The sequence below is a fragment of the Cyanistes caeruleus genome, chromosome 6 (genome assembly GCF_971803275.1).
Source record: "Cyanistes caeruleus chromosome 6, bCyaCae1.hap1.1, whole genome shotgun sequence".
NCBI classification, from domain to species: Eukaryota; Metazoa; Chordata; class Aves; order Passeriformes; family Paridae; genus Cyanistes; species Cyanistes caeruleus.
In genome coordinates this window covers 462,248-750,605 of record NC_141706.1, presented here as the reverse complement: position 1 = coordinate 750,605, position 288,358 = coordinate 462,248, and the positions used below count along the sequence as shown (strand labels likewise).

The 288,358-nt window shown below is 43.1% G+C and overlaps 1 protein-coding gene and 6 long non-coding RNA genes across 15 annotated transcripts; 4 read left to right on the top strand and 3 right to left on the bottom strand.

Annotated features, from left to right (window-relative positions):
- The first annotated feature begins 729 nt into the window (after positions 1-729).
- LOC147652357 (uncharacterized) lies at positions 730-12,469 on the top strand. Its single transcript, XR_015288485.1, has 3 exons — positions 730-4,734; positions 5,540-7,911; positions 7,952-12,469. It is a non-coding gene; the product is annotated as an uncharacterized LOC147652357 (long non-coding RNA).
- Positions 12,470-45,707: 33,238 nt separating this feature from the next.
- Positions 45,708-240,915, top strand: GALNT18 (polypeptide N-acetylgalactosaminyltransferase 18). Of its 7 annotated transcripts, none has more exons than XM_086894579.1 (13): positions 45,708-45,863; positions 47,107-47,372; positions 129,999-130,191; positions 141,565-141,731; positions 171,744-171,927; positions 172,846-173,043; positions 175,902-176,016; positions 189,346-189,531; positions 193,081-193,218; positions 197,264-197,359; positions 216,217-216,282; positions 224,386-224,550; positions 240,441-240,915. In XM_086894579.1, exons 2-13 carry the CDS (start codon positions 47,138-47,140, stop codon positions 240,585-240,587), a joined length of 1,890 nt encoding a protein of 629 aa, XP_086750705.1. In that variant the 5' UTR covers positions 45,708-45,863; positions 47,107-47,137; the 3' UTR covers positions 240,588-240,915. The 7 variants fall into 7 exon arrangements, 6 of the variants coding, with proteins under 6 accessions (XP_086750705.1, XP_086750709.1, XP_086750708.1 ...); XR_015288470.1 differs by lacking the exon at positions 45,708-45,863 and adding an exon at positions 217,876-217,955 and having other exon boundaries at positions 46,899-47,372; XM_086894583.1 differs by lacking the exons at positions 45,708-45,863; positions 216,217-216,282 and adding an exon at positions 46,725-46,804 and having other exon boundaries at positions 46,906-47,372.
- On the top strand, positions 53,694-58,047 carry LOC111930846 (uncharacterized). 2 transcript variants are annotated; one of them, XR_015288481.1, is made up of 4 exons: positions 53,694-54,473; positions 56,007-56,126; positions 57,016-57,096; positions 57,645-58,047. It is a non-coding gene; the product is annotated as an uncharacterized LOC111930846 (long non-coding RNA). The 2 variants fall into 2 exon arrangements; XR_015288480.1 differs by having other exon boundaries at positions 57,016-58,047.
- On the bottom strand, positions 125,201-131,058 carry LOC147652356 (uncharacterized). The gene is made up of 2 exons (XR_015288482.1): positions 130,483-131,058; positions 125,201-130,448 (listed from the first exon to the last, which is right to left on the bottom strand). It is a non-coding gene; the product is annotated as an uncharacterized LOC147652356 (long non-coding RNA).
- LOC147652355 (uncharacterized) lies at positions 203,777-205,662 on the bottom strand. The gene is made up of 2 exons (XR_015288484.1): positions 205,529-205,662; positions 203,777-205,348 (listed from the first exon to the last, which is right to left on the bottom strand). It is a non-coding gene; the product is annotated as an uncharacterized LOC147652355 (long non-coding RNA).
- On the bottom strand, positions 230,084-279,914 carry LOC147652354 (uncharacterized). Of its 2 annotated transcripts, none has more exons than XR_015288477.1 (4): positions 279,826-279,914; positions 233,460-233,600; positions 232,528-232,700; positions 230,084-230,943 (listed from the first exon to the last, which is right to left on the bottom strand). It is a non-coding gene; the product is annotated as an uncharacterized LOC147652354 (long non-coding RNA). The 2 variants fall into 2 exon arrangements; XR_015288476.1 differs by having other exon boundaries at positions 233,460-233,678; positions 279,826-279,911.
- A 209-nt stretch (positions 279,915-280,123) lies between these two features.
- On the top strand, positions 280,124-282,795 carry LOC111930837 (uncharacterized). Its single transcript, XR_015288478.1, has 3 exons — positions 280,124-280,996; positions 282,354-282,437; positions 282,527-282,795. It is a non-coding gene; the product is annotated as an uncharacterized LOC111930837 (long non-coding RNA).
- The last annotated feature ends 5,563 nt before the right edge of the window (positions 282,796-288,358 follow it).

The following is a 288,358-nucleotide window of genomic DNA, read 5'->3' as shown; positions in this document are numbered from 1 at the left end:
GGACCGTGCTCATTAAATATTTTGCTGACCCAAAGCCAGTGTATGTTATTGTTACATGCATATTTCCTCAGTATTCAAATAAATTGGATTTAAAAAAAACCATACAAATTATCTTTTAAAGGCCGTAATATATGAAAAGATTTATCCCTTATGAATGTGAAAATTAAATTGTGGGGGTTTTTTTGTTAGTTTAATAGAGCTTTGGTTCTAGAGGCCTATGGGCCACTCTGTGACAAATGAAGTTATTTACCAACACAGGTTCTTCCAGGATCTGATGCAAAAGGAATTAAAGGCAGTGGGAGGCCTCTGGCCCTGGGAGTTCAGAGGCTGCATCTGCTCTGCACCTCTTTCAGGTTTCAGTGTGACAGTGAATTTACTTAACTGGAAGAAAAGAGAAGCCTGGGAGTAACAGGAGGCAAATTCAGACAAAAACAGAAATATGTAGTGCTCTGTTTTCAGTGTAAGAGAATGCAAGCTGGACTTCTTAAGGTTTCTGGACTTTTCAAGTTATGACAGTGCAGTTGAGTTACTTTTCAATTAAAAATTTAATGTACTTAACATCTTAAAACTTATTGGATAAGATCTGAAAATTTATGACCTTAGCCTACAGCATGTATTAGTCACCAGTCTCTGGAACAAATTCTGCTGTAAATAAAACATTACAGCGATATATTATGAAGGCAGAAAAACTTTTTGCTCTGGCACTGCACTGCTGAAACTTAAATAATCTTTCTTTTTTTTTTTTTTTAACTGAAATGGGTTTTCTCTCTGCTCAGGAAAGGTGTGAAGAACTTCCCATTGGATCACAGAGCACAGGCAGTGAAGGATTCTCTGGGGTATCAAGTGCTGGGAAAAACATTCTGTGTACAGGCAAGCAAGGGAGGCTTCTCAGTGAGCCTGTGTGGGTGCCAGGAGCCAGTGCCCAGGATTTACTGCATCAAATCCATGGAAAACAGAGGAACAGCAGCACAAGTGCAATTGTCCAACTGCTTTGTGTTTGGGAACCAGACAGGGGATTTGAGGGCAGGCAGTAGGGGGACATCTCTCTTCTCTAATCTATCTTCTTTCCATCATGTCCACATGTGTTGAGGAAAACACAGTATTTTGTGGGATGACAAAAAAAATCCCAGAAACTGAAGCATGTCTCCATCTCCAGGTCCCAGGAAGGCCAGAGATGAAGCTGGGAGAGCTAGAACAACAGCTTTTAAAATGAAATGGGGACAGATACAGTTCTCAAACTGACTCAGAGAAGTCTGGTTCAATGTGCTGCATTGCTTCTCCAGCTCACACCTAATTTATTGTTCATACTGACTGCAGAAGTCAATCAGCATCCTGCATGTCTGTGTGCAGGTAATGACTAATTCCTGAATGCTTTTCTGTGTACACCTGCAGCTACACAAATGTGCTTTAGGTGTATGGTGAAAGCTCAATTCACAAATAGGATGCATCCAGGATTTATTTTTCACTTTTAAGAGGAAAGGAGAATTACAAGAGATGTGGACACGTTAGTTAAGCAAACACCCTCAAAAGGAAAGCAGCAAAAAATCAAGTTCTTCCGTTAGTGCTTAAATTAATGTTGCTTTCCAGAAGTCTGTAATTGCCCTGGACTTTAGTCAGGTGGTCCACTTCTTCCTCATGTTCACATTTCTTCTGTGTTTGTGTGCAAGGAAAAAGCCTTAGCATTAGATTTGCAATGTGGAATGCTAATGAGTCCCACGAGGGAAAATATCACAAGTTTGCATCATATTGGTTAACATGGGATGGGAATGACTGGTAAAAACTGCAGGCTGGGACATTTGTTAGTGAAAGTCCCCTTCCTGTGGGTGCTGGAATATGGGTGGATGGGCTCCAGTAAACCTCAGTGAGCCTGGAAATCAGCAGCTCAGCGTGGTGTGATGCCCTGCAATGAATATCACCTCTCCTAAAGGTCACAGCTGCCAGGAATCACTGGAGCACCCGGTATTCAGTTTCATTATTTCCATTGCCATTGAAAGGGGATACAAACCATGACGAGTTTCCAAAATTAGACAGAGCATTGCAGCCCCTCCCAGGTGCTGGAGTCTCTCCTGTGAGTGTTTCCTCAGTGTGTTCAGTTTGGTTAGCACACACACAGCCAGGGCCTGTGTCCCCTCCCTGAGGAGGTGTAGAAATGGAATTGGGCACAAAGGGTGCATTTCCAGCCTGGGCACCCCCTGCCCTGGGCCCTGGGGGAGCAGGGCTCTGCACAGCTCTGCCAGACCATCAGCACAGGCTGAGCTGCCCTGGCTGAGCTCTGACTCCATCCCAGGCCTTAGAATCCCCTCACTCAGCAGAAAAAGCCTCAGCCACCAGAAAATTCCACTCACAAATGAATCTGGGTTGCCACTGAAAATCCTCACTTCCTACTTCAGCAGCCTTCAGCTTTTAACATCACTTCTGTAACTCCTGAAGGCCTACAAAGTTGTGTTCCTGGAGTAAACCCTGAGCTGGTGCCTGCTGTGGCACAGAGCACCTGGGGGAGCATCGCTGCTGTCACCCCTGTGTGACAGCAAACAGCAAATGCATTGTTTTACTTGGTGTGTTCATTTCAATAATTACTGACTCAAGGCTCGGTGATCACGTAAAAAGCAAAATGAGCATCACCAGTGCTGTTTTGCAGGTTAATATAACATGCTTCTACGGAAAGTTTCTAAAGAGTTTTTCTCCTTTTCACACCACCCATGGGATTTTGTGGTATATTCTGGTTTGATTGTGGGATTTTTGGAGTGTACTGGGCAAAAGAAGATGTACACAAGGGTCTCCATAATCTTGCTGATCTGGGGAGGCATAAACACCCTGTCACTGGTGCATGGAAACATATTGCTGTTGGGTACCTTTAGTTAACACTTGAATGATCACAGAATTGTTTCATAGAAAGGCTTGGGTTGGAAGGGACTTTAGAGGGCTCCAGTTCCAGCACACTGCCACCTTTCCAACCTGGGCACTGCCAGGGCTGGGGCATGCACAGCTCCTCTGGACAGCCTGTGCCAGGGCCTCCCCACCCTCACAGGGACGAGTTTCCTCCTAATATCCAGTGATTCCTGCTGTTCCCTAGGCATTATTTGGCTTTTATGAGCCAAATAATTGAACATAAAACAGAGCTCAAGCTGCTGAACTTTGCTTGCCCTGGACCTGATTTCACTGATTATCTTTAGGCTGAATGTTTTCTGCTTCTGAGAAAGTTCAGTAGTTCTGAGCTTGCCCAAGTGGCGCTCACTGGGACGACGCCGAGACTGTGTTGGATGAAATGAACACACCAAACAGCTTTAGCTGGTTCTTTTCCAGCTCTTGTGGACCCCAGACTTTCAACAGTGCCGAGGTGCATGGGTGGAGCACACTGTTACACATGCCCCAGTCTGAAATAATTAATAAATGAGTACATTAATCACCTTACATCCTTTTGTATGGTCTGAGGTGCACCCTAAGACACAGCCTTTTCAAGAAGGTGTTCCAGCACATTACCCTAAAAATCTAAAACCCTGACCATGTAAATCCTCACAGCTCCAGCGTTTTTGGGGTGTTTGTTTGCTGATGGCTTTGTGGTGTTTTTTTCTAAATCTGGGTTACCTTTCCCTACCCTCCAGTTTAGAGCACAAATCAACCCCCAGTGCTGGTGATAATCCTACAGTGAAAGGGGAGCTTTTGGGGGCAGCTCTAATCTTAAAATCTAAACAAAGTAGGAAAAAGTTGTAATGAAAAGAATTGCCCTTTAGCTGAGACCTTTTTACACTGAGCTTTAGCCTGGAGCACATTTTTATAGGCAAGTTATAAACCTGTAAAACAATGTTTCTTGTAAAGCAGAGCCAATGATCTATGATAGTTGGAAGCAGACTTTATGGCCTAAAACATCCTAGAAATTGTTTGAAATACTTAATGCAGCCTTCAAACACATAAATTCTAGAGCTGTGTGAAGTTCTGCTGGCTGTTTGATTCTCTGGGGGACATGTTTTGGGTGACTGATGGCTACTTGTTAAGGTCAGCACAAATTAATTCAGCTCATAAGAAACACATTTCTGGTGGAATCACCTTTAAAGAAGCATTGTTCTTTAAAACAAAAGGGTACTTTTAGTTAAAATACAAGCTAGTCACAAACCACTCTCTTACTATCACATGACAGAAATTTTTGACTTGGAGAGGTCCATGTCTGCCATGCAGCTCATATTCTTCCTTGTTCATCTGTCAGCTACATTTATTAGTGCTAATATAATCATATTTATTAATGCTAATATAATCGTGTTTATTAATGCTAATATAATCATATTTTTTATTTAAAAGCTTATGATATTTCAATCACGGTTAATTTTTAATCACTGTTAATTAAAAAGTAGCTTCAAATAAGTTGAATGTGTAAACCAAGGATTCATTCTACTTGAGATAAACAGCTTCTTCCCCGGGGCAGATCTCCCACCAAAATCAGCTGAGCTGTGCCGTGCTCAGCTCAAATCAGACTGAGCAGAGAGGGCAAAGCCATGTCCTGCCTGAGGAGCTGCTCTCCTGCTCCAAAATGACCTTCACTGCCAAAGACTGTGCAACCAAAATCCTGTTTGGTTTTAGCTGGGAGCAAAGAAGGGCCAGGGAACCTTTCCTCCTGCTTCCCTCCCCAAGACAGGAACATCCAGGACATTTTCCTGCTCTGAATTCCTTGGGGCTGTGACCGATGGGGACAGGAGGAGATAGGTCAGGCACACAGGGATGGGGCTCAGGGGGTGTCAGTGTGTGTGTGACACACACAGATTGGGGCTCAGGGGGTGTCAGTGTGTGTGACACACACAGATTGGGGCTCAGGGGGTGTCAGTGTGTGTGTGACACACAGGGATGGGGCTCAGGGGGTGTCAGTGTGTGTGTGACACACAGATTGGGGCTCAGGGGGTGTCAGTGTGTGTGACACACAGGGATGGGGCTCAGGGGGTGTCAGTGTGTGTGACACACACAGATTGGGGCTCAGGGGGTGTCAGTGTGTGTGTGACACACACAGATTGGGGCTCAGGGGGTGTCAGTGTGTGTGTGACACACACAGATTGGGGCTCAGGGGGTGTCAGTGTGTGTGTGACACACAGATTGGGGCTCAGGGGGTGTCAGTGTGTGTGACACACAGATTGGGGCTCAGGGGGTGTCAGTGTGTGTGTGACACACACAGACTGGGGCTCAGGGGGTGTCAGTGTGTGTGACACACAGGGATGGGGCTCAGGGGGTGTCAGTGTGTGTGACACACACAGATTGGGGCTCAGGGGGTGTCAGTGTGTGTGTGACACACAGACTGGGGCTCAGGGGGTGTCAGTGTGTGTGTGACACACACAGATTGGGGCTCAGGGGGTGTCAGTGTGTGTGACACACACAGATTGGGGCTCAGGGGGTGTCAGTGTGTGTGTGACACACAGGGATGGGGCTCAGGGGGTGTCAGTGTGTGTGTGACACACAGATTGGGGCTCAGGGGGTGTCAGTGTGTGTGACACACACAGATTGGGGCTCAGGGGGTGTCAGTGTGTGTGACACACACAGATTGGGGCTCAGGGGGTGTCAGTGTGTGTGACACACACAGGGATGGGGCTCAGGTGTGACAGGTTAGGGAGGGATGCTGCCAGTTATTTTTAATAAAGCTTTTCTTCAGTGTTGGATTAGAGCAATGCAGCCATAAGTGAGGCTGCCACTGACAGGGCTTTGTTATTAAGGTGAGATTTCAGTGCCTTTCCCTACCCCAGGCTACTGGCAGATTAAGCAAGCCATCTCTATTGCTGTTGGCACTGATGCAGTTTTGCTTCTTCCCCATATCTTCACTGTGCCTTGTCAGTGAAAACTGTGATAATTCCCTGCACAGACACCAGAGGCGGTTCAGGAGGCATCTGAGGATGCTGAGTCCCTTTTCCTGCTCTCAGGGACCAGGCAGTCCCTCACGTGCTGCTCTGGTGCCGTGGGGGGCTCTCACAGGCTCTGCCTGGGCTCACACCACCGAAACTGCAGAGGATGGCAGGCAAAAATCCATCTTCCCATCTGTATTCTTTACACTCAACGGATCAGCCAAATGCACACAAGCCTGTGAATTTTGTTCTTAAAGTGATCTTTATTCCACTTTGTGATAAATGAAGAGAGGCCTAAGTGGGGAGGATTTTGGAGCATTTTTTAAGAAGTTTCAGTGAGCAGTAGGGGGAAAATGAGATTTTGACAGAATTCATACCAAGGAGCATTCTCTAGAAATTAAGCAGAAAGGAGTTTGATGAGAAGTCCCCATCTCTGGCAGTATGAAAGGGACCTCAGGGAGAGGAAACAGCTCAAGATCTATCCTTGCCCATGGCTGTTTTTCAGAGACTGTAGAGGATAGCTCACACAATGTCACACCAGCCCTTATTCTAGCCCTGACATGAGGAACATACAGCAGTGCAGGAAGAATAAAAGTTAGGGGTGAGATGGGGTGGTGGCTGGAACACTCTGTTCCACAGCTGTTTCCCAGGGCCTGGAAAGCAAAATATGAGCTGGGGCTAAGGAAGCCTGTGCCAGGGTCCGGGGGAAGCAGAGCCCGAGGAGCACAAAGGGAGTTCCAGCATCTCCTGTCTCCTGCTCGGCACTGGGATACAGCCGAGTTCCCACCCAGCTGTAGCTGCAAACTGAGCTGCTGTCATTGACAGCTGAGAGCTACTTTAGCACATTTCTAGAGGCACAAAGGGCTTCCAAGATGGATAGCATGGATGGATAGACATGCTGGTTTTGTGCAGGTTTTAAGGTTTCCGGTTTCCTCCGTGTCCCAGCCTGCTGCAGTCCCTGCACTCTCCAGACAGAACCTGGGAGCATGGATCTGTCATAACGTGACGTGAGAAGCCCCTGGCATCTGTGTGTGAGCATTATTCCCCAGGAAAAGGAGAGTGCCTTAAAGAAACCTCGCTCCTGGGGTGTGCCAGCCTCCCTCTTGCTTCACAGAGAGGCCATTAGGGATGGTGATGGACCATGCTCCTCCATTTACCAGCATCACAGGAATTATTAGCTCTAATAAATATGTTATTATGTGGCCATTAGGTATCAGTTGTAAAACTGCTTAATGTCTGCATGATTACTTGTAAATTGATTTGGAAAGCAGCTAAATTGGTTATTTATTGCCCATGCTGAACAGCATTATTTATTAGCTTGGCTCGGTAAGTTTGATTTTTCAAGCTGAAATGAGACTTTGTGATGAGCTAACCAGGGTGTGAGTCGATTCAGGAAAATTATATTTTTCTGAAAAAATGCTAAATTTAATGGCAAATATGATTCTGGAATTACCTGGGTTTCCCTATCCTTTCAAGTTCATTAACTAATTACTTTTAAATGTGCTCCTGAGACGAAAGTCTGAGAAACTGGGGAGTGTAACACAAGTAACACTGAGATGCTTATACCAAGTGGCCCTGTGAGTCAGCAGCTCCCTGCCTGGCAGATCATTTGCTGTACCAACACTTCAAAATTTGCTGCTACAATGCTTTAGAAGACTGAAGCAAGTAAATAAGTTTTATTTCATGGGATGTAGTCTTCTCACTGAAGTTGATCCTATTTTTCTCCCCTGTGTAAAAACTCATTTTTGGCCGATTATTTTCTGACAAAGAAAGGCTGGGGCCACAGCCTGCTGATTGAATTCTGACAAAGAAAGGAAAGGCAAGAAAAAGCTGAGGCAAAGTCAGCAAGTGCCAGGGCACGGTGTTTGCTCCTCCAGTAATGATTAATGCATGTTAAAGGCTCAATCCAACATGGATAAGTTCCTAGACCATCAGGAGAAAGAAGAAAGAAAGAAAGAAGCACTTTAGCAGTCCTGAAATACATTGGATTGCTTTGAAATCCAGAAAGCTGCTGAGTTCTGTGGGTGGAACAGGGACTTGGGAAGCTCTTGTGTTTGAACGTTCAAACAGTGGAAAGAAATTCCTGTGAAGCAGATCAGTATTATCTGACTTGTGGAAATTCCTGTGAAGCAGATCAGTATTATCTGACTTGTGGAAATTCCTGTGAAGCAGATGGGTATTATGTGCCTTGTGTTTCTGTGAGCACAGAGCTCGGACTTGTGATTAAATGTGGCCTAAAGCCAGGCTGGGGCTGCAGCGGCCACAGCCGAGCCATTGAAGGGCTCCAAGGGGCTCGGGAGATGCCGAAGCTGCGAAGGCCGAGCAGGACGAGGCACTGTGGGATTCCGAGGGGCTGCTGGATGGGCTGTGCTGGCAGGGGGAAGCCCCTTGGCCCTCAGCACAAAGGGGTGAAGGTTTTTTCCCCGGGGTTTTGTGTCCCTGCTCCTGCCCTGCAGCAGGGGACGGGGCCGAGGCCGCGCTCCACCAGGACAATGTTAGCACAGAGCAGCCAGGGCAAGGAAGGAACAAAGTCAGGAGGCCATTATTCCCATGGGATTGGTGTCTCTATTTCCCCCCGGGCTGAGGGCAAGGTCACAGATGTTCCTGACTCGTTTGCAAAGGCTCAGCTCCCTGGGAAGGCCTCGAGGCCTCCGGAGACATCACTGAGCCTCCAAGAGCGTTCGGCCTTTTGCTGGCTGCGTTTGCCAGCATTTAGTGAAAGATGGAATAGAGCTCCGCTCCTCCCGTTGTGCCAGACTTAGAACAATTAGCTTTTTACACAACAGAATTAGTTACTACCACGAAAAAAGAAATCTTTATTTTTAACAGGCTTTGTGTTGAAATCCACCCCCTACCTTCTGGAACGAAAGCCTACTGTTATTTGCAATAAAAAGCCCATATTTGTCTCAGCATTGAAGCAAAGCTGGAGGAAAAAAAATGCATCAAAACCATATTTTCAGGTAATTGGAACGGAATACTTGTCTAAGACTGAACTCTTCCCACCTCTCTTCAAAACACTTGAATTATCCAGTTTTAGCAGCCCTTCCAAGCAGAGTCTGAGATGTCAGGCCGTGGCTGAGGGCTGGGGCTGTTCCTGGGGAGGGTTTGGGGTTCAGACTGGGGTTCTGGGGAGCAGAGCCGGGGTTCTGACGGAGGCAAGAGCAAACGGCCCCCAGAGCTGCAGAGCAGGGAAGGAGGAACTGCAGGCAGAAATGGCAGAATGTGCCAGAAACGCTGCTCTGCAAAGGGGGAGAACAGCAGGGGCTGTGACACTGATGCATTCAGATGGAGTGGGAGCAGTGCTTCAGGAATCTCTGGGGAATTATTGCCAGCACTTTATGTCTTGAACAGGCAATCACAGACATTAGAAACTTTCTTGATTCTGTAAATATAGAAGCACTAAGTGATTGCAGAGAAGGTTGGTTTTGCTTTATGGCTGGAGGTTCAGTGTATTGTAGTGCTGTATTTTAGCTCCTTTGTGCTGTCTTCTTTCTGTTTTAAATTGACCAAAGTGCAATAAAGCCCACGTGGCTGCTGCCTACAGATGAAAGCAAGAACATCCAACATTAACGTTAATGGTGTAAGGCTCTGCCACCAGAATTCAAGGGCAGTCACCATTGCTGGAAATCAGTGCTCAGATTTTCCGTGGGCTCCTGACAGGAAAATGCAGCATATGCTGTATTTCACAAGTACTTACATTTTCAATTCTGCATCGCAGCTTGTTGCCTATTATTTCCTTGTGGTTCACTGTTCAGGCTTGAGGAACATTTTTCTCAATTTACAGCTCTATTAAACTGATAAATCAATCACTTGGGCGAGGGGAGGCAGTTTGCTGACATTTGCTTTGCCAACACACTGCCACCCACAACAGCATTCACAGGTCCTCAAGGATATGGTAACAGGGAGGAAGCTTTCCCTGTAACTTAATTTTTAAAGTATGAAACTTGATTCTGGTGCTCTGAGCAACTTCAATGAGAATATTTTTGAAGAGCTGTCACTCGCTAATCCAATATTTAACTTGGGTTTTTTTGGGTTTTTTTCTACATTTCTATATAACAAAATAACTGCAGTATTGTTCAAGATGTAAAAGGTTTTTTTTTAAAAAAAAAGTGACCACTTTAAAACAGCTTTTAAAATTTTAGTTACCAAAAGGAAAGAAAACAGAACACAAATATTCTGGGGAGCTACACAGAGTATTTTTACCAGTGTCTAAATTGTCTGACAGGCATACTCTGGGATTTGCTCATCTTTCCTTGAGCGCTTCTGAAACAAAAGCGTCAGGGCAATTCTTTCCAGAATTGTCTTGAGACTTCTGTGTGTGGTGCAGAAGTTCCCTGTTGTGTGACCATTGGTTTAAGCAGTGACAGACCTTTTTTTTCCTCAAGCAGACAGCAGTGAGGTTACCTGAGTGCTGGAGTAGAGTTCACTGCACCACACAGGAGTTCCAGCCTTTAGTTAGGAGCTGCAGAACAGTGCCAGGGTCTGACAAACGGGATGGGAAAGCAAAGCTCTTGTTGGAGCCTGGTTTCAAACAGGGGACAGCCCAGATACAGCAGAACAAAGACCTTTTCTTGTTGTGTTCAACTGGACAAACACAGCCAGACTCCTCCTGTTAACACAAGTGGTTCTGCACAGGCAAGCAGAAAGAATCATACACACTGTGCTGTTTGTCTGAAGACTAGGAGTCTTCTCCTTCAGCAATATAGATACATTTGGGGTTAAATTTTATTATTCTGAGCTAGTGGTTTTGTCAAAATCAGCTTATTAATACATATTGCCTCTTTGTTAGGATGATGAATTTATACAAGCTTTATTGAAGTTATTCTTCTTTTGTATGGCTGTAATTGATGGGAGAACTGGCTGAGTGTCTTGGAAAGAGGTAATGTGAAAAAAATGAAATGAAGAAGCATGTACTCTGTCAGCAGCATTCCTCATATAAATAAGTTTATGCTAATTTTATGTTTCATCATTTATCATAATGCCAGGATGAATCCTTTCGTGCCTACATAGGATTTAAATAAAATTAGTGAGAACTTTTGTGTAACTTCTGCAGTAACACTGAAGGGAACAAGTGAATAAAATGTGCATAATTATTTTCCTGGTTTTGCAGTGAGAGACTTAGTTGTTGGTCTTTCACTTGCATTTGCCATACAGTTTTCTTCCCTAATATTTTCCTGTGCCATTCCCCTGGTGCTCAGCCTTAGAGAAACCTGCATCCCCAGGGCTGTTTCCAGCAGTGCAGCTGGGATGTTGCAGAGGGCAGGCAGGAGCATCTCCTGGTGCCCAGGCAGCCCTTCAGGACACTGGGATTGTGCCTGTTTGCTCCTTGCACCGTGAAAGCAGATTCTGATAAAAATATAACTGCTTCGAGATGCATTCTGTGCATTCTGTGCATACACACTGATGAATGGGGAAGATGGAAAAGAAGAAAAGCACCTCGAGGAGGAGAAGTCAGGTCTGGGTGCAATAAAGTGATGTTTTGTACTGCTATACTTGTTAACAAGCCTTGCTTGGCTTTCAGATCCAGTTCAGCCTTGTCCTCATTTCTAGAGAAACTCTTTTGGGGATAGCAGTAAAATTCCCAGCACGTCTGAAAATCAGGAACATCAATTAAATTTTGTCTAAGTAGAGGTAGCTAGCTATGAACCACAGAGCAATGTGTGCCAGGGTGTTTGACAGCCCCACCAAGGACACAGCACTGGGCTCCAGGGCAGGACTGGAGACAGCAGCAAGCTGAGCAGGAGCTGGAGCACCCGAAGGAAGGATGCCACCCCCAGGGACCTGGAGAAGCTCCTCAGCACGGAAACACAGGCACACAGGAGGGCAACAGAAACCATCAGAGGCTGGTGCAGCTCTGCTGTGAGGAAACGCTGAGAGGGCTGGGGCTGTTCATCTGGAGGAGGAGAAGGCTCTTGGGAGACCCCACTGCAGCCTCCAGTACCTACAGGGACCTTGTAAGGATGATGGGGACAGGCTTTTACTGGGGACAGGCTTTTACTCAGGGCCTGTAGCAACAGGACACGGGAAACGCTGTACAAGGAGCATGCTGAAACCCTGCCTCGGGTGGCACAGAGAGCTGGGGGATGCCCAGCCCTGGAAACACTCCAGGCCAGCTTGGAAGGGGCTCTGAGCAGCCTGAGCTAACTCAGGATGGCCCTGCTCGTCACAGGGGTGTGGGCTAGATGAGCTGTAAAGGTCCCTTCAAAAAGTGTTCTGTGATTCAATGGTTATGAATTCTGAATGTGTCTCATTTCACTACATCAAAAATGCATCTTTAGAGGGAGTTGTTTTTAAACCCTCTTCTGTTCTGCCTCTTCACTCGGCAGCTCTGTCTGTCCTAAGCTGACTCTCTGTACACTGTGAATTATATAATTGTTCCTCTTCACTGAATATCAAGCATAAGAAGCCCTATCCTACTATACTTCAAAAACCTGCCAGGTTCTCCTGTGCCTTTGCAACCATCACCAGTGAAACTGTCAGAAGACCACGGTGTGTGAAGAGCTGTATCTTTTCCATCGATTCTACTACAAAAACAAAATATTTTACTTTCCTAGCATTACTGGAGATACCATTTCCACAGGTGAGAACATTGTCCAATCACAAGACCTCAATTTATATATTATTTGCTCTCATTAAATATTTAGGCCAAGACGTTCAACCTCTTTGTTGTGATTTCTCTGGGCTGAAAGAATTAACCTCAACTACTTCATTTCTGTTGCTTTCTTTGTGCTGGCCTCAGCTTATGTGCTATAAATGCTGTGCAGAGTAATGAAAAATTTGAAAAATCAGTTGAGATATTTGGATGTTCAATTGGCTTGTGCTCATCTCCCAGCTGTGGGAATGCTGTAGCCTACATGAAGGAGGTGATGGGACTCAGGCAAGGGGCAAGTGATGGGATCCTGCTGCTGGAAATTGTGTACTATGGATAAAAAACTATAGTGCTTGTCTGGGTGAAGAAAGATGTTGTGAAGAAACACATGAAAAAGCCCAGGGCAGTGAATATCAGTGGCTCTTCATGCCACTAGCAGTTTCAGGTCAGACAGCATGCAAACCATGCCTGGATTTAGAGGGATCTGCAAGAGCTCTAAATCTGGGCAGACAGACCTAATTTTGAGAGAGTGAGAGTTGCTTATTGAGGATAAAATAGATGTTGCAGAAGGACAGAAAACTGCACTGAAACCTTCAGCTCATTAAAGTCCAAGACATTAATTGAATTTTTTGAATCAATATGTGCACATCCAAGGAAATCCTTCCTTTCTGATGTGTGGGTGTGATGCTAAAGTCAGAGCACACCAGCTGTGTGCAGGCCGCACAGAACTGAGGAAAGACAGCCCCACCAAGCTCCTTTCTTATGAAATGTGTGGTGCTGGAAGGGAAGGGGCTGAGGCTGGGAGTGTTCCCACAGTCTGGGTCAGTGTGTGTCCCTGCTGCACAGCCAGCACAGGTTTCACACCCAGCCCTGCTCGGTGCACCCAGCACTGCTGGCAGGCACAGCCTGGAAAAGGCCATTTTCCACAGACACGGTCCCACTGCAGCTCACACACAAATCAAACACACCTGACCCCTGAAACACCTCAGGCACCTCCCTGCAAAACTTCCTGAAACTGTCCTTGGCCTGTCAATGCAAACCACAGCATTAAGACAGAGGCTTGTTTTCAAAGTTCTAAATATCTTAGTTGTTATTGTTGTCATGGAATCTGAGGCACAATCCTGTGAGGAGAAATGTGCTTGTCACACCAGGCAGAGCAGTCAATGCTTTGTTTACCCTTTCCCCATCCTGAGTCTCAGTTTACAGCAGTGCCAGCTGCAGGTGTGATGGAGGCTTTATGACATTTCTCTGACATGAAGCTGAGACCATTAACTCTGACCTCCCTTTCACAACACTTTCTGCAGCTCTGCTCTGTTTTCATTGACTGTATCTGGCTGCTATGAAAATCCTTTTCATATCTGAAACTCGATATGAACATACTCGAAACCACAAATGGTGCAGGTCTGGATCATGAATTTATTCATTGCTGGTGTTCCTCCAGCCCAGTTCAGGTGACTGAGCAGCTCTGGGAAGTGCCTGGGCATTTCAGAATGCTCTACTTTCTGTTCAATAGGTGATGTTTGCCAGATACCTTTCACATCATAAACATGCCACTCCACATGGGTTGGTGAGCAGCTCCACAAAACAAAACAAAGGGAGGCAAAATCGATGCTAGCCATAGGAGGGGCCATTCTTTCAAGAGGTACACAGATAGGATTTTTGTTTTAAAGTCAAAGTGCTGTGGACAGCATGCCATTGCTGTTTGTGGCCTGCCCTTGTATAGGTGCTATACCTTAACAGGTTAAGGTAGCAGAGGTCAACATTTGCCAGCCTTCCCTCTGCTGAGCATGCCTGTGAGCTCAGAATTTGGGCTCCAAATGAGAATGGGAATGTACAGCAGGTTAAAATGTATCTGCTCTGCTCTTAACAGATCATTTCTGGGATATGATGCTCTTCTTTTCCTTCTTTCCTCAAGTCCTGTCCCTGGTGAAGAGGTCAGGGCCTGCCCCTCCTCTTCCCCTCGTGAGGATACTGAAGAGCACCATGAGGTCTCCGCTCAGTCTTCTCTTCTCCAGGCTGAACAAACCCAGAGACCTCAGCTTTTCCTCACAGGGCTTCCCCTCCAGACCCTTCTCCACCCCCGTGGCCTCCTTTGGACATTCTCTGATAGATTAAAGCCTTTTCTACCCCGTGGCACCCAAAAGTGCCCTGGGAGTGGAGGTGAGGCCAGCCCAGTGCAGAGCAGAGCTGAGCTCCCCCTGCACATACACTCTGGGCTGTGTTTGGCACCCTGAAGTGCCAGGAAATGTGGGTTTTGCCTGGTTTTTATCTGAACTTTGCAAGCAGGCACTGGTGGTTTAACACCCTCGTATTCCCCAGCTTCTGGATGCTGCCCCATTATCCTTTTCTCCCTCTCTGAATCATTATCTGTAACAGCTTGGCATGAATGAGCCTTCATGAAACTCATTACAATCCCCTTTCCCTACTGGAATTCCTCCTGGGCTTGATGGAAATAAATAAATAGGACTGCATGAGAGAAGCTTGTGTTACAGTGATGATGCTGTTATTGTCTGGATAAATATAATACTTGAGCTGCCTGCTAATAATCTGGCAGCTGCCTGTTAATAACCTTTCATAAAATAAAAACATTTCAGAGATTCTGTGCTCTGGTAGCAGTCTAATCTGTAAATAGAAGGGGGAGTTCTTAAGAAGATGATGATCAGTTGCTGTTCATGAACAGAAATTAACATAGCATTCAGATAGAAATTATTTCGCTTAGATGCTGGCATAAGAGATACATTAAGAAATGGGGAATATTTCAGAAGAGGGGGAGCAGGAAGGAAGGGTTAAAACCTTGGCTAGAAGAGAGCAAGGCTGCTGGCCCTGGAAATATAAAAAATGCTATAAACTGTGAGGAAGCTAACAGGTGTGGAGGAGCACAGAGGATGTCAGAGGGCTGTGATCTCCAAAATGCCGGTGGATAACGTTCAGTGCATGCCCAGAAAGCTGCAGAGAAAGCACCACGAATGCAGTGAGGAGGGAAGGCAGATCAGGCTCCTTTCTGTGGCAGCTGACAGTGTCCAGTGTGGGGGAACAGCCCAGGGCAAACCTGGCCAGAGCTGGAAAATGAAACGGGAGAAGCGGGGTGCTTGGCTTCATGTGATGGGAGAGGCACCTCAGAGGCCTTGCAGGAAAGGAGTAACTGGGGATGCTCCCAGGCTATCAGCTTTGTACAGATTGACAGAGGAGGATGAGCAGTAGTTTTGGAGTCTAAAATACAGTGTAACCAAATAAAATTAGTGTTGTTGGAAAAGAGAAACCAGTCTGAAATCCCTCTGGCTGGAAGTATCCCACTGTAATAATAAAAATGTAATGACTGTACAATTACCCCCATTCTCAGTCAGGATACAGACAGAGGATAGAGTTTGGAGCACCTGCAGAGTCAGGGCAGGTATTAATAAGGGGATGTATCAGCTACCACCAGAATAAATGCCTCATCACCAATAACAGGACATAGAAATATAGTTTTTGGAGCTGCTCTCCTGAACAACTGGTCTGCAATCCCAGAAAATCTCAGCCCTGGCTTTGGTCCTGAGTGGTGCACAGGGCCAGCTGGAGCAGCGTGTGGGAGAGCTGATCTAGTAGCAATTGCAGGATGATCAGGCTTAACCCTGCAGCAGGAGAGACTAAACAAACAAATCCAGAACACAAGTGTTCAATTTAAAGCATGGGAACTGCATACTAATATGGCAAGTGGTTAAAAGGAAGGAAAACGGATTAAGGAAGGAGCAGACTAAAAAGCAAGGTAGCCAGGATCCTTTTGAGAAATCCTGTACTAGCATTCAAGACAAACTCTGTGCTGAAATTTGAAAATAAATCAGAGTGGTCCAGCAAAAGCCCTATAGGACTAAATAGAAAATGAAGGTGATTTTCACACGGGAAGTGCTGGCATTTGTAACAGGAATTTTGTCCTTCAGAATAGAGTAGGAAACTCCATATGGCAGATCAAGTGTAACCAGGACATTAGGAGGGTTAACAGAGAGTTTGAGGAGCAACTCACACAGGAAGGGGAAGAAAAATAATTTTAAAAGGTAAAAATTATTTCAGTCTGACAAAAGCAGGAATATTCCTGTCCACAGAAATGGCTGCAGAAAGGATGCTGGAAACGATGGGCCACGAGTCTGAGCGCCATCCTTCAAGAGATGACAGAGCTGGCAGTGAAGATTAAGATCACTGAACATGCAGATAAAGTGTTGGAGATGAGGATCTCCATCAGAACTGGAGAAACATGAGAAATCTGAGTTTGGCAGACACACTTTCAGTTTCCCGAGCTGGCCCAGGTGCCTGGGCTGCTGCAGCAGGGGCTCGAAGGTGGTGAGGAAGGGATGGCACACAGAGCCAGCAGAGGGTCTCAGGGACTGTCCCCACACGGATGAAGGTGGCAGCAGACAGGACAGGCAGGGAGTGTGTGCAGCACAGGAGGGGACAGTTCCTCTGTCCTTCCCACACACAGCTCCCACCCAACCTCCCTTCTCTCCACTGAACCCCAAATCTGTGTACTGCACACGTACAGGAAGCACAGAGCATGGGCAAAGGGCATGGGCAGCATGAAACTGAGACTGAAGCTGACTTCACATAAATGGACAGTAAGAGCTCTGTTCTGAGGGCTTGGGTGTTTCCTGCTTTGGACTCAGGAAGTTTCCCAAAACTGAGAGAGAAGCTCTTTAAGAGAGAACATTTTTACTTTTGCAGCTGTAGAGGCTGCAATGGTAACTAAATATACAATGAGGTCATAAGGTCTAAACAGAGCTCAGAACCTCAGTAAAGATGATAAATTTAAAGGGAGCATAATTGTGCAGTGTTTGAACAAACAAGCCAAATACTACACTGCAGTTATTAGGGAACCATCAAAGCTAGCAGCTCTGGTATTCCAAAATGTGCTCTTCCAACAGCACAGTTATTCCCCAGGGGAGGGCTGAGCACAGAATTCATTTGTGACTGTGACCACAAGCCTGCCAGGAAGCCTGGATGTTTTTCAATTGTCTGCATTATTGTTCTTATCTAAACTGATCTATTGATCATTAATGATCTCAAAATGCTTAAGGTGTGGCAGGTGACTGAGGAAAATCCAATAAGCTCTCCACCAGCTCAGAATACCAAGAAGTGAGAATATTCCTGTTGTGTCCTTCTGGCACGCTGTGAAACACTCCATGAATTAGTGAACAGGATCTCTGGATGCTCCAGGCTGACCCTCAGTTCTGAGAGTACACAGAGATCGACTGAGCACAGCCTTCTGTGCAAACAGAACCCACTTCCAAACAGCAGCTTATAAATTAAAAATAGATTTTTGAATACAGTGGAGTGTGCAACACCTACAAACATGCTGATTGTTATTTAGGGCTTACAAATATATTTAACGTGGACACAACACACCCAACACAACGTTATTGTTGTTGTTGTTATTATTATTATTATTATTATTATTATTATTATCCAACTCAAACATTTTTACCAAATGGGTATGTACACTTTTGTGAAATAAAGACATTGCCAGTGAAGACAGAGCCAAATGCCAGAGTTATTTTCCTCATCCAGGTAAAAATCCTGGGGTGTGACCCCTAGTAGGTGACAAGGATGAGAAGAACCTGATTTGATTTTTTTCACCACATGTCACCAAAGATGGCCACTTTTTATTGGCTTTCAGACATTTAAGTGTGTTTGTTTATTTAGAAGTAAGAAGTTCCTGGTTTCAGAAATCACATGAATAAAGGACCCCTTAGATTTCCCAGTGAACCAGGCTGGTATTGTACCATTGGCTGTAATATCAAGAGGAGTTGCTGTCAGGGCTATGTAGTGACTCAAGGCCTGAGTCAGACAAAGAGCCTTAGCTGCTCTCTGGTGTCTATCCCGTAATTTTTAATGTGTTTGAGACCAATGAACAGCCTGGTTCTAGAGCTCTTCTGGCAAGCAGCACCTCTGTGGCATCACTTCCACCAGAAATGTTTGTGCACTAAGCCATTTCAATTCAAGCACACTAATTTTGAAACCCTCCTTAAAGAATGCTTTTTGTTTTCCTGGAAGATTTTTCTGTGTAGCCATCAATGGTATCAACTCAGCCACAGAGTTTTAGGGATAAAGTATTCTGTAGATGCCACAGTCCTTGTAAGGAGCAGGCGTGGGGCAGAGCAGCCCAGCAGACATTGCCCAGCCTTCCTGGCACTGCAGGCAGTGCAGATGCCAGCTCTGATTGTCCCAGGAGCCAGGGGACAGAGCACAGAGCTGATCCCAGCTGCTCTCGGTGTCCCTGCAGCATCCTCTGCTGTGGCTGCATTGTCCCAGGAGCCAGGGGACAGAGCACAGAGCTGATCCCAGCTGCTCTCCCTGCAGCATCCTCTGCTGTGGCTGCAGGTCTGTGTTTGCAGGGTAACCCTGCCCCACTGCCCGGCCAGGCTGCCCTCCCTGCTGGGAAATGAGCTGCATGTGGAGGGCAGGCAGCAGGATTCACACCCACCCAGGATTCACACCCACCCGTGTCCAGCACTGCTCCTTTAGAGCAGGAAGGGAACACTGAGTGCTGAGTGCAGGGCTGGCTTCTGCCCAGTGAACGCGTAAGAACGAAATCAAATCGCGGAGAGCGGGTCAATAAGAGAGAGATCAATCTGTCTTAAACCTGAATAAAGCACAGCTCACGTGGAAGAAATAGTACCTGTGCATGCAGCAAAGCTGTAGATCATAATGAACTTGTGCAGTTTCAATCCTGGTATCTCCTAATTCATTAATTCTTGGCTGTAGCTTTCATATCCTTGTAAATTGCTCTTACAAGTAATATATAAATGTACTTAAGAAATCTTAGCTTAATGGAACTATTCTTCATAGTGTTTTAGCCTTTTAAAAATTTTAAATAGTAGTTTGCAGGTTTTTCCTTATACTCAGTTCCTTATATGTTTTTATAGTATATGAAATAACAGATCAAATAAAGCTTCCAGTGCAGTTCTTGCATACAGCTATGTTTGGCTTGGGTTACTCATTAACTTATCCAACATAAACAATGCTTTTCAGGATCATATGCCCCAAATAAACTTGCCAGATACCTTTTAGACATCAGATTAGAAAGAAGACCTCATCCTGTGACCACAAGTCAAGTGTGTTTTGTCAAGCTAACCTAATGTTAAGTATAGTATAGAATAAAGGAGTTTAAAAATCTGCCAGCAGTTTAAAAATGAAACAAACCAGAGAAAGGGAACAGGTCATATGGCACAAGAAATAAGGCTTGGTGCTAAGGGGGGTATGACAGAATTCCTGACTGGAGAGAGGAAACAGGTTGTGTGCTGTAAGGTGGGGAGTGAACAGTGATGAGAGAGTGGAGGAGGAAGTGGGGGAGGAAGATCCTGATGGAACAGCACCGGGAAGCAGCACAGATCCCAGGCTCCCTGCCAGCCCCTGTGCCTGCTCAGTGATGGTGGTGCAAGCCATGCTTTTGATAATTGTCATTCCCTGAGTGTTCTGCTGCCTTTCTCAGCTCAGAGGCTCCAGGTAAGCCAGGCCAGTGGTTCACCCTGCTGCGAGAGCTCCTTTCCATGCTGCAAGAACCAGCTGGTGACTGGACCAAAATGTTCCCTCCACTGGTTGTTCTGGCTGGTGAATACTCCTTTCTTCAGCTGGCCAAGTTGGTGGGTGCCTGTGCTAACTACTTGGCATGCCACACAGGTCTAAAGAGGCTGTTTGTTTTATTTTGGGCAATAATGAAACATTCTCTTTGATTAATGCAGATTACTAGTTAATTAATGCTCATCCATTGTTGTATTTATTGAAAGTGTGTGATACATCAAGATTTCTGCTTCTTGGGAAAAAAACAACCAAGTAACCTTTCTTTACTATTTCCTCATAAATTAATAATGAGCATTTTGCTACCTCTTTGATGTTGTTGGGATCACAGTCTATGTGTGGCTTGCACTGGGACCACTATGTTTCAGGTCAGTTCGTATTGTTTTGTCTGATTCTTATACAACACAAATGTTTTCCCTTTTAGTCCTCTAGTAAGTTGTTATTTTCCTAGGCCATCATCTTTTTCCTGCTTGCATCAGGATAGAAATTCTGCATTTTAAGAAATCTACATCTTTCTGCAAGTCTGGCTCATTATAACCTTACAATGCATTATTAATTCAGTGCTTAGCAGATTAAGATAAATCACACAGTGGATATTATGAGGAAGCTTCGGGATTCAAGGATGGGATTTGAGGCTGGCACCTCCTTAGGAGGAGTTATGAGGCTGGAGGGGGTTTGACTACCAGAGATTTTCAAGGAACCTGCCTGGGGCCAGACACGTGAGGCTTTCGTTAATGACCTCTCTGAAATAATGAAGAGTTTGCTAATGAGACCCCCGTTGGAATACAGCTGGGAAACTGTTACTGTGCAAGGGAGCTGCAGGATGATAAAGAGGAGCTGAATAACCTTGAGGACAGCAAGAGATAAAACAGAGGAAATTCAGCAGCAGAGGGAACAGCTTCATGCACTTCAAGGTTTTCAGGAGAGCTTTTCCCTGTGATGCTGCAGCTGCCACAGCCAGGACCCACTGCAGCCTCAGCCACTGGCATGTGAAAACCTGCTGGGAGCTGCAGCATCAGGGCACACTTAGCTAATCAAAGCTGATCAAAGCTTCACAAGTTACACATTCTCCTGGCTTTCCCACTGGCTTCTCCCTCCAGAAGCACAAGGGAGGTGGGCAGCACCAAACAGGCCCTGAGGAGCACAGGCTTGTTTCACTCTTAATTCACCTGTCCATCCAATTTGAAGGCAGATCCTGAGTCTCCCAGGAGAGTGTGTTAGCAAGCAGGATCAAGAATATTCCGTTTCAAGTTTTCTGCATTCTCCAGTTGAAATATTTACTATCCCAGTAATCTCCTGTAAGCTACCATTTACACTGCATTGTGGTGAAACTTGACCAGACACAAAGCTGCCAGCTCAGCTGACAGATGTTGGTATCAGAGCCAGAGCAGGAGTGGCAATGCCTTGCAGGCAGAGTGGCCCTGCCTCTTGGGTCAGCACTGGCCTCAAGGATGGGAGGGAGCTGTCCCAAAACCCCTGCTCATCATTAATGTGTTGACAGTGCTGTGCTGCTTGTGTTCCTGTTGGATTTGGACCACAGCCTTTGCACACCAACATTAATTTAGAAGGAAAGCCTGATGAAAATGCCTTTGAGGTGTCACAGCATCAGTGGTAACTCATAATCACTGCCAACAATAAATACTCTATTGAACCACAAGGATGGGACCCTGGGAACAAAATGCTTCCCAAAAGCTGAGCACTCACTCTTTGGATGCTCTCTTAAATGTCTTCCAGCAGTGGTCCTGCAGTGGCATCTCTCATTATTTGTCACAGTTGAAAGGCTGCTCCTGCTTCTCATTAAATGTTTCGCGCTGCACAACAGGTCCCAGGTTTGCTTTTGCTTGAATTTCCCTTGTGGATTGTTTTTCTTTTCAAAGACTTTCAAAGTAGTCCTTCTTTACTGATCTTTCACAATCACTAAAGCATTGGAAGAGCATACACACTGTGACAGAAAACAATAAAGTTCAGGCGATTCCCAGCTGAGGGTGATATGGCACCAGACATCCATCACATGGATTCAGGCATTGGAGAGAAAATGAAGCAGCTTGTTGAAGTTGTGGCACCGTGCCTGAGCGTTGGAAGGAAACACAACACTTTCCTTCATTAAATGAGGATTTAATGTTCAGGGTGCTCAAATGTTTCTCATTTTTTCTAAAGCAAACCCTCATTAGCATGTTTGTTTAAGCAGTACAAACTGTGCTGTCCTGGTGGCCACGAGGCTCTGGCTGCAGCTGCCAGCCCCTTCTCATGGGCACTTGGACATCATCTGCATGTGTCTACTTTGTTCTGCACTGAGAAAATATGATCATTAAAGGGTCAGATTGCTGACTGGTGAAAAGTGGAAATAGGCTCATAAAACCAGTAGTAGTAGGTGCAGAACCATGTCACTGTTCAAGTTCTTTAATTTTTTTTAGTTCTTCTAATCTTTTTATTCCACAGAGCTTTATTTCTGCTTGCAGGACATTTTTATTCAAGGGTGGTAAGATTCCAGAAATCAGTGTTTGCAATGTAAATTGTGACCTGACTTTAATGTTAGCCTTGATCACTGCCTGCTGAAACAGCTGTGCCTTAAGAAATACTGACTATGATAAATCCACCACTACAGTAAAACATAAAAAATGAAAAAATACACATACAAATAATTATTTACAGAGTCTGCTACAGGACTAGAACAGCAGGAGACTGAAAGGAAAGGCTGAAAACTGTGCTGGGCCAGCTCCATTGCTGTGTTATTGAGGCTCTGTGGTACCCCCAGTCACCTTATTAAACAATTGATATTTGCTCTGCCTTCCCCTGCAGCTGGTTTAAATGCAAGCTCAATTACAGCTAAGTGCCAACACCTGTGCCTGGGAGCGCCGGCAGCTGGGCCAGGGCTGAGCCCACCTGGGCAGAACCTTCTGGAAGGAAGCCTGGGCTCAGCTGGCCCTGGCTTCTGCTGCTGAAGGAAGGTGGCCCAGGAAGGGTGGCTGGTGGAGGTGCTGCTTGGAGGGATGCCCTGGAGTCAGGATGATGGAGGTGCTGCTTGGAGGGATGCCCTGGAGTCAGGATGATGGAGCCATGCTGGTTTCCCAGGGAGGTTGAAGGTAGGTGATGAGGATGAGCGATGTGGGCTGGGAGATCAGACCCTCCAGGGGAGAGATTTGCTTTTTAATTTTGTTCCTGTGTTTGTAGCCAGCCCTTTTCCGTGGGTGAGGGGCCAGGGGCGAGGCTCTGTGCTCCTGCCTCTCATTCCCCTGGAGCTGTAAGCAGGCTGCTTTGGGAGGCATTGGCTGTGCCAGAGCTCTGTTTGCTCAGAGCCATGGAAAGCCCTGGCTCACAGCTTCAAAGCAAGGCTTTCCTGTGTCGTTTGTCCTTCCACAAGGACACGGGAACAGCAGCGTGCCCAGGGTGGCTTCTGAGTGTCCTGGATTTGTCTGGGGAAAGCATTTATTGGAGGACAAAAGAATATCTATCCTGTTAACTTTTAATTCTTGGGTAGGCTTGGAAGAGAAGAAAGGTGTGGCAGGGGGAGGTTCTTGCCCTCACTCCCAAAACTGGCTTGTTTCTCCCAGGAAAAGCAAAGAAACTGGGGCACAGCGTGAGCCAGTGGTTCAGCAGAAGCAGGAAGCCTGCAGGGAATTTGGCTTCATTCAGTCAGCCAAGGACACTAAACCCAAGGATTTCAGTCCTTTTCATTAATGTAGCTATGACCCAAAAGTAAGAATAATGTGTCTTGGTCTCTGTGTGGGAATTTGCTCCCGGTGCAGGGCCCGCAGCAGAGCAGCAGCGAGGTTATGAGGTTACTGCATCTGGAGTATGCACAACCACCTCCAGGTGAATGCTGGGGCTGAGGAGCTCTTTCAGGAGTGACTGGTCTGAAGTGGGAATAGCTTAAAAAAAAAAATGGAAGTTCTCAGTTATGACTGCCAGAGGAACACCTAGAACAGCCCTCTGATGTGAGGAGAAGGGAGAAAACTGCAGCAGGCTAATAATGTCCAGTCAGTTTTTGAACACTATCTGAGTTCCTGTGTCTGAACCAAGTTTCCTGGATCTCTAGAGAATCTCATTTCAACTCTAAAGCCTTATTTTAAGAATTAACTTAACATTTCAAAACGAGCTGTTGGAATTTCAGTGGTGCTGCAATTTCCCATCTGCTATTTTTCTAATTCTAGCTTATGCTCAGATAAATTTGGCTCATTTTCACAAAAGTATGTTCTAGGACTTGCATGTTCTGGCACTGCATGATCCTCTTGGGTTTATTTGTGGATTGCGTGGGTACCTGGGGATGGGGTCTCACAGCTGAAAAGGTTTCTGACGCCTGTTCTTTGCCTTCCCTTTTCTCAAATTTAAGGAATGGTTCTACACTGCTCAGGTTTTATTATCCTGAAAGGGAAGGGAGAAGAGGATCAGTCATTGTAGTCTCTGCTTGATTTGATGTGGTTTTTGGTGATTTGACTTCCAGAAAGAGTGCTCTGCTGTTGCTAACACTTATTCTGCTCTAAATAAAAGATGTGCTCGGGGTTTGCTTTCCCTCTCTTTTTTCAGATGTTGTTGCTGTTGTGAAAGCTCCAGCTCCATAACTGATGGGCAGATTTCCAAACTGTGTGGGGGCTGAGCAAGGTTACCATTCCAGAGGAATAACAATATAGAGCATGTCTTGATTCTGGTTAACCTAGCAGTTGTGGAGGGCTGGGCCTTCCCTACATTCCAGGCTACTGTAATAATTTCCTGTAATAATTTCCTGTGTTTCTGGGACATTGGCACACACCATCTTTTAAGTTTGTTTTCCACTTACTGTATCCAGTTGTATATAGGCTTATGTTCTAATAGTGTCACTGCAGTTTCACACCAAGAACAGAGAGGTTTGGATCAGAATTCCCTGGTGTGTTTTGGGCACTCCTTTGGCTTCGTGTTCCAGGTGATTCCTGTCCCTGGTTTTGGGATCCCCTGCTCTCAGTGTAACTAAATTCTATCACAGTGCCACCTGCACCTTTCCAGAGACAGCTTCATGAAATTCTGCATGAAGGACAGGCTTTTTTTCTTTTATGGGCAGAACACCTAATCCTGTTTCCAGTCACACAGCTAATGTGCTTTGGGCTGCCTGGGAAGTGAATCACAGCCAGCAGAGAGCCAGGAAAGGAGCTCTAGCTCTGCTCTTGTACTGTCAAACACTAGGTGCATTATATGGGAATGCCACTGATAGTTTAAAAGCAATTGAAGAGTAAACTTTGTTGTACAACAAAGCAAAACAAACTTATTTTCTTCCTCCCCTTCACAAAACCAAAGCTGGCTATCTGGAGACTTCTGAAATGAGATGGTGTTAGCAAGTTTCTTGAAGAAAAATTAAATGTGGGGTAACTAATAGAATTTATTGAAACTTGGGAAATTATATTGCCTGTTTCCAAGCACAGTAAGCTGTAATATTCCATAAGAGAGCACTAAAATCACTTGACTGTTACAGGCTCGTGTGATAGATGAATATGATGAGTGTGTTTCTTGTCTTGCTGCAAAGCCCTCACTGACTCTGTACCTGCAAACCCAGACCTTTTTGCACCCACAGAGGTCAACATTAGCTCTACTTGTAGGGCAGCACCTGAGATCAGCTGTGATTTACAGCCAGCCACGGATGGGGTGAGCTGGTTTTGCGTGGTGCACAAGGCAGCATCCAGGTTCCAGAGCAGTCCTGTCAGCACAGCTCCACACAAGCTGAGCTTTTCACTGCTGTGCCTTTTGCTGCTGCCCAAAACAACACAGTCCCACGCTCTCCTGTGCATGGTCAGCTCAGAGCTGAGTGCCAGGAGCCCTCCTGAGCTCACTCCCCATGAGTCACACAGGTGCCAGCTCTGGAGAGAGCTGCACACACAGCCTGAAGCCAGCAGCTCCTGCACCCAGCCACACTGGCTGCCCTAGACCTTGTCCTCTCAACAAGGGATGTTCACATCATCTCAATGGAAGAGAGGTGACTGGGGTCAGTCAGAGATTCCTTCTGATTGTCCCCTAATAGAGCCAGAGGCATCAAACGGTGGGAGGCTGGGAGAAAGGAACAGAAGTAAGGAGGAAAACCACTCTGTGCATGTTCCTCAGCTCCTCTGTCAAGGTTTGGGGCACCTCTGCCTTCCAGGGTGCTTTAACAATTCCCTGTATTTCTGGAGATCCAGTCAGGGCTGTAGGACACCAGAGCACTGCCTTGGACTTGGGAACTCAGCTGACCCTAAACCTCTGTCGGCTGGGAGAGTATTTTGGGGAAAGAAAACCTTTGTGGTGTGCTCTGTACTTGTTCTCTCTGGGTTATTTGCTGCTGGCTGCTGCAGGGATGGGTACAGAGCCAAACAAGCTCAGCCCCAGCGTGTTAAACCCTCTGTGGGCTCAGGAAGGAGCCAGACCCCCAGGAGCTGCTCCCCAGCCTCCTGCAGGGGTGATGCCAGGCTCCTTTTGTACCCTGCTGCAGTTATCACCTGCTGGGCTCCAATCCTCCTCAGTGCTGGGTGTGCTTTATCCCGGGGCAGGTAACCCCAGGGCATCCCCAATAAAGCGGCTGCAGGTGCCACAGAGACAGCAAACCTCGGCTGCCAGGAGGAAATGGATTCAGCATGTACCTTTCTCACCTCCAGCACTACATCCCTCATTTTTCTGAGGTTCATATGGAACTCAGTGCCTCTGCTTTATATATGGATGCACAAACAGGCATGGATGTGACCCCTGTGGGGTCAGGGAAAACATCATTTTGAAATGTACATCTCAGTAATTCTCAGTGCCCAAATGGAAAGGAGCAAAACCTAAAAAAAATTAAGAGAAATGAGGACAGCAGCCTGCCAAATGCTGCTCAATTGTGCTCTTTGTCAGAGTGATTTCTTTAGATGTTGACCTGTCAGCAGCTATTTTGAAAGTAGCCAGGATTTTGGTTAGCAAATGCAAGGACACCTAATGCTGGCAGTCAGGAGAAGGTTTCCAGTGTCAGACTACTGAGGAGCAAAGATTTCAGTGCTATTTATATTCCTTTTCAACTATGAATATTCAAGCACTTTGCATCCTTTAACTCTCAATATTGACAGATGTTAAATATGTTCAACTAGCAGTGAGGTCAAATCCCATATAATGAGCTGAGCTCATGAGGTCAGCCCTATCCCAGTTATTTGAGGAAATTTTACTGAAACACAGTCATGTTAGTGTAGTCCTCATCTTCTCCCATATTTATTAAAGACTACTACCTAGGCAGAGAAAAATCTCTACATGTGTTAGGCAAGGGAGAATGGTTATTAAAGAGTGGTTATTGTAGTGTTGTCTTGCACACCAGCATGGTCTGGATCAGCATACTTGTGTTGTGATTAATGGCCTTATCAAAACTGAGAAAAATTACAAAACTTACACAAAGGAATGCAATATCCGTTACCAGCACAGAACTTAATAACCAGGCAAAGCATGAAACTGTTTGATGTCATTAATAAAATCTATCATGGGATGCAGGGAAGTATTTGCAATTGCATCAGTCCTTGAGAAAAAGGCAGACAAGACAGCTGTGCTGATGGAAAAGATAACACATTAAAGAAAAATTAACATATCTTTGGGGATCTTTTTAGCAGGAGGTGAAGGGAAGCTTTTCTTCATTAAAGGAAACTGCAGAAAGCAGGGAGAACATCATGGATAGAAATCTTCATTATTAGAGCAAGCATTCTTAAAGTGGAGCCCCTCATGGGTGCCTGGGTGTTTCATGCAACCAGTGCTGTCTCTTCAAGAGGAAGTTTCAGCTGTTTTACCTTTGTGCCAGCTAATGAGTCCTGGAGAATGCACCCACTGTTGCTCCCATCTATTTCAGCTAATGGCAGCAATGAGAATGCAGTGAGTGTTAAGGTTCTTAGTTTTAGCTAAGTCATACCATAAAACTTCAGAACCTGGAGTTATTGTATTCTTTGTTTGCTTTAAATTTGCCTTATCTTTGCTTGTCTGGCTCTGTCTTTCCTTGAGCACTGAGAGCTGCAAGCCTTGTGGCCTGTTTGCTCTGTGTTGGCTCCATCCCCTTGAAAGATGGGGATGTTTTATAGTTGCACCCCCCTGTGAATAGGAGGCAATAGGGATCAAGTCTCGAGGCACAAGGTGCAAATGCTGCACCTGGGAATGGCCCAGGAGCCTCTCTGGAATACTGAAACACAGCTGACTGTGTATCCTGCTCCTTTACAGCTCAGAGCAGCAGCTGGGGGAGCTGGGCTGCTTTGCTCAGGAGGAAAGGAGGCTCAGGGGAGACCTTATCTCCCTCTGCAGGAGGATGGAGCCGGCTGGGTCGGTCTCTTCTCCCGGGTAATGAGTGATGGGATGAGAGGAAATGACCTCGAGTTGTGCCAGGGAAAGTTCAGGCTGGATATCAGGGAAAATTTCTTTAACAAAAGGGTTGCCAGGCATTGCAACAGGCTGCCCAGGGAAATGGTGGAACCACCATCCCTGGAAGTTCTCAAAAACCATGGGAATGTATACCTGGTGAATGTGGTGATGCTGGATTAGCAGCTGGACCTGATCCAAGCTGAACTGTTCTGTGATGCTACACAGTCACTTGCCAAATAAACCGTGCCCAAACCTGAGGAGAAGCAATCCCATGCTGCCACTGGCATTTGGTCACTTGAAGTCGGTCCCAAAGCAGAGAGGCAGAGTTGAGAGAAGCAGGAAGATCTGCAATATGCAAGACATCTGCAGATTTTTAACCACTTAACACCAGCACAAAACACCAAGCAAGAGCAAAATTCTGTGATTCCCTGTGAGAGGTTCCTGCTCTTGCCCACGTTCTCTGTGAGCTGCTCCCCATCTGTGTTAGTTCTGCTGACAGTGATGGTCACCAGGCAGTGGAGGAAGGCTCAGTCTCAGTTCTGGGTGTTGATGAGATCTTGATTGTGCTCAGAGGAGGACCAAAGGCCAGATTCCTGCTGTTTCTTCTGTCACCAAACTGGAGATATTCTGTCCTTCCAAGCACTCTAAACTGGTGCTTAAACACCTAGATCTTATTAATGAGGAGATATTTTCATTGCTCTGGCTGAATGACTTAAAATAATTGAGAGCTCACTGGGCACGTGGCCAAAGCTCTGAGCTAGAAAAATGAAATCATTTATGGATTTTTCTCCTTTTTCAGGCTACTTGAACCACCCACTGGTGCAAGGCCTGGAGGTTACAGGTTGTCATAAAGTTGAATGTGAGATTATTTTAAACAAATCTCATTGAGTTAGCTTAGATTCACAGAAGACTGAGGTATATTCATTTACCCCAGCTAAGCTCATCTTTTTACAGCACTTTCTCAGCTCACCTTTTTTATTCTGCTTTCAAATCTTTGTCCATCTGAACCATCCTGTTGCAGAGGACTTGCAAAAGAGCCACTCAAAGAGTTGGATTTTGAACAAGAAGCCTCCAAACTTGGTAGGGGTTGAGGATGCTCTCTCAGGGTGTTGGCTACATCTGCTGCTTGCTTCCTGAAATGTTTCTTCAGCTGCAACCTGTTCTCTGGCTTCCAAGGTGCTTGCCAGAAGAAATCCTGCCAGATTGTCCTAAGATGCTGAGGAATGCCTGTGCCAGGGTTTATTTCACCGTGTGCCTGAAGGAGGAAGATGTGTCTGATGGTGACTGAACTCCTCAGGCACTGCAGCCTCGCAGCTGCCTTGCTCCAGAGCTCTCTCAGCCAGGAGCTGGTTCTGCCTGGGGTGCTGGGGGACACCCAGGTCACCCCAACCCTTACACTGCTGCCATTGGTGCAAGGAGGAGCAGAGGATGGGAGCTGTGTGCTGACCTGCAGAGGGAACTCGTGGATGTTCTCACTCCGTGCATTTGCTCTGCCATAAGTGTGGGTTCAGGGCTTTTTTTAGCACAGCACCGTTCTTGGGCATATGCCTGTCAGCAGAATCCTATTTGCTCCCTTTCAATCCTCCTGATTATTTTTCAGGAGGTTATTAAAAAAAAAATCTGAAAGGAAAACACACCTGCTAGGTGAAGACAGATTATTCAAGTGTCAGGAGAAAACCTCCTCCATATGCACTGTAATAAAAGCAAAGACTCTTAAAATAGAGTTCCGTGGCTTGCATAATAATTGGAACACAATTTTCTGTGGAGACAGCATCAGTGTAACTAAGGAAACTTTCCTGTCTGGTGGTGGAGGACGAGGAAATGGTGTATCAAAGTGCTTCAATCACTGCTTTAAAACTATAATCTGTGTCAGTCAGATTGAGAACACATTATGTGTTCCTTCGCACCATCTGCCCAACAATCAGTTGAACTTAGTCTGCAAGTGATGGAAAAGCAGCCCTCAGTAACTTGAGAATATGACATTTACCACATTTAATACCTACTGAGGAAAATGTCTGTTAATAAAAGGGTGCACAAAAATAATAATGGAGAATTTCTTTGGGTTTCTGTCTTCATTTTTGTATAAAAGTGGAGATGAAATGCTACCATCTTGCTTGTCAATGTGTAATTGTCTTTTAATGGTTGGCTGCTAAGTAGTAATTTTTTTCCATTTACTGGTTTCAAAGGCAAAATCTTTTGCTAAGACTTTGCCAGCCTGGAGGAGGTGAAACTGTTTCACTCTTTAATTGCAGCTGTATCTCAGATGCATCCTGTGCTCAGGTGAACCTCTCCAGTCCCATCACCTCTGCCCTCTCCTATCCCCAGGGGCTTTTGTTGAGGTTCCCCACGTGAAGGAATTGTGTGCTGCCCCATGATGAGTGTGCACAGACCTTGGCCATTGCCACATCCTAATGCCAAACCCCAAATAATTCAGTGTGAGGGAGCAGCCTGTGGTGGTTTTCATCTGCCAGCTGTGGCTGCCTTGCCAGGAGTTCAGCTTGCCTGGAACCTCCCTTGTGAAGCTGTAGCACAACACAGGGAAGGTTCTTGTGGCTGGAAGGCTTTGGGAAAGCAGGGACATGTCCTGGCTCGTGCCTCTCCCAAGGCTGTGTGGTGACATTGTGTGCTGACATCCTCTGTGTGACAAAAGGCAGATGTGCATTGCTCTGGACTCTGAATGCCAGTCAGGAATCAAGGGGGGCATTGACACTGGATATTTGTTGATGCCATCCTGTGCTTATCTGAGTGCTTGGTTGGTTTGGTTTTTGGGGTTTCTTTTTTCCCATTTTATTTCAGAAGATAAATTCCAAATATTTTCTGTAAGCTGGTTTTCCTTTGGCAGGCTCAGAGGGGAAACTGAGCCTTGGTGGCTGCTATCAGATCCCCTTACATGAATAAACACCAAATAACATTCTAGAGGGCAGAGAAGTTGTTCTGCTTTATCCCATTATTGTCTGCAAGGAAGGTGTCTCAAAGACTTTTTGGATTAACAATTACAGAAGAGAAATTATTTTTTTCCCCCTAAAACCTTAAACTTAAAACCCTAACCAGTCAAATCCTGAGATTACTCTAATGAGACTGTGGACAGATGTTCCATGTGGTGATCAGTGCATTTATAAATCCCCCACCAGGACCAGCAGAGTGCAAGTCCCAGGAGCCTGTCCCTGAGCACACTGATGTTACCTGGAGCCACTGAGGTGTTCCTCTGCACAATGGCATTTTGTCTTTGAGAAAAGTCTCTCTGCAATTTCTGCTTGTCTTACAGGTCATCTCCACATCACAGTGACTCCACAATACTGAAAAAAACCAGTATTTTTTTCTCTTGTCTTGTAAACCCGACATTCTTCTCTGCCTTTTTTTGCCTGTGATGCCTGTCAAAAATGAACAGTAAAGGAAGGGATGGGGGGAGTATTAAATATTGAGAGAAATCTAACTTGAGTGAAATCTAACCTGAGTGACATGTTCATCTTCCTATTTCTTTTAAATAAGGAGGCTAAAGGCTCTCTTGCAGGTGCAGAGAAGTGAGTAAAACTGTGCTGGTTTGTCAGCCAGGGTCAGTCCTTGCTGAGTGTCTGAAGCTGGTTCAGGAGAGCTGGACATTCTGGGTCCTTTGGCCCTGTTTGGCAGCGTGGCTGCTCAAAGGACAGGTATTCTCTGGGGCAGACATAAGTAAAAATGACTGAATTGTTGCCTGAATGTGTAGAATACCAAATGCAATAAGAGACAGGAGCAGCTCCTTTTCATTTTGCAACTTAAACTTCTGAAGTTCTGTAAGTTCTCATTTTTGCACTTGAGGGGGAGTAATAGCTGTGGAAGGTGAAAGCTCATGTCACAAAAGGAAGATGGAAATCGTGACTCTCTTACCTTTTTATGTACAATCTGTGACGTGAAAGGCTTGCTCTGAAACTATAATTGGTTCTTGGTGTTTCTGAGCAACAATATTTAACAATATTGCAGTCCTTGAACTAGCAGACAATCTTACTGGTCTGCAGTCAGAAAACTTTCTGGTTCCAGCTGTAGCTAGGCGAGAAAAGCAGCAGTGTTTCCATCCAGTGCTCGTGGATCTCATGTTTACACGTGGTTAGTGGAACCTGCCCTCTGGGAAAGATAAACCTTCACCTTTTTGCTCTGTTCATAACCCCTGGAGGACAAACCTGTCCTCAGCAGTGCTTCTCCAGCTCAGCAATTGCACAACTCACTTCTTCATACTTGAGTTTTTGTTTCTTTAACTGATGCAATAAAATTTACTGTCCATTAAGTTTCTCTATGAATGAGCTCTGCTTCCCTCAAAATAAAATGTGTAAATATACACCCCCTAATTTACATTTTTGCCAAATGTTTCGTGCTCCAGCCCAGCCAGCTTTGGGCAGATAATGGAATTGTTGGTCTCTGATGCAGATTCTTTCCAAGAAAGCAGTCCAGTGAAATGCAAAGGCAAAGCCCAGCAGCACTGATGCATGAATTAGTGGTGTTAGGCCTCCTTTAGCCTCCATCTGTGCTCTCTCCCAGCTCTGCTAGATATTTATTTATCAGGAAGGGGGGAAAAAAAATTAAATCAGCTTTTGGCAATGGCATCTAGCAAGGTTTCAGTCAGGGTTCTGGATTTCTGCTGCCAGTGACAGAGGACACGATGTGACATCTGTGGCAAACTCAGTGCTTCTCCCCCCTTAGGAATTAAAATAGAGAGATCATTGTAGTTTGCAGAGTTTGAGAGGTTTTCCCTGGTTTTATTATTTGTCTTCACTTGGCATAGTGTTTTATTGCAGCTAGGTTTAATCTGATTTAGCTGCCTAATGAACTCGTTAAAACTTGTGAAACATTGCAGGAATTCTTAATGGTGATGGTGGGAAAAGTGGGCAATGGGAATGGGAGAGAGGAGAACTTTAAGGGGAAATTCCCCCTTTTGAAGGACAGCTAAAAACAGAATCTCTAAGCACAATTTATTTTTTGTTTTTGGCAATTCTGAAAGTTTAGAATTTTGGTGTCAGAACTCTCTTTTCTATAAAAATTACCTAACATTTAATAACACTACTGTAGCATATATTAATCTGGGCTATCATTCCTATAACAAGTAGAATACAAAGATTTATTTCTGCAGGAAATAGTCACATTTGTGGTCTCCTATATACATGAGACTATAAAGCCTTTGATGAAAGGTAACAGAAACCTTTGTTTTTATCTTCTATTTTCGTTAGAAATGTCACAGATAGTACTTAATGTTAACATTAGAACTAAAAAAAGTAAAATCAAGAAGAAAAGGAAAATACAAGATGTGTTCAATTTGGCCATGCTCTCCAACAAGGCGAGAACTTTTTATCTGACCTGGTATGAAAGAGTCTCTCCTTCTAGTTCATGAAGATGGGTATGAATTATGTGATGTCTCATGTCTTGATTTAGGTATTTATTAAATCTGGCTTAAAGGTTGAAAGTAAATGTTTCAGTTCTTTTCTAAATGCTTTCTTTTTTTCTGAGCCACAGGAAAATGTGGGAGTTTTTCCCCTTTCTGACCATGTTGCTTAGTTTTGTTTTTGAAAGCATGACAGATTTATTACGGCTTCAAAAAGTCTCGTTAATATCCTGCAGGGTTGTGAACAGACCCTTGGATTTTCTTTTTCTAAATTAGTCCACAGATTCTTTCTTTTTACTGGAGGTTTTGTGACTTTTTATTTCACTCTAAGAATGTCAAGAATTTAGAAGTAACACAGCATTAGAATGAATTCTAAATTACAACAGTAATCAAATAATATGTTGTTTTTTTTCTTTAAATAAAAATTATTTTTTCCACAGGAAAAAAAAGCCTTTCTGTGCAACAGCTTGGAGGGGAGGGGGAACACATTTAGCTTTTAGGGAAAGACTTTAAAGTCAGATTAGAGACTGATGCTTTTCATCTTTGTTGGAAGGAAAGAAATTAATATTTCTCAACAGGTTATTAATCCTATTTGTGCTGCTGTTGCCCAAAGGTAATGGTTTTTAAGGAAATAATTACATTATTTTAGTCACATTTGCGTCTCTACATTTTTTTAAAAAACATGATTTATATAAATAGGTATCTTCTTTATGGTAGACATGAATTAGTTTGAATATTTTCTGCTCCCTATTGTACAAATATTCCCTAGGCTTTGACCAGCAATTGATGTTTTGTCTCTGTGTCAGTGCTGGAGGTGAGATGTGGATCTGTGAGCCAGTGGAAGCTGTTTCTGCACATCCCCTCAGTGCAGAAAGAAAGAATCTTTCTTGCTGCTGGATTGGTGTGTGCTGCCTCATTTAAAGAGAGGAAAATAATGAAGAGTTGTAGATTGCAGAGCTGTTCCTGGGCTCTTTTACCAGACACAGTCAAGTGGAAAACGTGCTCTAATGAAGGAAGCTTTACTTTTACTCCTCCTTTTGTGTTTGGCACAGCCATTAATTTAGTTTGCTTTAAGAAAACAAGAAAAACAACAAAGTCCCCCCCCTACCCCACCCCCCCAACCAGGGAAAGTTATTTCCTATAACTCTCAATAACAAAAAATAACAAAGAAGGAAAAAAAAATATAAAAATGAGTCCTGGAGGACTGGCTCACTTTTTTGAACAATTTTCTTAGGGGCTTGGAATTTATTTTGCCCTTGAAGGATTAAGGACATTGAACTTTTCTGTTCAGGCCTTGTAAAAAGGACCTTGCAATGGAACTTTCAAGACAGTACATGATACCAGTTTGACTTTTCTGAAAAGTAGAAGAAATCTAAGTTGCTGGGACAGTAAGAGAGTCATTGCCTGTTTCACAAGTTCTTCTGTTTGCCACAAACTGGCCACAAAATGTGTTCCCAAACAGATGTGCTATTTCAGATCACCAAACTCACCTTATTGCTGTGTGCTGAGTGCTTCCAATGCCATTTGATTATCAGGATGTGTCAGAGTGCACTCAGAAGCATGAAAGCTGCTGCTGCAAGAGCAGTAAATGATGAGCTTGTTCAGAGCTGGCAGGGCAAACAGGAGGTCCTGGCTAATGAAAATCCCAGTGGAAATAACTCCCAAATTACGCCTACCTGTTTTTCCTATAATCAAAACTTGCAGCTGGAGTTAGTATGGCTCTTACAGCAGCAGTGTGTTCTGCAGCCTGGCACCACGGAGTCCTGCAGATATTTCACAGAACTGTTATTTGACTGATGAGTCAGCCTCAGAACACAGCATTGTAATGAAATAATGCTTGGCATGGGATAGATAGATCCAAGTTAAAACTGGTGGAAATTGCTTGAGCTGGGGGAAGAATTACATTGAAACATGTTTGGGGATCTTTTCTTTCCCCAAGTCCTTTACAGCAAGAGGCAAAGTAAATGAATATTACCAGGAAATAAACATCAGGTTAGGTGTTGCTCTTTAATCCTCCCAATGGTCCTTCCTTCCCCTTAGAGCAAGAACCAAAGCATGGAGTTGTATCTTGTGCCACAGGTGAACACTTAATACTAAATGCGTATTTTTTATTGTGCCTCTCTTTTCCCTTTTGCTTACAGGCTGTTTTCCTGTCTTTTCCCAAAAACCTCCACCTGCAATCTACCTTTTGCTCTTCCAATTTCACTGCAAGAGGTTACAGTGCTGTTTTTCTGGGTTGCTTACCAAGGCAGTATGTGAATCCTGGTTCTGTGTCATTGTTTCCTGAGAGATTTCTGCTGAGAAATCCAGATGCAGGGGGAGGACCTGCTGAAAACTGACATCAATTCTCAGAGTTAAATACTTTGTTTCTGAAATATTTGCAGTAGAACCTTTCTAATGCCCTGGTGAAAGGAAAAACAGGAGCTTGTTGAGGTGGGCCCTGCAGGGGAAAGCGTGAGGTTGCTGTAAATAACACAAACAAAAATAATGAGCCTTGGGCAGAATTTCTGTTGCTAAAATAACTGTATTATTTACAATCTAGAGAGAAACAGTGCCTGCTGCGATTTCCACTCTTTACAGCCTACACTGCATGTTTTGATGAGCAGCTAGGTAGGAGCAGCCTGTGTGTGCTGGTCAGTGGAATCTGTGTTTAGCACGGCGCTGTCCGGAGGTGTCAGACTGCTGCAGGTGTTCCTCTGCTCTGCTGATGGCTGAAGATTTCAGCTCTTTAGTCCAAAAGCTTCTGGCAAGAGGCCAGTGGAATGCAATCCTATAGAGGAAATTCTCTAACAAAAGCAAGGCCATAAAACCGGGTAGGTGAACATGTGCAGCCGAGATCTTTGAGGGAGGAAGAGGTGCGGTACAATTTAAACAGGTTGTGCCTTGCCCTTAAACCCACGTGGTCCTGTGATGTTTTTGAACTGTGTAGGTTCAGAGGGGTAAATGAACCTCTGAATACCTTTTATTGATGACATTTCCATAGTAAAGCCACCCTGCAATTGACTTTATAATTTAAACATGTGGTGTTTAGTATTGCAGTAGCAGCAAGAATTCCAAAAGTTTTCTTGAGCTCACACGTTCTGTTCCAGACTCCAGGACCCAGTCATGTTTTTAAGGAGGTTTTCTGTGGGACAGAGGAGTCTGATCCAGCAATAATAAAGCTTAAAGAACAGGAAGGTAAACTGGAATACCAACATAGGGAAATTCAGCTGCTTGTTTCTTTAGATGATCTTGAAGAATTGCTGCCTGGTGCTTATTGTTCTGTGAGTGAACGTGCTGTGTGCTGAACTTGGAGAAGCAAATAGAAATTCATGCCCTTCCCCATCCTGAGCTGTATAAAAGTAGGTAACTTTATAAAAAATAAGTATTTTTCTTCTTGTGCAGACTACTTGAGACCAAAAAGGGAATAAACAGTTTGGTATTTTTCTGGCATCCGGTGTTGAAATTAGCAATGAACAAACCATTAGCAATAATGACCATGTGAGTCCTGTTTATTCCTGGACTTGACCAGAAAAGACAATACAAGGAAGGGTGAAACCACTTCAGCACATTAATAAAAAAGTTCTCCCTTGCAGTCCTCCTGTCAAAGAAAGCTTTGGCATTTCTGTAGTCCTGTCCTGTGATTGTCAGAGTGAAAGCTGTGGGTTAGTGAACTGCTGGGAGCCTGTTACAAAATGCATTTTGTAGCATTTCTTTGGCCTAGAGAAGGTGTGGATGGTGTGTGTTTGTGTGGTGCTGATAAAAATTCAGCTGTAAATTAAGCTGTAAATAATGTTACAGCTGGAGGCCTGGACCTGGCTGTACATGAAGTGGAAATCTTTCAAATTATGTAACAGCATCTACATCTTTAATGCTTGATTGGTTCTGCTGAACACCATAAAGGCAGTGCAGCCCATGTTAAAAAATGGAAGGATTATGGGAGTTTGACAGTATGTGCATGTGACTCCCAGTACACCACAGGAAATATTGTTCTTTAGCCAGGAAAGGGTTTGGTTGGAACTGCATGGGAGATTTTAAAAACTTCTAATATTTTAAATTTTTGTTTTTTGGTGATTACAATACTTTCGTTAAAAATTAACAAGTTGTTTGAAGCTTATGCTTGGGAATGTTCTCCTCAGAAATTCTAAACTCTGTAGTTCTACTGAACTCAAGGCATTCCTAGAAATTTGTGAATCCTGTATGGGGTGACCTCTACTTGCTGGTACCTTACTGGTTGTTGAAAAAACTCTTGGCTCTTGTCCAGGGTTTCCTCTGAGGGCTTCCTCTTCTATTCCTGTGATGACTTCTGCAAGCATTTCTCTTGACTTTCTGAACAAGAGGAAAGTCTTTTGGAAGCAGCAGTGATGTGTTGCTGCATGAGTGCTGGTGTGGAGCTCCACAGCCCGGCTGTCGCTGCCACACGAGCTCAGCCTGTGCTCTGGCCATGGGCTGGGGACAGTTCCAGCCACCACTCTGGCCCCAGGGGCTGTGGGGGTCACAAAATCCCCTTCCACTGGCTTGGAAGAGCCCTCTGAGCTCAGAGTCCAGCCTGGGACCCATCCCCAGCACCTGGAGCAGAGCACTGAGCGCCTCACCCAGGCTTTCCTTGAACACCTCTCCCCCTGACACAGGTAGCCTGTTCCAGAACCCCATCACCCTTTCTGGGGAAAAGAATTCCTATTGTCCAGCCAAAACCTGTCCTGGCACACCTTAAAGCCCCTTAGCTCTGCATCTGCTCTCCCTTGTCCCTGCCCAGCTGGCAGAAGTCTGGTGCTGGTGTGCTGGCAGCAGAAGAGGCTGTGACAATGAGTGCTGCTCAGCTTCCAGGACACTTGGAGGGGCTCCTCTCCTGATTCTGTCTATCTGCCCACTAAAGAAGAAAGCAGCAGCTCAGGAAAGATCTGCTGGTTCATGTCACAGCTGGCATGAGAGCAAAGGTGAAGAAATAGAGGGGAGGAAAGGCTGAGGCTGGAAAGTGGAGGATGATTTGTTCTGGAAGAGCTTTTCAGGAAGCACAGCCTGCCCTTTGGAGATGCTCTTGGAGCAGCACGTGCAAGGCACTTCTAGCATGGGGCTGCTGTGGCAGCAGGACAATCTCCAGGCCCCCTCCAAACTGAGAGCCCTCAAAGCAGAGAGAATGGAACTCCACAGTAACAGGAATTGGGTCTGAACACCACGATGTGATACGGGCATAGAGAACAATTGCAGAGAGAGAATGAGCACAGGCTGTCAGCTGAGACACTTCTGAAGAAATCTTTCAGGCAAGCAATGCACACTTGGACACAGCTCCACACTCTGTATCCCCTTGAGAGAAATCATTGCCACAGGGGTGCAAGAAGCAGAGTACAAGAGATCCCAGTGATGCTGGGATCTGGAGCTGGGATTTGCAGAGCAGTAGCTTTGGGCCAGGATCTTGGGATGGTGCTCTGTGAAGTGTGGCCCCGTTGAGGCTGCCCAGCAGCAGGGCACAGGTGTTTGGTGGAGCAGTGTGGTATAAATAAACGCTTCCCTCTCCTCTCAGACTGTGAGACCTGTTATAACACCAAGCTGGGCTGAAAGCTTTCTTGCTGTGGAGTCAGTTTTGTTTAAAAATGGCACAAGGGCTTTATTTTGTGTTTCAGGTTGTGGTCTTTATGCAGTGAACAGATCAGAGAAAAGATCATTTCTTGAGGTCACCAAATCATTTAAAAACCAAAGCAGAAGACCTTTCCATCTATCTAAGAAAGAGAATTTATTACTAATGTACTCCAGGTATTTTAAGATGAATTGTTTGTTTGCTCAAGCTGTGGCTGCAGTATCTGATGAAAGAAGGTGTCACACAGAAAATTGTTCCAGAAAACTGTAGAAACTCATGTTTCAGCTAAATTACATATTTGGATGTAAATTTGATAAAAAAGCATCAACAGAGGCATTTGTGCATTTACTCTAACCACTGGCTGAAGGACAGCTGGCCAATCTCATCTTTAAAATGATTTGGATAATGTTGATTGGGAAATGGAAGAGTTAACCCAGGTGATTTCACCAGCACTGTCCTTCAGTGGTGTCTGTCCTACCTTACATTAAACCAGTAAAGCAGAATCATACAAGTTTTCATAATTTCTGGTGGAACAAGAAATGGAACCTACAGAAGTAATGAATTCTTTCTAACCATCAATTTGAATTAAAAAGGACAATTATTTTTATGTTCTGTTTTCTTTGATCTCTGTTCTAAGTTTAGCCACTTCTGAGGTTCTACCCTTCTAATCCTCAGCAGTGCTTTCATTAACTCTCTTTACTCTGGCATAATGCTCTTGAGTGCTTCAGTGTCAATGCCAAGCCTTCAGAAAAGAAAGAATTTGGAAGAAGTAATCACCCCCTGTCCTGCAGGAATGGGAGGAAAAGGAGTAGTGCAGATTTTTAAGCTTCTTTTGAGGAATTTCTGTCTCAAAAAGTAATTCTCTAATGAGCAATTTTAGGAAGTTATTTTCCACCTATTTATGGATTTTATTTTTGTTTTTGAGACATTAGAGAATGTGGATAATGATGACAGTTGATGCTGGACTTAATTGGTACTTGGGCTGCAAAGCCTTCCTAGGAGTTTGTTCTCCATTATGCTTAAGGAGAAGCTCCATTCATGCATTAAAAACTGATTAAGACAGAAAGGACAAAGAATAGGAAGAAATCATCAGTTTCCAAAGAGGAGGCAGTCACGAGCAGGGGAGGTATTGCTGCACTGTTCAGCAGACATAGATGTGATCAGACAAGCATGTAAGCAGCGAGGGTACCACAGCCTCAGCAACTCCTAAAGCCAGCTGCAGAAGGTGGGAGAAGCCATGACCCTGAAGGACAAGCTGCTGAAACAGCAAAACTACAAACCTTAATTGCAGTGTGGAGTTCCTGTCATGTGAGAAGGGGCTGCATGTGTGACACTCACATGGGCCAGGAGCCTTCCGAGGAGGGGCTCTGGGACAGACCTGCACAATATGTTCGTGTTTCTGTGGAGGGTGAGACAGCACTGGTTCAGAACCTGGAGAGTTTGTGACTGCTTGCACAGCTACAATAAGCAGTCACTGACACAGCCTTTAAGCCATTAAATTTGTTGAAGCTTTTCCAGGCAAAGCCTGGCAAGAGGGCTATTCTTGTCCCTCAATATTCAGAGCTAGACAGTATTTGGAAATAGGATATTTGGCTGCCTCAGTTCTTGTTTGATGTAGTACAATGGTTTGTATTACTATAGTTAAAGATAGAAAAAAACAGCATTGAGGAATTGTTTGAGAAAGCCAAGATTTCTAGATGTCAGAAATGATTTTGCTTTTACTCTTTTATTTTTTTTTATTATAATTTTGCACCTGAATATAAAAAGATTCAGAGATTGAGTGGGCTGCAATCTCTGGGAATCTGTTTCAAATGTTTCCAAGGTTTAACACCCCAAAATGAAGAGACTTGAAGTTGCTTAGGGACAAGGTTGTCATTGGAGGTGCAGGGTGTAGACATATGACAGCTTTGAGGAGAACAGAACATAATGCTGCTCTGAGAAACTGTAGACATGCCACTCACAAAGGACCATATGTTGCATCTTTTTACTCCTGCTGGCGAATTGCTGGTCACACATGAGTCACTTGAGATGGATTAACTGAGAGTTTTGTGGCAAAAAAACGGTGCAGTGTAATGCTGCCAGAAAAAAAATAAATCCTGCCAGCGCAGAAAAGTACCAGAGATCAATTACAGCATGAAGTGATTTTTGATGGTTTTGATAGAAAAACATTTTGGAATGACAAATGGACAAGATAAGCCTGGCAAACACTGAGAATGGAAAATGCCATCTGGAAACAGAAGATACAGACATAAATTTTATAGCAGCTGTATCAGGGAGATGGAAAGGCCGTGAATCTGGTGATGGAGAAGACAACACGCACCCGTGTGCACCGAGCTCTTGGAGGTTGCTTTTTAACCTGTGTCCAGTAGATGTTTCCATGTTCTTTGTGGCTCTGCTCTGTCCCTTTGCACGAGGTGTTTTCTCCCTGTTTCACGTGCAGTGAGAGCTCCGTCCAGAAGTCAGGACACAGTGCAGTTTTCCCCTTGAAACGGTGTCAGCACTCTGTTGTTTCTGTATCTTCTGTTATCTTAGATTCCTTCAGTGCTCTGTGAATGGATTTGAAATGGTGGAGCCCATGGCTTGGACAGGTGTGTCTGGACAGGCAGGTGGTGCCAACCCAGCTGGGGACAGTCCCCAGTGAGGTTCCCAGGGCTCCGTGTTGGGACCGGTCCTGGTTAACATCTCCTGATGGTCTGGGGACGGGCACTGAGGGATCCCTCAGTGGGGAGGACACCGAGCTGGGTGGGAGAGTTGATCTGCTGGAGGGAGGAAGGCTCTGCTGAGGGATCTGGGCAGGCTGGAGGGAGGAAGGCTCTGCTGAGGGATCTGGGCAGGCTGGAGGGAGGAAGGCTCTGCTGAGGGATCTGGGCAGGCTGGAGGGAGGAAGGCTCTGCTGAGGGATCTGGGCAGGCTGGAGGGATGGGCTGAGGCCAGTGGTGTGAGGTTCAACAAGGCCAAGTTCTGGATGCTGTCCTTGGGCCACAACAACCCCATGGGGCACTACAGGCTGGGGGAGAGTGGCTGGACAGTGGCCAGAGAAAAGGACCCGAGGGTTGAGAGTGACTGAACATGAGCCAGCTGTGCCCAGGTGGCCAAGAAGGCCGATGGCATCAGAAATATTGTCCCCAAAGGACACTGATTGTCCCTCTGTCCTGGGCACTGCTGAGGCCGTGCCTCGAGTGTTACCAGCAGCACCCAGGCCTCGGTGCTGCATTCCAAAATAGATGTACACTGCAGACCCTTCCCAGCCTATTTCAGTCAACAATCTTCAGAAGTGCATGTTCTTTCCACCCCTGTAGTCCTCTTTTTGGTCTAGAATTGTGTTCTGTGTCTGGTTCAGGAGGGCATCGGGGGCCGGAGCGAGTCCAGGGAAGGGCAGCGGAGCTGGGAGGGTCTGGAGGGTGAAAGCCCCGTGAGGAGCAGCTGAGGGAGCTGGGGGTGTTGGGGCTGGAGAAAAGGAGGCTCAGGGGGGACCTTGTCACCGTCTAGAAGGGGCTGACAGGAGCGGGGAGCCAGCTGGGGATCGGCCTCTCCTCCCAGGCACTGGCACAGGGTGACAGGACACGATTATCACATCTTTTGTTTGGAAAGGTGATAAAAAACCGCAAAGGCATCTCTGCAGTTCCTGCATATGTCTTTTTATGGTTTAATAGAAGTTTAAGGTCAGTTTAAAATTAGCGCTAGTGATGGCTAGGGACAATGGATCCCAAAGATCACTTCCCTGGGGACTGGACACCTGAGCTTTACCTTCAAAACAGAGAAAGCTGTCTCTTTTGAGGAGCCAAAACCCCAGTTTTATATTTTGAACTGTTGGGAAGATCTCATCTGCAGAAGGGATAATCTCTGCCTGAGATGTACAGGTCTTGATTTGTGTGTGCAGGCTCAGACATCGCAGCTTCCAAAAAAATTACCTTCTCAGAGTAATTCAGGCTTTCCTAAATTTATTTAGTCGTCTCTCTCCACAATGTGAAATGCTGTGTTGCTTAGTGAGTGCCTTTGCAATTTTTTTATCACCTTTCCAAACAAAAGATGGGATAATCATGGGTGAGAGAGAAGAAATAATAGAAGAGAATCTTCTCAGACTAGATAATAATGATTATATCTCCACAAACTAATAGGATTTCAGCTAAGAATCTGAATAGAATGTGATAAAAATAAAGGTTAAAAGTTAAGCTTTTCCACTGATTTCTAACGAGGTGTAAGAAACATGTTCTTATAAAATGGGGTAAGTATTTTTGGTTTTGATGTTTCAAGCACCATCTTACACATAAAAAGGTTTTAACCTGTATCAAAATGCAGCAATAAAAATACAGTTTTAAACATCTCCCTTCCATGAACTGCAATGATAAGTAAGAAATACTAACTGAATTACTTCCAGGTCACTTTACAGCTGCCACTTACCTTGCATTATTTACTAGATTGTGAGGTTAATATTTCCCCAGCACCATTTGAAATGGTGCCCTATTACAGCTGGGGGAAATCCACATTAAAGCCTGGAATACATACATGTTTTAAGAAATGTGTCATTATTTGCATAGCATGACATAGCGCAGCAGTATCAGGACAAGGATAAAATCAAGACACATATTTTAATGACCTGCAGAGTAGATTGTACTGCCTCAAGCTTAAACACCTGAAGCAGAAAACACCACTTTGATTTAAGAGAAAATATTTCATAGACCTTGTGCTCCCCTATAATTTAAATGTTCAAAAATGAAACATTTAAGGGTTTAACCACCTAATTTTCTCCCTGACTGTAGAAATGCTGCCAGCATCACATTATTCTCCTATTGTTCCTTTTCCTGTTTTTGTTCCCATTAAATTATTAAAGTGGACTGCTTATGTATTTATGTAATCCGTTGCACTAAGGGGTCTCATCTGGATTGTAATGCTAAACAATAAATCAAAATGACAAAACCAACCAATTTCTACATGGCATACACTTGGATACCTCCAACTTTGTATAAACCCATAAAAGAAGACTTTTAAAGAGACTTGTCTAGAATATTATTACCAGAGGCATGAAAGCAAGCACTTTTTTTGTGTGTGTATCAAAGCATCTGGAGGTTTTGCTGTGAAGTCAATTTTAAGAGTAGCTTCAGTAAAATCAAGGCTCAAGTTTGGAGGCAGGAGTGCAGCTTTGGCAGAATGTGGTTATAAATGAAAATGTATTTTAAACATGATCAGAGAGCTGATGGGAACACAAGGCTAAAGAACTAATAGTTACTGTAGGTTAATTAATATTATAATTAATGTCATAAGCAACCTATTAAGGCTGTGAGACACATTATCTGTATTTTTCCAAATGCTTGTGTCACTTCTGGATGTGCTTACAGTCATTACTAACAACTACTGTTCATATTTGTTTATAAAAGCACTTAGTGCTCAGTATTTTATACATTTCTATGGAAATTATGACTGATTAATGCTTGTTATTCATCCCTTAGCTGGACTGATTTCAGATAAGTTGTGCTGTAAATTGAGAAGTCCCAGGCTAAGTCCTGGATTCTGCCTAAACTGCTGAAGAATTCGTATTTTGTGACTGCAGGCAGGGTTTAGGAAGATTAAAGGAAGTCTAGGTAACTCTATTATTAAAGGCTCCAGCCACAGCATTTCCTGCTCTCGGTTTTACCAGAAGCAAAGCTGCAACACTGAAGTGTCACACAAAGATAGGAAATAGGGAAATAGATGATGGTGTAGACAAACATTCATTGCAGACCAAGTGGATTAACTGGCTTACAGGTGGAACTGTTCTAATGTATTCTGTCACAGTTCTGTCTTTTACAAAGCTTGACCTTGTTCACTGACAGCTCCGTCCAGCAAACTTCCCTGTATCATGGAAAATATTTCGTCTTAAAATGTAAACGTTGTTTTCACATTCAAATGCCTTGTGTTACATGTTTTCATTTCCAAGGGAGTTCTCTTGGGCTCACCTCTTCTGGTGTTACCACAGGGGAAGTATTTTAAACTGGCCAACATTTCAGTTAGTTTTCAGAGGGAAGGCTGAGGGGGCAGTTTGTTTTTCCAGCTTTGCTGGCAGAGCTGACTGCAGCTTCTGGTTTGTATGTGTCTGAGTACTCGTCATTTTTACTGTTTCTATGGAGCACCAGCTGATGGAAAGGAAGAAGTCATTCTGCCTTTTGGCAGGTCAGTTCCCTGCCTTCTCTCTTGCATACTGGGTCTTGCTCACAGTTAATTTAAAAATAACAACCCCGAGACCTAGGACAAATCAGCTGCTTTGACTTCTCTACAGCTGTTGCAGTGTACCCTGGAGCTGTTGAAGGGTTTGAACACTCACATATTTATGTTTCAGAGCAGTAAGTCCCGGTACCCTGCTGGGCTTTGTGCACGCTGGCAAACCCTGGTGGCACAGTCAGCTCTGGAGCGTGACTACAGAGTGCAGTCCATCCACAACGTTTGATGTTCTTGCTTGCACTGGAAAAGTATTTAAAATAATTTTAGAATGTTAATTAACACGTGCCTCATTGTTTCTAATATTGGATATGCTGGTGACGTTTCTGTCTCGAGACTATCAAAAGAAAATGATCTCATATAGTACAAAAGTCCCTATTTAATAGGAATGGAAAAGATTCATCATGTGCCTTTCTCTCAAATCAGCGAGATTTCATATTGAGGGGAATTTGCCTTTTTAACGCGTTTTCAAAAGGAATGTAAAATGTGAGGTGAAGGGAGGAGAGCAGCACGGCTATGCCGAGCTGAATGGTGAGTTACCGAAACTAATTCGGGATGCTCCGGGATGGAGCGTGTCCCTGCGGGGTGGGGAGCGATGGACGGGGGGATCGGGGAGGGATGGACGGGGGGATCGGGGAGCGATGGACGGGGGGGATCGGGGAGCGATGGACGGGGGGATCGGGGAGGGATGGACGGGGGGATCGGGGAGCGATGGACGGGGGGATCGGGGAGCGATGAAGGGGTAGATTGGGGAGGGATGAACGGGGGGATCCGGGGCTCTCCGGGGTGGCTGCGAGCAGGCACCCGGTGCTGCCGGTCCCGGTGCTGCCGGTCCCGGTGCTGCCGGTCCCGCCCGGGGCTCAGAGCCGAGCCCAGAGCTCCGGGCACCCCTCGGGCACACGGGCAGAGCCCCGCAGGCTGGGCTGCCTGGCAGCCGGGCACGGCCACGGACACCCACCGGGACACGCACGGAGGGACGGAGGGAAGCAGAGGCAGGCAGGGAGGCAGGCAGGGAGGGAAGCAGGCAGGGAGGGAAGCAGGCAGGCAGGCAGGGAAGCAAACAGGCAGGGAGTGAAGCAGGCAGTGAAGCAGGCAGGCAGGGAGTGAAGCAGGCAGGGAGGGAAGCAGGCAGGGAGTGAAGCAGGCAGTGAAGCAGGCAGGCAGGGAGTGAAGCAGGCAGGGAGGGAAGCAGGCAGGGAGTGAAGCAGGCAGTGAAGCAGGCAGGCAGGGAGTGAAGCAGGCAGGCAGGGAGTGAAGCAGGGAGTGAAGCAGGGAGTGAAGCAGGCAGGCAGGGAGTGAAGCAGACAGGCAGGCAGGCAGGGAGGGAGGGCGGCTGGGCTCGGAGCAGGTGTGTCCCGCCATCCCCGCCCCGCCTGCGCCGCTGCCATTGGAGCCGGGGCCCGTCAGTCCGGGCTGGCTCCGCTCCCGGCGCTGCTCGGCGCGGGGCTCGGCCGCGATGGGCAGCGGCAGCGGTGGCAGCGGGGCCGGGCAGCGGGGCTGCTGATGGGGATGGGGATGGGGATGGGGATGATGATGGGGATGGGGATGGCCGGGCCGGGGGGAGGCTCCTGAGCCCCGCTGCCTGCTGGCCGCGCCGCTCCGTGCCCTCCCCGCCCCCGCCGCTCCCTCTCGGTAGGCGGCGAGTGCTTCTTATTCCCTGGACCGGAGAACTTTTTGCGTGGAAATTTCCTGACTTCGGAGCGCTCTCCGTGTCGGGGAAACGGGGGAAAGGATTTCTTTTCGTCGCGGCTTATTTTTGTGTTCTGGATCGCAGGATTTGTGGAGCTATATGGAGGGATCGCAGGATGGTGTGCACCAGGAAAACCAAAACTTTAGTGTCCACTTGCGTGATTTTGAGTGGAATGACTAACATCGTCTGCCTGCTGTACGTGGGCTGGGTCACCAACTACATTGCCAGTGTTTATGTGAAAGTGCAGGAGCCGATCTCAGAAAAAAAGTTAGAGGAAGACAAAGGGGACACTTTAAGGATTATAGAAAGGCTGGACCATTTGGAAAATGTCATCAAGCAGCACATCCAAGGTACCGCCTCGTCCCCGCTTGCTCGCCCTGCTCTCCCCTCTCCGCCCGCCGTGCTCGGCTCCATCCCCTCCGCCGAGTGTCGGCTGCGAGCGTCGCGTCTGTCGCGACCGGCGGAGCCACCGGCATCCCTCCCGGGGGAGCCGGGCATCCCTCCCGGGGCCGGGCATCCCTGCCGGGGGAGCCGGGCATCCCTCCCGGGGGAGCCGGGCATCCCTCCCGGGGCCGGGCATCCCTCCCGGGGGAGCCGGGCAGCCCTCCCGGGGCCGGGCAGCCCTGCCGGGGGAGCCGGCATCCCTGCCGGGGGAGCCGGGCATGGCAGCCCTCCCGGGGGAGCCGGGCATGGCATCCCTCCCGGGGGAGCCGGGCATGGCAGCCCTCCCGGGGGAGCCGGGCAGCCCTCCCGGATCCCTCCCGGATCCCTCCCGGATCCCTCCCCGAGCCCTCCCGGAGCTGGAAGGAGCCCCAGCTCCCGCCGGCCTGTGCCTTCCCCGGGCAGGGACCCGCTCCCCATCCTGCATCTTGCTGCTTTCGTCTTTTTTTATTGTTATTTTCTTTCCTGTTTCTGTTTGTTGCTTTTTTTCCAAGCGGTCCGCTGCTAGTGGAATTCTTGCTGTCCCCCTTTAAGCCCGGCTCCGCTAATCCGCGCTGTCCCTGCGTGCCTTGGGATGATGAAGGTTTTCCCCCGGTGCCGCTGGAGTTAGAATCCCTCTGGGATCGTAACTGGGGCACTCTCCCTTTGTGTGATGCCTTCTAATGGGTGCCCTGGGAGTGGGGAGGCACCGGGAGGCAATGCGGTCATTTCCTGTGAGTTTGAGATTTGACATGACTTTTGCTTTACTAGGGGATCTTTAGGGTATTCCTTTATATTTTCATCACCTGCGTGGTGTCACAGCGTCACCCTCTCAGCCTGCCAAGCGAGCTGGATGGTAAAGGAGGCTTGGGGTAGGTGAGAACCTGTACAAAATCTAGAGGAACCATCTTCCTCTATTTCTGCATAACCTCCTCTGAACGGCCAAACCCCAGTTCTGGTCTCTGCTAAACCTGGAAAAGGAGAATACACCATGTGGTGAAGGATTCCTGTCAAATCCCACTCACTCCAGGCAGCTTTGAGTGCTCTGGGAACACAAAGCAAATGGAGCGAGCAGGGTGGGAAATCCCTGGCCTTCCCCGCTTGTCAGAGCACAGAACTTTGAGGAGCTTTGCTTTGCCTTGTGCTAACAGCTCTCTAAACATGGCATATCACCATTCATTCTGTGGCTGCACTCGTTTCTCACACAGTCTTGTCATCTTGCTCAAAGGGGTAAAATGCTGCTGCTTTTAATTTTTTCCCACCTTTCTTCCCTGGAGAGTGGGTCATAGCAGCTTCTTCAAGTTTTAAGCTTTATCATGCAGCCCTTAAGTTTTTCTTGATTCCCGAAATGGATTTTTAAAAGGCAATGTATTCTTGTCTGTGTGCCAGTGGAGTGCACTGTGGAAGCACACATCAAGGCAGGGATTTTCACAAAGTTAATTGACTTCCCTGATGAGGCTGGAGCATAACTCCTCCAGGTTTGTTGGCATCAAACTCAAATAGCCTTGTTTATTTGCAAGGAAACAAAAATGTTTTCAAGGAAATTAACAACTGTTTTCAGGGAAACTAACAACTCTTTTCAAGGAAACAAAACTGTTTTCAAGGAAACAAAACTGTTTTCAAGGAAACTAACCATATTGGTGCCTTTGGTCACTAGTTCTTAGAGCAGCACAGAAAATGTGCACCTGAATCAGGGGACAGTGTTGCATGGGTTAGAACATAAGTTTTTGGGGTTTTTTGGTGACTATCCATAAGCCATAGGCTAGATTTTCTTTTCCTCAAATAATGCTTCTTTTAAAGTTGAAGAGGGTCTTTCAGAATTAACTAAGTGAACATTTTGGTGATAAGTACTAAAATATTAGGGGGTTTAAAAAAAGCTTTACAAGCTTCTCATGCCTTATTGAAACTACTTTGTGTTTAAGATAAATAAATGAGTAAAATAAAAATCACAGATCCTTAGCTCAAAGTGGGTTTTCCGTACTTTTATTTGCCAAATAATTATAACTGGGGTTCTCACAGGAACTCCTGTGGCAAATACTGCAGATTAGGGCGTTAATTTAATCAGATTTTGCTTGGAACTGCAAGATGCTGTGAATTCTGGCTCATGGTGCAAAACTCACTGAAGTTATTGAAGGAAACGTCCCAAGCTTGGCTGGGTTTGATTTGAAGGTTAGCTTTAAGAAATTCTGTGTTTGAGAGTTGTTGCCAGAAATTGAGTGAACCAGCTGCTGCAATGGTTCCAGACATGGTTACAAGGCTTATCTGTACTTTTCTACTAAACTTTTCCTTGGATCACTCCTTTTTTGTGTTGGAGAGAGGTCTCAGTAGCTCAGATGTTCTGCAGTGCTGAGCAGGCATGAAATTAGCACGGGTAATGGAATTACATTCCATAGGATACCCTGCAAACGCCAGAGAGCTTTAGCTGCTGCATTTCACACACAGGGTTGTGCTAATATTTCATTTTAATTTGCTTTCTGATTGAGTTGTTTGGTTAGATGCCATCTGGGAATTCCTTAAGCATATAAATTGCAATCTTGTAACATTTTATAAAGTGTCCTGGAAATGAGAAGAAATAAAATGTGCCTTCATACAGAGCCCTTTTTAAAGCATGTATTTTTAAAAATCTGTTTTCACGGCAAGAAAAGTGTCAGACTGAAAAGAGATTTCCAGGTAAGAGAGGTTCAGGGGGGATCAAGGCTGGTCCGTGTTGTGTTTGGAAGGAACTGTATGGACAGGGAAATCTGGGCCCTAAAGAGAAGAACCTTGTGGAGCTGAAGCTCGATGCTGAAACCTGAGCTGGCTGAAACCTGGCAATCCCGAGTTTTCCTGGCTTGTGGCCAGACGCCGCTCACAGGATGGCTCTGGCCGAGTGACTTTACCTTTTTGCAGGATTTTCTGTGGCAGTGTGGTGGGGTTGTGGAGTGAATGAGATCCGAAAGCTCCCCCAGCCCAAATCCCAGCAGCAGCACGAGCTGGGTGCTAGCAGGCAGCCCACTGACAGAAACCTGTGCTTCCCACCTCCGCTGGAGTTTGAGACAGGATGGTGTCTCCCTGGAGGTTAACTTGTGTCTGTGCTTATGGGGATGACAGAAACTGAGCAGAGGACCAGATGGGTAGTTTGATGCAGAATGCAGCCCTTTCCATGCCTGCAGAGGTGTGTGGCACATGGACCGTGTGGTAGCACTGAGTTTCATTCCCAGAAAGTGTGCTTTACAGGGCTGAGGTTAACAGGTGTTAAATGGGATAAAAAAGCCGTGTTCTGTTGAGTTCCCAAACACCAAACTGGCTCAAAACCCCCAAACACTCTCACATTATTAAAATCAATATGAGAGTGCTTCAGAGAGATCACAACATATCCTTCATCTTAATAATGCATCATGCATTGGCTCTGACACCAAAACCTTGCACTGAGTCGTATGTGCAGTTGGAAGATCAAGGGAATGGACAGGCTGCTCTTAGTCTGATCCTGAGTTTGTATCAGCAACAAAGTGAAAAACACCAGCCAAAAGGGAGAAATGTGTTTTCTGCAGCCTCTCTTTAGGCCTTCATAGTTCATGGTTTAATTTTCCTTGCAAAGCTAAGCTGTGATTAAAGCCACATCACTCAGAACACCGCTGCACATCATCCTGTCTTACTCCACAATGTCATTTTTCAGCCTTACTAGTTTTAACCAGATGATGTTTCTGTTGTGGAATTATCTTAAAAGATTATAGACAGTGAAGGATATGACATGAACTTGTTTCCTAGCCCCCACCCCATCCTTCCTCCCAACCCCTTGGGCCTAAACAGAATTACTGAGCACTTAAGACATGGGCTAGATCTGAATGGAAGCTGTAACACACAGTTCATTTCTGTGAATTAGCTGAATTTTTAGTTAAGGTTGATGGATGGTTACTGAGACATCTGTGTCCTGCTAGGACTTTGCTCCTCCATCCTGGCAAGCTGCTGCATCTGTTCCTGTCAGAGGAATATCAGGACTTGTGTGGACTTGGGAAGAATTGAAAGAGAAGAGTTGTTTACATTATCTTTCATTCTGCTGCTTAGAATGATTTGCTGTGTGGATTTGCTTGAGCTAATATTAGCTGTCCCAGAGCTGGAAATCTGATCACCCTGTGTGGTCAGCTGGGCGAGGGAGAGGTCCCCAGTGTGTGATTCCCTCAGTCCCTGTGTCAGGCTGAAATTATTTGCTCTCAGAAACTGTGTGTTTTGAGCTTGGGAGCACATTCTTAATTTTAGCCTGGGAAAGATTTGAGTAGGTAAATGTTGTGTTTCTTACCTACCCTTTATTTCTTGATCCCAGACACCAAGAGGACTGTTGTGTGTCTTTTGCAGCCTGGCCCACTAACCCTGGCTGGGTTCCATAAAGTCAGCTCGGCAGGACTCACACTGCTGCTCCACCACGCCTCTTACTCCTGAGTTCTTTCCTTTTGGGAGGAACTCATGGCCAAATCCCCGCAGCTTGTTTCCCTCAAGCCCAAAAGCAATTAGGCATGTTTCTTTACCGAGCAAGGCTTGAGCAGCAGGCAGCAGCCCCAGAGCACCCAGCTCTCGCTGCAGTGCAGAGGGCTCTGTGTCCCCTGTCTGTAGCAGATCTGCTGTCCCAGGGCACCCGGCTGCAGGGGAAGCGCTGCTCGCAAATGTGAGACAGGCAGCATCAATCCCATTATTTATCCTCTTCACACTGTGACTTCTCAAGTCATTCTGGATGGCTGCATGTCAGTGCAGATTAATTGGAATTTAACTTTCATGTTCTTCCATGCTTAGGGATGAGCACACTAAAGAAACCTTAATATAGTTATTTAATCTGGAGGACTTCATTTGCTGTAGATTTTCAAGCAATACTGGAGGTGTAGGTATTTCAAGGACAACCTACTGAAGATAATGTTGTTGCTTATGTTGACTACACCTTGATAGTATATTATTACTATTCTTAAAATTAACATTTTAGTGCTTTTAATATCTTTACCTCCCTTTTAATTATTTTGTTGCTGGTTCTTCCACTGAGGATTTATGGCACTGGGGTTAGGATGCAGAGGGCAAAACTGAGGAGTGGTAGCTTGGCCTTGTTAAGGTAACTGGGTTTTGTTGCTGGATATTGAATGATTCCTTTGATGATTAAAGCTGTTGTCTTCAGAATGAGATTTCTCTTTTTATTTTGTTTTCCATTCTCCTGATTTTCTCCTGATTGCCATCTAGATTTCTCTGCTTCTTCAGAGAATGGCATGGCAGATTTATTTGAGATTGTTTCTTTTGACAGAAACAAGAGAAGTTTTATTTGGCCACAGAGTGAGGGTGAATGATGGCTTTGTAGTTGGGAAGGGAATTGACCTGGATTCCTTTTCCTTCGATCATGACAATTTCTGTAGTTCACATGAAAGAAGTCTTCAACAGAAGGTTAAGAAAATTAATCAGGAGCAGAGCTGTGACTTCCATGCCCTCCACAAATCCCTCATTGCTAGGCTAGAGAAGTTTGCCTTTTTCTCTGAAAAAGTTCATTTTTGTTGACATTTGTTATCTCTGCATAATGGCAGAGCCTGAGTGGAAGGAGGGGTTTTCAGTGCAGTGTTTGAGCAGGGTGCCCGGGCTGAGCAGGCGAGGGAGGAGCTGTTCTGCGCCAGGTTCCTCACTCAGTGTGACACTGGTGTCACTGGGGTGTCACTGGTGTCACTGGTGTCACTGGGGTGTCTGTCACTGGTGTCACTGGGGTTTGTGTCACTGGGGTGTCACTGGGGTGTCACTGGGGTGTCACTGGGGTGTCACTGGGGTGACACTGGGGTGGGTGTCACTGGGGTGTCACCGGTGTCACTGGGGTGACACTGGTGTCACTGGGGTGACACTGGGGTGTCTGTCACTGGGGTGTCACTGGGGTGGGTGTCACTGGGGTGTCACTGGGGTGTCACTGGTGTCACTGGGGTGGGTGTCACTGGGGTGTCACTGGGGTGTGTGTCACTGGGGTGTCACTGGTGTCACTGGGGTGGGTGTCACTGGGGTGTCACTGGGGTGGGTGTCACTGGGGTGTCACTGGGGTTTGTGTCACTGGGGTGACACTGGGTGTCACTGATGTCACTGGGGTGTCACTGGGGTGTGTGTCACTGGGGTGTAACTGGTGTCACAGGGGTGGGTGTCACTGGGGTGTCACTGGGGTGTCACTGATGTCACTGGGGTGACACTGGGTGTCACTGGGGTGTCTGTCACTGGGGTGTCACTGGGGTGTCACTGGGATGTCTGTCACTGGGTGTCACTGATGTCACTGGGGTGTCACTGATGTCACTGGGGTGTGTGCCACTGGGGTGGGTGTCACTGGGGTGTTACTGGGGTGTCACTGGGTGTCACTGGGGTGTCACTTTGGGGCTGCAGCTGTGCAGGGCTCCCAGCCGAGGTCATTCCTGCCAGCCTTACACCACTTCAGTACTGAGAAGTGATTTTTGTCTGTGTGACCAGAAGAGTGGTAAATCCATCTGAAATGAAGCACAAAGCCAGACTCACACCCAGCTGCTGGGAATTGTGTGCAGTGTGGGAGATCAGCTTGTCCCCAACTCGCTCTCTGCTGGCATCCCCTAAGGCAGGTCCTGCCTCTGTCCACCCCAGAGCTCCCTGGGCTGTGACGAGCCACAGAAGCAGTTTACTTTAATTCTGCATTCGACAGAAAGGTCTCCAGTGTCACACTGTGAGAGTGCCCAAGCTGGGGAGTGCTGGGGTGGGTGGATAGCATCCATCTGAATGTTAGGGACTTGGTGTGTAAAGAAAATCTGTGGTGATTTAAAAAGCAGACTTTGGGCTCAGCTCACAGATGAGATGGCTTAGCTGCCTCCTGAGGGTGATGGAGGATCCTTGTTTGTCTTTGGAACAGCCCAGGAACTCGGTTATCAGCTATTAATGGATGGGATGGGGACAGGAATCCTCTGTAGCTGGTTAATGGCTGTCCTCGTTTCTTACAGCCATGGGACTGTGGTGTCAGCCACACCTGGCCTGGAGATGTCAGACTGGGCTCTGTGGTGTCTTGGGATTGTCCCTGAGGCCAGAGCAGTGAGGTGATTTACTGGTCCCAAATTAGCAAAATTAATGAAGTTTATTTTCTGTCTAATACAAAAGTGAAAGCTGCCTTCATATCGTGAAAACCAGCTTCATTCTTCTGAGGCAAAGCCCTTTTCATTCACCTGCTGTGTTATTTCCCTTGTAATTGTCTCTGGAGGTTCCTTTCCATGCTGCCCTTGGCCTCTGCCCCCCTTGAGGAACCTCTGGTCTCCTTTTATCACCCTGACCAGAGCTCAGGGGCTCTGCTGGCTCAGCGTGGGCAGACACTGCAGGGTTCAGGAGCTGAATCCTGCGTGCTGCTGTGTCCTGGATGTGTCCTGCAGCTGTGCAGTGTTCTCTGTCAGCAGCACTGTGTTCTCTGCTCTCCATGGTTTCTCTCTGCTCAGCTGCTGTTTTGTAGCTAAGGTGCTGTTTTTAACATGATGTCCCCAGTTTTCTGAGGGAAAGGCAGAGGTGTTCAGGAGCTGAAACCATGATGACATGAACTGTTCTTACAGTTCTCCAGCATCTCCTTTGCTTGGCTTTGAAAACCCACAAACAAGAATATTCTGATTTCTGGTTTAGAATATGAAGGTGGAAGGTCCAAGCTGCTACCTTGTAATGCTCTGCCTCTGAAATGCCAGCGTGTCTTCTCAAGTCTGTGAGGGATTCTTGCTGTAGTCGCTGCTTCAGTTGTGTTTTAAACACAGGAGATTTTTAAAATGCATTATTTCTATGGCAACAAGGCCTTGGCAGCTGGCAGAACCCCAGTGTGCTGTGATCAGAGCCATGGATGTGCACTGGAAGCCCTGGTCCCTGTGGGTGAGGAGTGCAGGAGCAGAGGGGAGAGAGCTGCAATGGCCCCACCTTTGGAGGCTGTGGCTGCTGGAGCTGCTCAGAGGAGGAGAATCGAGGTTCCTCTCCCCTCAGGAATAACCCAGGGACTCTGTGAGTGCTGCTGGAGCTGCTCAGGATGGGACACGAGGTTCCTCTCCCCTCAGGAATAACCCAGGGACTGTGTGAGTCCTGCAGGACCAGATGCTGAGGTGTATCCACATCTGTTGATTTGAGGCTGACATGAGCCCTGAAGTGTGAGCTTAGCTAGCTCCCCCAACACTTTTAATTAGCACAATTAAATTAATTAATTTAATCTTAAATACCACACGACTGCCTGACTCTCTGCTGGTATGATGGAAATTCAGGAGCCCCGTGACCTTGTGTTAGTAATGTCAGAAGAGGTGTGGAAATCCTGTTGTAGTTTTGGTTCTGACATTTCCTATCTCCTAAATCAAGCCCCATATTTTAAATGTGGATGTTTGAATTTTCCTTTGATTAGAGCTGTCACAGGTGATCTCTGAGAAAATAGGATTTCTATAAGCAGCTTTCCAAAGAGTGTAAGAAAAAGATAGTATTTCTGGGGTTTTTTTTCCTTCATAGATAAATGATCATTCTAGTCTTCATTTTAGGGAGATAATACAGATTTTTAGACTGTGTTACTTGCTCATATGTAATGTGAATCCAGCTAAAGATCTCTTTCATGAATCATCCAGCTAATGCAGAGAATTACCTGGCCCTGCTTTCATGGTGGATTCAAATTGCTTTGAAGCTTTTCTTTCTGCATCAAGTCATGACTTGCCAGAGGCTTTGCAAGAAGATTTGGCATGCTGGAGGTAACTTCTACCTTTGAAACTGTCAGATAAACTTTTCAAGCACTGCAGACTCGGTGAGTCTGTACTCATCCATTACAGGATTATCATTGCATTGAAATGATGGTTGGAGGAAACATCTTCTGGGATTTCTCTGTGCACAGAATAAAAAGGGCTTGCAGAACTCAGCACAGAATCATTTTTAAAATAACTTAGTTCTGTGTATTTGTTTTTCTCTGAGGTATTTATAATGTTACCAGCTGTATATGGAATGATCATATCATGCCAGCCTTTCCCTCTTCTGCTTGTGCTAACAGGAATATTTTTTTAAGTTGCTCAAGTGAAGGGTGTGGGAGTAGTATGCTGTAATTTCTGTGGAATTTCTGATTAGAAGATGTGTTCACATTTCACAGTTTGGAGGACAGGGAGGGTCAAGGAGGAGAAAAACAAAAGCCACAGGCTGCACAGGAATACCTGAACGCTTTATCCTTTTTGAGTTGTTATGAAATTGCAGCTATTGAGTGGAAACTCGGGATTCTCCACTGGTTTTATTGAAACTGGTGCAAATGAGTTTCCATGGAGTGGAAGGAAGCAGTGCACCATTTTTGATTCTCTTCTGCTTTTTGCTTTCCTGGCGCTCTCAAAACCAATTTCACATCTGGTAGACTGCTACAAATATTTGATTGTTAATTAACTCCAAATATAGCGTTCAAAAATTGGAAATTTATATCTGTTTGGTTTAATTGATATGGATTTTATAGAACATGTGTAGCACCTTTAATGAAGTAAGAAATATTTTTTTGCATGCAGCCAGGCTAGCATAAGCAAACTACTGGGCCTGGCACCAAAATTGTGATGCTGTTGTTTTCCAGTATTATAATTGTGTGTTGTTGTTTTGATCCTGTGTTTTCAGAGTTAGAACCCTGTGACTTTACAACGTGATGTCAGCCATAAAGGATTATGACATCATTAAACAGAGATGTAACAGAATGAGGTATTTCATGCTTCTGTTTAGCTGATGTTTTCATGTGGCTGTAAAGCTGTACAAGTTTAAAATGAATGTAAAACTGTGAGACATAAACCAAACAAACCAGCAATAGGCAGGCCCAAACACAAGTTCCAAAGGGATGTGTAAATCCCAATGCCAAGAAGATTGGCAAATTTAGGCACTAGAAGCAGCAAGAGCAGAAAAAGCTGTAACAAAATGATGGCAGAAGAATTATCTTTGGATAATCATTCCCACTCTTTGTAACAGGAAAGCTTTTGGTATAGAAACATTTAAATCTCATTGGTTCATTGTTATACTTCCTATAAGTGCAGTTCTATCAACACACACAGTTTTCAGCACAGCTTTGCCTTTCTTACATAAAAGGATGTGATATTTGTTAAAAGCACCTTCACTGCTGATTCTGCTTCTCTCATTTAAAACAGAATTCTGCATGCAAATGAATACAGGAACATTAAATATATCTAGAACAATTTCTGTATGATATCTCTCTAAAAACAGGGTTAAGCTAAGGATCCCTGTGTCTTGTCTGGAAGGTAGGAAGGGACCTCAGCCTTCCCTGGAAGGGTTTGGACGTGGTACCAGAGGCAGAGCACGTGGGAGCGCATCTGCATCGCATCTCAGCATCATCTCCTGCAGCCTGCCAGGGCACAGCAGGGAAACACTGCCTGGAGAGGGCTGGAATCAGCCTTGCAGCCTGCTAGGGCACAGGAGGGAAACACTGCCTGGAGAGGGCTGGAATCAGCCTTGCAGCCTGCCAGGGCTCAGCAGGGAAATGCCTGGAGAGGGCTGGAATCAGCCTTGCAGCCTGCCGGGGCACAGGAGGGAAACACTGCCTGGAGAGGGCTGGAATCAGCCTTGCAGCCTGCCAGGGCACAGGAGGGAAATGCCTGGAGAGGGCTGGAATCAGCCTTGCAGCCTGCCGGGGCACAGGAGGGAAATGCCTGGAGAGGGCTGGAATCAGCCTTGCAGCCTGCCGGGGCACAGGAGGGAAATGCCTGGAGAGGGCTGGAATCAGCCTTGCAGACAGCTGGCAGTGCTCCCTGCCCAGCTGAGTGCTGCCTGGTGGCAGGGCTCATCCCTGCCCGTTCCTGGCTCTCTTCTCCTGGCTGGCTGCAGGTGGAACAGAGCCCCAGAGTGAGTGGGGAGCCACAGCACTGATGTCCTGTTTGAAGGAGGAAGCAGAGGGAAAGCTTCTTATGTGTGTATCCAGCCCTGGGTTCTTTTCTTCTTAATTGAGCTGCTCTTGGAGAAGTTCTGAATTTATGACAGGGTAAAATTCCTTGTTATGAGGAAACCTGGAGACTTGAAAACATATAAAAGGAAATTCAGTGTTGTGATGTGGGAAACATTCCTCAGCTCCTTGCAGTAACAACATGTCAATATATTTTTGTTGGCTTGACAATATGAAGGAAATGTCTTTGATTTTCTAAAATTGCATGTAATTTCTCAACATTTCTTTTGATTCTATTGATTAAAGCTGTTCTGCCTGCCTAGAGACATTAAATAGCAAACCATCTGCTAAAAGTGGATTGGCAACATGCCTGAAAATTACCATTTAAAAAAAAAAAAAGTTTAGCCTAAATATATTTCAAAGACTGTTTCTATTTGTGTTCTGAGATGAAGGGGAAGACAAAAGCTTCTGTTATGGTCTGGCAAAAGGTTGCAATAGCTGGTGAAAGAGCAGTTTTGTGTTGCCCCTGTGGGGAGAGAGGTGTTGTCTGTGGCAGGACACTCGTGGTGTGTGTTCAGCACCTGGGTCCCTTTGGCAGGGACAGGGATGGGCAGCAGCCAGCCCAGAGCATCCCCTGGGTGTGCAGAGCTGCCCTGCCTGCAGGCACTTGTTCCAGGGGCCAAGGGTGGCTTACACAGGAATCCCTGAGCCCCAAGGGCTGCTGGAACACTGAGCTGGTAAATACTAAACTGGGGTGACTGTGGAGAGTGGGGTTTTTGGGATTTTTTTTTTGGTTATGCTTAGTTCTACTCACCAGTGACTTTCTGCTTGCTGTTTTTCACAAAGACCTTCGTGTGAGCAGCTTTTGGGCTGTCAGTGGCTGTCCTGAAGCTGGAGCAGAATGCTTCCAGGAACAAGAGCTCTCAGAATGTTGAAGTGTTGGGTCAGCCACAGGGAATGTTTCTTGGCAGGTTAAGGCAAAAACCTTGTGCATTTTTTGTGTCTGTTTTTGCCAGGTAAGAATGCCATGTACCTTCTATAAGAAATGTGTTTCTCTGTCTTAGGGGAAGAAGGAACAGAGAGAAAGAGTTATTCAGTGCTCTGTGTGATGGCACAGATTCAGTGGAAGATAGTTCTGGGTATTTGCTTCTTCAGCAACTGGATTATCATTTCTGACCATCCAGTTAAAACCAACTTCTAAGTAGTAAAGTAACCTCTGAAGGCACTCACACCCTTTCTGTTACTGAAATAAAGATAAAAGGGTTTTATTTGAAAGTGAGAGCAAGGAAGACTTGGGAGTGACTGTTCTAAGAATTTTTTCTCACCTTAAGATACTGATAGATACTAAATAAATAATGTTTTTAGGCTGCATTCTGCCCACAGAAGGAGTGGAGCAGAGAGCCCCTGGGCTGAGTTCTGGCAGTGTGGGAGGGAGCAGAGCAGGGGAAGGCAGGGACTTGCTCCCTGTCCCCTCTGCTGTTCCACAGCTCTGCCCTGGGGTCCCACCAGGGATGGGGAGGGGGCTCTTGGGCAGCTCCTGTCTGCACAGCACCTCACTGAGGTGTGAGGATGGGCAGGGGAGGCAGCAGCACCGCATTCAGCAGTGCACAAGTGACATTAGGAGTGACATGACACAGCGTGCCCGAGTGCAGGCAGTGGCACTCATCAGCCATGGGCTCCCTGTGCTGCTGGTTCAGGCTGGGGCTGGGCTGGCTCAGGTTCTGGTTCTGCCTGTTCCACACTGGGGACACGGCCTGGGGACATGGGGACACAGCCAGGGGACATGGCCTGGGGACATGGGGACACAGCCAGGGGACATGGGGACACAGCCAGGGGACACAGCCAGGGGACATGGGGACACAGCCTGGGGACACATCCTGGGGACATGGCCTGGGGACATGGGGACACAGCCTGGGGACACAGCCTGGGGACGTGGGGACACAGCCAGGGGACACAGCCTGGGGACACAGCCTGGGGACATGGGGACACAGCCAGGGGACACAGCCTGGGGACACAGCCTGGGGACACGGCCTGGGGACATGGGGACACAGCCTGGGGACACAGCCTGGGGACACAGCCTGGGGACACAGCTGGGGACAGCCTTGGGGCTCAGTCACAGCACCAGCCCCGGACAGGGACAGCCAGGAGAGCAAAGAAATGGTGCAGCAGCAATGTGGGATGGAGCAGGTTAGCTCTGCTACATTCTGCTAAGGAGAAAGCATCATTTTACTTTAAAAAAACAATTATCTCTTCTGCTCTCTGTTCAATGTTTATGCTACACATTTTTTAAGAGTGACTTTGGATTTGCCTTTGTGCTATTTGATGAGAACAGATGTTATTTTCTCCCAACTTCTTGACACCTGGAACTGTCAAAATTCCCCATGCTCATTCAATTATCATCCAACAAGAAGGATTTATTCAAGCAATTTGCCTAGAAGGGCCAATTCAAAACAAGGTACCCTTTTCACTGCTATTAAAATAAACTCAAGAAGTCCTGTTTATTTCACTGGAATGGGTAGCTCTGTCTTTTAGATAAAAAAAATAAAAATGCAGTTTTATGATGTCAGGAATAACACTGGGAGTAGAAGGCCCCCACTGCAGGAATTTTCACATTTACATTTCCCATCTTTCAGTTCCAGCATTTTAAAGGGAAGTCTTGCACCCCCCCTTAAGTGGTCAAACATTCCCCTAAGGGTAGCTGTTGTTACTGATAGCTGAGACCTGAGCACGGTGTTCTGGCCCCTTGCTTTTCCCAGCCCTGAGCAGGATGTGTTCTCAAGTCATCTCATGTCTAGCAGTGTTCTTGTTTCAGCTTGCCTTGGCAGCTCCAGAGCCAAAATGTGAACTACAATGGATTGACTAGAGATACAAAGGAGGTTACAGTCAAGCAATTAGAATTTGGTTGAAAATTTAAATGGTTTTAACCACTGCAGCCATGCCATGTGGCAGAATATACTCGAGGCCCAGTGAAGAGCATGATGACCTTTCCCCTTTTCCCCTTTACCACTTCTCCCCTTTTTATTTTTTCCCATTAGTTAACTTATTAATATCTTGTGTTTCCTAGGGATGGTTCCTCCCCCCACCATTAATCTCATTATTTAAACCTTGTGCTGCTGTGTTGTAGTAAGTCTGGAGTTTTCAGCTGGTGGACTTTGGGAACTGGCAGATAAAAGCTGTCAGGAAAAGGGAAGCTGGGCCATGGCACATCTGTTACAAACAACAAACTGCAAACAGCAGTGCCCATGCTGCCTATCTCCTTGAAAGAGATTTTTGGTAACTAAGTGGCTGCTAAAATGTCTTTGCTAAACTCTGTAAGCAGCCAGATTTCAGTGGGTACTTACAATGCAAAACAGCATAAGGGGGAATGAAAATTCATTTCTCTATAGCAACTTGATCCAGTTCACTGAAAAGCCCCAAGGGCAGGGTCAGTCTCCTTGTGTTCTTGTTGTAACTGGATTTCCAGGCAGGTGGAGCAGCCCCTTGTTCCTTCCTCAGGAATGCCATTCTCCATTCTCGGGATGCCTCAGCCCTGAGCTGAGAGCTGGGAGAAAGGCTCCAGGGGCTGAGTGCAAGCTGATTCCAGTTGTTCAGTGTGGCCACCTTCTTGAATGACTTTGTTTGTTGATTCACACATTTTAAATTGGCTCTTGATTGCCCTGACACGCTTCAGCCACTGCCTCTTACCTGGCACAAAAGTGCAGTGGAATCATTAGTGTGAGTAAAATCTTTCAGATTAGAAATGATGACAAAACACCAGCTGTCAGAGGAGCAGAATTTCAGTGAGGTGGTTTTGAAAAACTTGGAAGCCCCATTTCTACAGGTCTCTGAGATATGTTTTGATTTTTTTCCTGTAAGTTACTTTGGAGCCTTCACTGCTTTATCTCCTTTGGTGTGTGTTACCTTTCCAAGAAAAAAAAAAATTAAATTGCTTGAGGATCAGGATTTTCCCACAGGGAGCTGGGGGTAAAACACCAGCTCATAGAAATTCTGAGGCATTCACACAATACATTTTAGTTATTATGTATTTGGTTAAAATTCTTACCAGTAATGTTGGCATTAAAAGGAGGAATGAGATACCTACTGGGTTATCTCATAGGCTTTCTGTTTTTACTTCTGAATCTGAATTATTAAGAAAGCAATCTGTCTACCTTTATAGAAGCTTTGGAACCTAGCCATCAAACTGATGGAATCTGAGGATTAATATCTTGGAAATAACTATGTCCATGTATGTCTCCTCCAGCTAATGGAGGGAGACACTGCTGGTACTCTCTTGTGCCAGTGGAAAAGCTGCATTTATTAACATTCACTGTCAGACAGGGTGCCTGGGAAAGAACACTCACCTGCTCCCACTAATTCCCTGAACATTGCAAGATTCTCAAAAGTGCTTGCATTAACCCCAGAATTAAGTCCAAAGGAAAACTGGTGTTATCTGCTCGTGTGCTCAGTGACCTGATTTATTTCATCATGTCCCAGGTCCCTCCTGTGCTTTTGGGAAGGGTTTCTGAGCAGAAATGGGGCTGTTCATTGTGCTGAGCTGGTGATGCTGGTCTGTGCTGTGGTGTTTCCTTTCCATCAGCTGAACTGAGCTCTCACTGCACGTGGACCAGAAACTGGGACACAGCAAAATCATCAGCACGATCAGCAAATGAGACAAAAACTGTACTTTGATATTTCCAGACACTTGCAGGAGATCATCTGAGCTGGCTGACCTCTTGCTCAGCTTGATGGGGTGACCTGGGCTTTCAGAGTGGCTGAAATTGTGAGTAGGAAATGGAGCAGCTGGAATTCAGCATCTCTGGGAATGGGACAGTGAAACATCAGGATGGGTGTTCACCACTCCAGTCTTCATTTCAGGAGGCAGCTGTGCTGTTTGCAAGGACCAGAGGATGCAGAAGTCAGTGAAGCCTGGATGGAACATTGCACACTTGCAGAGCTTGGCAGCCTCAGTCAGTGGGAAGGGCTGAGCTTTTACACATTTAGGCTTATTTATTACAAGGCTGGGAATCTCCAACCACACCATCCCAATGGGACAGAGCAAGTGTTCAGTGTCAGAATTCCTGGGGATCGTTTCTGTCACTGGCTGAAGGCTGTTCCTGGTTGCTCAGCACGTGTGGCAATCTCCATTTAGCAATCAGCATTTCACAGCTGTGGGTGGCATTTGGCATTCCTCAGAGCATTGACTTCATCACTGCAGTTAGCCAGCTGATTTTTACATGATCATTTGCCCTTCTGCAGGAACCTGAACTTGAAAACCAATTGTCAGTAAAGTTCTTTGCCACTGAGCAGCAGGAAATAAGGATGTCAGCAAGACCTGCTGATGGCCAAGCTGTGGCTCAGAATTTTGGTGTACTATTCCCTGATATCTGTTTTCTAATCATTCTTAAATTAAAGTCAGCTTTCCAAGACATAAAATATTCTCAGTGTAGTGAGCGCTGTCTTCACCCTGTATTAAGGTGCAGACAGGCCTCTGAGCCTGTGTGTAGGGAATTACAACATCTCTCTGGATTTGCAGTTCCCAGCTGGCAGAAAGCTCTCCCAGATTTCCATCTGGGCCTCCACAGCCACTGGAGCAGGATCATTATTGCTAATGGGATGATGAGTTACAGGAAAGATGAGTGCTGGTGGAAAGCTGCCTGTTGGGATGCTGGGATCCAGAGTAATTCTTTCACTGAATGCTCCTTTGGACCATCAGTATCCTCTGGACATCACTGCTGGCTGTTCTGCCAGCAGCTGGGGGTGATTTTTCTTCCATCCTGGCACAGGTGACAGGTTGAGCTTGCTGAGCTGATTAATATCCCTAAACAAAAGCTTCAGTGTTTACTGTTCTAGAAGGAGGCTTGTCAAATTCAATCAGTCATTATATTTACATGGCAAATTGTTTTTGGGCTGTATCGTAATCAGCCTGGATAAGAATATTTTTGTGCAGCAAAGCACAGAAACTTAACACTGTTTGGGGCCTTCTGCAATAAACAGCATGGCTAAAAGAATGCTTGCAGCAGGAAGATAAATATTGTTACATTTTTAATAAGTGTGTTTTTTTTTCCTGCCATAATGGAAATTCTTTTGCTGTTTTTGTTGGGAAAATTCTTTGTCAGAGGACACACTCCTCTCCTCTTGCTGAGGCTCAGTTTGTATGCTGGCTGCTTTGGGAAGGTGCCAGCTGACCTTGTGACAGTTCTGTTCACAGTGGCACTGGGGCCCTGGTGCTGTTTGTTTCTGTCACTGGTGTGGATGCATTTCCTTTTCTTGCTCTGCACAGGGAATACTCCCCTGAACTTTTAAATTCGTAAGGAAGAAATAAAGATGTGCAAGGAAGGCGCCTGTTTCTTTCTGGGAACAGATTTTTACGGTGCAGATGTAGTTTCAAGCTCCCTTTTGCAATTGTGTGCTGTTTCAGGGTGGCAGAGCAGGCACACTTGCAGGGTTTCCATGTCCAGGAAAAAGACAGAAATGGTGAAGTTTGGCCTGGCAAGGGAAACTCTGACAGTCCTTCAGGTTTTGGTGCTGTCAGCTCTGCACTTTGTAGCACCTTGGCAAAACTTCAGCTTTTGTAGAGCTCTGGATTGTCCTGACAGTGGCTGAAACTTGTAAAAAAATCTCATTTCATTTGATGACTACAGCCTGCTTGCTGTGTAAAGCATATATTTTCTGTGGCTGTCTGTAATGTAATTTAGTGCTGTAGCAAATGTTTTATTCCTTGTTAGGGGAACTGCCCCAAATGAAGTCTGAAAATTTTCTGTGGAGGCAACAAAGCCATTAAGAAATGTAACAGTGCTGTGCATGAACGAGGATTCCTGTCCATTGTGGTGAGCTGATACTTTCACAGTAAAACACATTTCAATCCATGCTTTGTGAGAGCTGCCCAGCAGTTATTGACAGAAGGCAATTGGTTTTCTTTTAAAATTTCACTTTCATGAAATTCTTTACACACAGATTACAAAAAACCCTCAAACAACAAAAGCAAACCACAACCCTCACACCAAGGTAATCACATAAATCTTTCTGTGGAAGAACAATGAAGACAATTCTGCTAGGTAAGTGGGAGATGTGGTTACAACTCCTTTGTGAATTATTACAAGTTTTAAATACAACACTGTGAGGAGCTGCAGTTTAAAAATTCTGGAGTTTAGCACTAATTTGATAGCATAATGACAAATAAGAGGGATATAAATAGAAATTCTTATTTATTATTATTATTATTATTATGTATTATGTGAATACAAAACCTCTGAAACTCCACATCTGTCAATTTCTTAAGGAATATCTGATTTTAATGTATGCTATTGGTTGGTTTTTCAACCCAGAAGCTCTGTTCAATTATTAATACAGCTCTCTCAGGAATCTCCAGTTTCTAATGTGTGTTTAAAAGCAAAACCTCTTCCCTTCCTCCCTGAAAGCCTGGCCCTGGTGCCTTTGCCTGCTGTTTACTCAGAGCTGCAGTGCAGCCTCTGGAAGAGCTGGGTTGCCATTTACTCTGTTCATATCTTAATTTCATTAATCTTGTGCTGATGGCCTCAGTGCTGGAATGTCTGGAGCTATCGATTCCTGGGCTGCCTTTATTGCCTGCCTGAGGTACAGACAACATCAGGGGCAGCTCTGTGTCCTGCAGCTTTATTCACTCCACCAGTGCCTCTGCACAGGTCACAAAAAGCATCCCAAGGCACGTTGTGTGCCCCTGAGTTCCTCTGAGTTACAGCTCTCAGGAATTTTAATAAAGGGAGTTATAAAAGTTAGATATTTTCTCATAGAAAATAAAGTTACTGAGACAGGAGTTTAATTAGTGGAAATGCACATTCTGGACATCCATTTCCACACACAGATTTCCCCATAATGACTCTTGAGAGTAGAAGCATCCAAGATTTGCATGTTTGATTTTTCTGATTGTGAGAATATATGCTGCCTTAGATTAACCTCCCAATTGCTTTCTAAAGCTACTTAATTATTTTCCTTTCCTTGTCTTGGAGCTGGAAGTTCTCCAGACAGAACATTATCTTTTCTGAATTGCACAGTGCTTTACTCTTAATCCCAATGACTCCTGCAATCCTGCTGGCCTGCTCAGTAAAGCCACAGTCAGTGATAATCTGCTTCACCATGCATCTGATAGCAATTAATTCCACCCTGACCCTGTTGTTGTTCCAGAACAATCTCTAGCCTGTTCCTTGACCAATTTTTGATAAGTATGGCTGGAGCAATTACTGCTGAGTTTTAGAGTACAGAAAAGCCCAAGTGGTTTATTCTGTATATTCCACCAGATTGGTATGAACGTGTAGTATTCTCTTTTTACAAGGTTTTTCTTGTTTTTTGCTTGGTTTGTTTTTGGGTTTTTTTGTTGTTGTTCTTTTGCTCAGTCATATAAGAGTAAGAAAATGGGTGTGCAGAACATTAAAATTTATTATGGCAGTCAAATTGATGAGTTCAGCTCATCCCTGTGTGCCAGTTAAGCTGGAGAGGGCAAATGTTAGTTATTCACCTTGGGAAAAACACCTTTATTCCCTTGCAAAGAAAAGTCCAAGGCAAACTTGGAAAAACATTTTCACAAAATAACCATCCTGAGAGAGAATTTCAGTGCAGCTTTTCTATATCTTTATTTACTTGTGCAGCTGAAAGCAAGAAGGGGGAACAAAACCCCCTCACAAATGTATTTGTACAACAAAACAGAGAAAAACACATACCAGAGGCTTGCTTTCTTCCTAGTACATCTGCTGATTCAAGAGTTCTACTGTGATAACTTTTGGAATTTTGCCTGAGGTTTTTCAGTTGATCACAACTTGAGGGAAGAAATAAACCCACACTGATCCACAGAGCTGGCCCAGAGTGTGCTCTCACTGCCTTGACAAGGGGCAGCGTTTGTTTGATTTTTATTTGAGGTGTGCTGGGGCTGGAGCTGAGCTGTGGGTGGAATTTCTGCCTGGGGTGGGTGGCAGGGTCAGGTTTGCAGCTGTGCTCTGGGAGTGATGTGCCTGGAACATTCCCCTTCATCACTGCTGGGGCTGAGGCTCTCCAGGATCTGCTCTGGCAGGCAAGTGTGGAATTAAAATCGTCAGGAATTATTAATCTGAGCGATTCTCCCATCATACAGTTCTGTATCTTGGGCTGTTGTTCAGAAAGAGGGAGGACAAGGGAGTCCCAGTGTTGCAGAGTTCCTCCTGTGAAAAGTGTTCCTCCTGTTCCTCTGCAGCCTCTTGCATTTCTTCCTGGAAGTTTCTGTGAGACTGAAACCTGCCAGGTTAATAATAATACTGCAGTGACAGGTAAATGGGCTTGGGTCTCTGGCTAATTCCTGGTGCAGTCTGCTGAATGCTGCCTGAAATGGTTTGATTTTGCATGAAGGTGTAGAAGATGGGAAAAAATCGTTTATTGTTTTCAAATAAACACAAAAAGCAAAACCAAGAGCTTAATTTTTAAAGGAAGTGTGTTCTTAAACTAAACTGTTTCAAATTAATTCTGATATCATTTTGATTGGCGGTTTGGATGACTTTGTGCCTCACTAACATTTGAATATTTTGCTTCCCTTGCTATCTTGCATGATAATTTTAAAATTGCTCATTTTAAATTGGTGCTTTACAGGAACTCTCCTGAGGCAGCAACATTATTTCTTCTGCAGAAGGACAAAGAGCAGGAGCATGCACAACGTGGATCCTTTCAGTGAAGATGTTCTTAGGTCTGGTGTGGGCTCTGCTTCCCTTTCTCCCTGCCCAGAGATGCCCTTGTTCATAATGGAAAAGGACTCTGCACCTGATTTAATTGTTTTGCCCTAAACCTTGAGCAGCACTCTGGGTTTCTCTTCCTTTCCCTGTGCTGACCACTGCAGAGGGTGGGAAGGGATTCAGCTGATGGAAAGTTTGTGTCAGCCCAGGCTGGACCATTTCTCATTTCTCCATGGAAGCCCCTGCTGCTCTGCACAATCAGCAGAGGGATTGAGGTTTAACAACCCACATGCTGCAAAAGGAGCTTAAACTGAGCCAGCCACGTGCAGACATCACCCTGTAAGTGTTCACAGTCAGATGAGATCAACCCCACTTTAGAGGTTTGTCAGTCTGAATCTCTTGAAATCAATAGAGTTAATTGAGTGAGTGAGGTTGGACAGTTTTAAGCTGTGTCTTTGAGCCAGCAAAAAAACCTTGTTTTTTCTTCTCTGCTAATCTAATATTTTGTTGTGTGTCATGTTAGATATGAGCTCCTCTTACCAGGTGCTGTAGCCCTTTTTGGCTGCCTGTATCAGCCATACCTGAGGTTAAAATACACTGTTAAACCTCTTGGGACTGCATTTATTTTATCTCAGTGTTTTAGCACGAGTATCATTGTCTGTTGTACTGGTGAGTACATACATAAATACACTGACATGCTGGCTCTTTGTTCTGGCTGCATCTGTGATAATCCCCTGTTTCACTGGTAGGTAAATCTTCATTGTACTGAGCCTTTGCTCAGGATGCTCAGTTTAAACAAAACACACTTAGGATGTGTTGTGCACAGCTGCAGCACTGCTGCAGAATCTCAGAAACTAATGGTTAAGGCAGGAGGCCAGTGAGCAAAGCAGGTATTTCTGTGCAGACAGGAGATATTAATTTATATATACGGACTCAGGAAATTATTTCTGCTGCCGGTTGGGAATTTTGAGCGACAAGCCATTATGAGTACTAAAAACCAATTTATAGCAGTGCTTCCTTTCTAGCTTTTCCTTTAGGCTGCTGCTTCCACTGGGGACTGGGAACATGAGGCTGGGTTCTTTTGTTTTGTGCAGATTTCAGTGCAGCATCACAGAGACAGCACATCACGTGTGAGGCACCACTTGTGACCCTTCTCCTCCTCATCCTCACCAGGGTCACCTGGGCAGAGGCTGCTGCAGGCTTGCAGTTGGGTTACCCTAAAAACAATCCCAGTGTTGTGAAGCAGCAGCCATGGACAGGAAGGATTTGTTGTGTTCTGTTCTTTGCTGTGGATGTTACAGGAACAGGAAGGGTTTTGCCTGTGGTGCAGCAGGACCTGCTGCACTCTGTGGTGCTTCCCAAACCGAGGGGATAAATTCTGCTGGTGGGGAGATTCCCTTCTCTGAGAGTGTGGGAAAGGGAAAATGGAAAGCACAGGGGACTGAGGCCCTTGGCTCCAGAGGGCAGTGGATGCTGGCTGTTACTTGGGTGGCTGCAGGCTCTGTTCATGTAAGGGGAAAAGGCAGCCACACGCTCTGAAAACAATTTAATTAGCCCTGGTTCTCCTGGGCTACTGATTGTGTGGCTTTCACAAACACTAAAGGATTTCTTCATTTCATTAAAAAGCAAAAGCAGGGAAAATAACAGAAATAGGAGCAAAAAGAATACTTTCAAATGTTGCCAGTCAGAAGGAATTTGTAATGTAAAGATTATGGAATGTTTTGGTTTTTTAAAGGCTTTATCTAAAGTCCAAGGTTTGTAAAAAATATACTGAAGTATGAACTGTTTCACAGGTAACCTGAACCTCTCTTAAGGTTTTTTAATATTTTGTGTGTCATCTCTTACCCACTGGAGACCCAAGAGGGCATCTGTTCTTCAAGCCAGTGCCATATGCCAGAGTTTGAATGTGAATGTTGGTTTTTAGGGAGGATAAACCCCCAGAAAACAAAGATGAACTAGGAGCAGCTGTGCTAGTTTAAATTTTTTAAATAGTCTCCATCTCTCTTGAGCTCAAGTGAAGGGTGAGTGTGAGTCTCCACAGCTGGGCAGATGCTGTGCTCAGAGCTGTGCTGCTCTGTGCTGGACCCACAGTGCCAGCCCTGCCCTCCTGTCCAGCCTGGCCCTGTGCTGGGCCAGCCCCTCCACAGCCTCCCTGGGCTGCTCTGCTGCCTGGGAACCTGGGAAAACCTGCTGGGAACCCAGGAAAACCTGCTGGGAACCCAGGAAAATCCGCTGGGAACCCAGGAAAACCTGCTGGGAACCCAGGAAAACCTGCTGGGAACCCAGGAAAACCTGCTGGGAGCTCAGGAAAATCTGCTGGGAACCCAGGAAAACCTGCTGGGAACTTGGGAAGATATGCTGGGTACTCAGGAAAACCTGCTGGGAACTCGGGAAAACCTGCTGGGAACTCGGGAAAACCTGCTGGGAACTCGGGAAAATCTGCTGGGAACCCAGGAAAATCTGCTGGGAACCCAGGAAAACCTGCTGGGAGCTCAGGAAAACCTGCTGGGAACCCAGGAAAATCTGCTGGGAGCTGCAGTGCCAGGCTGGGCAGCCTGGGCTTGGTGCAGTTCCGTGTGTTCTCCATCTGCAGACAGAACAACCCAAAGAGCTGGCCTGGCTGATGAAGGAGAATATAAATAGCTTTAGAACAGCATCATGTTACGCTGGGTGACACAACTTGTTACCTGCCTTGGCACCTTACAGGTTTTGATGTGTTTGTGACAGCAGAGAGCCTGAAGGTCAAGCAGGTCTCACCTCAGTGCTTTTTATGAAATATTTACCTTTCATATTTTTCTTATTTCCCTGAGGATGCCTTTTAAAGGTTTTTCTGTGTCAAATTAATTTTATTCCATTTATTTATTTACTTCTAGAATGGATCAGCATAAAAAGGGAATATTCAAGGCAAACCAAAAACAAAGTGAGCAAGCAGCAGGTCCCTGCAGGTTGTGCACCTTGAAGTTAAAAGGACACCTAATTTGAGGCATCAGGCAAATTAAAACTGATGGGTTCCATCCACTTAAACGTGGTTGTGCACAAAGAGTTAAACAGTTGCTGCTCATTATATGTAAGATACTAATTAGGATGCTTAAACTGTGTGAGAAACAACATTATCTCATAAAGGAGTTTTTTCTGGTCATAGGATTTATTCATTTTTTAATAAGAAAATTTAATTCATAGACATCACAGAATGAATTAATTAAAATTAATTTTAGGGCTCTTCTTTTTGTATGTGGCCACAGAGCAGGTGATTGTCCAGTGGTTACCATCAAAAGTTCAGTCTAAGATTTTGTGAGTTTGCAGCCCTTGACATTTTTTTCCTTCAGTACAGAATTAGTTCAGTTCATGTTTTCCAAACTCTGAATACCATTGGAGCAGTTGTGGTGCTTAGGAGTGAACTATATTGTTTAATTCTACTTGTGATAAGGAGCATTTGTTGGATTTCTTGGTTTGGAGGGGCTGGAGGAGCAAAGGCTCTTTCTGAGCTCTGGGTGGAAGAAAGTGGCAGTGAAAGGTTTTTGTCCAGAAGTGTATTCTGCCCTTTGCACATGGCATTGAGGAGGAATAGCTGTTCTTCACCTGTGTGGCCATAGATGACAGAATAAAATCGTCCCAAAATGTGGCAGGGACTCCTGAGAATATTGGGATACAAGTGAACAGTTTGTGCTAAAAAGTTAACCTGCACAGTTGGGGCTTTTCTAGGAAAATCCTGTTGAATTGCCAAATTCTGGTAGGCATTTCAAGGCAACAGCTATTTCTGGTTTTTCTGAGGCTGGCAGCTGCAGTTGGCTGGGACTTCCCAAGAGCTGCTTATCACAAAGTGTTTTTTACCTTCTGCCAGCCATAGAAGTTGTTATTGAAATGAAAGATGTTCCTGAGGTTGATGAGGAGGTTTTCAGGGCTCTGGCTTTATTGAATTTCTCACCTCAGACAGGTGGGCTGACCTTGTCTCGTGGGGTTTGCTGCAGATTAATGTCTCTGCACTTTTCCTCTTTTGTTCCTCGCCCTTCGGTGAGTCCTGCTGGCTGCCAGTGCCTGGAGATATTCATGGATGACGAGCCCTTGGAATTTTATCCCAGCAACACCTGAAAAGCAGCTACAAATTCTGAGTTTGCAACTGATGTTCAAATGTAATGAATGCCCCACGGCCAAAGGAAAAGCAGAGCCAGCTCACAGCCCCTGCCCTTTCCAGACCCCTCACTTAATTAAACAAGGAACCTGCTTGTACCTGCAAGAAGCTGTGAGCTGAGAAAATCAGCTTTATTTTAATGCCACACTTTTGGCAAACTGTACAATCAAATCCTTCCCATCTGCAGAATGGGCTTGGGAAGGATGTGGCTTCTCTAAGGAAATAATTCAAAGCCTGAGAGATGTGAGTATTTTTCTGGTATTGATTATTAATGAAGCCAAGGGGAAGAAAGGTATGACTGCTTATTTTCTTTAAAGGAAATTTGATTGCAAAACATCACCACTGTTCTTACTAACTGAATTGGCACTCCTCTTCTGGCAGCTGAGACTGTCTGCACAAAAATAAAACCTGGGTCCTAATCTTGCTTGTAATAAAACAAATGTCCCCAGTTAGTGTCTGCCAATATTTGGTATTGCTGGAGTGCAAATCAGTTCAGTCTCTACGTGCTGCAATATCCAGATTATATCCCAGGCTCCAGGCTCTTACTTTAATAAACTGCAGAGGCACTTTGCTTTGAACCCTGCATTTTCCTGGCTTTGTGCATGGTCTTCTTAGAGCCTGGTCTTGCAATTAAAGTATTGCTGTCAGATCCCCAAAGACTGATCCTTTAATTTGTAGTTTTAAAGCAGGAAGTAAAAGGAAATTGCACATAAATATGAGTACCTTTCTGTATAACTGGGACACTGTACATCACTAAACCCAACAAATGCTTCCTGTCGTACAGACTACATGAATATTTTACTTATGAACATTCAAAACAGAATGGTCTTGGATTTATTAAGCAGTGACCAATTAAAAGAAATAATTGCAGATTAAATGTAGGTGAAATGCTTTGAATTGTAAAGTAGAAGAAAGAAATTGAAGGTAGTGTAATGTTTGAGTTGAGGATCCCTTCCTCTCACATGCATACATGGAATTTGAGAGCACAAGTTCATGTTAAATCAACATGTTAATTAAGGCTGACATTATACTTTCCTGTCTGGCATCTCTGAGTGATTAACAGGGGGAAAAAGAGAATTGCACAGGAGCCCTTTGGTTTGGAATTCTCTAAGTTTAAATATCTATTTCTGAATGTAGCACTGAATGTTCCTCTCAGTCTCTTTACAAATCCTCTTGCATCTGGGCACCAGCACATAAAATTGTATTTTATATAGATATATATATATAGAACCCCATTCTACAGGGAATAGAGTGAAAGTCTCTTACATTTAAATGCTCAGCAAATAGATTTGTTTCAACTGGGAGCCATGGAGTAAATTGGAGGGGGAAATTTAAAAAATAATTATTTTTAATAATTAATAAATTATTAAAAATAAATGTAATATTAAAAATAAATATTTTTATATTAGAATAATTTTATTATTGTATTGTGCAACATCAGTCCCTGGACTGGTTGTAGGTTTCACTGTGGGTGCTGAGCTGGTATTGCCCATGTGTTCAGGTGTACAGATACATTTTCCACTGTGGTGGCATCAGGGGAACCTTTCTGGAAGCAGCCCAGGCTGGTGGGGAGATGGGGCTGGGATGTGAGAGCACCAGGGATGCTCCTCCTGCTCTGGGCAGCCAGGATTGAAACCTGCAGGACAAAGCCACCCTTGGGGGAGATCTCCCAGCCCAGCTCCCAGCCCTGCTGCATCCCCAGGAAACTGCAAGGGGGGGAGCATCCTCCTGATCCCCAGGGACAGATCTGCAGTGGCACTCTGGAAAAGCTGCAGGGAACAGAAACACAGCACATGGCTCTTACTGCATCTGCTCCCCACAATTTTTATGTGAAATATTATTTAGTTCTAAAATTTCCCTTTAATTTGGCCAGAACATTGTTTTTTACAATAAGGACAGTTAAAGAATTGGGCCTAGACAAACTTTTGTGCTGCAGTGCCAGGAGCTGCTGACAGCTTAGTCAGACATTTCAGTCGTTCTTCATTCAAATTTATTAGGATTTTTTATTCACTGAAAAAGACTATTTCAGCTTTACAGTCACTCTGGGGTGAAAACAAATTATATTTGTGAGTATAAACAGTGCCTACAGAATAAACAGCTACTCCATGAACCATCTATATAGTTATTAATACCAACTTCATTATATGAAAGACAGCTTAGATGAGAAAGCTGCTCAGTATCTGAAAGAAATTTAACTTGCCAGACTCTTAGTTTTGGGATCAGGTTTCTTTTTGTCAGACACAAAAATCCTGCAGGTTTTGCTCCTGAAAGATGTGGAAAGTTTTATGACAAAAATCTTCTGTAGGAATTAGCACAGAGCCTGGAACAGAAATTGAAGGCAGAGATGATTGGGTTAAAAATGATGCTTTGGCTGCTCTTGGTTTGCTGCAAAAGAGAGAGAGTGTTTTGGAGTTTGCCAGTGCTAGGAAGATGTATTTCATTTGTTCCCACCAGCAATCAGTTTCAAGACAGGACTGGATAAGGGACATGTTAATACAGTGTTATTTGTCAAAAATGGGTGCTGTACCATATTTCTATCAGGCCTGTCTTTGATTTTACTGAGATATCAGGCACACATCTCAGGGGAAAATCATAAACTTGAGAGGACTTAGTGGTTCATTTCATCTAATTGGAATTTGTTTAAGGCTCTTCATTTTTTCAGCTAGCTCTGGTAGAGATGAAGCATTTGGAGGGCATAATGCCTGTTAAATCAGCAATCCTTAAAAATAAACACATTGGAGCTTTAAAAGGAGAACTGCTCTTTGAAACTGCTGAATAGTCTCATGCACAGATTCTTCTGCTGCATGATCACTGAACTCTGCTTAAATTACCTTCAAAAAGTTTCTAACTTACCTTGAATTTCAGTCATCAAGGATTTTTATCCAAGAATGAAAAGAATTCTTCTGTGTAGTTCAACAAGTGCTGGATCAGCCCTTAGACATGCCAGTTCTGCCACTGACTTCTGGCTTTGCTGGTTAATAGCAAGAAAAGCTTTTAAGTACCTTGTGGGAAAGTGCCAATTGGTGGGGGAAAATGGTGTGGAACAATCCTGTTTTTCTAAATCACATCTGTAACACCAATATCAATATCCTCTGCTACCTTTTCACGTGCAAATGTGAATCTTGTGCTTGTCTGCTGTAATTTGGAAAAAAAAAAGGTCAGTATTTGACTTTTCCAAAATTATCACCTCCTTCTCTTAATCTGTGTTGAAATTTGATGCAGTTGTTCTCTCAGTGCAGGCTTTGAATTTCTAATGAAAAAAGGTAGGTGGAAAAGGTGTTTAATGTAGTAGGCTTCATAGCAGCTACATCATCAGATACCTGAGTGGCTTTGGAAATGTCCCTGAGTTCCAGAAGTGTATGAATGGGGTGTTTTTCTTGGTTGTTTTTTTTTTGCTTCCCATTGAAGTCTTGGTATTTTTCCTTTTATATAATCATTCCACACCACCAGTGAGAGTAAATTTAGGCTGGGAAGGAGTCATCAAAGCAAAATACCTTTCCCTAGCGGGTAAGACAGGATCCTTGAGAAGGATTTTGACCTCGTTCCTGTTGGGTAACTCCTGGAGAGCCTCTAGCAGGTGTTAAACAAGCAGTGCCACAGGCTGGCAGGCTGGAGGGACAGCTCTGAGGGTCCCTGTCACTGCTGGGTGTCATTCTGAGCTCTCCTGGCACCTGTCAGCAGCTGGGCAGCTCTGAGGGTCCCTGTCCCTTCTGGTGAGGAGCTCTCCTGGCATCTGTCAGCAGCTGGGCAGCTCTGTCAGGCTCAGGGCAGCTGGAAGCAGCCAGGGCTGAGTTCAGCTGGAAGCAGCCAGGGCTGAGTTCAGGGGACAGATCTGGGGGCAGCAGCTGAAGCAGGAATGGTCCCTGCAGTGGCTGTGCCTTCAGCAGGGACAGGGACAGGAGATGTCCCCAGTGCTGGCTGCTGGCAGGGGAGGGTGCCAGGCTGCTGCCCCCCTCACAGTGTGAGTTTGGTTCTGTTCTGTGCACTGGAACTGCCCAGGTGAGCTCAGCTGAGTGATGCTGGGAGCCTGGACCAGGTGGAGCTGTGCCCTGATTCTGCTGGTGTTGCTCTGTGCTTGGGGGAGCAGGAAGGAAAGGAGCAGGGGGTGCCTGGGGGGAGCAGGGGGTGCCTGGGGGAGCAGGGGGTGCCTGGGGGAGCAGGGGGTGCCTGGGGGAGCAGGAGATGTCCTGGGGGAACAGGAGATGTCCTGGGGGAGCAGGAGATGTCCTGGGGGAGCAGGAGGTGTCCTGGGGGAGCAGGGGGTGCCTGGGGGAGCAGGAGATGTCCTGGGGGAACAGGAGATGTCCTGGGGGAGCAGGAGGTGTCCTGGGGGAGCAGGAGGTGTCCTGGGGGAACAGGGTGTGCCTGGGGGTGCCTGTGGAAGTGCTGGAATCTGGGGCTCTGCCCTCTGGGCTTGGAACATTTAATTTCTGCCCCCTGTGAGCCCTCCTGTGCTGTGGAACCCTGCCCAAGAGGGTTTGTTTTGCCATTGCTTTCTACATCTCCTGCATGGAGCTGAGCATTGCTGAAGCACTCTCAGTCAATGAAATGATTCATGCCAGAGTGAATTCTCTGATTTTCCACTCTTTTGTGGAGAACCTAACCTTGAAATGCACATTTTGCACTGAGCTGAGCAATTCTTTTTTGAGAACTTCACAGATTCCTACCAGACTGCAGAACTTCCCTGACTGATGAAATCTCATTTTTTCTGGGATGTAACTTACGTCCTCACCTCCTTCACTTTCCCAGTTGTCAATTTAGGCTTGTATTTGTTTACACTAACTTACAAGAGGTTTTTGGGGAGTTTTTTAAAATGAGGGGTTTAGCCTATTACCATCCTTTAAATGGAGGAAGCTTCTCAAACTAATGTCTGAGCAACCCATCTTCTGCTTGGGTGTGTGAGGCTGCTTCAATACTAAAAAAGGAAAACTATTTCCATAGCAACCTATTCGAAGCACAGAATGTTTTTGCTGTGCTGGGCTTTTGTTGCTGATGTTGTTACACCCTTACATTGGAGATTTTTGAGTGCTGTACCCGAGCCATAAAAAGTAGCCAGTAATAGCACAGCAACATTTGTTTTTCTATTTAAGACTTTGTTCTGCAGAAATACTTTTATAAATAAATGTAAGCTGTTATTAATGAAACCCCTCAGGTTTCTAAAGCAGTTCTGTGTTTTGCCCACATTATCCAGCATTTCTCCTGAGCCCTGATTCACCAGAAGCAGCAAAGCTGCAGAGCAGAAGCTGAGAAAGCAGAAGTTAACATCATGTGCCTGAGGTGTGTGTCAGCAGCTGAGGAGCTGCTCTCTGTCTCCCAGAGAAGAACCAGGCTTTGGCATTGATTTTCATGAGGAGGTGAATGTGCACCCCTGTCCCTGTGCTGGAGCTCCTCAGGATAAAGCAGTGAGCCCAAATATTCAGCTCCTGCTTTGGCTGGGTGGGGAAGCTGCACGTCCCTCCCAGGGCAGCCCTGGCTGGTTCTCCTGGGCCCTCTCCAGGTCCTGTCCAGTCACTGAGGGTGGGCAGGAACACCAAGGAATGGTCCCTGGAGTGGCTCTGCACTTTCCCAGTCCTGCTTTTTCATGTTGCCAGATCAAATAAAGTCAGCAGCAAGATTGGACTCGGCTTCATGAGCAGTGCCAAAGCACTGCTGCCCCTGAGCAGCTCCTTCTCTCCCCACTGTGCAGGTCAGGATTCCTGGTGCACCATCAGGAATTGCCTTTGCCACTGGGGGCTGAGGGAGGGAGGGCTTCAGTCCTTTTTGATTTCTGTTATTATCATTATTATCATCCATTTCTCTGTGTTTAAATGTCTGTGTCACAGGGGAACCCAAGAAAACTCTTTTGGGTTTTTCAAACATCTCTCCCAAGAAGTTCCATATCTGCCCTGCATTGTCTCTTGCTCGTTTTCACAGTAAGAAATCCTTTTTTCCTGTCTTGCAGCTCTTGACAGGGTCCAGTGTCACTGCACTGAGTGGGTTTGCATCTCTGCATCCATGGGTTACTGTGGGCTTGGCAGGGTTGGGATGGCTTTTTACAGTCTAAGTGATGTGAGGGAATAATGAAGAAACAGAGGAGGCAGTATGTAATTTAAAAGATGGACAGACAAAATGGCATTTATTTATTTGGCTTAAGGAAATGATTTCTTTGTACATTCATTTTACTTTGGTAGTAATTTCTGGAATACCTGAATTTTGCCCCAGGACCTTGCAGTTTACTTCTCTGCTGCCCTCTGACACTTTTACCACTGTAAAGCTTACAGGGTTTGAGTAAATATTTAAGTAGGTAGTGAGTGGTCTCTCAGAAAAGAGTTGATTGATGAAGTGGGGCCTCATTTTACCTGTGGTGAAGGAGCTGATTAACAAAGAGGATTAGAGTGTAGGGAGTGGTGCCCTAATCCTGTCACTTCCATGTTAGGATTGTTAGAAGACTTGCTCATTTAGTTCAAAATGATTACTTTTTTTTTAATTTGCTGTCACTGTTTATTTAATTTAAAATGCTAAGGGGAAGTTCAGAGCAGCTGGATTCACGGCATGGGAACGGGACTGGTCTGCACCAATTTACTCAGCGCTGCTGAAAGGTCATTAATTCGGGTTTTGCCCTTCTCTGTGGGTTCACAGGCTGGAATATTTTGAGATTGCCACAGGAAATCCATCCTTGTCACTGCTTAGCTCGTCTGTAGTGTCACACACGGGGATCCAGCAGTGGCAGCACCTTTGTGTCTCAGTTTGGCTTAGGAAAGCCCCCATGGTGGGGCTGCTGATGGAGCAGTCAATCGTGGGGCCTGGCTGCTCCTTGATCCTGCTACAGCTGACTGCATGCATGCATTAATCAAATTTAGGGTGTGATTTGGAGATTTTTACTCAGTTTATGGGAAAGATTACTTGCAAACTGCAAGAGTTTGGTTATATATAATTTGTTTTCCTCAGCCTTGCTGACAGTGAGCGTTCAGGCTGAGAGAGGGAACTCCTCACTTGGTCATTTGTGAATGTCCAGCCTAACTCAGCTGCTGCTGTTTGCTGTGGGATTGGTGTCCAGAGGCCTCTCTGCAGAGCTGGCAGGTGTTCATTCTGCAGTGCTGTTGCCTCTGGCACTGCTGAGCCCCATTTCAAAGCAGCTGTGACACCAGAGGAGAACATTCCTGAGAGGAAATTCCAGCAGCTGGATCCAAGGGCTGCTCTCCATCACAGGAAAGCTGACTCCATCACCCAGAGTTCAGGGATCATCTCCCACTCACTTGGAAGGCTTCTTCCACCAGAAATCCTAAAACTTCCATTAAGTCTGCGTGAGTTTAATTTCTCACCTGTTTAATCTGAAGATCTGTGGTTTTTCTTACCAGCTCTGCTCTCATGGTTACTTGCTCCTAACAGATTTCTTCTATTTTCCTTTTTCCCACTGGAGTAGTTTGCTACCAGTGAGCTTCATTCTATACCTGGACTGTGTCTGTGTGGCTGAAAAGGTCACAGAGGAATATTGAAATTAAAATGGAGTCAAAGCTTTGTTCCTCCCTGAAGATGTTTTACTCCTGTTTTGAGCACATACATTTTCCAAGGTGTTACTCTCCTTTTGTGCCACCTCTCAAGGTGGTGAAAATGTGTTAAAACTGAGTAGACAATGTGCAGACATAATGTCAAGAAATGGCATTGCTTTGTGGATGAAGCACCTGAACTCCATCCCGTGGTGAAATGCACATTTAGTGTGGTTTGGTGTGAACAAAACCAGTTTTCATGGTTTGCAGTGCAGTTGGTGTAGCATTTCATTACAGTGACAAGGAACCCCCTGCCCTCTTTCCTCTGAGTTAAATCCAGACTCTTCTAAGGCTCAGAGTAATGTGTGCTTTTGCTTGTTTTACCTTTACTCTCAGGATTTGCTCATACTCCCACAGCTGCCTCACATGTCACTCAGTTTTTCTCAGAGGGATCCAGGCATTTCCCATTTTCTTTCCTCTGCAGAATTTCAAAGGTCCAAAAACAGAAGCCCAAAGATTGGTTCAAGAGATGGAGAAAGACAATGTTCAGGTTTCTGTGTTCTGCCACGGACTCTTAAAGTCTGCCAGAGATTTTAAAGTCCTTGATCACTCTGCCTGAGAACCCTACCTGTACAATTTTGTCTCGTTTCATGAGAGAATGCCCAGTTCTTTTGTGATCTCCTGAAGGGACTCACTGGTGTGCCATTGCTCTGGTTCTCAGTCCTGTTTTCCTGCTGCCACTCACAGCCCTGGCTGTTCAATCTGCTGAAAGAGCAGGGAAGGTGCAATGACTGAACAGGAATTTGCTGTGTGCTACAGCCAAACCTCTTTGTGGTCATCAGGAGCTGTGCTATGACCAGCACTGGAGACTGAGAGAGTTTATTTATAATTACAAAGTCTACTGTGTGAATATGGATTCCCCTACAATTAAAAAAATCCACGTGTCTTTTACATGTTGAGAGAATCCTCCAGAGCCCCACGGTGAATGTTTGAATGCATTTTGTCAGGGAGTTCCTGCAGCACATCCCACCCCAAAGGAGAGGTTTCACTCCTGGGATGCAGCAGATGTGACAGCCAGGGCAAACTGCTGTGAGCAGCTCCTGTCCTGAGCTCTGTGCTGGCTCCTCAGCCCTGCCTCTGCCACAGGTGTGGGAAAACACAGCAGCAGCAGCACTTGGGAGTGTCTGGAAATGCAGGTGCTGGCTGTTTCAGATGAGCCAAGGGCTGGAGATATTTGAATGCTGATTCAGCCCCTGTTGTTGGAATTGATATAGATTGTATTTTCAGGTATAATTTTTTTACTTTTACTTTACAAAGTTGTGCTCCAGATGTCTCTTCCATCAAGCAAATCCTGTGTGAGTCAGTTGTGTGTTTCCATAAAGCAGTACAAGATCTCCTCTCCTACTCAAAACAGCTTTTGAACAAGCTGTGTGAGAGAGAGCAGAACTGGGGATTTGAATATTTATATACTGAGTATCAAAGTTATTTGGCTTGGTACTATATCTCAGCTAATTCTGAAAGGTCCACCCAAAGCTCTGGGCTGTTTTCTCGTGTGTGTGACTCGGGACAGGCAGGATCCACTTCTGGAATAAACAGCTCCTTGAACAAGTGGGAGATGGAGAACTTGGGATGTTGATTTTCGTCACACAAAGTCCAGTAGAGTTGAGATTGCTCCTTTTCCCAGTCAGTGGTGTGACAGCCTTTCCGTGGGGCAGTGGGTTTGAGGAGGGTGAGCTGCCCAGCAGGCTCAGAGCAGAGCTGTTCCTCGGATGCTGCTGGCTTAGCTGTGCAAACCAGCACAGGCTCGGGCTGTCGTGGGCTTCTCTGCTCCTCACAGGTTTTAATCAGTTGCTTGAAACGCTTCTGTGGGTTCAGGTGAATGGTCAGCTACCTTAGAATTGTTTAGCAACTTTAATTAAAATCTTCACAGAGTTATGTTTCATAAGCTCTTCAGTCAACAGAGCAATTGCTGACATCTCCTGGGGAAGCAGCAGTGGGTTTTGCTCTCCCCATGGTGAGTTTGGGTGGGTTCACTCCCTCACCCAACCCCAAACTCCTCCCTGCTGTTTGTCTCCTTTGCCTGCCCAGTGGGCATCGTTTGTCTCGTCCCAATTCTGACTGGAAACGCAGCAGGAACGTTTGCAAAGAATAAATCTTTCCAGGTATGGCCAAAGCTGCTTGTGTGATTGTGTTAGCTGAGGCAGAGGATGAGCAGAAATCCTTTCTGGACTGGGTTTATGTGCTAGATAAAGGTATTTAATAAGAGGCAAAAAGAAAAAAAAATACTTTTACAAAGACAATCCTGACAAGCTGTGCTCTTTTGCATTTTATAGACTTTGACATGTGTAATTTAAAAAAAACAAATTTAAATGATCAGGCCATTTTTTAGCTTCCAACACCTGTAAAGGAGCAGTAGTTGGGATGCTGGATTCTTCCTACTGTATTTATTTGGAAATATTACGTGATGGGCTTTGAAGTTAGTGCAGAAAAGGAACTTTGCGCAAAACAGGTGATGTTTTTCTTGCCAGACTTTACTATTTAACTTCTTCCAGTTCTGGAACATGAAAATTTCATTGACCATTCAGCTTCTGTATAAATTTTAGTGGCATTATTATTAAGTGGAATTATTTAGTGGCATAAAAATCCAGTGGCATTAGGTTTTGGACAAAATTTCTAGTAAGCAATTAGTAAGATGGAAATCAGCTCATTTTTTCTCTCAAATAATATTTGACTCTTGGTTAAAGGTTGGAGAGCTCCACAGGCTGCATTTGAAGACTCGTAGTAAACTCCCTGTTGGATCATGTCTGGTGGATTTTCAGCTTCTGAGGAAAGAGGGGATTAATGGGAAATGTCAGGTTGGGTTTGCTGGAGCTGTGAGGGGTGGTGGGAAGGGTGTCAGAGCCTTTTTTTTCCTTCCACAGTTTCAGAGATGAGAGTCTCCCCAGATACAAGTGTGAATTTGGAGCTGTATTCAAACTGCTCCTTGAGATTTCCATGCATAAAAGATTTTCCCAGCAGTAACTAAGAAGTCTTTGGAGCTGGTGGGATTCTCATGAGGATTAAACTGGCCATGCCAGGCAGCACCTCCTGTCAAGATGCTGCTCAGCATCTTGAATGGAAAACTCCACCTGGTTTAATCATGTGGTGACTGAATCTGTGCTTTGAGCTTGAGGCTGATGCTGTTTGGTGATAAATATTAGGGAAAATATTTGTAAATTCACACAGGGGCTTAAAGAAGGGATGTGAGGTTTATTTTTTTTAGTCTTTTTATTTATGAGATGTTCTGATGAATTACTCTAAGGTCCTTTTGACTTGCTGAGAAGCTGTCTCAGACCCTGAGCTGCCAAGGGAGGAGGTGTAAGGGTGTTCCCCAAAGGTTTCCAGTGGGGTTGGATGAAACACAGCCTGTCTTGGGCAGGGCTGAGGGAAACCAGTCAATCCTTGTGTGAGCAGAGTGTCTGAGCTCACACCTGCAGCTGCAGCTCTGCTCCAGAAGCCTGCCAGTCTCTGCTTATTGCTTTGACAGAGATTACCAATTTCCATATTCAACCTTTCCTCTGCAGCTTTTCACACTGCTGGCCTCATGTGAGGGCGTGAAGAAATGTACAGGTTCTTCTTTTGAGACTTCTTGGGGTTGGTACCTGTTACCTGCTGGGCTTCTGCCCAGAAAACAACTGTTTGTTGCACTACAATTTCAATTTTCATCACGTTACACACAGATTTTCTTTATGTTTAATATTTAATGTATAATACACCTATATATTGTGCATCTATAAATATTTTAGAGATGTTTTATACATATTTTTAATACATATATTGCATTATTGTTGTAATATACAGATAATAGATTATATTCATATAATTTTTTTCCAACAATATGCACATTTCTGTTATGTATTTCCTTGCATTTCTTTTCATCTGTGAAGATGTATACATAATTTCTATGAATAATGACAAATATCATGCATCTCTACTCTTGAGTTGTTCTGTAGAGTATCCAGAAAAATCATCATCTATATGGAGTATTTCCCAATAGCAATTTACTCTCTAGTGTGCAGCCTGCTGGGACTCACCATGCAAATGCTCTATTTGTTGGCTCAACCCCATCTTTTTCTGAAAGAATGGTTTTTTTCATTGCTTTGGGAAAAAAAGCAACAGATCCCCCATTTGGTCCTTGCCAAGGAACAGATCCCTGCCCCATTTGATCCTTCCCAAGGAACAGATCCCTGCCCCATTTGATCCCTGCCCCATTTGATCCCTCCCCAGGAACAGATCCCTGCCCCATTTGATCCCTGCCCCATTTGATCCCTGCCCCATTTGATCCCTCCCCAGGAACAGATCCCTGCCCCATTTGATCCCTGCCCCATTTGATCCCTGCCCCGTTTGATCCCTCCCCAGGAACAGATCCCTGCCCAGGGGTCTCTGGCTCAGTGTCAGTGGCTCCCCTGGGCTCTGCCTTTGTGAGAAGGGAAGGGTGATGGAGGGAGGATGAAAGCTTCTGCAGGGTTCATTTCTTCCTGCAGGGTTTGGTTTATTTCTTACTGCTTTTGGTCGTGGCTGGCAGTAAATGGGGTGAGATGAGCGGTTTTCTTTTGGAAATCCTGATAACCTTCAAGTGGTCAGTGTTACCTGTAATCCACTCTTTCCTGGTTTTTAGCCTCTTGTTGTCCTGCCCCTTCCCCTCAGGAATGCTGGGACTGCTTTTAAAGCTTTGTGTCTCATTTTCCTCATGTGGCTAACAAGTCTTCTCATTGTATCAGCCAGCTTTTCATACATGAATATTGCTAAGTTTCACCACGTGGGTAATTCTTGCTTTCCAGTAGAAGACAACATCCCCTCTTACTTTTAAAACACTTTTTTTTTAAAGGTTTTATAAAATGACAGTATATCAGAGGATGGACTTGAGATCTGAAGAGGAATAAGTTTTTCCTTCTGTGGTTTCTTGCACTTCAGGCAGGTGTGTGGAGGATATTCAGAACAGCCAGAGCAAGTTAAAAACTGGCAATAATGAACAGGCTGTGCAATGTTCCCCTTTCTGCTCAATTACTTAAAAGTATGCTAAAAATTCTACGTATGACAGAAGAAGATGTAGGCACTTTTATGCTGCTGGAAAGAAAAGGTTTTGTGTGGAACTGGAGTGGGAGTGAATTAAAACAAGAGCACATTGTGTTTGGGAGGCAAATCAGACCAGTTCTCTTTAGCCATGTTATTTTTCAGACCTTGTGTGCTGGAGGGTTGGAGAATGGTTTCTGAGGGGTCTGCTCCAAAGATTGCTTGTACACACATCTCAGAGTTAGACAAAGGGAATATGGAATATTTTGTTGTTGTTGCAGTGGGATTGAGAGCCTGATTCCCCTCTGCTATGCAGCTCTGGTTTGGTGTTACCTGGAGAACAGGGTCAGTAACACCAGTTCTGGGAACATTTTGTGATCTTACATTAATGTGAAGCTGTTGGAATCTAATTCTGCTTGATGATATTTAATATCCAAGTGATAGAGCACAGATGAGACGTGAGGAATAGGCCCAGAAACTGAATGAAAATTTGAAAATACTGGTAAGACAATCTCAGAAATCAGAGAGCTCAGAAATCTGAGAGCTACATGAGGGAGCAGTATTGAGTTGTCAGAGTTAGCCAGTGGGACCTGATGTAGCATTGCAAAGACAGAGGAGGTTAAAGGAGTCCTTAACTTTTGCCTAATAAGAAATTAGGCAAATTGGCAACATCTCTAACTTTCTAAGACTATGACCAAAGCAAGTACAGATGTGGCACCAACACGTGGCATTATCTTGTCAAAGTAGCCAAATTTTAACGTTGTTACTTTGGGTCTTGGGTGTGCCATGCCCAAAACCAAGACATGCAGCAAGGAGATTTCTTTTCCTCAGCCCCTGCAAACAGAGTTTTCCTGTGATGTGCTCTAGGGGAGACCACCACAGTGCTTCTACTGTAAATTGTCTTTCAACATTCTGATCAGAGACAGAACAATCTTGTTCCCTGGCTAATATTTGCACCTGTTTCTCAGGATAGAAAAATGCTAAGCCAGAGTGAGATCTGAGGGAGCACTAAACCTGGACTTTGCTGTGAGCAGTAAAGCAAACTGCAGGGTATTGAAGGTGGAAGTGCTGTGAGCACAAGGCTCCCAAAAGGAAAAGAATCCTCATCTGAAGCTGGGGCAGCCAAGCTCCCCATGTGTTACAGTGATGCCCTGTTACTGTGCCAGTCTCACTGCACATTAACAGGGATAAAATGAATTTACAGTGGCTCAGGTCTGCAGTTTCCTTTACAGACAAACAGGAGAGCCCTTTTGATGGATCTGCTGCGTTCAGCTGGGCTGAAGCCAAAGCAGATCAGCAGGAGACACGGCAGAGAGAAGCAAAGAGGAGGAAAATGGGAATGTTCCTGGAGATGAAGAGCATTCAGTTGAAAATAGGAGCTAAACTTGGACTTTATTATGCAGCTGATATTTGTTAAAATAGAATAAGGGGAGCTGCAGAGCATGAACAAACTGCCTTTAGGGGAAGGTGAATTTGAGGAGGGTCTGGAAGGTGAGTTATGTAGCCATGTGTCAGAGATAAAATGCCTCCTGCATCACTGGTCCTTCTGGCAGAGCTGCTGCTGCTCCCAGAGGACCAGCATTGCTGGCTGCCATCTCCCTCAGCTGCTCTCCTCTCTGCTCTCCTCTCTGCTCTCCTCTCTGCCCTCCCAGCTCTGTTTGGCAGAGCCAGGGGCTCACACCCAGTGCAGACCTGGGCCAGGTTTGTGCCCTGAGCCATCTGCACTGCACCCAGCAGCCACAGAATGCAGCTGGAACAGGCTGGGCTGGGCTGGAGGCCACCAAAGGTGCAGCCAGAATTAGGGGCTGCTTTATTGATGGTGTGGCTGTGTGCATGATTCCTTTCTCCCATCCCTTCAGCCCCCAGAACACCATAACCTGTCACTTCAGACAGTGACACACTGAGCAGATGAGGTTTATGTTGTGAACAAGTTCCATGAGATGTGAAAGTGAATTGGAATAAATGCTGTTTCCACCTGGGCTGCTCCTCTGGTGCTGTGGTGCTCTTGGCAGTGTCTCTCCAGCCTGCTTCCCTGTTACACCATTTTTGTTACCCAGCAGGACGGGACCAAGTGAAAGATTCCTGTCCTGAGCAGCAGCTGTAAACAGGAGCAGGGCAAGCATGTATGCTAATGTTTCCATTCCCTTCTGCAATTCAGCCATTTTCACCCTGTGGATGTACTGAGTTAGGTGTGGTGTCAGTGTTTAATGCTGCCTGTGGTTTTCCATGCCCATTCCCTCCATTTCCCCTTCCATCAGCACCATCTCCTGCTCCTTCCCGTGCTGGACAAACACTTCCAAAGCTAAAAGTTCCTTCTGCCAGGTCGGTGTTTTTGGAATTAGTGATGTTTTGTGCAAATTTGGTAGCCTGGCTAACAGACAGGAAAGGTGCACATCACTGATCCAGTTCACAATAACTGGTGACAGTAGCTCAGGTAGAAACAATTTTGTCTGGCCTTGTCTGGTCACTGTTCCATCCCTGTGTCACCTGTATCTGACCTGCACCGATCCCCATTTTGCTCAGAGACACTAATTTAAGTGAATTTCTTCACATTATGCCTTTATTTATACAGCCAATGGTAGCACTGACAGCTAAAGGTGGCATGCAAAAGAGGGTGACTCACTCCTTGGTGTGACTTTTTGACAATGCTTTATTTTACATAAAAATGATATTCTTGTTTCAGTGGCTCCTGAATGCACACCAGGAACTCTGAACTTTGTTAGCCTGAGAGGGAAGGATGGCACAGTTCCTTCATTCCATGACTGTCACCTGCTATCCCAGGTGAGGTCAGTGAGATGCTGGAAACCTTCGGGCCCAGGTTCTGAGCAGCTTCAGACAAAGCTCTCCCAGAATGGGCTGGGTCACCCCTGGGAGCAGCTCTGCAGAAAGGAACTTGTTAGAGATGACTGAAATAAAGGTGTTGGAGTAATTAGCTTTGATCTAGGCCTGCCTTGATCTTGTAAAATATCTAATGATTTTCATTTTGAGATAGAGCTGAGCACTTTTGCTGACTTTAACTGTGTGAGCAGCTTATGAAATGAGGCTGCAATTGAAGAGCTTTTTGGGCAGGCCTAGAAGACAATGAATAAATAGCATTTATTAATTTACTGTGTAACTTCTGCTCTCTGGTCTCACTAATTACCCTTGTGGTGGTGCCCATGTGTGGTTTGCTTTGTGGCTTTCTCCTCATTTTCAAGGGGTTAAGAACAGTTTTCCTGTTTGATGCTGGCTGCAGCAGCTCTCACCTGGGTCTGCAGGGAGCTGTCCCAGCTTGGCCAGGCTGTGGCTGCTGGTGCTGGGCACCAGGACAAGGGCCAGGGGCAGAAAGGGATGCCTGGAAGTGTCACCCGAGGGTGAGGAGGATCTTCCTCGCTGCAGGGATCAACACTGGACCAGGCTGTGCAGGCTCCCTCACTGAGATGCTGCAGACCCTTCTGCACACAGAGCTGTGCCCTGTGCTCCCTTCCAGCCCATCCCATTCTGTGTTCCACCTGCCACTTTAAAACTGGCTGCTTTTAATAATGCAGAGCAATTATGTGTTATTGGAGTCTTTCCTCAGTCTGGGAAGTCACAAGAAGTAAGATCTGGTGTGATTTCAACATATGCCTTGCATTTTCTCTCTCTGTTCAGTTATCCTTTTTCCTGCAAGTCCTTGTCAGTGATCTGCCAGCAGTGCTACAAGTGCAAAAATCAGCCAAGAGCCACTAAGGAAAAGCAGCTTGTAACATGAAGTGCCTGCTCAAAATACGCATTTCTGTTATTTTTTAAACACATTCCACATTTTTGTTGCTTTCCTACATCTTTCCTCCTTCCCCAAGTGTCAGTCAGTGTGAAACCAGCACATTCCATGCATGGAGTGCAAACAGGAGACTCGTGGGCAGATCCCCATCAGGTGCTGGCAGCTCCATGAGGAGACCCTGGGGACAGTGACCTCTAGGAAATGCTCAAGAGCTGCAGAAAATGAGCTACTCCAGTGTTGTTATTCACAGCACAGGCTCAGAGACCAGATTGTTTCTGCATCCTGCCCGTACCCAGGTCCTGCAAAATGTATTTAAAAGGGCTCCAGGATTTATTTATGGAGCCTCTCACAGTAAAACTTACTTTTAGCTTACAAAAGAGCAGAGTGCATTTTTCAACAATATCATGTCTCTGTTGTTAACCCTTTCTAGCCAGATCCAGATTAAAACAAGATTACACTAACCTCAAGGACCAGGAGGAATTTAGCCAAAGTGTTGTGAGGAAGAGTGAACTTTCTGGAGTTTGGGTGTGCCCTTTTTCTGCTTGTTCTGAAATCTCTACACTCCCAGCATGACCGAACAAACTGCATCCCTTGCTAAGGATGGAGCTGAGTAACCTCAGGTGGGGTAATTAACAGCTAATTAGGGGCTGGGGAGCAGATTGCAGGCAGCTGTGTGGGGCTGGCTGCAGGGAGGGGCTCCAGGAGGGGAAGGGGACAGGGCAGGAGCTCTTTCTCCCCCAGCAGCACCAGCAGCAGCAGCAGCAGAGCTCTCCAGGTGAGCCCCAAGGACCTGTCTGCTGGGACCTGTCTGCTGGGACCTGTCTGCTGGGACCTGCCTTGGGGAGCAGGGCAGGAGCTGTTCCTCCCCCAGCTCAGCTCTCCAGGTGAGCCCCAGGGAGCTGCCTTTGGGCTGCAGGGCAGGGAGGGGTGCTTTGTTTGCTGCTTTGCTGTGGATGCAGGATGCAGCCCTGCCTGCAGAGACCTTTGGTGCCAAAGCTGCCCAGACCTACAGCTCTGTAATGATATTTTGTGCTGGTCTCTGGTAAATGGTTCGAATTCACAGTCAGATGATGGTGTAGCAGCGTGGCAAGTTGGGCTACTTTTAATTTATTCTCTTTTCTAATTAATTATGAACAGTCTTGGATTTAGGTTGGGCTGAGCAGGTACAGGAGTTACTGCTGTAACAGCAGGGCTGTCAAATTTAGTGTGCAAATCTAGACTGGCTCATTTAATTTTGAATCCTCAATTGCCCTTCTGTAAATGCTCTTAAAAATAGACAGTGATCAGATCTCACAGGTCAAACTATCTGCATTTATTTCACATAGCAGGTGTGCATTTATGAGAGACTCTTTTATTTTCTGTGTATTACGGAATTAATTCATACAGGGGCTACAGTGGAAGCTTTGGATTTAAGCTATTGTCAAATGGCCTTTTTAAATTGGTAGAGATTCCTGTCACTGGTGGCTAGGCAACTCTCCTGTTTCCCTTCTCTATTTGCACTTCAATAAATCTTCCTTTCCTTCCTTTATATAATTATTATTTATTAGATATTATTAATATATATCCCTTTTATACTTTGTGGAGGGGAAAAAACAGACTTGGTGATTTTAGCATTTTGTTCTGTGCTCTCAGCAGCCTGTGGTCAGCTCAGTGCTGAGCTGTGGGGTCACAGCTGTGAAATCCCCACGGCTGTGGGACCTCTGGTGCTGCAGGGGTGGGAGGAACTTTATGGAATTTTATGGTTTAAGGTGCTGCAGCAGAAATATTTATGTCAATATATGCTGATACACACATCTAGAGGTTTCTGATGCCAGGGAGAGGTTGTTCATGTGATGAGCATTGTGTCCATGTTCTCAAGCAGCCTCCAGGAAAGATGTCTGGGAAAGCTGGAATGGGGGAAAAAACAAAAGTCTAAAATTGTAATCATTATTCCCATTAAAAGGATGCTATCAAAACAGTTCTTTACAATTGGTTTCCCTTGATGGCTCTTCACAGGAAAGAGAAAAATCTCAAGATTGCTATCCTCTGAACCAGTTCCCAGTGTGATTATTCCCATGTGGGAGCACGGGAAGGAATATGACTGCAGAGATAAAACCTGAAAGCAAAACCCGTCTCTGTGGTTCTGTTCAGGACTGAGGAGAGTGAGGGCAGTGAGCTGACCTGGAGAGGGTTTACACACAGTCCTAATCTGCTGTTTGATGTCTGCTGTAAAGCAGTGCTGAGCTGGTTCATTTACAGCCAGAGGTGATGAGCTGGAACTGCAGAGAGCTCCTGGGGCAGCCTGGGCTCCTGCCCACAGCCCACACTAAAAATCCCCTTCCACTTTCCTCTTGTTGCTTGTGTCTTGAGCAGGGGACAGAAATGCCATTTCCCAGGGCTGTGTGCCAGCTCCCCTTGGCTGCAGCTGCTGCAGGGACTCTCACTCTGGTTTAGAGGCACACATTGGCAGCAGCTCCTGGCTCTGCCCAATTTGATCTTTCCCGAGGTTCCCCAGACACTTCTGTAGAGCAGAGATGCTGCAGAGAGGGAGATGGTTATGGTGCACTTTCAGGAGGCTCATTAACTTCCCCAGCATGGCTGAACTTCAGGTAAAATAAACATTTAAAGGGCAGCCTAGCATTTTAAGGGACAGGTGGCAAGAATAATTTGTATCTGTGGTTATATTTATAAACATGGCATTTAGGAAACCTCAGATGCTGTGCAAAAGCTTGTCACTATTTGGTTGCTTATTAAACAGGAGGAAAAATTGTTAGTGATGAAACCATGTGAAAACAAGATCGAGTGTCATACCTAAGGAGCAGAAAAGGATTGTTTGTTTCCCAGGTCAGGTTAAAACCAACAGTAACAGCAAATTAATGTTTTGGTTTTTTACTCTTCTTCCTTAAGTTTAGACTTTAATTTTCTTACACTTAGAATGAGAAATGCTCCAAGCAAAATGGGATATTTTGGAATTGCTAGGAAAAGATTGTGGTGGGTTTCACTGCCAGTGCTACCTGCAGGGGGAATACCCACATTGCTGCAAACTGAAGGGCAGCCTCGTGATGCTGGGGTACTTCTGATTTCTGTTTAAGCTGGTTCTGCATCATTACATCTGCAACTTTAAAACAGGTACAGGCTCACTACCTCTGCAGGCATTGCCAGCTATTCCTTTTAGGAAGAGAAGTCAGCAGCTGTTAATGCTGATGTCCTTGATTAAAATTAACGAGTGGCTGTTGGCAGAGGCCAGCAGCCTGATTGGTTTCAGGTGGTTCTTGTTGAGGTGGTTCTGTTTCTGATTGGTTTCAGGTGGTTCTTGTTGAGATAATTCTTTTTCCTGATTTGTTTCAGGTGGTTCTGTGGTTTTTCCCTGATTTGTTTCAGGGGAGGTGGTTCTTTGTTTCTGGCTTGTGTCCCCTCCCCAGTGTAAATGCTCAGTGATCAAGATCTATTTCCAGTTTTACTGAAGGAATATTGGTGAGCAGAGAATTCAGTTTGTTTTCTCTTTCCAGCCCTGGCATTGGCTTTGGAATGCTAGCAGGGAAAAACAAATCCACGTCAGGCTTTTCATCCAATCTTGTTTTCTCCTAATCCGTGCTGTCAGGCAGTGGCACAAGAACAGCCTCGTACTTTCTACACAAGGTATTGTTTGTGAAGCTTTTTTCTCGTACTTTCTACACAAGGTATTGTTTGTGAAGCTTTTTTCTCGTACTTTCTACGCAAGGTATGGTTTGTGAAGGTTTTTTCTGCAGGGGGAACCCATGAGATCAAGGCTGATCTTTGTCAAATGTTTTTGTTTTCTGTGTTGCTGTCCCAGGTTACCAAAGGGCCTGGGCACCACGACTAGCAATGTCAGAGATGTCTAAAGGTGTAAGATGTGTGACTTTAATGTCCTAAAGCCAGACTTGAAGTCTCTGTTCTAAATTAAAAAGGCAGGCAGGTTTAAAGCTGCTCTTTCTGTCCTTTGCCTATGTTTAAATGAGTGAGAAGTAATTGGATGTTCATTAGATAGAAGGCCTAGCAAGGTGCAAAGGTTTGAACCTTAGAGTGAGTAAATCCAGGTTGAAGACTGATTTGTAAATATCAAAGGAAACGACAGAAGTGTTTTTAAATTCAAATTTAGTCCTTAATGCTTTTTGTTCTAAGGCAGAGGCTGTCATAGTTGAATCACTGAGTTTGATGCAGAAGGTGCAGAATTAACAGACCTGATCTGGGTTAAATTTTGGGAAGACCTGGCTTAGCTGTGAGCTGCTGGGGTAAAACTGGGTGAGGTTGGAGAGCTCCTGTGCAGGAGCTGCAGTGTCAGGAGCAGTGGGGCTTTCTGCCCTTTGCCTCCAAGTACAAAGAACTCCTAAAAAATTCCTTTGGGTGTGAAATTGGAGTCTGATGTATAGCACATATAGGGGATTTGGGTCAGAGGAAGGTCATCAGTTACACTGTACCAAGTAAATTAGATGTTAGAATAATACCATAAATTAAAGTTACTGCTTTGTTGTCCTTCCATGAAGAATCTGAATGAGTAAATTCACTTGTAGTGAATTTAATGTCTGGCTAGCCATTAGAATGGCTCCAGTGCAATTACTTTTGTAGATCATAACAGTCTTGAAAAGTAAATACTTTATAAAAGCAAACATCTTGAAGGAAATTACAGAAGGCATAATGGCTTTTTGAGGCATGCCTTTGCACCCATATATACTTTTTTTTAAAATCCAACAAAATTAAATTGGTCTGTTAGTTACTTCTGCAACTTTTTTTTGTCTCCTGCAATCCAGCAAACGATTAATGAGAGTTTGTCCAGTCAGAGCAGCAGGGGTCTGGATTGTTTGTTAGAGGAGAGGAGAGAGTCCTCAAAGACTTCTTTCTTCTCTTCTTTCTTTAATATGAATTTTAGAAAGAAAAGGAAAAGAAGGTTAAACCCAAGTCATTGGTTTGCAGTTGCTGTGGCTGAAGGGCCCCACTTGTGCCATTTTTGGTGTGGCTTTGTCCCCCTGTGGGCAGTGCCAGGGGGTTCAGGGGAGCTGGGAGCTGGCTGCAGGGAGCTGTGGCTGCCAAGGATGCTCCTCAGCTCAGTGCCCCAGGTCTCCACAAGCTTTCCTCCTGTGTGCCCTCACTTTTCCTTTTTGCAGTGTGATTTATGGCTCGTTCTCCTCACCACCACCCTGTGCTTTCCCTTTGTCCCTCCGTGCTGCTCCCCGTGCCCTGGGCTCTCCCTGTGCTCTCCTTGCACACTGGCTCTCCCTTGCTGAGCTGGAATCGTGTGTTCCTCTCTTTCTGGGGGCAGATTCTGCAGAGAGCTGCCATGCCTGTGCCGGGGGTGCCCAGCATTCCCCAGCTGTGGATGCTAACTCCAGGTTTAACCTGGAGTTAGCCTGGCACTGAAACCTCCTGTGGTGCTGGATCCTGATTGCTGTGAGCGTGCCAGATGTGTCTGGGTGCTGCTCCTGTCAGTCTGTCCAGAGTCAGAGCTGGACCCTTCACACAGCTGCTGTTTAACCTGAGAGGGGCAATGGGGGAAGGCAGATCCATCAGATGTGCTGAAGGGTCCCTGAGCACACGGACATGTGGCCCTCAGAGGACTTCTGGGATGTGTTTTTTGGGGTTTGATTATTCCTGACTGGAGAATGAGATGCTCCAGGGGGATTGGACGATGTAGATAGCAACATGCCATAAACTGTGCTCTGGAAAATGGCTGATGGTGGATCCTAGGACCAAAAAGAGGTTTTACATTCTGATATTTAGCTCAGTTTTAACTTTCTTGTGACCCCCTCACGACCTGCATCTTACCTTGCTCTTTGTGCCCTTAGCACATGCTTTATATTCCTTGTAACAACAAATTCAGCTTGCTGTGGGGAGCCATGGATATTGCAATAACAAACAGGAGTGGGTAATAAACTGCAGAAATTAGTGTAGAGAATTGGCCTCACTCCACAAATCGCCCACCTGGTTTTGTGCTGACTGCTGTCATATTTATGTGAAGGTGCTAGATGTGTGTATAAGCATTTTTATCTGCATGATTCTCCCTATAATCCATTCTTCCACCCACATGGGAAAGAAGTCCTCAAACTTGGAGCTGAGACCCGAGGAAAGAGTTAGTGTATTAATTAGTTTATTGGAGTGCAAGGATTGTTAGCCACCTATCTGATGATTTTAAACTCTTAATTCTGAGGCATTTCCACTGTCTGTGAAGCTGGGAAGTTAAAGGTGGGGAGATGTGTGTAAATCCACTGTTGCAGTGATGTTGGCACAGCAGCTCCCCTGGCAGGGACAGGCACAGCTGATGGTCACCAGCAGCTCAAATTTAGGATTTGTGTGCTCAAATCCCAAACAAAGCCCGTGTGTCTGGACCTGTTCTGCTTTCCAGGGTAGTAATTCAGTGGGGCTTCCTGCCTGGAAACAAAAGCAGTTTTCTTTCACACCTTGATGTAGTCCTTTTGGTTCAAGGTTGTATTTTTTAGATTACACCATGGCTCCTCTGAGCTGTGACCTCTGCCAGAGCTTTTATTTCTGGAATTTCAGCATTTCTCTTCTGTGAGGCACACTCAGGAAGAACACATGCACTGGAGTTCAGCCTGGGAGAAGGAGAGTGTTATTCTGGAGTTGAGAGGGTAGTTCATCTTCCAATGAGTAAATATATCAAGGTGAAATGTTTGGAAGCTCATGATGGATATGTTTTAGCATCCAGTATCCCCAAGGCATGCCAACAAGAATGCCTTCTTGAGATTTTGGCCGAGTAAATGTTTAAAGTTATTTTTACTTGGGTGAAATTGTATTTTTTTCCTTGCCTGTGCCAATACAAAAGATGGAACAGTTCTATTTTCTTAGTGCACAAGTTATGTAGTTCTGTGATGTTTTTCATACTGAACAAACTGACAGTATTTCCTTGAATAACTGAATTATTTCCATGTAATGAGTTGGGTGAATGAAAATATTTTAAAAAAAAACAAATCATAAAATGGGCAGTTTGTTTTCATCACTTTGATAGGTCACAATATTATACAAGGTCATTAACTATCACTGCAGCCAGTTTTCAGATGGCATTGAGTTGTGTGCAGATATCAAATTTGAAGTTCTAGTTTCTCTTACAGAGGACTTCTTTTCCATGCAAGAAATAGATTTTATGTAAACAAATAAAAATCTGTATTCATAAAGCCTGTGAAGCACTTAATGTGGTGTTTGCTGTCCTGTCCTGTCACATTTAAAACCACACTGCTAAAAACTACTAAAAACTGCACACACCTGAAAACTTAGGACAAACAAAGCAAGTGCTTATTTATTTGGTGTGCAGACAATGCAGAGACATGGTGCATGTTTTGGAAGAGAAGATGCATTTAAGTGTTTTGAACTCCAACAAAATAGTGGAATAATTGATGTGTGCTGCTGATAGGGAATTCTGTGACGTGTTTGTAAATTTGAAAGCATTTTGGGATTGAAAACCCAGAGTAAGACACGTTTAGGCAATAGAAGTAAATAGGGAGAGAGGCAGGACTGCCTCCATTGCAATATGTGGAATATTTCTGTAGCTTTTTGGCTTGTGGGGATTTTTTTATTTCTGTTTTTCAGTAGAAGGTGCAGCAAACAACCTACAGGAGGCTTTTCTGTCGTGTGCTTTGCTGGGCTGAGTTCTGGCTGGGTTAATGCAGTGTGCTGAGGCTGCATGGCTGGATGTGGGACGGGGCATGGCTGGATCCCTGCCCCAAAATCTGCCCCAAACCCTGCCCCAAACCATCTGGGGTCACTGGGAGCTGGGCACAGCTGGATCCCTGCCCCAAAATCTGCCCCAAACCATCTGGGGTCTGGGAGCTGGGCACAGCTGGCTTTGGGGTCGAGGCTGATGCCTCATCCCCGTGATCTCTCCAAGCTGATCCCAGGTGGAGATCCCCAGCCAGGAGCCCTCTCCAAGCCCCAGCAGCAGTGAGAGCAGGGCTGGAGGTGCCTGTGGGATTCCAGAAATGGCTGCAGGAGGTAGTTGTGATGAGAGATGGAGTTCTGCTCAGACTGTTCAAGGAGTGGAGATAATTAAGGTGTGGCTGTGTTTATGCACACAGGGCTGTTAGAAAGCAGTGTTTTATTGAGTCTTCAGGGGCTGCAGCCTGCACTGCTGCTGTGAGCTGTTCTTCCCTTGCCCAAAGCCTGGTGGTCTCTGAGTAGTATCAGCTAAAATAGAATTGCTGTGCTGGGTGAGTTTTAGAATAGATTTCTGTGGGAAATAGGAAGAAACAAAAATTGTGCTTTAAAAAAACCCCTAAACTTGCTTAGTTGCACAAACACAAGGGACAAAGTGTTTTTCATGCAAAAAGTACCGTGGTATGTCAGCATGTTGGCACTGATGGTGAATGAGCTGTTTGAAATGTACATCCCAGAAACACAAATATGCTGTGATATTTCAGTCTGGGAGCCTGTCTTAAATGGAGGAAAAAGGACACAAAACAAGACCATGTAGTTGGAATTTTGGACTTTATTGAGAAGTGAATAGAAAGTGATCATGAGCTCTATCTGTAGACAGCTGTTAAGCAAGTTTGTAAATATTTCCAAGGAAAACTGACTAGCAAAGCAGCCCACTGGAAATAAGAGTTGCAGTGTTAACCTTTATGCATGACTAAATGGATAGATATATTTTAATGGCATTTCTGAGGTTGGTGTTGTAATAGCTGCCTTCATTACTGATCTTTCAAAGCCGAGTGGAGGCGTTGCTGCAGAGATGAAATCATTCTCTAACAGCACAAGGGTGGCACCCTGCTGGTGGGTTTGGAGGTGGTTCTGTAGAGACAGCACCAAACAGTGCCAGCTCTGGGATGTGCTTGTCAAAGTCTTGTGGACTCAGATGATTTCCACTGAGTCTGACTGCTCTCCATAAAGGTCTTGTCAGAGCCAACCTTGCTGGAAGCTGGGGCAGGAATGAATTGTGTAATGCTTGTTCCTGAGGATGGAAATAGAAACAGAGAAAGTGGCCAGATCTCCCCTGAAAACCTTTTGTTTTCCAGGTGAAAGCTGTGAACCCTTTGAGTTTTGTTCCTGATAGCATTCTCTGATTTCCCCAGGAGGACTCAGACTGAAACACACATCCTGCTCTTTGCCCATGAGAGCTGAAGCAAGCTCTTAAACAGGGAGGGAAAGGCCTTTTCCCCTTGGATCTTGGCTCTTGTATTTAATTCTGGTTTAGAGGATAGACAGAATATGTCCAACACACTATAATTGTGTGCACATGAATTTAGGGAACAGGCTTCGTGGGAAATCAAATTAATTGCCCGCTAGGTATTAACATGTATGATTTTGCAAAGTAATTTAGCACTTCTCTGAGGTTTATCAATGGGATGGAACTCATAAACTGCACATTCTCTGGGCTGTGGTTGAGAAATATTAAAAGAAGTTAAATTTGAAAGTATGATAATGTAGGTCAATATTTAAACTATTTTTACTGTAATGACTAAAAGCAAAGTCATTGTTTTTAAAGCATATTTTGATTTTGTGAGAATAGGTACTCCATTACTTTTTGGTTTGGATGTTGTAGAAATGTATTACAGTTTAATAGAAGTGCAAAACTGTTTGAATATTTATGATAAGAATCAAATCTCCTGTGTTAGGAGGGAGTGGAACCTGAGCCAATGTCCTGAGCAGCTTCCAGGGGGACATTAAGCTTTGTTGAGAGAAATGATGTTTGTAAACATTTCAATTGTGGAATGCCCCAGGAGCAGTTGTCTGCGAGTTGTGTTGTTTTATTTCATGTGCAAACTGCCACTGAGATAGAGCAGTGGCACATTTTGGGTTCCAGAGCCTTTTCCTGTGTTTTGGCTGATCCTGAAATGCTGGTGGGTTCCAGGGCAAGGAGATGCTGCAGCAGAGTTGGATTGCCACTGCTGTTGGCAGGGGGCTTTGGATTGATTTGTTTTTCTCTTCTGAAGCAAAGTTATCCCAAGCTCTGTGATTTGTGCTGGTTCTCGTTCCTGGTGCCTCTCACCAACCCAGTCTTTGGGAAAGGATTCTGTCTGACACATTCAAGAGTAAATAAAAATAAAAATGTGTTTTACCTTTCCTCTCCCTCCACTAGCTGGTGTTTCACTGAGAGGGAAATGGATAAATTCAGGAGTAGCAGGAGTGAGAATTCTCTTGGAAGGAAAGAGAAGTTTTCACAGTAGCACATTCAGAGATGCAGTGTTTTTACAAGCTGTAAAATGAGTATGAACAAATACCTTGGTTTTTTTCCTCTGTCACAGCAATCCACATTCCCAGTGAGTACCAGGAAGGAGAGCATTACCAGACAAAACTACCATGCTGAAGTTCACTCTGGGGATTTACTTGTGCTTTAGTTATGGAGAGATTTTCAGTTTTAAAGTTGATTTTCAATTCTTACTAGATGCATTTCTATGGATGGAATAATCCTTCCTTCATGAAATAGAATTATTAGAAAATGACTGTGTTAATAATGCAAATTTAAGGATCTTGACATGCAAATGTCCCTAATAAAAAGCAAACTCTGTGTAGAGTGCTTAGTTTGCAAAGAATTCAGCATCAGGGTTTAGTATTGCTCTGGAGTGCACTTATCTGAAAGTAAAAGGTGTGAAAACAATCAAATACAAATAGGATGTTTTAGGGGTTTGGGAGGTTTCTTGTGAAGTCAGGCAACTTAAGAAAAGTGGAAATATTTTAATTAATTTTTTGCAAAACCACTCATTAAATTTGGAAGTGCTTAACTAAACAGAACTTTAATTGAAAGTGTCAGAAGTGATCCGTGGCTGCATTACAATTTCCTTCTTCATGCATCATTTCCTTTGCCATTTAGTTGAATACCAAGCACTGCTCTGACCTATCAGTTCAGACACAAAATGATCACCCTGGTCCCTCTGGGCTCTGTAACAAGAGTTAAAATAGGCTTAGATTGAAACAGATTTGAGCTCTACTTGGGTTCTTTCCTAGAGCAAGATCAGTGTTCTGAGCAGGTGGCCACAGGAGGCAAAAGGCTTTATTCCATGGGTGCTCCTTGTATCCTTGAGTCTGGTTTATTATTAAAACATGTTTTTATGAAAGGTGAAAAGCATTTTAACACCTCTGACTAAGCTTTGTTAAATCGAAATATCTGGATTTAATGTCTGTAGTAAAAAGGATGATATCAAAGTCCTTAACTGGTATAGATAAAAATGGTATTCCAATCAACTGACATTGTTTTAAATTCATTTCAACCAGTGTATCTTACTACTGTCACACAGATTTTTGTGTACAGGATAAATATTTCTCAAAAAAATACATTAATGGGGACATATTTTTAATGAATTTTTGGAGTGCACTGTTGATAATTCACTTTGTGAGTTTATGTAGCAAGAGTCAGTTACAAACTCACTTTAAGTACATTTAAAACCTTGCACCACACAGGTATTTATCTGCTGCTCACTCAGAATGGGGTCTCACCCTGCTGTGTGCAGGTTCTGCTCTGTGCCAGCCCAGGATCTGCTCTTGAGCAGGGCAGCAGCACAGAGGAACAGGGAAGGGTTTTACCCCAGGATCTGCTCTTGAGCAGGGCAGCAGACAGAGGAACAGGGAAGGGTTTTACCCCAGGATCTGCTCTTGAGCAGGGCAGCAGCACAGAGGAACAGGGAAGGGTTTTACCCCAGGATCTGCTCTTGAGCAGGGCAGCAGCACAGAGGAACAGGGAAGGGTTTTACCCCAGGATCTGCTCTTGAGCAGGGCAGCAGCACAAAGGAACAGGGAAGGGTTTTACCCCAGGATCTGCTCTCAAGCAGGGCAGCAGACAGAGGAACAGGGAAGGGTTTTACCCCAGGAATCCCTCGGGGATGGAGCCTGACCTTCTGTCCCATGTGGAGAAATGGTACCCAGGGATGTAACAGCTGCTGGGTAATCCAGTTCATTGCACACATCCTTGGGGCTTTCCAGACCTTGATGCCTTTCTCTGAATCATGGCTGTACCTCAGAACTGTCTTGCAGCCCCTGTGGCAGCACCAGGCAGATTTTAGCGGTTTGAGAAGGAATTCAATCCCTGTGTGCCTCAGCAGCACCCAGGCAAGCTTTACCCTGCATCACCTGAGCTCTGTAATGGGTGAGCTGGGTCTGAGAAGGTTCTTCCTTTGAGATATCAGCAGGCACAACAAGTCCTCCTCACCCAGGAGACGAAGTTTTCCTGTTGTGTCCTCACCCTGCTCTGCTTAGCAAAAAGCACGTTCAGATGTAAGGGTATTTTAAGGGAAATCACCTGAGTCTTGGCCTCAGTCTTTCTTGGGGCAATGCAGGATTCATCTGTCCTTTGAAGCTGACAGTTCTGTCAATTTACATCCTCTGTTTTAAAGTCCTTTTATGCTTTGGAAAGAAAAATTCATGCTCATTCACAGAAAAAAACCCCAAACCTTTCTGATTGTCTCTGCAGTGAGAGGTAAAGAATAAGTTTTGAAAAATGCAGTAATGGGGAACGAGGCTAGCAGGGAAAGTTCCACTCTATTTTGCTGGGAAGTGTGGAAATCAAAGTGAACCTGAGCAGAAGATGAATGAATTTCAGCCCTTTTAACCTCAGTGGTTCACCAGGTGTCTGTTCTCATCAATTAATGCAATCCTTCATTGTCCTCAGAAATGGTGCTGGGCCATGCAGAACTCTGCACTGTCAGCTGCACTGAGAAATGAATGCAAACCACAGCAAATACTAAACCCAGGCCTCTGCAAATTGTGACCCTTACAACTAATGTCATCTGGACTAAAAATAATCCCCAGCTGGAATATGGGATCCAAGGAACTCGGATCCTAGAGAAAACTGAGTACAGGAAAGCACTGTGGAGTAGGAATTCTTTCAGATGGAGGTTGGAGAGTGCAGAAGAAGAAATAAAATGCAAGCTGAGATGAGTAATTTCACATTCTGGCAGGAAGATGTGTGTAATAAAGTCCCTGGGCTCTAACGAGTTTGGCACGTGGAGTCCCATGAATAAACTGATATTCATCTCTGTTTGCCTGAGAGAAAACAACCTTCCATGTATAAAGCAAGCCTAAACTGGGCAATGAAGCATGTTGCAGGACTATGAACTGGGCTGGTGGCTGTTTTGAATGGCACTTAGAGCTGTTTATTCCATCCAGCAGCACATTTGTGTGTGGCTGTCCCTCCTCACACGTTCTGGCTCTCTCTGTGTTTCCCAGCTCATGGGACAAGGGAGGGATCGCTGCCACCTCTGGAAGGTGCTGCTGTTCATTCAGCTCCTGTTCACACTGTGAGAGTTCCTGTGGAAAACAAGGTCCATCTCACACCTGCACATCCTGAGGAGGCTGTTGTGAGCCCATCCTTGGAGGCACTGTGTGCAGTGAGGAACAGCGAGTCACTGCTGGCCGGCACCCAACCCCAGCACCCCAGCACAGATTTGGGATGCTGTACCTGCCCTGGAAATGTCTGGCAGTGCTGCCAGAGGCACTCCCTGTGAGGACTGGCTGTGCTGAGCCCCCCTGCCCTGCCTCCCATGGGAACACTCACCTCAGCAGCCCCAGATGGCTGAGGCAGTGCAGGCAGGGCACTGGGATTACATTAATCTGTGCTGATCCCAAACACCACACATCACCCTGCAGATTATTCCTCGCTCCCTGAGTACAGCTGACCTCTTTTTCTGATGTTTTACCTCACCAAGAACGTAAGGCACAACCAAGTGTTGCATTAATTGCCCTCTTTAATACCTGTCATGCTTTCACCTTCTGGCAGAGGCTCCCCAGGACAGATCCAAAAGGATGTCTTGTGTGTAAATCTGGAAAGAGATCTGCTTGTTCTGCTTTGTTACTGAGGTTCCTATCAATAAATATCTCTCTACTGTGTGCAGTTAATCCTTTCCCCCTCACTGACACTCAGAATAACAGAGTCCATTTAATTTAATGTAGTAACTCATTTCTGCAGCATTCCACACCGACAGCTCTCCCATTTCAGCTACAGTGATGAAAGCACGTGCGTTTTTGTTTAGCCTCTTTCACTGCACAAAGCTAGGTTACTTTTCTGAATTAAGTTCTGCAAACAGCTGGGAGTGATGTGTTTAGTTTCTGCATGCCCAGCATTGCACAGGGCCTTGTGTTTCTCTGGCCAGACCTTCCCTCGATGAAAATATTGTTCTGGGACTTCAGCTACAGCTTTTGCATTTCTGATCCTTGAAGCCCAAAATGCGTTGATCACCGAGCAGAAGCAGAGCAAATCTCTCTTCCCAGTTTTCTTCTTACTCTCTTACATTTTAGATATTCTTACTCAGATGTTTCACAGGATCAGAGTTGGCTGCATGGACTTTGTTAATCAGTTAATTCCATGATTACCTGTGTGAGGTTGTGCTGTGTGATGAGCAGTGCACGCTGCAGGTGTGATGTGTGATGAGGGCAGAGCTGCTCAGGGAAGGTGTTCCTGCTCTGAGGAAGGAAAGGAAGTTTGGAAGTTTTCTCATGGAGTTGTGAGTTGCAGTTTTGAAGCTGAAATAAAGAAGGTTTCCAGTGGAGTGTCACACTGCAGCAATTGTGTGTATTTCATGGGCAGGCACTGCTCAGATCCTCTCACCTGGATTTAGATGTTGGGGACAATCCAGCTCTGTGGGAGTCACAGAGTCCACAGGGACCTCAGCAGATATCCCCAGCTCCTCACAAAAAACAAAAACAGGGCAAGACTTTGTGTGTTTCATTTGAATAAAGGCAGACTCCTTGAAATGGATTACTGCAGTAATAAACAGAGGAAAATGTACACTTTTAAGCTTTTAAATTGCTAATATCAATTATCTGCTGAGGTTATAGGAAAAGAAAATGAAGGAATCATGCTTTCACTTTATTTTAGTTCCAGTGCTTTCCCTTCCTTTTCAGCTCATAGAAACTTTTCTTGTGCTTTTTAATATTTTATTTAGAAATATGTCAAAGAGAACCTAGGAGTTTAATTCATGTTGTCAGGAGTTTATTCCAGTATTGTCTCTTTCTCAAATGGTAGAGAAATTTTGCTTTTTGTTTGGACACTTGGGAAAGAGGAGAAAGAAAGAAAGAAAGAAAAAAGATTCAAAATGGGAAAAGGAAAAAACACTAATGAAATATAGGATTATGCAGAGAAACAAAAGCTATAGAAAATAAATTAATTTGTAAAAGTAGCTGTCTCTCCAGGTATAAATTTATAAATATCTACTTTTTTCACAGAAGCATTGTTTTGAAAATCTGTTCTGCTTTTCTTGTTCTTTAAGGATGATCCATACAAATGTATCTGTACTGTTAATGCTGACTGAAAAGGAGATGATTTTGTTTTGGCTGAAAGGTTTTGAGAACACTTTCTCTTCTGGTTTATTGAGATTACAGATTCCTTTGAAGCACAATAGTCAGATTTTAGAAACACTGAATGCAGACACTTGATCCACTTGAATGTTCACTGTGTGAACATATTTCTTTCTGCCACCTTTCAGCTGGGGTTGAGGTGCAGCTCGTTCCTGGCACAGATGGACAGGGAGGCTCCATCAGCTCTCCCAGCTGCAGCTGGAATCTCCTGGCTCTGTGTGGGGATGTTCTCTCCCTGCAGGACAACATCCCTGCCTGTGGTGTGAGAGCAGCACAGCTGGGTTTGCAGAGCAGCAGAGAGGGGCTGGCTGGGGGTGAGATGTGCTGCTGCTGAGAGGGCTCTGGAGCTGTGCTTGGTGTGCTCTGGGTGCATTCCTTTGGTGCTGCAGCTGCTGGCAGGACAGGAACACGTGTGCTCAGAGAGCAGGAGAGCTGTGGTGTTCAGCTGCCAGGGCACAGCCAGGCTGCCTGAAGGGAAATTAACTCCTCAAATGGAAATAAAGCCTACATGGAACGGAATCCTTGCAGGAATCCTTGCAGGAATCCTTGCAGGAATCCTGCAGGGTGTGACTGTGGTGCCAGGTCCTGCCCTGAAGTGTCAGCAGGGTAATTCAGCTGGTAATTCAGAGATGGTACCTGGTGGGTTTGACCTGCAGAGCCCTTCACATCTGCACTGCTCTCACCACCCAGCACCTCCTGAGCAGTTTCCTGGTATGCTCAGTGGGATTTGGATCTGTGACTCAGATAGATGTTCAGCTCAGGGGCTTTCTGACCTCTCCAGACGCAGAGGGACAAAGGCCAGGCTGTATCCAATGCAGAGTGTAAGCAGCTGTCCACAGAGACACATCAGAGCTGTGTTACAGACTGTAGTGCTTTAGATGTGTAAAGGTAATTCACCCCAGGACGCAGAAGCAGCTGTGCTGGCCCAGGTGAAGCTTTGTGCACCTTTCAGGATGTCCTGAACGACACGGTGCCTGCATCCTGTGCTGGGCTCGTGGTCTGATGGCAATGCCAGCTGGCAGCTGCTGGCCTCCCACCCTGCAGGAAGCTGAAAATTCACAGATTGCTTTTCCCTTGCTGCTCCTTGGGAGGGTTCCTGGTTTCATTTAGTGAGGATGTGGTGTTAGGGCTCTGTCAGTAACGGAGAACTGTGGAACATCCAAATCTCAAAACCTTTTGCATAGCTTGCTCTATTTATTCCTTTAGCAGTTGGTTGCCTTTATGAGAAGCAAAAGTGTTTAGTTAATAAAAAGGATAATTTTCTTTGAGCTTCATTACCTGGAAAATTCTGTAAAACAGGTAAGTTGGACCTCTAAAATAGCATCCATAAAAGTGGAGAACCTTGCTGCTTCCCCTGGGTAATTGGGAAGGTGCTGCTGTTAACAGACTTCCTAAGTTGATTTATGCTGCTCATGAGCACCCTGTAGCAGCGTTCTCAATGCTCTGGAAAGCAGATAATAATTTCTCAATTAAGTAATTCTATCAAGTCTTACCTGGAGGGATCAGGTTTTATGTGTTGCCCTAAACTTTACACAAATTCTGCTTTGGGTCCTCAGAAAATTTGAGATTAGAAGGAAAGCAGGCTCTGAGCAAGAGTTTTGTGCAACTACTGTGATTTGCCTTTTTTAACTATCTTATAAAGTTAGATAGCCAGTTCCCTCTCCTCAAGCAATTATAACTTAATTTCTTGATATTAATTTTGATTCTTATTCAGAAGAGTTTTATCTCTTCATTACATACTCTAGCTGTAATTTGGCTTTTAAAGCATTGCTGATTAAAAAGAGATTTATTTCACTGAGCTAAACATTATTCTAAAATGGATATAGAGGCATCTGCTAACACACCTCCCTCTGAATATTGCTAATTGTATGAGCAGAGCTATCTAGAAGTCAATTTTGTCATTATCAGATGCTTTCATGGATTGTAAAGTTTTTAATTTAATGACTTCCAAAGAGTTTTTTGCCATTTATCATTGAAAAGGGACTTGAGAATAGGCTGATTTTTCCAGTGGTAGCCAATCAGCAGTGAAGGGATGAGACTTTGAATCTCTGATCTTTTTCAGTTCTTTCAGCTGAAGGTTTAAATATCTTTTTGGCACTGTTGAAAATGAGAACTTGTGGAGCTCAGGATTCACCCTTGACAGAGTGACAGGACTGAATGTATTTCTGCAAGAGATTTAGTTCTTTCCTGTGACTCATTGTTGTCTTACAATAATTTAAAATTTTCTGGTAGGCCAAAGTTAGGTGTGCAATTGCAGCTGATTTATTTGTTAGACTGCTTCAAATACTGCATGAAAAAAGAAACTCCACAGATGTGCCTATCACTTCAGGAATATTAATATATAAATATTACATTTCTTTTTTATTTAAACTTTTTTTGTGTGTGGGGTGGATTAAGCACTCTTTGTGTTTCATGTTCACATTTTGGACAGAATCAAATTAATCAGAGACTTGGCATTTAGGAAAGGAAAATGGAGGCACACAAATGTAGCCTGAAGGTTTGTTTCAGTTTTGTAGTCCTTGAGGAGGATGCTCAAACCAGGAAAACCAGCCCAAGCTGCACAGTTCATAACAATTTATAAAATTAAAAAATTGAGGAATGCTGCATTTCCCTGTGAAGTCTGCCTCACAAAGCTGGGTGTGCAGGATGGAATTTAGCACTTGGCTGTGATCCTGTGGAGAGCATCAAAACTGAGGTGAAATGAAATCTGAACTGCCAGGTATCTAGTTGAAATTCTAGACTTTTATGGGAAACATTTTGATTACTTGAATATACCCAGCACCTTACTCTTTTGATAAAATGTTGAATTTTAGCATTAAGAAACCCCCTTGCATAATAGCAAGATGAATCAGTAAAATAAGTAATATGTTATTATCCATGAGGAGTGTCAATAAATCTATTTGTACTCTTCAGCTCTATGGTTATCATGCTTCAAACAGAACTCTACCACAATGCCTTGTTTTATATGCTGGAAAGCAATTCATCCATGGAAGATTTTTTTAACGAAGAATTGTTTTGTCTTTTTGAAAGATATATCTGCTGGTTGTTTCTTTCAAGGGGAAAATGAAAAGTAATTTAAATGAACACTTTATTAATAGTGTGCCATCACAGTGGTTTGGCATCTTCTCTTGTGTTTTAGGGTCAGTTCTGTCTCTGAAAATGAACAAAGTGAAGCATTTTATCGTATCTTGAGCTCAGCTGGGTGATGGTGGGTGATTCTGGATGAATTATGCAGTGGCAGGCCCAGCTCTGCTGGAAATGCTTCCACTGCTGAAGGCTTGGGTGGCTTTAGTGCTGCTCTCCACACCTCAGGCCAGGCACTGCTCGCTCCCATTGCTCATCCTGTAGTTTTGTTGGAGCTGTTTGAACATGGGAATGACAGAATAGAAAAGGTTGGAGAAGATCTGAGAGCAGCAGGTCCAGCGTGGCAGAGCAGCTCCGTGCCCAGACCACATCGTGCAGGGCCACGTCCACTCATCCTCTGAGCACTTCCAGGGCTGGGGACTGCCCCCCTTCCCTGGGGAGCTTCTTGCAGTGCTCAGCCACTCTTGCAGTAGCTTTTCCTGATATCCAGCCTGACTCTCCTGATCCAGCCTGTGGCCCAGGTGAGACCATTTCCTCTTGTGGGCCCTGGCCGTGTCACACCACCTCACACCAGTGCTCTCTGAACCTGAAGGCTGTGGGGGATCTGCTACAAAGCTCCAATCCAGTGGGATACCCTTAGTTTATTTGCCAGGAAGGTGTATGAGTCACTAATGGAATGTCACCTCCTCAGAGGCTGTCTGTCCTGTCCGTCTGGAGCTGTTTGTCCTACCGCAGATGGCAAGGAGCCGGCTGGAGAGTGGCCGTGTTCTTGTCAGGTTTGTGAGCACACAGGTATTGACTGGAATGAGCTGGGGACTGGCAGAGAGAAGAGAAACACTATTGCAGTCTTGGTCCTGCCACAGAATGTCCTCTGTGCTTGTCCTGGGGTAGAGATGTGGCTGAAGAGAGGGCTGGCACTGCTGGCCAGAGAATGAGGCACTCCTGGGGCACTCTGGGGTCTGCAGCATCTCTCTGGAGCACACCTGTCAGGGACAAAGGAGTAAATGAATAGTAAATGAATAGTAAATGAATAGTCAGAACAACAACGTGTAATGTTGGCAGTATGCAAAGCTTGTTTGTTGCCTTCATGCTCTTGGTTCAGAAAATGAATTGCAGTCTCTGGAAGGAGGAAAGGGAGTGCTTCACATCCCAGTAATGGCACATTAATGCTGAGTACTGTGCTAAAAGCTAAAAGTGGCTTCTGGATGGAGTATAGTTAAATTTCATTCCTTTATAACCTAGAATAAAATTTGATATTAAAGTGCAAGCACACTGTATGCCAAAATGAAATACTGTAATTAAGTAATACAGCATTATCAGCTCTCAGCATTTTAAAGTCAAATACCTGAACCACAAAACTGACCAAGAAAGGTATAATTTTTAAAAATTGCATTTCAATATTTTTAACCTCATTTTAGGACTCAGAGATTTGTTCTACAGTCAGAGTGGTCGAAATTTTATTTTCTTAAGGAAAGCTGGAGATGTCTCTTTAAGTGTTTGTGGCTAAAAGGAACATTGGTAAGAAACAAAGCTGAACCCAGCAGGAATGGGCTTTGCCAGGTCCCCCACCCTGCATGTGAAGCACTCCATATGCTGCAGTTCAGCTTGGAGAGGAAGCTAACCCCAAGGAATGCATCACCTGGCACATTGCACTCTACAGTTCCTGCTGCCTGTGATGTGAAGGGGTCACATCATCTGTAGAATTACTGGGAACTGGCTGTTTGCTGCAGATGAGAGCCCCCAGGTGTGGGTTTCCAGCCTGTGTGAACAGAGGGTTACCTGTAGTGATGGTGTGGTTTGAGAGCCCTCCAAAGGGGTCACGTCCTTGTTTCAGGCATCTGTGCTCTTTGGCTTCTCTGGAAATCTGCTGTAGATCAAATTACTTCTTTGTAATTAATTTTTGACAAGTAGAAAAATAACAACAGCCAAAGGGAATTGCTTCTGGGACTTAATACTGTCAGCTGTTACCAATAACATAAATAGGAAAGTCTTCTGGAATCAGCTGTGTGCTCCCAGTTCAGGTGAGTCAACCAAATTCTGTCTTTTCTGTCCTAGCTCAGTGAATTCAAAGTGCTTTGCACTAGAGCCCTGCTGCAAACCCCTGTGAAGTGCTCTGCTCGAGGGAGTTCTGCTGCCAGCTGAAAATCCTCTCAACAGTTCCCTGGGGTAAAAGGTTTCTGAGCTGGAGTGTAGGAGTCCTTCTCTGAGCCCTCCTAGCTGTGGTGCACTGCTGCTCACTGGGTTGCTTCTGTGCAGGAATGTTTAACTGAGGTTTAGTTTTAGCTGAAGATTTTAAAGTTTTGAGAGAGACAGTGTCCATCAGAAGCATCCCCAACCCTTCCCCATCGAGTTTCACGATGAGCCTGTGCCAGCAGGTGCAGCTGGGAGAGCTGTCACTGCTCACTCACTTTGCAGTGACTGTTCTTGGGGAGGTGACAAACTGCAGCCCAGTGCAGTGACACAGTTTGATTTTGTGTGTTGAGAGAGAAAACAGCTGTGGAATTTTGTGAAAGACCCTTAGGAATTTTTTTTCTCCTGCCCTTTCTTCTTGCTTCATCTTGCCAGTGGGAAGGAGTAGAAGCAAGTGGCCTGCATGGTAATTGAGTGCCTGATCTGGAACTAAATCCTGCTCCCTGGAAGACCTCAAGGATGAAAGGAGAAGTCCAAGTTCACCTGTAAGGCAGGGCTCCACTGAAGGGCTGCAGATTTATTGAGTGTTAGATGTCAGTACCAATATAATAAAATGGTACACAGTCAGTGATGAGAACTTTTCTGAAGAGAAATCCTTTTCCAGAAGTTGTCAACCTGTCTGGAGTTGTGAGTTCTTACTGAAAACCGAAAAGACCAAACTAAAAAAAGACAGGTAGGGACAGAATGGATCAGACCTTCTGATCTGCTCAGCTTTCAGAGGCATTTCTGCAGGCTTAGGGCTACATTTGTTAATTTGGAGTGTTGATCTGCTTTGATAATGAACTGCTTTGGGAAGGGGCATGTCTGAAATCTTCACAGGTTCTTCACCTCTTCTTGCCCAGAGGGTGAAGCACAGCTGGGGCAGAGGACAAGGCTGTGTAACGTGGTCCTTGCTGAGCAAAGCTGTCTTGTTTGAAGGGTGCTGGAAGCACTGTTTCTGTGGGCTGGAGAAATCCCAGCAGAGAGTTCTGTGTGCTCTCCTGGGGACTGGGGAGGTTATTTACGTGTTTGGGTGCTGAGAAGTTTTCAGAGGTGTGTGTGTCATGGCCAGGAAGGTGTTTGGAGAGGTGAGGGTGGGGAGTGCAGAGCTGTGCCAGGAGTGGGGCTGGAATCCCTGTGCAGGGTGATGAGCTCCTCATGCTGTCTCTGTGGATTTGCTGTGCTCCAGGACCTGGAATCCTTGTGCAGGGTGATGAGCTCCTCATGCTCATCATCCAGAGTCTCTGACTCTGGATTTGCTGTGCTCCAGGACCAGGCTCAGCGTTTGCTGGCCAGGGCCAGGGGGTCTGGGGCAGGATGCAGCTCCAGGTGCTGTGTCTGGGTCAATATTGCAGGAATCCATTTGTGGGAGGCTCACAGGGCTGGGGCTGCTCATCACCATCTGTGGCTGTCAAAAAACAGAGCCAGAGTTTCTGTTCCTTGCAGGCAAGGAATCTGATTGAGGTTATTCTTCAGTGTGTAAAATCAAAAAACACTGTAAAATTTATAACCTCCTCTACTCACAGCCCACTTTCCATCCTGTAAACTCTCTGTGATGACGGTAATCTTCCTTGAGGATTTTTTTTTATTATTATTATTATTCCATTTGATCTTCTGAAAACTGCAGCTGACAATGCTTTAAACAAATGCAGCATTCACGAAAAATGTGTAAGTACACATTGTCTCAACTAAAAAACTGATTACTGAGTATGGTGGGTACTCCTGTTTTTTCCTTAAAGGTGTTAAATTTTGCTTTGACAGCCTTGCAGAGTCCAACAGGTTGAGAAGAGATCTTTTGGGTAGCTACTGCTGCATTATGCTTGAGGCTCTTTCATTTCAGTTGCTGTATCTCATTTACTCTTTCAGCATTTGTTCTCTATTTCTGGTCCCAGGCTAGTGTTTCATCATAAATAATGGGGAAAAGAAAAAGATTTTAAAAATCCCTCTTCTAGACCATATTAAAGGCATTGTTTATTTGGAGGTTTTAGATTTATTGCCTTAATGCCCATGCCACATGCTAATTGTGAGCCAGTCCAGCAACAACTGCAGTCTTCACTTTTTGGAAGACTTTATCTGCTGATTGATGACACTTCTGTGTTTTATCACTTGGAGTGTGGGACTCGCATGCCAAACATACCTGTAGTTCTAAACAATAAACCTTGAACAGAATAAAGAGCTCTTTTTCTTTATCTGAGCACCCCATACAAGATGCTTTAACCACCAAAGAAACACAATAAAGAGCTCTTTTTCTTTATCTGAGCACCCCATACAAGATGCTTTAACCACCAAAGAAACACAAGTTCACTATTAGAGGCACAGAGAACTTTTCTATTGCAAATGAAGATTAAAGTGGTGTTTTATAGAGTGATGAGGTAAATAACTGTAAAGATGCAAATGTTTTGCTGAAGATGAAACTGGGCAAGAAGCTGAGGCAGGCTGCTGCTGTTGCCTGACCTGGAAAATCGATGTTTTTGTTTTGCTGGGGGGTTCTGGTGGGGGCTGAGCGTTCCCAGCTCCCAGCAGGTTTCATCAGGAGCACAAGGGCTGCTCAGCTGTGCAGCAGGAGCAGGACTGTGCATCCAGAAGAGAAACTGAGAACATCTGTCCATGTACTTGGGACTGTAACAGAGCACTGGGATCTGTTTTCCTTAGAGCTCTTGCCAAAATGCATTCCTGACCAAGTCACTGAACAGGGAGGATTTAATAATTCTGCAGCTAATGAGTGAGTCCAGCTTTGTGTGTGGAAGTGGAAAGGTTTGGGTGAAGCACTAAACCTGTATTATGGATGGATTATGGTTGAAGGGATTACAGACTGAATACAGCCCAGTAAATCTGGCTTGCACAGGTCACACTGGTGTCAATTAGTGATGTGCTCTGCAAACAAAACCTCTTGTGTCAGGGCCTCCTGCTGTGGGAGGATTACCCAGCCATCACAACACCTCACAGTCACTGTGCCTGCTTGGTTGACCCTCAGGATCCTTTGGAAGAGGTAATAGGTTATCTGTCTGCATTGGCTGCTTCTCCCACCCATCTGCCAAATTGATGTGATCAGCTTCAGGAGCCAGGTGTGTCCCAGGGAAAATAACTTCATTCTGCTGTCGCTTCTTCTCAGCTTGTCAGTCCTTTTTTAGTTGGGTGGTACCTTCTTGAAGGCTTTTGTTTGCTAGCCAGAGTGATGGCTATGCAAAAGTGTAAGGAGATAATAAAATATGGATTCATTTCCCATCTTCTGAATCAGTAAAAGGAGTAAATTTTAAATCTTTTTGCAAGTAAGCACAATCGATAGCTGGTCCCATAAAATGCAACCAAGTGCTCTCAACCACTGCTTTTTATTCAATACTGGGTCTTGTTCAGCACGTCCTGCAGAATTGGGCAGAGAATTTTAACAAGCTGCACTGTTCTCAGAATGGTCCCCTGGAAGCTGTGTCCTTGTGTGCAAACAAAGCATTCTGGTAGGCTGGGCAGAGCTGGCACCCTGGCATCACACTGGCACCCCTGTCCTCGTGGGACAAGGAATTCATCTCCTGGTGGAAGTGAAGGACTCTTGTTCTGGAGGGAGAGCTGCAGGTGTCAGGATTCTGCAGCAGAACTGAACCCCCCAGCAGAGCTGTTTTCTCTGGTGCTTCCTTTGGGGGATACAGAACTGCAGGAGACACAGCCTCAAGGGAGAGAGGAGCCAGTGTGTCTCTGCCTTAATTCACACACTGAGTCCTGGCTTCTCTTTCACCTCAAATGATCTCTTTAAGCTGGATTAGTCTGAGAGTCCCTTTGTCCTGGGAACAAAGGATTGATCATCTTTCTGTATTGTTTTTGTGAAATCTCTGTCTCTTCCCGGATAAATGACACCCACTGTGTTTGTGAGTGATGAACAAAGCAAGTGCAGGTACCAGAATGAGATCCTGATCTCAGGGGAGAACAGGCATCATTCCAGAATGAGATCCTGAGCTCCTCAGGGGAGAACAGGCATCTCCAGGATGAGATCCTGATCTCCTCAGGGGAGAACAGGCATCTCCAGGATGAGATCCTGATCTCAGGGGAGAACAGGCATTGTTCCAGAATGAGATCCTGATCTCCTCAGGGGAGAACAGGCATCATTCCAGAATGAGATCCTGATCTCCTCAGGGGAGAACAGGCATTGTTCCAGGATGAGATCCTGATCTCCTCAGGGGAGAACAGGCATCTCCAGGATGAGATCCTGATCTCCTCAGGGGAGAACAGGCATTGTTCCAGAGGAGACTGGAGACCTGACAGGAGAATCAAGGAACAGAACCACGAGAAATCCAGTCTAAATAGTGCTGTGTGCCCCAGAGAGAACTGCTGCACAGCAGTGTTTGTGAAGAGCTTCAGGTGGAGGACAGGAGTTCAGATGGGAGGAGAAGGAAGTTTAAAAACAAACATTGTGACTGTAAAGCGTATCTGCAAACTGAGGAGTAGCTGGGGGATCATTGGGATGAGGTTTCAGTAGCACATGTGGGAGAACAGGCTTCCTGCTAACATTCAGAGCTGGGGAGAAAAAGGGGGAACTTCTTGCTGAAATGTCAGGACAACAACAACAGCTTTTCTGCTTTTGAAAACATGTTTGTTTGAAGCTCTATAGCAAAGTAACAACATACCTTGTGTAGTGGGGCTTGGCTTACTTACTAACATGTCAAAGCTTTTAAACGGTATGAAACTTTTATTTTAATGTCAATCTAGTAAAATTTTCTAGTCAGAGTTGGTCTTGAGAAATAGAAATTATTATAAATGACTATATTAATATAATAATATAAATTAATATTCTTTGGAAAGCCTGTTATTGAATTGCCTTCAGGATAGGTAATAAATACAGTAAAAGTTTTAACTGCACATGAAGAACATCACAGAGCTATAGAGAGACTTCTATTGACAAAGACTTTTAAAAAGAAGCAGAGCATAGCTGCAATTGCAGAGTGTGTGCTAATTAGCAAGCTGATGTGTCAGCACCATCCCCAAGTTGCTCAGTATGGGGCACCATGGTTTCACAAGCTGCTTTATGGGCTCTTAAAAAGAATCATAAATGGAATAGTCAAAGCCATGGAAAATGCTTTTAATACTTTTTTAATAGATCATTTAAATTTTTGCAAGGTAGAGGATGGATAACTGCACTTGGTGACTGCTGGCACCCAGCAGTGTTTCCCTTTGATTTCTGTGCACCTCTGATGGTCCCACCTTGCAGATCCAGGCTCTGGTAGCCACTGACACAAAACCATTGCCAGCAGTGTCAGCAGAGAGCATTCCTCACTTGGGAGCTGTTTCCTGGGAGCTGCCCTCGGTAGGAAATGAGCTCCACAGTGCTGGGGGAACACAAACAGCTCCCTGACTTGAAGGCAGAATTCTCAAGGCTAATCTGAATTTCCATTCAATAGTTTCTCATTGGCTTTTCATGAAGACTTCCAAATATTAATGGAATACTTTGGTATTTAATTTCACAGAAAGAGTAATGATCTTTCTAAAAGTTTTTGAATTTTCATCCAAGTAATTAATCTCATCTATGCATAAGCTAAAAGCTTGCATGAATATATTTGCTTCAATGAATTTTAACTGATTAGAAAAATATTTTCATTGTACAAATTGTGAGAATGTTCTACTGTATCTGTCCTTTACTATTCCAAATAACATTTTTTAAATGTAGCTAGCAAAGTTTTCTGAGGTATTAAAATACCATGATAGATTATGATATACCTAATCAGTAAAGTATAAATTGTGTTTGAATTGATATATTACAGACCTCCAATTCATGTTTCCTTAAAAATGGAGATTCTTTTCATGTGGCCCTGGTGATTTTGGTTTTGTTGTGCTGAAGACTGGGGATGAGGTTGTTCTTTGTGAAAACAGAAATTGCAGATCCTTTTGGAGTTTTTTATTTGCTATAGAATAATTTGCTTTCTTGATCTGAGGGAATAAATTATCAGTATGACTTTGTGTAAATAGGCATTAATCTTAATAACAACGTGGAGTGGCCTCCCTGACCTTGGAAAGAGCCCTGACTCTGCCTGGATTTATCATGGAGAATCAACAGCAATTACAAGGAAATTGCAAATGTCCTTGTGGGCTCTTCAGTCCTCCAGAGCTTGTTTCTCACAGTCTTAGAGGATAAATATTTCAGCTTCTTACACTGACTTGTTTGGAAGCTACCCTTGAGGAAGAAGAGGGGAAAAATGAGATGGGGAGGCAGAAAATGCAGCTTGGTTTCCTGGCTGAGGTATCCACATGTTTTCATGCTCAGTTAACTGTGCTTATACTCTTTACTCTAATGTAAAGACTGTTTTTATTTAATATTTAGAGTATGATCTGGGTAGCATCTGAGATAAAAGAAATACTAATGATTTTAGATGCACAGGCAGAGCTATTTCCCTTACAGGAGAAGGCATTCTTTTAAATATTTGAAAAGATGAGAAAAAAAAAGCCCCAACAACTTAACCTGTAAGGTTGTTTTTAAATAATGAACATGGAAAATATTACTGAAAACTGCACAGAAACCTATTTATGTTGATTGGAAACATCCTCCTGGAAATTGAGGGTGCTGCTTTTTACAGTGCAAGTCTTCTGCCCTGCTGTTTAATTTTAATGAGACTTTCCCCCAGCCCCTCCCCAGGATCTGCTGGAGGTCCAGGTGGACGATGGGCAGAACAAGATCTTAGCAAGTGGAAATTAACAGCTTCTGAAATATGATCATTAGCAGCTGTTTGAGATTCAGTGGCTGGAATATGTTAATGAACTATTAAATTATGCAGATAGGAATCACTGAAAGAGGAATGACACCAAATGGAATTATGTGACAAATATGACAAAATCCCATTCCTCACTCTCCTGTTCTTTTCTAATGGGAAATACTAAATTAAAGAATAGAATTTCATGTTTATACATTGAAGTTCTGTGAAGAAGCTTGCATAAATCCAGACTAATTAATTTTCTTTGTCAAGTGTGGCTAAAAGACAGATGATGGTGTTTGGAGGCAGACCTTGGAAATCTGGTTAAGGGCTGGCAAGATGCAATCGTCCATCTGCCAGTCCCAAGTGAAACAAAGTTTTGGGTTATCCCTCCTGGGTTTGCAGCGCTATTTCCTGCTGCCAGCAGGTCTTGTTACCTCTTGGAAAGATACATTATAAGTTTGTAAGTCCTGTAGTTTAAATGTACTTTATATAAAGCTGTTCATTTAACTGATACTTGTGAAAGAATAACTCAATTTCCTTACAAGTTAAAATAATGTTGGAATTACTGTTTCAATGTTCCCTTATGTTTTATCTTCTCCATTAAGGACAGTTGGCTTCAAAAGTGTGGTTTGGAAAGTAATATCTAAATTAAACATTAGCAAGGGCTGAGTTGGTCCCCAGCAGGAAGATCTGAGTAGTTGCTGCAGAAAACACAAGAAGGAGCAGCAGTGTGGTGTGTGAAGTGTCCTTTCACTCCAAGAGAAAAGAGATTTACACTGGCTTTCCATAATTTACTGCTCCCACACAGCAGCTCTGCGTTGCTGCTTGGAGGGAATGGAATGAAAGTGCTTCCTCTTCTTGCTCTTGCCTCTGCTTCTACCATTCCCTCCCATGGCAAAAATACAGTGTAAGAAATGTATTAAGAGATATTGTAATACTCAGGGTTATGCTGAGCTGAATGTTAATAATCAGGAATAGAAGTTTTAAAGAAATCTGAAGATTTATAGAACATGGCTTTTGTAAAGCGTTGGAAGCTGTGGCATCAGAGTGTGAGAGCTGCCAGCAGAAATTACCTTTAAAAAGAAACTCCTGAGTCTGTTGTTGAGTGTGTTTAAATTAGGGGCTTTTTCCCCCCAAAACATGGAAAAGGGGGCTGTTTTTAGGGGGCTGTTTTTTATGAGACAGGTTTGAGCTTTGGTCAAAAGTGTCTTTGCTGAAGATGCAGCAGTTGTTTGTGGTTGAAAAGCTGCCCGTGTTGTTTCCATCAGTAAGAGATAAAATCAGATTGTCAGTGTTTCTGCTGTAGTGTCACAGTGCTGTGTGCTGGAGTTCTGCCTGCTGCTCTGACTGTGTAAGCAGCATCTCACTTAGGGATACCCTAGTGCATTTACTAATTTAATTTAAAAAAATAACATGAAGAATTCAATGGAAATCTCTAAAGCAGATTCCCAGATACAGTCTAAGAGAAAACTTTAAAACTTTTAGGTGTGAAAATTTGAAGACAGACGCTTTCAGAGACTATAAACATGCCTTGGTGTTTTGTGGGCCAAGGATGTATCTTCTGACTCTTCCTCTACATGTAAATAGAGCATGTAAATTCCCTGGAGTTTCTTTAATTATCCCAAACACTTAAATTTTGCCAAAAAAAAAGGTGATAAAATAAGCATATGTTTCTATGCTGTGCAAGTGTTATGAGAATAAAACTTGAGTATCTTTTCAGGAATGCTTCAGAGAAGTGCTGACTGCTCTAGCACTGTAAGAATAAATCCCAACATTTGGGAGCTGGTGCTGTTTGGCCTCCCAGCTGTGGCAGTGTCACTTCCAGGGAGCAGATCTCAGACCACGGTACCTGCACACATGGTTTACTCACCTCTGAGCAAGGACAAACAAAAGAGAGGGGTAAAGCAGGCTGTGTAATTAAGCAAAGAAGTGCTCCTGTTGTTAGGGCTGAAAGATACAGGTGAAAGAAGGGATTTTTGCCTGAACAAAATTACTTGTGTGCAGTAAATTCTACCCAGCTGTAGGACTGGGTCAGCTGGGAATGGAAACCCTCTTGGTAACAATTGCTGCTCACAGAACCAAACTTTTACCAGGCTGTAGAACAATGAATATCTGAGTCCACGTGACTCATTGCAGGGAAAATGGTGCTACTGAAATATCCAATATTCCTCACAAGCCACACTCTAAAGAGGCTGGAAGAATCTAGTAAATCTCCTTACACATAGAACAAATCCTCTGATACTAGTTAAGGAAATGGAATTGTAACATAAACATCTGTTCCTTGTAATGTGGGGAGTGTTGGAGCCTGGTGGCTTGGAGGCAGTGAAACCAACATTGTCAGGATTAACTTCTTGTGGGACAGGGAGCAATTGAAGACTGGCAGTGCTGCAGCCTGTCTGCTGATGCAGAGGAATTTGTGAAAGTGGCTGATCTTAATGTCTTTGCTAACGAGAAGAAAGAAGATTTTTATTGGTTTTGTGAGCATTTCAGTGATGGCTGGTACTGAGCAGCTCTGAAGTGTAGCTTTGTTTTAATACTCCTGCAAGGCAGGGATGCTCTGCTGTTCCTGTTTTACAGTGGCAAAATGAGATCCACGGGGAAAACATCCTGGCTTTTCTGCAGGAGCTCAGCTGTGCTGAGATAATCTAGGAATTATTCTAGGAAGAAAACGAAATCCTCTTTTTCCTTTACCACTGTTGAGGGGTGCTGTGAGCAGTGAGAGGAGAAAAGCAGACTTAGTCTGAGTTCCCAGCTGAGCCATCATCCCCCACAGGAGACCAAAGGATGTGCTGCTGCCTCAGGACACTTTGGTTTATGAGGATTGTGTACATTAGACTGGAGAGTATACAGGAAAATACCAGTGGCAGCTCTTCCCTTGACTCCACGTGATGCTGAGGACCTAAATAAGTGGAAATCTGGTATCTGTGCTTCTCCTTCTTGGACTATTGGAGAACCTGGTGGTAAATGATGCCAAAAAAGTGGTGATGGAAAAACAGACACCCCTTCCTTCACAGCTTGCTGGGTCTTTGGCAGGAATGTGCATGAGCAAAGAAGTGTTACCAGAGCAAATGTCTGAAGGGACAGAACCCTCTGTAACAACATTTATTGGAGAATTGCTCAATTCTCTGATTCTGATCAGCCTACTCTAATGTAAATCACATGGCACGAGCAAGATCTCTGTGGTATTTCCTTGCATGTTTATTTCAGACTCCTACACTGGCAGAGAGGTGCCAGTGACAGTCACAAACCCTGCTCTGCTGAGCCTTGCAGCTGGCCACTCTTCCAGAACTAGCATGGAGCCAAACTAGTCTAGGAGGTCCCTTGGTGTCTGTTCCTTTCAGGAGTGTTTGGATAAGCACTGGCAAGTTTTCTGGCCCGGGTAGCCCACCCAAAATTGGCTATCTGGGAGCGTTAAGCTCTTAACATGCAGATTATGTATTTTTCTGGTAAGTGAAGTTAACATGCAGAAGCAACGTGGGAGTTGAATCTGCAGCTCCTGTGCAGCTGCTGACCTTTTTCACACAGTGACCCTTGGCTAAACACAGTGAGGGATTGCATGGGTGCATTTATTCATGGGGACAGGGAGGCAGAGGCATTCCAGAATTCCAGCCAAACCATGGCTGTGCTCATGGAAGCAGCTCCTCAGCAGGGTTACCACAGGCTCTTCACCAAGAAACACTCTGGGGGGTTGGGAAATGTTCTCTGCCGAAGGTTTGGAGTTATTCCTTAAGGCAGTGAGCTTTAGTTCCCCTGCTAGGGAAATCATCTCCTGCTTTCTCATTTGCTTCAATTCATCTCATAATTATTTCTTTTTATTGGATGAAAATATTCCATATTCTGTTTTCCAAATAAAACATTTAATTCTCTGACACTGCCTCGGGCTAGGATTTGTTTACAGAATTCCTGGAGCCTTTACTGCTGTTACCTTTACTTGACTGCCAAGTGTTTGGGTGTCAAAGTATTAAAGGGCAGCTTTTTCCAGAGCGAAGATTAATTGGAAACAAACTGCTAAGAAACTTCATTTGCTGTTAGAGAAAATTACTTGCACTTTGAATATAGAAAATCATTGGTTTTATTGATGAACAGTTATTCCAAAGGGACATCAGCTTCTCCCTAGTCTTCTGTTCAGAGCTGGCTGCTTCTAGAGCTTCTTCCTTCACTGCTACCATGCAGTTAATACCCTGACTCCTATGCTAAAGTGATTTTTTCATTCTTTTCTTATTCAAATAGAGTTTAATTAGCCCATCTCACCCCAGTGACTGATCAGTACTTAATTCTCAAGCCCTGTAGATTTCAAACACCTGCAGGGCAGGTGGAGCAAATGAAAAAAAAAACCACTGCTCATTTTGGACATAACTTTGGGATTAATGAAATCTGTGATCATGATTAGCAGCTCCTAAAAATGTTATATAAATTCAAAATTGAATATCTCACAATTCTCAGCTGTTTTATCAGGATATATTCTTGTGGTGTCTATCCTAAATAGTCTCTACTATGAGTAATGATAATAAATAATAAAGTCTCTAATTGTCTAATATTAAGACTGGTGAAAGTCTGTTTTAATTACCCATTCTTTTAGGCATTTTGCTGACATTTGCTAACACTCTTGGATAATTCTGTTTCAGTTTGGAGCAGCTAGGATTAGCAAGCACATCTCTGGGATTATTTGTATGTGAGATAACTCCTAAGTCCTCTCCTCTAATGCACATGAAATGTAGCTGTGGTGTCCTTCAGCTTTTAAAAATAAAGTAACCTCTACTTCTGTCCATTTTAATATAGCTTAGATGAGAGTTTTACCTATAGTAGAATATTTATAATATAGTATATATTTATTTTATATATTTATAAATATTATGTATTTATAATATAGTAAATATTTTAAATTTCTGGATCTTTACATGGTAGAAATGAGTAGGAGCTGCTCTGTTCCCAGTCAGTCAGTCAGGCACCTCTGGCAGTGCATCCCTGCTGGCACTGCAGGCAGAGATCAGCAGTGACTCTGAGCTCTGGGTTTCTGCAGGGACACTGCCCAGGGCTCCTTTCACCTGCTGGGCTGGGGAGGGCTGCAGCCATTCTGAACAAAGAGTCTCGATTTTTATCTTAGACAAAACAAGTTGATTTTCTCTTCAGGATGTGTGAAATGTAGGGTTATTAAAAAAATTTAAAATAGAAGATTTTTGCAGCATTCCAAAATATGTGTCGTTAAGGGATGGAGTTTTTCCCCTCATCCTTTTTGCCTTGTGGGTTTGCCAGAAGCTCATCACCAGGTGTGGGGTGAGGACAGGAAGAAAAAAAGCTGTGTTTGGTTTTTACCAAGGTACAATGTTGGTTTATGTTGCAGGAAAGGTAATAAATTAAAAACCATAGAAGGTGTCTCTACTTCTCTTCTTCTGTGTTGGTTTAGCACATTTTCAAGAGGTTGATTAGTGAATCTCAGACCCTTTCAATAATGCTTCTCACACTGAAGTCACAGAGATCTGCAGGGAAATCTGTAGTCTTATGATGAGAAATTACTAACTAAATTGCCCATTGTATCTTGCATAATAAATGGAATTTTCAATTATTTTCATTTAGTTTCCTATTTTGGCAGTAATTCCAGTTTTTCTTGGCTCCTTCATTTTTCCTCTTGCTTTTTATTTCTGTTTAAAACTCTCTAGCTATAAGTTTGTTTCATTCTCTAATCCAGCTGTGCTTTTGGTTTGAGGTATTTTTTTGCTCTTTCTTGTTTCTTTGTTTTTATTAAAATTCTGGCAGGGGTATGATGACTTTAAAAAAACCAAAACTGACAAGAAAACCCAAAAAAGAAAGCAAAAATAACCAGCCAGCCACATGTGCCCATTCTTCACACAACTGAAGCAGAGGAACAGTCAACTTAATGCAATTTCCAAAAGATTTTTTTTTTGAAAGTTAGTCTGCTTTTTAAAGTTTCAGAGGAAATGCAGAATGCTGTGAGTTTGAAGCCATTAAATTAAGACAGTAGAGGAATATTCTCAGGTAATAGACATTTCTCCAAGTTCTCCAAGCTGCAGGATGGAGAGGGAGGTGAGAACAGAAACAAACCAAGGAATTTGCTGTGTGCAGCCCAGCAGTTCCCCTTTGCCTTCTGCCCATGCAGGCTGCTGCTCACCCACCATCTGCTGTCTCCTTTCACAATGTTTTTGGCTTACTGACCAATTTCCAAAATTATGCTTAATTATGCGTTTCACATCATTTACCCAAATACCTGTGAGACCAGAGAACTTAATTTGATTGCATTTTCTTTCATTTTTCTTACTGTTTCAAGGAGAATTCCTGGCATTTTGATAGGCTCAGTGTATTATTGATGTTAATATTAGCACAAGTCATCTACTTGGTATCAAAGATGAGAAAGTGCTTTTCATTTGTCATTCATGTTTTTCTGCCCAGAGGAGAAGCTGTGTTATGCATCATTTTCTTTTTGTTTTCTAATTGAAGTGAGGTTTGCAAACCTTTAAAATGTACCTGCTCCCTGCCACTGCATCTGTCCAGTGCTTTGACAAGGACAAAGCTGTGACATGGCAAGGGCAGCAGCAGCTGAGAGTGGAGGATGCTTTTACAGAGGAGCACGCTGGCTCTTCAGAGCAGCCCTGTTCTTCTTCATCATCCTCTAGCTCCTTTCACAACTGAACCTCGTCTCTGTCTCTTGGGGTAGCTTAGGGAAATTGCTGGAAGTGGCTCCAGTGTGCAGTAGTGCCTGCAAGGTTTGGGCAGTGCTTTGGGAGCAGGAGCTGTGTCGAGCAGAGGCTCCCTTGGCTCAGGGTCTGTTATTGCACTGCTGCTGAGAGCAGTGGCAGGGCTGGGGCAGCTCCCAGGGTCATCCTGCAAGCACTGGGAAAACAGAAAGGGGTGTCTTGAGTGAGGGAACTGTTGCTCTCTAAAACTTCTGTGTTCACCAAGAAGTGGCCAGAAGAAAATTCCTTGGAGGACTGAAAGATCCAATGGAAGTTGTTGAAGTAGAACCAATCTGAGGGAGCTCAGTAGAGCCTGGCAAGCAGAGAAAAATCTCATTTTGTGTGATTACAGAAATAGGAAGGCTATTTTTGGTGCTTTGTGTTGGGTGCCTGTAGAAGAGTGTCAGTTCTGTTTCCTTGTGTGAACTCTACTTCTGGTGTGCCTACTCAGCTCTGTGTAAAAGGAAAAGCTGTGTGTATGTGACTAATTAGTTGTGGCACAGCCTGACACTGCCTGGCAAAACACTTTCCAGCATGGTGAAGGGCCTTTCCAGGTGACACAGATTGGGGTTTATGATATAAAACACTTGTAAAGCTTTTAAAACCTCTCAGCTGCAGAGATGCAAACTCCACTAATCCTAAAGAAAAATGTGGTCTGCTGTTCATTAAATGCAGATGAGTTTCCCTTTTTAGTAAGACCATTTGCAGATGCCTAAATTTAGGAACACGTGCAGTTACAATCAGTGGAATATTCCGAACCTTTCCATCTTCCTTCTTGCACTGGAACTCGCTGTGCTGTGTCTTTGACAGCTCTCAGACTCCAAGCCCTAACCTGGAGCCTGGTTTATTCTGCTGCCTTTGCAAAGTGCTCTTTATACATAAATCTCCTCTGTTTCCACTTGTTTCTTTCGTGGTGATAAGGAAGTGAGGAAAGTTGTCATTAGGAATTCAGCTTTGTACTTGAGCATCAAGTAGAAGCAATCTCAATTTTTGGCACAGCTCTGTTTCCTGGATGCAAACTGGTCTCTCATCTGTGAATTCCTGTTGTCTTCCACTCTTACCTGGAAAAAATACTCAGTGTAACCAAGGAACCTAATGAAAAATAGTTGGTTTTGCAAAATTGGGGTTTAATTTGTACTTTCTTTTCATTTGTACAGGGCTCATTATCATAAAATTTCCTGGGCATTTTGAAAATTTTATCACAACTAATTAAAGGAATGGCAGTTTTGTGATGATAACATGTTATCTTTTTCATCCAAGACAAGAAACATGTTAGGCCAGTGCAATAATTCTCACAAAATTGCACAGATGAGAGATTATGAGCTTAAATTGGTTCAGCATTTTCCTTGCCAATCTGATCTAATCAGCATTGTAGGGGAGTTTATTCCTCTTAACCAGAGGAGCAAGAACGAGGCTGTCACTCTGCTTGTCTGACAAATTAGGGAGGTAATTGTGCCCATCTCGTTCTTCTCTTTCCATTATGGGTGCCACTGCTGGTTCAGGGCTCTTGCACTGCAGTTTGTGATACTGAGATTTGTGTATCACAACTGAATCAATTCACCAAATCAATTTCCAGGCAGTTTTTGGCAGATTATTATTGTATCCTAAGACTGTCATTCCAAAAATTGTGGTATACTTGCCTGCAGGTTAGGTTTAAGTTAATGCCTTAAGTACAGAATTATTTGAAATGAGAAAAATGACTTTGCCATTAAAAACGTACTTCTTTTAATGAAACTGGCAATCCTTTAAGTTACAGTCAATAAATAATTATTCGGACCACCCTTAATCTTGGATGTCTGCAGTTAAGAAATTATGTGTTGCTTGAAATGAATTGATGCTCTCTTTAATCTGGTTTCCAAGTGGAAGGAATGCAGAAAGGTATTACTTAGGAGAAACTGAAAATTGTGTTTTGAACAGTCTGAAGACTTGGAACTTGGCACTCCTTAGTCTTTAATATCCTCATGGTGTGTTTTTTGAAAACACACCTCTTACACATTGGAGAAACCAAAACTGGTCCTTGACAAAATATTGATGTCAGTGGAAACAATGAAAGGATTTAAAGTGCAGTATTGGTACCTTCCAGAGAGTTCTGTCTCCATCTGAGGGGAAGTGGGTTGTGCTTGCAAATCTGTATTTCCTTAGGAAATCTCATTCTGGTAAATTAGAAGCTGTTACCCTGTTTTCACATTGTCTGGGCTTGTTTTAACTTTGTGTTAACTTTTCCAGAATGATGCATGGACCTGTCTGGCCTGATTCATGTCCATAGCACAGTTATGGCTAAAGGGGAATTTAACAGGCTGGTAGTGAGAGCATTTCTAGCAGGAGCAGCAGTGGATTTATAGTGTTTTCAGATCAGAATAGGCCAGGTGGAGTGCATACAGCAGAAACAGAGTCCTTACCAAGACCTTGTGCCCATAAAAAATGTTGTTTGTGTGCACCCACATCAGAGTTTAGCATTGACTCAAAAACATAAAAACCATTTCATTTTTCTCTTGTGCGTTTTCTTACCCACAGGAAATAACCATTATCAAGGAATCTGCTGGTTAATTAGCAGTTGAGAGGTTTGGTACTTGCAGTTCTGAGAGCTCTTTAACTAAAGTTCTTTAGAAGTCTCAAACCCCTCAGATTTCTCTTAAGACCCAAATTTTCCTGTTTCTTTCACTGCCCTCTAGCGCTGAGCCCGTTTTGAGTCATCTCTAGACATTTTCTTTGCTGTAAAGGAACTTCTGTGCCACTTTTTAGGAGCTGTGGAGGAACCACACTGTGCCAGGGCAGGGAGCAGTGAATGCCTGTCCTTGCTGGGGGCTGAGCAGCAGAACCAGACTGACTTTCCACCCTGATAGCTCAGTAAGCATGGGGTTATTCACCAGAAAAACTCCACACACAAACCCCCAAACACAAACAAAATAGATGTTAGTAGCATGCTAATGGCTTGTACTATTGTGTATGTGTGCTGGCTGCTTAAAATGCAATAAAGGTAGCATCTAATTTAATAGCATATAAATTGTATTTTAAGTTCTGAAAAAAATTAAAGATCGAGAGAGTTTTTGGCATTTCCTTCTGCATGTGCTGTCATGCACAGTTTAATCTTTAAGTTTTGTCTGATTGAATACTATTGATAGTGTTATTGTAACTTGACAGCTGTTGAGGAGAGGATCACCTTTCTTTTGTTGGGGTATTTTCCATTCCTCATCTCTCTGATCTGTCTGGTGTGCAAAGACTGGATATGGAGCCGAGTCCTCTCAGGGTGGGTGTGTGTTTTGCACGTAGTTCAGATCAGGTTTATTTTTTCCTAAGGTTAGGGCTCTGCTGCTCTGTTGCCTGTGCAGAGTCTGACAGGCTCTGTCAGTCTCTCTGAGGAGCCCTGGCACTTCACTATGACTTACTAAGCTGTAAGTAAGCAGGATTTAACCCACTTAGGTACTGTATTCTTTCTTAGGAGCACTTCTGCTAAAGTAATTTCTTTGGGAACAAGACTAGAATGCTAAGAGGAATTAACTTGACTTGAATATTCAAAAGGGTGAAGTTGACTTTTCAGTACAAAGCTGTATTAATGTTGACACCTTGCCAGCAGTATTGTGATTTTTTGGGGAGGCGAGAGAATAAGTAAAGTAACCATTTTGAGGGAAGATTTGTTACTGAAACTTTCAATTCTTGTCTTGTGAGTATACTTCTCTCCATGGCTGATGCAGTGGTGCATCCTGGTGAGCTGCTGCTGCCTGTCGGTGTTTCACCACACCATGCCAACAAGGATGTTTTCATTTAGAGGTTCACTCATCTGGTACAGGATTTGTAGCAGGGTCCTTCACAGGAGCAGCCTTGCAAGACAGGAATTGTCAAACTGCAATTTTTGAGAATGCTGATAAGGTGTTTTCATGAATTACAATAGATTTTAAAAGTGGAATTTTCCTCTGTATGTTTTGTTGTGTGACAAAGTCTAGGTGAAGTTTTCACCCTTCTAAATACTGCACCATGGCTCTGTGACCAATGCCAGCCTGGGATTTTTACCTGTCACACCCAGTGGCTCTGGCCAGAGGGCAGAGAGGGGGGGGCATGGATTGCTGAGCAGATGAAGGGCACCTGGAGAGGAAAAGGATGGAAAGATCCTTCCTTCCACAGAAAGCTGAAAGGCTCTGCCTGCAGGAAATAGAATATAGATTTTTTGAGTGCTGGGAGCCAGAGTTTGAGGGCATTAGGCCTCATGAGGGAGCTGAGCTTTGTTTTGCCTTTAATGATAATTGCTAAGATGCACATGGTGAGTCTGCCTTGCACAGTGAGGCAAAGCAGAGCTGTGGCATCACCTCTGCAATCCTGGCCTGTTCCTTCCTCTCTGCGCTGGCAAATCAAAGGTTCAGGCACTGGAGAACTGATCAAAGCCTTTCCTCCTACTCTCTGGCATCATTTCCTCCTCATTCTTCTTTTTGTGAGGCTGTTTCATTTAGTGCAGGTATTGATGCCTTCTGCGTGTCCTGAGCTGACACAGGGGTGTTGTGCAGACAGGGTGTTTTTACTGTATCTACCTCCTTGTTATTGGCACCTAATGAAACCAGCAGATGAGGTTACACTGCAGGCTTGGTACAGCACTTCTGTTTCCATGGAAGGCATTTGCACAATGGCAAAGCTTTGATGTGAAACGCTGCTGCTTTTGTGAATAGACCTGCAGTCAAACAGGGGTAGAAATGGATCAGAATGAAACTCAGGTACTTGAGAGAACAAACAGCACGTCTGAATCTGTCTTGGCAACTGTTTCTGCAACTCTTTTCTGACTCGATCCTTTCTCTTAATTGTGAACCTATTCATGGTAACTTTTCTTCGGAAGAATGTTGAAATCTGAATGGAGCTGAAAAAATGAGTCTCTTTTAGTGGGCTTCAGAGGCTTTCATGGAGATTAAATGAAAGTTATTAATTAAATGATTGTGTTAATTGCTAATAAATGAAATATTTGTTTTCTTCAGAGGTCATAGAACAAAGCAGCAATCAGACTACAAAATGTCTGCCCCTTATTATCTCAGTGGTGTCTTTTGATTTGGTGTCTCTGACTTATTTTATACAATAAGCAATAGGAAGAGCAAATTTCTGTCTTGGCAGCTGGTCAGTGAGATCAAGTGAAGCAATAGATTTATAGAAACATTAATTGCATAACTGGGAAATGTGAGTATGACCTAAAGAGACAGAGATGATTTTGGAAAACAAACTGTGGGTTTTTTGGCTCAGGTGAGCAGTGTGTGGCCAGCTCCAGGCTGATGCCATGAGCAGCCCAGTCTTCAGGAAGGAGAGTTCTTTGGGCCAGATGTGCAGGCAGCTGTGTAACAAATCTCTGCTGCTGACTGCTTGAGCTGCAGGGTGTGAGTGTGCCAGGAGTTGGTGCCAGGCTGGAGTGGGTGCAGCTCTGCACGGTGTGTCAAGCTAAAGCAGGGAGCATCTCCTGAGAGCGGCTGGGGTGACGTGCCACAGCGTCCTTCCCACAGGAGAAATGGAACTGATCTTTCCTGTCTGGTACCAGCTGAGCAGATGAATGTGCCTCTCTCTGTATTGCTGCAGGCAGTTCTGCTCCTGGATCTCCTCTGAGCCTCTGCTCCCACCATCACTCTGTGACGTGGGGCGAGTGGGAGGGAGGCCTGGCTGTGAGACTCCGGCCGTGACCTGTTTGCAGAGGCCAAGGCATCAAACGCACTTGTTGACTGGTCAAAAGGCAGATGATGGTCTGTAATCATTATTTTTATTTCTTGTGAGAGGCTGGATAAAGAAAGTTGCTTTCCCCAAGGGTTTTTAGCCAAATAAAGGAAAGAAAGGCTTTGTCATCAGAGATGCATGCTGAATTCCATTGATTGGAATTGTAATTGAAAGTTCCTGCTAATGTGGGTTTTTTCCTGTAGAGCAATGTATTGAAATAACATGTTTTCTTAGCGTACAAAAAAATTACTGCATTTGGTAAGTGGTTTAGTAAAGCTTGTAAACTAAATTCGCAGATATCCATTACTGGAAAATCTTGAACTGATATACAACCTGGAAAACTGAGCACTTTTTCAATCAGAAAACAGCAAGAGATTCACAGATCATTTTAGGAAATACTCTCACCCACAAGATCATTAGATAAAATTCAGTATATACCCATGTGAGTCTGTGAAGGACAGTTGTTTCTGGGATGTCTCTTCATCCATGAGAAGACAGAGACATCTGTGACCTCCCATGCTGCTGGGATCTTTGAACTGATACTCAAATGTTATTCTGCCTTTTTCGAGTTAGGACCCTCTAAAATGATCTGAGTTTATCCAATGTGCTGAGTTGCCAAGCTCCTCTCTCAGACATTTATCTGTGTGGTAGCAGGGCCTGTCAGAGTAGTTTCCTCCTTTGATGGAGGGTTTAGTTTGTCTTTCATCTTTGAAGAGCTGGAGCTGGTTCCCAAATTCAGGCTGGGAGACAGGACTTTGACAAGTAAAGCAACATTTCATATTTACAGAGGTTGGAACATAGTGTAGGAAGCAAGCACCATTAGTTTCCTGTCAGTGTTGTCAGGAGAAAAAAAGGAGAACATCTTGAACAAATCAAATAACCTAGTCTTCTCAATTTATGTTTTTGCATTTTGGGTTCTTTTTAGTAGGAGATCAAAGGATGCTTCCTGGCATTCTTTGGGAGTCAGGATTCTGATGGCATATTCTGCTAAATATATAACTATGATATATAAACTGTTGTCTTTTGGTGTTCCCATGAAGCTTAAGTCAGCTCTCAAGCCTGCAGGTGACTCTGGGTGCTGAGGAGGACTTTGGGGACAATTGATAGATTTTTCAAGATTCACTTTCATTCTCATAAGTCTCTGTGTTTGTAAGTACAGCCCTTTAGAAAGGAGAGTTCTTCATTTTGTTGGGTCACTGTTAGTGTGACTGTTGATAAATAACAAGAACTTCCAGAAAAAGAAGATATTTTTTCTCTGTGCGGCTCTGTGTAGTTTACGCTGACAAATGGGAGTCAAGTAGGGCATTTGATCTTGCTTTAGCGGTGTGCTGTGAAGTGCTTCCAGAAACGAGGGGTTCTCTTGGTTAGATTGTGTCAGCTGTGGTGTGTCTGTCACAGAGAGCTCACAAGTGATCTCAGACTTGCTGTGCAGCTAAACATTGAGAATGAATGCTGTGATGGATTTCACTCTACCGGAGCTCTTCTCAAATTGAATTCTGGGTATATCTTTCCCCCTCCTCTCTGTTTAGCATTGCAGCTAGAGATATGGCCTTGTGAAATTAAAGCCTTTCCTAATCACGCAAATACTGCAAAGTGATGATCCCAGTAGCTTCATCACATGTACCTAAACGTGGACTCAGAATTCAAATAGGCTGGATTGGTGAACTGGAGCATAAAGCATGATTGAACTTGGTTTGCTATTTAAACATGGATGCCTAGTACAGTGAATTTTCTCTGTGTTGAATATGTAGTTTTAAAGAACTTATTTTACACTTTATGGACTTTGGCAGCATTTTGTACACTATGTACAGATGATCTGTTTTTCTCTTTCAAAACTTCAGTCTTTTCCTAGCAAGATAATCCAGGCTGGAATGAAATATTTCATCTTAGTATATAAAAGCAAAATAATATTCTTTTCTGATAAGGCTTCTTCTGAAATTTAATTAATTTAGATTTATCAGTCCTGGCCTTTACTCAGGTTGTGATAAGAAAGAATTGTTTCTACCTAACTTTATTTGACTATTAAATTTTGAGCCTTACATGCTAATAGTTACACGAGAGTACGTGAGGGCATGTCGTGGGAAAACTTCCAGGCAGAAAACGGAGCTGAAGTTACGCTTTTTAAAACAGCAGATCTTAATTGTTTCCTTTTGTCTTTGTCTCTCGCAGAAGCTCCACCAAAAGTGGAAGACAACCCCGCGGACGCGTTCACGGACTCGTCGCTGTTTGCTCACTGGGGGCAGGAGCTGAGCCCCGAGCAGCGGCGGCTGGCGCTGAAGCAGTTCCAGTACTACGGCTACAACGCCTACCTGAGTGACCGGCTGCCGCTGGACAGGGCCCTGCCCGACCTGCGGCCTGGCGGGTGAGTGCTGGGGCAGCCTTGCTGGGGTGGCACTGCGGCCTTCAGCCCTGTGCCAGTGTGGGTATCACTGCGGCCTTCAGCACTGTGCCACTGTGGGTATCACTGCGGCCTTCAGCACTGTGACAGTGTGGGTGGCACTGCGGCCTTCAGCACTGTGACAGTGTGGGGGTCACTGTGTGGGTGTCACTGCAGCCTTCAGCCCTGTCCCACTGTGGGTCACTGTGTGGGTGGCACTGCAGCCTTCAGCCCTGTGCCACCTCAGTCACACTCCATCCTTCAGCCCTGTCCCACTGTGGGTGTCACTGCGGCCTTCAGCACTGTGCCACCTTGGTCACACTCCATCCTTCAGCCCTGTCCCACTGTGGGTGGCACTGCGGCCTTCAGCACTGTGCCACCTTGGTCACACTCCATCCTTCAGCACTGTGCCACTGTGGGTCACACTCCGTCCTTCAGCCCTGTCCCACTGTGGATCGCTGGAACTTTCAGCCCTGTCCCATCACGGTCACACTCCATCCTTCAGCCCTGTCCCACATGCAGCGTTTCCCTCGTAGGCAGGCTATGGATAACCACCAGAACGAGTCATTTCTAGCAGGCAGATGAAGGCTGTAAGTTTCAGGTGTTCTCAAAAGCGCTGCTGTGCCCAAAGTCAGTCCATTTACAGTCCCACAAAGTATTCATTAAAATTTCTTCAGCATCCTTTGGAAGCTTCATCTCAGCTACAATTTACATTAGACAGCAGGTGTGTTTTTTCTGCTAAAAGGAGAACCTTTTAATGCTAATTTTCAGTTTCATCAGATAACCTGGCTAAAGAAGAGGTGCTCTGTTTGAAAGCACAGAGCTGCCTGGTTAAGGTCAGTCAGCAGGTAAAGCTGCTGAGTTTTAGTGGTGAAAGGCACCTCTGAGCCAAGCTCTGGGAGTGCAGGGATCCTCCTTCCCTGGGCAGCTCTGTGCTCAGAATCACCAGCTTCCAGGGTTATTGCACAGCTGGATGGGACCAAGGGAGGGATCAGCCTTCCCTTCAGTGCCTCTGAGCCTGGGCAGGGCTGTTCACACAGACAGGTAATGCTCACCTTCTGTGAGCCTTGGTGATACAGCTGGGCCAACAGCAGCTCTGGAGATGGAGAAATGGATGGAGGGAGAGCTGCTTTTTCTGCAGCTCATTAAAAAGTGAAATCATTAAAATAAATAATCTGAGTACTTAGTGAATCAAACGTGATCTTATTCATTTATTCTAACCAAATATTTTAATAACTAAAGCAGTAGTGCATTTTGCTGCACATTAAGTTGATAATAGCAAAAATATATCAACACCATCCGAGGCAGCACTTTAGCAGTATCTATGTATTATTATATATTGCATTGTAGAAATATTTTTGTTGTACATTTGCTGAAATACTGACTTTAAGGAAATCAAAGTCCATGCAATTGTATTTGTGCTTTGGTTAAATCAGTTTAGCAGTCCCTGTAGGGACAGTCTTTTTCTTGTTTTTTAATTGTAAACTAACCCAGAGGAAAAAGAAATCTTTTTAACTAGACATCAATGATAGAAACGTTTCTGTTCTTATAGCTCTTTTGAAATTACTGTTCTGAATGATTTAAATATAAATTTTTTATAACTACGTATTTTAAAAATTAAAAAGATGGAGAAAATGAATGTTACTGTAGCTGAGAATAAATGAAAGCTAGGATTTTAAAAGAAACTCCAGTTAGAAATGAATCATGATACTAATTCCTGTGAAAGTTTTGATCCTTTGGTGACTGCCAGAAACACAACAGACATCACAGGATGTTTAGGGACACATCCATCCACAATAATGGCTCAGTGCTGGCAGCCCAGGCAGGTTCCCCACACCCCTTAGGCTGGGGGGCAGGCAGGGCTGTGACACTGGGTGACACTTCTGACCCTGGGGGAAAGGAGCTGTGCTGGCAGGCAGTGTGCAGACTGTACCTACAGCACCCTGAGCAGTGTGCAGCTACAGCTGTTCTGCAAGTCCTGCTGTTGAAAAGAGAGCTCCTGCCCCTGACAGGAAAGTTCTCATTTGTGTGAGAGCACGTGCATGAATGCTTTAGGGGAAGAAAGCCTGCCCTGTGAGAATCTGTTTCCAGTGTAATAATCAGTTTTTGGGATTTCCAGCGCCTGGTTTTTAAGCCAAGTGCAGAAGTCACTCCCTGAGTCTGCATAGCTGCATTTCCATTCTCCTTGGGCAGCTGCTGGGCTCAAGCAGCACAGGGTGGTGGGAAGAGAGCACACAGCAAGTGACATGGAGAACAAGGCAGCCACCTTCACTGGACCTCAGTCACTTGTGGTATTTCTGTTCTGAACAGGGATGCACGAGAGCACAGATAGAGGAGCTGCCACAGTGGCTCTGGACAGTCAGCCAAGGTCTGACCAAGCTCATCAGCCTGGATTTAGCAGTGATGCTGCAAGAGTCAGCATGGCAGTGGAACCCCAGCAAAGGCTTGTGGCAGGTAGATAGAGGAGTGGAGCTCACATGGTTCTGGCTGGGCTCAGTGCTGCTCTGTCATCTGTATTCAGAACCTGTCATATGGAGTACAGAAATTTGGGAAGACAGCAATATCTGCAACTGAAACCTAAGGAAATTGATACATTGTTAGCCCCAGTTGAGAGCAGGAGAATGAAGTGATCTGCCACAATTGTGATATTACCCATTTTATATACTGGTGTGACTCAGCTTTGACCTTTCTGCCTGCAGTGCTCTGAGAATTCACATCAGCATATCTCAGTCTGTCTTTACAAGGTTCTGCAGAGAGAAAGGCCATTCCACAGGTGTAGTAACACCAAATTAAAATGTGCAGCATTTTCTAGGCTTGAGGTCATCAACATTAAATGCCATGACAAAAGCAGAGGGCAATTAGAGATTACTGAGCCACAACACAGATGGAGGAGAGGGGGAAAATCCAGCCTTGCCCTGTCCTTCAGCCTGGGTGACATGAAGAGGCAGTAGGACACATTTAGCAGTAGGGGCAGTGCACTCTGCCCAAGCCTCTGAACTCTGGCCTCTCCAGAAAAGGATCATGACATTGGATGGAAACATCCAGCAGAGCACAGCTGGGTCAAGCTGTGGCAGGTTGTCAGACCTTTCAGAAGGACCTGCTCATGCTTTAGGTACTGCAGAGTGGTTTCTGACCACTGTACAGCCATGAGCCTCCTGTGGCATTCTGAATTTGGTTCCTTTTCACTGTATTTGTGCTAGCACAGGCTGTCCCCAGCACAGTCCAAACTCATATCTTATAGGTAAATAAGAGATTAACTGCCCTGGATACTTCAGCCTCCTGAAGGAATCATCACACCCTGAAGTGGGCTCAGTTTTTGCAATACTCAGTAGACAGTGCAGGCTTTATTGTACTTTACTGAGTACTGTCTCAGCCAGGGCCTGATTTTGATTCTGTGCTGCTGCAGCTGGGTGCTGTGCTGTTCCCCACCCTTCCGTGCATCTGTTAGCCCATAACCTATCTGCATCACTGACTGACAAATAGCTTCTGGCTCTAATGAACCTGGAAGCTCTGAGGAAGGCAGTGTTGCCCTTGCTGCTTGCAGGAACAGAGGATAATAGTTCTGTGTTAGTTATAATTCTGTTGTGCTCATTACTTGTAGTAGGGCAGGCAGTACCCACAGAGCTTGTTATGAGTGAAATGTGGATGAAAGAAGCTCCTGCAGAAATTCATTATAGCAAGTTAGGTTGTTTAGGGGTCCTGAAGCTGTCTCCCAAACTCCTTCCAAGTGGTCAGATTCTACTTTGTTGGCTTGTGAATCTTTGTTTGCCTGATCCATTGTGCTGGGGCACACATGGGAGAGGGAGGTAATATTCTCCTGTGTTTATGTGAGGAGCCAGGGAGGCGACACAGGAAAGGTTCACAGCAGGATCCCAGCACAGGAGCTGTTTCAAAGGGTTTGGCTCCTGCACAGACTGTCTGACACCAAGAAACCTGGCCAGTAAATGCAAAGCAACCTTTCCAGCCACTGTAACTGGCTGGGTGAAAGCAAAGACACAAAAAGAAAGCAGCAAAGGCAAGAAGGGTGGGAGGCAAAAGAAGCATTTAAAGCTCAGATATTTTAATTCTTCTGAGATGGTTTTAATTCTTTGGAGACCATTGCTATTGTCAAATAGCATGGTATAGCATATGGCTTGCAGCAGGTTTGCTCTTTTCCTGGCTGAAAGTTTGTCATCTAGAAAAGTGCAGAGGAGAGGTCCTGCTTCCTGTGCAGAGAAGGGCTTTGGCTGTTTTGTAAGCACTTCTAAACAATTCATCGCTCCCAAACTGGTTATTTAGAGGCTCAGTTTGGCAGGGGACAATGGCAGAAGCCTTGAAGACATCAAAATTAGGTTTGTGGTAAAGTGGGCCCAGACAGAGCAGGCAAGAGGTCCCCTGCATGCAGATGGGACTGCAAGGAAATAAAATCAAGCATTGGCTGGTTGAGGAGAGCGATGTGGTTTGGGACAAAAGTTGTTTATGTGTGTACATCTGTCCAAAATGTCCATCAGTCTTGTGGTGGTAAACACAATCCTGGATGCATCAGACTTATATAATTATTTTCTTGTATTAAAGCTGATATAGGAAAAATGTATAATTTCAGAGTGTGATGTTCAGGCTGGGTATTTGCATGTAATCTCTACTCCCCAAAAGGCAGCTCCTCCGTGCTTGCATTCCATAAACCTTTTCCCCCACGTGTCCCTGTGAAACAATTCTGTTCTGCTGGGTTTATGTTAGTGATGGACATGGCTCCTTGCTAATTTCTGACCAAGTTCTTTGGTTGCAGCTGGTAAAAGAGAACATTAATACTGCTTGTTGGTTTTGATGTTTCAAATGAATAATTTAAAAAGAGCAAAAAAGCCTGTAATGTATTGTTTTGGACAGAAATCCTAAAATTACCGAAGTATTCAGCATTCTTGTTGAATACCTCATGTTTAATGCTGTCATATTTCATGCTCTCTTTTACTTATCTCTCTACCTCTCACTCTTCTGTTTCCTCACCTTTTCCTTGGAGTGGTTCCAGCAGCAGTGTGAACTGCCTGAGCAGCCACCCCTGGGATGCTGAGCTGAGCTCTGGTTTTCCTCTTGGCATGTACCTGCTCACACAGCTGCTCTGCAAGTGTTTCATATCCCTGGCACATCTGCCATATCACAAATATCACAAATACCACACTTGCCACAAACCTGCTGCAGCCTCCAGGCTGCTCTAAGAGCCCAAGCTGATGATGATGTACATGTGCACAGAAAAAAAGAGATTTTTATACGCTGTCCAATGCCAGCCTGCTCAGCATAGCCCAGTTAGCACTTAAAATACTGGTAATAGCAAAAAGAGAAATGAAGTATGATCACATAAAGAAATTATAAACATAAACACATAAATAGTTCTGCAGGAGTTCTTACTCAGTTCTTTCATAGAGTTTTAGTGCTACTTATTTTACTTAAGCCAGAATGTTTTGGTTTTTGTTTTTTACTCCCATTTATTTTGAACTTCTGCTTGCCATTTTGGCTGTGGACAAAATGTTCTTGAAGAATGTAAAATTCTGTTTCTGTTTGTGCTTCTGAGAAATTCTTACCTGTTGGAACTAAAACTTATTCCCATGTATGTCCCCAAAACAACACTTGAACCCCAAATGTTTTTAGTAACATCCTTATTGCATCCTGTGTAAAACAAAGCAAACAAAAATCATGGAATATATGCTGTATTGTTCTTTTCTAAACAAAAACATGGGGTTTTTGCTATTGTTTGATATGATAGTCTTGGCGAAAGTTTTTCAAAGTTTGCAGAAAATAATTTCTGCTCGTAATTTATGTACATATTTGTAGAAGGTCTGAAAGATAAGTTATTAACACAGGAAATAATTTTTTTGTTTGCTGCTTTCATGCATAGTTATACTAAACTAATTTTTAAGGCTAATGACTGGCTAAATGGAATTATCACAATGCATAGAGGAACAGAGTTGTCTTTCTTGTGGACAAATATTTGAAAGAAGCCTGATAATGTATGCTGCCCTCCATTTCCCAGAGCTGTGCTTGAAATAGAAACCAGGAGTTTGTGTAAATTTCTGTAACCATGGCAACCTGTACTTTAGCGCTATTAGCCCGGTGTAATTGAGCGGAGCGGGGCGCTCGCCGCAGGCTCTGCCTTTGCTGGAGCGATGCTCGCTGTCACGGCTCTAAATGCTGCTGGGGAAATTGGGGGAAATTCCTGTGGATTGTTGGTTTGGGGCGAGAGGAGCAGGTCCGGCCGGGATGGACCCTTGGCCATTGCTCCGCATCTCGTGGTTGCCAGGCAACCCCTCCCTTCTCTGAGCATCGTGGGGCTGGGCTTCCCATCCCAGCGCTCCCTCTCCATCTTGGCCTTGGACACTCACACCCCTGTCTGGAGCCATTCCTCATTCATTCCCATCACTCTGGGGTTACACACATCACTCTGGAGCCATTCCTTGTTCATTCCCATCACTCTGGAGTTACACACACCCCTCTGGAGCCATTCCTCATTCATTCCCATCACTCTGGGGTTACACACATCCCTCTGGAGCCATTCCTCGTTCATTCCCATCACTCTGGAGTTACACACATCCCTCTGGAGCCGTTCCTTGTTCATTCCCATCACTCTGGGGTTACACACACCCCTCTGGAGCCATTCCTTGTTCATTCCCATCACTCGGGTTACACACACCCCTCTGGAGCCATTCCTCATTCATTCCCATCACTCCGGGGTTACACACACCCCTCTGGAGCCATTCCTTGTTCATTCCCAATCACTCTGGGGTTACACACACCCCTCTGGAGCCATTCCTTGTTCATTCCCATCACTCTGTGGGGTTACACACCCCTCTGGAGCCATTCCTTGTTCATTCCCATCACTCTGTGGGGTTACACACCCCTCTGGAGCCATTCCTTGTTCATTCCCATCACTCTGGAGTTACACACACCCCTCTGGAGCCATTCCTTGTTCATTCCCATCTCTGTGGAGTTACACACACCCCTCTGGAGCCATTCCTTGTTCATTCCCATCACTCGGGTTACACACACCCCTCTGGAGCCATTCCTCATTCATTCCCATCACTCTGGGGTTACACACACCCCTCTGGAGCCATTCCTCATTCATTCCCATCGCTCTGGAGTTACACACATCACTCTGGAGCCATTCCTTGTTCATTCCCATCACTCTGGGGTTACACACACCCCTCTGGAGCCATTCCTTGTTCATTCCCATCACTCTGGAGTTACACACACCCCTCTGGAGCCGTTCCTTGTTCATTCCCATCACTCTGGGGTTACACACACCCCTCTGGAGCCGTTCCTTGTTCATTCCCATCACTCTGGAGTTACACACACCACTCTGGAGCCATTCCTTGTTCATTCCCATTACTCTGGGGTTACACACATCCCTCTGGAGCCATTCCTTGTTCATTCCCATCTCTGTGGAGTTTGATTCCTCACAACACTTGGTGTAAGGACAATGATAGACGTGAAAAGGCACAAGGGCTCTGCATTATGTGCAGGATCTGGGGCTGATTCTGATTTGATTAAATAAGAAAAAAAAGTAGGTAATTTTCATTGTCATCAGCTGATGTGAAAAACAATGTAGAGAGGAAAAAGTTTTTTTAAATACTACAGACACACTGAAAAACAAGTTAGTTTGAGCTGGAAATAAAGATAATGAGTCTGAATGGAAAAGAAAACATGAACTCAGCTCAGGAATGTAACCTCATTGAAAATTAGTCTTCTTGAAAAGACTAAAGAAGTTGGACAAAACAGGAGTCTAATTCTATTCTCTCCTTTCATCTGTAGTTATCTTTAAAGGCATGGTGATGCAAAAAGGGAATCAAGTTACATCCACAGGATTAAAAGCTTTGCTCTTGTCTGTACAAGTTGCCAGCAATGAAAAATTCTTTGCGGAGTGATAAAAATTGCAAATATGTGAGATGTAAATGAATGTGGGTGGGAAAACCAATGCAGATAGTTTATTTTAAATGGATGGAAGACTCATCAGAAGCAGAACTTCTCTCTGAGCATTTCAGGTTATGCATGCAGCTATGGCAGGGCAGCAGTGTATTGGGGTCTGTTTTGTCATCTGGAACCTTTTTTGGAATTGTCTGGAATTTCTCACTAGTTCCTTGCAATGCTATTTTATATTTCTCTCAAGCTCAGCTTAATTGACAGAGGAGAAAAAACCGCCCATGTTTGAGGAAACAACTTCTTTGAACTATTTTCACTATATTTTTATTGCCATTCAAAGTATTTTCAAAAATCCCTTGAAGTTTTCCTTAATTTAATGGGTGCCATATCTTACGAGATAGAGTTTCATTTTTTGCTAGAATTTCATTTTATCTTCTTTGCACATTGTTATGGCTGAAGATAGCAAATATTACCATGCCTAACGCTGTCAGCTAAAAGATAGATTTGCTGTAGATTTGTTTGCTGGACCATTTTATATCTCTTCATTTTGGCTGCAAGCACATCACTAAAATAATGAGCATTGTAGCTTCTTTAAAGGGTAATACTGAAGATTATTTTTGTAGGCTTAAACCTGTTAACTAGTTCATTGTCTATTTGAAGACAAATTTTCAAAACTTGGATGCATACACACCATTTGGCATGAACAGGTCTGTTCTTCAAGGACCTGGATCTGTAATGGTTCTTCAAGGACCTGGATCTGTAATGGTTTTAGCATCTTTTGGAATAAACTGAGTGCCAGTATTTCAGAATTCTAATGTGATTATAAGTACAGAGGCCTCCCAGTCACTCTGAGCCTGAAATACACACACTAGAAATCCTTTTGTCAGATGCCACTTAAACCTGATGGTCCCTAAAACTCACATTTGTCAAAGATTCCAGGTTTGACAGTGCTCAGCCCAAGTAAATCTATGCCTGCTGCCAACTCCTCAGTTATGTGGGCTTTCAGAGATTGTTTGGCACCAGAGGTGATCTTTGTTTAAGGAGCAATTTCAGAGGTTAAAATACTCCAGGGTACAGGAGGCAGGTGTGGAAATGCTCTTTTCTCCTGAAGAAACTGTGAAAGCAGAGTGTGTCTCTAGAGCTGGGACTGTTTCACCTGGGGAAGGGGAAGCTTAGAGGGGATGGCATCAAGGCAAATATCTGAGGGCAGAGCCAGGCTCTTGTCAGCACTGCCAGGTGGCAGGACCAGAGGCAGTGGGCACAAACTGAAGCACAGCTTGTAGAGTCCCCACCACTGGAGGCATCCCAACCCTGTCTGGAGAGGGAAAATGCTGTTCCTGCACAGCTGGCTCTAGGGGACTCTGCTTGAGCAAGGGGCTGGACAGGAGGGCTTCCCAACACCCATTCTCTAATTGTATCCCAGAAAATTGCCCTGACACCTGACTTGCAGGCTCTGTGAAAATGCCTTTGTTTCTTCTGCCAAATTGTCACGAGTAAAATTGAAAAAATAAATATTACCTTGCAAAAGAAAGAAAAAAAAAAAGTGATTTCAAGAATTTTTGTGGCATTACAATCTAGAAAAGTGGACATAACCCTAAACTCCACTCTTCATGGCTTAAAATGCACGAACATCCAGTTGGAGACGTGCTGCAGGTCCTTCCTCCAAAGAAACACTGGTTAGAGAGCCTTGGTTAGAGAGCCTTGGTATCACTCCAGCTCAGTTTAATTGCTCCACAGAAAGTGGAATGACCCTGAGAAGGGGGACTGAAAATAATCACAGCGAGCTGGCTGGGAGTTGGCTCTCTGGGGAGATCAGGGAGGATGGAACTCAGCTCCCTCTGTCCTGGCTGAAGGTTTTAACTCCTGCACTGCTGGAGTTAAAGAGAAAAACACTGCTGCCTTGCACTAATGGTCTTCTGCAGCAAAAGGCAGCTCCCCTTGCCTCTTATTGCAGTGCTTTATTTCGCATAAAATGGATGCTGAAAGCTCTCTTACCGATGAATAGAGGATTAACACTGCAGTAGAAATACAAAGGAGCATCACAAAGTCACCCCATGACATATGGGACAGAAAGTTTTGGGTTGTTGCATTGCAGAAGATCAAGCCACAAGTGGGAATCAGTAAATCCAAACACCATTTTAATTATTTCCCTCTGGTATTGATGCCATGGAGGAAAAAGCTGTGGAGCTCTGTGACAATGAGGTTTCATATTTGTTTCTAAAGGGAATATGAACCAGGTTATTAAAAAATATACTGTACACTTTTTAAGACTTGAACCGTACCTTGATTTTCCAGAGTGTTTTCTGGTTTATATTTCCTTCTAATTCTTCTGCATGGTGACAGAGAGAAAAGTACCTAAAATATAAAATAGCTTCTTTAATGTGATTTCCATCAATTTCAAACCAAGGACTGAATTTAGAAAATTGGTTGACCAGCTGAATTTTGAATATTATGCTGTGCTGTCTCAGTTGGTTTGGGTGTTGTGTGTCCTATGCCCTGATTGTTTTCAGAACCTGTAAAAGCACAGAAGTAAATTAATTACCTTGATTGAACTTAATTTTTGTACAATATCCAGCACATGAAGAGGAATGCTTTTGTGATACTTCTCTGTATTTATTTGCTACATAAATTAAAATACAAAACCCTAAAATAATTTTTCTCCTTGAACTGAAGAAGAGATTTAGTTAAGGAGTCAGATTCAAGCATGATGTAAAAGTACTGAATCTGCCAATGCTTTCTGTATGCAAAAGCTTGCCTGTTAGTTGTGCTTTCCACAGTTTTCAGGGGTTCCTGGCACCTGGAGAGCCACTCAGTGTTGTAGGAGGTAGAGAAAAGCATTAACATCCATCATTTCCATCTACAAAGTCTATCTAAAAATCCTGCCAGAGTCAGACTGTACCTAATTTCATCCTAGTAAATAGTTTCAGATCTTAGAAAAAGGTAGAATTAATTCTTGTTCAGAAACATTTCATTAAAATACTAAATGTTTCACAGAAAAATAGTTAAATCCACTTACTCAATTACATTGTGGCTTTATTTCAAAAGCAAATATTTTGCTGACAGTTTAAAAAGGTGAAGTGGTAAAAGACCTTCCTACTCATATAACTGAAAGATTTGAATCCTCTTTGGAAAGAAGGTTAAAAAAAACAACCAATAAAGCACTAAGGAGCTTTAAAGTTGTGGGCAGCACTTCCATACTGCCATTTCCAGAAGCATGTTGGAATGTGGCTGAAGTTTCTATTTGTGAGAAAGGTTAGGAGAGTATTCCCCTTTCTGATTGACCCCCATGGCTGTGCTTACAGGGAAGTTTTCCGCTGTTGTATGTGGTTTTTGTGGCTGCACCACCTGGCTTTGCTTTAGTAGCAGGATGTTCTCTGGAGCTGTATCTTCCAATGTGTTCTTACAGCTGGGGGTGGATTTTGTTTGCATTGTGGCTGCCAACAATTTACATCTTTCCCTCAACCTCCCCTCCAGGTGCAGAAACCTGACGTTTCCCGAGAGCCTTCCCGAGGTGAGCATCGTGTTCATCTTCGTTAACGAGGCGCTCTCGGTGATCCTGCGCTCCATCCACTCTGCCATCAACCGCACTCCTGCCCACCTGCTCAAGGAGATCATCCTGGTGGATGACAACAGCAACAACGGTGAGAGATCCTGCTTCTTCCCCTCCCTGCCCCAGGCTGCCTCTGAAACACAAACCTTGAATTCTGGCTCCTGCTCATCCTTTTGTCCTTTCAAACCTTACCTGTGTGCTTTCTCCCTTCTCCATCCCACACTCTGCTGGGTTGGCTGGAGCTCTGCACACGTGGGAATTGTTAAGAGTGTGTACAAAAGACAGGATGTTTGAGGTGTCTGCTGGGCAGAGCTTTGAATGGAACAATAGATCAGACCTAGCAAGTTTTACTCTTAGCGCTTTGGAGTGTTTTCAAGCTCAGGTGCTTTTTTTCCACTATATGGTTCCACGTGTGTACTCTCTGTTTTGTATAAAATGTCTTTCTGTGGTTCTTTGGCTTCTCCTTTAGATTTCCAGCTCTCCTCTCCTGATGAGCAGCCCTTACCTTGCTGCTTCTCTGCCATGCTCACGTGTTGCTCTCCATGCCCTGGAGGATTGCACTGCCCATCCCTGATGGTTCAGTGCTTGTCAGGGTGTTTGTCAGAGCCCATGCTATGCACTCTTTACAAGTCTTATTTTCCAGCAACTTTAGGGATGAAATTTTAGTAAGCACAGAGTGCTGAACTTAAAGAAAAATTCTTTTTTCTATGCTGGGGGGTTAGTTCTGAAGTGCTGAAATACAAGGAGAATCTGGATTGGTTGTGTTGAAGGAAAAAGCTGAACTAAGGGCTTCTCTTATCCTTGCCATCACAACTGCTGCTGTCTGGCTGTGTCCCTGTAGCTAAATCCTGTGACTTGTTGCTGATGGGTCTCAGATTTGTAGACAAGAAACTTACTGGGAAGCAAGTAAATAGGTTCCCCACCCCGGGCTATGCACATCCTATCTTCTTCTGCAGACAATGAATGAATGAAGGAAAATCCACAATCCTGGCTCTTTAAAGTACACACAAAACTCAACAAGTTGGTGCTAAGTTTTGTCCTCTCCCTCATGCAGCACCTGGCAATTTGATAGGAAAGAGCACAACATTGAAATGCAGCTTTGACTGGTGGCCTTGGCTGCAATTGTATGAATCCACTGCTGCACCTTTCAAATGGGAGCTCAAAGAACCTGAGTAGCTGCAGGGCCTGAGGTCTCTGGACATTGATAAACTGGCCACAAAACAGACATAAAAGGAGAGCAGCAGTCTGGTGGGAAAGCAGTGGCTTTGGGCTTTGTGCTAGTGCCTGGCTGTCGGCAGTGGCTGCAGAGCAGAGTCACAAGCAGCAGCAGCAGCTCCTCAGAGCCTGTCTCACCACGACGAGCTCGCTCACCAACACTTTGCACTGTGCTCTACAGACGTGTCACTCCTTTTCATTATTTGCTACCTGAAATAGATCAGAAATCACAGGAACTACTTTTTCTTTCAGGAAAACCTGTCCAGCCACATTTTTTGTTAGTACCAGTATTGGTATTGTACTGTATAATATTTTTATGATTTTCAGGCTTGCCTCTCTTCCCTCCACTGTTTTAAATCCTTGGGTTCCTGGCCCCAAGCAGGGAGACAGAAATTGAGAGGAAGGTAACCTTTGGTTTGGCTGCCTTGCCTTGGTGTTACATGTCATTTTATACAAAATCACACTGTGCAGAGCTATAGTTAGCCTCACAGAAAAATTCAAGCCTCTACAGGATTTTATGCTACCCCTCTAACCCTTTCTCTGGCGTCTCTTCCCTGCAGAAGTAAATTAGATTTCAGCAGTCCTCTTTATCCCATAATGTATGCTGAAGACCTGGTAATAGGCATATATTTGGAGCAGATGGATGTTTGGAACGGGAGCGATTGCAAAGATGATTTATGGGCTTTCCTACTATTAGTTTAAATCTTGAAATATTTATTTTGAAACTTATTTTTCCTTTTACAATATTCTGTTTTCCATTTTTTCTCCCTTTAGCATTGCTGAGATGAATCCCTTGTATTTAGTGTCATTCTGTGTTTTTGTTAGTAGCTCTTTAGCTTGTGAGTGTTGCTGCTTGTAAGGTAAGTGGGTTACTCTGGCTTTTTCCCTGTGATGTTTGCTGAGGGGCAGACACGGGGTGTGTGCTGGCAGTGGGCTCCAGCTCTGCTTCCCACGGGGATCTGTCACAATCCTCATTATCAGTGCTGTTCTTACTCTCAGCCTTTTGCCAGGGATGGCAGCTTCTCTTGATGCAAGATTTCCGTGTGTGGTGCCACAGCCGTGGGCTGCACGGGCAGGAAACTTCCCACTGTGGGGAGTGACTGAAGGAAAAAGGGAGACCAGGGATCTGTAAGTGCCCAGGCACCTCTTAATGGGTCCCCAATTTCTGGAGATGTGCATTTTGGAAAAGGGCAGTGCAAGAACTAGATGAGGTTTTTTTAACTTCCAGAAGGCTGGTTTCAGAAACCATTAATTCAAGTGCATGGCCAAAGTCTGTACATTTGTCCTGAACAATATGTGCTCCAGTATTTTATTTCTTGTACTTCAAGGTTCGTCAAGCAAATTATGTTTCTCCCAATTATGTTTCGGGAGACCTCAGTTAATCTCTGTGTGAAGTTTCCCTTTTTAAAAATAAATGTTTGGAGTTAGGAAACTGTGAAGATGCCAGTGTGTTCCACTTGAAAGCAGGAAATAGATTTTGCAGGTCCTAAAATTATGATCCTTTATTTAATAAAGCTGTTTGCATGGCTCAGTGTTGTATTTCACCATACCATCTTTTCTGGTAGAATTCTGATGAAGATTGCTCTGGATTGTTTCACATATGCAGATAGGTACATTAGTAGTAGAAATTAATTTAATTGAAGGATAAAAAGGCACATTTTAGTGCCTACCTGTGTACTGTATAACAAGAACAAAAGTTTTATTAAAACAAGCCAAATACCAGTGTTGTTTATTTGTGTCTCACTTGGGTCTTAGTCATGTTGGTGTCTAAGCAACTGCACAGATTTCAGATGTTTACTGTATTTTTAAGTGTCAGATCAGAATCTTTCCTTTCTCCTCAGTAGTGTTGTTTGCTTTGCAGAGATAATGTATGTATAAGTTTACAATTTGGCAATATAATTTTTTACTTATTTTTTCCTTCAAAAGCAGCAGAATTAGGTTTTTATTTTCAGAGGAGAGGCCTAAAATAAAGTGACCACACCCATGAGTGCTGCGGGTTAATGAAACATATTTAGAAGCATTGCCTGAGCTGGAGACTGCTGGCATTGTGGTTTATTTGCCCCTGGTTTGTGGCCTCTGGCGACAGAGTGGTGACCTGTGCCACTGGAGCCCTGGCTTGGCTTTGGAGTCTTTTTGCTGGCATTGAGCAAAACATTACAAAGTACCCCTTGAAGGTATTTTCAGGTGATTTGAAATCTCTCTAAAAAAGCTCTTTGTGAGCCATGATGAGTTCAGCTTCACGGGGAGGCAGTGGGCATTTCTGTGTCCAGAGTATGCCTTGCAAAATGCAGCACTAGAGCAGTAATTATCCTGCCCTAGGACATTTTTATTTCACATTACAATTAGTAATTTTGCAGTAGAGGCTCAGATTTTGCAAGGTTCCTTCCTTTTCCTTGAAGCATTACTTATGAATGAAATATTCCTACATGTTCAGTGTAATGATTCTCATTTTGTCCTGAGATTGCCGTGAATACAGCTATTGAACTGCAGTAATAATGCTGGATGTCACAGGATGTGAATTCTACGTCTTGCAGTGCTGAGAATTAGCACAGACTGTAAAAAGTGGGTCAGGTGTGACTGTATCACCTGTGAGAGGTTGTCCTCAAAACAGTGACTGAAAAGAAACTTTTCAAAAAGCATCCGGAGCTTTTCACTAAAAAGCTGTATTTCTTTGGTAATTCTTAAGAGATATTTGGGAAAAGAAGGTTGTCTGATTTTTTATTTTTTTTCTTTACAAAAGCAGTGATAAATAAACCTCAAGACTACTGCTCAAATGCATGCTGGATTCCATAGCACAGAATAATTTGAAGATGGCTTGTAGATCACACAACTATGAAAAACCTATTGATATCAATCTCCTAGGGAAAACCTTTGGTCTTGCTTTCTTTCTCTTTGGATTCTTGTTCTCCCCTTACCTGAGTGTCAGGAAAGTTCCAAGACAAACAGAAACATCTGAAAACAAGGAAATAGGCCAACTTTATCCAAACCTCATTCATTTTTGGGCTGTGGTTTATACATTGAAAAGGCTTTACTTTATCTGCCTAGATTGATTCTCTGCATTGGTTAAAGGTCTTGATGCTGAAATGGTTCTTGCAGTCTTTACACAAGCAAGCTCTCACAAGGGTTGTCAGGGATTGACATCAAAAGAGGGCTGTGCAGTGCTGGTTTGGAATCAGATGCTAAAAAGCATATATTTATGTATAGAGCAGGAAATCTGTTCCCACTGTGGATTTGAGAACAACATTGGCTGTTGTTACAAACTCTGCATTTTACTTTAGTAACGTTTAGCGCTGCAGCTTGAATTAATGAAGGCAGTTCTTGGAGCATGTGTCTGCTGCTGTGTGTTGTGTGCTGCTGCTGGGGATGCATCTGAAAAGGTGCAAGAAGGAAATAACCAGAGGCAAACCCTCGTCCTCTGGCCATCTGTTCCAGCCACCAGCAGAAGTTAGAGCATAATGTTCTTATTCAGAGACTGTCCTGGCCATGCAGATCAGAGTTCTGGTGGAAAAAATAGGAACCACTAATGTAAACAGACTGTGAGATTTTTATGGGGACACTGAGTCCTGGAGATGATGTCCTAGCCTGGCTGCAGACTGTTGTCTCCTCTTACTTGTCAGTGCTTGTGAGAATGAATTTGGTTCCTGCTTTAAAGGGGAGAGGTTGTGGAGCAGGATATCAAAATGAAATGGGAGAGAAGAAAAGCACACTGCTGATGAATAAGGCCATTTGTCCCAATTATTCTTCCCCCTGGTTTGGTTGGGTTTTTTTGTGGTTTATGTTTGTTCTTGTTATTTGTTTGGGGGCTTTTTTGGCTGTTTGTTTGTTTGGGGGGTTTGGTTGGTTTTTTGGTGGTGGCAGTGGTGGTTTTATTGGTTTGTTGTTTTGGGTTTTTTTTTTTTTAATCACTCTTCACACCTTTTTCTCCTTCTTTGTTCATTCCTTCTTTTCATCCAGGGGTGGTCTAGCTCCTTGGTCTTTATTGTCTCAGTCCACTTTCCTTGGGCTTCTCCTACCCTGGCAGTCTGTGCCCCCATTCCCTACAGCTCATCCTTCTCTGTGAGCTTGTGTCCTTCAGCTGGGGTCTCCATTTGGCATTTCTCAAATTCCAGGGTACCTGTGCCTCTAGTCATCTCCTCCATCCCACTGTCTGCTGCACTTTCTCACAAACTGCATTCCTCCATTTTCCCCATCTCACCATGCAGCTTCCCCTTGCTTTTAGCTGCTGTCATTTAACTCCTGCCTGAATCATCCCTCCCTGCCTCCCTCCACCCCCCAGAAATAATCTGTTCCTTCCCTTTTTAGGCATATTTTTATCATTTCCCTCTTTCTTCCTTTTTCTCCCCATTGCTTCCTTTTTGTACATGTTTTTCCATTCTCTTCTGTTTTCCTTTAAGAATAATTATTATGTAAAAAGTATTCTTTTCATCCATCTTTCCTAACTCTCCCCCATGCCTGAGCTCCGTAGTCCATCAGGCACAAGGACTGGAATTCCATCACATGAGGGGGCAGAGACAGCATCTGTTTTTTGTGTCCTTGTCACCATAGCTCTGTGAAAGCTGTCTGATAACCAGCATGGGGTTTATAGTGGGAGCCATCACAGTCTCCTTTCTTTATCCCTCCAGTGGAAGATCCCTAGCCTTGCTTTTCTGGGCAGTTAGGGGAGTTCAGTGCTGTGGGACCATTTGTCCCTCTGGAAGCTCTGCTCCAGAGGTGCTGGCAGTGACACAGTGACCTTTCAGCAGAACACTTATTTACCCATCTGCAATAACCCACAGTTCAGTCTGTTGGTATGGCTGGGAAAGCAGCATTTCGGTGTGTGCCAGCTGATAGCAGCACCTCTGGCCACATCAGGGGGCAGCTGTGCAGGCCAGAGCTTTTATTGCAGTCTCCTGACATCAGACTTTGACTCAAGCATTCAGATAATGCTGTGGATTGAATCTTCCCTTGCCAGCAGTGGCCAAAAGTCAATGTATGGTCATTTTATCTTTTATTCCATCCGTGAGGTAATTTAGCTCGTTCAGTCCCGATCCACGTGCAGCGTTGCAGTCTGATAAATAAATAAACACCTTTTCTGTGTCAGACTGAGCACACCAAGCCTGAGGACTGGCCTTGCTTAGTGGTGGCTGTGTTTTACCTTGGGTCCCAGCTCATCCTGCGCTTCCATCCACATCTGCTGTGTCCCCTGAACAGCAACAGGTGCAGTGCACAGTCAGGGTGTTCCTGTCCTTCATCCCCACTCCTGTCCTTCCTTCATCCCCACGCCTGTCCTTCCTTCATCCCCACTCCTGTCCTTCATCCCCACTCCTGTCCTTCATCCCCACTCCTGTCCTTCCTTCATCCCCACTCCTGTCCTTCATTCATCCCCACTCCTGTCCTGCCCCTGTCGTGACACAGCCCTCAGTGTCATTCCCCTCATGCCTGCATGGTCCTGCTCACAGCAAAGCCTCAATAAATTACAGTTCCAGTTTCTAGCTGATGATAAATAGCTGCACACTGGCACTTTGGGCTATTCTGGAAGAATGATTTGGGTCAGCCTATGGAAAATAGCATCACCTGTGTCAGGTGTGATTCAGAAGCCAGATGTGAGCACATTTAAAGGCTGCAGTCACGTTCACTGACAACAGACTTGGTTTAAGCTCTTGTGGCAGTGATGAGGAATTCACTCTGTGTGCTTTGGAGGTGCTCTGAGCTGCTGCCATCCTGACTCTGAGGATGCCAGCACATAAACACTGCCTTGCTGCACTTCTCAGCACCATCACTGTGATTTTAGCCTTAAAATTAATCTCTAGAGAGCTCTGAGAAATTGCTTGATTGGAAAACCTTTTTCTTCCCCCATTTTTTCCCCTCTCACGTTTGTCAGATTATTTTGCCTTCAGAAATGCTCGAATGGTTCCTGTTGATAATGTTCTCAAGCCCAGGTCACTGAGTTCAAGCAGCAGCCACAGGTGTGGATTTGGTGCAGTGACAAACACTGATGCAGAGCTCATGAGCAGTGCCAGTATCTGTTGATGTCAGGAAGATGCTGTGCTTTGATCAGATTGGTTCCTTTTGACGTCTTTTCCCATGAAGTCTGCCACAGAAATTGTATTTGAAATAGTCTAGTAATGTAAGCTCTTGTGAGCCTGAATGACTTCTTAAAGGATTTCTTTCTCTTTCCTTATCAGAAGAATGGCACTTATAATTGAAAGAGTTTGACAGGGTGTGGGGAAATACTCTGTAGTGTCAGACAAAGGAGTCAAAGGATTTTGTCCTACAGAAAGTTAAAAAATGAAAATTGCCTTTCAAATGAAGTTCATTAAAATTTACCTTTTCTCCTCAGCCCAAGCATACTTTCCTTAACAAGAGAAATGAATAAAAAGATAACTTTCACAAAAATCAATGCTGAGTTTTTAACTTTAAGTAGTGGCAAAACTTCCTGCCAGAGCTGATAATTTCAAACACTTCAATTTCTTTGTGATAGAACCTCAAAATTCCTGATGTGCTGAAGGGCCCAAGACATGATAAGAGATTTGCCTAAAGTGTTCAAGTATTTCACTAAATGATAAAAATCAGTTAGCAAAATATTTGAATAAATTCCAGATTAATCTTTGGTCACCACACAAAGGCACATTTATAGGCATTGCTGGATATTTTAGAGGCATTGTGGAACCTACTGTAAGTCTAAAGTTCAAGTACAGAACATTTTAACAAAGAATATGTCAATTCTGAAAAAACTGAATCAGTTCATGTTGGCTTTTCTTTTGGCCTGCTTTTCTGTAGATATGCTTGGCATCAAGTTTTTGAAAGTGTTCCCAAAGTATATTCAATGGCCAAATTGTAAATGGCTCCATTTCACTTGTTCACTGCTGGCAATTTCTGGGATGTTTCTAAAATGGTGTTTCCTCCCTCCTTCCACCCTGGAAAAGGAACCTGTTTAAAGCAGAGTGCTTCAACCAGCAGCCTGGGAAACCTTTGGGGAAGCTCAGTTTAAAACTTCATGGAGAATGTGATGAAGGTGAATAAAAGCTAGAATTTTCATTTATGAGGAAGCAATTAACAAGGGAATAGGGAGGACTTAGGGGCTGGGCTGTGGGATAGTGAGAATTCCTGCTTGTGTTTCCCCACCTGGGTTTTGTTTTCCCTGGGCCCCCGTGGCCAGAGCTGCTGTAACCCCACTTGGGGAGCTGATGTGGGGTCTGGGGGTGCTGGAGTCTGTAGGGATGGAGATACAGGTTATGTGCTGAGAACAGAAACACCCTGCACGTTCCTTTTGATTTTCACAAGGGTCTGGGAGTCTGGCAGCTTTGGGGTAAGTTCTGTAGGCAGTTTCCTGCACAACCAGGGCAATCCTGCTCTCCTGGCAGTCTGAGAGGTGACAGCTTCTGACTGGGGACCTGTGTGGAGCTGAGTTCTCCTACCACACCCCTATGGCATTTTGCAATGGAGTTTGTGAATAAACTGATGATTTTATTTTAATTTTTTCATATTAGTTTCCTTTCAAACATAATCCAAGAGCAATGGTAGATGCTTTTTGGTACCGACTCAAAGGACAATTTGCCTTTCATTAAATTTAAAGGGCTTTGTCTGCACTGCAGTGTGAACTTTCCACTGGGTAATTCAGAATCAGGATGAATGCTAAATAACATGGCAGCATGAATCATTGTTGTTTTCTTTTGGCAGCAGGGAGAACCTTGATGGAATTGCAAAGTGCTCCCAGCTCTCTCCAGACAGCTCCATGTCGGCTGCTGCATTGTTCCTCTGCTCCTCACTCACACACTCCTTTGGCCCAGTGCCTGTCTAATCATTGCTTAATCTTTCAAAAGCTGCCACCTTCTATTTGCAGCAATCTTTTCAAGCAGTACAAATAACAGCAGATTTGCATACAGTAGAAATAGAAATAATTGGAAAAAATAAGGTGAAAAATAAATAAGAAATGAGATGTTAACGGCGTTAATGTTTTATGAAGGTGGAAAAAACAATCTGAGTACCTAATCAAATTATGGTGAAGTTTAAGGAAGCCTAAAGATATTTCTGTGGCTGAATAGACGGTCTGTCAGTCTTACAGGCTATGAAATAATTATTCCTCCCGACCTATTGCTCCTAATCTCAAGCTTTGCTCATGTACATGAAGTGGAAAGAGAACAACAAGGTCTTCTAAAATGAGAAACAAGTTGCAACTCATTTGCCAGCAAATAAACAAGTTGACAACTTCTCTGCCAGCAAATAAGCAATGATTTCTGCTTTTCATTACCATGAATGACTGCAGTGTCAGTACCTGAAAAATGTATTTACATTCCTGTGTCAAATAAGTGCCTGTGATTCCCTGCCTTGGAGTGTTATTATTGCTGCATGGGCAGCAAGTCTGAAACACCTCCCTGTGCTCTGCTTCTCACGTGAAATGTCCAGGATTACATTTCAGTGCTGTTTGTGCCCTTGAAACTTCATTGTTGGTGGTTGATAGGCTTTGGCAGGGAGTTTGGAACATGCAAGTGGAACTTGGTGGTGCTGGGTCGGCTTTTGGGTGTTCCTGTTTCCAGAGAAATGGTTTTGCTCTTTACTGATTTCCCCACACACAAATGGATAAAACTGCAGGAACACCGAGGCAAAAATTGTGTGACTGTGTATGGTCAATATCTCATAGGCAAAGATAAAATGATTCCACAATTAGTTTTAATTTTTGTTAATGCTGTTTGTGCTGCACGGTGTTCTGACAGCCTCTGGAATTCCTTGTGTCCAAGAGGGAGACCTGCTGGACTCTGAAGGTTCCTGTTCTTCTAGGAATAAATCTTTTGTCACCTGAGCTTAAAGCATTAGTCCAGTGTGAACAAAGAGACTTTAGGAAAGCTTTTCCACCAGAAAAATTCAGCTACAGCATGGCCAAGGAAAAAAAAAAACAGGTTGGTTAAAAGAAAGGAAGATGTTTTTTTGACTGAGAAGCAAATACTTCACAGAATTCCCTTCTCCTGGGGAACCCAAAGACTGACTAAGGACAAGAGAAACAGTTATGGTTATGTTATGGTTATATTGCCTTTTTCTTGTCTTTTTCCCCCTTTGCCTAGGTCTGCACACTGCTAGAGCTATCTGAAGTAAGCAGTGTCTGACTTTGGAAATTTTCATTTAGTCTGTCTCCTTGCTTCAGCAATTATGGCTCCCAGAGGAGGAGAACATCACAAAATAATGAAGTTAGAGGAAACCTCAGTGGCTTCTTAGAAGGAACATCGTCACACGTGGACACAGAATGATCACACAGATCACAGCAAGAGCAATTTCAGATGAAATAAGAGAATTTGTGCTTTAGTCTTACCCTACAGGCCTGAGAAGATCAGTTGTTACCCAGTGGTACAGGAGTACTTTACAGGCTGCCTGATACCCAGGTGACCCTGAGCAGTGTTTTATGTAACTACAACTAAACTTTAGCTGATGTGCTCTTCTCCTGAGATGTGAGCACGTGTCTCCAGAGCTGCATGTCCCAGCAGGAAGAGCCTGATCCAGGGAATGTTGCTGGTTCATATCCTTGAAGACACGTGGAGCCTGGAGCTGTGCTTGTCTCTCAGATGGAAATTCAGCAGCCTGGAGTACTCTGCACAGCTCCAGACACCATGTGGGCAGGAGACACATCAGGAAATCCAGTTTAAAGCAGCCAAAGTGGCTCTTTTACTGCATGCTGCAGAATGGGATTTTCTCCTGGTTTTGCAGATGTGCAGCCACAGTTCCTGAGATGATAAAGGTACTCTAAAATAATTTTAGAGTTCCAGCTTCCATCACAGACAGCTCTTGGTGCTGGTGTGCTGCCATTCTCAAAATGGTGCTGAGATTAAACAAAGCATGATACTAAATCTAGAGAAGATGAGATACATGAAAGCTCTCAATTAAAAATTATTTTTAAAAACTAAAGGGGAAAAAGGGGTTATTCAGCTACTTAAAAAGTTTAAGGGTTTATTTTACTTTTATTTTTTCTCTAGCTCTTTTTATCCTTCTCTCAATACTCCATCTTTACCAGATGTCTAAAGCTTTTAATTTATGGACTATCAGCACTTGAAAGGTGCTGATTCCTAGGACTTAATTTTTCATTAATAGGCTGTGTTCTACAGTGTGACATAGATTCTTTCCTGTGACATAGAAAAATATCATCCATAAAGTTGCATGATTAGTCCAGAGAGGATTGCCACCAAAGGAAGGAAAGGCAGTCCTTAGTGGTGTTAGGTGAGCTCACACAGCCCATCTCCTCAGATCAGAAATGGCTCTTCACTCCTGAGAGAGTCTTGTCTTCCCAAAGGATGTACCTGGAGCCTCTGTGATCCTGTCAGCTCCCACCAGAGCCTGCAGCTCCTTGGAGCTCCCATCTGGGGCAAACAGTCTCCCAGGAAAAGGATTGCAAAACTGAGCCTGAGTCACCTGCAGAGCTCTGAAATTCATGCTGCACGCTCTGTGCACGTTAGCCATGTCCATATTTATGCTTTTTACCACTCTTTCAATCACACACAAAAATTAGGAAGTCAAGGGTCTTTTAAAATACCTAAAAAAGAAAAACCTTAGGGAAGGTGAATTAATAAAATGGTCTGTAAAACTAACCAGCATTTTATGGCCCTAAACTTGAAATACTGAGAGAAATTACTTAGATACAGTAAAATGGAAAAAAAAAAAAAGGGGTCTAGTCAGCTTTCCTTATAGTGGAAAGTACCCTAGAAAAATATGCCTGTTGCTTCAGAATGTATCAAACTGAGTTTAATCAACTGTGGGTTACTGCATAATTGCTCAATCAACTTCAGGTCAGCAAGAAAGACAGTGGAGGAATTTTTTAGTAGAACTATAAAAGAAGATGCATGTTCAATAGTTTGCTTGACTTCCTGGGCTTGGATTATCAAAGTTATCAAAGTAACATGAAAAACAGCAGTGGGTGATTTACCTCTCTCAGGATCTTATCCATCAAGACTTGGCTCTGATGTGTGACAAAACATATTTCAAAAATGGCATGAATTTTTATGGTGTTGCACAGTGTTGTGTGCACCCTGTGGTTTAGAGTTCATACAGAGTGTTTTCTAGAAAATGCTGAACTCTCTGGGTGGATTCTGCTCCACTGCTACTCTGGCTGGCTTTTCCCATCAGAGCAGTGGTGGGACAATTCCTTTCATAAAGAACAATGCTCACTTAGCTTGGACCAGATACACCCTGAGTTAGCAAATCTCTGTGATCCATCTGGAGATGGATTTTATTTCAGTTAAGTTTCCACACTCAGAAACTTGTAATCACAGCAGGTTCCTCTGGTTATCAGATCCAGGCTTTCTGCAGGCTTAACTTCCCCTACCTGCCCATCTCCAGTTGGACTAAGTGGATTTCTGATTCTGGTCATTTTTAAAGGTTCCTATCAGTGTGAAACTGCATTTCTGTCTGTGCCAGACATGCCCATTACAGTAGGAATTCCTGTGATTTATATAACTGGCTGTGGCAGGGGAAAAGTGTTTTCTCTGCCTTTGTACTGTGTTTTTTAAATGTGATGCCACTTGCAGTTACCTGTGTAATCAGTCACTCCTTCAGTGCTTTCCTGGCTGAGAAAGACCTATAAAAGCACCAGTAAGTATGAAATAAATATGTTTTTATTTTTTTAATGGGTCCTTTTAGAAATGGAAGGTCATTCTCTGTGAGTTTTGGATAATTTGATTAAAGATGCTGTTGAAATTGGGGAGTAAACTGCCTGTATTATCCTATTTCCAGCAGAACCCAAGCTGACTAAGCCTCAGCCCAGGGGCTCAGTAGCATCCCAAAAGGGGCTGGACTAGTGACAGCTGAGAAATACACAAATTATACAGAATAAAGGGCCAGATTTGAAGGGAGCAGTGCCCAGATCTCTGGCCTGGCACTGTAGGGACTGTACAGTAATCCTGGCAGTTCCATGTCTGCTTGGTGGGATGAGGCACTGCTAATGCCCTGTCTGAAATTCTAGCAGATTTCTCTGTAAATATTCTGCAAGACATACTTTAAGACAACTCTGATTCCAACTGTTTCATCTCCCCCAGGAGCCAAAACCTTGTTTCTGTGAGTGGAGTGTGCAGAGGTGCCAGCAGAGCAGGAGCAGGAGTGCTGGGGCTGGATGTGCTCGGAGTGGCTGAGCGTTCCCAGGACAGGCAGGAGTGGCAGCAGGTTGCTGCTGGGGCTGTGCAGGATGTTTCTGCCTTTCTCCATAGGAGATAAACACCTCTCCAACCTGGGCCAAGCCACAGCTCCACCAGGGAACACTTGAGGAATTACTCTGCTTGCTCAGGTCCATCCCTGGTGTCAGATCCCAGGCTCCTCAGTGTGTTTACTCGGAATTTCTTTCAGCAGACTCTTTTGCCAATGTGCTGTCACTGGCACAGATGATAAAATGGGAGGGAACAAGTCTGCTCAAGAAAATCTCACTTAAAATTTGGTCCCCTTTTGCAAAGCATCTAACCCTTGTAGCTGTCCTGTATGGGCTGAACACCTCATGGTGCAGCCAGCTGTGTACATTGATTTATGTTCTTTTGTAAGTTCCCACGTGGAAACAGGGAGATATTCCTGGTTTAGTTTAAGGGCTATGCAGCAATTGGATGCATAATGGATCCCATCCTCCTTGATGCCATTCCATTCAGTGAAATTATTTGTGTCATATGAACTCATGAACAATGATTCAGTCTCTTGGCTTCCATAAGCAGAGTGATAATTCATCACAGATTTGATATATGCATGGTAAAAAAACTTTAAAATCCAGAGAACTGTATGTACTGTGACAACTGTCTGGAATATTTATTAGACAATTTACAAATTCCTGTCATCTTATTATTCCATTTAACATCGAGAATACTTTAACTAACCAAATTAATTTCTTTCTGAAGGGTGTTCAGTGCAAATCACAAGATGGTTGTAGACTTTTTGTTTGAGATGGTAGATGAGTTTCATTCTTAATCAGCTGATTTTAGTAAATTTTGATTTTATTAATTTTTTTTAAGTGCTGTACAATACTTTTCCTTGGATCAGCTATGTCCTTGGTGAGATTTGATATATATTATGTTTTCTTGGTTTAGATTTTAAGACTTAATTTACTTTCTTTCCCTTCTTTTATTGAAATTGTTAGCTTCATATCCTAACACGTGCCCTGTATTCATCCTGCAATTCCATATTTGAAGTGGTTTTTTTCTCAAACTAGTTCTCTGCTCGTTTTTTGATTGTGTTCAATTGATTTGGCAAAGCAAATTTGGATGGTTTTTGCATGTTCTGTATAAAAGCCGGTTTTTAAATGTTTCTGATGACTGTGGAGGGTTTAGAGCCAGCTCTGTGTCCTGCCAAATCGCTGAAGCTCTCACTCCCTGTCAGGCTGCTGGTGTGAGTGTCCAGCACCGCTGCTGGGAGGATTCTCTGGCAGCCTGGTGATGGAAATGGTGCTGTCATCGCTTTCCCTGTCCCAGGGCATCCCAAAATGCCAGCTCACAGCTGCTACAATGAATTTGCCTTCAGAAATCTGTTCATATTTGTGAATCTTCAAAGGGGCTTGTTACTCCAGAGCAGCTCTTGGTCTTCAGTTTATGAGGAAAAGGAGTTCTTGTCAGCGGAGAGCTGCAGAAAGAGTTTTAGGTCTTTTATGCCAGTTTTTGGTTCTGTGGCTCTTGTAAGTGGTTAGCCTGAGGAAAGTTATTTTAATGGTTTCAAATGCAAATATCTGGACTTAATCACTGCAGATTTGGGGTTTGTGCTTTTTAACTGTGCCAGACAACAGGCTTAGGTGTACTGTTAATGTGTCTGTCGTCACAGTGTGCTTCATTTGATCCATCTCTGAAGAGCATGGGACAATATTTGCTGAGTAAACTTAAAAGGAAATGAGGGAAACCTCTGTCAGGATTAATTGGAACAAGTGTCCCTCTGTGTTGGGCCAAGAAGAAGGATCAGATGATCTCTCAAAATCTGTTTAGTGCTGCAGTCTGATAGCATATTTGTCAAACTGCTTTCAGTCTTTTACCTGAAGAGCACTAAGGTGAAGTTCATAAACATTCATTGGTTAGTCAGCATGTGGATTTTCAGGCAGGGATTTAATATTCAAATAAACCTCTTACAGTTTCTGACAGCCATAAAAATACTTCAGAAGCCATTGTCCCTGTTGAAGGGAAGGTGGCAGAGTTGCAGCCAGCAGTAGAAACAGCTCTCTCTGTATTTGGTAGGTTTATTTTCATTCTACTGTAAATAATTTCTGACCTCAACATTTTGGGAGGCCTGGACAAATAGGAAAAAATGAGATTCTTTGGAAGCCCTTAACAGTGCTGTGAATGTTCTTCTGCCAACAGGCAGAGCCAGAGATATCTTTAGTAGCTCTCACGCTGTAATACTCAAAGTAGTTGATCACCATTGACTGTGTCCACATGAAAAACTGTTTTTGAGATGTACTTTTAAAAAGAGACTCCTGAAGATGGAAGAAAAACCACCAGGCTCTGCAATCTGTTTGCATTATGTGTGGGGAATGCACATAAAAAGCATAAAAAGGCTCCCAGCTTGTTCTTTGCACAACAGCCCGTGGTTGTTCAGATCACCAGATCCCTTCGCATTAACGATTCCTCATTCACCATCTGCAAACAAGGAATTGCAAGGCTCAGTTCTTCAGCAAACTGTTGCTGTTGGAAGTCCTGTGACAGAGCAGCTACAGCTTGATTGGTGTTCATTAGCTGCTGTTCCATAGATTTAAAGTGGAAGTGTTTTATAAGTTAGTCACTGATAGGCAGAGTTTCATGAACAGTGAAACACAGGGCACTCAGTCCCGTTATTTCACCACTGCTGAGCCCGTTGGTTCAGCTGGATCCTGCAGTGTTGAGTCTCTGCAGGTCTGTGGAAATCAGAAAACTTCTGCTCAGTGACCTAAGCAAGCACTGAGGAGTCAAGCTTCAGACATCTGTTTCAAAAACCCTTGACCTTACAGTGGCAGAAACATGGGCTTAGTTTCTTGGCAGGGTTTTATTTTATCTATGAAATTGAAAAATGTTATTATTAAAATCAGATTGTGTAAAATTATGACTGGAAGTTGCAAGCTCACAGAAGGGCCGAATCACTCACACCCCAGTTCCTGTATTGCTCTCAAACCAGCTACTCAGTGTTGTGATTTGTTCTGTGTCTGCCAGTTTATTTTCTCAGGAGATAGGTGTGCATCAGAAGAGATGAATGCATCCTTTCCTCGGCAGATGTGAGCTCTGTCACAGTCCCAGCGTGGCTGAGGTGACCCCTGCAGACCTTCTCATCCCTCCCACCTGCTCAAAGCTGGGTCAGCTACACCCACAATCACACCCAGTCAGGTCCCAAAATCTCCAACCCCAGTAATGTCTTTGTCACACTTCTTAAAAAGGAAAGGACTGGAAATTTAAGCCAGAAATGCAAGTTTAAAACTTAAAAAAAATGTTGACTGCATTTTGGCATGTGAGCATAATCACTGTTGATTTATGAGCCCAGCTGAGCCTCACTGACTGTTCTTGTTTAATTCAGATGCTGTATGGTTCTCACCAAAGCTGCTCTTGTCATCTTAATTCACAGAATTATTTCTGATGGCCAGATGCTAAGGAGTTGTAAAAGTGCCTTCTCTTCAACAATTAAAAGGATTGAGCTTCAGAGCAACCTCTCATGTGACTAAAAGACTGTGGTTATTAAAATGCCGATGCAAAGAGAATAGTTGGAACTATTTTAAGAATGCCTTAAAACTTTAAGAATGTCTGAAATGAGTCCCTAGGGGCTGAGCCAAGCTGCTCCCAGAGCTGGACACATCTGCAGAGTGCTCCATGTGCTGGAGCTGCCCTGGCTCTGTCCTCACAGGGTGTCTTTGGGTGGTAAATCCCAGGTGGGTGTGCCTGGTAACACTGAGACCGTGGGCATTTCAGGCTTTCAGATAGATGTTTTCATGGTGCAATAGTGAAACACAAAGTTTTTCTGGAGAGGATGAAATGACTGGGTTTTAGTGAAGAGAATGACAGGATTCCAGTGAAAAGCCTTCAGGAGGTGCACCCTGCTTCTCCTGCTGCTTTTGTTCATTCCCTTGCAGGTCAAACCAAGGGGATCAGTGGGTTCCAAAATGGAAGTAGCAGATGGGTGGAGAAGAATAAAGCAGTGTTTGATAAGGGTAGGCGTTGTGTGTGACACAGCCAAGAGGAAATGGAGATGTAGCTCATCCAAATACTCATGAATTTTACATAGATTTGATCCCAGCTGGTTTCAGAGGGATTTGTGACTGCTAGGGCATATCAAATATCAGGTCCAATTAGCATTATTAGGGAAGGATAGTCTTGATGAGAGCAACAGGATGGGGGAGACGAATTCCTTAGGGAATGGTCGCATGGAAACATTGGTGGCATGGTTTAGTACTGAAGGGACACTCAGCCCTTGGAGTTTTATCCAGGGATAACTTGTACCACACTCTCTAATTAATGTCTTTAGATTGACTCCCCCTGTTTACTGAGATACAACTGATACATTCTTTGTTTATCCACCTGAAGGGATTAAACAAGGCATGTACAAGACGAACAAATCTTTATTAGGATTTGATACAAAAAGCCTTTTCTGAAGCACGACTGTGGCACAGCAATTTTAATTAGTTTTCACAAATGCTTCCAATTAACACATACAGTGTTTGCTTTTTAGCTACCAAGAAGATTCACTCACACAGCAAACAAAAAAAGGAATCTTGACATAAGCTTTTGTGTGCAGCTTAGCAAAAAGACTGAGAACAACTTCTTGGTAAGAGCTGGTAGTCTTTTTGGCTTTTCACAAAGTTACTTGCTTTTGCCATAGGTTTGAGCTTTTTGTTCTTCTGCATGGTAATAGAAAAAAGAAAAAAAATCTCTCTTGCCATGTTTTCAAAGAGATGTTAGGAAATCTCCTGGTTCTCCATGTTTCTATCACCCTGATTTGTCTGTGGGGAAAGACAGGAACACTGACCAGTCTCCAATTTGTAGTATTTGAGCTGTGACCACTTTTTGTTCACCTCCTCGGGCATTTTGTCTTCTTTTGTTGATGGCATTTACTGGAGTTATTTTTTTTCCTGGTTTGAGTTCCCCAATTGGAGCTGCAGCCTGTGGTTCAGGTTCTCCCCTTGAGCTGAGTTGCAGCTCAGGTAGCAAGCCCTGGCAGCTCCTTTGGCAGCAGCTGTGCAGCTCTGGTGAGGAGTCTGTAAAGCTCCCAGGCAGGAGCACTGTGCTGGCTGCATTGGCTGCATTTGATTTGTTAATGTCAAACTCCTACGTGGAAAACGCTGCGTTATCCGTGTGCTACTGCTGTGAAACCAAAAAGTGAGCACTTAATTTATTAAAATAACATGAATTTCTTTTACTCTGTCTCCATAAGCAGAAGCTTGCTTCAAGCGTACTGGATCGTACATATGGAAGATGCAAGGAAGAAATTAATTACCCTTTGTTTAGGCCACTGAACTCTCTCAGAGTTTGCTATGTAGGGTACAAATTCCAAGTTACACATTTTTAACTTAATATTGGGCAGGTTTAGAAAGCGGGGGTGATGTGAGACCCTTGGGGTTGGAAGAGCCACACTCCTCAGGAGGCTTCTAGCAATTTCTCTGTGGAATAAATGCTGCTCAGGATTTGTGAGGTTTGGATATTAACCACAACTCTGGGTTTAGTACCCATGGAAGCAACCTCCTCCTTGACATGAGTACAGCTGTGTAAACCCTCTGAGGTTAGCTGAGATAAATGCTATGTGGGAAAATGAGATCATTACCCAGCCCAAAGTTGTCCTCAATGCAACATATTGCAGTGTGCAGACAAGGTGGAAATGCAATGCTTATAGATGGAGAGAATTTAATCATGAAAACTCATTACAAATTTAGCTGTTCAGGAAGCATTCTTTTGAAGATGCTAAACGGTTTAAATCTGAGAAATCAGGCAGTAACTATTCGGAAAAATGTGGATATACTGCAAATCAAATTGCAAAACATTGCAAATAAAAATGCAGTCCAAGGAAATTAGCCATTATCTGTGCAGAATCATTATTCACAGTGAAAGGTCAAACAGGATACTGGAAGAATTGGATAGGAGGTAGTTTCAAGCCTTTGGATATCTCTTATAAATGGAGTCTGGTAGGTTTCCTGCAAAGCTACAGACTGCAGCATGGCTGGCTAAATGAGATACAGGCAGTACTTACTGCTAACAGTCCTTCATAGAAAGGTGTCCTGGAAAAAACTTAAAATTCCCAAGTAATATTTTTATGTAAATGTCAGGATTCAGAATTTTAATGTGTATAAAAATAATAATGTCAGTAAAAATTAAGCTGGTAGCTCTTATAGAAGTAATTTAAATTTTCTGCATTTATTGAGAAAATGAAGCTGTTTGAAAAATGTAGTGGGGAAGGGTCTGGACACAAGTGCCCATGTGTGTAGTTTTCCACATGAACAATCCTGAGTTTTCCTTAATGGGCAGTGACTGATGGGTCCCAGGAGTCTCTCTGCTTTGACCACAGGTGTGCAAGCCTTGCTTCAGAAGGTAAGTTTTGAAGTAAAGGGCTAAAATTAAATGCCAAAAAAAAAAAAAAAAGATAAAGGAAAAAAACAAATATTAGCAGGAGGCATTCATGAATATTCTCCTCTATTCTTGTTTTCCTAATACTTAATAAAAAAGCTTTAAAATGTTTCTTGTTAATTTTTTTAGTTTTTTGTTAAACCTTTCCTCAGTGAGATCTGCCAGGAAGAGAGGCACTTCAGTGCCCAGGTGTTGTTTGTGATTCACTCCATTTTCTGTGACCTTCACAGGGCACCCAGAGAGAGGAGCCTGTGCCAGGAGGCCAGGTCAGGAGCTGCTGGGTGCTTGTTCCTTTCCCAGGCAGCCCAGCAGAATGCCCTGCTTTCCCTGCCAGAGCCATGGTCACAGCAGGAGCAGGAGCTGTCCCTCCTTCCCTGGAGTTCAGGATCTGCAGGAACCCGCAGCTCCAGCTGCTCCCTGGGCTGCAGATCCAGGCTCCAGGGGGACTCTGCCTCCCTTCAGCACACTGAAATGCACTTCTGCTGCTGATAATGTAACAAGAATTGCCTTTACTGCCAGTTGTTCCTAGGGAGCAGGAAAGGCAAGGCTGGAGTGTTCTCTTGTGTGTGCCTGACATTCTTCAGTTTTAAAACAAAACACTCCCGATTAAGCAGGATTTAATCAAATCTTTCTCAGGCTGCAGTAAGATGCTAAAATCAATGCTGTTCCTGTGCTGTGAATCGAAAAGGTTGAATTTTAGTTCCAGTTACTTCCTGTGTTATTTTTAATGCCTAGCTTTCCCAAGCCCCCCGAAATCATAAGGATTGCTGCTGCTGTCCCTCCCAGGTTTCTGATGCAAAAAGGCAGGGCATAAACAGCAGTTGTAAGATAACAATTAACTCCCAAACATGGCTTTAGGAATAATGGATTTATTGGGATTGGGTGCCTACAGATAAATTTTCTATAATAACTGATGAAAGGCTGGGAATAATTTGCTACATGGTGATATATTTAAGGATACAAATTCTGTGGTATTGTGCTCTTTTAAGACTTGGAGTTCAGGATTTTTGGGAAGCAGTGGATGATGCAGTAGTGCAATAAGCAGTTTTCTTGGAGATCATATGTGTTGGATTTAGGGATTTTCCACAGCTACCAAATGGCACCATCCCAGCACTGTGTTACTCCTGAGGAGTAAGCAAATATGCTAGGAAAGAAGCAAGCCAGGATTTGTTGCTTTAATTTGAAAATGTTCATAGTTGATTCTTCCAAAAAAACAGTTTCTATCTTTAGATGGAAACGAACCCTGTGACTCTTATGATATTCAAACAAAATAATTCATAACCAAATGAGCAGCTGTAACTTCCAAGTTCCTCAGAATGCTGTGAACTGAAAGCCATGGGTTCCAGAGCACAGCAGGTGCCTCAGAATGCTGTGAACTGAAAGCCATGGGTTCCAGAGCACAGCAGGTGCCTCAGAATGCTGTGAACTGAAAGCCATGGGTTCCAGAGCACAGCAGGTGCCTCAGAATGCTGTGAACTGAAAGCCATGGGTTCCAGAGCACAGCAGGTGCCTCCCAGGCTGTCCCAGAGGAGCCTGGCAGTGTCCCTGGGGTGCTGTTCCTCGCAGGGGGACAGTGGAAGTGCTCCATGAAGGCAGCTCTTCAGCTGCTGAGCCAGGTCCTGCTCCTTCCCTTTGTGCCAGGTGAGCAGGACTTGATGGCTCTGCAGGTAATAAATTGTGTTTGGCAGAATTTTTCAGGACTGCATGGTAAAATAAGAGGGTGTGTGAGAGCTGGCTCTGAAGAGGTGTGACACGAGCTTGCACTTCCAGTGACGCCGTGTGTGATGTTACATTTGGGCTCTGGACACAGAACATGGTTTCCTCACTTCTTCAGTGACTCCAGTGTTTCCCATGTGAAATATTTACCTGCAGGGGGTATTACCTGGTCTGCTCTGGCTCTATTGCCAGAGATGTTTTGGCTATTAGAATAACAGCTACATTTGCTCATATTGGGATCATTTGATTTTATTTTTATTCTGAGAAATGTTTTGTGTGACTGCAGCTCTGCTGATGCAAAAACAAGTCTTTTTGGGAACTAATCCTTTCTGCTGAAAAGATCCCCCTGTGTTTCTCCCTGGTGGGTTGGGTGCTATTGCTATGTGAATTGCATTCTTCTGCAGGCAGCCTTTGAAAGGAGAAAATAATAACAGCTCACACACAGCATGATCACAGGTGGCCAAGAAATCAACCTTTCTGGCCTGGAACATGGAAAGTATGGAGAGCAGTTTGCATTTGATGTGTAGGAATTGTCTGGTACTACAGTTCAGTCAAAATAAAAAGTTACCAATTGTATCTCTACATTTGGGCAAGGTTAAAGAAAAAGGCACTGTGAAATAGTGTTATTGCTCTCCTGACCCTAGAGAATGCTTTCATAGTATCATCAGGTTTTGGTTTGCTCCCAGGGAAGGGATTCTATGCAACAAATATGAATTATAATTTCTGGCATGCAAGGCTAAGTCCTATTTATTCAAATCAAAACCTTTTAGTGCTCTGTGTCATTCTTTTAAATAATCATTTAACTGTGACTGTGACCTCATTTTATTTACTTGCACTTGTTTTGAGTAAAGGATTGGATTGCACAGTCCCTTTCCCACAAGTATTTGGTGATTGCTTTCTGTTTCCTCTTCCTTTTAGAGTCCTGCTCTCAGAGAGAGGTTTTTCCAGACAGGAATATTAGCAGCTCTCTTTCCTCCAGTTCTAACTGAGTATTTGCATATTCCATTTTTAATGCAACTTATGTGACTAATTTCCTCAGAATCCACTCCAGAAATAAAGTAGTTACACTTGGATTAGTGTGTTTGAATTGGCAGGGTTTTTTTCCTTATGAATCTGTTATCACAACACAAAGTGCCATGCTGCTTCTTGGAGTCATGATTATCATTATTTATCAAGTTTACAGCAGAGTGAGCAGCTTGATGCATCTTATTGTTATGAAAGTACAGAGGTTCCTAATGTGCTCTATAGATTGTATTTTTCTTGATTTATACAATCTGATCTGGCTCTGTTCAGGCATTTAGTTTCTTTTCTGAATAGTGATTTTCCCCACACATCCAAGAAATAGATTAGAATTAAATGCTGTGTATTGGAAAAAAGCAAAAGTGCCATTTGGATTACTGGAAAGAGCCTGGACTAGAATGCATTTCTCGAGCATTTCTTTTAACATTTAAAGGTCATTTTACAGATTAATCCAGGAACACCAAGGAATGAAATGATGAACTCAGAATTTTGGCTGAGGTTATTATGTTATTATATTATATTACATTTTATTAATGTGTCAGCTCTAATGCATGCTCTTGGTGCTTGTTACGCCTCTCACTCTACAGCCTGTGACTGAAACTGTTGTACCCAAAAGCACACAGAAGTGATTCTGGCCTCAGGTGTGCCAGTGTCCGATTTCAGCAGCAGTGCTGCTCCTGTTGCTATCACTGAATGCTGGAGTGGGACAGTGTTCCTCTGAGACTCATCCAGGCAATCTGTACCTCCAGGGGAACCATCAAGTTTATACAGTTATTTAAACTCTGTATTTAAAGGCACTTTGAGAATGAAGAGCGTTTCTGGGGCTCCAGGTGCAGCCCTGAGGGGAGGGGTGGCAGCTGGGGCAGCACTTGGCTCCGTGTTGAGCTGTGTTTGCAGGGTCCACACGTGCACACCTGACTGAGAAAAGACACTTTTGGCCTTTGTGATAGTCCTGTCTTGCCTCTTGGAGAGGAGCAGTGTTCACCTGAGAGGAGACACAAGCACGTGAGTCTCCCGTTGGTGGTGGGATGCACGGGCAGTGTTCAGCTCTTCTGGGGTAATGCATTCTGTTGACATTAGCAAGAGCCCAGGTATCAGCTGCCTCTTAATCCTGGCACAGGGATGTGGAAGAGCCCTTGAATCTGCTCTGGATCAGGGTTCTCAGGGCTCAAAACACAGGATCACAGCCCCAAGGAAATTGTGTGATGATAATGTGCAGCCCTGGGATTTGGGAGATCCAGGTTCTATCTCCCCTTCTGCAGCTTCTGGTGTCACCTTGGAGATTCATCTGGCATCTCAGTTTATGTCTGTCTTGCAAAGTGTTGGGAGACTGCTGCTAGAATGTGGGCTGGGTGATCCCTAAGATGGGATGCTCCTCACATGGATTGAGTGCTGTCTTCAAACAATGCTCAATAAATAATAGAAGGGAAATGAAAAGGACTTTACAGCCCTTGCAATAAAGACATCACCCCAGAAGATGAACAGTAACAAAAAATAACAGCTGTAATATTTATTTCTTCTGTATCCCCCTCCTCCATAACAGTGTTGACCTGTCAGAGTTTCCAAAAGATAATTTTCATAGTTCTTTCCATACTTCCAGGATTTATTAAGGCACAGCAGTATTTCTGTGTAGGACAATGATCTGAAGTGTGGTATCCCGTTTTCATGGCTGGGATTGGAAATTCACATCATTTAGAAAAAAACCAAAATGAACCTAAGTAGTGAACATGAGTGCTAGAGGGCTCGAGGAATTGGTGCTGGCACAGATTTCTTCTGCAAAGCTTGTTTGTTGTTGGAAGCTCTTTAATTGCTGGTTTGAAGTGGATTTATTTGCTGTGTCCTTTTGCTGTGGGATTCTCAGGACCTTGCAGGAGGATTCAGTGCAATGCCCACCTGGGCTCCTGCCCTGCAGAGAGAAGATGTTTGTGAAGGAGCTGAGAATGCAGCCCCTGTTGAAAACTTCCCCCTCCTCTGTACAGATTCTCCTGGGCAATTAAAAGAATGTGTGTGTGTGTTCAGGGTAAGAGGGGAAATGCATTTCCTTTCCCTGCCTTGACTATGAGAGAAAGGTGTGTTCATGTGCTAAAGAAACCCTTGGCCTGTAATCCAAGATGTGAGCTGATTGTTGTAGGCAATTTATCCTAATAGACATGAGGAGCTCTGACAGCAGCTGGGACTTTGGCTTGCTGAATGCAGAGGTTGTGGCTGTGAAAGTTCATTACACTCTCTGTCTTTACATGTGGATAGCCTGAACTTCTGAGATTAGACTATGGATCTCTGTCAAGAGTGCAGCTTGGGTATGGGAGCTGAGGAGAAGGCTTGCACTGCCTTTTTGTTTCTGATGTCTGTCCAGATCAATGCCTTGCATCACGCTGGTGATTTCCCCTGGGGGGTTTATCTATTACCTGATAACGCAGGGTTATTAAATACGTGTGCACAGCAGGCCCTCCTTATCTGCTTGAGCATTGTTACCCTCTGCTGCAGACATTCTCTGTACACATGTGCATTACAAATGACATGCCTCTGTCTGGTTATAAATATTTTCCATTTGGAATTATCTGCTGCTGCTACAGAGATGAGAGGTGATCACTTGAGCATGAAAGATAAGGGACCAGAGGTAAGAAAAATAAAAATGATGAAGCACTGAGCTGCATATGAAATAAGTGACACAATCCCCATTTCCTATTAGATAAACTGCAGCAAAACACAGGTTCTCTTCTAAGCCTAGCTGCTGCCATGAATTCAAGTTATTACATGAATTCAGGTTGGTTGCCTATAGAGGGACTTAGGGGGAAGAGAGGAGGGGTTTTGCAGCAAACCTGTTCTAACAGGCTTCCTTTATTTGCCAGAAAGTTAGCTCCATTAATACACATTAGAGTTGGAAAAGCAGCTCTTCCTGCTCCTAGGACTTAGAGCCAGAATTAATTGCATAAATAAGATGGAAAAATCTTGGTTTAAAATGAATTGGCTTGTGTGAATTCTGTCATTTTGCCAGTTTACTGGTGTTTCCCGTGGAAGTAAGATGTTCCTGATGAGACAGATGTTCCCAGTGTGGAGCATCAGTGTGGCAGCAGCCCCGGTGCTGGAATGACTTCTCGAGCTGTGCAGGTGTGTGTGCTGCCTTCCTGCAGGGCAGGCTCCTGTTCTGACCTGCTCAGGGAGCTCAGGAACGCTCTGGGACCCTTGCCAGGAGCAGGCTGACCAGTGGGCTCTTGGCTCCAGATGCAGGCATGAGCTCCTGCTGTATTCTTGCAGGTGCTGTGATGATTTGCCTTTAAAAGTGTCCTTTATGTCCAAGGAAATAACCAACACTTTTCTTTACCTGGGGACCAGAGTGTGCCTTCAGGGAGCTCAGTGAACACCCAGGGTAAAATAATGAATGGCAGGATTTTACCCCTTCCAGATAACATGTCAATCCACCATGTTTGGCACAAGGAGGTCAATTGTTAATTTAAACCCAGTTCTGTATTGAAAAGTAATTCTTCCCCTTCAGAGTAAAAGAAGCCGTGTTTGTGCCAAGGGCCAAGGTAAAGAGGGACATGGTAATTCCCAGGCCTTTGGCATGGAGGGAAATACTTCCCTAAAGGAAAAGCACAATGTTTGGAGAGATGGCAGTAACATGCAGCATGCCTTGCTGGGCCAAAGTCAGCAGGGACTCTTAGGCTTGAGAAAATGCAGAGTGTTATCATTGTTATTTTATTTATGTGTTTGTTATTTTAGCCCTGTTGGCAAACTTAGAGCTGAGAAGAAGGTCAGTAAAACTCATGTCTCAGCCAGGCATGGTGTGGGGCTTCATAAATGTGGTTGTTCATTCAAGCACTCTGAGTGAGAGTATGTTAAAGTATGAAAGTTACTGGAAGGCAGCCTGAATTGGCTGTTCTTTAAGGTCCTTCTCCGTGACTGTGAGGCAGAAATTTGCTATTTATGGCAGGCTGTTTGTGTCAATTACTTAGACATTTGAAGTCTGGGGGCAGACCCACAGTTGCTGTAGGATGCTGGGGTAAGGGGCTGAGGTGTCTGACAGCGCTGAGCTTGCTCACTTCTCAGGGCAGGGGGGACACAGGTTACAGGAGACAGCCCACCTCATACTGCTGGATGAAAAGCACAATCTATAGGTGGTTTTCCCCTCGAGAAAATGGGGGGGCTGATGCCTTCTGACTCCTCATGCTCTTGCTCCATCCTGTCCAGCTTCAGCTGTTTCCTAAGAAGACAAAGTTGTGTGAATCCTTTAGCAATGCTTTGTCTTACTGAGTAGGGGAACTTGACAAACAAAATCTTTGTCAATTTGTAAAAAATAAACAAACAACCTCTTAGAAGAGTTTGAACTTAATTATGTTAATATTAAACATAATTATGGCATGCTAATTATGTTTTCTACATTTGTGAGGAGAGTGGTGCTGTGCTCTCCAGACATCTGTACCATACAGAGACAGGTGGTCGAGTGCAACATTTCCAAGTGCCATTTTCCCACTCCATGTATGGCTGCTCTTTCATTCCAATTGCAGAGCCTCATTCAGCTTGGTGAAATTGAGGCCTTATTTGAGAGATTCTGCGCTGAAAGGCAAATGCATCTATCTTTATAAGCCTGTTTGTTTCCATAATTAGACACTGAATCGACAGTGTATTGAAGATGACACATTTGCTTATTCCCCGTCTTCTCCCTGTGGTGGCATAAAGCTGTGAAGCACAATAATTAATGAAAAAGACTGTTTATTATTCAGGCAACATATCTTGAAATGGAAAAAAAAAAAAGAACATGGGTTAAAATGATATTGCTGAAGACCACTGGTGCCATAGCAAAGCGAATGAATAATTCTGGGGGGAGAGTCCCATCATTCAGGCCAGTTGGGCTGGGTGCTCTAAAACTGTCAAATACAATTGAACTCAGATTCCTCATGTAAAACCCAGCAAGACATGGAATGCATGGGGAAAATACTGACTCAATTCTTTTGCTAGGGCATCTTTAAAGTGTTTTCAAAAATTGTGACTTTCTAAAATTCATTAACATGTTTTCTCTGTTTCGTGGCTGAGTGAAAATGATCCATTTCTTCCCAACCTCATATTTTCTTCTGGGAGAATCTGCCCAATAGGTCTTGTAAGACAAAGGGTGCACATGATGCTCTGCTCAGCACTCTGCCTTTGCAGAGCAGAGCTGATCTGGTTTAGGTAAGAAAGGCCAGAAAGTGCCTGACTGCACAATGCTGCTGTGTCTCCTGAGCACATGCTGCACAGTAAGTCACTGCTTGTGGGCCAGTGTTGAGGACTGAGGAAAAAGCAGCAGCTTCCTCAGCCACCTGAGGTGATCCTGAAGGCCAGGGAATGGTTCCTACAAGCTGATTGACCATGGGTAAACCTCCAGGGTTCCCCTGAGATGCTCCCAGGCCATTTGCACAGAGCTGCAGTGCAACCAGAAAATCAGAAGCGTGTGCTGCCTGGTAAATGTCACAGCCCTGATGTGCAGCTGAAGTCATGCTGGTGGCAAGCCAAGGTTTGGGGTCTGGTCCATTTCCATCTCTTTCCATTCTACAGCAAGCTGTGAAATAGATTTTGTGTTTACTCTGCTTCTAAAGTCAGCCCACATTAGGAAAGGTGTAAGGCAGGAGTAAGAATTGCCCACTGAAACAGAGTGAGTGAGAGGACAATGACTCTGTCACTGCCTTTCGAGTCCTTGGCTAGAGTGACTCTGCTTTCCTTTCACATGCTTTATCCTCAGTGGTGATGCTGCATTGCTGTGGCAGATAAAGCTTCCTGGGATTGCAAACTGGGAGCAGCCACTGCCACCAACAACAAAGCTTTGATCTTTGTGTTTTGATACCCACCCTCGGCAGGGCTGCATTTTGGGAATACAGAATGGGTTTGTACTATTTTTAGGTGCATAGAACTACAGTAACATAAATGTCTTCATTTGAGTGTAACACGCTGTTAGCTAGTGGTTGGTTTGGTAGTTCTGTGCTCACTACAGATCTCTGTGTGTTAGGGAGTGAGCAGTAAGAAAATAGTTTGGCACAGGCATGACTGCAATTAATGTGGGATTTTTTTACTTCATAAAGGAGAAGAAGTGTACTGATCAATAAGCAGCAAGTCTAAGACAGAATAGAAGAGTGCTCTGTGCTAAGTGGCTCACATTGTTTATACCAGGTGATGCAGTCACAGGCAAACAAATTGAATAGATATTGGCAATGTAATGTCAAGGATTCTGGGAATATATCCAGTCAATTCCTAAAATATTGCTGCAGTTTAAATGTTGTGATGGACATGATCAGCAGACTGTTTCTTTTTAATTCTTGTTTTTATGAGAAGCTGTAAGTACCAGGACTTTTCTGTGGCATTCTCTCATTTGATGCAGAGCGCATTGACTGGAAGGAAGGTGGCATGCAGAGTGCTGCAGGCCTGAGGAGCCAGCAGCATCACACCTGCTGATGTCTGAGAGGTTACAAACAGGCAGGAATTGAGGGAGCCTTGGTGCTTGGTGAGCTCTGTTCCTCTGGCAGCTCAAGAGAGACACACCCAGCTCCTTTCCAAGGATGAACGTTTGGTGTGTGCTTGCTTTTGATTTCCTGTGCCATTAGCCATTCTGGCATGCCTGTTGTCCAGATCTGTTTGAGGTGATCTGCTCCCAGAGCTGGAAGGCTGATGGCTTGAGAAGCTTCCTGGGCTCAGTGCAGGACTCCCAAAATTCACATGAGAATGTGCCTGAGGGTTGTCCAAAGACTCCCTGAACTCAGGCAGGTTCAGTGACCACTTCCCTGGGAACCTGTTCCTCGGCAGGAGTGAAGTGGCTTGTTCAGGTTTTCACAGAGAGGAGAGGTCAGCTCTGAGCTGTGATGCAGATTGATAATTCCCAGAAGAGCATTAAAGCCACAGGAGTGTTATTCTGCATCACAGCAAAGACATTCCTGGGTTTGTGGAGAGGTTCAGAATAAAGGAAATTCATTGTCCCAGAGGGAATTCTGAGTGATACCATAATGTAATGAGAACACAGGAGTGCTAGTGAAGAATAAAGTGGACAGTGCTTTCAGTTAACAATAATTGAGAACACAATATTTATACTCCACATACTGTATTTTCTCACGCAATGGTCTTTAAATCAGAGATTTAATAGCTGTTGATCCAAGAGTTATTATTTTTTTAATTAGGAATCATTCTCCTCCAGAGCTTTTACTGGTCTTTGCTCTAAGAGCAAAAGTTGTTGAACTTTTTGGTTGAGACCAAAACCAGTTATCAAAGTTGGAAAGAAAAATGGAAAGAGGGAAAATAATGCATTTTATTCTTACTTCTCTTTTTTTCATTAAATATTGGTAGAGAAGATTCATGGAAAATACTTAGGCTTTTTTTTTTTTTTTTCCTGGAAATATGAGACAGGTGCCTTGTTTATTGTTACAGTAATATAATTTGCTCTTATGTAGCTATGGCACTTCATTTTGTGGGGTGTCATTGTTAAACAGTGCCAGGATTCTGATGGCAGTCACGTAGGCTAAATAGTTATGTATGATTTTTTTATTGCTCTATAATTCATGGTCCTTCTCCTTTGTGTTGGCCTCCTTTTAGCCTGACTTGGAGAATTCTGAGTAGCTGTGAAGGCCCCTCCAGTTCTGCTGGAAGAGCAGATTTTTACCTCTGCTCAGGCTGAGGCTCTGTGCTAACGCCGGGTTCTTTCCCTTCCCCAGAGGAGCTGAAGGAGAAGCTGCAGCAGTACGTGGACGAGGTGAACGGCCACAAGCCGGGTTTCATCAAGGTTGTGCGGCACAGCAGGCAGGAAGGGCTGATCCGGGCCCGGGTCAGCGGCTGGAGAGCGGCCACGGCGCCCGTCGTCGCGCTCTTCGACGCCCACGTGGAATTCAGCGTGGGATGGTACGTGCCTCCTCCCCTTCCCCTGGCCAGGCACCCTCCCCAGCGCTGCTCTTAGATTGCTGACGGGCATTCCTCTTGCCTTGAGAGGGTGAGTTAGAACTCAGAGCTGTTTAATGAAGGTTCAGGCACGGGCACAAGCAGGGAAAACGTGTTTGGGCTGTGTAATGGGATCTAGATCCATTTTTATGGGTTGAGGTATCTGCTGATCTAATTATGGTGTATTTAAATCATACTGAAAAACTGCACACATTAAAAATCTCCTCCAATAATGGAGCCCTTCACCCACCAGGGGGATGTATCTTCTTTTCATTACAAATATTATGTTTCTTTCATGCTCTGCAGTGTTAACAGAGCTGTTATTTTGGCCACTCTGCAAAAGTAAACGCAACTGAAATAATGTATTTTAACTTGTTCAGTCTGGATTTAATATCTCCCTTACTCCTTAAGTAAAAATGTTGGTAAAAAGGCAGGAGCTTCTGTCCCTAGGATAGATCTATTATTAACTCTGCTCCTGATGTCCTTGATAATGCTGAGAGCCTGAAGTTGCCGTTACTCGGTAGCGAGGGTAGAAATGCTCCGTGATATGCAGATACTCATTTCTTCCATCCTCCAGCTCAAATCAAGGTTAACAACAGGACATCCTACAGAAAATGTTGCACTGTGTTATTCTGGGGCAAATCCTGCTCTGTCAAAACTCCACCTCAAAGCAGAGAGGGCTCTGAATGGGTCACAGCTTTAGACTCTGCTCTTTTTGAAAAATACAGCATAAAAAATTCCTGCATTGTTTATTTGGTGCTGGACTAAATAATCTTTAAAGGCTCCTTCCAAACCAAACTATTCTATGATCTCCATCAGTGCTATGCTCATATCGATGTAATCTTAACATTCTATTTCTTTTTATTATTATTATTTTTTTAGGGCTGAACCTGTGCTCAGCAGGATAAAAGAAAACAGAAGAAGAGTAATTTCTCCATCATTCGATAACATTAAGTACGATAACTTTGAAATCGAGGAGTATCCCCTCTCAGCACAGGGGTTTGACTGGGAGCTGTGGTGCCGCTATCTGAACCCTCCTAAGTCCTGGTGGAAACTGGAGAACACAACTGCTCCCATAAGGTAAGAGTGGCCTGGATTGGTCACTGCCACTGCTCCCCGAGGCATGGCAGGGGGCTCAGCTCTGCAATGGGCTTTACTGACTGCAAAGTTCAAATTCCTGAGTGTTCTTGAGCTGTCCTCTTCAGCTTTGTCCTTGCCACCTACACAGTCATCCAGAAAACTCTTGTTTTCAGTAGGTCTCTTTAGAAGGGTTTGAAAGGAAACTCTTGTTTTCAGTAGGTCTCTTTAGAAGGGTTTGAAAGGAAACTCTTGTTTTCAGTAGGTCTCTTTAGAAGGTTTCCTGCCGAGGTGGAATGGCAGGCAGGGCTGCTCAGCAGCACTGCTTTCTCCAAATGTCTTGCCTGCTGATTTAGTGTTTAAAGGCCAGGAATGGAGTTTTCTTTGCAGTTCCATTGTGTGCAGTTCCATCTTCTGTGCAGTTCCATGAGCTGATGTGACAGCTGTGTTCTCTGCAGTGCTCCCCCGTGGGTGCACAGCTGTGCTGGGTCCTGGCAGCAGGTGCTTGGTCACTGATGGTCAGCAAAGGCTGCATCATGTCCTTGCTTTGGGACAGTCTGGGTCTGTACGTTCCCACGTGCCCAGAGTGTTGTTAGGCTGGAACAGAGCAGTACCTTTGTCTCAGGGAGGGGAGTTGTGGCCTCTGACCCCACTCAGCAGCTCTGCTGGGATTGCAGGCTCTTCTTGTAGATAAACATTCGTCCCAAGGACTGGTACCTGTGCTCTGGCTCCCTGCAGAAAGGAACTGTGGACACTGTTCCCACCACCTGGAAAGCTGAACCTCAAATAGCACTGGCAGCTATTTTTCATCCAACAGCTCTGTCTTTACAGGCTTTTCTCAGGTCCTGTCAGTCTGACGCTCTCTGAACTGCACTGACCCATGAACAGGACCTGGAACTGGAAAGCAGAAGATAAAAATTTAACAGGTTTGCCACAGACAAATGTAAGAAGGGATAATTTCCATGTCATTAGAAACATTTATTGGTGTTAATGAACTCTGTTAACGCTGTAAAAATGTTCCTGTGAAGACAGGTTGAGAGAGTTGGGCTTGTTCAGCCTGGAGAGGAAAAGGCTCCAGGGAGATTTCCAGCACCTTCCAGTGCCTGAAGGGTGCTGGAACACCCTGAGGGGTGGTTCTGAGAAGACTGGCAAGGGACAAAAGGATGTGGGACAAGAGGGAATGGCTTTGAGCTGACAGAGGGCAGGGTTATGTTGGGTGCTAGGATGAAGTTCTGTCCTGGGAGGCACTGCCACAGGCTGCCCAGGGAAGTTGTGGGTGCCCCATCCATGGAAGTGTCCAAGGCCAGGCTGGATGGGGCTCTGAGCATCCTGATCTATTTGAAGATGTACCTGCTCGTGGCCAGGGCTTGGAATGAGATGATCTTTACACTCCCTTCCAGCCCAAGCCTATGATCCTGTGATTAATTATGTAGAATAATTATTACGATTTTTAAAATTGAAAGCATTGAAATGCAGAGTAATGAGCAAATGTACTTTTCCATTTAACCCCCAAACTCTGCTCTATATGAGGACTGGGGAGTGAGTGTTCTTTATGAATTTCAGGTTTGTTCCCTAGCCCTTTCCCTGGCACAGTTTTTTAATTCAGTGCAATATGCTGCCTGTGTATGCTGGATAATCAAAACAAACACACCAACAAACAAAGCCATGTGTATTGGTGGATGGTTTCTATCATGCCTGCATTATGCATTTAGAATTATAACAAAGGGAAGCAGGTGCTCTGAAAAATACTTAACCATGAAAGAAGCATAACTTTTGTACTGCTGTTAACTGTTATTTTCTCCCTTAATAATAACATCAGAAACAGTCTTTCATTTTTATAAAGTAGGCACTATAGCACTTAGAGGCATTAATATATTGACTAATGTATAGATTTCCATTTAAATCACAATTTGTGATTTAGACAGCCTATGATCTTTTGGAAAGCAGATGTGTGCACTAGCTGTACCTTGAGTGTTCTCAATAAAAGCAGTAAATTTTAAAATAATAAAGTTCTCAATAAAAGCTGTACTGCTAATTAATATCCTGTCATTACCAGAGTGCCTGATACCAGCATAATTATCTGAAAAGACATTTTTGTTTCTTGCAATTGTGGATTATAAGGTAGGAGAAAAATGAAAAGGCCAAATGACTCTGTATCCTTCTCCACTGCATCTCATAAAGGTGAAATTGGACCCTCTGTTACTTGATTAAAATTGGTTCTGTATAGTAAAAATTGGTTGGTCCAGATGATGACATGAATAGAGTTTACTGCTCCAGTGAAGATATGTGATGTGTTTAAATCTGGCTCAGGACAATGGACTAACGTTGCACTATGCTGGTAAAGGCAGACTTTTCTTGATTCTGTATTAAAAACCCTTATCCAGATGGTCCTGTTCCAGAAATAATCTCTTTTTTTAATGGAAGCTCACAGACACAAGTTTGTTAGCTCTAGCTAGCCTGGCTTTTGGCTAAACACACAGAACTGTGCATCAGTGGGTAGCATTTGCAGCTGGCACAGACAAGAGACTTGAGGATTTAGCAAGGACAGAGGCTGCTCTGGCTGGAGCCTCAGAAACAAAACTGGGGCTCCTGGATTTGCAGTGTGAGCTCTGGAATCCTGACTGCTCTGCTGAATATTTATGTCCAATAGTTTGACTCTAATTTCCTTCAATAGTGTTCATTTCATTTAAGAATATTGGAAGGCAAGGCTCAATAAAACTGAGAATTATTTTCTTAAGAATCTGTTTTGCTGCACCATTTTACCTGTGATAAATACAGTGATAAATGCAACCTGTGTCTGAGTAATAAAATTCTTCATCATTTATCTGCTAATTTTGGTTGCTGCTGGTTTATTCTTCCAGAAGTCCTGCACTGATTGGATGCTTCATAGTAGACAGAGAATACTTCCAGGAGATTGGATTGCTGGATGAAGGCATGGAAGTGTACGGAGGAGAGAATGTGGAGCTCGGAATCAGGGTAAGGAAAAGAACCAGCCAATACTTGTGGCTTTAAAATATTATTTTAAATTATTTAAAATACAGCTTATTTCCTAAAGCAGTCCAAAACATGGGTGATGGCATGAAGAGGAGATCCACAGTTCTGCAGACATGTAGATTTGAGGAGAGTGGTGGGAAAAAGAGCAAAAACTCTCTTTACAGAACTTAGTCTGGGACAAGGGTAGAAGTACAGAATTTTGGATTGTTCTTTCAGCAGAGCTAGAATTTTACAGAGTTGATACCTAAAACTCCCTGCTCACCTGTGAACCCAGACTCAGTAAGGAGAATGGTTTCTCACAGGTATGATGGGAAAAAAAATTTTAGATGACTTTATTTAAATTAGGAAAATCACTGGCGAGCAAAGTGGAATATAGAGGCATTTATGCTGCCCTTCAGAGGGAAGGGAATTAAGATATTCATAAAATGCATTAGTGTATATATTTTCTTTTTCCACTGTGCATTCTTCACCTGTTTACAGTGCAGTTTGTAATGCAGTGTTGTGTGTGATTTTTGTGCTTCTTTCTGTCTCTTCACAGCTAAACACCTTTCTGTTCCCTTTGAGACTCTCTCGGGTTTTTGATAAGAGTGGAATTCTTAGGTAGATGATGGTAATGAAAACGGGTGTGGTGTGTTATCAAGCTAAACTCTGAACCCCTCTGAACCTATGAAATGTAAGGGGAAGGTAACTTTGTGCTTGGAACCTTTTAGTTGCCAGAATAAAAGCATATTGTTGTACAATAGCAAAAAATGGAGCTTACTGTAAGAATATAGAATTATCTCCTGAGACAGCAAGATACAACAGAAACCACTCATTTTTACTTCTGGTTTTCTTCCCCCTGTCAGATATAAAGAGTTATTTCAGCCCTAGTGAAGCACAGACCCCCTTTCAGCTACACTGGAGCACTCTTTTAAGGAAAGGGAGAGAGAAATGCAAGACTGCTTCTCTTAAGAACACCATTCTTCTCACTGTGAGGGCCAGAGAGCTGCCTTCTCTTCCCAAAAACTTATTTTGCAGCTCAGTGCTGCGATGAGTTGAAAATTAGCATCACTTTGATTTTCTCTGCTCTTTTTCCAGCTGACAAAAGCCTGTTGTTTCCTGGTGAGCACGAGGAGTTTTCTCTGGGTGTGCATCATGAGATGTACCCTGTCTGGTCTGCAGTACACACCTTGGAGGAGGTGATTGTTGGTGTGCTGATAGACAAGGCCAGAGAGACACAATCTCTGCATAATTGAAATTCTGGAGTAGGCTGGGTGGCTGGAATAAGGCCCAACACTGCTCTGATTTCCTTATGGCTTTTTGTGTCTCCAGGGAAGCAGTGCCTGACCTACATAAAATCCTTTTGTCTGTAACAGATTGTAGTGTGCAAGGTAGCACAGTGTATGCTGCCTTATCTGACTTTCATGGCTTGGATCTGTGGTCCTGGCTCATGAAAACAGATTACAGAGCTGTAATAAACAGATTTTTTAGCAGTTTATTACCAGCTCTTCTCACAATCCTCAGAGTGTCTGAGATGAGAAGGAAGGGACTGGGTGAGGGGAGAGCTCATTGTGGTGTTGAGCACCCTGAGGAGGGGAGGGCGAGGGGCAGGCACTGAGCTCTTCACTCTGCTGAGCAGTGACAGCACCCAAGGGATGGCCTGGAGCTGTGGCAGGGGAGGTTCAGCTTGGAGATCAGCAAAAGGTTCCACACCCAGGCTGGGCTGGGCACTGGAACATCTCCAGATTACCTGTGTCACTGGGCACTGGGACATCTCCAGATTACCTGTGTCACTGGGCTGGCACAGGAACATCTCCAGATTACCTGTGTCACTGGGCACTGGGACATCTCCAGATTACCTGTGTCACTGGGCTGGGCACTGGAACATCTCCAGATTACCTGTGTCACTGGGCACTGGAACATCTCCAGATTACCTGTGTCACTGGGCACTGGAACATCTCCAGATTGCCTGTGCCACTGGGCACTGGAACATCTCCAGATTACCTGTGTCACTGGGCTGGCACAGGAACATCTCCAGATTACCTGTGTCACTGGGCACTGGGATATCTCCAGATTACCTGTGTCACTGGGCACTGGAACATCTCCAGATTACCTGTGTCACTGGGCTGGCACTGGAACATCTCCAGATTACCTGTGTCACTGGGCTGGCACAGGAACATCTCCAGATTACCTGTGTCACTTTCAACTGCGGGGCCAATGATGAATCACTTAATCAAAACAGTCATTGTTCTACAAAAATTACATTAGGACTACAATATTAGTGCAATAAATAATGTTTCCATTTAAAAATGCTGCTCTCCAATCTGTGGCTATGTATTACTCACTGTACCTCATCTCTTTTCTATTTTTTTAAGAAGTATCTAGATTTTTCTAGTACTCTGCTGCGTGACAAGCATTATCATCCAGGATATGGTCAGGCAGACCCTGTCTGTCCAAAATGGCCTGCCAGGGAAGTTTTATGTATAAACCTGTAAGAGCAAACACCTGGAGGAACTGGGGAGTTTATTTTTGACTGCAGAAATAGCAGCAGGTGTTAGGATCATTTGAGCTACCTGTTTTATCTTAAACACATGAATCAGAACATGGTCCCGTGTCCTTATATTGCTGATTCTGTTCCAGAGGATGTAAAACTACTGTGAGGAATCAGACCCTGACAAAATGGGTGACAGAATTTGTCACCTCATCATCTGCACAAATACCTAGTTATTTGTGTTCCATGAGCACAAGAAAATCCCCAGCTGTTGGAAACTGTATCTGAAGTATCCATTGTTGGTAAGCTGTAACAGGCCACAGAAAGCAGGGCTTTGGAGGGTTATTCTCTTAATTCTGAAGAATTTATTTTCACTACTCTGCTCTGTTTGTCTCTGATTTGGAATACTGTTTTAACTTCTAAGATTTTTACCCTTGTCTGTGGCTTTGTAACAGCATTTGTAAAATACTAAACATATATTATTGAATAAATATTAATAGAGATCCTTTGCCTTGAGCTAAGTGTTGACAGATGAGTTCAAAACACAAATGCATTTCATTCTTAGAAGAAACACTTTATTTACTCCTCGAGCAAACACTTTCTTGCAATGCTGTTTATTTGCCCCATAAGAAAAAGAAGGCAGGCAGATTGATGCAAGACTCGATAGAATCCTCTCTGAGCAGTTCCATCACTTTAACTGTGATTTGTCATTTGTGAAAGATTCATTTACTGTGAAGCAGCGTCGTATTTGTAAATTCAGGTTAGGAAGAGAGGTGCTTCTTTTTGGTGTATGTTCAATCATTCCCAACTGAATGGATATAAGAGTGTTTTTAAATGACCAGATTGTGTTTGGGGGGCAAATTGGAATCCCATTCTCATCCGTGTGACCAAGCAGGAACTGTGTTGGCAGAAAAAGGATGTGAGTGTAAGGCTGGTGTTTCTGAGAGTCATTTGGGCTCAGCTTCTGGGCTGTGCCTGCACAAGCAGCTCCTGTGGCCATGGAAGACCTGCAGATCCTCTGCAATCAGCTGGATGCAGTCAGGTTCTGCTTTGGATGCTTCAAGTCTAGTTTACAATAGGCTTCTTAAAGGCCTCTTCCTACTGAAATCGGATTTTCTACCAAAAGCAAGCAGTAGCAATCCTGTTACCTTTTAAAGCAGCCTTGATAAAGCTTGATAAAGCTCCCAAATACCTGTCACACAAAGTTATTTGTGTTACTTTTAGGGATGCCTTAACAAATATTCAGTGATTTGCCTCAGGTCCCAGGCTAGGTCATCCTTAGAATCGAGGGAACGTCTGTCACAAGGACTTTGTGCTTGCAGAGGAATTTGTGTACACGAGGATGTAATGGCCATGTTAAGTGGGTAAGAGGAAATTTTACTGGAAGGTAAAAGCTCCTTAAGGGAAAAGGGTTGGTTTTTGTTCCCACTAAGTGGTAAATCAGGACTTTACATCGGCTAACCCAGGAGGAAAATTGCATTTATGGTTAGACTGAGAAGGGTGCGCTACTTTTGTACAGCATGTTGCTGTAGTGAAATTAATTGCTTCATTTCTTGCCAGTCTGGTGGCTTCTCTGCAGACCTGTTGTGAAGCTGATGTTCTTTGTGTTGGTGGAGAGCTAGAGTGCAGTTAATGGAGATGGAGAAATGAGCTGTTTGAGCAGAGGACAGTCCCAGTGCTCTTTGGGGTATTTTCTGTACATCAGGGTCCCTGCGTGGCAGGGCAAGCACATGTGAAATCTATCATGCCTCTCTCTGATCTATTGTTTTTTTAAGTTCCAGAAGTTGCTTCCATTGTATTTGTTTGTTTTGGGATGGGTCTTGTTTTGCAGTTTGGGGTTTTTAATGTGTTTTTAGGTCTTACCTATCTTGTTTTTTCTTTAACCTCCCCCTCACGTCTTCTGGGGTCATGATTTTCCATTGCCTGTTAGTTGAGTGAGTCTCTCCCATTTGGTCATAGAAACTGGTGGCTGCTTACATGTTCCAGCCATTTCCTGGCTGTGTATCCTGACTGTTTCTCACCTGAGATCTTTCTTATAATATTGCCCTTGGGATACAGTGTTCTTTTTGTGAGTCACAAGCAAGTGAAGGTATTTACACTTGCCCCCAAATCCCCGTATTTATCTGGAAACATTTTGCCCTTCTTCCCTAGAAGTTTCCAGCAGTTTAACCTGTCAGTGTTCCTAACACAGGCCACAAGTCACATGAAGCTGGGACTTGATTGCCTGTAAATAGATGTCTGTTTTTATTAGGGAAAGTCTTTGCACAGTGCTCCTGGGCACGGCTGGGCTGGAGATGATTTTGTTCCTTGTAGCTGCTGCAGTGCTGTGGTTTGGGTTTAGGATGAGGATGATGTCAAACCACACCAGCAGTGTTCCAGCTCCAGTGTGGTTTCACAGCACAAGGCTGTGTTTTCTCCTTCTCCTTGCCACGCTCTGGTTCTTGCAGCAGCTCAGCAGTGCTTTGGCTCTGCCCCTCACCTGCTGCTGCTGCTGAACAGCTCTGCTTCAGCAAACTCCTGTCCTCTGTTTAATGCAGGGTTAAGTTTCACGTTAATCACTTTGTCATTTACTGTGCTGCCTCACAAACTGTTTTGTTGGGCAGAGGGACAGGCTGGTGTGCCAAGAGGTAGAAATGTCTGGGGGTGAGCAGAGGTGAGGGGATTTTCAGCAAGCTGCTGTTTTGTGGAGCTGTTTGCATGGGATGTGTCACCTGTGCCTGCTGTGCCCTCCTGTCCCTGCTGCTGGGCCCCCTGGCCTCCACTGAGCAATGTAGATCTTCCCTAAGTACACCTCTGGAAAATGAATCAAGGCATCCCCCATTCTTGCACTTGCAGTATCATCACTTGTTGTAGTCCTAAAGCCATGTTTTTAGCTTGTTTTCAGTAAGAAGGCCAATATCCTTTGCCACTAGGGAATGATTTGCTGTACAGAAAACATCCTCAGTGCGTGATCACGAGTGCTGCCTTGAGTACAAGGTTGGTGAGGTGCAAAGGCAAAGGACTGAGAAGTCTGAAAATAGAAATATCCTTAGTTGTTACTCTGAGAAAACTTTTAATACTGCTTTTTCAGATAATGATTTCTCTTTAACTTTGCATTAAAGCTTTAAATAGAGAGGCTTATTTTGCTTTTATCCATTTTTGTGAATTAAGAGGAGACTATTTCTAAATTGAAACCTAAAAATTGAAAGAAAAAAATAGTAAAAATTGACCAAATGTTACTTCTTACAAGATGTAGCCAATGCTTTTCATCGTCCACACTTTCACCAAGACAAAAACAATTCCTTAGCAGTGCAGGTATGGGATAAGCACTTGCCTGGCACCCTGTGTAACCAGCAGTGGCTTATCCAGTGCTGGGCAGGTTTGGCTGCTGCAATATAAAAGAGACATTAAACTGTTTGAGAGCATCCAAAGAAGGGCAGTGAAGATGATGAAGGGTGAGGAGGGGAAGCCGTGTGAGGAGGGACTGCGGGCACTTGATCTGCACAGCCTGGAGGAGACTGAGGGGAGACCCCACTGCAGGTCCAGCTTCTCGTGAGGGGAAGGGGAGGGGCAGGCACTGATCTCTGCTCTGTGTGACAGTGACAGGACCCAAGGGATGGCCTGAGGCTGAGTCAGGGAGGTTTAGGTTGGATATCAGAAGAGGTTCCTCACCAGAGGGTGTCTGGGCACTGGGACAGCTCCCCAGGGCAGTGGTCACTGCACTGCCAGAGCTCAGGAGAGGTTTGGACAGTGCTCTCAGGCACAGGGTGTGATTTGTGCTGTCCTGTGCAGGGCCAGGAGCTGGGATTTGGTGATCCCTGGGGATCCCTCCCCACTGAGCACGCTGTATCCTCTGAGATGAACAAGGCTGAGCAAGCCAAGTGTAGCTGTGGTAGGGGAGAGAAAGATAAACCCATGAACAATGGCCAGCACATCGCTCCATGGATACTAAACCAGTGCTGATCCTGCTCTTCAGACTCCTGCTTTTGTGCTTTTAAAGACAAAAAGGGATTTCTGTTAGCTGCTGTTGATAAGTTAAACTTGGCAAAGCAGTGGTTGGTGTGTGGGTTATTCACTGTGCCTGGGGACAAGGAGGGCACGTTTGGAGGAGGAGTGACAGAACCTCCAGTGACCTGTGATGAGTTATCTCCACATGACCCAGGTGCAGAACAGCTCCTGCTCTCCAAAGCACCAGCACACCATGTGGACTTTAACAGTGCACTGTAAAACTTCCACAGCTCCTGAAGATACATACAGAATTAATCCCTGCAGAACAAAACAATTTAAAAAGTACATAATGAAGCAATTAGCTAAAAGAGGAAGAGAAGTAATGACACTTTAATTTGGGAAGAATCTTTACATGTATTAGGTTTTCGATGAGAGTGTTTTATGAAGGCACAATTAATGTAAAATGAGGCCTGTGAGGCAATTAATGATGACTTCAAAAGTTAGATTTAAGGGATAATTTACATTTTAAAAATGAAGAGCAGCTCTAGTTATGTTAAAGTCTTTTATTTTCCTTTTAAAATCCTTTTAGATTGTGGGGGTGTGTTTTTGTAGGTTACTTACAGTTTCACATTAAAATATCAGCTTGGTTATGAAAAAATGCTGTTCTCATATGCAAATAAATAAGTTTACCTGAAAGTATGATAAGATTGTGTGACAATCAGGAATATTTAGTGAAGGTTATCTGAATTCAGTGGTGATATGACCTAAATAAATATTAACATATTTCATCCAGTGGGTATCGTTTCTAGCTCTGCAGAGACCCAACAAACGTTCATGACAATCCAAAAACTTCCAGGGTGTGATTGAAAACCCACTGATAGCAACTAGAAATATGAACATTGATTTCAGTGATCTTTGTGTCTGACAACTCTGTTCTTTCTACAGTCACCTGTCAAGATACCAAAATTAAAATGCAGATTCAAAATTATTATGGTGTTGAATGAAAATAGCTTATTGATACTTGTCTGTAAAACATCAAGCTCATTACTGGTTATCAGTAAACAGTTAATGGTAATGACAAAGGCTGACAAGATTCACAAGAGATTTATACAAGAAATTGTTCCCAAAAATATATTTCAAAGATACTGGTAACTAATTAGTGTGTATCCACAGTCGTAATTAATTTACACTGACTATGTTTTTTTAACTTCAGGGCATCTTTAATGAGTACTTCTAATTTTGTAATTTGCAACCTTCACAGAAGCCAGAAATTACTTCAGCTTTTTGAGAAATCACTTAATTATTAAAAGGTTTTTGTTTGCAGTCCAAATGAAGTGATGGTATCAAACAAGGTCACATCAGCTTTGGAGCAACTGCACGATCTGTGTAAATTTAATGAATGCAGTACATGCTAATAAACTGCTCAATGACTTGTAGGGTTTATTTTTTTATTGGATTAAGGGTCTATAACATAAAAAGAACACTCAGTGATTAAAGAGATAAAAGAAGCTTCTAATGAAGAAGTGCTATATCATTTTATAATGAAGGATAAATTAAATATTCGAGAGAGGGATCGGCGTCGGAGTTGTGATTGTTTTGATTAAATATGCAAATTCAAATGTAAATGAAATTGGGGAGGATTTACTAATAACACAGTGAAAGAGATTTTCCAGATGTGAAAGGAATCTGCTTGAAAAGCCTTGTGGCCAGGTTGGTTTGGGTATTTGTGAGGAAGTGTGAGTGCCAGGCGGCTCTGGGAGCGCAGTGGGATCCCTGCTGGGAGGGAGGGAGTGGTGGCAGGGGTTCCAGGGCTTGGCAGATTGCTCTGAGAAGCTGCTTGGTGTGTTCCTGCTCCTGCAGCTGCCTCACCTGTGCCATCCCCCTGGCCTGCCCCACACTCAGCTCCTGTACCCCTGCTGTACCCCTCTTGTACACCTCCTGTACCTGTACCCCTGCTGTACCTGTACCACCCCTGTACCCCTCCTGTACCCCTCCTGTTCCCCTGCTGTACCCCTCCTGTACCTGTACACCTGCTGTACTTGTTACCCCTGCTGTACCCCTCCTGTACCCCTCCTGCTGTACCTGTACCCCTCCTGCTGTACCCCTCCTGTACCTTTACCCCATCCTGTACCCCTCTTGTACACCTGCTGTACCTGTACCCCTGCTGTACCTGTTCCTCCAGGTACAGGCAGCTGAGCTGTGCCAGCCCTGGGAGCCTGTTTTCTGTTTGCTCTGTGGTGCTGTTCAACCTTGGTGAAGGTAAATTCTCACAGATTTAGAGCCACAATCAGCCTATATTGTTACTGTGCAAATAAACATTCAGTAAATTCAGAGTGTGAAGAGACTTTGGACAGATTGTCCATCTAAGCCACGACAACTGAGGATTTAAAAGGAGGTTTCCCCTCCTTTCCCCCTCACCCCCACAATAGATTCTCTTATTCATTTAATGTTCCTGTCATCTCTCCTTTGATTTAGGTTTAGGCCATGGGATATTGCTGATTTTAGTCTTTCAGCTCTCTGAGTGTTCACCTTGGCACTGCTGCTGTCCCTTTGGACCTTGAATTTTCTTTATGGAATTTTACTACGTTTGGGCAGTGATGAAGGAACAAGGAACCCTTTCAAGAAGAGGAATCCCTCTAAGCCCTTCTTGGGGCTATACCAAATGTGTGAACCTCCTGAGGAAATTCAAGAATAAAGAACCTTTTCTCAGGCTGTCTTGGAAGGGAGCTTTGAAAACACGCTCAAGTGGGCTCAGAGCTCTTTGGAAGGGAAACTCCAGTTGCTGTGTTCTTTTCCTGAAAGACTGTTTCTGCAAAGTAAACCAGCAGGACCAGGACCACAAGAAATTCCTCCAGAGCAAAGCAAACCTTTTGCCTTGTTGAGACTCCAGCAATGGTGGAAAGTCCTCCCAAAGATACACAGAGCCTCACACTTCAAAGCTTCCTGAGGCAAAGTCTGAGACCTGTTGGTACAGTTTTGATTTTTAGTTTTGATTTTAAAATTGATGCTTTTACAGCATGACACGTGAATTGCTGTTTGTGGTGTCACAGTGATGAAAGCAGATGTTATTTTTACAGCTGTATATGTGTATTTTGAGATTTGATGGGAAATTGAGATTATTGCTGGTAATTTCCACTGCTCGCCTATCACAGGTAAATTATCTTCATGGACAGCAGGAAAAGGTGCTGAATTTCCTTTTAACCATGCTTTAGGACATTAATCAAGTTTTTTCCTTGCATTTTGTACAAGCAGGTCAGTCATTAAGCATTGCTGATTGCAGCCACAGTATGCTCAGAGATAGAACATTTTACTTCAAACTATTCCATGTGGTTGAAAAAAACCTTTGAAGCTCTTTTATCTTTAGACTTCTTGCTGAAGCTATGGGTGATAATTTGAAAAAGCTCTACTGATTTTTAACTTTTGTATGTATTTATAGCCTCCACATAAGATAGCAGTGCTGGAAGACTAGAAGGGTGCTATTCAGTGTGGATAAAACCTGAATAAAGATTGCTAATGATGGCAAAAAATAGCTGCAAAACCCACAGGGGAAATGTGGGAAGCTGCTAGGAACTAACCCCTCAATTTCTATTCCTTCTTGTCTATGGGAATTTTATGAGATGAAGAGCAGGCCACTCTAAAAGGCTTCTCAACTTCCCTCTGAGTAGAGACTTTGAGAAAATATATTTCTTAATATTAAAATATTAATTTAAAAAAACCCTAAAAATTGTATCTGACTGAAAGGTATTTGTTCAGAATAATTAATTAGTCTTTCCTGTGTGCTTCTTATGTGAGCTTTATACCACCTCAAGGTTTGTCTCTTGAAAAACCATCCAGCTCTGCACAGCAGCTCCAGCACAATGGTTCCAGCACCAGGGATTAAAGCACACGAGTGATGGGGAGAGGTAGGAGTGGTCAGATTCAAGTGGACAGCTGGTCTAGAAGGGAAAGAGACTGCAAGAAATTCCATTATTTAAAATATAATCAGGGAAGAATTGAAAAAAACCCAACAAACTGATGTTTTTGGTAGCAATTAATTATGTTTATTGTTTAATGTTCATACATATGTTTCAGTGTAGAGTTTGGTGTATGACTACCAAAGCCCTTCATTCCTCACTTGGGGATTTTGCATATTTTGGGGAGCTGGGAATCCAGACTTCCATGAGATTCCAGGAGAGCTTTGTGTCACTTGAAAGTCTCACTTCAGTGCCTGCTAATTGCATTTCTGTTTGTTTTTTTAACCACTTAGCCCTCCCTAAATGCAATAGAACACTCAGATAAAAGAGATTCCTTGGCAGACTGCAGTCCCACTGTCAGTGAGCACTGGGAGAGAGAAGGGACACTGCCTTGTCCCAGCTGAGCACGTCAGGATTGTCATTTCTGCCTTTTAAAGCATTGTCTCCAGTCAGCAGGGTTCCACAGCTGCCTCTGAGGTCATGCTCCTTGTTCAGTGCTGCTGCTCACTTCTGTGGAGTTTGGGGGATTTTTGCTTGGAAATAATATGGTTTTGAAACTGTTTAATGCAGCTTAGCAGTTTATATTGATAGCTAATTAATTGATAGAAATAAATTAGTCTCAAAAATAGAAAAACTGACAGTGTCTGGGAGAAAGGAATGGCCACTGGACTTGATTAATTGGTGCTTATTCAGGCAGTGGGTAATTCTTACTCGCAAACTCTGTTAAAGATTTGGTCATCTCAAGTTGTTTTTGAAAACATCTCACTTCATTATAAAGTCAAATCAGTTTCCTGAAACTGCATCAATGCTAAAATTATAGATGACTCTCCTCTTCTGAATTTCAGTTCCTGGAAATTTGCTTGGAAATTCAGCTTATTGTAGAACTTTTTGGCTCAGTTTGATGTCAAGATGGCATTGAGACCTAGCTCTGAAAATCCCACAAAGTATTTGGTGTTCAGTTGCTGGCCTTGGCTCGAGGCCATCCCTGGTTGTGATGGCCAGAGCACACAGTGCCTGTGTGTTGTGAATTTCCTCTTTGCCCTGTCCTGGGCTAAGTTACAGCCATCTCTACATCTTCCTTGTCTTTTATGATACTAATTTAGGCAGTGTACAGTGAGTAACTCTGAAACAATTTATTGCTGGGTGTCTGAGAAATAACTTGGACTGAAAGCAGGCGTTGTGTGAGCACAGCCTGGTGGTGCTTCACATTTACTCTTTATTAGGAGGTGTAGCTGGACCATTTATAATTAAATGTTTGATAAACTATTATTTTTGTTAGATTGCTAAACTGGATTGCCCACTTAATATGATATTTAGAAAGGCAGGACACAAATGTTGTTTCCAGATTGGTTTTTCTTGTGCCAGATAAATTGCGTATTTATTTTTAAATATGTATGATCATCTCGGTTTTGCCCTGATTTTGATAATGGTTATGTTTATTTACTCTAATGGTTTCCCAAGTTCTGGACACAGAGATGTGCTGCAGTCTTTTCAGCTCCCTTTTTGACTGTACAGCAGGTCCATGGGTCCGCTCCCTTTCCACAGAGCTCTGCAAAGCAGGGCTCTGTCTCTTCTCCCAGCATATGCTGAATGCAATTAGGCACCAGTTCAGAAAAAGCTTTGTAAACATTCTGAATTCATGCCACATTTTCTGGTCTCAGGAGCTGCCAAATGCCTAAATGCTGTATTCAAGCCAGATGTCTAAATATATAAAATGAATGACTGAACAAAGTGCCTCCTTAGTAGAGCATATGCCTATAGGGTGGGCAGATCTGAGGAGCCTGAGATCAGCTCCAGAGCAGGATGTTCTGCCAGCCCACACCTCTGGCCAGAGGAGGGAGAGCAGAATATCATCCCCAGATGAGTGTGCAAGGAAGGAGCACCCCCACTGCCATTTTTTGCTCTCTCAGGATGAGGTACCACGTCTCTGCTGGCAGCAGTGTAAGGCAAACCCCGTCACTTCTCCCGCTTCTCTGGGACACAGCAGTGCTTGTTCAGCAGGATCAAACTGCCTGGGAACATCTGGCCTTTCATCTGAGCAGCATCCACCCAGCTCTTACAAATGGCCTGCCTTCATCTGGTTAGGTAGTGTATATAACAATATATATAAATATATATAAATATATATATATATAACAAGTAGATACTTGTTGCATAGTACAAGGTACACAGAAAAAGAGCTGCTGTGTAAAATAACTCAGGTGCTTCACTGACTCTTAAGTTTGCCAAATTGGTTTTCTCTTCTGTTGAAAGCAGAAAGAGTAAATCAGAAATGAAAGCAATAATTATGATTAATGTTGTGTACTTTAGCTCAGTTGTGGTAGTGGGTAAAACTGAAATCTATTTCAGCAGGTAGAGTAACCTACATAAAAAATCTATTATAAGAGTAGTTTCTGATGAAATTGCTCACATATTTTCATTAGGCAGTCTTGGTCTTCATCTCTTCTTCTCGAAAGGAACAGACCCAGTCCTTTCTCAACCCTGTTTAAAGCAAAGAGTAAGATGCATTTCTATTCCTCTTCTTCACAGAACCTGAAACTTCAGCAATCTTACAAAGCTGGCTGCCTTTGTTTCCCTGTTAGTACAAGCTGCCTAACTTGAGCTTCTGGGTGGTGCATGTTTGGTCTGGTGTGAACTGCAAAGAACCTCAGAGAAAAATCACGCAAGGCTTAAAACTTAACCAGGATTTGAATGTCTTAGAAATAATCTTATTAGTAATCTTGAGCACAACTGATCCAGGCAGAGTGCAGTGAGGGGCCACTGGTAATGTAGAAACTCTGTAGTAAGATTTAGTAGCAATAATAGTCCATGATAAGGGAAGGTAATAACTCTCCCCTCACAGCTTCTGTGTAGTCCAGCAAGGCTGGAGCGGTTTTTCTCCTCTGTAGCAATGAAATGGAACAATTCCAGTGTGTGAGAGAGCTGCCAGCAGCAGAATGTGCTTTTGTTTGTCCCTGGCAGGTGTGGCAGTGTGGGGGAAGCGTGGAGGTTCTGCCCTGCTCCAGGATTGCCCACATTGAACGAGCACACAAGCCCTACACGGAGGATCTGACTGCCCACGTCCGCAGGAACGCGCTCAGGGTGGCCGAGGTCTGGATGGACGAGTTCAAGAGCCACGTCTACATGGCCTGGAACATCCCCCAGGAGGTGAGGCACAGACACCTCTGCTTCCCAGCTTTGCCTTTAGGTCCTCTGGTTTATATTCCTAGCCTGAATTTTGATTTTCCTGGTAGGATTTTATGTGTATGTATGTATTTATCTCTCACATACAGCACAAGGTGTTTGCCTATACATACACAATTGGATATAAACATATATATGTAGTTGTGTCTTATTCTTGAATCATTTTCTTCTCTTTAGATTCCTTAAAAATTAATTTCTTGTCAAGTTTATTCTCTTCACTGATGACTCTTCACAGATATTTTGAACTAGTAGCTGCAGAAATATGGGGGAAAAAACCCCATCAAATCTACATTGCACATCTTAATTTGAATTTGAGTCTCCTATTTGCCATCACAGAGAGCTATAATTCCAGCAGAGTTGTGAGGATTGATCTGCCAGGGGGTGTTGACATCTCTTGATACAAGTGAGGTGTCTGATAAGTGTTTCACATCAGTGAGGGTGGCTGGTGGGTGTCATGACACGTTGCAGAATCTTCCTGCAGCTCCCACTGCACTTCTTGTCCTGATTTCTTTTCTGTGGATGAGCACTGCTTGGTCCATTGTGCTGAAGATAATGTCAGAGTTCAGTTTGATTTTAGCTGCTCTGTGTTTCTGTAATCAATGGTGCTTAATCTGTGAATAGCTGTGAGCTACAGGGCTCAGAGCAAGGGGGCTGTGCTTAGAATCTGTGTGAGCAGATTGCTCCCACCTAGAATCATGGCTCTATTGAATTTGGAGTTTAACTCAGAGCACAGCTCTCACCATTACACAAAAGCAAACAGTCTAGACTTAAAGGGCAGATTAATTCTTCTTTAATAAAATCTCTGATTTGACAACAGTTCAGAGAAACTGGTTTTGCTGCAATTTCTGGGTCAAGAAATGAAATGCTGTCCTTCTCCTTTAGTTTAATTATAAGAAAATGTTAAAAAAACCCAGCTAAATATATGAATGCTGATGTTGGTTCAGCTGCTCTCAATAGCTTCTTGCATCTCTCATAATTAAAACTAGATAATTCTGGCAAAGTGGGGAAGTCACTGTCCTATTTTTAGGTTTCAGCATTAGCCTCATAATTTGCTTTGACCATGAAAAAAAATCCTCTATAACTTGATACATCTAATTTTCTGAAAGTCTCACATTCACAGAATCCCAGCTGCCCTCTGTGTGTCCCTGTTTGGAGTAGTTGCACAGCAGTCCACACAAGAATAAAGATGGGGTTACTTCTTTTATGTCAAAGCAATTCCAAATTAATAATATTTGCAATTAGCTTGGTAGATTTAAATTTCAGTTCCTATTTAATACTGTTAATTATCTTCTTGAAGATTGGTTGGTCTTCATTGGTTGATCCAAGTTTTAGTTTTTTGGCTTGCAAACATAACATTAACTTAGAAATTCCTTTTTACCAATGAGGATGTACAGTGCTATACACTGACTTGCATCGTATTCATCCAGATGTGATGGTGGTGTTAATCTTGTGCAGATTTGAGATCTGAATGCAATTTGAGATCAAATTAATAAAGAATACAAAAATAAATTGCAACTGGACAAGTACAGGAGTAATTCTTTATCTGGAAGCTAATGGATTCTGGTAATGGACTGTATAGGTAATAGAAATTTATTTGGTTACACTGGTCAGGACTTTCCATGACATGTTATTCCAAAATGTTAACCATGGGACCTGGTTTTTTCCATGGAAGAATTCCCAGATCTCTGAGAAGTCAGATGTTTCCAAAGGTTTTGGTGTTTGGGAACTAATAATGAGAAGAAAAAGGAGTCAGAGTCATTTTGCAGAGTGCTGTGAGTGCCCTCCTGGGACTCTGTGGGCTTCTCTCTGAAGTACTGAGGGCTTTGGATGGAGACCTCTGCTGCCATGGTGACTTCTGCATCACCAGCACTTGGACAATAGATTCAGAATTCAGAAAAACACTTGAAACTCACAGGAAAGGTTCTGCAAGCCCCAGAATCAAGAGCTGTGCTCTCCATGTGTTCTGCCTGTGCTCCTGGTTTTGTTTGTTTGGTTTGTTTTTTCCCCATCATATTCTCAGCTTTGAGGAACACACTCTGTTTTTGGTGGTGGTAAAGCCATGTGCTCCATGTGAGCTGTTTCCCTTCTCCAGCTGCATGAAAGGAAATGATTACTGAGGCTCCTGATGCTCTTTCTTACACCGTGAGCTGTGAGGGAACAGGCACTGGTGATTCAGGGCTGCACAAGAAAGGATTTGAGAGGCAGGGCACCAGTTTAGCCCTGGATCCCAGGAAGCCTTGTTAGTGCTAGAAGCAGAATGTCTGTGTGCTGGCACCCTCCTCTTCCCCCACACAAGGGCCAGATACTCTGGCAAGTGCAGGAGGGGTGTTTGATTGATTGAGCACCCTACAGCCTCTTCATTTAGCCACTCGCTGCAAAACTCAGAAAAAATTGCCACTTAAGGAGTAGCTCCACATGAAGCTTTACCAGTGATGTAGGGCTTGAGAAGGGGAGTCACCATTTCTGAAATCTTTATGTCTGATCTGTGTATGCCAGATACCCTTTTCTGTACTTTGCCAATGTGGAAGCCAATTTTACTTTAGATAGAAAATGCTTCCATAGTAAAATATGCTTGTTCCAGATTAGCATTAATTCAGTGCTTTGGGATGCAGTGGTTGCTTCAGCAGCTCAGAAATGTAGATACTTACACTTTTTGTGTTGTGTAACTAAGAGAATTCAGTGCTTTCAATGTTTTTTTTTAAATCTCGTCTCATGGCTGACAAAATCTTTGGGGTGTTTATGGCCCAGCAAAGGCTGTTGTTTAAGGAGATAGATTATAAGATTTCCCTGTGAAAATGTACTTATCCTGTGTTTTGCTCTGAGGCAGAAGTCATAGAGAAAAATGTCTCATTTTACTTCCTGTCAAGAGCAGCCACAGATCTGCACTTAGATCCCTCTCTAAAAATTTCTGCTGTGTGATTTTGATGTGATAAATTATTGATTTTTATATACAGGGCCTTTATGAAAGTCATGCTTTGTGATCTGCTTTTATGAAAAGTAGAGACTGGGTTAGCCAGAAATGTAAAGGAGAATAAAAATTACAGGAGAAATTATTCAGCAATTGCTTTTAACAAAAATAACAACTTCTCTTTCTACATAACAAAAGAACTTTAATAAGTGCTATTTCAGAGAGGTGAGCAGAGCTTCTGCTCTTTGCAGTTAAGCAGTAACCCAGACTCCAGGAATGGCCAGAAAGTGCCATACACTAGTGATTAGAATGCACTAGTGATTAGAATACACTAATGATTAGAATACACTAATGATAGGGCCACAGTGGGACAGCAGCAATGCCTGTGTTTCCAGGGCAACTTGCTGCTTCCTGCCAATTCCTCTTGGCTTTGGAAAATGCCAGGGAATTAGAGAGCAGCAGTTTGACTCTTGGGGATGGTGCTGTGCAGGGCCAGGAGCTGGGCTCCATCATCCTGGGGTCCCTCTGCATGAGGGGGGTTCTGGGTGTTCAGTTTACACAGATGTATCACTGATGGCTTTTTCTGCCCTCTGTTCCACGTGCAGGACTCTGGGATCGATATTGGTGATATCTCAGAGAGGAAGGCCCTAAGGAAAAAGCTGCAGTGCAAGACCTTCAGGTGGTATCTTGTCAGTGTGTATCCAGAAATGAGAATGTACTCGGACACCGTGGCCTACGGGGTGGTAAGGATCTGCTTTACATTTCCCACTGTGCAAACATGGGGGAGAAAGCTGTAATAGTGGAAGGAACTCAGGAGGGCAAAGCCTGACTCAAAGTAAAAGAATCAAATCAGTTTGGAGTCACTAGTTAAATAATGTGTTAGACTGGTTAGCTGACAGAGACAGCTGCTCTGCTGTCATTTGTGCTGAGGTATCCTCAAAGTTACCTTCCTCCCTGATTTTGTGTTGTTTTTTTGCTTCATGGCTTGATCCCACACAGAAATACTCAAGGTGTGATTTTGCAGACACATTGGGGCTGACAGGTTTGTGGCAGTAGGGGAACTCACAAAATAGACTCAGTATTTCAGCAGCAACCTTCTTAAGATTGTAGCCAGATCTTAATTTAGAATCATGGAGTCATTTAGGATAGAAAGACCTTTAATATCATCAAATCCAACTGTTAAAGGCTGATGCTTTCTCTTACTAAGCTTTTAGCCATTTAAGGGAAATCCTGATTCACCCTAGAACAGGTATGACAGTCAAAGCCTACCATTCCAAGCTGACCAGGTCTCACATGGCTAACCTGTGCATAAAGCACCACTGGGGAGGTTCAGGAATAACCCTGTAGAATAACAAGAATAACAGAAAGTGCAGGTAAATCCTTGCATTTTGGGCTTCTCATTGGCCAGGAGTGCCCTTGTCTGTGCTGCAATCACACTTGAGCTGCACGGTGCTGATTAAGGCAGAAGCAGTTCTTGCCCCTCAGAACCTGGCAAGGCCCCAAACAGAGAGGGCATGGCATGGAAGATAAGCAGAGTAAATTAACACAGGCCCATAATAAAGTGATAGTAGTCCTAGGATGTCCTTTTCACATTCTCTTCCACTCTCATTTTTAAAAAAATTGATTCCTGTGAATTAAATTTTTCTTTTTGCGTGACAATCCTAATTAGGAAATGCAAGAGCAGGTCAGACAGGTGAAAGGTTTTTCTTCAGACATTCCTTCTCAGAAAGGAAACTGAGCTGTGCAGTTGGCCAGTCTGGCTCTGGAAGAGCCCCGAGGGTGCCATGGAGCAGCTGCTGTGCTTTGGCAAGTGGAGGGATTGCACATCCTGCAAAGTTCTGTGGCCCCTGTGATGAGAAGGGAAAATAACCGTGCTGGCTTTTCATACAGTCACACAGGAAAAGCACTTCCAGCGAAGGTTTAGTCATTGCTGAATGCAGGAGATGATGGTTACCTTCCAAACCAGTTCAGAAGAATGCCCAAATGGCACCTGTGTGGCAGCACCGTGGCATTGCCCTCAGTGATGCTGTGATCCAGGCAAGGGTGGAGTTTCCTGAGGAGAAGGAGGCACAGCAGCTGACTGCTGCATGGTCCTGCTTGTAGCTGGCTCTGGATAAAAACCAGTCTTTTCAGGTAGGAGTGATACAGTATAGATAAAGGAAGAGCTAAGGTACTCATCTCAGGATCAACTCCACATTGTGCAAGTCAAAATGAAAATCAGAAACAGAGATTTTGTGCTCTGCTGAGAGATTTTTACTAACCAAGAGTTTTTTGCAGAAAAGCTGAACACAGTGGTCTGCCTGGAAAACAGAAGGCTTCGGGGAGACCTTAGAGCAACGTTCCAGTGCCTGAAGAGGGCTAAAGAGAGCCGGAGAGGGACTTTTTACAAGGACAGGACAGGACAAGAGGGAATGGCTTTAAACTAAACAAAGGCAGGGTTAAATTAGGTATTTGGAAGAAATTCTTTAAGGGTGGTGAGGCACTGGAAAAGGTTGCCCAGAGAGATCATGGACTCCTTGTCCTGGAGCTGTTCAAGAGCAGGCTGGATGGGTCTTGGAGTAACCTGGTCCAGTGGAAGGTGTCCTAGGAATGGCAGGGGGCTTGGGATGAGATCATCTTTAATGTGTCTCCCAACCCAAGCCATTCCATGATCCTGTGATTTATTACTGCCCAACAATGCACGTGGCTGTCATCAGCTGGGGCAGGTGTGAGGAGCTGGCCCTGTTTGTACCAGCACAAGGGAATTGTGGCCAGCAGTGACAGCAGATACACAGGGAGTGTTTTGTGAAGCACACAGCTCATCACTTCATGAAACACCCTCATATGACGTGAGATTAAGTGTCCCTATCCTTTTAGTAAAAGAATCACTTGGGAGTCCAGTCCTCTCTTGTGTCTGCTTTGCAGTTTGCTTGCACATCTTGCAGCAGAGAAAGGTGATATTTCAAAACAAGTCAGCTGTTTTCTGATCCTCTAAATGCTTCCATTCATCAACTGGCTTCATTTTTCAGTAGAAAATAGAGATACTGCTACTATAGCATTTTCATCAATTTAAAAAATCCTGAGTAATTGAAAAAGCTGTCTGAATGGGGGTAAAGGTATATAGGCAGCTACAGAGACAGCCCACATATTTATTATCCTACATTTCCTGGTGTTCTGTGAGAGTTTGGGAAATAGCTGCATCATTCAGGTCTAGTTTATGCTGTGGGATACACCTGGGGTTGGTGGCAGAGTAAATATTTGGGAGGCAAATTTCTTTCTGAATTGTGCAGTCCCCTCCTATTTAGAAGAAAGCAATGTCACTGGACCAAAAGCTGCTGTATTTGGTGAAACATTAATTATTTCTGGGGTTCAGCTCAGGGATGGTCTGTTATATTTTGGGTTGGATTATTCATAAGATTAAGTCTTGGCTAAAATTGAGTTACTTGGGTTAATTGTTGGTTTCCACAAAACCACTAGATTTTGTAAAGCAATTGTTCCTGAGAATCTGGGCCTCAGATTTTGAAATAATAGCATTATTAGTTAACAGGTCAGTGGCTGCTCTGTTTCTGGTTTTTTGCTTCCTTTATTATGGGGATTGTTGTGGCAGAGTTTATAATATTAGCATTAGGAGTGGAGTTTGCAGAAGAGGTTTTGAAAACACAAAGGCAGTGATAGACCCAGGCATGAATTAATAAGGCTGATATTTATCACTGGTTTGGATAGAGAGGGCTGCTTAGACATCTGTTTGTGATTAGAAACATGTCTGTGGTTACATTACAAGAAATAGAAAGCTTTGAGAGAGAAGATTTTATGTCATTTTCAAGACTTTATTTCTTGAGAGCAATGCCTGTATTGATACCTAATGCATATTTTCTCTTCAGTGTTGAGATACATCCTGTCCATTACTGGATCTGGAGTTGGGTTTGGAGAGATGAGTTGATGGTTTTGATTTTATTCACTGCCAGGCTTCAGCCTCTGGCTTGTCCACTTTTCTTAGTGCCAGTGCAGTCCTAGGCTTCCTTTCTACAGATGTGAATCTGCTCTCAGAACTGGCCCCTGTGCAGGGCTGGCAGAGCTGCCCAGTTAATCCCAGGAGGCTGCAAAGCACATCCCCACTCACATCAGGCATTGTCCCCTGTGCTCTGAGCCAGTCCTTTATCCACATCCATGGCTCACATCCTCATCCTCATGCTCTGAGCAGCCCTCCCAGCTCCCTGTGCTCATTAATTAGCACTTCTCCTTCAGAAAACTGCCTCAGCATTGCCCAGCTTTCTCCCAGGGCCAAGAGCTGGGCAGTCTGTTCATTGCTGGCCGTGGGTTAGCCCAGAATGATCAGGGGAGCTGCTGCACAACAATTGCCCTGAAGCCTCCAGGTGTCAGCTGAAAGCAGTTTTTTGAATTATTTCCAGAAATCAGAAGACTCTCCTGAGTCATTCTTAAAAGCTGTTTAATACCTCATCCATCTTGCTCAGCCTGATACATTCAGGTTCTGTATATTGTGTGTACCAGAGACTAAATATTTTTGAAACATACAGAAAAAAAAATACTCCTATCTCTGAAGGCTTTTTGAAATATACCCTGCCTGAAACTTGGTGAAACATTATTGGAATCAGTGGTGCTGGATTATCTGCAAGGAAGAATTTAGTCCAGATGCCTTCTCTTCAAGATCTTTACTGCAACATATTTTAATTTTGCATACTTCCTTCCTCAACTATATATGATTTATTTTTTCAAAGAAAAGAAAGTAATCATGCTATCTTTTTCTCATGTAAAACTTGCTTGATTTCTTTTTCCTTCTGTTTATTTTAGCTGCAGAATTCCCTGAAAAGTGATTTGTGCCTTGACCAAGGGCCAGACACAGAGAATATCCCAATCATGTATATCTGCCACGGAATGACACCACAGGTTAGTTTGTCTAATGATCTCTGATTTTGCTCTGCTGTTAGCAGATTGTGTGGGAGGAACCTTCTTGTACCTGTCATTGTTTTCCTGCAACAATCCCTTGGTAAGATGTTCAGTAGCTCTTTTATACAGAGGCAACATTATTTCTGCTGTAAATTGAGAAGCACTGGTATAATAATGCTTTGACAAGGAAGCTGATTTATTCATTTTGAAAGAATTTAAGGAGTATGAGAGTCAGCACTGACCCAGATTTGCTGATAAAAGCTTTCATTTCTGATCCTTAACTGTGCCTGTCATATGAAGGAAGCAATGCATTTTAAAACATTTTGCATAAGCACAAAGGTATACTCACAGTTTATTTATGCATTATCTGAAGCAATGTGGTTTTTCTACTTTATATATTTACTGCCTCATTTCCACAAATCTGAAATGTCCAGCCACCTTCTTCACACCATACAGCTGTGCCAAATTCCAAACACTGTTCTTGTGAAAACCCCTCCTCTCAATGTCCTTTTGTTCTTTCTCTGCTGTTGTCCTGTTACCCTGGTATGTGCCAAAGACTCAAATTATCAAAACCTTTCCATTTTCCTGCATAACAGCTGCATTTACTAACTTGGCAGATGAGAGGGTTCAGACCTGTGTCTCCCCAGCCAAGCACATGGGCTCAAGTGAAAGGGTTTCCTTGACAGGAAAAACAATGTTGCATGGCCTAGAAGATGCTTGTCAAAGACAGATGTGCAGATTATTAAACCTTAAAAGTAACTTATGTAAAAATGACATAAAGGAAATGGATATACTTGTGGAAGTGACTGGAGAAACTGAAAAGTCCCTCCATTTGAATTATTTTTCTACCTAAGGTTTATATTTGCTGTCTCATAACACTCCACCCCATGAAGTTATGGAATGTGGTTTTACCCAGGAATTCTCAATTACTTGACTTGGCTGTACAGCAAATGAATCCTCATTTTTTTCATGTCTCAGAAATAAACACAGAGCAGCAGGGTGGTCTTGTCCCCTGTGCCTGCCCCTCACAGTGAACTGGACACAAGAGCTTGGTGAGCTGCAGACACAATTCTCTGTTCTGCACTGGCTTCCTCTGCTGGGAACCTTTAATGGTGATCACTGGTGGCATCGTGCTTGAGTAAATTGTGAGTGATGAAAGCTGGAATGTCTGGAAATCCCATCCATCAGACTCCCTGCCTGCATGGGCTGTGCCTTGTGTGTCACAGAATGATTGCCTGCAGGAGGTTTGCTGGCAGTCCCCAGTGTTTGCCCAGGCACCTGCAGCTCACCCCTGAGCCAGGCCCTCACTCCTCATCCCCTGGGAGGGCTCTGGCACCCTCCTGGCACATCTGTGAGAGCAGCACCCTGCAAGCATGCCTGCAAATTCCAGCTGGAAACTTGAGTTCTAGCTGAGAGGCAAACAGCAACAAAAGTCATTTCAGTCAGCACAGTTGTGTATTCACAGATAAAGAACTTCCTTTGAATGCCAGCCCGAGTTCTGTACAAATGAGATAGCAGCACACAAATGGCAGAGGGGAAGAGGCAAGGGAAACTCTTCTTGACAAGACTCTGCTCCTTCATAATTAAAATGTTGTGTCTCCTTCCCATTACTGTGTATTTAATTTTGTAACTAATGTTAAAAACAACATCCAAAAAGGCCAAATTCGGGTAAGATCCCAGTAATGACTGAGAACTTTTCCAAAAGAGACTTAGACTTTTTCTGTGTCAGGGATTATGGTATTAAGAGGGAAAGAAGTAACAAACATCACTCAGCATACTTCTGTGAGATTTGCAATGTTGTCTCTTGCTTGAGCAGAGCTGCAGCCCACCAAGTACTTTTTCTTTTGCATGTTGGAAATATTTGTGTAAATATTCCTTTTAATCTTAGTGTTCTCACTAGTAGCCACAAAAGACACTGGTAAGATGTTAGTTTTATTCTAGCAGTGGTGAAATGCTATAGAAGGGGGATGTTTTCCCCACCTGGCAGTGCTTACCAAAGCAGATCAGTGCCCTGAGTGTTTGGGTGATGCTGTTCTTAGCTCACATGCAAAGATTTTCCTGTTGCAGCTATTCCATTTACAGTTTTATTGCTGCCACCCCTTGGCACACTTGCATCTAGATGTGCAGGAATACATCTGACTGCCAGGAACCCTCCCTCATACAAAGTTAAGTTGCTATTATCAGTTACTACTATAGCCCCTCTTCTAAACTGGGTATCTTCCTTTTCTTTCCCCACTAACAGCTTTCGGATGTTTTTGAATTTTCAGCTTTTTGCACAAGAAGTGGCTTAGATAAAGTGTTTGACATCAAGGAATTGTTTCACAGTCATTGGTACAGCTACTGTTTCCTTTTAAATGCTTTCTATCAGAAAGAAATCATCAAAGTCAATAGAAAGGGAACTGAATACCTGACATTAAAATTCCACGGTCTGTTTTTTTTTTAGACAGTGTCAAAAACATCACGTGTAGCTTCATAATTAAAAGCAGTAGCAAATGGAAAGGAAATATCCTAAAATATTGCAATGAAATGATCAGCAGTGTATTTCCCCATGGTGTTTCAGTTTAGTTTTAAATAGAATCAGGATTAGTGATGGTAAGACTTCTGTGATGAGATTTCCAAACCTTTATGCAATCCACTCTTTGTCTACTGTAACTCACGTTGGCATATTCACAGTTAATTGCTGCAAGTATCTTGGAGTGCTTTATAACTGTGTTTCAGATAGAGAAACTGATTGTGTGGTTAAATACTAGGAGGGAATGGAAAATCAAAATATAATCTGTCCATTTCTGTAGTCCTCTGATACTACTAATGTGAAAGAATTCCTCACAGCAGGGTGTTTGGCTTGGCTTGAAAAGACAGAAAGCACTTGAAAAACTAGAATCCATGATTAGGTGTGTTTCCTACCCTCCCTCCACCTGCAGAGGGTTCCTTCCAGGGCAGCTGTGCTTCATCCTGGTCCTGGGCACTCCAGGAGGCAGGGGCTGTACACTGAGGAGAGCACCTCCAGTGTTCAACCAGTGGGAAAACAAAAAGGGGGATGATGCTGCAATGCACTCACAGGAATTTAAGGGAAGATTTGCTATTCCTTTACCTGTAGTAAGAGGGAATTCATTGCCAAATGCTGCCCAGATAATTAGGGTTTCTGTTGAGAGCATCCTTGTCTAAGTGGTGGCTGCCTGAGTAGCTCATCCTCCCCTGAATCTGTTGCTGAAGGGTATTTCTCCCTAAGCATCACATCTTTCCATTCCTGCCTTTGGACAGTCTCTGCCCAAGCCAGTACTGTCATTTCTGCTCCACCTGTACAGCCACACACAGGGTGCTGGCAAAACTCATCTGCAGGAGCATCCCCATCACAGCAGAGCATCTGCTGCTCCTCAGGCACCAGGGTACCAGCAGCTGTTAGATGTGCACAGACCCAGCGTTCCAATCTCCTCCCAGGCACCCAGGGGGGTTTGGCACCTCTGCTGTGCTGCTGGCCACTGCCTGCAAGGGGCTTCCAGTGCCTGTGTCAGCCTGTCACATCAGGCCTCTCCTGCTGTGCAGCTGCTTAGCACAGCTGGACAAAACCCAGCTTCTGTGACTGTTGAAACAGCCAAAAAAGTAAATGCAGCATGGTAAAATAGTTAACTACAGGAGTTGAACCAGGCTCCTGCCACACTGCTTAGTGGTGGCAGAAATTGTGCTGCTTTAATCACCTAAGATCAGTTCAGGTGCAGAACACAACATCTCCCCATCAGAGTGATGATAAAGAGGGTCAGGAAAACTGGGAGATGAGGTGGCCTGGCAGTGAGAAGAGATAAATGTGAAGGCAAAACGATACCTAAAACATAAAGTTCATGCGAGGCTCTGGGGGTTTTGCTGGGGTTTAAGTGGTTCATGTAGAAAAGGATAAAGGTACTGTTCTATTTCCTGAGCCTGTTAAGGTAAAGCAACAATTCCATCATACATTTAGGCCCTAGAAGATCTATTTCCTGCCCTAAAAGATCTATTTCCTGCTGTGCCCCTGTTCAGCATGGAAAAGGTGGTTGTTGCACTTGCAGCAAGTAGATGCCCCAGGCCTGGCTGCATTCCCTTCCTGACTCTGGGCTCTGCCTCAGCCTGGATGTTTGTTGTTGTTGGTGGTGAACACTGCTGTTTAACCAGGCCTGTAATCTTGAAGGCAGGCTGATGACAGCATGTCACTTGCATTAAAACTGCTCCTGAGCGACAGTTTAGAAGATTCTTTTATGAGAATGAAATAGCACATTATTAGAGACTTTATTATATAATAAATAAGTAGCATCAATCAATGAAGTGATATTTAAAGTGCAGATTTACCTTGAAAATTGCTCATGACTGAGGGGATAATGGGCAGTTCTGTTCCCTTGTTCAATAGCGTCTGGCTCATATAATTCTCAATTTATAAGCAGTTAAACCCCAAAGCTCATCCAGTGATGTGAAAGTCAATAGAAACCAGTTAGATTTTGAGGAATTCAAGCTGAGGACCAGGGTCAGAAGACTAAATGGAGAGAATCACTAGAAAAGAAATCCAGGTGAGAAGGGACACCCATTTATATCATTTCATATTCTTGCAAGAGATTGCAGAAGTGACACCAGCCCTGCCTGGTGTGAATTATTGCATCTCTGTGGAAGGGAGTCTTGCCAGCACATAAAGCTCTGCCAGCTCACACTGTACAGAGCTCTGACCTGAAAGCATCATGTATTCTAAGCACAGCGTCTCAAGTACTGGGAGCAGTTGCAAAAACTCCCAGAAACTTCTAAACCTCTTAGTATGGTTCATGAATGCTTCTTTTAAAGTGCTTATCATATATATTTTTATGAAAGCTTTCTTTCCTTCAGTCAAATCTCTTTGCATGGTAATTGTTCATACACAGATATTTTTCACACATTTCAGAAAATGTCTTCTGTTATTTAGAAGTTTGTTAAGTGTGTGTGTGTCAAACACATAAGCATTGCAAATTGAGACTCTGTGCAAGAACATAGTTTAACAGAAGGCCTCAGATGCAACAGATGCTGCTTGTCAGGGAATAAGGAAGAAAACAACAAAACCTGCAGGTGGATCAATGACTGGCCCTTCAGAGTTGAAAAATCACTGCCCTGAAGATGAGGTGTCTACAATAAAAGCATTTCAGGCAGGCTTTTTTAGGCAGTAAAAGGGAGCACAGCAGCTGTTTAACAGCTCTCAGTTACATGAAAACTCGGGGCTGGTGTTCCTGTGTGCCTCGGGGACAAGTGTGGGACATGTTCACAGTGTGCAGGGCAGCCTGACAGGACAGCAGCACTTCTCCCAGCACCATGGGCTGAGCTGGGCAGTCAATGCTGGGGGATGATCCTCTCCTGGCTGCAGACATGCAGACATGTCCAGCTGGGCAGTGGGTGTTGGGGGATGATCCTCTCCTGGGTACTGACACTCAGGGGGCTGTGCAGGACCTGAGCTGGGCAGTGGGTGATGGAGGATGATCCTCTCTTGGGTACAGACATGTCCAGCTGGACAGTGGGTGAATGGAGGATGATCCTCTCCTGGCTGCAGACACTCAGGGGCTGTGCAGGACCTGAGCTGGGCAGAACACCCAGTGCCATCCTGCTGTGGGTTCTCTGCAGCAGGCAGAGCAAGGCTGCTGTGGCAGCCTGCTGACCTTGGCAGCCTTTTCCAGCCCAAATTAGCTTTGCAGTGCAGGTGCAGATCAGTGGTGCTGAGTTTTGAGCTTGTGAGGGTGGATCTGAGGGATTTGCAGGCTGCAGAGGCAGCCTGGCTGGGCACTCCCATCCTCTCTGCTCCTCTTCCTGCAGGCTCCTGCTCATCCTTTGCCTTTTCCATCAGCTCCTGTGGGGTGACCCAAGCACTGGGCCTAACCCGAACCTTTATGTACATGCTTGATTTCTGGGAGCAAGGATATTTTTCCACAATAAATAGCTTTCCCCCCACCCCCAATCTGAGTTGCTCAGCTCAGTAGATGCCCCAGTAATAGAAGATAATGTAGAGAGTCAGTGAAACTGCCTGGTTATCAGCATTAATAAATTATATTTTTTATTTTAAACATATTCTGCAAATTGCTGTGGCAATTAATGTCTTATATAAAACATTCCTGCTGAGTAGTTTATTAAGGCTATTTATATTTCTGCTAATTTCTTTTGGCGCATAAATCCTGATTTTGATCATAGTAAAGTTAATGGGAATTGTGACCTTGTCTGCAAGGGAAGCAAGATCTGGTGTTAGTTTTTTGCAACCCTTTTCAAAGTCAAGTTTTTGTATGTATACCTGAGAAGATGAATTGGAAGCTGCAGCCCCTCTAGAATACATGCCAGGTACATCAGGGAGCTGCAGAGATGTTCCAGAGGCTTCCAAAACCAAGCAGCCCTTCTTGGCCTAGCACAGCAGTGCAGTGCTTTCCTCTGGGGGATGTGTTGTGGATGAACAACACATTGTATTTTCACATATTCATTGTATATTCACATATTCAACACATTGTATATTTCACATTGTATAATAACTTCATTTTCTCATCTTTTTCCTTAAGTTCGATTCTGGCTAAATTCTCATTATTTCCTTCAGCCCAGAGTTTCAGAGGGAGAATCTGTTAATCTGATTTCTGAGTTTGGAGCAGTTTTATACTAAGCCACTTGCCATGAGTGAATTATTTCTGTACTTGCTGTGGCAGTGTTAAGTTTGCAGTTGGACTCAAAAGTCTTTTCCAACCTAAATAAGAGAGTTTTTCCTTGCAGGTGAAGGTCTGTGGTGTTGAATTTTTAACTTGTTGAGTGTGGATCTGATGGGTCTGAGGGATTTACACACTCTATTTTGCAACTCATGAATACATATATTACACAGAATACAAGTCTGTGTAATAACAGGACAGAGACCAACCTGTCTCCTCATTTTATAACAGTGTCAGACATAATGAATGTCATTCTCTGCTCAGAGGGTAAAACACACTGGAACTCCAGAGAATCAGCACAAAAGGTCCTTCTCCAGGTTCCAGACCTGGGATAGGTCCTTTGTACATTTCACTTCACTGACTGAAAACAAGAGCAGAGGAAAGAAGCTGTAGAACTGCATTATTCTGGATCAGAGGGAATAACTTCTACATCCCTCAATTTGGAAATAATGGAATGGATATTTCTACTTATTTATTTTTGTGTTTGAAACCATGTAGTGTGAAAACATTGTGTGTGCCTGTGAGAATTGAGAGAAGTGATCACTTGGAATTGAAACTCCAACCACGGTGAAATGCAAGAGTTGAGAAATAATCTTCTTTTTCCTAAGAGTAACATTGATTTTCTTGTTTGGAAGCATAAAGGATTTTTGTAGTCTTGGAGAAATGGTTTTGTTTTGAAGAAATTTTATCTTCAATAGAATGGTCTAGAATGAAAAAAAAACAAAACAACTTAAAAATGTCTTATATGGTTCTGAAATCGGTATTATTCCCTAGTGTACAGGATCACTGCTGAAGGTGAGCATGAATAATGAAAAAGGAAAATACTACTGTAAGCTGAAATTAGTGATCTGGCTGAAGCACCAATCTTGGCATCCAGGTTTCAGGGCCTGAGCTGAGGTCAAAATGCAAGAATTCAAATCACAGTTCAATTCTTTTAAGTGCTGTGAGGAAGAATATTAAGGACTTGAATTACTTCAAAACTTAGAGCCAAGAAGGCTCTAGGAAAGAAATTAAAAATGGCCAAGCATTTTTCTGATTGGGAAATGACTGCTCTTTTAAGCAGGTAGATGCAGCAGGACAGTCAAAGATCACTTGGCCAGTGCCACAGAAGATGTGTTTGAAAAAGCAAATAAAACCCCTAACATTACAGAAAATGTAAGAGGAATGAAAGCAGCTGTCTGTAATGTGCTGTATCTGTTCACTCATCCATTCTTCTAAATAAGAGGGAAATGCTCATCTCAGAGAATGGGTAAGAGCTCTTTTATGGTAGCAGAACTATTTAATATTTTGCAGTAGAGGTCCTGGTGCAATTTTCCATATTTTAGAAGATGTGCTGAAATGATAGAGAAGCGTAAGTTAACCTTTAATGGGAGGACAGATTGCAAATGCTGATCAGAGGCAATGTCAGAAAATGCTATCAAAGACATTCAGTTGCTCAGCTTTTGCCTAGCAAAGCAGGATTTCCATAGAGATAATAGAAACTTCAACTGGCAAGAAATCTGATGTAATTTACCTAGGCTTGATAAACTCAGCTTTCATCACATTGCTGCAGAGAAGAATCATGCATGGTGTCAGCAAAAAACAGTAGCAAGGGAGCTGGTGGAGTGCTCAGAGCAGCACCTGAGGCCACAGAGATGCTCCTGTGGAGAGCCAGTGGGATTAATCAATTAGTCAATTAACACCTCTGCTTCCCTCTTAGACCACTCAGCTTAAACCAGGGCCTTTCTCACTGTGATTTCTTTGGGAGGACTTTCATTTGTAGCTTTTAAGAAAAGCTGGTCAGTTGATGGTGCTGCACATCACAGTTGCGCTCAGGTTTGGTTTCAATCATTTATGAAGCATTTTCACTTTGTGTTTTGTGTGCCCTGTTATCATTACCTTGCCTGTTTTCTGTATTGCTTTAGGTGTTGTGTTTGCCTCTCAGCCAAATTTGGGTTATTCTCTTCATTTTGAATTCTGCTGCCTTTCTGTATGACCAAATCCATCTTTAGCATCTTTGCTGCTTATCTTGCCCACAGCTGATGTGTCTGCTCCTGATCTGGAAGGAGAGGAGAAATATGTCTGCTGTCTTTATAGTCTGACCAGAAACAATTTATTCAGCATTTTGTTTAATAGGTGAGGCTGGTGCAGGAAGAAGGCAAGTAGAATATTAAACTAATTGATTTCCAGGCTATGTAGTGCCCCCTTTTGATTGTTTTTTTTAAATATTATGAGATTTAAATAATTATTACTGAGCTTCTTATGGTCACTTTAAGAGCTTTCTTCTCTAGTGTACATTTTTAAGGCAATTTGCCCAGAATATCTGTAATATAAAAAAAATGCATTGAAAATGTAATTGAGACAAACTGTTGAGAGAAACTGCAGTGCCTAAGAATTTAAAATTATCAGAGCATTTCAAGCTCTCATGTACTTTTCAAATTTAGAAGAGATTAGAGTTGTTATCCTGAATATTATACAACAGTTCAGAGCCATTCTCATTTAGGAAATAAAAATGCACATACATTTTCAGGCTTTTTCTTTTTTTCCCTTGTGCTATGCTATAAGAAGTGATTTTTTGTAAGGTAAGTTTTGGTCAAATTGATTTCAGCAGGTTAAAATATCAGAACATTTGAAAATGCAGAGGTGAAATCCTGCTGTGCTTCTCGATGAGAAGCCTGGAGTAGGTTTTGGATTTGGATGCAGAGCTGTGGGCTGGTGCTGAAGGGCTTTGGAGCACTCAGGGTGGTTTGGGGGTGCTGCTCCTGTCAGTGCTCAGTCACTGCCCCCTCCCAGCTCTGCCCCAGCCCCTTTGCAAACTTTCCTCAAACGAGATGGGGAATTGCCTTTGCTCATCTGAAAATGGTTTTATTTCACTCTCTTGGAGAACCAGAGCAGTGGTGTTGGGTACCTGCAGTCTAGTCTCAGAATCTATGGGAGCATTTCACATTTTGTAAGTGCATTAATTTGAAATAGATCAGGCTGGGGTATTATGTAGCTGCTACTGGAGTTATCCATATTTTAAAGGTGTCTCTTCTCATTGCAAATTGGCAGTTCAATCAGCAGTTTTTAAAGCCAATTGTCTCTTACAATCTAAATTCAGCATAAAAGCAACAGTTATTGGAGCACATGTAGAGCACTTGGAGATGGATGATGCAGTAATTGTGGGATGGCTGTCAATTTAAACATTCTTTTGATTGATACTACACTGTCTCTCGTTACTTCACCACACACACAAGTTCTGAAGGTCAGATTCTTGTTTCTCTAATTCTTAACAGTATGTTATTAACTATTAGAGAAGGTAGTTAATACACTAGATGGAAAATTCACTTTATAGTTACTTTAGTTTTATTGATAATTTTATTATGTCATTCCATTAATTGAAGTCATCCTCTGGCTCATTTAGAATTCGTGGACCAAGTTCAGTCCCCATGAAAGCATATTTAACTCCCTCTGTAATTACATGAGCCCATATTACTTCCACAGCCTTCATTCAGATTCTGATCAGCAATTCAGCTTCAGCTTCCTTTCTCCCTGGTATTGTTCAGCACTTGCAGAGTGTGGTTATTTGCAGAAATGTTTATGGAATGATTGCATCCACACTGTGTTTCTGTGAACAGGGGATTTTTTTTTTGTCCTCCTCATTAACCATCATTTGTCCAATTGGGAAGCACAGAGAATGTCAGAAATTATTTGTTCACATAAAATGTTGATGGAATATTTATGAGTATCTCTGGAAAAAAAACGAAACCTGCATTGATTTGGAAGCCAAGGAGAGAGCTGTGTTTGTCAGATAATTTATTTGAAATCAGCAATCAAACTAGCTCTTAGCAAGAGTTGAGTTCAGTCTAAGTCTGAATATATTTACAAAGTGGATGTATTTTACCCAAAGAAAACAAGGGACACTAGAGATTTTAATCTAGGGTGGTTTCAATTGCCCATGGCTAGAAATTAAAGGCAGTTGGATGCCTGTTGGGAATAAGGTGCACATTCCCATCAGAGCAGGGCACTGGGCATCACAGAAAGTAAATGTTGTCCAAATGGAAATTGTCATTTAATGCAATACAAATCATTGCACTTAGGGGTAGGCAGGAGGAAATGCAGAGCCTGTGGCATGCAGGGGAGCAGAGTGAGAAACTGCTGCTCCTCTTTGGCTCCTGAATCTGCTGAGTGTCAGGAAATGGCAACCACAGCCAGGGCTTCTTGGAATTGCATTTCAGATGAGAGGGCTCAGAAACAACACCTAATTTTAACAGTGGATGAATAATGGTATGCCTTTAAAGAAATTGGGGGGGAATTTAGTGTGTTTTTGTATAGCTGTTAAATGTCTTGAATTGATTTTCCTTTTCGTTGTTGTTGGTTTTTTTGGGGTTTTTTTTGTTGTTTTATTTCTCCTAACGGGTGATTGCACAAATTATACAGTGATGAGCGCATTTAAGTCATTCTGATGTTGCTGCAGAATGAATTTGGGGTGTTTTGGGATGGAACTGCTCTGATTGTGGACGTTGGAGCTTTGGTGCTCTTGCTGTGTTAAAGCTGTAGTGATTTGTTCAGCATGCATATTCCATTTCAGCAGTTAATTTTGGTGCTTTCAAGCTCTCAAATTAGCCTTAAAACTGTGAGGTCTGCATTGACTGACTCACAAATGGCAGTTTGGGAGGTTAAAAATAGCAACACAGCTCATGGATTTGCTAGTTTTGCTAAAGTAACATGAGGTTTAAATAAAAATTTTTAAAAAGGATAAAACTCAGGTTACTGCATTAAACCTGGAATTTTTTTAGATGATGCTGCTTTGCCTTTGGGATGGAGGTCTCTGACCAAAAGGGCAGGAACAAGACTCGTTCTGGGAGAAGTAGATCATGGTAAATCAGGGCTGTAAATTTCATGTTGGCTTTGGGGTTTAATTTGATCTTTTATTTTATATTAACACAGAACCAAATCCTTAAATTTTTTACTTGTCTTTCAATGTGTTTACGTGAGGAAATCTTGAGTTGTTCAAACAGAAATTATCAAATACCATTGCATTAGTGGGACACAGTGTGCTAAAAAGGTTTCCTTTGTTAAATTGTGCCTGCACAGTGTTTTCATTATATGGGGCATATTTTGGGTACTGCCTGACCCCAGGGTTCTGTGCTGTCAGTGCTGCTGGATCAAATTATGGCAGTGACTGACTAATCATAATTTAATTTATTTGTGTCCAATGCAGTCACAACACTTAAGTCCTTTCATCTACTGGATTGATTTAAACATCACATCAATTTCAAGTTCTTTCTTGTTAGCAGCTATGAATTTGGGGGGGTGTGAGCACTTCTGGAGCAGGTTGGTTTTTTTCCCCAGATGGCATTTTTAAATTCAATATGATAAGTAACAGGAGTAACTGGGAGTGTTTGCCTCGGGGTAGCCTGAGGGTCTTGGGACCTTCCTGAGCACTGGAGGCACATTTAAACACGAGCTGTCAGGTGGGTCTGTCATCGTGCCAGACGTGTGACACTCGTGGCTGGCACTCTGAGGTGCCTCATGCCCCACCTGCAGCAGGAGCCTGGATGATCACAGATTGATTCTGCAGGGCTCCCATTCCTGGGCAGGCTCTACTTGCTGCACAGAAATTTGATGGAATTCTGTAATTTGATCAGTTTTCCCCGAGATTGCATTGTAGTTAAGGTTACTCAGAAGAAATGACGCTGCCTACAAATACTGTGTCAGGTTTGGTGTTTACTTCAGCCTCTTTGGCGCTGTTTAGACTTCTAAACATCAATACTGATTCACTTTTTTGTTAATTAAACATTTACCTCTTGGGATTCTTCCTGTCCCTCCAACTTTGTTGCTCCAGCAGTTTTCAGCCTTGTTCTGATGGGAATCTATTTCCCAGAGTCACAGAATGTTTGAGGAGGGCTCTGGAGATCATCTAGTCCAGCCCCTGCTTGAGCTCGGTCAGCTGAAGCAAGGAAAAGATCTCACGGTATTTTATTTTCTTATTCTGTCATAAAAGCAGATGAAACCCAGTTCATCTTGGGCAAGAGAAGAGCCCCCTGTGTGGGAAAATAAGTGGCATTGAAATAACTCCATCTCTTCCCAAATTTGCCAGCTCCAAGACAAATATGTTTCCTGGACAGGGGTGAGGAAAAGTTCCATGACCTCAGGCCCATCACTTCCCCAAAGGCTAAAAACTCCAACATTTGAGGTAGATATAAAAGAAACTCTAATACTTCTGACACCTCTTCTTTAAAGGAGCAAACCAAGCATTAAAGATCTAAGGTACCTTTAACCAGCCAGAGTAACCCATGGAAGTGTTTCATCTCCAGCAGGAAAGCGTGGCAGCTGGGAGTCAATAGTGTAAATAACAGCGGGGATGGATAACAGCTGATCATGAAGGACAAGCTCTGTGAGCTTCAGGATCACAGGACAGTGACTAAAGCTCTGATTTCAGCTGGGCTGGCCCAAGGATTTCAGGAGGTGCCTAATGAAATGGCTTTAGTTAAATAATAATTAAATCAGGCTTTAAATGCAAAGCAGCTTCGAATAAGTCAGAGAGATGCTTTGTGCAACAGGAGAGTAAAGCTGGTTCCCCTTGTGCCACAGAGAATGTGAAGTTGGTTTTAGAGTGCTCAACACATACCAGCACCAGCTACATCAGTGGGATTCAGGATGAGGATGTAGCCTGTCTCCTCAGCTTCCCATTCCTCTCCCAAATTGTTCCATGACTGTTGAAGGAACAAACTTTCCTGGCACTTCCTTTTAGGGCCAGTACAATTCAAATTCAGTTTGTGAGGAAAGGGCTCTGTTGGCCTGAAGCACACAAAGAGATTTTGTGTTGAATGATCAGGATGTGGGTGGTGTGATTTTACCTGTTCCACTGTGTGTCTGCAGTGAATCTGGCAGGTGCAGGTCCCACAGTGAGGTGTTCTGGAGGCTGACAAATTGCCTGGAGTCTCTGGAGACTGCCCTGAGATTCTGCTCAAGAGGCTGGCGGCGGTGGGCTTGGGAAGGCACGTGCTGGGGGAATGACTTCTGGAGGAATAACCTGTGTGTGAAGGAATAACCTGTGTGTGAAGGAATAACCTGTGTGTGAAGGAATAACCTGTGTGTGAAGGAATAACCTGTGTGTGAAGGAATAACCTGTGTGTGAAGGAATAACCTGTGTGTGTAGGAATGACCTGTGAAGGAATAACCTGTGTGTGTAGGAATAACCTGTGTGTGTAGGAATAACCTGTGTGTGTAGGAATAACCTGTGTGTGAAGGAATAACCTGTGTGTGAAGGAATAACCTGTGTGTGAAGGAATAACCTGTGTGTGAAGGAATAACCTGTGTGTGAAGGAATAACCTGTGTGTGAAGGAATAACCTGTGTGTGTAGGAATAACCTGTGTAGGAATAACCTGTGTAGGAATAACCTGTGTAGGAATAACCTGTGTGTGAAGGAATAACTTGTGAAGGAATAACTTGTGTAGGAATAACTTGTAGCTGCCTGTAGCTGTGTCCTCCAGGTGTGTAGCAAGGGGAGATCCCTCCCCTGTGGACAGGGGCCAGTGTCCCCTGGGAAGGAGGGGAGAATTCCATTCCACTAATTATCAATTAATTCCCAAACCACAATTTCTCCGTGCGTGCCTCTGCCACCCCTGCCCTCCAAGGAAGCATCTAGCCCTAGAGGGCCTGTGTAGGGCCATGGATTTGTGCTTTGGGGACAATCTGCACAAAATAATACAAATTGTTGGTTTATTGTACAATAGACAATCGTAATAATCCTTACTAGTGTTTCTGTTCATATGCAAATTAAGGAGCTAGCAGTAGTCATTGTTGTTGGTTTGGAACAATCAAAAGGATATTGTAAAATTAATTTACTTAAAAGAGTCCTGAAAGAACTATTATTTATATTGTGAATCTTCAGTGACTTTTAATTATGAGTGACTGATGTGCCTAGTTTCTGTATTAATTCTAAACAGCAAGACAGCAGGCTTTTTCTTTAAATCTGTGTCCTGCAGATACTGTTATGGGATAATCTACTTCAGATATTAAAATAAAGCCTCCTAAGACAGACAGAAAATGCAGGAAAAATCTGACATAATCTGTCTTTGGTGCTGAAGGCAGCTCAGAGTCACAGCCCGGTGGTACCTCAGCAGCCTGGAGCTTAGCAGAGCCCTTTTAGCTATTCAGTATTGTACTTGAAGGTCATTTAAACAGCCTGGGTTTAGAGCTGTTGGTTTGATTTTGCTGCCTCATCCATCTGATAAGCTGCTACTCAGAAATCTGAGCCCCTTCTTGGTCCATGAAGGCCTGAGTTTGTATCGAGCCCTCACTGACTGAATAGCCTAGCAATGAAATGAAATGAATGAAAATCAGGGGGTGAGAGGAGGAGATCCCAAAGCATTTGCATGGTTAAGCAATGTGCCTTTGCCCATCACAGGTTGTGCAGTTTCATTTCTTGCTGGGGTTATGGCTGGGTTTGTGCAGGGGGCACACGCAGAGCTGGCACGTTGTAGGTGAAGCAGAGGTGAAGCTCACTCAGCCAAGCCCAGTAAGGCTTCCTCACAGCCAGAGCACTTGAATTAATGTCTTCCTTGACATCAAAACAATTTTCTGCTTTTTGAACTGCCTTACTTGTTTATTTGATCCTAGTTCAGAAAACCTTTTGGGACTCAAACACTCCTGTAAGAAACCTTGGTGTGTGGTTGTTTCCAATGGCATTCTTCTCTTCTCCCTTTCTGATAAAAAAATGCCATTAGCACTAAAAGTGCACTCAGGGATAGAAATTAATTAGGTGATGCTTTCCTTTGCCCTTCTTTGGGGGTCAGAAGAGCAGAAAAGAGGAATCTCTGGGCTATGAGCACAGTATTCCAGCCTGAGACACATCTCAGTCTTACTTGCAGAGCTTTGTGAACTTTGCAATTTATTCATGAGCACAGGCAGGATTGAAACTCCAGCTTCTGCATGAGGTCATAGTGAGCAGGATCTTCATTTAAATTCTAGGTGTGACTTCTTTCTCTGAGTGGCATTTGCTGTCACCCTGAAAACAGTGGAGCCACTTCTTCAAGACCTTTGGTGGGCAGGGAAAGTGCCCATTCTATTAAGGCATATATATATATATATATATATATATATACACCTCCACTTGGAGAGCTTAAAAGTATTTCAGGGAAGAAATTTTCTTTTAGGATACAGTTGGGATGGATAAAACTTCATGAGCTCCTTTCAGTCTCTACAGAGAGAGACCAACAGGAAAGATTGAAACAAATCACTTGAAGTGATGGGCTTTATTACTTGAAATACATTATGTACAGCTAAGGCACAATATTTTTACTTTTTGTAGGCTACTGTGATTAAGGATTTGCTTGGATTTTGATGCTTTCCATTTAAAAGATGATAAATCTTTTCTTCAGCTTAATGGGTTTAGTTTGGTTTAAGAGGCAAAACATTCCTGGTTGTGCCCAGGTGGGAACAGTAATTTTCCTTTGTTGTCCATGGGAGGGAGGACTCCCTCCTCTGCCCACTGAGCAGACACACCACAGCCACCCACCAGCACAAACCCACAGGGAAATGCACATGGCCTTTGCTCTTTTATAACAAGAGAAAAGCTTAACTGTTGAGGACAGAGATAATAAAAAAAAAATATATAAACGTGTTTTTTGCTTTGGTTTGCAGTCATGTCTGCAACATCAGATTTCAATCAGTCTCATCCATTAATACTCTGCTGTGAGTACTGTGTGTGTGCTGGTAAGTCACATAAGTCATTTAAAGAAAAGGATGTCTGAAATTTTATTCATATTATGACAAAGCAGGCAGCTAAACCTGACAGAGATTTCATTTGTTATAGTTTATTAAAAATAATGTTACTGAGCATGAAAATAGGCTACATATAGTATTTGCCTTTCCTGTCAAAGTGGGCATGTATGACATGATAACCTGAGGCAAACAGTGTCAAGTTTGGCTCTGAAAGTGTCTGATTGTAACCTGGGAAAGGCTGCAGAGGTACCCAGTGAGCAGCTCGAGTGGGGGAGCTGGTATGAGAGCAGCTGTTTGTCACTGAGACTGCAGCACTGAATGTTCTGGGCATGGAAATGCACAGTGTACCTGCGAGTAATAATCCTTTAGGGTGGTGTTCCCTGATATCTCAGCTGTGAGACAACTCCCAAAGCTGTGTGAGAGACGAAACCATGAAGAGAATTGTCTGAGTGCTGTGTCTGTGTTGGAACAAAGGGAAATTCGGTATTGTTCTGGTGGTTTTGGCCCTCTGCTGCACTGCAGAGGGTTCTGTCCCTCCCCAGGGTGTTGGAGCACTGGCAGTGCTGCTCATCCCGTGGTCTCCAGGTGGGCTGTGCTCCCGCCTAATTCACAACTTGCACAATATCCACAGTGAGGCTTTCAGAGTATAATTATTTCAGAGAGGTTGGGAGGTCAAGTGGGAGGTTACAACTGCTGCTGAAGGAAACCCTGCTAATAGAGTAGGTGAAAACTTGGGGGCTCCCTCTTGTCAAAGTGCTCTGGCACTCTGGGAAGTTCTAAGTTATTATTTTCATTTTAATTTGCATATTAATTTTGGCATTTCCATTGGAACTTTAGTCTCTAAGCAAGTTCTTTGGTTGCAGGTGGTTTGACATTTCAGTTTGTCCTCTCAAAGGTGCTTGCATGAAGGTCACTTCATCAGCTTAACTCTGGCTGATGAACTCGTGTGGGTGTATTGTTCTTGTGGGTTTTTCTGTGGGGAAAAACAAGTATATGTCCTTGTTTGTAGTTGGAAAAATCAGCTTAGGTTACAATGTGTTGCCTCACTTCCACAGAAAAGTTTTAATGTCCATATTTTGTCTTTAGCACAAAAAGTAACTACATTTTAGGTCATTTTTTCTCCTTGAATTTGCATGTGTTTGTGTCAGTGTGGTACCTTGGAAAACTGACATCAAATGCACGTGTGACTCTAAGAACGGGTGAGACCGGCTCCTCTAATCCTAGAAACAGATTTGTGATTCCTTTCAGTGAATTCGGGAGAAAGAGTAGGATTAGGGGTTAAGAAATACCTGTAGGGAACTGGGGATTCTTCCAGAGTTGTGCAGGAACTGCCTCACTTTGATCCTGTCACAAAATGATGAAAAATTACAGCACTTGTGGAACACGAGAGGAGTTAAAGGACCTCAGTATCCACAGGCATTGCTCACTGCCTTACAGAATTAAACATGACAGGGCTGGATTGCAAAGCAAAACCAAATGAATCCACAAACTGAAAACCTCCAACAAACACAAACAAGAACCTCAAAGCCCTTGAGATCAAGGTGTTTACTGTAGAGCATTTTAAGAGATTGTAGCACTTGGTTGTAATTTGCCTTAACTTGTCCCTTGTAGAAAAAAAAAAAAAAGTCATCAAATTTAGTTTGGAAAACATAATAGTGTTAGAAATAACAATTCATTTTAGAAATCTCTCAGAAGGTTGTACCACTGGAAGAAGCACTTTGTGGGGAGTGGTGAGCTGCCTGATTCATCCCCAGCACTGCATCTTTTTTATTGTTTTGTTATTATTGCAGTTCCAGGCATTCCAATAATGACCAGAATTCATTTATATCAAGGGCCTCACAACCTCAGAGCAAAACCTGCACCCTTGACTTGAAGAGCTAAAGCCTACAAATAGAATTAGTATTTATTAAATATTAGGAGCAGGAGGTTCTGGGAGAGAGGAGAAGGGAGTGCTTGGAGGTACTGACAGAGCATTCTTGAGCAATGCTTTGGATTCATCAGCAAAATCAAAATTTCTGATATATTTTTTTATTTTTGGACATTTGAGGAATTCTGTGGAACGGGCAGAGGAGAGTGAAGGCTGGCAATCAGGAGCTGGATGATAAGCTAGTGATACTTGCTTGGCTGATGAGTAACAAGAGAAGGGTTCCAAAGGGCTTTGAAAATGAAGACAAACAGTTTAAGCAGAGTGGAAAACAACAAAAGGAAGGATATTGCTGTCCTGAAACCGAGTTTTCAGAAACATTCAGGAGGGATTTGAAGTGGGCATGAGTCTTGACATCAGTGAGGAAACCAGCAAGGTCAACTTTGGGTGGAAAAGCTGTATTTTATTGCAAGACAAATAGGCTGAATGGCAAGATTTGATGACTTGGGAAGAGGTTCAAGGTGACTGTGCCCATAGTATCTGGAAGTCTAGCTATGAAAAGGTAAAAAATCTGCTTTTGAAGTTACTGATGCAGAGCTTATACACAGATGGCAGTACACTAGCTGAGATTTGAATTTGCCTACAGGTCAGCTCTGCTCTAAAGGATGGCCCTGTGCATCAGCATATGGAAAGAAAGGCTGTTTGTTTCCTGGTGAGTATGTGTGGAAGGAAAGGAGAACAGGGTAAGAAAGACATGGTGTTCTTTAGGAATCACGAAGGAAACTGTGGAGGTGAGAGAGAGTTTGGTGGGAAAGGATGAAGGAAACTGCAGATAGGTCCAAGTCACAGGAGCCATAAGACGTGTTTTAATAAAAAACAGGACACAGATGGTTCTGGATTCTATTGATGCCTTTTCCTTAAAGTTTTTCTTGTGGAAGAGATGTAGAGATCTTGTGCAGAGAAAAGAGCAAAACCCAGAGAAGCATTAGGAAGCAAATCAAGTAAAATTTTAATTTATCCAGGTCCTGTTAATTCTGTACTTACCAGAATTAGGACAACTATGGCAGTAAATAATGAGAGCATATATAAAACCCATGATTGACAGTTTTATTCCATTTAAAAAGTGGAGCTTAAGTAATAGGATTTTTGTTTGCTTGTTTTAAATAAAACCAAAGCAGAATACCAAAGTAGGCAACACCAGAATTAGGTATTCCACTGCAATATGAGTTCATGAATTTAAATTAAGAAGAAAAGGTCTGGCATTTAGTACCTGTCTATTTTCTATTAAAGTGTTAACATTTTTGCACCTTTAAGCATGTATTTACAGCACCACACTGTATTATTGAAAGTTTCTGAGAACCTTGGTTTTATTATTATCAAATATTATTGCTCAGAGTTGGGGTCTTAATTAGTGCACAGACATGAAGAGGAGCAGGCAGGGCAGATAATCAATATGCTGGTGCCTTAATTCAGCAGATGCAAATCTGAACACTGAAGTGAAATAGTGAGTCTTTCTTGCACACTTTAACACAATTAAAATCCAAGGTAAGGTGTTGCTACGCTTGGTATGTCAGAGCTGTTTGTCAGCTCTTCACTAAGGCAAGATTCATAGTTAATAGATCCTCAAAAGGGATAAATATCATCCTAATGGATTTAAAGTTGAATCATCTGGCTGAAAACCTGCCTGCAGAATGGCATGAATCTTCTGAGGGCTGACCTGTGGCTCAGGGGTAACTTTCCATAATCCTCAGCCCATGTTCTCATGTATTTCCTTCCTCAGCACAGGACACAGAGATGCTGCTGCCACAGCACAGCCTCCCTCCTCTGCCGCTTCCCACATGAATAGTAAATGAGAAAACACTTGATTTTTATCTTAGTGATGTATGTGCTTGTATTGCTTAGAATGAACTTGGATTCTGCTGGGCATTTTCTTATCAGGGCTGGAAAGCTGTTTCAGATGTGTTTCTGTAACAAGAAATGCCAGGATAGGGATCAGGAACAATACAAACAGCCAAGTAAAGGCAATGGGAGCTAAATCTGGATTTACTGGAATTCACCAGGCTGCTCTTTAGCTGGAGTTACAGTCAAGTGTGAATCTGCTGTGAGACTTTGGACCTAGTATGTTAATATCTTACTCCTGACAATAAATGACTTCATGGATTCATTTGGAGAAAAATACGGTTCAAAGATGGAATAAAGCAGTGGTGAATCAGGATTCTTATCCCTCAGAGTTATTATGCCAAAGGCAGGGTAGCAAATAAATACTGCTGGTGCTGAGCATTAAGTTTGCTCATTATAAATGCAGAGTCCTGTTCCAGTCTCCAGCGTGATTTCATCTGGGAGCATTGCCACAAGGATTACAAATGGCTTTCAGCCTGAAAATTGGTATGTATTGCTCTAAACTTCCAGTGGGGACTTAGCAATTTATCCTTCAGATAATCATCTTGTGTTAAGTTGAACATCTTAGTGTAACTTTTTGCTACATGATAAACTGGCTCCTATGAATAATTTACTGCAACTGGCAACCCACTTCAGCTCTGAAGTCTTTATAAAGTCTGATGGCTTTTCAAAGTTTAATAACAAACTTGGAGCCAAAAATCCCACTGCACTCGAAGTCAGTGGAATTTCAGTGTTAATTGCAGTGGGAATCACAATTTGACCTTTCAGGGCAAGCTGCTCAAGAACAGAAGCTCTACATGACATCACTGAGAGGCCAAAGCTGTGCATTTGTGTCCAAGTAAGCAGAGCTCATTTACCTTCCCCTGTACTCTGCAGCATCATGGCAGGGCTGGGGAGATTTTATCTTGTCTAGGTATTTGAAATATTTTCACTGGGCAAGAAAATGTTGGTTGAATTGTCTGGGGTTTAATTTGTTCCATGGCAGGTTTAGGGTGTGTTCTGCACTGCACCACTGCAACACACGAGATGTGAGCATTGCACCAAAATTATCCTTCCAGCCCTAGGGGAAACCTGCCATGAACATGGAGTTGGTGACTTTCAGAAAGAGCAGCAGCACCTTTCCATCTGCCAGGCCCTGACTGAGTGGCTGATCTGAGCCTGTGAGGTCTGTCCCAGCCTTTTGGTCTGGCCAGGCTGGGCTGGAGCTGAAATATGAGAGGGAATTCTGAGGGTCGTGTTTAGCATCATCCCCCTGTGTAAAACAGAAGCAAACAAAGCTTGTCAGAGGATCTTTAACATCAGCAAAGAAATATTCTGCATGCTCGTGCTGGGTTCCAATGCCCAGTCTCAGCTCTAAACCTCTGTAAATCACCAGCTCTTATTTCCAGTTTGGAGCTCTCCTGCCCAGCTCCCTCCCTGTCCCTGTCCTGTCCCTGTCCCGTGTGTGAGCTGGGCAGGGTTTGGGAGCTCTGGCTGAGCAGAGGATGCACTCTGGCAGTGACAGAGCTCTGCCAGTGACATGTCAAGAGTACAGCTGAAAGCAGAATTAGTCTCAGAGGAGAGGGGTGGAATAGAAGGGCCAGAATTGTTCTGAATGTCACACCTGAGATTTAGGGGAGATTGTGACTCCAAGCACAAACTCTCCGTTTTCTCTTCCCTGCTGATTTGCTGCATGAGATTGCATCAGGAGAGAGGGAGAGTCCTGGCATTCCCCAGAAATGAGCAAGGGAATGGCTTGCTCCAATGACAAAGGGTGAAGCTGCTTCTCCTTATTTCTGGAGTGGGTCTGAGTAGCAGTGCTGAGTACAGCTTTTGTTTTCACTGCAATATTGTACATTTTCTTGATAGTCAAGCAAATTTTTAGAAACTGTTAAGTTTAGAATATTAAATAGAAAAAAAATAACATTGAGCAAACTAGTTCACCTGAAATGCAGGTGTGAACATTTCAAACACCTCATTTTCTCTAATAGTTTCTAGTCATTATGATGATTTCCTGAGAATCCTATCCAGCTCTCAACTACCACTCATTCATGTTCTCATCCTTTCCATATCTTCATCCAGGGCAAATAAATGGTTTTTATTAAGAAAAAGATTAATTGTTTTACAAAAATACCTTGACTAAACCTCACACTTTCACCTCCTATGAGGATTTAGGGAACCATTTTATTATTTTAATTATGTGATACCAATCTCGCTTTTCTTGTTTGGGTGTGAATAGACAGAGAGATTATTGTGGAGAGCAAACAGAAATGAAGTGATGGCTTTAGATGGGACACTTGTAGTAAAATAAATTCAAGAAAGCTGCAGAATAGTTGGTCCTTTAGCTGAAAGGTGCCAGTTTACAGACAGGAGGGTATTGGCAGGCCAAGTTTCTCAGCAGGTATTAAGAAAGGGAGAGGTGCCAGCGCCACGGGCTCAGGGCACACATTGGGATTTCATGGATCACAAATCCTGCCCGGGTTTTTAGAGAGGTTCTCACTGATGGTAGTGCTGAATCCTTGCAGATTGGCTTTTTGAGAAGCTAAGTGCCTTTTGTCCAACCGAACTGATTTCCTGAGCAGAAGTTCTCCCTGCCAGGAGACACAGTTGTACATCAGTGCTGCTGTGGTGAAAAAAACAAGATGGTAAAATGCTGTGGGCTAGAGCAGACTAATGAAATGTAGGGAGGTTTATTTTGTGACAGAGGAAGGGAGCTGTTCTTACGTGGTGCTTGGGTACCAACATCCAAGCAGGGTTCTTTCTGTGGAAATTCAGAGCTCCCCTGGGAGAGTGTGTGTGATGATGATGTGAGAATGTGTGCTTGCTTTGCTGAGGAACTTGGAATGAACGCTGGAAATCAGCATACAGCCAGTGTCCTGACTTCAGTGGAACTAAATACATTTTTGTCTAAACTCTAATCCCTTGAACAAGCACTGCTGTGACATTTGCTGTTGTGGCTGAAATGGAAAGTCTGGATTCTGAGTAAAATTTTCAAAGTTACTCCAACAACTTAGTAGTCCATGTTTAGTGTCCAGTCATTTGGACTTCCAAATGGGAAATACTGGAGAGGTTGCTGAACAAATCACTGCCCTGGATTACTGCAGAATTTCTGTCCTGTTGTGTTGGTTGATGGTGACATTTGCAATATTGTGGAAAAAATGTGCTGGTAAAATGCATTTTGCCCATATCTTTTCAGGTGTTGTAAGCAAAAGTGCCTCAATTGTCCATTTTGTGAAGTGGACTGCAAAACAGCTCCTGTGCTTGTTGATGCTTGTTAAAAGCATCCTCCTCAAGGACTGCTGTGACCATTTATCTGCTCAACAGCTTGTTTAAATCACAAGTGCATGCTGTGTGTCTATAGGGAGACAGGGTGTTAAAGCATGAGCATGGTTTTAATCTGTAAGGCCATACTTTACCTGAAGGTCATTTTAAAATATGTGCAATAAAAAGGCATAGATATGCATAGCTAACATGTGCATTTTGAGAGGGTAATTCAGTTATTGTAGCTCAGGTAATCTCCTACAGCCTGCTACACAAAACTAATTTGTGCTCCACCCTTTAACAAAAAAATCCCAAACTAGAAGCCATTAAAAAAAAAATGAAAAAAAATCTCAAAAAGTATTTTGGAGAATGCAAATAAGGAAATAGAAGCAGGAAGATCTGGTATGAAAGCAGTTTAAGTATTTTTAATATATGAAATTATTTAAAGGGGGGCTTTACTGTGGTTTCATATGTAGTGGCTTTAGGTTTCAGACTAGAACAGTAATCAGTAGTGTCAATTGTTAATTCCCTTTTACCACATGGATCTCCTCCCTTCACCCCAACAGTTATTACTGTGTTCCTCCAGTGCAGGGACTGCACACTCTCAGGGTGGGGGACAGGAACCAGGGACTGTCAGTAGGATTTAAGCAAAGTTCTCTGGCCAAGTGCAACACACAGCAGTGCATCCCTGCTGGCTGACATGCTGCTCAGACTGAATTTTGAGAGGTTGTGTGCTTTTGATGTGATTCCTCTAGTAGGAAAACACAGCAGTCAAGCTGCAAGGTTGTGCAGTGTTTTCAGTTCTGAAGTGAAGTAAGAAATGGATTTATTGCATAAGAGACTAAAATGTTTGTAATGATATATAGAAGAGTTAAATATTGTCCCCATTGCTGGGTAAGCAAAGTGACATCTTGGAAGAGCCTTGCAGGCCAGGCTGTCCCCCTACCACCTCCTGGTTTAGTCTGAGCTTGGTTTTACATGCCAGTAAACCAGTAAACTGGTTTTTCACCCAGTGAAAGGTGCCTTTCCCAACACTAGGCAAGAATTCAAGATTTCTCACCTCTTTTTTAACTGGCCCACAATGAGCAATGAAGTGATATTAGCAGGTAGGCTCTCTTAATTAGCAAGCTGCTAATTAAATCTGTTGGGCATAATTGTATTTGATTGTTCTGCTTCTGTAGAGTTTTGCCAACAAGCAGAATTGAGTAGTTCCTCCAGCCAGAGCCATGGTTCTGCTTCTTCCCAGGCTGAACCACCACTGCTTTGACAGCACAGAAAGCTGCTGGAGCTGCAGTGTGAGCTGGTTTGTCTGTCCAGAGGGTGAAATGATTGCTGGAGCTGCAGTGTGAGCTGGTTTGTCTGTACAGAAGGTGAAATGATTCCCTGCAGCCTTTGGGCCACGCTGCCCAAGGCTGAGGTGTCTGAGCTGATAAAAGTGGCTGAGATGTCTGAGCTGATAAAAGCAGCTCAGCCCTCAGGGTTTGCAGGCACACTGCTTTCCTTGTGCAGAGCTGCAGATTTCACTTCTCAGAGTCAGAGCTCGTTGGTTTCCAGTGACTGATACTGTCATTAAGGAAAAAAAATGCAACCCCCCCTTTATTTTCTTGTGTCGTGTTTTCTGTGACAATGTGCTGAAATTAAATGTCCTGCCTATTAGTTAAAAATTTCAATAACTGACAATTTCCCTTTATGTTTTCTAGTAGTAGTTTCAGGTAAGAGGTAAACGAGCTGCAACAAAATTTTATCTGCAGCGTGTCCTAACAATTCCCTTTTAAGATCATCTTGATCTTATAGTCTTTGCTCTGTCACTACCTCAGTCTCTCTCAAAAAAAAACCCCCAAAAAGGTCTAAATAGATCATGGGCATGTCTAAAATAGTTGCTCTTGGCCTGTCTAGGAAGGGCATTCTAAATGTTTATTGTTTTTTTGAGGCATCAGCTCTGTTTGCAGGAATGTTGATAACCAGGGGTGTGGATGCAGTGTGATCCTGTCGGTGTGCCCACAGTTCTTACACTTCAACCCTTCCTTCAGTCAGAACCATCCATTCTGGAAATGTGTCCTGCCACTCCTTTCATTTCCCTGCTCTCCTCCTGGAGGGCACGGCTGAACTCTTCAGCTTTTCTGTGTTCAACCTCCTAAAACTTTCACTCCACTCCAGCCAGCCCAGGCTTGTCACCTTTCTGTGGGGTGAAATCAATGAAACTTTCTTAAGGGGGGAAAAACCTTAGATTATTTTAAACTATTAATGGTAATTAATTTTAACTCAGTTCTGTCAGGTTACATCTGCCCTGGCAGTGTTACAGGGAGGTAAAGACAGGTCTTGTCCAAAACATCACCATTTGTTGTGATTGTATTCAATCCCTGCATTGACTGTTTCCAGCACTCCATTTATTTATTGATTGATTGATATTTAGTTATTTATAACTTATTATTTATTTATTTGTTTCATGAAGCTCCTAAATCTTTTGGCAGACCTGGCTTGTTCTGCTTTTTCTGCTTTCTCTCCTATTTTGCCAGTTTTCACAAATGAGAACGCTCACACATAAAACAATTTACAACATCATCAGTGAAAAAATACCAGGGAAGTCTGGGCACTGAAAAGATTCCCAAATACACCCAGCATGATTTCCAGTTTCCCTTTGGTTACAGATGAATGGAATAGCTACAGTGAATGACAGGGGCATTCATTTGGTGCCTCTGCCACCACTGAGTTACCAAAGTCCTCACACCTACAGCCTGAAGCTTCCATTTCATCTTTCTCATGGCCCTTCCAAGAAAAGACAATTTTAGCACAATAAATTCCATTTGTGATCAGCAAACAGGCAGTCCTGCCTCAGTTGTGTGTTTACCATTTGAGCTTACATGTAACCTGTCAATCTGAAGGAGGATTTATCCCCTCCATCCTTCCTCTTCCTTTTCCTTCTAGAGAAACCTCCCACGTATCCTTGCAGTCAGACAGAGAGAAGGAATTTGTGTAACACAATAAACTCATGTCTTTGGTCCCAGGTGTAATCCCTGAGGCCTCTTCTTTGCTAGAAATGCAGAGCAGCCAGTCTGTCCCTTTTCCTCCTCGTGTCTGTGCATTGGCATTGACAGAAGAGAATGAGAACAAATTCCCTGAAGGGTGGCCATGCTGTTCTCTCTCCTGCCACTGCCTGACACCAGTTGCTAATAACTATTTTTTGTATATAGTAGCTGCTTCAAGTGTGGGGTTTAGCATTTGGTTGTAGGAAACCTTCATTTATCTTTGTTCTGTAAATGATTGAGATGCTCTGAACTGCTGTGCTGCTGTTCCCTTTTCTTACCTCTGCAGCGAGGTGTTATCCTCAGAGGAAATAGTCTGATCAGAGCTGATTCAAACCAATCCCAGGCTGTGGATCTTCCTCTTTGAAAACCCTCACCATGACCACAGAAAACAGAAGAGCACATCATGAGCCAATAATCAGTTGTATTTGCATATTTCCCCTTAAATACTGAACCAGAGTTTAAGCAATTAATTGTTAATTTAGACCAACTTTTAAAATGTTGTATTGCTTCCTGCATGAAAGGAAATCATTTAAAAGCCACTATGGGGTCAGCCTACTGCTCTTTAGCATTTTTATCTTTGCCATTAGCTTTGGGTAAAAGTTCTGTTTCTGTGTAGAGGCCACAAATGTTGTTTGTGCTTCCTGTTGCAGAATGTTTATTACACGAGCAGTCAGCAGCTGCACCTGGGTGTTCTGAGCCCCACCATCGACGACGATGACAACAGGTGCCTGGTGGATGTCAACAGCAGGCCCAGGCTCATTGAATGCAATTATGCCAAAGCCAAGAGAATGAAGCTTTACTGGCAATTTACTCAGGTAATTCTTCCCCAGCAGCCATTTCAGAAAGGTTTAAAGCTCTGTTTCTGTGTCGAGGTGTGAGTAATCTGTTCACTGACAGAACCAGATTTATCCTGGCTCTCTTTGCACAGAGCCAGGTGGGTGTTCAGGTTTGATCCCAAAGTCAGCCACCTCACTTAGGGTACAAAACTTGTATTATATTTTCTGAGTTCACCATGAATAACTCGTTTCTAAGGCAGAGTGCTGATGGGGGCGGAAAAAGAAGATTATTTTAGTGGAGTCAAATGTAAAGTAACCTATTTAGGACGGAGGAACATAAATAGTTTTGTTTGTTTTTTTTAGAAGTAGCAACTCAGAAATGGAGGTAGTGGATCATTGGCGATAGCAGCCTCATAATGAGCTAGTTCTGCAGTTTTTCCTTAAAAAAGCTGGTGCTTTAAACATGAGTGTGAGAGAGGCAGAAAGAGGCTGAAGGAAAGGCTGAGAGGAGATTTCAGTGATGAGAATGCTGAACCCTAAGGCCAGGGCTGGTGTCCTCATTCCCAACTGATTTAGAAACATAAGGGAGAGTAAAGAAGCCACAGGAGTTCTGGGCTAGAAAAGCTGTGCCAGAAGCACTCCTGGAGATGGCTGTGGTTCAGCTGGGAGGAAAGGGCGAGGTCTGAGCAGGACACCCCAGTGTTTTCACACGGGGATACAGGTTACCCTGGGGACAAAACAGCTTCCAGTGGCTGGAAGATAGAGACAGTCAAACTCTGCTTTTCAAAGAAAGATGAGTTTTTCCCAAGGTAAGTTTAGCACCATGGAACTCTGCCACGTCAGGTGAATCAATGAAATGAAATTACTTTCTAAAACAAGTACAGGATTGGCTTCTGGGGGAAGGGTCATGGCTGTGGGAGTTTGCCTGGTGTCACAGCTGCTCCTCTGCAGTTTGGAGTTAACAAATCCAGCTGGCTATTCCACTCCACAGGCTGAGGCTCGCCATTCAAAGCAATTATTTTTTCCCTGCATTTAAGTTTTCTGTAACATCCATGTGGGTTTGCAGGTATCTCTTCTGTCGACTCAATAATTTAACAGCCTTTAGCCATATACTTTAGAACCTCATTAATACAATTAGTATCAATCTTGGTGCAGACAACATCTGGACATTAATCAGTAAAGCAAAATATTAGCTTGTTTTGTGTTTATACTTGAAAGTAATTTAGGTTTTTAAGAGGTAACTCAAGCAACTGATCTGAAATCCCTAAAATGGCCCCTCAAGGGCACAATTGTAATTGTATCTTCTCACAGATTTTAACACTAGTCTTCTCATGAGGGGAGCCTCACTGTATCCATCTCTGCACTTGGTTTTTTATGTCATTTTTAAAAAGTATAATTACCATTGACGAGTATTCCAGTAACATTTTAGCATGGTCCACCTATCCAGTGATTGCACTGTCCACCCCAAAGTTTTGGTGACAATTAATGGTTTCTGCTGCAGGATTCTGCTGCTATTTCATTATACTGATAATATCAGATTGTATTTTTTGGGGGGTGGGGGGCAGCAGCAACAGGCCATGATAATTTAGCTATTAAATTATTTAAAAATGTGATTTAATGGTATTAGGTTTGTTGCAATTCCACATTCCAGCTACAGTCTCTCAGTGAAGGTGCAGTGCTAATAAATAAACTCAACTCAATGGCCTCTCTCTTCCTTCTGCAAAGGAACTTCTCCCCAAGAGAAGTTAAAGCTAATTAGTTGTTTCTTCATGATAAATTAAGAGACAAATGAAATAATTAGAAGTTTTCTGTTAAAAAAGGGATTTTGCTAATACCTAATACAATTAAAGTGTCATTATTTCTCAACATGCTGCCTGGTGGCCAGCCCTGGGCAGGTTCTGTAAGATGGGATAAAGTTCACTGATGTAATCAAGGCTTGCCAGGATCAACTGATGAACTCCATTTGAAGTGCTCCCATTCAGTCTGCTGAAAAGATGTGTTTGTGTAACTGTCCTGGGAGCTCTCTCTCTCTCTCTCAAAACTCTTTTTTATTACTTTGTTAAAGCTCTGGTATTTCTTTTCCATTTGTTCAGTGAGCAGGACTTCTGTGAGTATCAGGAGTGTAAGCACTGATGTTTACATAGTTCGAAATTTGTGAATTATTAATAAAAATGTAGGTGCCTTTTGTAGCACTTTCCCCTGGCTGCAGCTGCCTCAACTTCCCTGGATTCTTCTTCGTTCCATGAGAATGGTATAGGTAAGGAAAAATACTGCAGTGCAAGTGGAGAATTGTCTCAGAAAGGGAACAGGAAACAGACTGACCACCCAAAGCAGGATAAAAAACCAAAGGAGGATAAAATTGAATTAGATTTCCCTGATCAGAACAAAAATCTGTATTTTCTCTGCTTTACAGACACTTTAAATCCGTTTGAGAGAGGAAACACTATAATCTGAGAGGCCCCACAGGAGTCTGTGGTGGGACAAGGACAGCAGTCTGCTTGATAGAAAACTGTACAGCTTTTTTTAAAAACAATATCCTTCAGATGACATTTTAGGAATGAACATTTTAGGAAGGAGCTTCCCTTGTACTGTGTAATGATGAGTGAATTCCACATGACAAAAGCAGAAGATGGAGTTATCCTCAGGGGACTCCTTGCTCCTATAGATCTATTAAAGAATGATTTAATTAAGCATTAAATCACCTCTTTTAGATCAGCAGTGTGTGTTCACACATATACATATGCTTGTGCATATATATCAAACTTGATTTCTTGATTTATTTTAATTTACCTTTTACTTTGGTTTTAAAATTTTAAATTTCCTATCTATCTCCAGTTGCAGGCAGCTGGAGCCAGGCAGCCAGGTGTCCACTGCTACCTTGTGGACAGAACTGTGGTTTGATGGGCAGGCACTGGGAGGGAGGCACCACTTCTTTGTGTCCTTTTGTGTCCTCAGGTATCTCTGTCCTGTACAGAAACCTGCACTGAGCAGTCAAAGCTTGCAGAATGTGTTTGTATAATCAGGATCTCTCTGAGCACATTTCCATGCTCCACAGTTTTGTACAGCTGCCAAGTGCAATGAGACCCCATAAAATGTAGGCTTTGGTGACATTCATGTTTCTAAAGCTTCTTCAAGTGTTTATAACAGTAATTATGTCAAATTATGTAAATTAGCCCAGCAAAGACTCCCATCAACTGGGTGGTGTTCGAGAATGTTATTGTTCAGACTGTTTGTCAAGTCTTCTGTTAGGGAAATGTTTGTTTTGGAAATACTCCTGTGCTGGAATGTGTTCTAGGTGTTTGACAGCTCAGCTAGTTCAGTCTGTCTCATCATGTCCTCATTTCATCAGAAGAAAGTTAGAGTTTGGAGCAAAAAACCAGTAAGTGATCAGAAATTAGACAGGGCAGAGGAGATAGAGGCAAGAACTACATGGTAGTAAAATGGTCAGAATTGCAGTACAATCCTGTTTGCAGTGTGGTCTCAAAGAAGCTGCTCGGGCATCGTGCAGCTCGAGGAAAGCCAAAGCTCAGGCTGAGCTGCTTTTGGCAAGGAGCTGGCAGCAGCTCCTGTGGCAGTGAGTGCTGGCCCAGAGCAGCAGCTCAGCAGCATCTGCCACTGTCCCTGAGCTCAGTGAGGCTGCTGGGGATGCTGTGATGGTGCTGCAGGCTCTGCTGGGTGGCAGGGAGGGGGCTGTGAGCTGTGGGAAAGGAAGGCCAGAGCACCTGGACAGGTGAGGCCTCGGGACAGCTGTCGGTAGAAATGGCTTGTGGCCAGCCCAGTTCTCTGATGTGATCAGGTTTGTGGCTGTTCTGGAGAAGCAGTGCATCCTCAGTGCTGCAATCAGGTTTTCCAGAGGGCAAATCCCCCTCCCCCAGATTTGGGACATTTTAAGAAGCCTCTCAGTCCCCAGTTTCTCAGGTTTGTTGCTGATGCAGCGTTGGTTCCCTGCCCTACGAGTCTCTCCGTACCTCACCTGGGTGGCAGCAGATCAGTTCACTTAAGAGAGTTCACTTACCCCTTAGGGCTCCTCCAGAGGCATAGCAAAGGCAAAAGGAGGAGGTTTTTCTGTAATTACTCTTTATCTTGAACTGTCTTCCTGTTTCTGTTTTGCTGGACAGGGATGTGACTATTCCATTCTAACCAGATGAGCCACATTCCCACCTTTTGCTGTTGTGAGAAATGCAGCAGGGGAGAGCTCTCTGTAGAAAGAGGCTGAGAAAGGACACCAGGCTGAGCTAAAAACTTGGGATTAATCATTTACAGCTGTTTCTTACTTAGTTAATTTAAGTAATTCAGCTTCCAGTGTGGTTGCCATAGAAAGGTAGGAAGAATCTGCAGCTGTAGGGATGGACACTCAGCACATCCTTCAGGGGAGGGAGAAGATGTGCAGGGCCTGCTCTCAGCACTGTGCTGTTCCCATGTCTTCTGAAAACATGGGAACTGTGATTCTAGTCACTGCTGAAGGTTTCCACAGGATGGATTCCCATTCATGAGGGTTTGGAGAGAGTGGTTTGTGCTATGGCCAGAAAATGTAAATAAAATTGGTTGTTTGAAGCTGTAATTTCAATATGTAGTTCCTGAATATCATGGTAGGAATTGCTTGGGAAGGAAAAGGGAAGGCAGACAAACATATTAATTACTGAGTTGTTACAGGTGTTCCTCAGATAAATATGATGATTTAGATCTTATTTTGATATTAGGTAATAGATAAGGAGATCTTCTGTTTAACTGTATAAAGAAAGAATAGACCTTAAAATTACTGAATTTACACCTTGTTCCTCCTGCAGACTTTGGCCTTTCAGTGGCCCTTACCCACCTTTATCTAATGAAAATAGAGGCTGTGACCCACCACCCTGTCCCAGGGCAGCAGGGGAATGCAGCTGAGTGCCAGGATGAAACGGGGGCTGGGAAACAGGAGGAGAATCTCTGTACCGGGTTCAGATGTCCCTTGCTGGGCAGACAGAGTGCAGAAGCAGAGCCCAGCACCATTATCCAGCTCCCTAACACTAATGTCCCCTGCTGCTCTCACCCCACAGCCAGGACATCAGCCTGCAAGGGGGATTCGTCTCAGCAGAGCTGAGTGTGTCTAACTCACCACATTCTTCCATCCTGAGAGCCACAGGCTGGCAAAGCAGCATCACTGATGTACCAGGAGTTATGAAATGAACCAATAGACTGGGTGAAGCCCTGTATTTCAGTGAGGCAATCTGATTGATAAGTGAGCAGTGTTGCCAAGTGTGGGTTTGAACCTCAGCCATGAAGGAGCACTTCCACAAACCCCAGGGCTCAGTGTTGGTGTAGGGATCCAGTACAGCAGCAGCATTTCTACATTTAGGTGTTCTTTGCCCATTTTTTGTTCAAATATTACCCCAGCTTGCCTGTATTAATATTTGAACTAAGTGGATAACTGCACAAGGTGTTACAGCTGGAGGACGAGGATTCTGAACCATTGTTCTGCTCAGACATGAGAAAACAACAGTTCATGTTTCAATTTCCATTTTGTTCTAGTAAATTTGTCTCTAAGACATGTGTAATTTAATATTCTTGACATATTTTAATATGACAATATTCATTTTTAAAAAGGTGTATTAAAATATTTTTTTTATTCACCAAGAACTACATCTTACTATAAGTCTATAAACATTTTAGTACCATTTAAGCAGAATGGAATTGAGAAGTACAAAAATCTGCATACATGCTTTCTCCATTTTGAATACTTGACTGCAACTGAAGTATGAAAATGTATATGCAAAAAACATGCACAAAAAATATGGAATAGAAATATTACTACACAATATTGTGTTTTAACAACTGATGCTAGATTTGCTTGGCAGTTATTGCTAACTGCTGTTAAATTTACTTGTTAATTATTGCAGTAACTAGTGGTAACCAACATTTCATTGTATCAGTTTAGTTTTCTATTTGGAGTAATTTTCTAGTAGCAAGTTTTAATCTTTGCCAATTGGTGTAGAACTTGCCAGCTAGAAAGTTTGTGTGAAAAACAGCAGTAAAATGAGCTCTTAGTGTGTGCATTTCAAATCTTTTCTAGCATATCACATTATGCAGTATTTACTCTCCTGAGAACTACATTTAAGCAAAGACACTTGTGCTGAATTAATTCAGAAGGAAGTTAACACATAGCCATGTTTTGCCTTCCTTTAGCCTGTTTGCATGCTTTATTTACAGAGAAATGTCTGTTTGGGGCTGCAGACGATTGTCCCTAATTTCAGCTGCCCGGCTAGGCTGATCCAGCAGTGCTGATCCAGCAGGGCCCTGTCACTGTCACTGTCACATCAGCTGTGCCAGAACATCCCAACAGCCCCAGTGAGGAGCAGAACTCACCAAGGGAAGGGCCAGCTCCAGATCTCAGCTCTGCTTTGGCTTCTCCTTTCCTTTAGTGCCCCAGCCCCTGTTGGGTTCTGTGTTCCCCACCTGTGGGACAGATGGAGGCAGTCTTGCTGGTATTATTTCTAAATTCCCAGCTGAAAACAAAGCTCTGTCCCTATCAAGTCAGTAAAAGTTGCATCTTTAATCCCAATGGAGACAAAAGCAGTATATATGTAAGCAAGATTTGGCTACCAAATAATCACCTGCAGACTGAGATAAGAAGAGAAAAATGTTCCCTTGGAAGTCAAATAAATCAGGATGAAAAAATTGACAAGAAAAGTATTTGTTACTCAGTGAAACGATCAGGCCATCAAGCCTGGTGTCCTGAACCCAAGAGTGGTGACACTCAGTATATCAGGCCAAAAAAAATAGATTATTTTCATTACTGAGTAAGCTGCACAAGGTTTGTGCTGCAGCAGAAAGGACATTCCTTCCCCAATATCAGTTCTAATCAGATTTGTGTGGGTAGTGAGGAAAAAGCCATTTTCAATAACTAGAACTATGATCAGAGTCCCAAAGAGCCCAGCCTAAATTCCCATGTTAGAATATGCAGATCAATTGAAATAGTGGTGCAAATTCATTTCCTAATTTTCTTCATTAGGCACTCAATTTATTTCTTAGGCTCTAGAGACAGGTTTAATCATAAGCATAATAATGATAATGCAAGAAGTTCAGTTTATGGGTTAAAATGCATTAAGTCTCCTTCTTATGGAGCATTCAGATTAGGAAACTTAGATTAATTAAATACAACACACGTACAAAAGAAATAAAATCGTCATTCAGTATTTTTGTTTTCCAAGGGAGGATTTTCTCACAAATAATCTCATCTAAACCCCATAACACTTTGGAAATCTGTTAACATGCCTGCAAAAAACACAGAAAGCTTAGATTTCCTAATTGTGCCAAAAAGAGTTTCTCGTTTATCTGGCTGAAGAAGAGTAAGAGGGTATAACCTGTGCCAAGGCTGGTGACCTGCAGTGTGAAGTTCTTCACCTCAGAGCGATGTTTTCATCCACAGGGAGAGAAAGAGAGGAGGAACAAGGCAGGGAGGGGCTCCTGGGCACAGCTGCAAGATGTGCATTTCCTAAATGTCATGGTAGGAATTGTCCAGGTTTTGGACAGTCAGCAAGACATTGAGTGCTGGGATGTGTCCAGAGCTGGGCTGGAGCAGGAGGCTGAGGATGATTGGGGGGCTGAGCCTGGAGAAAAGGAAGCTCCTGGGGGCTCTCTGTGAAAGGAGGCTGTAGCCAGGGGGTGTTGATCTCTTTTCCCAGTGACAGGATGAGGGAGTTGTGCCAGGAGAGGTTTAGATTGTGTATCAGGAGATATTCCTTCACTGGAAGGTTGCCAAGCAGGGGAACAGGATGCCTGGGGAGGTGGTGGAGTCCCCATTCCTGGAGACATTTAAAAGACACAGCAGTGGCACTTAGGGACGTGCTTTGGTTTGGTTATGGAGCTGACAGTGCTGAATTGATGGTTGAACACAATGATCTAAAAGGTCTTTTGCCACCAAAACACTTCTGTAATTGTGTACACCACAATGATATTACTTGAAACAGGAAGGCAAAACCTAGGGGTACACAATTTGCTGCATCACAGATCACAAAATTAATTAAGTAGATTAATTACCTGGTCCAGAAGGCTGCCCCAGGCAATGGTCAGTCCTTGCTGTTCCACAGAAATGCACTCTGCTGTGAGCCAGCAGCTCACTGTGAGTCCAGGAGCAGGATTCCCTTCTTGACTCCTCATGTGCTCTCTTGGAGAAGATTGAGGCTTGAATCTCAATGATCATCTCAGCACGCCTAAAAAAAGTTATCATAAAATACTCTTATCATTAACAACTCTTAAAATTAACTCATCCCACCAAAAACATCGAGTCAGTCAGTGAACACTGATGTCTGAGACAATGGATTCAACAGGTTTCCAATACTCCCATAAATCACAAGAGTTGTAGCAAATTTTTAGTCTAACACTCCTTTTTTCCTTAGAAACTTTGTTTACCAGTTCCTCACTGCTATTCACAGGTGTTGGTGCTTTTGAACACTAAAGGCAGATCCCACTAATTTTCGTTCCCTTACTAAGCAAAGTCCTGCTTTTATTTTATGTTACTATATTTTGTAATTCCCCAGCATCTCAATATTCCATCACACTTCAGAACAGAAATGTCTTTGTTGCCTTTCTCTGTCTTACACTTTAAACAAATTGAAGCAAGCCTAGTTCACAGCAGATGAATCAAGCCTGAGTTGTTTGCAGAAATCATTTATATGTAATGTCAGAATAAAAGAGGAAAAGATAACTTTTCTGAGCTTTTCACAAGGTGCATTATTAAAATATGCAAATACAGCAAATATCTCCAGTACTCCTGTCTTTTTCTTGGTTGTATCAAGATATTGTTTCACTAGACAGGCAGCTGTTGCATGGCACAATCAATGAAGATTGTAAAAAATCCTGGGTTTTACAAAATGACCCTGCAGAAAGCACTGGACAGAGCATTAACTTTGCACATTTTCTGTAGATCGTCTCCCACAAGACTCCAGAGGTGTTTAAAACACAGGATTTACCTGCAGCTGACTCTTCTGCTGAGGGAGACTGGAATGCAGGAGTTGCAGTTGTTGCTGTGAGCTGACAATCATTTACAAGCAGAGTTTGAGTTGCAGTTTGGAACTGAGCCCCAGCTGGTGGGTCCTGCACTGTTGTGAGTGCTGCAGGCAGGGCAGGGCAAGGGAACACACAGGTGTGAGCATCATCCCCTTCAGTGAAATCAAAATCTGAAATAAAATCTGAAATCCCAGTCTGTGAATCATCCCACCAGCAAGAATTTCTTATTCCTTTAAGCTCCCAAAAAGGCAGTTTATGACCTGTCCTGTTACTGCTTTCTCAGGACAGCTGTGCTCACAGAAACCAAGCACAGCTGCTCAGCACCAAGCCAGTTTTTCCTTTTCCACAAAGGACTTGCTAGGTAAGCCTGGCTCTCAGAAGATCAACATACCCCACATCATCATCTGGATTTGTTATAAACCAGATACACTTTAAAAATAAAAACCAAACCATGTGTTCAGCTGTAAATTCTGCATTTAGCCATAATTATCAGGGCTGGTGGATTAAATATGGATAAAGGATTCCCTTTTCAATCTGCATTCCACTCTGCCACAGCCACCCACCCACCCTGAGACAGTGTTCAGTAATTAATTCCAAAAATCACATCATAAACCTACAATACTTGTTTTTGCAGATGTTTTTCTAACATGTCAGGAAGACTTCCTGGCTACTGCTTATACAGTAATAATTCATGTTTACTTCCTGAAAAATACCTTAGTCTGGCTAATGAATTCCACTCCAAAACTTCCATTTCCTTAATTTTATCCCAATTTTCTGTAGTAAACACAATTCCAGCTATCATATCCTAAAGATCTTCCTGGTATTTCAGTGAAGGCTTGAATGTAATTACTTTCAAGTTATCATTTTCTTAATCTTGCTATTAACAGGATTGCAACCTGCTATAAATCTGTGATAAATATTTTTATATATGTAGAGCACTGTTAGTGATAGGTATAAATCCACATGTTCCATTTCTGATTTTTTTGCTGTTTCTCTGTAATTTGTTTTATCTCTAATTTCTTTTCTATTCCAGTTACATTCTCTGTATGAAAGTGTATTTCCTTGTAGCAGGTTTAATTGCTTTTATTTTAATACCTTAATTAACAGTATCATGTATTTCTGCATCCTGGAGAGAGCTGGCAAATGAGGCCATCCAATCTAGAGTAAAGAGAACAGAAAATTCTTGCACAGACCTCCAGGTACTAAAATCTGCTCTGGACATACAGATGAGGCTGCTTCATTTGATTTGCTTCAGTATTAAAAATTTGGTGCAGCATTATGAAAATCCAGCATTTATGATCATGTAAAACCTGAACACTCAGATGTCTTGGCAGAGGAATGAGACAAAATAGTGATGTGGACATTAAAGTGGTGTAGCTCACTGTCAGAGGATGTTTCACAGTATTTACACACTGAGTACCAGCAGGTGGATGGTGGCTGGCTTGGAAGTGTTTGGGTGGCTACCTGACAGCAGAACTCGAGTGCAGGAGGAGGGAAAAAATTCCTTTTTCCTTAAGAAATGGTTTGGCTGATCCCTATTATAACACCACTTAAGTTTACATTGTGCATAGTAATTAGTTTTGTTTTGTATTAGAAAAACAAATTCACATTTTAAGTGTGTCTTGTAAAAAATCCTCATTTGTTTTTCTACCCTGTAAAGAAAGATCTAAATAGCTAAACAGGTAACAGTATATTTTAAATATACAAACCTGCTGTATGTGATACTTCATATACATTACAGCAGTTAAATGCACCGTATTTTCACAGTACTCAGATATGTTAGGAAGCATGTCCAAGAGCAGCTAAGAATAAACTGCAGTGAGAAATACTTCAACTAAAATAGTTCAAATTAATTGATGAAAGATTTGAACAGCAAAAGTTATGTTATAGAGCCTGCTCTACTTACAGCACACCTGTTAGACAAAGCTGGAAAATCTGTCATACTCCTTTGGATTCAAGAGGGAGTTAATCACTTACCTTTATATTACAGATATCTATATCCTTTATACAGCTAAAAACAGAAAATTTAAACTAAATAATATTACCCAATATTTCTAAGTGAGCAATACTGAAAATGCATTAATTTCTGAATGGGATGAATGATTCCCTTCTTCCTGTGAACTTTTTCTTATTGCTTCAACATCCATACAGAAGAGAATCACACAGAGGAAAAAAATGCCTTGTATAATTTGTGTAAATTTTTTTAGGATTAAATTTGGCAGTCACTGAAAATTTACCCTGGGGAAATGCACGAGGAGATCAGGTGTTGTGTTTGGAGATTATCTCTGTCTCATACACCTCACCAGAATTCTTTTATTCAAATGCACCGAAGCAACAGCAAAGATTGGAGTTTCTGCCTCAAAGGCAGAGAGAACATGTAAATATTTGAGGTCACTGATTGAGGTCCAAATAGAAAATTAATAGACTAGAGAATGCAGCAATCTATACAGAGGATGTGATAGGAGACTGGATATACTTATTAACCTTTTGAGACCTTTTGCTGCAATAGCCATGTTTAGGCAAGCAAGAGCGAGTGTGTTTTTTCTCTGACATGAGCTGTGATGTGATGAGTGAACAGCAGGTTTAAACTGTGAGAGGAAAAGTGTTCACTTTGGAGTAACTCCTTAGGAGCTGTTCCTCCTTAGCAACAGCCATCAGTCTGATTTGCAGTAATGCTGGCAGTCTCCAGCGCTCCTTTAACACCCCTTGTCTCTGCACCAGATCAGGTCTTTTCAAGTGACCAGGTTTGGTAATTGGGCATCCACCACTCCCAGAAAAACCAAAACAAATCCCATGGAACAGCTCAGCAGAAGCTGCTTGGCACAGCTTGGAGTGCAAGGCTTTGCAGGCACGTCTGTGTTCTTGAGTGCCATGTTACCTATCAATTCTACTTTGGTGAAAGGCTGGGAAGGAAACCTCTCACAGCCAGCAGAAATGCAGGATGTGCAATAACTGAAGGAAGTGAAAAGCCTTGCACACTCTGTGTGCTGATCTGAGACAGTGACAGCATTAAAAGTGCACTTACGAAGCACTCAATCAGTTTTCTGTGTGTCTGAGTACCAGCAGGAGCTGAGAACATCTGGGCTTCTCACAGGAATTGCTTCAATTTGCTTTGCAAAAACCATGTGGTTTTCACTCACACCTCTTAGTGCTGACACGTTCAGTCTAACTTTTATAGACCAATTGACCTGGATGCTTATTTATCCTCTTGAGACTTCTGCTGCCATTGAGCTGCCTCTCATCATCAGTGATCTTAATCCTAATTCTGTTCAGTTGCACAGAATTCCTCTTGAAACTTCTTTCAGCCTACAGAATTATGTTTAATGTCTCATGATTAAAGACATTACCCTAGGCTATCAATTTTTGCCTTTAAATTGGAAAGCAGAGATCCTGCCTAGAATGGGGAAAGGAATGGGCAACTTGCCTGAAGTCTAGTAACACAAGAAACCATTTTTCCAAGCATGCAGTAAACCCCATTATGAGAGTTTTGTACAAGTTTGGATAACTGCCTACTAAAAAAAAAAAAAAAAAAGGCAAAACATAATTAACTTAAAGGACACCTTTGCCTGCAGTTGGCTTTAGGGTTCCAGTGCTAATGATGATGACAGACTGCAGAAACCATTCAGGAATGCTGTCATTTGGAGGCCAGGCCAGTTGGAGGAGCAAAATGCAGTGTTAGCTTTTGATGCCTCAGTCCTGCCTGCTCAGTCCTTTCTCTGCAGTTACTCAGTGTGTATTTATGTGTCAGTTTACTCCTCCACAGCTCAGCCCTGCAGGCTGTGTTAGCCCAGAGCTGGCAGGACAGCACCACTGCCCCAGGCTTGGACTGGGCGTAGGGAGGGCTGGAAACAAACACAGTGAAGTAGAGAAATAACAGGAAATGTTGAGTAAATAGCACACAAACCTTCCTCCCTGTACTTCAGAGCAGTTCTTTCATTTCTGTGCCTGCTGGAAGCATCTGAAGCCGTGTCTGCTGCATCTTCTCTGAGCCTGCACAAGCCTCACATCTCCTGCAACAGCTCAGCTCCCAGCAGGGCTGGAGCCTCCACCATTCCCTTCTGTGGTTAATAAAAGCACATCTCGCTAGAAGATCTGCTCTCCACACACTCAATTCACACATATTAGCCACTACTTAACTTTGGTGTCTTTTATATTCCACACAGCAGCTCCAATGCTCTCTGCAGGCTTTCAGGAGCCAATGCAGAGCATTTCCCACACATCAAAATCAGCTTCCTTGGCTTTTTATCTCCCATTGCACTTGTTTCTGTTAAATAGAAGCCAGATTTGGCATGAGGGCACATCAAAAAGAGGGAAGGAGTGTGAAGGAGCTCTTTCTGGTTGCTTGTTTTGTTTTTCCTTAGGAGTGGTTTACACTTTGTTTGTGTAGCTGCCTATTAAAGTGCTTCTCATCAATACATTTACCAGGTCTGCTCTACAACATTTAGAAAAAAGGAAAAATGCTGTCTCCACTGTGAGCATCCTCCTTCCTTTACCCCCAAATCCACAAGGCTTTTGGGCCCATTCAAGTGAAAGAAACCCTTGACCACTGAAACAAATGGGAATTAAGCAGAAAAATTCCAGCTCCTCATGGCAGTCTTTCAGTCTTGATGCTGTGCCTGACAGAGTTCCAAGTGCCATGCTTCACAAAAAAATGGAGAGGGAATTCTGTCCATCTCCTGATGCCAGTTAGAAGGGACAGGAGAAGCCTAAGAGTACCATGCAGAGTCATATCCCAAGTCCAGAAATCAGGCAAGTAATGGACCAGTCAAGCTAGTTTTCCAACAAGACAACGTGGGACAGCTTTCCCCAGCTTCCAGTATCAGCTTTCAGATCCTGATCTGAGCTGAGAGTGCCTCAAGCACCAAAAGTAGGATGAGAGCCAATGAAGGAAAGACACAAAACTAATTTACATAACTAACAGCAACACAAGCACCTCCAGCACTGTTTGTGCTTGGAATTCCCACACAGAAAACACAAGGCAGTTAATCTCGATTTTGGATTTAGGCAGAAACACTTGTAAGGTGTAATTCCCATTTCCCAGTTCAAGCCAAAAGAGCTGACCCTGGGTGCTGTGCAACACCGAGTCCCTGCAGTGAAAACCACACTCCACAGCTTTCATCAGGAATAGAAAGATCATGTTGTTCTAGAAGAAAACAAGATAACTGTTCCTCCACAATGAGAAAATATCCATTGCCTCAGAGTTTTAACATAACCTAGTTCAGAGCTCATTAAATTAACTTGGAGAGGAAAAAAGAATCAGCCTCACTACGATGATCTCTAGAAGGCCAAAGTAACTGAGGGAGTGGGGGAATGAGAGTAGTGGGGGGTGGATGTAGGGTGAGTGTCCAGGATAAGAGAAAAAGTGGCATATAATAAAGCTGTGACAAAATTTTCATCCTAGCTTCTTCAAGTTTCTTGTATGCCATGCAGTGTTATTGCCTCTGGATAATCTGGTGTTTGTGCTCCCACCAGACAGTCAAATTTCACTCCTGTTATTAATACAAATGTCAATAACAGTTATACAGCAGAGGGAAAATACAGTTCACTCAGCATTTCATTATGGAGGTGTATTAAAATGCTTGTAAATGTCTGTCTGCTAAAGCAACCAGTGGAAATTGTATGGAGGCTGCACACAGAACTACCAGGAGCATTGATGGGAGCCACACGTTTGGAATTGTTGTGGATTATTCTAGAAATGCTCCCTCTTACCCAAAGCTGTATTTTACATGTGGAGCTTTCAAACCTAGTTCTGTACTTCATTAGCCAGCCCCAAAATACCATTTCAGAAGTCACATCTTCAAGAAGGTTCTTGCTAATAAGCATTGCTGGAGGGAGAGGAGAGCCTCAGACTCCTGTGCTGAGTTTGCTGCCCTGGTCAGGGAAGAGCCTGCTCTGAAACACAGCCTTTCTCTGGGGCTTTATGCCAAAATCCCTGTGCTCAGAGCAGAAACCCCTCCCAGGTGGGACTTTATCCTGCAGGGCATGACACAGACTCCAGCAGAGCTAGGGGGTGGTGGGTGTTCTGGGTGGAACTGGGTGGTTGGTTTGGGTTTTTTATAGCAAATGTTTTTTCCCATGGTACATTTAAGCAATTTATATGCTTCTGCTCTTTCCATACTTCAGGTGTACTAATCTGCACCAGCTCCATTCTTCAGCTTGCAGATTAAGCCAGTAATTCTCCACACAAGTCCAAGATACTTTAGGGAAAGCCACTTCCAGACTGAAATTCCTTCACTCTCTGTATCTCAGAAGAAACACTGATGTGTACAAATTATCTGTTGCCTTCCTTAGACAGGAGGGAGGAGGAAAGAACCAACTAAAAACAGCTTTAAAGGGTGAAAAATGTAATTTATGTCACCTGTATGAGAATTTGATCGTAATTGAGGTCTGTAGTTATCTGTGTGATAGCAGTGATTTAAAGCTTGCTGCAATTCAAAAGTGAAATCAGGGCTTTAATAAGGCACCATTAAGCTGGGAATTGAAGAGAGTCAGTTCTGAAGATTAGCAACAAAAGATCATAAAAGACATTTCAGTATTCAAGGAATAAACATTTTTTGTGTTTTATCATTTATACGGCATACCCTGGCTGTCTTTTGCTTTAATTTGGTGTTCAGAGGTGGTGAATCAGGGAACTGAAGCAAACAGGAAGGCTTTGGCTCCTCATGATTAAAATGCATGGCTAGAAACACAGCTCAGCTGCAGAAATCCCATTTACTGACACCAGGCAATTGAGACTATTGCAAACTGCATCAGAGATGAAACCAGCCTGTGACAAAGGAACCTTCATCCCAAATCCAGCACTTGCCTTGTCCCTAACTGGAAAGTCTTTCACAGTAGATGGACTGGAATGTTCTGTAGCTTCCATTACCCCAGGGTAGCAAAGCAACAAGATCAGTGGTTAACACAAACACTTCTTTTCCTTTGTTTTCCCCCAATCCTCACAGGGAGGCCCTATCCAGAACCGAAAATCCAAGCGCTGCCTGGAACTGCAGGAAAACAATGAAAACGAGTTTGGGTTTCAGCTGGTCCTTCAGAAGTGCACTGGGCAGCGCTGGTCCATAACAAATGTCCTGAGAAGCTTAGCATCATAGCAGACTAAATTTTGTACCTGTTCCTTTTGCTACTGTGTAGCAAGTTCTGGTTGTGCCTGCTGTACTGTATTCCTCCCGCTCCCCAGCCCCCAGCTCCTTCTCTCCCCTTTTTTGTCTCGGATTTGATTTTGTGAGTGTGTGGAAACAGGGTTTGTGGGCTGGAAATGAGACGTTTTTATTTCACAATGATGTTTTCATGACATTTATAGAGATGCTGAATGACAGGTGACGGGTAGGCTATCCTGAAATATTTTACAACTGTAAATAGGAAGCAAATGGAGAATATTTATAACTCAAACTTTTATTGAATAAAAAAGTCCAAACACCATCACGGTCTCTCTGTCTCTGTGGAAATCCATTTGGAATTTAAGTGCTGGTTTTACTGCTTTCATTAACCCAGGCCTGATCTCAGCCTGTTGCTGCAGAGCATCAGAATTCTCCAGACTTGGGATAAAAAGTTGCACCTGCACACCAGGAGCTGCAGAAAGGGAGGATTTTCTCCATCCTCCCTCTCCAGAGATGTGTCCAGGCCACTGCAGCTACCGGTGTGGAGATACAGGGGAAGTGTGGTGTGTGGAGCTGTACAATAAGCCCCCAGGTATTTTTCCTCTCCAGTACCACTTAATAAAACCCCAGAGAGAACCTCATGGGAGGCAGGGAAGAGAATTTGTTAAAAAGAAGGGGGAAATGCAACAAGAAAAGGAACAGCTGCTGGAAGAAAACTTAAATATAAACCCTGACATTTTGCAGTGGGTTGGCCTCCATTTCAGTGACTGAACTTTCCTCCCAATTCTTCATTGTTGTTACAGCTCTGTTTTTTAAATGCACTTGTTCCCTGGGTACCACAGGCTTGGGTAAGAACAGCTCCAGCCAAGAGAAGAAGGTATAAAGGTATGAACTCACTCTGCCTTTCTCCCTGCCTTGAAGGAGGTGTGAATGCAATTCCATATCATTTCATCTCTGCTAGGACTGGTGAGGAGAGAAAATGTGATGAGGTAAACCAGAACACTGGGATTACTAGAATCTATTTCCAGCTGCTTTTATTTGTATGTAAATTCCTTCTCTTTTATTACTCTGTTTGTTCTTTTTATTCTGTTTGCTACCTTAAGCAAGAGTCCTAAGCTGGTTTGGAGCTGGTTATGTGCCAGACTGTGTTCTACAGACTGCCTTCACGTGCAGGATCAGCTCCCAGCATTGCTTCCTGGGCTGTTCAATAAGCCTTGGGGCACATTTAATTCATTTAGGTATTCTAATTTCTGCTGTATACATACATCTGCTTCTCAAAGAGGAAAACCCTGAGCCAGCAACAGGAGAAAAGTGATGTGAGAGGAAGGTGGGCTGAACACCTGGCCTTTGACAGCCTTTGGAGGCCCCTCAGCCCTTTTTGAGAAAAAAAATCACATTAAAATTAGAATTAGAATGCAGAGTCATTTTGAACAGTCCTTAATCCAGCCCTTCCAGATGAATGTTCAGACAGAAAAAGCACAGAACACATGGGGAGAAGCAGGAGACAAACTGAGCTTGCTGCCAGCAAAGATACTGAGGCTTTGGAGCATGGAGATGCAGCCAGAAGGAAAAAACAAATGCTGTGGATCAAATCAGTCTCCTCTTGATTTCTCCAGCCTTGCTGCTGAGGGCCCTCACTTTCTGGTCTGGGGATGTTTTTATTTATGAGCACTAGAGGGGAGATACCTGGCAAAGACTTGAAAGAAAGGTGCTGAGCTCAGAACTGCTCAGAACTGGTGTTTGATACCAAAATGAGCATCCTGTGTCTAGAATGTGCCCAGAGAAGACAGGAGTTACTCCTGCTGCTGCCCACTGCCAAGTGGGAAAAAAAAGCAGCAATAAACCACACCCCACTGAAATGAACTCCCTGCAGTGCCAAACCACAGAATCTCAGGAGGGTTTGGGTTGGAAGAGACCTTAAAGAGCTCTAGAACCACCCCCTGCCATGATCTGGGACACCTTCCACTCAGCCAGGTCACTCAATCCCCATTCCTTGAACTCTCCCAGGGATGAGGCATCCACATCTCTGGTCAGCCTGTGCCTCAGCACCTTCACAGTGAGAAAATTCCTGCATCTGCCCAACCTAAACATCCCCTCTTCCAACCCAAACCCAGCAGCCGTGTTCTGTGCTGCCCAGCTGAGCTCCCAGCTCCAGCCCAGCTCCAGGGCTGCAGTTCCCTCATTCCCATGGAAAGCTTTTTTCCCACAGCCTCACAGGGAATCAATCCCTCACTGGTGACTGTGTTTCAGTTTGAACACACTGCAATTCTAGTAACTGCAGCAGAATTACCAGAATAAAAATTTGTGGTGGGAAACCCCAGAAATCTGCACTTGAAACATTATTTTATACTGCAGCAATTTGACTATAGGTAAAAATGCTTGTTTCAGAATATACTTTTCTCTTTGTTTTTTATGCTATAACATAATAAAAGGGAAAGGGGTTTAAATCTGTGGGTGAGCCAAAAAAAAGCCTACAGTAAAATTTATGAGTGTACATAAGAATTACATTATTGTGCTCTGAGACCTCAGGTCTCTGAACAGACTTTCTTTGACAAACCTTTCAGAAAAACACAACAACACAAGCAGAACTGAAGGATGTGGCCACATTCCACTGGCCACTCTCAGTCATGAATTGCCTCATCACCACTTTCTGTTTCAGCTGCACAAAAATTACACAGGTGTAGGAGCACTGCCTCACTCATAAAAGACAAATAATAAAAGTACCAGGTGGAAAATAAAACTCATCTTCAGTTTCTGGAAAACTACAGAACCTTATTCAACCATCAGCTGCCTCAAAAGGTAAAAAATATTCCCTAACCATAGTTTTTTTTGTATTTGTGGGGGGTTTTGATTGATTTAAAGAGGAAAAGCTAGCAAAGAATACCATTCCAGAAGTCAAATAACTCCTCATGTGAGTCTGGTCAGAGATGAAGATGGCCAGAAAGATCCAGTCACTCTTCCTCCTACTGCCTGACAGCTATTCCCACGTATTTTGATCAGTTTTCCTTGACAAATAACAACAGTACATCTATATACTGGTGTATCCTTATCACATATCATGTGTTCACTTATGACAATTAAATGAAACCTAACATTTCAATAAACCCTAAGCCTTCTTCCTACAGTGCTTGCTTCAATATTTATGGACAGTAAATGTCTTCCCAGGCATCCTTCTCTCGTACCAGGACATCGCCTGCAGCGGTTTCCCGAGGTTCCCCGTGTGTGTTCTCTCCACATCAGCACCAAGGAGGAAAGACCTGGGGACAACGTGCAGAAAAGAGCAATTCCACATCCTTTGGGACAAGGGGTTAGGCTTTGCCTTGTGTCAGAGGTCCTGGACAGCCTTCAGAAGAGATCCAGGTTCTAGGAATTTATTCATTTATGTGTATATATATTTATTTTTACAAAGCTACAGGTGTTCAGGGGCATGGATTACCAACACCATCCCTGTTCATTCCCAACTGGAACTCTGACAGGAGAATTCGAGGTTATCCTTGCCTGCCTGTTCTTTCCAGGCTTGCAGCATCTGCTGGGAGTGGCTGCAGACTGGGGTTTAGGATCGTCTTCCTTTGCTGAGGAAGAGGCAATGATTTTTTGGTTTCATCTTTCTGAAAGACCAAAATGTCATCCTCCAATATCATACCTCCTGTATCTTTTGTAAACAGAAGTTAATCAGTCAAAACTAATCACTGAGCCTTTTTATATATGCTAATCAAGAAGCAGTTGCAGAAATGGTAATTAAGCAAGTATCTGTCATATGTCACTTTATACTGGGTAGCAGTGAATACTTATCTGGAGATATAAAGAGAAACAGATTTTATAAGGTCATACTTAAATAGATTGAACCACAGTTTTGCTTACAGACCTAAATTATGTGTACTTGTGAGTATATATATATCTTTACATCATCAAATAAGTATAAATTTGCATACAGAACTCCAGCATGCCTGCACACAGACATTTACTGGCAAGCCACAGTGGAAGCAAAATCACATTCAAGTGCACTTTATGCAGCTACAGCCCTAAGGACATGCAGGTAAGACTCCAAAATGCCAGGTTTGGGTCACAATTACATCACTGCTGCACAGAACACCTTCATCACATCTGATTTTAACACTGACAAAAGAGCAAAACACACCATCCCATTTAATATTTGTTCAAGTGAACGTTAAAAGTTTTCCACAATAACTTCTCCATCCAGAGCACAAAATAGCTGTGCTAACACAGAAGCTCAGGAGGCAATTAGATAGTCTGAGAGGATTTTTGTGATAAACCATCTGAAAACTTTTTCTACACTACACAAACATACTTTTCATGATAATACATTATGTTATTTCCAGTGAAGTAGTCTCATTTGAGGTGCATGTTTGATAAGAGAGCATTTTTCAATTACAAGAATATCATGATAAGAAAACAAATATGTGTTAGTTGAAAAAGGCCAAAGGGGCATGAAATTTTCATTCAGCTTTTAAAAGGAAGGAAACTGAGTATTCTAAGTAAACTGGACCACATTTTAGAAGGTGGTGACTACTCAGAAAGTATTAAGAGTTAAGTTCAGCCTCTAAAGACTGCTGACATTCTTGATCAGAAGTCTGCAGGGGTGGTAGGTTGTCTTTGGAATTTTTTTTTAAAAAACAGTAGCAGGCAAAAATTTCCTAATACTGACTCTTTTTTTACTCCTAGACCAAAGCTCCTGTCAGCACACACACAGAATGTGAGCCTCAGCTTGTCATTTGGGCTGATATTCCCTTGCCTTCTCCCATTGCTGAAACCACTTGTATTTCTGCATTTCCCCCTCTGTAACACTTGCCCCAGAACTGGCTCACCAAAGCTAACCTCAGGAGGATCTGCCCATTTGCTGCAAACACAGATAGGAAATATTTACTGATATTTAAGTGCCTGTGAGTGCCAGTTATTCTGATACCAGTTGTGAATATTTTGCTGCAGATGACAAGTGCACTCATTCCAATTCAAAATACACCACACCAAAGGCTACATTCTTATTTTCAGCATCTGTTAATAAGGGGTTTCTGTGCATCATATTTTTCTGATTTACCATTCTTTCTAGTTTTCTATATTCTCCTAGACATTGTTCAGCTATATAACAAGTATCACTTGAGTTAGATGCTCTGGAAAGGATCACAATTAAAGAGGAGATTCTAAAAATATGTTCCAAACACGGCTACAGAAACAGTGACAATCACAAAAAGGATCTTGCCAGCAAAATTGGATGCTGAGACCTTTCTAAACAGTAGAAGTACAACAGAAGCACTGCAAAGACAAGAATTAGAAGTTACTGTGTGGATGGCACTTTCCAAAACAGGTCTTGTGTTTAAGCATTTTTGCTGACCATATCTCATCAGATCTGGCAGCCATTCAGAGAGAGCTTCTTTTACTGAGAGATGAAGAAAGATCATCACACTAGAGAAGTGAATAACCTTGGTTTTTACTGTTCCTCATGTGCCCTTTTTATCTGGGTACACATTACATGAAAAAAATACCACCAAACCTATATCAAAGGTAACTTTAAATTTGTGGCAGGTATCCCTTTTTTAATCTGCCTTACTTTCCTGTTCTTAGAGTCCAAAGGCCAGCTGAATTACTTGGAAGCCACATTGGCTGTGTGAGATACCTGATCCTTCTGCCTGCAGCTGAGTGCAGTGTGCCACCTCCATTTCTCTAACCTGTGTGAATTGTGCCTAGGCACTTCAATGTTGGATTTCTGTGTATTTAGCAAGGAAAGTTAAAGAAAAAGCCTCTCTTGCACACATTTTTTTTAGCAGAGAGACAGATGTATTCAAAGTTTCAGCTCAGACTTGAACCAGTTCATATTAAAACCATTTTATTGTTCCATAGCATGGCTTCCTCTGCTTGGACTCACAATCAATACTCCTGTCAAGAGTGGCCAACTTAAATAATTCTTCTTGAGAGTAAAGCTTTCAGTATTAAATCCTTGACTGAATTTTCCTGGGAGAGATTGAATCACACAGAGCTTTCATCATCTGGAAAGATCTGAGAAGAATATTGTGTATCATATCCAAGCTCCCACAAGTCAGGCTTTACTGGTGGTGTTTCAGAGCCTGTCTGTTCACTCAGACTTCAGACTGTCTGCAGAAGTGGTCATTTACTCTATGGAAAAGCATTCGTGGAAGATGAATATTACCCAAGTCAAATTAGCTTGAGGGCCAGCACCTTCTCTCCTCTCTCAGTTCCTGTGGGACCCTTGCAGTGAGGCTTTCCAGGAGAAATGTGGTTATAAAAACCTGTCCCTTGGTTGTTAACTCCACTGGGGCTGCTGATCCACGCTGCTCTTTTACCCCAGCACAATGCCTTGCACTGTTCAGGGCACAGTAGAATCATCAAATTATTAAAGATTACTACATGAGTCAGAGGTACAGGGAAATTGAGTTTTCCAGCAGATTTTGCTGTGCCCAGTGTTTTACCCAGAAATAGCACCTGTACTGCTCCTGTTTTTTAAAAACTGAGCAGAAATTCCTCTGGCATGAACCATGGTTTATACACCACCTTTCTGACCCCTCCTGGTGCTGCACTGTTAGAGCAATAGCCACCACAAAAACAGTGTAAAACAAAGTTGACAACTCCAAAAGGAAACAAAGAACTGGCACAAACACATTGAGGAAAGGGTGAGTTCAAGTGGGAGTTTGGCTTGAGGCCGGACAAACACACGAGTTTGCAGACAAGCATCCAAATGCAGCCTTTATTATTTTTTATCTTCCTGGAAGATGGGAAGGTGAGGGACAGCTCAGAGATGATACAAAACTTGCTGCAGAGTATTCTCATGTTACCCATTGAGCACAGGCAGCAGCTTCTGGGAGCCCCCTGCCAGGTGTTTGGGTAGGATCCCCAGACACCCAGTAAATGGCACTGGATAAATGGATAAATCCCCTTCCCTGGGAGCAGCACACAGATTTGGGTACCAAGGCTGTACCTGCAGCCAGGCCCTCTGGGTACTCAGAGCTTTGGAAGAGTGTCCTGCTGCTCTGGCTGCGTTTGTGGGCAGCCCTCTCCCCCCTGGGGAAGGGTGAGTTAACCTAAAGCACCTTACCACAGTCCTCATCCTACTCCTTGGCAAAGTCTCCCATTCCTTCAGCCACAGGCAGCTCAGCAGAAGAGATTTATGCCTCTCCCAAACAGCACAATAGAAATAGCAACAAAGATGCTGCAACAGTTGCCATAACAACTGCTTTTAACTGGAAGAGGAGCAAGGAATACAATTCCTTTTTATCCACAAACTAACAATGTGTTCATTATTGCAAAGCAGACCTTTGTAAAGAGCTGAATTCTATTAAAGTTGTTACCCTATTTTAGATCTGTCTTTTATGCTTCAGAATAATAACAATTCTAATTAATACCTTAGGTTCTGGCATATCCTTCTCCAACTTCCTGCCCACATATAAAACCCAAGGTTTTTTTTGACAAAATTACTGAAACAGAGATAACATCAGCTTAGATGTAGAAAACATCACCTGTAATTCACAGGCAGTTTGAGACCATGTTTGTCTTAAAGATAAGTTATAGTGATCAGTAACAGCACAATGCAGCAGTGACCACAGAGATCAAAATATTTTCCTTTATCTCATTATTCACCAGTCTGTAAAAAGGGGACAGGGGCTGAATTTCACATATGTTGTCATTTTGGAAGACTGCACTTGTTTCAGTCCTCTCTACACAAACAGGGACAGCTACCACAGCACTGCTTTGGGCTGAAACACCTGCTGGGGACCAGGAAGGAAGAGCCACCCTCAGCTGTGGCTGCAGACACTTGCACAGGGCCAGAGAGAGAAGAGAAAAAGAGTTCTTGCCAAAGGGTGCAAGACACACAGGAGTGACCAATCTGTGCTTCAAAGTGCAGCACCTTGCATGAGATACCTGGAGTGACAGACTCAGATCAGAAAATAAATCCCAATTCCAAAGGTAGGAGGGATTCTCCAATTGCTCAGCCCCAGCTCTTGCCTGGCAAAGCAGGGTGCTGAAGGTACAGAGAGCATCAGATAGGAAATCCACTTTAAAACTTCCAGTATATGGGAGTGTGTGGTGGAGAGAGGAACTGCACACACATGTCTGCAAAGTCCTGGAAAGATGTAACACATTTACTAGCTGGTCACAGGGAAATCAAGCTAGCACAGCATTCTGGTTATTTATTGTGTTGTTTAAAGTCCCAAGTGCAATACCCTGTAATTATCTTGCAGATATTTTCAGTGCTGCACTGTCTCTGCTCATAGCATCTTAGGAAACAAGTCATTCCACGTCCCCTGGAAGCTGCTAGCACCAAAGCCACTGGCTATGCACAGTGGGGATCCAGCTGCTTTTTCCAGCTGTTCCTGGAAACAGCAAATGTCACAGATCTGCAAATATCCATTCTGACAGCTCGCTAATCTGGGGCCAGCCCTGCTCTCCCGCTCCCACAGATGCTCAGATAACTTTGCACCAGTGCTGCCATTCCTCACACAATAGAGCTCCATTTTCATTTTGTAATCTTTCCTGAAAACTGGTAATTTGACACAGCCTATGCATTCAAGTATAACTTCCTCTAGGAGAAATTCCCCAACGATTCACCCCAAGGAATTGTTTTATGGGATATAACTTGCCATGGTACATATTGACATGAAGCAGCTGCCGTGTCCAGGGAATCATTTACATACGTGTGAAGAGACAGCACTGGAGGCCCTGTGAGCCATCATTTCCTACAAGCCCCAGCTGAGAGAAGGTCCCTGGGTTTCCCTGGGTTCCTCTGGGTTTCCCTGGGTTCCTCTGGGTTTCCCTGGGTTGGTTTCTCCGGGTTTCCCTGGAGCTGCCGCCCGTGTCAGCTCCAGCTCCCATGGGGCTCCAGGGAGCTCTGGCAGTGAGAACCCCAAATTCTGTCTCCAAACACTTCCCTGCAGCCAGGCACCCTCCAGGCCACCCTGCCCATTTCCAGCTCCTTCATCACATTTTTACAAATAACACACAAATTGTTCTGAGTTTTCCTAAAGACAAACCGGGCAGGAGCTTGGACAGGAGGATTCCAGCTCTAATGACATTACATAATCATGTCTCTAATGATGTTATAAAACTATAAGATGAAGCATTATAGCAAATTGAACTTGGCAATCACCTACTTTTTTCAGAACTAATACCTTGTAATTTCTGATCATTTTGTCACAGCAGCAATTTCACCAAAATATTGGACTTAATTTCATACTATTATAATGAAGTATTTACATTTACCATAAAAATAAATTACCATTTACCAAATACAAAAAAGGGCACATGTCCATGTTTCAGCTTGACTCAAGAGACTAGATATAATTAGGCAGGGGAAAGAAAAAAAAAAATAAGAAAAATACCTTTCTAATCTTTCCTTTCCAAAATTAAGACTGTTCATAAAGCAGCAATATTATATGATATTATATAGTTTAAACTATTTCTGGAGAAACACTAAATAGGTCTCAGAGTTTAAAAATAAAGAAATATACATACAATACAGTATTAAACTCACTGTTTTGAATTCCTTCTCAGACCTTGACAGATGCTCAAGCCTGAGTGAAATATTTTCTCCTTGACTTTTCAGCCACTCTTTTCTACTGGCCAACATTCCTTTGCAGGCTTTCAGTGAAAACCTTCTGACACTTGCAGGTGTGGATATGTGGAAATTGTTAGTCTACAAGGAGTTTCACAGAAATTGTAATGAAAATCTCAGTAAAAGTTATGATAGTACACTAGGAAAGAAAAAATTGGACTATTTCAAAGGACCTGAAGTGTTTAATCTCAGCGATTAGTGGATTAAACTCTGAATCCTGCCATGACCCAGGTTTTGCTTAGAACGTGCTCATCTTTGTAGAAAAAAAAAGTCTATGCTGCACCTGGCTCCTTTTTTAAGCTTCACCAGAAAGTTCTTAGGTGCAGAAGTATGGGATGTAATTCCTGAAGATGTGACTGGTTCTGTTCTCTGACCCTTCCTGTGAGTCCAGTCCCTTCCCAAAAGCAGCAGGATGAGAAGGTGTGCCTGATTTCCCTCTTGTCAGCAGCTAACACCACCCACGCTGACGTGGAGATTACATTAAATTAAATTACATTAAATAACCTTCCTTCCCCAGGAATAAAAGCCCATTTTTTCCAACTTTCAGAGGAGTGACTTTCCTACACAGTACCTTTCTCAAGTAGTCTGGCAAGGGTTTTCCTCTTATCAGTGTTCTTTACCACAGCATTTCTAAGTTATTGCAGTGGAACCATTCTTCATGAGGAAGAAATTGGAGCTGCTGCTGCTGCCACCCCTGCCAGCCCCCAGGAGCTTGGTGCAGCTCTTCATCACAAGCCAAAGGTTTAGGGGAGCCACCTGAAGCACCAGCAGCTCCTTCCTGTTGTTCCCACACCAAAACTGCTGTCCATCAACATTACTGATCCCCTGCAAACAGCACCAGGTGTCACAGGTGCTGGAGAGCTGAGATGGGGACACTTCCCACAGGGTCCTTTCACACAGGCCAGCTTTGTCCAGAGGAACAACAATCTGTGCTGAGGGAAATTCCCCCCTCAGTTACAGCATGGCTAATTTATTACCCCCTTTCTGAGTGTTCTCAGTTCTGATCACAGACATCTTCTATGGCCCTTTGAAGAACTGACCTCACAGTTCTTGTCAATCATATTTAACCTCAGTCTTGACTGGAGTCCTTGCTGTCCCCACAGTGCCTGCTAACTGAGCATATCATAAGCTTTTGTCCCCTCCCACTTCAGCAGATTTTGGCTTGGATTTCTACCTGAACATCTTGAAGCAATAGTACTCAAATGTCTGACTTTGCAGTTTCTTTACCATACAGCAGGTAGTTGTAAAAAAGTCACACAAAAATAAATCTGTGAAGAATTTCACAGAATAAATCTGTGTCACTTCTAAGGCAAATGTGGATCATATCCTCAGCACACATCCAGCTCCCTATCAAATAACTTAGGTATAGCACAGGATATAATAACTAATTAATAAAATCAATATTTGAAATAGAAAGCATCCTGCAGCTTTATCATGCGAGAAGAAGCACAGGCAGAAACGTCTTTAAAACTCATCATATGACCAACAACTTGAGCAAACTCACTAACAGAGCCCCCTTGAAGGAGGATTTCAGAGCTCTTTGCAGGTCAGATGCCCTTGAGGTTCATCATTATTGCCATTTGGAGCTGAGCAGCTCAGCAGCAGCAAATCTCTGCCAGCAGCAGCCCGTGATACACCGTCAGAAATGGCTGCTGTGTCCAAAACCATCTGAGCATCTTCACCAGGAGTCCTCACCACCTACTTCTACCACTGCTTTAAAATCCCGCCTAAATAATTCATTAGTCTTTATTACATTCCCATCAAGTAGATAACTCATTTATTTCTATTGCACAAGTTAAAATAAGGCATAAAGAAGTACTTTGTCCAGAAATCTATGAGCTAGTCCAGTATAAGAAATGCCTGGACCATGATTTTTGAAGTGTATGTTCATTTTAAATCACCATGAAGACCCTACTCTACTATTTTAATACTCCCTCCAAACATACAGGGCTGAGTTTCAGCCAGAAGCAGTGAAACAGGATTTTCAGAAAAAAAATAAAATAACAAATCAAGATAATCCATCTGACTACTAAAATACATGCATACTGTATTATCCAGCTAGAAACATTAATAAAGCCATACTTTGCTAGGACAAGGGGCAGAGAAGTGCATCCAAATCCACTGCCTCAGGAAAAAGTGCAACAGTACAGAATGATTTTATATTTCTCTGTTAATGGGAGTTAGAACCAGACAGGAGCATTGCACCACAATTTGGCAAGTTCCTCCTTGAGAGCACAGAAATATACACCCCAAACAGTTTTTATTTTTGTTTCTTGTTAAATAAACAGTGTTTATGTCTGTTTTTTGGTGGAGACAGGGGTGTGGCAGGCCTGGGAGTAAAGCAGCAAAAAGAATAAGGAAACAAAGGTGCACACTTATATGTCTAGGGGGATTTTTTTTCATATTGCCTTTTTAATTTTTCTCTCCTAGAGCTAACACAACAAATAAAAGCTTTTAAACTCTGTTAGCAGTGTGTGAAGGCTGGATTTGCACTGCAGACAGCTCAAGAGCTGGGCAGCTCCCACTGGCACTGTGGGCCAGCCCTGCTCTGTCACACTGTGCAGAACTGCCAGGGCAGCCCTGCTGGGAGAGTGGGATTGACGTGAGAAACACGTCTGGAGAGGTCTGGTACTTTCCAGAAGTGACAACAGTGTGCTAGTCCTTGAATTTTGTCTTCTCAGGGCATTCAGTCTGAGAAGAAACACTTCCAATAAACACTGTTGTGATCCCACTCACAGAACACCCACTCCTCTACAAACACATAAGGAGCATCATCCTTGCTCTGAGGAATTCACAATTTGTGAGCACATCAAAGCAGAGGGGAGGAAGAGCACAGGCACAAAGAGAAGGGCTCTGGCTGCTCCCAGGAGTTCTCTGAGTGCAGGCAGGCAAACACACACACAAGCAAAAGCCATCCCTGCACTTACACTTCTAAATAACTTTTATCACCTGGGAAATGGAATAAAAACAGAAGAGTATATCCAGCCAAGCTGGTAACAAAAAAATGAACCTTTAGGGAGACATTTCAGGTTCAAAAAGAAAGCAAATTATGATGGCAGCAGTCTGCCAAGAAAACAGCAGTGGTTCTGCTGGATGCAAGGAGGACTGGCAGAGATAAATCCGACCAGAGCAGCCTGACACAGTCCAGAGGCACTTGTGCATTAGCAAGTCTTTATCCAGAGAAAGCCAGGCTGGAATGCAGAGACACCAGCAGCTCTAAAACCAGGATGAGCAGTTCAGGTACTGCCATGATCCAAAGGAAATTATTTTTCTCAGAGCAGGCCTTTGGAAGAAAAGGTTATTTGTGTCTGCTGCAATGGGGTGACAGGCCAGAGGATGAAGTTAAAGCTTAGATTAAAATTCTCTGGTTTCTCAGGGTACAGGAGAAAGACAGGAGAATAAAAAGCTGAAAAGCAGGGGGAGAAAATTCCTTAGCTCCAGACTGCCTTTGTTGTTGTTTATTAGAGGGTTTGTGGGGTTAGGCTTTTTTAAAGATGAAAAACTGACAAGGTGCCATTGCTTCTTAAAATAAAAGATTCCTTTTTCCCTACCTTCAAGTTACCTTATGTTTAAAAATTCCAAACTTGCCCCAAGACTACCTCAGTTCTGGGTTTCTGGCCCCAGTTCATGTGCTTGTATTTGTACTGGGCTCGATAATCAAAGTAGAACAGCAGTGTGAAGAATGCTGGCCAAGAGTGCACAAAATTGATGGGAAAGATGGAAAGGAAATGGAAAGGAGCTGGAGGCGAGCAAAGGGAAGTGAAAACTGGAGCAGCTACGGGAACACAGCAGCTGCTTGTCCCAAAGAACAGGTGAGGCAGGAGCTCAGGGTGGGGCACTGGGCACAGAAATCTGTGGGAGCTGATGGTGTCCATCTGTGGGACAAGAGCAAGGCTGAGAGGGAGAGAATGGCTGTCCAAGGGAGACAATGGCTACCATGGCTAAAGGAAACACCTTCAACAAGATTTTAAATGTTCAAAGAAAAATAAATAACAAATGTCATTCAAAATCTACTTTATACTGCTTTGTACAGTTCTAAGTGCTAAGAGAGAACTTTGTGCTTTACAAACAAAATGAAATATCTATTTTTTTTTGTCTATACACAATTACTAACATGCAAAGATACACTAGGACTGAAGGGAAAAAAAAAAAACACACCATAAAAATTAAATCAGGAGCATAACCACAGTACCATGGTCCACTCATCCCTCATTCTCCCATATGTACATAAAAATATACAGCTGCAGATTCTTAAATCATACAATATCAATAGGAGCCCAAAGAGAATTAGTACAAACACATTGATTTCTTTCTGATGGATTTTTTTTCCCCTGGGGTGATACAGTAAACAGTGACTGGGGTACATGATCTGAACTCTGTTATGAAAACTAGCTTCATGCAGCTTAATTCCCATAAGGAGAATGTTGAATCCCAGCACTAATAATTAGAAAATACAAAGTTAAAATGGGTTTCGATATTCTTTTTCGTGTTTTCTGTTGTTGCCTGCCCCAGGAAGCCAGAGAAGCAGAGTTTACAAATACCACACATTCTCATTTGTTATGCTGTTCTGCACAGCCATGAGACTGCTACAAGACAGGAATTCCACATTCAGATTGTACTGTCAGTAAATGGCCTTTTGCTTTCTTTCAGAAAGGTTTGCCAAGCCCTCTGGGATCAGAAGTGGTACCATTAGAAGATGGAGAGTATGGAAAAATAAACAGAAATCCACTTTCCAGGATTGTCCCTCTAACACAGCGTGCTCAACAGAATTCCAGCTCCAGAAAAACCAGGGTGGAAAAGCAGCTTTCACCTCCCAACTTTTGTGAAGTGCATAATTTGGCATTAGACATTTCTTGTTTTACTTAGGAAAGGTAGTTGTAGGGATGAAGGGAGCCAGAACAGAATCAAAAGACAGAGAGTGAAACCATAACTCAGATTTTATTATTTAGGCAAACCCACACTTGAAAATGGAATACAGATTTTATTTGGATATAGTCTCCTGTCTATCTGCTAGAGGTTATACACCAAGCTCCCTGAGTGAAAGGGGCCAAAGACACAGCTCTCTGAGCTGCAGTGGTTTGTGCAGGCAATGCAAGGGACCCTGGATGCCATAAAGCTTGCCTGTATCTGACAAACTGCAGATTTTTCCAAAACAAAATGCCAGATTGTGTATACAAACATCTTAAAAGAAAGTATTATCTATTCTTACATTAGAGGGAGCTTTATATTTGCAATGACCCAAGGAAACCCACTGAAATATCTGGAAATTCTCTGCTTTAAACAAATGGCACGTTAATGAACTTTGTGTTTTACTTCAGCTCACTGAAATGGCCTGCCAAGGGCTCTAGCAAGGTATGTGCTGTGAGAATTTATAATATCCAGGAAATCTGACACACTGCAGCCAAGAGGCATCTCTGGAATCTCAGACCAGGACAGAAGGGGAGCTGGGTGTATCTGACTGGTGTCTGCAGGATTATTCATCTGCACACACAAGTTCAGGATCAGCTTGGTCTTTGTGGCTCCCTGTTACCATTACCAGCTAAAGAGAAAAATCTTCAAAAGGATTTCATTACCTTTTCCCCCTAGATTCATCTTATTTACTCCCTCTTGAGAAAGCATCTTTCTTCACACAACTTATTTAAATGAGGGCTTGGGAGTGCTGTAGAGCCCCATCTGTGATTTCAGAGTTCACAAGCAGCCATTTGAATATTCCAGAGCAAATTGATGGGATGAAAAGTGAGTGCCATTTCTGGGCTTTCCACTGTAAGCAGCTCATAAAACACTTCTATTTGAAGTACAGAGCATCAAAGATACTTTCTCCATTTATTGCTGTGCACTTGGAGTATAATCCAGCAACACTTTTATCTGCTTTTTAAACACAAATACAGTGGCTGATTTTCTTTCTTTTTTCTCCTTTAAGTGAAGTTTCAGAAAGGAATGATTTGGGCCTGATAAATGCTTGATGAACTCGCTAGCATTAACGGTTCTTTGAAAGCTATTACTTTTATGGAGAGAAATAATCCAATTTCTTTTCCCTCTGAGATGCACTGAAGGCGATACACCCCTGTCACATGAAAGAGTGAACTTCCCAATTCCATTTCAGAAATAGCTTTCATGTTAATATGTACTATTTGGGTAATTTTACTAACAAGAAAAATCATAAAGAGTGGGAGAATACAAACCTAATCAACACAAATGCCTACTAAATGAATAGCAAACCTCATTAAAAACCAATAGCAATTTGGTTTGGAGAGAAAATATTCCTGGTTGCCTTGTGTTAGGAAAATGGTTGGGAACACCACACACTGCTGCAGATCAGCTGCTCGTTGTCACCAAATTTTTAAGTACAAACAGGTTTTTGTGCCCGAGGTGACAATCAGAATCAGCTGCTATTCTCACGAGTGTCACCAGAGAAAGGATCAGATTTCATTTGATCCTTGGACTGGAGGCTCAGAAAACAACCTGGAAATTGGTCTTGAGGACCCAGCTTTGAATGATTAGTTAATCAGCAGAAGAGACACTCTATTCAGAATTAATACAAAACAATTAAGTAGAAACACAATTTGGAATTAGTAAAAAAATTAAGTATTTTTCTAATCACTTCCTCTTCTTTCCATTGCAATAACCCATGGCAAAATGCACTAATATAATGTTTACATGGAAACTCACTAAGCAATTGCTGAAATGCTTTGATCTTAAAATTTCCAGATGTTTGTTTGAATGATTTACACACACAAACATTTCCTGCTAAATACAGACTTGTCCTCCACAATCTTGAATGAAAATCAGAAAGGAGAGACTGGTTGGGTAATTTGAAGCTTCCTCCAGGATTTCCTCCAGCAGAAGTAAAAGCCATTATTGATAAAGAATTGAAGGGTATCCCCACAGTCTGTACTGCACTGAGATTGTTCTCACAATACATGTATAAGATATATGTGACATAAATTTCTTTCAGTCTTTTCAATTGGCTTCTGTTCCATCCAGACAACAGGAATGTGGTAGGGAAGGTTTTAAAGTAAACTCCAGCAATTTATTATTTACATGTCTAAGAGCTAATTCTCAAAAGCAGAGTTCTTCAGTTTAGATTTACAGCACAGCTGTGAACCCAAGGATAAAATAAAAAGCACTCTCTCCCATTTTGGAGTCAAACACACTGTGCTGATATAGGACCTGCAAAGGGAATTGTCAAAGCTCCCTGGCCCTCATCCATGTGCTCTGGATATCTCAAATTTCCACACCTACAAGTGTTTTTACAAAAAAAAGAGAGGAGATGAAGAAAAAACCAAAAACAACCCAGTACTTTTCTACCATGCAAAATTTTATCCTTCTTTAGGATAATTGTGTTCTAAGTGACAGAGTAAGAGATGGAAGTGTTAAAAACCCCAAAAAACCTCCATGAAGAATTAACAATATAATATAAGCTTTGGCCTGACCCAATTTTTCCAGCCCTGTCACAGCTGAGCTGGAAAATCCTCTTACAAGCTCAGCTTGAGCAGAATTTATGTTGATTTCACATGTGTTTTACTTGAGGAGGCTGCATATTCCTCCTCTCCACAAGGCTGGAAATCAACTGCAATAACTTCCAGAGCAGCCATCAAGCTTGGAAGATTTCACTATAAGTGAAATTCACACTTACATTAAAAAAAATAAAAAAATCTCCTTTGATAGTAGGACACTTAAAATTCTAGCTATTGGTAGATGAGAGGCAATAGGTACTAAGCAATTTCAAAAACAGCCTTCTAATCTATCTTTCTCGAGTGAAGGGTAAATTGACCTGATTTCTTGGCTCTCATCTCATGTCTGCTTTGTGGTTTGGATTTTTTTCTGAGTAAAGGGTACACTAGACCCAGTCTGGAGTTTTATTTCAAGCAAGGTTGTAAAGGAAGATGCAATGTTCCCCTGACTAAAAGATGCCATAGACAAGAGTAAATGAACTTTATGACATGCAAGTCCCTCACCAGGTGTGCTTGGGATATGAGATAATGAGAAAGTGAAAACATGAGAACAAAAATGAAAGGAAGAGGGGAATAAAGCAAACAAATTTCAGTCCTTCCAGATGTACAAAAATCCATTTGTTCTACCACACACTAAGCTTAGTTCATTCAGGAGAACTGAACTGAAAGAACAGAGAATGAAGCTTGACATTCCAACTAGAGAAGAGCATTTTCCAGATCAGAAATAAACTTCTGGGCTGTGGTGGACAGAGAAAAGGGACACACACAGAATTCAGCTCTTTGCTGGAGCTGCTTCCTGCAGCTGACAGAGGATCAGCCCAGCTCCTGCCCTTTTCCACAAACACAAACTCTGTATACTTTGTGGGGGTGATTCGTGCCCCATGCCCTCCTTTGGCATTTCCCATTCTCCCTGAGGACAAGTGTCAGTGTGAACATATTTCCCTTGACACACAGCAGAGCTCTCCATCACAGGCTCTGCAGCTCCTCTGTCATCATTCTACCATCATCACTGCTCTTTGCACAATTCCCATATCTCTTCTCTTCACCTAATGCCACAATTCTCTCTCCATTTGCCTATGAACCAGATATTAAATTTACCTTTTAGTCTTTGGGAAAAAGGTTCACCTGTGGATCCCTTTGAAGCCTCAGCACACAAAAGCCCCGACTGTCACCCCAATGTTCTGTGTCCTTCCTGCAGAAGTGGGTCTGTCACCCACCAACTTCATTTTCCACCTTCTTTTTAACGTGCCCAAGACTCTTCAGCTGGACTAATGACAGCTCAGATCAATGGAATAATCACAGGAATGTCACATCTGTCTTCTGCTGTGTTCTGTCACCTTCTTAGCTCCTCAGGCAGCATCAATGTGGCACCAGTTGGCCACTGTCATCTATGACTGGGATCACTAATTTCAAATACAGTGTAAAGAATTACTAATATAGTGAAAAGAATTATTCTGTACAGACATGCAGTAAAATCAAGTTATTTTTTTTTCTCTTTAGTTTCCAGATAAAGAGTAGCAGGTATAGTGTAATAAACTAATTTGACAGGATTCATGAAAAACAACACTATCTCATATAGGGCAGAAATAGATTTTTATGCATTTTTTCCCCTATAAATTCAATAAGAATATATCAAATAAGACAGCCTCAAATTCCATTTAGATTTTGCTAGAGGAATTTTAAAGAACAGTGTTTTATTGTAGAGTACAGGCACTGCAGTTCCATAAACAGAACACAACAGTTCTCTTAATCTTTGAATTTTCTGGACTTTATTTCAGGGAATCTCTATCAAAAAACAGCCAATTTAGTGCTTATTCCCAATCAATAAAAAGCTGTGAATTCATCAGCATGCACAGGTCTTACCTAAGCACTTACTCTTGTGCACCTCACTAAGAGTTACACGATGTGTTTAAGCCTGCATCCATGGGGGTCTAACAATCACCAAGCCTTAAACCTTCAGTTAATAATCTTTTATGCACATAAAAATCAGAGCTGGCACTTCACTCACAGCTTAAGTAGAATCAAATGATGATTTAATTGAGTGGTTCCAGAACTTTTCAGAAAGTTTCAGTCATAATCCAATGAACTCCAGAATTGCAGGGGTTTAACCCTATGTGTCTGTTCTCGTGACAGATCACTGCACAAGTGTGGCCATTTAGGAGAAAGACCCTTTTTTGTCTCTACACCTCAAGACAATATTTGGTTGTGGTGTGGCATGAGAGTTTCCAGAATATCTAAGTTAGTACAAAAAGTAAAAACCTCTTCCACTGGAAAAATCTGTCTGCCAAAAGTCCTGCTGTTCCTAGCAGAGGTAGGACGTCATCCTGACATCCAGCACCCTGGCTTGGTTTAACACAGTGTGCAGGGCTGCAGCCATCCTTTGAGAATAAACACCACTGGGCAGAAAGGTGTTTTGTGCCCAAAAAGGCACTGAGCTCACCCAAAACCACAGCAAGCAAAAGCAAGCCATGGTGAGAAGAGATAAAGGATATGTTTTATGGTGAGATATCGTGAGATAGGCTCTAGTCAGGGACCTGTGGCACTGCAGTTCTGGGTTTATGCTGCCCTGGATTCATAGCAGATGCCCTGATGGATATTCAGGGGAGAAAACACAGAAAGATGAGACCCAGCAAAAAAGAGACAGACAGATGACACTGCCACCCCCAGCCAAAAGCCTTCTAAATTTAAAACGTTGTTTTTAAACATGATATGAAAAGCTATTCATTGGTATAACTTCTCTGGCTTCTATATGTTCAGATGAGATTTCCCCAAGTATCTGATATTTGTTATTTAATAATAGATTTTAAAAAATAACAAATAAGAAAATGAAAATTTGCTATTTCAAAGCTGAGACTAAAATAAAATCCTTCTTACCCCATGGAATTACGACATCTGAAACATGAGGGGACCCTAGTGAGTGGAAGAATCCCAGGGCTTCTCCATGCTTTAGCTGTGACTCCAAACATCCAAAGGCAGTGTGAGGTAGTTTGGGAAAGAAAGGGCAGATATGTGGAAAGCAAGCAGAGCCAAAAGAACTATCCAGAAAAATCTGAAGGAAATAGACCTTAACTTTCATGCTACTGTGCAAATATATATGTGTATATATATAAATATATATATGTTTTCAGTGTGTAATTCTAAAAGAACTAGGGGAAGACACATGAAATACATTTAATCCTTAAGATTTGCTTATGTAAAGTGACAAGATGTCAAGGGTTTATTTACTGAAGTTTCTTCCACTGGAATTCTTAATAATTGTTTTTAAATCTTATATCTTGTGCTTTGTTTCTATTCATTCTTTAGCATGACCTTCCTAAAATGACCAAGCTGATATTGTGATTAATGAGCCAATTATTTTCATCTGAGACATGGAACAAAACAAATAGCCTATTCCCCTCCAATTTACTTTTTTAATAAATAGTGCCCCCACCTCCTTTTTTAACTACTGAAAGTTTATGATGGATTTCCTATGCAACTCGTTCCCTAAATTAATAGGATCTGAACAGGGCAGGCTAGAAATGTAGGGGCTTAATTACCTTTGCTATTAAAGCAAGATGTAAATCCAACTTTACTGCTCTGAAGTGAGGAATGCTCAGAAACGAGGCTGACAGGGGTGCAAAAAGGAAGAAAACATGAACTTGGAAGCAGGCACCCTCCCTACAACACTAAGTGAAGGAATCAGCTTTCTTCCCTTGCCCTCCTGAGGCATATTTTCACCATTTATTCAAAAAAATGTCCTGAAGTATATGAAACACATACAGTTGCAACAAAAGAATATGAATTTTTTTTTAGAAATAAATTTTAAGCCATGTGGGTGGACTGTACATTTGTAAAAGGAAGGAACTAAGGGAAAGAAGAAAAAACCCAACAACCCTGTGGGAAAAGCTTTCTCCATCCAAGGAGCAGCACAGTTAAACAAATAAATACACTGGAAAGGCATGGAGGGAAATACATTATATTACACTCAAGAGACAATTGAATAGCTATAATGGAAACTGTACAAGAACTGTGACTCCTAAACTCCAGGTCCTGAGAATCTCCTGCCTCCTTGAAGGGCTGCAAGGACCAGCTCCTGCTTCAGCTGTGGAGCCCTGGGCAATTGGGCACCTGCCAGTGGCTGCTGCAGAGGAGCCTCGCTGCAGACAGCTGCAGACAGCTGCAGACAGCTGCAGACAGCTGCAGACAGCTGCAGACAGCTGCCAGCCCACCTGGGATAAAACACAATTCCATATGCAGAGTAAACACTCTGCTCTCCTTTAGCATTTCTCTTTCTTCAGGCTAGGAGTTTCATTTTCTTTTTGACAGCTTATGAAAGACAGGAGAGAGAGGCACCTTCACAGAAGTGGAGATAACAGTTTGCAACAGCCAGCACAAAACACAGATTTATTTTACTCTGTGAGCTGCTCTGAGTACCAGATCCTCAGCAAAACACCCTCAAATAATGATGATAATAACCCTGTCCTGCAGCACTTCATTTGAGGATCTGTGCTCCTGTGGTGCCTTCCACTGGAAGATTTCCCTTTCCTCCAGGACCTAATCAACAAAATATTTGACAAGGATCAGCTTGACAAATATCCAAAAAAACCACAACCCTAAAAAATAACCTACTCAGAACAAAAACAAAACAAAAAAAGGAGGATTATGAAAATACCTTGCCCAAGGTCACTCATCAAGTTTGTCAGAGATAATAACAGAGTCAGACTCAAGCTCCAGACAGACACACAAGTTCCTTTCTCCAGCCCCTGGTTCAGAGGATCCATCATCTGCTGGAGAAGCCAGTGCTGCTCTTTGTTCCATGTCACAGACAGGACACCAACACACAGAACAGCCCAGGTCCCTCAGCACAGGGGCTGCAAACCACACAAAAACTTCAGAGCTCAGGTATTCAAAGGCATCGCTTTCCCCATCTGCTTCAGAATGCAATAAATGCATTTTCTGTGCTCAGTGCTGCAGGCTGCTTGGATAGCAAATTAAAACATTCAGCACCTTCCTGTGAGCCCTGGATCAGCTCCATACCTGCCTGGGGGGGACACAGATGCTTGGCCCAGCAGTCAATCCCCTCCTGGTCTGAATAAACACAGCGTCTAGAAAGTACTCAGAGTTTTAAGACTTTTGATGGATAACTGTGTTTGGAATCAGCCTCTGAAGTGTGAGGAAAGCAAAGCTGCTGAACACCTTTTACAAAACCAATATCTTAAAGGCATATTTTTGCTACTGACACATACAACTCTTTTTTTAATGAGGGATTTTCTATCTAATTCCTTCCCTGAATTTATATGCCTATAATAAAATACAGAACTTATGTTTGATGTATCGTCTTTTATTCTTAGCACTTTATAAGAGTCCACTATCCTCAGAGCTCATACACAGTGGCTAGGTAGCCCTGAAGCAAAGCTTCATAATGGTATTTAAGGAATTCTGTTGATTAATAGTTTTCCTTGTCAATTAATAATCAAGATCCTCTATATGCCTTATTAATGTTTATATGTTTCAGTGTATAAACAGTCATACTTCCTCCTAAGAGCTTGAGAAGCAAAAAGATTTTATATTGAAAACAATTAAGATTCTAAAAAGCACCCACACAGACGAGAGCAGCACCAAGGCACTCAAACATCTCCAGTGCTGAATGCAGAAGGAAAGAGCTTGCTACAGAAGACTAAAATAAAAAGGAAAATCCTCATCATCTTTGAAGCAGATTTTTTTTTTTTTTTTTTTTGATCTTCAACTGTTCTTTCTGATGAACTACAAATCCTGTAGCTGAAGTCAGTCATGCATAGTCTTTAGGAAATGAGAAAAGAATGGTTTGAACTTTGGAACTCCACACAGAAATTAGAAGAAAAGTCATCTTAATGCAAAGTTACTTTTCAGGATGATTCTGTGCTCTGAATTAACGCTGACTTTTGAAGGGTTCTGAAGAATCCTGTGCCATTTCAGCAAGCACTAATTGATATTTACAGAGTGCTGCTGAGTAGGGTTATCACCATTTCAAACAGCGCCAAAAGTCAGACAGATTAAGTACAAATTGAGGAAACCTTCTATTCAGTACTTTTTTCTTGATGTAAATGAAGTTAAGGCTCTGAAATTGCTTCATTTTAAGAACTACAAAAATGAGAAAAACACAAGTAACTGTCTACACCGCCACCAATACTGAGAACTATCCTGGATTTGAGAAAAACTCAAGACAGTCTGCACCAGGCTGCCACAGACCACCCTTTAAAGGTTCATTCGTTCTCAGACTTTCTATAAAGCTCCAGCATTTATGACCTACCCCAAACCTGGAAATCAAAGTAACCAAATTTTCAAAAGAAAATCTGAAGTCATTAGCAATTGCTGAAAACTTTAACCACAGCTTTAAATAAGTGACCCCTTTAGGGCACTCAATTACATTTTGCTAAAATGCTAATAGATGTAGCCCTTTTCTTCACCCTCCTCTCTCACCTCCTGAACTCCTTGAAATGCACCAGCTGAACAAGTATTATTTTAAATCTCTTATTTTCTCTGTTCAGTATCTTCATATTTTAGCACTCTTCCAGTACTCAGAAAGAGCAACCATTTTTTCCTCAGCCATTAAGTCCCCAGTAACACTGCCTGTGTTTTATTTGGAAGAAATAAACACAAGTCAACAGTACCAACAAAACAAAAACAAATAAAAAACCCTAACAAAACCCCAAAACTCAACCCAAATCACCCCCCCCACCCCAAGTTCTGAATTTCCATGCTCAATGACAAATGGAAAACCTATGAACACGTTCTGGTGACAAGGATAGAATTTTAACACAGAATAAGGCTTCAGAAAGAGGCAGGACAAAAGGGTATGGTGATTGATTCTGAGCTACATGAAAATAAAAATATTTGTAGCTGCCCCATAGACTGAAGAGTTTGACATAACATCACTGCTCTTGTGTTAACAACAACAAAAAATCCACAATCACTGAGGCAGTACAGAATTTTTCTTCTATGTCTGCCTCTCTGTATTAGAAAAGGAGAAAACACTCAGAGCTTGAATGTTGATAGGCAGAGACAAATGACAGCTAATGTATCTTTCAAAATTAACTCCCAAAATAGAGAAGTTAATTCTGCTGCAAGGTAGTACAGGGTATTTAATTTGCTGTAAAAAAGGGCCCTTGTCCTGCCAGTCTCTTATCTGAGATGTGCCAGTCATGGCAGCCTTGTCTTCCCAGGGGCTTGAACTACACCTCAGATCTTCAAAACCTGTTACATTCCTTATTCATGAACTGATACACTTTGATCAGCCAAGCCAGTCACTCTTTCCTCCCCTCTCTTTTCATCTTTCATCAAACTCTTGATAAAATTTTGTTTCAGACAGGTCTATCTTATACTTGGGGCAAATCACTAAAGATTATTTTCTATATTAATTTCAGAAACAGATAAAAATCAAATACACCCCATCATTGAATTTTCTTGACAGTCCCTCTCTTCCTGCAGAAAGGCACAAGCACACTCTATAAAGATTAAACTAAATAACACATCCTCAGACCCAGGGGAGAAAATATTCCTCATCTTTCAATAGACTAAGAGTATGCAGGAAATGGCACAAACACATTCAATATGCACCACAAGCAGACAAATTTAGCTGCACATTCAGGTACTTTTCTTGAGAAGAGTAGTGAAAGACTTTTGCAAGCAGTTGGCAGATTTTCTATTTAATTTAGTGTTTCCCCGGTGATGGGGTTAACTATCAGTGTGACTGAGGCTTTGATCAGGTGGCAATCAATACTGCAATCAAAAACAGAATATACAGAACAGAAAGAGAATGAAGTGTGCAGACAAGTGCAGTCATTGCAAATATCTGTGTCACACATGGAGGGAACAGGGTGCTCTGTAAGGGATTTTTAAATTATTTCACAATACTGCATGTTCCTTAGAGAAACTGAATAATGTGGAGTTAAGAATATTTCAGAGGCAAGGGGTTGGGAAGAGTTTCTCTTTTCCTAAAACCTTCCCCAGTTAGAGGCAGCAACTGTGGATACCCTTGCCTCAGACACCAAAAATGGAGAGTTTTTTGTGGTTGACCATTTCTGAATAACAGTAGCACAAAAAGTCCAGTTTTAACTTCACAAGAAACTGCTCAGCTATTCTACTCATATTCAGAGATAAGGAAGTACAAAAGGAACATGAGCTATAGTTACTTCTGTCTCTTGCTGAGCTCTGTACAGCTCTTAGTGCCTGACAGAAATTATCAACAGAAAAGCCTTTCAATGTTGAAAAGAAATGCTGTGGATCTCAGTTCTGAATTTTTAAGCTTCCAGCATTGTCAGTGTTTTTAGGAGGGGGGAAGGACAGAAGGTTAGGAGAAAAGAAGCTTCAGTTTTGTCTCCTGAAATGGCAAGATCATTTCCTTCCCAGCTAGATGTGTGAGGGGATAAGAAGGTTAGAGATGTTTTTGCTCTTTACCTCAGTGCAGCTTCTGGGAAAGCAGGCACTGGCCCAAGAAAAATCAAGGTAAGTCCATTTCCAGTTCTTACATACTGAACAACCTTCTTATTGTCCTCATTTCCCTTTTAAGTGTCATAAAATTAAAGAACAAGAGTCCACAACTCCATAAGAAGACTTTCTCTAAACTGCCACAGATTTGGCTACCAGAGTGAATGTTATTACAATACTGACAAGGCAAGATCCTCCTCATTGCTTCAGCTGGCAGTTTTATTGTAGTGTCAGAATTTAAATTGTGTTTTCATGGTTTAACTCCAGCTGGAAACCAAGCCCCATACAGCTGCTCTCTCCCTCCACCACACTGGGGTGGGAGAGAGAATCAAAAGTGGGTGGTTAACTCCTGGGTTGAGATAAAGATGGTTTAATAAGCAAAGAAAAAGCAGCACGCTTGAGCAAAACAAAGAATTCATTGCTGGCATCCCCTGGGCAGCCATCTCCAGGAAAGCAGGGCTCCATCACCTCACAGTGACTCGGTAAATCAAACACCATCACTCTGAATGTCCCCTGCCCACCTTCCCCCACCTTCCTACCCTGTCCCACCGCTGTGGGACATCCCCTGGGGCAGCAGGGTCAGCTGCCCCTGCTGTGCCTCCTCCCAGCCCTGTGCACCCTCTCCTCACCAGGGGTGGGGTAAGAGGCACAAAAAGCCTTGATACTGCTCAGCAGCAACCAAAACATCCCTGTGTTACCAGCCCTGCTTTCATTTCTAATCCAAAACGCAGCCCAGTGCCAGCTGCTGTGAAGAGAAGGAATTCTATCCCAGACAAAAGCAGCAAGGGTCCATTTTCCTCCTATGGATGATGGGCCTGTCAAAATCTTCCATCAAGGCTCAGTTGTCACAGTCCTACGAGCCTTGGCTGCTGGAGCTGCTCCAGCTCCAAAAATTGAAATTCTTTGCTGATGTGCTACAGCAGAGTAAGTCAATAACCATCCACCTCAGCACCTCATGTCCTCATTAGAGATGCTCCACACAAAGTGAGCTTTCCTCCTGTCACATCCAAAGAAATACACAGTTCCTTGGACTGGAAGGACACACACTGCACAGGAATGTGGCCCTTGGGCTGACCAGATACTCATGGAGACCCAGCACACAGATTAAGGCAGGAATTTTGGCTTAGAGGGTGTGGTGTTACACGAAGAATGAAGAACATGGGCAATGCCAAGGTTTCTACACTATTTGAAGTCAGACTGAAGAATCCACAGACTAATCTGAATATACCTGTGCCAAGCTTGCACCAAGTTTTTTGTTGTTTGACCCAATTTTTAATCTTGTTGGATATGAAATCTCTTACTCCATTAAAATGAATAAATAAATATTTTTGAATATAAACCAAACTGTTCACTTGATCACAAATCTCAGTACTCAAAGCTGCTTAGAAAACTCAGTGCTTCAAATCCAGCCTTTTCCAAGATGTTTAGGTAGTCACCATCAGTATGGATATGGAAATGTAGAGGAATGCTTGGTTCAAAAAACCCAACACATATGGCTCACATTTTATAAAACCAACTTCTCATATTCTATAAAGTTATGAAGATAAAGGAAATCACTTTTGCCACATCAGGGTGTAAACCCTGTATTAGTGTATTTCTTGAAACTGATCCTAGGCTTCAGGAAAAGCAGCCCTTTGCCTTATATTTAGGCCATATTTCTCCACTGATAATTTCCACCATGGCTTTGTCTTCTTCATTCCTGAAGTTTCTAGACAATGCCACAGTCCTATGGTATCACCACAGGGTATTTAAACAGTGCTCTGTTGTATTAAAATAGAAGTTGCATTAATATAGCAAATAAAAAGAATCTCCAGAATATTTTCTTATATCACACCATAACTTTGTTGGTAATTTTTAAATAAAATTACAAACCAAAAAAACCCTTAATCACACAGAGCCGCTCAAGCCAAGGCAGAGTCTCAAAGCTGTAAAAATAGAACAGGTGCCAAGCTGTTTTCCCAAGCCAGAACTGAAAGCCAGCTTGGCAGGAGCTGAGTTCTGCTGGAACATGAGCACTCACACTCTGTGTTTCACCCTCTCCATCACCAACTCAGCCCTGCATCACACAGCTGGGGATGCTCCTGCCACGGGATGTGCCTTGCACCGTCAGCATCACACAGGGAAACCTGCCACTTCCTCCTGGAGTACCTCAGAATGCTCACAGCTCCAAATAAAGGTGTTGTTTTGGCTGGGGAGGGGGTGGATTTGGGGATTTTCAATGCTTCAGGAATTGTTACTCACGGCTTGCTGCAAGACTCAAATAAAACCTGGATCCCAACTCGGTGAATAAATCAAACTGCTGCAAGGCTGTGTAACAGCATAAACGTGATGAGATCAAACTCCCTCACTGGACATTACTGCATGTCTTTGAGGAAAATAAAATATTTGCTACTCAGAGAGAACTGGAACCAAAATTCACTAAAAGCAGTTGAGATCTGGACATTTGTTTTTAATGATCTGATAGTGCTCCCAGTGAAGAGCAAAAGACCAAGCCAGTCTAACAAAAAGTACCCTGGCCAAGGTGAAAACAATGCCCATTTTAACAATTTATAAATGAGACATTAATAATTTAATTTTAACAATTTATAAACAAGACATTAATCATTTAATTTAGCTTTCTGCAAGCACTTCTAGAGGGGGACCCGTTTGCTATAAGCAGGGAACCCGTTATAAGCACACCTTCAGGTGAAATGAATTATGTTTTGCAGTCAATAAAGTAGATAAAGCAAGGGAGTGAAATTCCTACATGTGAGCCAAAGAAAACCATCCATGGCTGCCTCTGTGCTAACCCATTCCTGAAACAAGCTTTTCCTTTACTAACCCTGCACAGCACAGGGAGAAACAACACTACAATCTGTCAGGCGTTTCACTCTAAAACATAAACAAGCAATGGATCTCAGTTCCACTGACAGTTTAACTTTCCTCTTCTTCAGTTTGAGGAAATTATGATTTCAACCTCCCACATAACATCTGGAGAAACTTCTTGACCCTCCAAGCATACTTACCATCATTTTGAAAACATAAAACAAAACAAAATCAGTCTCAATCACATGAAACAGCTACTCTGGTCAGTGTAGGTTTGATGTGTCCCAGATGAGTAACATCACCCAAATTCATAACAGCAATCTTCACTACATAAACTGAGATTTCACAAACTGAATTGGTTCCCAGGACATGCTGAGCACAGACACAGATGCCTCTTGTCAGTGCTTTAGACCAGCTCGTGGCTCTGCAGTGCTGATGTACCATTAATTAATCCAATTTCTTGTGTAAACTGCAGAGACAAGGGTTTTGAGAAATCAGTTCCACATTTTGATCAGTCACACCAATAGCTAACTCTGCAGCTCTGGGCAGGAGACTCTGGGGCAAAAGCCACCACTGTAGGAGAAAAGAGAGTCTAATTCCAGTCATGTGCCAGCCCAAAGGAAGGATTTCTCAATTCTCAACACAGACAGCATTAGAGCTAGCCTAAATTTTACTGCCACAACTCAAAAACATATTTGAACTAATGTGACTTTTGGAGTGGTTTTTATTGTTTTGTTTGGGGGATTTTGTTTCAATTTGTTCATTTTAATTCTATTTGTTAAGTACAAAGATGCTGAGATCCTCCAAACTGAGGGCACTTAAAAATGATAGGTTGTGTACACAGCAAGAGCATTTTGTTACCCCCTCAGGATTCTGTGTGTCCAGTGACCCTGCTTCCCTTCCCTGAGCTGCAGCTCTGCACCCCAGAGCGAGCTGACCCCAATGAATCCCCTTCTCCACAGCTCCCTCTGTGCTGCCCTGGAGATGAAGGCCAGGGGTGTTCTCCCTGCACTGTGCAGAGGGTGAAAGGTCTCACTCAGCAAATCACCAGCTGAGCTTACAACACACACACACCTGGGGAACAGGTACTTCATCATCCTGACAGCAGAGCTGAATCTCAGTAAAGACATATGCCACATCCCACACAGGATTTACCCTCCTGCTACTTCTAATAAAACATTTTCAAATTAGAGAACATGCTCACATTGAGCCACATATCATTTTCAACTGCTGCCTTCATTCATTTGAATTCCTACTATATTTGATTTTAGGTGCATAATAGTTCAAATGCAGCTTCTCACTGTGGATATCAAATGCTCTTATAGAATGTTCCCAGGGCTATACATCAGCAGTTTATTTCCCTCGATTTAAGAGCAGCAAAGTCATTGCAGTATTTTTGGTTGGTGCTAAATGTGCAGAACAGTAATCTGCTAAGCAATGCCGTGCAGAGCAGTCAGAGAAAAGTTATTGATGAACTTGGAAAATACCAGTCTGCCCTCAGGGTACTAAAACAAACTCCTGTCACACAGGCTATGAAATTAGTGTGCACATACTCTTCCTTGCCTCTAACTATTGTCTTCTCATTCTAACTTCTACAGTCTGTTGGACCACATCAGCTCCATGGTTCAATTTTTGTTCTTTTAAAACAAAGAAGACCCCAAACCCTTCCTCCCATAGTATTTTCAATTCATTTTTCTGAGCTCTGATTGGTATTATAATGCATGTGTAATTCTGTTTTCCTGCTAGACTTCCAGAACATGAAGAAGGAAGAGGTAGATCCCAGCTGCACTTTTGGAATGCAAATAGTGACAATCTCCCTCTGTTATCAATATTTATCAATAATTATCAATAATTACCACCCAGTTATATCCCACTACTGAGGCTATGGCAGATGGATCAGAAAAATCTTCATTCCACATTCTGGAAGGGAGGGAAAAGGCTGTACCAAGCTATTCCATCCATGTGGTTTTCCCACATCTTTATACATTTCATTTCCTCCTTCTGACCTACTGCCCCTACTATTGTGACAACAGTAAGTAAGACAATATGATACAATCTTTTACAATTCTTTAGAAATTAACAGGGTCTCTGGAGCTAGTACTTAGCTTGCACTATTTTGCAGCCCTTCCTGAAGCAAGCTGAGCTCTGGAAATGTAAAGGCTTTTTCAAGCCAGAGGCAGCTGCTCTTTGTTGCACTTCTCACACTCTCATGTTTAGAAAAAGAAACTTAACAGAGAAACAGTAAAAAAAACAACTGACAGAACAACCCTTTTTTTTTTCTTTAACCCACAGGCTGAGCATCTGTTTTCTCAGAGTTCATTCCACATCAGCTTCTAACATCTTTAATTACAATCACTAAATTGGACCAAAATCAAAATTCTACCTCATAATTTACCACATGAGCAAAATACCACCATAACATTATTACAGCAAGAATAATAGTCCAGTTCAAGAATTTAAAGTTTATGAATCCTCCAGCCATAGAAATGTTAATTCGTGATAAATGTGTGTAAAGAAACTACAAATTATTTCTCCCCTTATCAGGACAGGCCTTATGTTCTTAAAAAGCTTTAGTTTGTTGCAGGTTTGTATCTTTAAGCTTATTCACTCCTAGCTCCAAGTACATGTGTCAGCAAGTCAGTGGGACTGCATGCAGAGTTCAGAAGTGCATGAAAATTTAACTCCTTCAAGTTAAAGAGTAAACAGAAACCCTTTGGCTAAAAGGCTTCATTTTCAGCAGAAAAGCAGAGTTAGAGTTCTTGTTCTCAAAAATCCACTTCCTTCCCCTTTCTGCTAACTCCTCAAACGGGATCCAAAGCACAGCCCTATGAAAAGCAGTGTTTGATGACTTCACATCTCTAGCTGGCATCCCTGATAGATCATGACTGAAATGGAATTTATTGAAGTGCATGACACTGCAGGAGGAAGAGATGAGGGGAGAAGAATTTATGTTGTTTTTGCAAATACCTACACTTAACTAAACTCAGAAATAACCAGGAAAAATGATGCCTAGATTCTAAAAGGTGCATTTTAGAGGTGCTATAAGGTATTCACAATTACCATTTTCCTGTTTCCTTTGTGTAAAATATTTCCTCTTCTCTCTGTCTGTCAGAAGAGCTGCAGATCACAAAGACCAGCTCTTTCTAGTAAGGGCATTAGGACTCAGGGATAAATAGTTCATTACTACTCACAGGCACTCCAGACATTTTCTCTAGTCTCTCACCCCCTAAATAGATGTGCTCAAAGAAAGTTATTTCAGGATAAGCTGAACGTTTCTAGAAACTCTGACTGAAAGAAAACACCTGCCTCTCCTGAGCCTTGCTTAGCAATTCACATCTGCTGGGTAGGCTTAGAGCGCTGCTGGAACAGGCTACAAGGAGAAAAAGTCAAGTTTAACTACCTTGAGCAGTTTTTGTTTTTACTGACCTGAAAGAACCTGTCTCTGATGACAGCAGGAGCACCATTTGCTCCTCTGAATGAACTGCCAAATTCAGAACAGCAACAGGCAGCAGACCTGGCTAGAGCCAACATTAAAAAACCCCTGTGGCAGCACTAAAACTTAAGGACTGAGTCAGTCACATCCAGAGGTAATGGGGAAACTAATCAGATGGAGCCTTGGAGCCACCCAGTTCCAGTGTCATTCAGGCTGCACCTTTCAGTAACTCAGACTCTACTGTAAGCACTACTTAGAAATTAATGCAAAAGAAGATGGGGAGAGATGAAGCTTTTCCCCCTCCCCATTCCTTTTTGTGTTCTCATATCTGACAAAACACATCTCCTCACTGCTTGAAGCTAAAATTCTGCTGTTGTTTCTTTTTAAGGATTTTCTGATGATCTCTCAATGGGAAACTGAGCAAAGTCAGGTCCCAGTATCCACAGTGTCAATCAAACAGAACAGAAAGATGATCCCCTCAGCATCTTCTTCTTTACGTTCAATTACTCCCTGCACCTTCTCACAAGGGGTTAAAATAGGCTGGCTTACACTAAAGGTCTCACAATCCTCAGGTCTTTGCCACAGAATTTGAAAAACAGGTCTAGTAAAGCTCAGAAAAGCTTTTTAAAAATGAAGCTTGAAAAATATGTTCTGTTTCTTAAATCCCAGTCCTCAGTGAAAGACAGAAAGCTGTGAAGAGACTGAGTACATGTTCTTGTTTAATTAAGGCAATCTCTGTCTCAAGAATAACAGGAGAGAATTGTTTGCATTATATGACTTGTGCAAAACTAACCTTTAGACAGGGACAGCTATAAACATCCTAATAACTTTTTTAACAATGTTTAGGAATTTGGATCTGTTTAGAGAAGTTTGTGATGTATAGAATTCTAAGCACATACTCTAGCCATAATCTCAGAAGGTTTAATCTCAGCCCATCCTTTGGCCAGCAACAGGGCTCATCAGCTGAGGAGTTTATTCCAAGACTCCTGGCAGAGTAACAGTCCCTGACTTCTCCTGTGCAATCTGGATACACTATTCCCTGTATAATACACACATACAGATTTCCTGCTTGTACCCCTCACTCCAAAGGATGCTTTTAGGACCTATTGCTTGTTTTCTGTGAATGGGAAGCACAGAACTTCTGCTCCAGTACATCAGTGCATGTAGTCAATATCTCTAAATGTTAACAAGACACTGATAACATGAGTCAGTGCTGCTCCTTGGTACCCATCACATGGAGAGATGAGAAATTGTGATTTCTCTCTGCTGAATCATTCATATGGAGAAGAGAAAAAAAACCCAGAATAAGCCAGTGCATCTTCCTGCTGACTGGAGAACTCATCACAAAGTACTGGACACAAAATGTCCAGTCTGGTGCTGAAGAAAAGTCAGATACCAGACCTCTCCTGTTACTGAAAGCACTGGCAAGCATAAAATTGAAACCAATGAATCTAATGCACCTAAGCAACCAAATCCTTGGATAAAAAATATAATGTATGTAGGATAAATACATATATAGGATAAATAATATAATGTAATTGTTTATTATTTTATTAGGATTATATCTTTATTATTTATAGGATTATTTTAGCATCACTTGTTTGCAGAGAGACACCAACATTTCTGTGGTCTATTGAGGAATCTGTCAGACTGTCAACACTCTCCAATAGTTGAGAGCCAATTTGACAACTTAATTGCCTGAGAAAAACCTACTTGACCATTTAAATCCTCAAAGTTCATATTTACAAAGCAGCAAAGAGAAACTCAGACTCTTGCCACCATTTCAGCTCTAAAAACTTCTGATATAAAATCATATAAGGGGAAAATAAAATCTCCTCAGTACTCTTTAAAAGAAGAATATGGGTACAAAATTAAAACAGTAAGTCTTGTCTGTATGTGGCTTGGTGCAGCATCTGCACACATTAACTAAAACATTTTGAGCTACGCTCTGAACAGCTGCCTTTGCAAATGTCCTTTCAGAAATCATCTGAGATGTTGCTCTGCAGGATGAAGAGTCTGACTCACTGAATTAAGAGATGCCATTGAGTCATGGTAGTTGAGTCATTGCGTGGTTATGTTTCTATCTAAAACAATTTCTAAACACTTGAAGATACTCAAAATAGTAAGGATTTTGAAGCAAAAGGGAAAACATTAATTCAGAAATGCAGGTCTTCCTTTTACACAGATTCCCTTGCAATAAAAACCACAAGGATGTACATAAGGGAAAAAAAGCTATATAGATGTCAAATTTTGAAAGCAGGGAATGTATAGAAACAGATACAGATATACAGAGTGCTTTCCAGATATTTCTACTGGACAACTGGGGTTTTTCAGCATGGTTTTTCACTGTTCCTGCTACTTTTCACTAAGTTTCATTTATTTGGCAGCCTGTACAGAGCTATGATTCTTTTCATCCTTACTGTGCTAACATCACTGCTGATGCCCAATCGAGTTTTAAGGATTCTAGGGAGATGCATGCCACTCTGTGGGTGAGTCAGTACTACCTCAAAATAGGGAAAAAGATGAAGAGAGCAACCAGCCTGTTCTTCCTGACTTTGCCAGTCTTACATCTGCCTTCATTGCTCATTAACAGCTGCTCTTAATCTCAGACATTTTACACACTTTTAATAGAGAATTACCTTAATAACCTGCTACAGCTCTGAACAGAATGAGACAACAGCAACTGGCCATCCATTGATTTCAGCACTGAAAATATTCCACCCAAGATTCAAGCTTCATCTTGTAATAACCTCTCCAAACAGTAGAAATATTTTAAATCAGTGCTAGACAGAGATGAACAAAAATACATAGATATCTGAATAATTTCTTTCATCCTTTTTTTCTAAAGGGACCCATTCTTCTGGTGAGCTGAAGCAGAGATGCTGTAGTTTGTTTCTAGAGCATTTATAGTGTTCCCTGAGGTAATCCAGCAACCTTCTTTTTGCTGATACTTCTGCTCCTCGCTTTTCTTCCTTCCTCACAGAATCACAGCTTGTCCTCTACCCCAACAACAACAATAAAACACAACCAAACACAAAAATCCACAATCAGACAAAGAAAAAAGACTGGGCTGATTCTGAATCACTTACTAAATTGATTAGTCTAGAGTATTTTTCCCACCATCTTTTTTACTTTCACTTTCCCCCCAGCTATTTAAAAACAAAGCACACAAAACAAACTAAATCAAATAAACACCAATGCAACAAAGACACACACACCTCCATCAACCACTTCTGTGCTCAGATCTCAACTCAAGATATTTATCCCCAAGTTGTGCCAGTTTAATTTAGATTGTCAACTTTTAGAGGCAAGGATAATATCTTACATAGATCTTGTAAGCTCCATATTCTTACACTATTCATTCTTATATTATTACTCATAAAATTTTACAACTGCATGACTAAAAGGAGAGAAATATCTAAATTTCCCTGAAGTTCATGACAATTTGGCACTAAATGCCCATTTCTCCATTGAAACAAGGAAGCCATTCTCTAAATTTATATCCAGAGCTCAATTCAGCTGAGAGATACACTTTCTTCTTGGGTTAGTCCTTCCTGGCCACTTCTAAACAGGTGAATTTTGTCCAGCTATTTCATGGGCTCAGACTTGCCTGTAGGAAGAGATTTGCCGAGTTTTACATAGAGGGGGCTCAAATACGTGACTCAGAGGTTATGCTGAAATTACACTTCTCTTGAGAAGCTTTTCCTCCAGGAGTACCTCACCAGGTGAAAGAAGAACTTTTCCCAGTGTCTCTTCATAGCTTTGAAGGGATCCATTTGTTTCTCCCCATTTTTCTAGGAGGACTAAACTAATTTCTTCACCCACATTCATTCCCATTCCTTCCCCATTACTGTGCTACTGCAGGAGCATTTCCATTTGCAGTTACATACCATTCCTAATGACATTCTTTAAGCTCTGCTATATAGGACTTCTGAAGAAATATCTGGAAATTATTTTAAGTTGATATATCAATATTTCTTCTTTAGGGATTTTGCTTTCCCCTTTGAAAGATTTAATCCTCTCCACAGCAACACAAATTCAGACTCTGATGCCAGAAAGGGTTTAAGTAACTGTTCTGTTAAGCAGGATGCAGAGTTTCTTCAAATGATTCTCATATCCAATCCATAACTTTTAGGCAAACAAAAGCTTGTCTTCCAGAAAAGTGCATTTTTGTTATCTTAAGGAAAAAACCACAATGCCAGTCTGCAGTGAGTTACTGACTTGCATGAGCCATTTTCTGCCTTCCTAATTCACTTGAAAACCCAGCAAAAAACCCCACACCTCTCAAGGGAAGCAGAGTTTGCATCTGAATTATTTTTCCAGGCACTTAAAGAGATAAATCAAGAACTTAAAAGAAACTGAGTCAATGAGTATTTCCCAGCAGCCTGCTTGAACTCTGCTCTGCAGGCTTATATAACTTCTTGCTCTCAGACACAAGGATGATGAGATATCCCCCAAAGGAAATCCTTCATGAACATCCCAGAGAAAAATCACAGACTGCACTACCCAGGGAAAGAGAACTGGAGTCACACGAGATTTAATTATTGACGTTTTCTTACAATCACATATCTAATTGTAACTTATATTCAGTAAAATGAGTTTTGCAAACCCTTCTAAGTAGTGCATAACCAATAACATTTCCAAAAAGGGTCTCAGCCTGCAGGAGTGATGGAGCTGCCAGGCTGCAGGTGTGTCCCATCCCAGCCAAGTGCTCACACATGGCCTCTGCCAGCTCCACCCCAGAACTGCCCTCTGCAGGGCTCAGCTTTGTGGGAACCATCCCAGCAAAAAGACAAATTATTTGTTTTTGAAAATACATTCCAGGTTTAGTAGAAATGTTTTGAGTTCACAACTGAAATTATTAAGCTTTCAGCTGAAATACTAATCTAATTTTTTTAAACTTGAAGTGAGATTCTGTATGGTGTCTGTCTCAGGCAGGCTTTGAAAGACTTTCCTGAGGTAACAGTGAATTAAAAAAAGGACATCAGTATCATCCTATGTTGGAAGAGAGGGGGTTTCTTAAAATTTAAACTAAAGTACTGTGAATCTGGAAGAGTGCTCATAGGCCTTATGTTGATTTGTTTAATGATTTGCTCAGAGTTTGTTTTAAAGTGTTACCATTTAATAGCAATCAGTATTTATATTTTAAAAAAACAATTCATTGTCAGAACATAACACAATCTCAGTTTGAGAAAAAAGGGAAAAAATACATGAAGTGACTGAATAATTTTCCAAGCTGGAGCACACAAACCATTCCTTCTTGCCCAGCTTTTAATACCAACAGCTAGATTTAAGAATTTTACATGGGAAAATCTGTAACTGATTAAAGATGCAATAGAAGAATTCAATACACTTATTAATAATTTTGTCCATCAGGCTTAAAAAATCTGAGAAGACAGTCTAAGTCTGCTGAGTTTGGAATTTTATGTCTGTCCTCTGTATTTTGCACACTGATTTGGCAGAGGTTCTAGGCCAAGTCCTGCATTATTTCCCCAGGAGTGGGAATTGTGTCTCACAGCTGCTCAGCGTTATAAGGAATCCTCCAAAATGGATTTATGCCTTAAATAGCACAAGGATATCTCTTCTAGAATTCATGTACTACTCAGTGTGGAATACTGCTCTTGGCTCATGAGGAAGCCTACATGTCTGGAGAAATGTTTTCACATTCTTTAACTCTGATACACAAAAAAATTAAAGAGAGCCTGACTCAGCATTCACAAAGTTTTACAGTAACTTCATCTTCTAATAATTACAGCAAATAATCTTTTAGGGTCATGTAGAAAAGGTACTCAAGAATGAAATGAAAATGCTCATACACTTCAACAATATTAATTTAATTACAGACCTGCATACTTTATACTACATATATACACACATATAAACTTTATATTATACATATATATATTTATAAAGTACAGAAAACATAGATAGTCCAAGGCAGAAAAGCCAAGGGAAGCCTTTGAAAGGAGAGAAAGGAGGAGATGGAAGGGACCTGCTGAAGCCACCAATAATCAGTGAATCACAGCCCCCATAAAACCCGCACAGAGAGGGCTGAGCTCACAGCCCCTGTCTCCAGAAAGCAATCACTGCCTGATTAGATAAAAATTATTACTGAAAGCTGCACCTTCGTCTGTGAGCAGTCAATGAGAAGCCAAGGAACAGCTTCATAAGCTGTGACAGCAGGAGACCCAAGCATGAGATGTTTGTCCAGCCCACACCTGCTTCCACTGGTACCTCCATATCAGACCCCTTGGACCCCACCAGAACAACAAGGCTTTATTAAAGCAGGCTAATAATAACTAATAACAACTTTAACTGCTCTCTTCTGCATTTTGAGTCAGCTGATGAAGGCATGTACAGGCCCATAAAGAAAACCCCACAGGCTGAGAAAGTCTCCACACCTTTTGGCACTGGAAAGCCCAAAGCAGACACCCCAGAGCATACTAATAAATGGTTACTTTTATGTGCAGCAGCAGCATTAAGTCTCTATCTCCAAAAAACCTTCCAATCCTATTTGTTTCACTAGAATAGTGGCTCTGATTTCACAATTTATTATATCATAAATGCAGCAATACAGAAGCAGGAGTAGAGAATTGTGACATAGTTTTGCACATGGATTAAAAGTTTACACAGTTTAAAACTCTATGCTGTACTGCAGCAATATTCCATTACTTCCAAATTAATTGTCCAAGCAATCCTAGCTAAGCTCTCCTGAGCAGTACAGAATAACAATATCACCACTAGGAGCCCTCTAATGAGGAGCAGCTGTGCATCTGCAACGATTAAAGAACCTGAACCCTCCTTGAGCTTTTTCCCTGGAAGCAGCCACAATCACAGGCTTTGAAGGCAAATACAACAACTCCAGAGAGCTTAAAAAGAGAGCTTTTTAGAGGGGAGGAACCACAGGAAAATATAAGGCTCTCTCTCACAATAGGATAACAATTTGGATGTACATACTTATCTTAAAGCACTTAAAGACTTAAATTCATTTTGTACGTCTGTACTCATCAGAAACTCAGAAAAAACCTCTAAAGGGCTGTGGGCAAACATCTCCTATTTTTCTTTCATAGGATGGGACAATAAAAAGCACAAATAAGGGGGTCATCACCCTGTTAAGATTAGCAGTATAGCTCTGTACAGCTTCCTGTCAGTGCAGTAATTCAGGAAATTACAGTTTCATAAGTGTATCAGATGTAAATTAAAAAGTATTTAGAAATTAAAAAGAAAAAAGAAGTGAAGACCTGTGTTTTTTGGGTTTTTTTGTGCACACAGAATAGACAAGTTTTATGAAGTTTTATATACTAACTACTTTATCCACTAGTTTTCAAAGGTTTCTAAGTTTATTAAGTTTTCTAAGCTACCTCATCACATTTTCAAACAACATCAGTTGTGGTATTAGCCAAGAAACAAACTCCAGTCATTGTGCACTCTGAAACTCCCAGGATTATAAAAGCAATACCTGAAGAACACAGTGAAATATGGGCAGAAAAACAGATATTAATCAAAGTCACTAACCTTATTTTCTCTCTCTCCAATTCCCTGACAAAAGAACTTGTGAGGTGCTCTGCAGCGTCTCCGCTTGCAGGAGTGAGGGGAAGGGGAGTGATTGAGGTGCCAAGCTGCAGGTGTGTGTCATCCCAGCCAAGTGCCCACACCTGGGCTCTGCCCCATCCCAGCCAAGTGCCCACACCTGTGCTCTGCCCCATCCCAGCCAAGTGCCCACACCTGGGCTCTGCCCCATCCCAGCCAAGTGCCCACACCTGTGCTCTGCCCCATCCCAGCCAAGTGCCCACACCTGTGCTCTGTCAGCTCCACCCCATCCCAGAACTGCCCTCTGCAGGGCTCAGTCTGTGCAATCTGTGCTGCTCACCTGAATCATCTCCCTACAACAGGAGGGCAGCACAGGGCAGACACAGATATCTGTTCCCAGACACCAGAGTGTGAAATACTCACAGAGCTTTGGAGAGACTAAAGACTGGGGGGTTTTTATTTTTAGTTTTATGTTTGGTCTAACAAAGAGCTCACTGTTTTTAAGAATCTTACAATTTCTGAGCTTAAGTCCGTAGGTCAGCCCAGGAAATCCACTGGTGATTTATGTTCACTTTTCCAGACTCTACAGAGGAGAAAAACTCTAAGTATGAAGGACAAAAGAGTCTAAAGCTACAGAGACACGTAAAGCAAGATGTAAAGATAGAATTGTTTGGACTCTTAAAGTGATTAACTATTGCTTTTCCTGAGACCCTTTAAAAAATCATATAACACTAAAAACACCAGGGATTTTTGAAAATAATTTAGTTCAGGTCTGCAGTCCAAATATAATGCCAAATTTTCTATAAAACACAACTAGATGGGGCCTCTTTTCTTTGTTGATTTTCATGGAAAATATTTTTTCAAGATTATTTAGTATTTCTGATACCTGCAGCTAAAAAACCCAAACTGATGAACTGACTACAACGCATATTCCCTGTTCTTTGCCCTGTGAGGGGAGGGAGGGAGGGAAATTGGGGGTGAAGCTGGAGCCAGAAGAAGGGATGGGCAGAGGGAATGCTGAGCCTGGCTGAGGAGGGCAGTGCCAGAGTGGCTTTGGTGGGAGCTCCCCTGCCTGGCTCCAGCAGCTCTGCTGGTTACAGCTGAGGGCCATGTCAGGACTGCCATGGAGCAAAGTGACTTCAGCGTGGATAAATGGGTGAAGTTTTCTGTTTTGCTTTAATGGCAACTTTTGTGCTGCTTTTGCCTCTGAATTATTGCAAGACTCAAACCCAGAAAATGTAGCAGCACACTAGAGTTGTGTGTCTGACAAATGAGCAAATCATGATCTCTTGGTGTGAATGGAGTGTGCAGGTCCACAAAAAAATCAGTGAGATGTAAGATTAAGGCAAGATTGATGTGTAATTGCATTTAGACAGACATTTGCTGTTTGTCACTCGAAGGCTGAGCAATGATTTTCCAGATGAAAACATTCTGTATCTGTCCTCTGTTTTTTATCAGAAATTCATAGGGTGAACATTTAATTTTAGTTGAAAAGAAACTTGAGAAGTAAATAAAAATAAGGTGATACAAATATTAACTCTTAAATCTATTCATACATAAACATGAGGAGATACATTCAGCACTAATGACATTCTTCCTGAATGAATATTTATCTTCTCATTGTTCATTTTGTTGACATGACCATGAACTAATGTGGGGGGCTAAAGATTCTGTATGACACCCTCAGGTGTGCTGGGACTAACTTTAAGTGCATACATTTCCAAGCTCAAAGGGTGCATGAAAAACAAGTCAAGGAGGGAATGTGCATTCTAGGGTGCATTAAAAAATCATTGGCATTAAAAAACCAATATTAATGGATGCAAATGTTCACTGAGAAGGTGATAATGGGTCAAACAGCATGACTAAAGTGTAAGGTTCCCTGAGAAAGAGTGATGGATAGTGCTGAAGACCAAAAACAAAAAACCCATTTGGGGTTTTTTTTACCTTTTCATCTTTGTGATCTTCCAGTATTGTGGGGAAATGTTTCTGTCAGTTCTTTGTATGAACAGAAGTGTTCATTTCATGTGTGTGAAATGAGTTTTGCAGGCAGAATCCAGTATCAGTGCCCCTGCTAGGTTGCTTCTAATTGACCTTTTTTTTTGTAAATGCAGGGGAAAAATAAATCTAAACCATCCTATTTGGTACTTCTTTGTGTCTGACCTGTTCAGAAGGAATTAAGAGCATGCTGAATGTGTTGATAGAGCACAATTTATTCTTTGTAGAAGCTGAAAAGATTCAGCATTCACTGTGAATGCTTTTGCTGAATGTGAGCTCCTGAATCGCTTTTTTTGTGTGCAATGCAGCAGGAAGTTCTCCATTTGCACTTAATCTGTGTTTATTACATACCAGAGGGCCAAAATCAACCCAGTTATAAGCAAATAAAATCCTGTTGATGCCAGGGAATTTACCCAAGTGCTAAGCTTGTTACCTAATATTCTTTACCAGGTTGGTTAGCAGAAATGGGCACTTGCTTTCTAAGAATGTTGACTGCAGGTTTTTTCATTTCTTTTTAGTTTATCATGCTTTTAAAACCTCTCAAAATGATCGTGAGAGATAACAGACTACACAGACTTGCCAGACACCACTGCTGGCTTTGGGTAAGCTGTTTAGATATTACATTTAGATCTTTATGTTCTTCCTTTCATCTGGTAATAAGATGTTTACAATGAACCATTTTCTTCCTCAGGCCATTTTCCATGAGATGAAGTTGTCCACAAGCAGGAAAGCAGCACACCATTGCCTCTGACTACACAACTGCTAGTTTAGATAAGCTTTGCTCTGATAGAAAGTCATCAAGCTTGTACTGTTTAATTTTTTCCTTTCAAGACTGAGTGCAGCACAAGGAGCGATGGAAGCAGGAGGAACTGAGGGTGGGGAATATGGTGACAATTCTGGCAGTGAATTCAGTACTGCCAGCGTTTTGAGGCTACAATAAAGATTCAAAAATCTTCATGTTTCATGGTATTTTGATGCTTTGTTCCCATGATGTCTTTTCCTTGTATGCTCTGACTAATTAAATCCTTGGCAATATTTGCAAGGGTTTTCAAGCTGATTTTCATTCAGAGCTTAAATGCTTGGTGTAAATGAACTACAGGTACAGAAAACACATTCCATCTAAAATTTATCTAGGCTATGAGAACACTATTCTTCCTCAGGTGTGGAACAACTTTAATTTGTATTGCCTTTTTTTCCCCCCTCACTATTGCTTGCAAAGAACACAGTCAATATTAATAAGTAAAAAAACACATTCACTGGGACCTAGCTTAAGATGTTAGACATTCTGGGCAAAGATTCTAACGATTTAGGTGTTGGTCCCTCTTGAAAACTCCATCTGAAATAAAAGCAAGCAAAAACCCCAGCAGCCTGTGAAGAGCCTGGTGCTGGATTGTGTCCTGAGCTTGGTTCTGCAGCAGATTTCGGGGCACTGGAGCCAATAGAGCAGAGCACAGCTATTCCAGTCAGGCAAGCCTGGGACCTGCTGCTTTGGCTCACTGGGAATCAGACACAGGACTGGAATCATAACCCGGCTGGACATGCTGCAAACACCAGTGTATTTGTCCCTTGGCTTTCATAATTCAGATTATTTTTTTAAATATTCCTTTATTTTCTATTACATGGACAATATAGAGCTGGCAGTGTAGGAGTAAATTTGGGAAGTGTAATAATGCCAGTGCAAAACGATGAAGTTGCAAGGAGCTTTAAGACTGTGTTATTCTATGAAAAACAGTATTTGTATAAACAATTTGTGGCCCACTACTAAAAATGTCATTTTTTTCAAACTAGAATGTTAATGGTTGCTGCTTGTATAGTTAATTTTACTCTCAAATTAATTGGACTTCTCAGTATTGTATTACTTGTAGAGTAATTAGCCACAGGGGTTTTTTTTTTTTTCCTTTTTCCTTTTTTCTTAATGAGTTATTTAAAGTACTTTATCCAGTTCCAAAGAAAAATCAGGATGTTTTCTCCAGCAATCAGGGTGCCTAGTTTTACACATTCACAATCCTGTTTTTCTCTGGAAATTCTAATGCTGGTTAATGGGTCTCTTTCATTTTGTGAAAAGTACTGCTATGGGTACTGCATCCAAATTAGCATTTTGCTTGTTTATGCAAAGCCTAACAATGATGATCCTATTGCTCTGACCACATCTTCACAGAAAATGGTAGATAATGTATGCATTGTTTGTTATCACCTTAACCCATGAACCCATTTGGCGTGGGATTTTGTTCACTATGAAAATAATGTGTCTTTACAAAGGATTTAAGTCAGATTTAACCTTCTATCTCTATAGCAAGCAATTTTGAGTGGGAAAGAACTCGTAAGTGAGCTGCCTTATTTACTCACAGAGATATCCCACCATCATGCACAGAGGTTTTCCTAAAGCAGCTGCTGCCATGGGTACATTTCCAAGGCTGAGGGTTTAGGATTTTAAGTTAGAAGCATTTGGCTGAGGAAACAAAGCAGACTAGGAGTTTAATGACTCTTTACAACTGAACATAAGAGGAGATTGTGGCCTGGTGGGGTTGGTCTCCCGAGTAACAAGTGACAGGATGAGAGGAAATGGCCTTAGGTTACAGCAAGGGAAGTTTGGATTGGACATCAGGAAAACAATATTCACTGAAAGGGTTGTCAAGCACTGGAATAGACTGGCCAGGGAAGTGTTTGAGTCACCATTCCTGGAGGCATTTAAAAGCCTGTAGATGTGACACTGAGGGACATGGTTTAATGCTGGACTTGGCAGTGCTGGGTTATCAGCTGGACTCGATGATCTTGGAGATCTTTTCCAATAGAAATGACTCCATGGTTCTATGATTCTCTAGCCTTTCACACACAACTTCCCTCTCAAGTCAATCCAGTACCAGTTTGGCCAAGTGAAGCTGATGCTAACTGGTGGATTCGTTTGATTTCCTGACAGGAGCTTTGTCAGGGGTTGTATAACAGCATCCAGCCATTGCAGCAATAAAATATCTGTAGCTGTTACACATAAACAGCTTTAGTCACAATGTGCTTATCTGCACCGGCAGGGTGGTGAAAAAGAATCCCCTGCTTCTGCTCCAGTTTGTATTCAGCTTCTCTATGACTGTGATATTGATGCTCCCCCTTGAACTGCCTTCATGATTTGTTTATTTAGGTATGATAAGTGATGTCAGATATTAGGCCTTGCTTAAAGATAACAGCAAAGACAATCAGCTTCAAAAATGAGAATTGGCTTGAGCTTGCAGACCTTGAAATAACCTGCTTAGCCACTTCTCTCTATGTGAGGTGCCATGCATTACTTTTAAAGAAATATTAAATTTTATAATATCTCAGAATTTATATACTAAACTAAATGAAATACCTTATCTATCGTGATGCTTTGTGGTTTTAATTTTAGATTGATTGATCTTTTCCCTTGTTCTACAGGACAGTTTGCTACATCAGCAGTCAGTCCCTGGAATGACAATAGGATACCAGAGTAAGAGAGTAGAAATTCTAAACTTCTGGTGAAATTTCTTACTTCAGAAACTAAAGCAAACAAAATCTCTCTGTCAGACATCTGGAGAAGTAACAATGTCAGATCTCACACTGGTTTGCAGCCAGCTGCACAGCAGTTCCAGAATGCATATTCCTATAGAATTAAATCTCCCCTTTCCACTGATTTTCAGGAGTGGTACAGAATTTTGCTTCCACCAGATTTAGTTTGAAGATGTTGAGGGACACAGCAAGATGGTGAGACACTTGTCCACATCACAATATTGAAAATATCCTCTATATGGGTGTCTGGATTGAGGATACAAAATGAAATTTCTTCTGAAGCCTTTTGTGCAGGTGTGGAAGGTCTGTGATCACAGTCCATTCCCTAATTGAACTCCAGAGAATAAAACTGCTCTCTCTTTCTGCCTGTTGCCTTTTGCACCCATCAAAAATCCAAGCAGAGATGTAGAGCAGCATCTCAGTCAGCATGTGTCACCAGGAGACCTGGCCACAAAGGCAGTGTGCCTTCAAGTTATTTAAGGGACAGCCCTGGAAGATGATATGTATTACCTCCTCAGATTTTCTTCAAGTTGTGAGCTGTTGAATCACTGCTAAGAGGCTGGAAAATTGCATCAGAAAAGCCTCTCAGGGAAAGGGAAGCACTGAAGAAAGACGAAGAAGGTGCAAACTACAGACTAAAACCGGCCCTCTGCTGCATCAGATGCATGAGACTACAAATTGTGTGACTGCAATCCAAGAGAAATTGAGTTCATCCAGCATCTGAATGCCTTGATGGACTAAAACTTCATCTGGGGGCATCCAACAGCACTCCAAGTCCTTAACAGTCCTGAGTAAGACAACTGAGTATCTGTAATAATACATAAAAGCTCATGAACCATCTGAATGAAAGATTTCCTTGGACTAAGTGAGGCATGCCCCAGTTTCATTTGATTTCCTGCAGTAGGTCTGGGAGGTTTTACAGCCCAGATATTCCCAGGCCCAGAAGCAGAGATTCCTTCACCTCTGGGATTTGCTGTAGTTTCATCAGACACTTCCCACAAACCCCACTTTGGTTTGGTGCACTCTGACCCCTCAGCTGAGTCCCTGGATCCCAGGTTTGATCCCTCAGCTGAGTCCCTGGATCCCAGGTTTGATCCCAGGTTTGACCCCTCAGCTGAGTCCCTGGATCCCAGGTTCAAACTGCACAGTGGCTCTGGCAAAGCAGATGAGAAATATCTTGTGACATAAGAATTTTCCTTTATTTTGCCTTTAAAAGCTTTCCTTTCATGTGGCTGAGCAAGAGCTAAAAACACAACAAATGCATCATTGAAAAAAATAAATGTTTCCTTCTGAGGTCGTCTAAAAGATTGATTTTGACTTTGTCAGCTGGACAACCAGTAACAATCTCCTGTAACTATGGAATAACTGAGGAAATAAAAATAATTTAAATTTAAGTTTGTAGTTTGCATAATTTATTTATCCAATTCACAACAACTCAATGCATTTTAGAAACATTGCAGTTTCTCACGCATGCACTTTTTTTTCATTTTGGCATTTTGCTGCCTTGCTGTACTCTTTAAGGAGTCCCTCTAAGAAATGGCTGCTATTACTCTTAGGTGATGGAAAAACAGAAAAAAACAGGCAGAGTCTGTTTGGGGTTTTTTTGGTTTTGATTTTTGTTTTGGGGTTTTTTTGCTTTTGAGCACTGTCACTACTGCATGCAAGAGTTACTTTTCCAGGCAGTGAACATGGGTCTCATTTTATAATCCAAAAGAAAATGTCACAGACAAATTATTCTGTATTAGAAATACTGGGAGAATTCTCTTTTTCCTCACTGCCTCACAGGAGAAAGTGATATTATTTAACCTTGAGGTTTAATTATTGCCATATTTTTAAGGAAGCCTTGGAATTTACTTTTCACATTTTTTTGTGAACAGAATTCTATACAGAAGCACTGAAGTTGCATATAGACAGATAGTATTTTTGTCTCTGTATAACAGGCATAATTAGTCTCATCCATGCAATTATAAAAGCCAAAATACATTCTAAAAGCTTAGACATATGCTCTCTATTCAGTACTGATTCACTGGAAGGGTTTTTTCCCAAAAAAAATATTTTGTTTAAAAACTGTCTGACACTGTTTGGCTCAAAACACAAAAAACCCTACAATGCCTTATCACCAAAAAAACCCCCAATCTTTCCTGTAGGTGGTGTTAACTGTGTTTCTTTTTAGATTCAAATGATCTGACATTCAAAACTGTGGATGGTTAAGTGATTCCTTCAACATTAGTAGGATTAGCAGCACCTAAATGTTAAGAGAAATTCAGGCCAAAATTATGGATGTTTGTGTAAACTCTGCAATCTGCCTGTAATCTTGGTACCGGTAACCAAATGCAATTCAAGACAGCAATAAATCCACATTCACCTTTGAATTGTTACACCCTGACTTTTCCCATCTAAGAGCAATAGAGCAGACATCTTACTATTTATATGCTGATTTTTCCCGCCCCAGTCACAATTTTTCTAGAATTAAGGACAATTTTGTCATCAAATTTCTAGTATCTCTAAGACTAAGCAGTAATTCTCTTTTCTGAAATGTCAGCTTTTCTGCATCCACAAAATGAAAGATCACTTTCTTGCTAGCATAGAGATAAAACAGAAATACTTGGCTAATGGGCAATTTAAAAGAAAAATCTAATCTATACAACCTTCAAATGCAAGAGCAATTTTTCACACTTTCTAACCAATATCTTATTTCCTCGTTTTCAGCAGTTAATAGGACGAGTTATTTCTCAAGCACAATTCCACACGTTATCTTCAAGTGCACAATGATGTCAAAAAGGGCACAGGCAAGATAAATCCAAGTGTTTTTCTTTGATTTGAGTGTGTTGGGTTTTCAGAGATTCTCTTTATTATGCAGAATGCATATTTTGTGCTAAAAAGTTCTAGAGCCTTGGAGGGGCTTTCTGCAACATTTCTAAAAAGATACTAATAGCTTGCAGGTTGATGGTTAAAGGGGACTTAAAAGAACATAAAACTAATAATTGCCACAGTGTGCTGTCCAACA

Bases quoted from the DNA above. Each gene is read 5' to 3' on its own strand.
- GALNT18 (XM_086894579.1), top strand. From the start codon at position 47,138: ATGGTGTGCACCAGGAAAACCAAAACTTTAGTGTCCACTTGCGTGATT. The intron at 130,192-141,564 runs GTGAGTGCTGGG...CCTCCCCTCCAG, and splicing joins CCCGACCTGCGGCCTGGCGG to GTGCAGAAACCTGACGTTTC. The intron at 141,732-171,743 runs GTGAGAGATCCT...TCCCTTCCCCAG, and splicing joins GGATGACAACAGCAACAACG to AGGAGCTGAAGGAGAAGCTG.